This window comes from Armigeres subalbatus, chromosome 2 (assembly GCF_024139115.2).
Source record: "Armigeres subalbatus isolate Guangzhou_Male chromosome 2, GZ_Asu_2, whole genome shotgun sequence".
Classification (NCBI taxonomy): Eukaryota; Metazoa; Arthropoda; class Insecta; order Diptera; family Culicidae; genus Armigeres; species Armigeres subalbatus.
Genome location: NC_085140.1, coordinates 203,288,126 through 203,576,483, shown reverse-complemented (window position 1 = coordinate 203,576,483; position 288,358 = coordinate 203,288,126). Strand labels below are relative to the sequence as shown.

At 39.8% G+C, this 288,358-nt stretch overlaps 8 protein-coding genes and 2 long non-coding RNA genes across 27 annotated transcripts; 9 read left to right on the top strand and 1 right to left on the bottom strand.

Annotated features, from left to right (window-relative positions):
- The first annotated feature begins 8,496 nt into the window (after positions 1-8,496).
- Positions 8,497-9,995, top strand: LOC134215772 (zinc finger protein 699-like). The gene is made up of 2 exons (XM_062694891.1): positions 8,497-8,632; positions 8,693-9,995. The coding sequence occupies exons 1-2, from the start codon at positions 8,535-8,537 to the stop codon at positions 9,924-9,926; spliced, it is 1,332 nt and encodes a 443-aa protein (XP_062550875.1). The 5' UTR covers positions 8,497-8,534; the 3' UTR covers positions 9,927-9,995.
- A 2,253-nt stretch (positions 9,996-12,248) lies between these two features.
- On the top strand, positions 12,249-13,739 carry LOC134215771 (zinc finger and SCAN domain-containing protein 26-like). The gene is made up of 2 exons (XM_062694890.1): positions 12,249-12,382; positions 12,451-13,739. Exons 1-2 carry the CDS (start codon positions 12,360-12,362, stop codon positions 13,640-13,642), a joined length of 1,215 nt encoding a protein of 404 aa, XP_062550874.1. The 5' UTR covers positions 12,249-12,359; the 3' UTR covers positions 13,643-13,739.
- Positions 13,740-15,019: 1,280 nt separating this feature from the next.
- LOC134215769 (oocyte zinc finger protein XlCOF19-like) lies at positions 15,020-16,012 on the top strand. Its single transcript, XM_062694889.1, has one exon. It carries the CDS (start codon positions 15,096-15,098, stop codon positions 15,963-15,965), a length of 870 nt encoding a protein of 289 aa, XP_062550873.1. The 5' UTR covers positions 15,020-15,095; the 3' UTR covers positions 15,966-16,012.
- A 2,284-nt stretch (positions 16,013-18,296) lies between these two features.
- On the top strand, positions 18,297-19,798 carry LOC134215768 (zinc finger and SCAN domain-containing protein 26-like). Its single transcript, XM_062694888.1, is given in 4 exon segments — positions 18,297-18,434; positions 18,503-18,903; positions 18,906-19,097; positions 19,100-19,798. Coding segments are annotated over 4 exon segments (1,209 nt in total). The 5' UTR covers positions 18,297-18,411; the 3' UTR covers positions 19,693-19,798.
- Positions 19,799-26,040: 6,242 nt separating this feature from the next.
- On the top strand, positions 26,041-86,416 carry LOC134211513 (protein wech). Of its 7 annotated transcripts, none has more exons than XM_062688424.1 (7): positions 26,041-26,121; positions 26,453-26,749; positions 39,678-39,707; positions 75,240-75,443; positions 75,501-77,382; positions 82,853-83,005; positions 83,069-86,416. In XM_062688424.1, exons 3-7 carry the CDS (start codon positions 39,685-39,687, stop codon positions 83,237-83,239), a joined length of 2,433 nt encoding a protein of 810 aa, XP_062544408.1. In that variant the 5' UTR covers positions 26,041-26,121; positions 26,453-26,749; positions 39,678-39,684; the 3' UTR covers positions 83,240-86,416. The 7 variants fall into 7 exon arrangements, with proteins under 7 accessions (XP_062544408.1, XP_062544406.1, XP_062544407.1 ...); XM_062688422.1 differs by having other exon boundaries at positions 26,065-26,358; XM_062688423.1 differs by having other exon boundaries at positions 26,065-26,386; positions 26,493-26,749.
- Positions 86,417-108,323: 21,907 nt separating this feature from the next.
- LOC134211509 (aldehyde dehydrogenase, dimeric NADP-preferring-like) lies at positions 108,324-245,893 on the top strand. 10 transcript variants are annotated; one of them, XM_062688412.1, is made up of 11 exons: positions 108,324-108,398; positions 145,543-145,945; positions 203,381-203,415; positions 203,482-203,540; positions 203,743-204,145; positions 205,562-205,956; positions 206,063-206,260; positions 206,511-206,626; positions 213,323-213,458; positions 213,534-213,684; positions 245,381-245,893. In XM_062688412.1, exons 1-11 carry the CDS (start codon positions 108,339-108,341, stop codon positions 245,390-245,392), a joined length of 1,968 nt encoding a protein of 655 aa, XP_062544396.1. In that variant the 5' UTR covers positions 108,324-108,338; the 3' UTR covers positions 245,393-245,893. The 10 variants fall into 10 exon arrangements, with proteins under 10 accessions (XP_062544396.1, XP_062544394.1, XP_062544395.1 ...); XM_062688410.1 differs by lacking the exons at positions 206,511-206,626; positions 245,381-245,893 and adding exons at positions 213,060-213,175; positions 225,232-225,422; XM_062688411.1 differs by lacking the exons at positions 206,511-206,626; positions 245,381-245,893 and adding exons at positions 212,684-212,799; positions 225,232-225,422.
- LOC134215767 (uncharacterized) lies at positions 117,352-117,826 on the top strand. The gene is made up of 3 exons (XR_009980301.1): positions 117,352-117,407; positions 117,471-117,544; positions 117,623-117,826. It is a non-coding gene; the product is annotated as an uncharacterized LOC134215767 (long non-coding RNA).
- On the top strand, positions 236,605-257,265 carry LOC134211511 (aldehyde dehydrogenase, dimeric NADP-preferring-like). Of its 3 annotated transcripts, none has more exons than XM_062688419.1 (10): positions 236,605-236,846; positions 253,468-253,501; positions 254,173-254,231; positions 254,299-254,701; positions 254,765-255,159; positions 256,339-256,536; positions 256,594-256,709; positions 256,769-256,904; positions 256,969-257,119; positions 257,184-257,265. In XM_062688419.1, exons 2-10 carry the CDS (start codon positions 253,487-253,489, stop codon positions 257,193-257,195), a joined length of 1,485 nt encoding a protein of 494 aa, XP_062544403.1. In that variant the 5' UTR covers positions 236,605-236,846; positions 253,468-253,486; the 3' UTR covers positions 257,196-257,265. The 3 variants fall into 3 exon arrangements, with proteins under 3 accessions (XP_062544403.1, XP_062544402.1, XP_062544404.1); XM_062688418.1 differs by lacking the exon at positions 236,605-236,846 and adding an exon at positions 246,136-246,300; XM_062688420.1 differs by lacking the exon at positions 236,605-236,846 and adding an exon at positions 253,110-253,128.
- A 7,166-nt stretch (positions 257,266-264,431) lies between these two features.
- On the bottom strand, positions 264,432-270,520 carry LOC134211508 (membrane-associated protein Hem). The gene is made up of 3 exons (XM_062688407.1): positions 270,392-270,520; positions 267,884-269,261; positions 264,432-266,823 (listed from the first exon to the last, which is right to left on the bottom strand). Exons 2-3 carry the CDS (start codon positions 269,228-269,230, stop codon positions 264,808-264,810), a joined length of 3,363 nt encoding a protein of 1,120 aa, XP_062544391.1. The 5' UTR covers positions 269,231-269,261; positions 270,392-270,520; the 3' UTR covers positions 264,432-264,807.
- Positions 270,521-273,911: 3,391 nt separating this feature from the next.
- LOC134215766 (uncharacterized) lies at positions 273,912-274,663 on the top strand. Its single transcript, XR_009980300.1, has 3 exons — positions 273,912-274,047; positions 274,173-274,285; positions 274,528-274,663. It is a non-coding gene; the product is annotated as an uncharacterized LOC134215766 (long non-coding RNA).
- Positions 274,664-288,358: the final 13,695 nt, after the last annotated feature.

Genomic DNA, 288,358 nt, shown 5'->3' with positions numbered 1-288,358 from the left:
AAAAGAATTCGTGGAGGATTTCTTGGAGTAAATAATGGTGGAATTTTCGGTCAATTCCCGGCGAAATTGATGGTGGAATTCCTGAAGACATTGCCGAAGAAATTGCTGGAGGCATTCCTGAAGAATCCGGGCGTGAATGCGTCACGTTTATTGGCATTACGTTTTAGTACAAAACGCTGACTTCAACGCTGACGCGCAACGCGCTGTTGAGATTCAGCCTTTACTGTTGGTTGTGGATTTGGTTTCAAAGTGTTTGGAGCTTAGAAGGAAAAGTATCAAGCACTAATATTCAGGTGTTTTTATAAAACTACTATAAAACAACGATTCAGAAGATCTAAAAATTGTGCCCCCCCCCCCTAATCGAAATCCTGGCTCCGCCCATGAATCCTACGCTTTTGTTCGCAAGGCTACTGGAGACCCTACTGGGCACTGACACTGATTCCAAAATTCGACCAACTACGACTTCAACACCTTCCTTAGACCACGCTGCAAGAGTCTAAGAAGTTAGCACGATTGATGTCAACCGAAGATGGGCTTACCTCCAGCGTTATATACCAGTGTTAAATACTCATTAATCGAGATTAAGGGTTTTGTTCGAGCTGCTTCTCGAAGTTGTCAATGACCAATGGCTCTTCTAGACTGATCGTATGAGTCGAATTCATACAACGCGATACGCAGACAGCGGTACTGAGTCCTTGCTTCAGCATGTGTGTTTTAACCGCGGACTGGAAGCAGAAACTACAGTATTCGAGGGCGGACAGAATGGTAGTTCGGTACAACGTGATAAGATCTTCCGGATGCGCTCCACACCAAGATCCCGTTACTGTTCGCATGAAGTTGATTCTTTTCTGGCATTTTTGTGTCAGATACACAATGTGCTTCCCAAAGGTGCATTTCGAGTCGAAGCAGACCTCGAGGTATTTAGAAGACATGCTATGAGTGATTGCCTTACCCACCAGTTAGGCTTAAACATGAGCCCTGGGACCCTCTCAAGGATCAACTGGGATAGAAACTTGTTTTCTTCCCGCGGGGGTAGTGCTTCTATCGGCTGTATACCATCGATGATGGCCTCCGCATATGTGCCCCAATCGATGTGCTTCGTGAGGTCATATGAGAGGTCGATAGAAACAGATTGATTACGTCCATTGGAAATCGAGACCTCGATCGGCAAATGATCACGGCCATGGGGATCATGGACCACCTTCCAAGTACAGTCCAACGATAATGAGCTCGAACAAATGGAAAGATCTAGACGGCTATTTTAGACCGACTATTGGGAAGTTCAGCGCTCACCGGCTGACGAACGAAAACGGCCTACGACTAATTGATTTCGCCGCCTCCAAGAATATGGCCATTCGTAGCACCTATTTCCAACACAGCCTCTCGTATCGGTACACCTGGAGATCACCACTGCAGACAGAATCACAAATCGACCACGTTCTGATTGATGGACGGCACTTCTCCGACATTATCGACGTCAGGACATATCGTGGCGCTAACATCGACTCTGACCACTATCTGGTGATGGTTAAACTGCACTCAAAACTATCCGTCATCAACAATGTTCGGTACCGACGACCGCCGCGGTACGACCTAGAGCGACTGAAGCATCCTGATGTCGCCACTGCATACGCGCAGCATCTCGAGGCAGCGTTGCCGGAAGAGGGTGAGCTCGATGGGGCCCCTCTTGAGGACTGCTGGAATACAGTCAAAGCAGCCTTGCACCAAAGCCAAAGCACCTTGAGGGAAGTTAAGGATGCCATTCAACAGCTAAAGACCAATAAAGCTGGTAAGAATGGTATCGGAGCTGACATCATCAAGATGGCCCCGGAAAAGCTAGCCACTTGGCTGCACAAACTGATAGTCAGGATCTGGGAAACTGAACAGCTACCGGAGGAGTGGAAGAAAGGGGTTATATTCCCCATCTACAAGAAAGGCGACAAGCTGGAGTGTGAGAACTTTCGAGCGATCACCATCCTTAATGCCGCCTACAAAGTGATATCCCAGATCATCTTCCGTCGTCTGTCACTATTAGTGAATGAGTTCGTGGGAAGTTATCAAGCCGGCTTCGTTGACGGCCGCTCGACAACGGACAAGATCTTTACTATACGGCAAATCCTTCAAAAATGCCGTGAATACCAGGTCCCAACGCACCATTTGTTCGTTGATTTCAAGGCGGCATACGACAGTATAGACCGCGTAGAGCTATGGAAAATTATGGACGAGAACAGCTTCCCTGGGAAGCTCACCAGACTGATCAAAGCAACGGTGGATGGTATGCAAAACTGTGTGAAGATTTCGGGCGAACACTCCAGTTCGTTTGAATCGCGCCGGGTACTAAGACAAGGTGATGGACTTTCATGCCTGTTGTTCAACATTGCGCTAGAAGGTGTCATGCGGAGAGCTGGGTGTAACAGATCCAGTCAATTTATTTGCTTCGCGGATGACATGGACATTGTCGGCAAAAGATAAAGTACTTGCTTGTGGGCGGAACCGAGCGCGACAGGGCCCGCCTGGGAAGCAGTGTTACGATGGACGGGGATACCTTCGAGGTGGTCGAGGAATTCGTCTTCTTCGGATCCTTGCTAACGGCTGACAACAACGTTAGTCGTGAAATACGAAGGCGCATTATCTGTGGAAGTCGGGCCTACTACGGGCTCCAGAACAGAGCTTTAAATATTCGAATATTTTTTTATGAAGCCCATCGGCCTTCTTTGTCATTTCACTTTTAAACATATTCATATTCGGCTCTGCACAGTAAATTTTCGGAATGAATATGGGTCAGTGAGTATTTATTTGAATTTCACAAATTATCATATTCTCGTAAAACTGAACACATGTTTGATGATTTAAATAAATACACGCATAGATCTAAGCCTGACGTTCAATTGAGGGGCATTTTTAGCGGAAAATCTAAGTACTATCAAGGCTAATTATGTTTTTTTCGAGCGCAGTGTCCATATTCAGTGGTAATCAATTGAATGAATCTATAAAAAAGTAAATTGAGTAAAGTCATTCTATGTTTTGAATATCAAAACACGATTGTCAAAAGTCGGAACGAAAATGCTTCATGAAAGTGAATATTTCATGCTCTGCTCCAGAAGAAACTGCGGTCGAAAAAGATTCGCCGCCGCACCAAATGTGTCATGTACAAGACGCTAATAAGACCGGTTGTCCTCTACGGCCATGAAACATGGACAATGCTCGAAGAGGACTTGCAAGCACTCGGAGTATTCGAGAGACGGGTGCTTAGGACCATCTTTGGCGGTGTGCAAGAAGACGGTGTGTGGCGGCGAAGAATGAACCATGAGCTTGCCCAACTATACGGCGAACCCAGTATCCAGAAGGCAGCTAAAGCGGGAAGGGTACGATGGGCAGCACATGTTGCAAGAATGCCGGACAGCAAGCCTGCAAAGATGGTGTTCGCTTCCGATCCGGCAGGTACAAGACGGCGTGGAGCGCAGCGAGCGAGATGGGCAGACCGGGTGCAAAACGACTTGGCGAACGTGGGGCGTATCCGAGGATTGAGAGAAGCGGCCTCGAACCGTGTATTGTGGCGTCAAATTGTTGATTCAGTGTTATCTGTTTAGATGTAAACTAAATAAATGAATGAGACGACTATCTCTTGCTGGAAATGCCACTCGTGTAACTTCTCCTGTATTCAAAATTGACATATTGAAGTCTGTAACGTTCCTTCCCTGGTGGATTACTCCGTTGTTCAAAGTTTTACTTAGGCGCCAATCAAGCAAATACTTGATGCAAAACTTCACATTACAAAAAGTTTGCCCGGTTCAAGCTCTGTGCCAAGTCGTGGGAACGCACAGAAAAATCATGGGAGCCAATCATAACACAGCGACGCGACTAGAATTCATTACGATTTTATTGAATAAAAAAAATCAAATCCGTTAACATAATCTATTGCTCACTAGCAAGTCCATTACAATTTAATTTCTAAACGGCCGTAAATTGTGAGCTAATTCTGCTTAACACTAACTAACACACGCGCAGTTACAAAAATGTCAGTAGTGTGCACACATTTTCTTCACTTATCTTCTTTCTCAGCCAAGCCAAGTCCCACGTCGCTGGTTAGGAACTGCTGACGAATTGCACGTGGACTCCGACTAAAACCGACCACCGTTGTTGGTGCTGTGGCGGATGGATGAGCACATAAATCATCCTCATGACTCAATATGGCAAGAAAATTCATGCTTTCATCGGTTTATCACTGGATCTAGACAGCTATCACTTACTGGAGGAGCTACTAGTGTAACTGTATTTAAAATTGACATATTGCCTGATTTTCTCAAAATTGCACGCGGCGAACCCTTCATGAAAGGTACCGCCGCGCTTCCAGCACCCCGTTTACTTGATTCTTATGGGTGAATAGCATTGCGGTGTATCGTTTGCCGCGGCCGTACCTTTCGACAGTCATTCGCCGCGTGAAGTTTTGTGCAAGTACCCATTTGGGAACATTACAAACGCCGCGCAGTGTATCATATCCAGAAAATCTGACAATAATAAAGTCGTCGCAGAGGTCGTATATCATTGTTGAACGGTTTTCGTCGTACAGCTCCCCCCAGCCTGTTCCGTGGGAGTTAAAATCTCCCAAGAGCAACCGTTGTTCGAGCATAACCGAGCAGATGTGCAAAAGATCTCTATGAGATATCGCGGTGTTAGGAGGAAGATATATCGAGGCGATACTGAGGGCTTTTCCTCGAATTAGTCACCTGACATGCGACAGCTTCGGTGCCTTCGGCGCAAGATCGACTCTGTAGAAGGAGTGCGGTTTTACTTGCATTCACACTGCTGGCAGCATTCAACGGTTCTGGCAGCACACACTGGACTAATGCTACGTTTTGACAGGGCAAATGAATTGAACAACTCAGTTGAATTCAATTGACTTGCCAAAAGTTGAACATGTTCAACTTTCTTTTCGTTCATGTGAATTGAATTAAGGTGTTCACACGTTCAGTTCGCGTTCGATTCAAGCGACTTGCTCAATTCACTTGCTTTGTCTAAACGTAGCATAAAGGTTCCCCCAAACACACGCGACGCGACAGTCGCGACGCGATTCTATCGCTTGGCGACAGCGATTCTGTCGCCGTTAATATGGAAGCGTAAATAGAACATTGCCTGCAGCGACCCAACGATATAATCACGGCGACTAGTTGTCGCCGTCGCGGCGATGAAATCGCTTAGGTCTGGGGGAGCCTTAATGGTTACTCGCCGGTGGCGCGATCGAAGCCAAGCACGTTGTTGTTCGTGTCGCACTCAACCCTGCAACTGGGCGGAGGATGGCGGCACGGCAGTGTCTGCGTTGGTGGAGGCGCACGATGGATGATGATTGTGATGGGACTGTCAGCGTGGACGATGATGCCTGCGCCTGATGGGTATACCCCGTTAGGCATAAGTACGTTAGGCATAAGTACGTTAGGCATAACGGATGATAGGCATAATGTACGTTAGGCATAATGGACGTTAGGCATAAAATGATCCAAAGAACAGCCTTTTATATAAAGAAGGCAGAATTATGCCAAACGTCCATTTTGCCTAACGTACATTATGCCTAACGTACTTATGCCTAACGTCGCGGACCCCGCCTGATGACGATGGACGCCGATGAAGTTGCAAAATTATGCGTTTTTTTTTGCAAAAATCGACGGTAACTCGAATGGCTACTTAATATTAAGCACCACTTCCAATCAACCACTTGGATTCACAAAATGTTCGGTAGAAAACTTGAACTTGAAAAAAAACGAAGAAGAAACCGACCGTACGCGGATTTACAACTGTCTCGCACGGATGCTCGACGTGGAATGTGTAAAGTTTTTTGTTATTTCCTGTGGGGTTTATGCGCCTTCTTGAATTAGGCAACATTTGGCTGGCTCAAACGGGAATTTCCCCATCACACATTACTTTATTAAGTTGTGCCGCGTTGTAGTGAAATATTTCGTAGATTGTGTACTGATAAATATTCTTCAACATTCTCACTCCAATTGCTTATGGATTTCCATCTCAATTTTAGTTTTCCACGATTATTTGAATTCCACTCGTCATATGAGGAAACACAATGTAAACAGTTCTACAAGCGGAAAATGCGCACACCAATCATGGTCTTCAAGCCCATGATGGGTATTTGGTCTTTAAACTTTGTGGGTGACTATAAATAACCTAGTTAAAGCAATGAATAACGGAACATCCTGATCGATTTTTTGTTTGCATTTTCTTGATAAGTACACTCAGCGAACTGGACTAGCGAAATTCATAACTGGCGCCTTATGAAGCTTCGACTGAATATTCTACCAACAGTGCTTTTTATACGCAGTTACCTTCCCAAGGAAAGGAAAGTGCTGCGTACCATCTATGGTGGGGTGCAGATGGCGGACGGTACGTGGAGGAGGCGAATGAACCACGAATTGTATCAGCTGTTGGGAGAACCATCCATCGTTCACACCGCGAAAATCGGACGACTGCGATGGGCCGGGCACGTAGCCAGAATGTCGGACAGTAACCCGGTGAAAATGGTTCTCGACAACGATCCGACGGGCACAAGAAGGCGAGGTGCGCAGCGGGCAAGGTGGATCGATCAGGTGGAAGATGACTTGCGGACCCTCCGTAGACTGCGTGGTTGGCGACGTGTAGCCATGGACCGAGCCGAATGGAGAAGACTCTTATATACCGCACAGGCCACTTCGGCCTTAGTCTGAATAAATAAATAATACCTTCCCAAGCCTTCAAGCGTCGATGGGCGTGTGGTCTACATACCGGCCTCCCGATCCCGACGTCCGTGGTTCGAACCCAGTCTGCTGCACTTTACTTTTTTTTAAATGAAAATCATCGTTCATAAGGCAACATATTGAAATTCATACCGATTCCTTGTGGCAAATTTTCATAAGGCGTTTGATTGGAAATCATGCGTCCAGTTTCCTCAGTGTAAGCCATCCATAATGCACAGCCTACTTCTTATTTCTACAATCCTTCTTATCACACATTACTATAGGTTTAAATAGATACATTAGGCTCCATAAGTCAGATAAAAAAGATAATAAATAGGGTTACTGCTCCTGGACTTCATCTCATAGCTCCGATATTGGTCCTACGAAAAACAAAGCAATGAAAAGGTATTTGATTTGTTTATTATTTTTGTGATTTTTTTCAGCAGTGAGCATGCATGTTAGCAAAAAGAAGCGACGAAATTGGTGCCGTATTTCTTTGTTTCGCGATGAGATGAATATATGTACAGTGAGATTGAAAACGGAACAGTTCCCCTACATATTTAAATTACTTCACTGGTCTGGCTGGTCCCAAATTCAACCAACGAATAACAATTAACTTCCAAAAATCCTCTACAATTAAATTTTCCTTCAATACCTATGATGAAGTTGAAGACTGATAGACCCCCTCTCGGGACAGCTTTCCAGCATTACTTCGGGGGGTTAGGCAGTGTACTCATTCATCCTGGCACTCACACCATTTGAGACTTACTTGGATGCTCACTCTAACATTCCACTGTCATGCCTCGATGAGTCAATAGCGTAACTGCCTACGCTAAGACACTCCCCGTGCACCACGTGTGCTTAACTGTGGGTGTGTGGAATCAACCCACTACCACCCTGCCGCCGAAGCAGCTTCTCCAAATTTCACTCGCCCCATATGAGTCTTGGATGCACTCGCTCTACTGACGAAGTAGCCCACTCGCTACCCTACCGAAGAGACGGGGACATAGGGAGGGACTGTCCCCATGCACCTTGGGGGTTTTGGTACGTCATATTGTCAGCTTTAGAGTTGAAGCGAGCCTGACGATTAGACCGGATTTACACCGTTACGAACTACTTCAGAGTATCCATATCTCAGCGTAACGGACTAAATTGGAGTGTGAGAATTTCCGCCTACAAAGTGATGTTCCAAATCATCCCACATCGCCTGTCACTAATTGTGAATGAGTTCCCCGGCAGACGTTGTCCTGCATAGTAGGCGAAAATGCGCGTTATGAACTGCCCATGTAAAATGCCCATACGATTCTTAATTTTAGTTTTTCACGATTTACTCAACTTTATTCATGATTTTCGCATAGGGAAAAATCATATAAACCCGTCGGAAACGATAACGAACATATTTGCTGAAGAAATGAAAAAAAATCCATCCATCCGTTTTTTAGTTATGCGGATACGAACACAGACCATTTCATTTTTATTATATAGAAGATTAAGCCTCTCACGCAAGGGCCTCGTGTCATCGACTATCATTTGTAGGGACATACACAGAAATCTTCTCATGAATAAGTGGAATGTATCCACCTGTTGATAAATCAGTATAGTGGCATTGAATGGAATACTTATACTAGGTTTTAACTTCCTGAAGAGCTTTATAGATAAAAATTAGCTACTTCAACTGAAAAACTAACATGTTTCACAGACATGTGCATTATGCACAAAACATTTTTGATAACGTTTAATAACGCCTAATTCAACATAGTATAACGTTGCGCTGTCATTAAAATTGCATGAAAGTGCGATAAATGTACACATGGATAGATGGTGTTTTGTAGTTTGTCAGTGGTATTAAAATTTATTTACAAATTTCGTAAACACAGTTTTGGTTCTACAAAAATGGGTACAGAAATCAAATCAGTGTATGTATAATTTTCTGAATTATTTTAAAACCTGTTTATAATCAATTCAAATACTTCTAGTCCAAGCGATGATCCGAATAACTACTGTCGGCTATGCTTCGCCGATCGCAATTTGGTGACACTGCATAGATCCAACGAATCACCTCGGCAATATCTGTTGAATGAAATATTTATCTGTACCGGCATTGAGATCGAAGCGTCCGAGACTCGACCGTGCTCCATTTGTTGGAGATGCGCCGTGGCGGTTGAAGATTTTCAATTGTTTCGCAAAAGGTGTTTGGCGAACGATGCCATAGTTCGTAGCAAGTACTCAAGGACGACCGTTCGTCAGAATAAGGATGAGTGGTTCGTATCAATACCAGCATCGGAACGTCCGCTTGATTCGAATGATGGTGAAAGCGAAATCAAGTCTGAGTCAGAATCGATGATTCCGCAAGTGGAATCAGGTAGTAGTTGTGATAAATACTCCAGTAGAGAAGAGGGGGATGAATTATCCACAGAAGATACACAATCCACGAAGTTTGCTCCACCCACGTGTCATTTATGTAGCCAACTATTCACTTCACGACAGACATTATACGTTCATGTCAGAGAGCAGCATTCCGGCGATCGTCGACTACATAAGTGCGGAGTATGTCAGGCAACATTCAAGCGGAAGGGTCATTTGGAGGATCATATGTCTTCCCATACTGGGGAGTGTAGATATTCTTGTAAGCACTGCGAAGCAAAATTTACTAGACCAAAAACACTCATGCGTCATCGCAAATCCTGCAGCAAGGAACATCCTCTGAATACGCAACCATTGAAACGCCAATCACCGCTTACGGAAGGTCAGTTCCAGTGCGAATTTTGCCCAAAATCATTCAAACACAGACCGTCGTTGAACTTCCACATCAAGAGCCACTACGAATTGTTGCCGTACGGGTGTGAATTGTGTGATGCGCGGTTTGTCAATGACAAGGGGCTGCTTATACACAGGGGAAAGTACCATGCGAATGTGCCAAATGAAGGAACACCCGCCAGAAAAACGTCACCTGCTCCAATGCAGCCAAAAACAGGTGTTCAATGCGCATATTGCCCTCGGCGCTTCAAGGAACAACGTTATTTAACACAGCATATTAAATTCATACACACCGCGAGAGGCGATGATGTAGATGATCAGGAAAAAGGCGATTCTGCAATGGCAGAGGGGTATGCTTCGGAGCAAGACCAAGATGATGACAATATGGAAGCTGTAACGATTAAGTTTGAAGTTGAGGAAAATGATTCGAATTTTGAAGAAATCATGTATTAATTTTATTGTTATTATATGTTGAACTTTTAGCATGTAAATTTTCTTTGGAATAAAAATGTACAAAACAAATAGTATTACTTTCGTAATCGACTCATCGTAACACGATATTGATTTTATCCCCAGGATAGTCGACAAAATTTCCAGCCCCAAATTTTTTAAACCGGACCGGGAAATGAACCCAGGATTGCCTAAGAACGATCACAATTGCACAGGGAACCAATGGATGGAAGCATGGGATTTGCTCTCCAACCTAAATGTGCACAGTCTGAGATCTAGTATTTTAAATGGTCAATATCGACGCAAAGTTACTCTGTACTCTAAGGTTTTATATTTAGAACAAGGTATTTCCGGACAAAAATGTAGGAATACATAAGCGTTATGAAAACCTTCGAAGTGAAATAGGCTTCTCAAAATTGTCGGACACATTAGTCGAGTGACATGCAGATGACAATTTACAATTTATTGGTACAGCACAGGCCACCCCGGCCTTAGTTTTTATGAACAAAATTTTTATTTGTTTGAACAAAAATAATATTTTTTAGAAGTGGATGAAAACTTAATACTTGAAATATTCCGTACTGCAGCTTGAGGTACCTACCCCCGATTTTTTCGCTGTAAATGAAAATAAAAGCAACCCATAAGATATATGAAAACAAACCCTAATACTAACGACATATAAGACTCTCCAAAAAGTTGTCTGAAATTTTCGTTATTCCATGAAATTTTCCAATTTAAATTAATTATTATAATAATTTAATTTATACAATGAATCCCGTGGTGAATTTAAAATTCATCATACTTTTTTCTATTTCCATTTTCAAAAGTCCAAATCTTGCGGAATAACTTTCGAACAGTGCTAAAATTTAGGTCGATTGTTCAGCATAAATAAGCAAATAGTTCTACCATTATACCACCACTATGTGCGTAAAATTTTTTCAACTCGTGCTCTTGAAAAATTACTATAAAAAACCCAGAATAATCCACCTAGTGGTGATGGTGCCTTTCTCGTGTATCATAAAATATTACGAGAAAAGCACATAAGAGAGGTAAAAAATGCACTTTTGGGAGATATATTCAGTAAATTCCATCAATTTACATTTATTTGCATTCATTTGAATGCATTGCAGCAATTTTTGGAGAAATTGGGAGAAATGGAGAAAAAACATTTTTTTTAATAACTTCGGAATGGGCCAATTTTTTATAGCGAAAAATTAGGCAGGATTCTGCGTCGATGTTGCAAGCAAATCGGATAAGGCTAAGTACAAAAAAGTGTGTCTCATAGTTTTTTATACACACACATACATACATACATACACACATACAGACATCACCTCTATTCGTCGAGCTGAGTCGATTGGTATATAACACTATGGATCTGAGAGCCTTCTATCAAAAGTTTGGTTTTAGAGTGATCCTATAGCCTTTACGTATACTTAGTATACGAGAAAGGCAAAATACGTGGTTTCCAAGATGGCCGATTTGTCGATTCGTTGTATAATCACTTAAATTTTATACATCAAGAAGCTTCATACAAAACTTTGAGGCCTTCCGAGCCTTTTAAGAGGAGGATTCCGAGCCTCTTGAAAGGAGGTTTCCGGAACTTTTAAATTCTAGATTTAGCTTGGAATCATATTCTTAACATCTTATTCAACGTTTTGTTTCGATCGGGTAGATTTTATTGGACATTTTTTCATTTGTTAATAAAAGGACATTTTGTCCTGTTGATCTTAATCCCACAGCCTCTCACACACTTTGCTGGCTGGGGTGGTCAGAATTCAAAAGTCTTTGATTTACGTATCGTCAAACATACTGTGTATAAAAATAGACAATTACCTAAACTTCATCAATAAGTTTTCATTGGAATTGTAATACATCCGTCACTACGCATTTTTGTCCGAGGTGCCTCAGGTACCCCAGGTTGAGAACTGCTGCTTTACTGGAACAACATGAGCTATGAATTAGAAAAAAGTTTACCAATTTCGGTAGAATCGAAATAATGTGCCAAAACATTTGTAATTTTTTGGAATACCTAATATTTGTAATATATTTTATCAAGCTTAGAATATCTGTTCAAATGCGTATATTTCTGGTGACAAAATCAAAAGTTTATTCGTTTTCGAAAAAGTTCGTTTGAGCAGACACATTTAAACATATATTTGGATTGATCTTGGGAATGATATATGTAGTTCAATCATCGTTCAACCATAAAATTATAATCACCAAATTTACTCTATCTTGTATGCTTCCATGCGTTAGAATAAGTCACGCAGTAAAACAAACTTTTATGCAAGTTCCTCATAATACATCAGCTTGTTTATGTATTTTCAGATGGTGTGGCAGTTCTGTATAGCTTTTTAACTTTGATTGCCTTCAATATGAGCGTTCTGTTTTGTCAATTTTAGGACAAAGTGACGAAGGGTTTTACTAACAATAATGAGTGTTGCTACAAAATCTGTGTATGGTTTCAGTATTTGATTTGTCCATATTTATATTTCAAATATTAAAAACTTTTTCTCACTTTCAGTCCAAGTGATAACCCTAATGACTACTGCCGGTTATGTTTCTCAAGTCGAAACTTGGTTGCTCTTTTTCAATATGATGAAGAACTTCGTCAAGCTTTGTTAGATGAAGTTTTAAAACTCACCGGTATTAAAATCGAGGTCAGCGAAAATCAACCATGTTCTATTTGCTGGAGATGTGCCGTGGCAGTGGAAGATTTCCAGACGTTCCGGAAAAAGTGTTTGGAAAACGATGCCATTATCCAACGCAACGACTTGACCACATCTGTCCGGCATGGTCAGGATGAGTGGGTCATATCTATACCAGTCTCAGAGGTACCACCAGAAGTGAACGAAGAAGATAATGAAGATAAAGAGCTGGTGGAACCGTTGGAGCCAAAAGGCAAAAGACGTGCCAGTAAACGTAACTACGGAAAATTTTCCAGCAAAAAGATGGACGAACTAAATACGGGTGAATCACAAACCGCGAATTCTACCACATGTCATTTGTGCAAGCACGAATTTGTCTCACGTCCATCGTTGTATGCGCACTTCAAGGAGCAACATTCGGAACGAGGCAGACCTCATAAATGTAATGTGTGCCAAGCGACCTTCAAGCGAAAAAGTCATTTAGTGGATCATGTCGCATCGCACAGTGGTGAAGCCAAATATGATTGCCATGATTGTGGAACGACGTATTCAAAAGCAAAATCACTCATACGTCATCGCAGATCATGCCACCATGAACCTTTAGCGAGCACTAAGAAGGTAAACCGCCAGACAGCTTCCACAGAGGGTCAGTTCCAGTGCATGTATTGTCCGAAATCGTTCAAACACCGATCGTCGATGAATTTCCACATCAAGACCCACAATGAATTGCTTCCCTTCGTGTGCGTATTGTGCGAGGCTCGTTTCGCCAACAAGAAAGGAATGTTAGTACATAGAGGCAAGTACCACCCGAGTCCACTTGATGCCTTCAAGGAAGTTTCACCGTCCTCCTTGGAACCGAAGAAAAATGTGCAGTGTAAGATATGTAGTCGGAGCTTTGAAAAAAATAATTACTTGACACAGCACATGAAGTTTATGCATCCAAACGAGTGTGGCGATCTGATCGAACAGGAAAATGACGATTTGCCGGAAGGGGAGGAAAATGCTAGTGATGAGGTGGAAGCCGCTGCAGTGAAGGTCGAAGTAGAGGATGACCATTCGGCGTCATAAAATGAAAACGAATGATTAATTTGAGTAACACATTATTGTCGTGTATTCACAGACCTGAACAATAGATTTATGTACTGCATAAAAAATAAATATTAAAATGTAACAAAAATCAAAAAAAACTTCTCGGATATGGTAAAGAATGTTTGGAAAATCTTCAAAATTTGCTGGATTTTTTGTTGCCTCTTCAAATTATAACTTTTGGGCAAAAAAATCCGATGAGAGGGAGAAACAATAAAAAACCGGCCTTAATATGTTATGAAGAAAAGAAGGAAGCCCATACAATGTATTGGAGTTACTGTTATTTAGGGTAACTGTTCCATTTTCCATCTCACTGAGCATATATTCATCTCATCGCAAAACAGAGAAAGATAGCACCAATCTTGTCGTTTCTTTTTGCTAACATGCGTGTTCACTGCTGAAAAAAACGCAAAAATAAAAAAAATCATATTCCTTTTCATTGCTTTGTTTTTGATGGGATGGAAATGGAAGCTATAAGATGAAGTGCCGAACCATTCCCCTATATCTCTACAACCAGGCCACGAATGTTTTCACCAGTAGTGTTGACCTGTACTGCTGCCAAAATAATTTCAATTCAGTAAGTGTAACTAAGAGAGGATTTTCTGAACGTCGTGTAAATCCGTAAAAAAATTGCACGCCAGAGCCACACGAGCGCGCGCACTGAAAATTCATTGGAGTACATTTTCAGTGCGCGCGCTCCTATGACGTAGACGTGCATTTTTTTACGTTTAGTAAATTTAAATTTCCTTCTATAAGTTGCACGTACTGAATCAAGATTTTAAAATCATTTAGATCAGGCCTGTCCAACCTTTTCAAGCCACGGGTAAATTCTTAGAATTCACACTTGCTGGCGGGCCAGGAAATTTTTTGTATATAATTTTTTAAATATTTTCAAAAAACATATATTTTTTTTCATTTTCTAGAAAAACTGAACGAGCTTCGTTTCGCCTACAATTGTTTTTTTCTCTGATTAGTTCTCGAGTTATTCAGAAATTTTATATATCATTCGTAAGGGATCCCTCGGGAGGAAGGGGTCTAGAATTTTTTTTAAGAACCTTCCCCGGCCCGAAAACCCCTGCATACAAATTTTTACGCCGATCGGTTCAGTAGTTTCCGAGTCTATAAGGGTCAGACAGACAGAAATTCATTTTTATGTGTGTAGATTTTGTTTTCGTCGTTGCATTAGAGATCCATTTGAAATATTAAACTAATTTATTCACACCGTTTACCGGATGTTAAAAATTGGAAATTTCGATACTTTATCAGTATATTGAACAGATGATGAACTGTTTTCAACAGGATGAGAGAAATGTTCCGTATTTCAAGTCATTGAGATGTTTGGCTTCGTATGTGGTGGTTCGTATCAATACCAGCATCGGAACGTCCGCTTGATTCGAATGATGGTGAAAGCGAAATCAAGTCTGAGTCAGAATCGATGATTCCGCAAGTGGAATCAGGTAGTAGTTGTGATAAATACTCCAGTAGAGAAGAGGGGGATGAATTATCCACAGAAGATACACAATCCACGAAGTTTGCTCCACCCACGTGTCATTTATGTAGCCAACTATTCACTTCACGACAGACATTATACGTTCATGTCAGAGAGCAGCATTCCGGCGATCGTCGACTACATAAGTGCGGAGTATGTCAGGCAACATTCAAGCGGAAGGGTCATTTGGAGGATCATATGTCTTCCCATACTGGGGAGTGTAGATATTCTTGTAAGCACTGCGAAGCAAAATTTACTAGACCAAAAACACTCATGCGTCATCGCAAATCCTGCAGCAAGGAACATCCTCTGAATACGCAACCATTGAAACGCCAATCACCGCTTACGGAGGGTCAGTTCCAGTGCGAATTTTGCCCAAAATCCTTCAAACACAGACCGTCGTTGAACTTCCACATCAAGAGCCACTACGAATTGTTGCCGTACGGGTGTGAATTGTGTGATGCGCGGTTTGTCAATGACAAGGGGCTGCTTATACACAGGGGAAAGTACCATGCGAATGTGCCAAATGAAGGAACACCCGCCAGAAAAACGTCACCTGCTCCAATGCAGCCAAAAACAGGTGTTCAATGCGCATATTGCCCTCGGCGCTTCAAGGAACAACGTTATTTAACACAGCATATTAAATTCATACACACCGCGAAAAGCGATGATGTAGATGATCAGGAAAAAGGCGATTCTTCAATGGCAGAGGGGTGTGCTTCGGAGCAAGACCAAGATGATGACAATATGGAAGCTGTAACGATTAAGTTTGAAGTTGAGGAAAATGATTCGAATTTTGAAGAAATCATGTATTAATTTTATTGTTATTATATGTTGAACTTTTAGCATGTAAATTTTTTTTTGGAATAAAAAATGTACAAAACAAATAGTATTACTTTCGTAATCGACTCATCGTAACACGATGTTGATTTTATTCCCAGGAAAGTCGACAAAATTTCCAGAATTCCCCAAATTTTTTAAACCGGACCGGGAAATGAACCCAGGATGGCCTAAGAACGATCACAATTGCACAGGGAACCAATGAATGGAAGCATGGGATTTCCTCTCCAACCTAAATGTGCACAGTCCGAGATCTAGTATTTTAAATGGTCAATATTGACGCGATGTTACTCTGTACTCTAAGGTTTTATATTTAGAACAAGATATTTCCGGACAAAAATGTAGGAATACATAAGCGTTATGAAATCCTTCGAAGTGAAATAGGCTTCTCAAAAGTGTCGGACACATAAGTCGAGTGACATGCAGCTGACAATTTACAATTTATTGGTACAGCACAGGCCACCCCGGCCTTAGTTTTTATGAACAAAATTTTTATTTGTTTGAACAAAAATAATATTTTTTAGAAGTGGATGAAAACTTAATACTTGAAATATTCCGTACTGCAGCTTGAGGTACCTACCTCCGATTTTTCGTTGTAAATGAAAATAAAAGCAACCCATAAGATATATGAAATCAAACCTGAATACTAACGGCATATAAGACTCTCCAAAAGTTGTCTGAAATTTTCGTTATTCCATGAAATTTTCCAATTTAAATTAATTATTATAATAATTTAATTTATACAATGAATCCCGTGGTGAATTTAAAATTCATCAAATGTTTTTCTATTCCTATTTCCAAAAGTCCAAATCTTGCGGAATAATTTTCGTACAGTGCTAAAATTTAAGTCGATTGTTCAGCATAAATAAGCAAATGATTCTACCATTGTACCACCACTATGTGCGTAATGATTTTTTCAACTCGTGCTCTTGAAAAATTACTATAAAAAACCCAGAATAATCCACCTAGTGGTGATGGTGCCTTTCTCGTGTATCATAAAATATTACGAGAAAAGCACATAAGAGAGGTAAAAATGCACTTTTGGGAGATATATTCAGTAAATTCCATCAATTTACATTTATTTGCATTCATTTGAATGCATTGCAGCAATTTTGAGTCATTTTTCGATTTTGATTTGTTTTTCTTGGTAGAAATGGAGAAAAACAATTTTTTGATAACTCCGGAATGGGCCAATTTTTTATAGCGAAAAATTAGGCAGGATTCTGCGTCGATGTTGCAAGCAAATCGGATAAGGCTAAGTACAAAAGGTGCGTCTCAAAGTTTTTATACACACACATACATACATACATACACATACAGACATCACCTTTATTCGTCGAGCTGAGTCGATTGGTATATAACACTATGGATCTGAGAGCCTTCTATCAAAAGTTTGGTTTTAGAGTGATCCTATAGCCTTTACGTATACTTAGTATACGAGAAAGGCAAAATACGTGGTTTCCAAGATGGCCGATTTGTCGATTCGTTGTATAATCACTTAAATTGTATACATCAAGAAGCTTCATACAAAACTTTTAGGCCTTCCGAGCCTTTTAAGAGGAGGATTCCGAGCCTCTTGAAAGGAGGTTTCCGGAACTTTTAAATTCTAGATTTAGCTTGGAATCATATTCTTAACATCTTATTCAACGTTTTGTTTCGATCGGGTAGATTTTATTGGAAATTTTTTTTTTTCATTTGTTAATAAAAGGACATTTTGTCCTGTTGATCTTGTGTCCCACAGCCTTTCACACACTTTGCTGGCTGGGGTGGTCAGGATTCAAAAGTCTTTGATTTACGTATCGTCATACATACTGTGTATAAAAATAGACAATTACCTAAACTTCATCAATAAGTTTTCATTGGAATTGTAATACATCCGTCACTACGCATTTTTGTCCGAGGTGCCTCAGGTACCCCAGGTTGAGAACTGCTGCTTTACTGGAACAACATGAGCTATGAATTAGAAAAAAGTTTACCAATTTCGGTAGAATCGAAATAATGTGCCAAAACATTTGTAATTTTTTGGTATACCTAATATTTGTAATATATTTTATCAAGCTTAGAATATCTGTTCAAATGCGTATATTTCTGGTGACAAAATCAAAAGTTTATTCGTTTTCGAAAAAGTTCGTTTGAGCAGACACATTTAAACATATATTTGAATTGATCTTTGGAATGGTATAGTTCAATCATCGTTCAACCATAAAAAATAATCACCAAATTTACTCTATCTTCCATGCGTTAGAATAAGTCACGCAGTAAAACAAACTTTTATGCAAGTTCCTCATAATACATCAGCTTGTTTATGTATTTTCAGATGGTGTGGCAGTTCTGTATAGCTTTTTAACTTTGATTGCCTTCAATATGAGCGTTCTGTTTTGTCAATTTTAGGACAAAGTGACGAAGGGTTTTACTAACAATAATGAGTGTTGCTACAAAATCTGTGTATGGTTTCAGTATTTGATTTGTCCATATTTATATTTCAAATATTAAAAACTTTTTCTCACTTTCAGTCCAAGTGATAACCCTAATGACTACTGCCGGTTATGTTTCTCAAGTCGAAACTTGGTTGCTCTTTTTCAATATGATGAAGAACTTCGTCAAGCTTTGTTAGATGAAGTTTTAAAACTCACCGGTATTAAAATCGAGGTCAGCGAAAATCAACCATGTTCTATTTGCTGGAGATGTGCCGTGGCAGTGGAAGATTTCCAGACGTTCCGGAAAAAGTGTTTGGAAAACGATGCCATTATCCAACGCAACGACTTGACCACATCTGTCCGGCATGGTCAGGATGAGTGGGTCATATCTATACCAGTCTCAGAGGTACCACCAGAAGTGAACGAAGAAGATAATGAAGATAAAGAGCTGGTGGAACCGTTGGAGCCAAAAGGCAAAAGACGTGCCAGTAAACGTAACTACGGAAAATTTTCCAGCAAAAGATGGACGAATTAAATACGGGTGAATCACAAACCGCTAATTCTACCACATGTCATTTGTGCAAGCACGAATTTGTCTCACGTCCATCGTTGTATGCGCACTTCAAGGAGCAACATTCGGAACGAGGCAGACCTCATAAATGTAATGTGTGCCAAGCGACCTTCAAGCGAAAAGTCATTTAGTGGATCATGTCGCATCGCACAGTGGTGAAGCCAAATATGATTGCCATGATTGTGGAACGACGTATTCAAAAGCAAAATCACTCATACGTCATCGCAGATCATGCCACCATGAACCTTTAGCAAGCACTAAGAAGGTAAACCGCCAGACAGCTTCCACAGAGGGTCAGTTCCAGTGCATGTATTGTCCGAAATCGTTCAAACACCGATCGTCGATGAATTTCCACATCAAGACCCACAATGAATTGCTTCCCTTCGTGTGCGTATTGTGCGAGGCTCGTTTCGCCAACAAGAAAGGAATGTTAGTACATAGAGGCAAGTACCACCCGAGTCCACTTGATGCCTTCAAGGAAGTTTCACCGTCCTCCTTGGAACCGAAGAAAAATGTGCAGTGTAAGATATGTAGTCGGAGCTTTGAAAAAAATAATTACTTGACACAGCACATGAAGTTTATGCATCCAAACGAGTGTGGCGATCTGATCGAACAGGAAAATGACGATTTGCCGGAAGGGGAGGAAAATGCTAGTGATGAGGTGGAAGCCGCTGCAGTGAAGGTCGAAGTAGAGGATGACCATTCGGCGTCATAAAATGAAAAGGAATGAATAATTTGAATAACACATTATTGTCCTGTATTCACAGACCGGAACAATAGTTTTATGCACTGCATAAAAATAAATATTAAAATGTAAAAAAATCGAAAAACTTCTCGGATATGGTAAAGAATGTTTGGAAAATCTTCAAAATTTGCTGGATTTTTTGTTGCCTCTTCAAATTATAACTTTTGGGCAAAAAAATCCGATGAGAGGGAGAAACAATAAGAAACCGGCCTTAATATGTTATGAAGAAAAGAAGCCCATACGATGTATTGGAGTTATTGTTATTTAGGGCAACTGTTCCATTTTCCATCTCACTGAACAATTCATTTCATCGCAAAACAGAGAAATATAGCACCAATCTTGTCGTTTCTTTTTGCTAACATGCGTGCTCACTGCTGAAAAAATCGCAAAAAAAATCTTTTCATTGCTTTGTTTTTGATGGGATGGAAATGGAAGCTATAAGATGAAGTGCCGAACCATTCCCCTATATCTCTACAACCAGGCCACGAATGTTTTCACCAGTAGTGTTGACCTATACTGCTGCAAAAATAATTTTAATTCAGTAAGTGTAACTAAGAGAGGATTTTCTAAACGTCGTGAAAATCCGTAAAAAAAATGCAAGCCAGAGCCAAACGAGCGCGCGCACTGAAAATTCATTGGAGCGCATTTTCAGTGCGCGCGCTCCTATGACGTAGACGTGCATTTTTTACGTTTAGAAAATTTAAATTTCCTTCTATAAGTTGCACGTACTGAATCAAGATTTTAAAATCATTTAGATCAGGCCTGTCCAACCTTTTCAAGCCACGGGTAAATTCTTAGAATTCACACTTGCTGGCGGGCCAGGAAATTTTTTGTATATAATTTTTTAAATATTTTCAAAAAACATATATTTTTTTTCATTTTCTAGAAAAACTGAACGAGCTTCGTTTCGCCTACAATTGATTTTTTCTCTGATTAGTTCTCGAGTTATTCAGAAATTTTGTATATCATTCGTAAGGGATCCCTCGGGAGGAGGGGTCTAGAATTTTTTTTAAGAACCTTCCCCGGCCCCGAAAACCCCTGCATACATTTTTTTACGCCGGTCGGTTCAGTAGTTTCCGAGTCTATAAGGGTCAGACAGACAGAAATTCATTTTTATGTGTGTAGATTTTGTTTTCGTCGTTGCATTAGAGATCCATTTGCAATATTAAACTAATTTATTCACACCGTTTAACGGATGTTAAAAATTGGAAATTTCGATACTTCATCAGTATATTGAACAGATGATGAACTGTTTTCAACAGGATGACAGAAATGTACCATATTTCAAGTCATTGAGATGTTTGGCGATATTTGCTAGAAAAGCCAAGTCACTCATCTATTCAGGATCATTCAGCCCGGGCATTGGTTTTCCTTTATCTTGTAGAAATAGTGCCATTTTCTTTTCGAAAAGAATAAAATCTCTCCATGATGGTACCAAGTTAGTTGTTCCCTGCATTGGGAATAAAGTTGCCAATTTTTCTTTCATTCAAAAATGACCATGAAGATAGCCACCTTTGCCACGTTTTTCACGACGGTATTTTCATCGCTTGCGAGAGAGTAGCATATAAGGCTTTTTCACGTTACGTTGCTTTCAAATCTTCTGCGAGAACTAAGTCTTTTACTCTTCATCGTGTTCCGCGCAAACTATGTTACAGAAGGAGGCTGTTTCTTTAGGAGACGATGTCAACAAAAACAGAAATACATTCCTTAACAAGTTCTCCGTCCTGGAAAAAAAATCATCCGTGTTGCCAAAATCTTGCTAACAGCAAAACTGACCCGCACTGCATTTTCTGACTTCGTATTAGCTCGAGTGAAAGAAGTTTGTTGCTTCTATAATCATAATTGTACCAATACTTTGAATCAATAATTGGAAATTTAAATTGAAACCTTTGAAATTCTATCAACTTTTGTTTCCTACCTGGACCCTTTCAAATATCATATTTCATAGAATGATTCAGATTTTATTCCTTCAATGCAGCAAAACTTTCCCAACAAATTAAGCAAACGGCTTTTCTTTTTTCAACGTGAACATAAACTACTTCGACCAATCTTTATTGAAAACGCGATGTTCCACATCAACCTTTTGTGTCTTGGGGTCGCTTATGCAATCATTTCAAATTGTGTAAAATACTCTTTTTCGTTTCAAATTAAAATTAATAGTTTTGCAGCGCGAGCTATAATTTAAAACTTACATATTGAATAATGAATAATAAAAAAACTTCTGGAGACAGATAGAAAAGCTGGCGGGCCAATTATGAGGTTATTTTTCTAACATGCCGCGGGCCACAAAAAATGGAATCGAGGGCCGCATCCAGCCCGCGGACCGTACGTTGGGCAGCCCTGGTTTAGATGATGAGAAATTAAAGAGCAGATTTTTTTTTGTTGGCGATTCGGTTGGAAAAAATCAAAGCGGTTTGATTTTGGTTTGACCTGTCGGGGGCGGAGTCAAAGCTTGCCGAACATGTTTGAGTGTTTGTAGTAAAATCGCACAAATCGTTATTTATTTTTTGTTAGTTGGTGTTCAAGTCGGCGCGTCGGTCATTTGTGTATGATATTGTTGGTCGAATAAATAAGGTATTCTTGTCGCGGTTTGTAGAACATGGTCGATGTTTGATCAAACGAGGGGTGGAGTCAATGTTCTTTAAACTGCTTGACCATGTGTACGCTGCATTATGTAGCGCGTTGACTCCGCGGACTCCGCCTCCAAGAAAATGCTTCGGTTGCTGCTTCAAACAACTGTTTGACTGTTTGCAGCTCGGCTGGAACAAATTAAAGTTGTTTGTTTTCGGTTTAAGTTGTCGAGGGAGGAATCAAGGTGGGCCAAACATGCTTGAGCGATAGTCGTTGTGCGGCCCTGAATGGCCGGAACGAAGTTATGGCAGCGACTCTCCGTGGATGCGTTTGCACGCCGCGGAGGTCTGACTAGAAGAGACAAAGTCATGACTTGCTGCTCGCCGATTGAGACGCTGATGTGTGATTCTATTAACACACACTGAAGGCATTTAACTCAAACCCCACAGTAGTGAAATTGTAAATTATTGCAACTCCGTTAGTTAACTTTCCATTCATTTATCGGATGGAAACAGCAGTTTTTAACATATTTATTTATTTATTTATTATCAGGGTAAGGCCGGAGTGGCCACTGCTGTGCATAAAAGTCTTCTCCATTCAGCTCGGTCTACATATGGCTGCACGTCGCCAACCACGCAGTCTGCGGAGGGTCCGCAAATCGTCCTCCACTTGATCGATCCACCTTGCTCGCTTTCTTGTTCCTGTCGGATCGTTGTCGAGAATCATTTTCACCGGATTACTGTCTGACATTCTGGCTACGTGCCCGGCCCACCGCAGTCTTTCGATTTTCGTGGTGTGAACGATGGTTCACCCAACCGCTGATGCAACTCGTGGTTCATCCGCCTCCTCCACGTACCGTCTATCATCCGCTACGTAGCCGTAGCACTAAATGCTTAGTACAACGTAAAGAAACTCATCAGAGTACACAGAGTATAGTCATAAGTGCATATCGTACCATATCATATGAGGCGGTGTGCGTTATAGCTGGGATGATGCCGATTGACATAGGAAGATGTGGAGTGCTTCAACGAGAGGGACACGGTGCAAGTGCGACGTGTCAAGGAAGCAGACTCGCTGCTCAAATGGCAAAGAGCATAGAACACCGCAGTCAAAGGTCGTTGGACACACAGGCTAATTCTGGATGTGTCGAATTCAATTAGTAGTAAGCATGATCAGGTCAATTTCCACCTATCAGAGGAGTTGTCTGAACATGGCTGCTTTAAAAAGTTCCTGCATATGTTCGGGTTCGCAGATTCTGCGGAGAATGTGTAGGTGAAATAGAATCGGTAGAGCATGTGATGTTTGCATGCCCGCGATTGGATGTTGAACGCAATGCCATACTGCTTGTCAGCGGCATGGATACAATGCCGGACAACCTCGTTGAGAGGATGTGTCGGGAAGTGGTTATATGGAATGCGGTGAACAGACTCAACAGATTATATCGAAACTATAGCGCTGGTGGCGTCTTGAATAAAACCAGCTATAGAAGTTATTGCGATTCACGCGTGGTGTTTGTTGTCGGGGCGCTCGTCTCCTACGCGAGTTTATGATACAGATCGATAGGTTACTGTCATAGCTTGCGATCGAGGGTGGTGAGGTTATCACCTTTGAAGTCGATGTTATGTTATAACGTCGAGTGCGTTAGCATAGACTTGAGCGTTCTCAATTGTCCTCCCCTGGTGTATTGCTTAATTGCGGGCCGGTGGATACGGACTGGCGAAAGGGTTTTCGTTCCCGTAGAGAACTACCGGTCTAATAAGCGTTTTGTAGATAGTCACTTTGGTTCGATGGCGAGCTCTATTCGATCGGATTATTTTGCGGAGTTTTATATATGCATGAAACTTCAATTTACATACATTGAATCAATTATTGAAGGTTGTTGGATAAGATTCTCGACCCTTTTGCTTCACAACGTCCATAAGAGTTTGTACAGCCGTATCCTTGACTAGCTCATTGGTTTTCCTGAGTTCCTACTTCATCATGGTCCAATAAGTTTCGATCGGACGTAGTTCAGGACAGTTCGGTGGATTCATGTACTTGGGGATGAAATGCACAAAATTAGTCTCATACCATTCCAGCACGCTTTTAGAATAATGACATGAAGCAAAATCCTGATAAAATAAAGGTTTTTCATTGTGATACTCCAAAAAATGGCAAAAGACGTTTTGTTGGTCTCATTCTCATAAATTTCACTTGTTGTGACGAAAATTTCGCCTCTCTTTTCACAGGTACAAATGACCTGCCAAATAAGGAATTTTGATGCAAATTTTGACATTTTTTTCTCTTTTCGAATCATCTACTTAGAATTTATCTTTTTCGGCGTAAAATTCCTGCCCTGGCGGTCAGTTTTGACGTATGTTTTGCATTTGGTCAACAGCTCCGTGTAGAGCTTCCTAGCACGGGTCTTGGCAACAGTTTGCCGCCGTTCATCGCAGTTTGCGAAGTTTTGAACCTTTATGGCTTTTCGCCTGCACCTTCGGGACGTAACTTTGGAAAACGCAGACCTTTTTGCAACATACGTGTTGATGTGTTGGGATTTCTGGTGAAATTACTGTTAACCTTTCCCCCGGCTTCCTACATGCAGCTCCCGGCTTTCTTCGTGCTCCACGCTTGTAATCCAAAGTCAATGGGTCATTGAACCCTTTTAGCACTCTTGCCACTTATGAGTTACAGATTTTCAGCATTTTTCCTAAAGCAAAATGGGATAGCTTCGGATTTACCATGTCAAATTTTTTTTTCACACTTCTCCACTTGACTCACTTCCGTCTTGAACGCAACAAACCATACAACTAAGCCATTCACAGGATGTAAACAATACACTTCAAAGAGAAACTATGTAAAATTTGGTTAATTTCCATCCAGTGGGTAAAAGTTACAGCCAGTTGTACGTGTTGCAATAATGTCGTGTTCGCCCTTTATTTGATGGTTGGTGTTCATGTTGGTGCTTCGGTCGTTCGTGTGTGATATTGTTGATCGAATAAACTGAATGTTCGTGCCGCTGTTGATTGAACATGGTGGACGCTTGGCTCAACGAGAGGTAGAGGTCAAACTGCTTGACTGTGTGTACGCTACATTAGATAAATGACATTCATTTGCCTAGATTTCAATCCATGATGAATGACAAATTTTCAACGCTTAAATGATTTCATAGCTTTGTCTAATAGGATATTGTTTTGCACATGTAACTTGAACATTACATGATCAACATTTTTTTTCAATAATCCAATCCAATTTGTGTATTGGTTGGATGTTGATATCCAGTGGGGAGGCAGCAGTTAGTAACGTTACGGCTAGTAAGCGTTACGCAGTGAACAGCTATACGCTTTTTCGTTCCACTTTTTCTCAGAGTTACTCCGTTATACCATGACAGCATATATGAAAATCCAAATTATGTTTATGCTACGCAGCATAAAAGCAAAATAGGACCTGTATCTTATCCACCCTCTGCACTACCAACACATATACCGTTGTTGGTTGGCTGTTCACAGGTAGTGGGCAGAAGCTGCCAAGGATAGGGTTTTTGTGCTTCTACGGAGTAGTTAGTCCGGGCAGATATCGGTCCCAGTAACAGAAGTTTAGCAGCGAAATGGACCAAAACAAATTCGGGTCGTGTGAGTGAATGTGGTATCGTTGATATCTGGCGGGACCCACACCGATGTGCCTGGGAGAAAGTAAACCGAATGGAAAGGCAGAATGTGAAAAACGGTTCTCGCTTCGCTTGATTCGGCCGAGGTACGGATTCGGGACAGAGGCCATAGCCGAGTTAGTATTTATTTTCGTTTCGACCTGAACACTTTGATTTTTTTCGCGCACCGGATATTAGAGACTGTATGTTGTTTTGCTGGGACTTTTGTGGTTCTTGGTTGTTATATGGCTGGATGTAGTGGTAGAAAAAAAGGACCATTATGAACCAGAATTAAATGAAAAGGAGTGCTGATAGAAAAAAGGGACATATTAGGACGAAGGGGAATCCAAGGGTGGGCCACTATTTAGATCCCTGGATGCATATTTAGGCAATCTCGAATGGTGCATAGTTTGCAGTGTTTTAGAAAGCAGATAGATGAAGTGAAATCTCGTTCCACTCTGTGTGCAGGTACATTGGATGTGTTGTTTTGTGTATTTTTTGTCCCGTAATGTGTACTGAAAGTATTTATTTTAGCTGAAACTAAATGTTAAGTGTGTATTTTTATCGACTGAAGACGAGTACGTCGTGCCGTCGTGTGGGACAAACAGACTACATTAGTGGCATCGACCGGGGGACAGTGAACTCTTTAACTATGATAAAGTAAAGCGTGAGTAGCTGGGAACGCAAGTAAAATTGCTAGCGAAGATTGTCTCCCTTGACCGTCCAACAAAGAAATAAGCTTAAGGTGAAAGTGTGGGCAGACAGTGCCTGGATAAACAATCTTCCGCAGATAAGGTGTAAGGCCTATCGACGCTCGAAACGGGTGATAAGGTGAGTCGTGTTTGGGGTGACATGTGTCTTCAATGTTTGAATATCACTATACCGACCGTTGCTGATGGGTGTTGTATATCTAATCTAGATGAAATAATGCAAGCAAAACAACGCACTGTTCATATTGTGGCACACTGCACCCTTCGGTGAATTCAACATTTCTCTTTTATGCATTAGACATTTTTAGCCTCTTCAGTGTTGCCAGAGATATGTAAACTAAAATTGATGGTGTATACCTCAAAAATAAATTGCTGGACATAGCATATTCAGGACATTGAAGATACGAACGTTTCGAAGTAGTTAATATTTATATTGTAAATTGATGGTAATATCGAATAACTGGACAGGAATGACGGCTTTAGATCATACATATCAAAGTATATTGTGTATGGCAAGCACAATGAATACACTATGCGCAAGTTACTGAGAATGTATCGTACCCGAAAACATGCTGAGGCGGTCCGAGAACCAAACTCGCCATCTCCGGATTGGCAATTCTACGCAATTCTACGTTTGGTCACAAGGCTAAGTGGAGCTCATACATTATATGAACACTTTCACAATTCATAACAACGTAAACAGGTTACCTTTGTTGTGAAATGCTCTGCTGCTTTTATGGAAAATAGTTGAAAAAATACTGAAATGCTGCAAACTCAACTCAACGCGTAACATCAATATTTTAAATAAGGAGTTTCAATTTTCTTATGACTTTCTTTATGTTGGGCAGGCTTTGCAAACAGAACAGACAGGACAGACAGGATAGACAGGAACGACAAGACAGACAGGACATACGGGACAAACGGGGCAGACGGGACAGATGGTACAGACGGGAAAGATGGGACAGTCGGGATAGACAGAGCAGACAGGATATACAGGAAAGACAGGATAAACGGGACAGATGGAATCGACGGGACAGTCGGGACAGACGAGACATTACATTACATTATTTATTTAATACAACATAATTACATCAGACAGACGGGACAGACGGAACCGACGGGACAGTCAGGACAGGTGGGACAAACAGGTCAGACATGACAGATTGGACAGATAGGACAGACATGACAGACATAGCAGTTAGGACAGACAAAGCAGAGAGGACATACATGATAGGACAGATGGGACAGACATGAAAGACAGACAGGTCAGACAGGACAGACAGAACTGACATGACATGCAGGACAGATAGGACAGACAGGTTAAACAGGACAAATAGGACAGCAGGATCGACAGGACAGACTGGACATACAAAACAGACAAGCAGTTAGGACAGATATAGCAGACAGGACAGATAGGACAGATGGGAAAGACGGGATTGACAGGTAGACGGGACAGACAGAATAGATAGCACAGATAATATAGACAGCATCATGCTCAATATGCGGTTTGGATTCCGTAAATGAGTTTGCTACGATTGCTACACCTAAAACAAAAAGTTGTGACATTCTTTACATTTTCGAATAAAGCCCCAGAGGTCGACCGCATATCAGCCGAGATGCTCAAAGCTGACCCCATGACATGCGCTCAACTACTGCATCGTTTATTTCGTAATATCTGGGACACCGCAACTTTCCCGGTCGACTGGATGCAAGGTATCTTAGTGAAGGTGCCAAAAAGGGTGACCTGACTGTATGCGATAACTGGCGAGGCATTATGTTGCTGTGTACCGTTCTCAAAGTTCTGTGCAAAATTATCCTAGCCCGGATTCAGGAGAAGATCGATGCGACTCTCCGGCGGCAGCAGGCCGGATTCCGTGCCGGAAGATCCTGAGTGGACCATATTGTCACGCTCCGCATAATTCTGGAGCAGGTCAACGAATTCCAGGAGTCCCTTTACTTGGTATTCATTGACTACGAAAAAGCTTTCGACCGTCTCAATCACGAGAATATGTGGGGCGCCCTAAGACGCAAGGGGGTTCCTGAAAAAATCATCGGCCTCATCGAAGCACAGTACGAGGCCTTTTCGTGCTGCACAATGGGGTCCTGTCCGACCCTTTCCGGGTCGTAGCTGGTGTGAGGCAAGGATGTATTCTATCACCGTTACTGTTCCTCATCGTAATTGATGAAATTCTGGTAGATGCGATTGACCGTGAACCAAACCGCGGGCTGTTATGGCAGCCTATAACCATGGAGCACCTAAACGACTTCGAATTGGCGGATGACGTTGCACTCCTCGCACAACGGCGTTCTGATATGCAGAGTAAGTTCAACGACCTTGCCGAGCGCTCCTCCTCGGCAGGTTTAGTCATCAACGTCAACAAAACCAAATCGTTGGATGTAAACACGGTGACTCCTTCCAGTTTCACAGTAGCCGGGCAACCAGTGGAGAATGTTGAAAGCTTCCAATATCTTGGTAGCCAAATGACGTCAGACGGCGGTACCAAGATCGACATAGGCGCACGGATCAAGAAAGCAAGGGCTGCCTTTGCGAGTTTAAGAAATATCTGGAAAAACAGGCAGATAAGTGAACGCACCAAAATACGAATTTTCAACTCTAACGTGAAATCTGTGCTGTTATACGCTAGCGAAGCATGGTGTGTATCAGTGGAGAACACTCAACGGCTGCAGGTGTTCGTTAACAGATGCCTGCGGTATATAATTTGGGCCTGGTGGCCTCACAACTGGATCTCAAACAACGAGCTCCATCGTCGTTGTCACCAGAGGCCGATAGCAACAGAAATTCGGGATCGGAAGTGGGGCTGGGTCGGCCACACTCTACGTAGGGGCGGAAACGAAATCTGTAAACAAGCATTAGACTGGAACCCAGCGGGACATCGCAGCAGAGGCAGACCCAGAGGCTCATGGCGGCGAAGCCTCAATAAAGAAATAAAAGAAGTCGACCGAAATGTAACCTGGCAACAGGTTAAAGCGATAGCCGGGCAACGCTCAGGATGGAGATCTTTCAAGTTGGCCCCTTGCACCACCGGAGGTGTACAGGATCCATAAGTAAAGTAAGTAATTCTTTACATTGAGCGTTACCCTCTGTTACCCTTCTATTTGAGATTGTATGATATTTCTCACACCCACATACCATTCATCGTGGATTATGATAGTCTGTAGTTACTTTTTCCCTCATATGGTATATAGTCCAGAAGATTAACGTATCAGTCGAAACGTGACAATCCTGGTGGAGGGCCTAGGTACAATTCTCGTCTTCGGCCATTTTTTTTGTAAGCGAGTTAAAGTTGGCGAAGTATATAAAGAATCATTTCGCGATGCGATGAAAGCTCAAAAATAGATTCTATGCAGACACATGCCACCTATTTCCTTCTTTTCTTTCGCGACGGGAGACATAATGCAATGATTTGCGATATGAACTTAATGCAATCTGTGTATGGGCATCAGCCTATGACAATCTGTGCATGGAATTAATGCAAGATTGTAATAAAAGCATGCATTCTCTGGTTGGGTGAGTTGAATTTCAAACATAGTGCATTATTACCTTTATTGAATAATTCCAATAAATTATTAGATTTATTAGATAGATATAAGTTGCATAAAATATAGCAAACTGGCAGCAATGCATCTTCTAAGTGTTTTCCTTCTATGCGTTAGACTCTTGTGCTCATTCAGATTTTGTTTTATGAAACAATACTAAAACTTTCCACCATTCATTGCACATTATTTTCATCTTCTCTGGCTTCGTACTCATTGCGGTGTAAATATACCGACAGGAAAGCACATTGCATACTAAATGAATGAAAAGTGAATTAGAGACAGACGAGAAGAAAAACTGTCTAACACATCGCAACAATCTGCTGGAGAAAAGTAAAACAGAGAAAATATGTATACCTACTCGACTTTTTTGTCCCGCGGAACAGCATAGAAAATGGTGGGATGTATTAAAAGAGCAGTTGACTGGAGTTGGATGATCGCTGGTGGTTCGGCCGAATAATAATTGATCGTTATCTCCTCCAATGTGGCAATGACGACGAGAAATTGTGTGAAAATGATTCAATTATTCTAAACTTTGGCCAAAACAGCTTTGAGGCAAACTTTCTAACTGAAAATCATGTTCTGAAAATTTGATTATAAAAGCGTTCTAGGAGGGGCTTTTTTCGAAGGATATTAATCAATTAATCAGAACAGCGCGCAGCGGCGCATATATGAGTCCACCTCCGACTGCAACTAAAATTGTGTCTATAATCAATAATCAATCAATGCAATCTGATGAAGAAAAACGGCACTCATAATCCATAAATATCAGATTATTTTAATCTTTGTTTTATTTTTATATACCAAAAAAACTAAACTGCGGAAAGCTCTGGTATCACTTATTAAAATCTACTTTTTGACTACGTTTCGGTGGTTAGTGTGGTGATTTTCTCCTAGTTGCTCCAAAGCTGGAAATTGACTGTTTCATTGTTACAATGAGGACGCTGGTAATGCTTCAGAACATAAGGCTTGCGCCTCCAGAAGTACTCGAGTAGCATAGTATATGTTTGATAATAATTCTAACCTCAAAATGAGTTTAGCGAACCAAAATTACTCTTTGGTGACTTTGGTACTCTTTGTCCGGAATTTGTATAGGGGCCCGCCACTGTGCGCTCCCGTCAACGACAACTTCTTAGGCCACAAGATACACAACTGTTTTTGGTCAGAACCATCCTTTAGAAAGATGTTTTAATTTACCTAACAATGTAACCGTTTTTGATTTTAATGTTAGTAGGACTTGTTTCAAAAACAGAAGGTGTTTTGCTCGTTTGTACTAAAGGAATTTTCGAAGAAATTCCTGAGGGGATTTCTTTAGACTTTCGAGATACTTTCAAGCTTTTGCTGGAGCAACTTCTAAAGGAATTTCTGGAAAAATTGCAAAGGCATTTCTAGAGGATTTTTCGATGAAATCCCTGGAGGAATGAAAAATGTAATTCCTGAAAGAATATCCCAAAAGTCTTTCTAGAAGTTTTTCTGAGAGATTTTTCGAATGAATTCTTGAAAGAAAGAATTTCTGTGAGCATTACTAAAGAAATTTCCGAAATAATCCTAAAAGGCATTTATGATGGATTTATCGAAATTGGCAGAAAATATTTCTTTAGGACAATTTTGGTGTACATATTCAAGGGAAAATATTTAATTTGTTGGAATTTCTCACCTACGAGGAATGGATGAATGAGATTTCAATATGAATAAATAGGCAGAACCAGAATAACGAAATGAGTTGTTAAATGAACTATTTCTGTTAAATTTGTTACGTTTTGTTTTTCTCTTAATATATATTTTTGTACCGGAAAATCCGGGAATTTGAAATCCAATATTTACTTGTTACCCTGCCTGTAATTATGCAGGTGTGTTTGTTGTCAACACTGGCCTTTCTTAATTTTTCGGTCCTTCGAAATATATGTGTACTACATTATCACATTCCCAGCTTCAGGCAAACCCTAGTCCATACTTATACGTCACTATACTGCCGTTCTACGTATTATTATTTATTTATTTAATCAGACTAAGGCCGAAGTGGCCTGTGCGGTATATAAGAGTCTTCTCCATTCGGCTCGGTCCATGGCTACACGTCGCCAACCACGCAGTCTACGGAGGGTCCGCAATTCATCTTCCACCTGATCGATCCACCTTGCCCGCTGCGCACCTCGCCTTCTTGTGCCCGTCGGATCATTGTCGAGAACCATTTTCACCGGGTTACTGTCCGACATTCTGGCTACGTGCCCGGCCCACCGCAGTCGTCCGATTTTCGCGGTGTGAACGATGGATGGTTCTCCCAACAGCTGATGCAACTCGTGGTTCATTCGCCTCCTCCACGTACCGTCCGCCATCTGCACCCCACCATAGATGGTACGCAGCACTTTCCTTTCGAAAACTCCGAGTGCGCGTTGGTCCTCCACGAGCATCGTCCAGATCTCGTGTCCGTAGAGGGCTACCGGTCTAATGAGCGTTTTGTAGATTGCCAGTTTGGTACGGTGGCGAACTCTATTCGATCGGAGCGTCTTGCGGAGTCCAAAGTATGTACGATTTCCAGCCACTATGCGTCTCCGAATTTCTCTGCTGGTGTCATTTTCGGCAGTCACCAGTGAGCCCAAGTACACAAATTCTTCTACCACCTCGATTTCGTCACCACCGATGCAAACTCGCGGTGGGTGGCTCACATTGTCTTCTCTTGAACCTCTTCCTATCATGTACTTCGTCTTCGACGTGTTGATGACTAGTCCGATCCGCTTAGCTTCCCTCTTCAGTCTGATGTAGGCTTCCTCCATCTTCTCAAAGTTACGTGCCATAATATCTATGTCGTCGGCGAAACCAAATAGCTGGACGGACTTATTGAAAATTGTACCACTCGTGTTAATCCCTGCTCTTCGTAAGCTATGTTGAATAGCAGACACGAAAGACCATCACCTTGCCGTAACCCTCTGCGGGTTTCGAAGGGACTCGAGAATGCCCTGAAACTCGAACTACGCACATCACCCGATCCATCGTCGCTTTGATCAACCGTGTCAGTTTATCCGGAAAACCGTGTTCGTGCATTAGCTGCCATAGCTGGTCCCGATCGATTGTATCATATGCGGCTTTGAAGTCGATGAATAGATGATGTGTGGGCACGTTATATTCGCGGCATTTCTGCAGTACTTGGCGAATGGCGAACACCTGGTCCGTGGTGGAGCGTTCGCCCATAAAACCCGCCTGGAACTCCCTTGCAGTTGGTGCTAGTCGGCGGCATAAAATTTGGGAGAGTACCTTGTGGGCGGCGTTCACCAATGTGATTGCGCGGTAGTTGCTACAATCCAGCTTATCGCCCTTTTTGTAGATGGGACACACGACACCTTCCATCCACTCCTGCGGCAAAACTTCCTCCTCCCAAATCTTGGTAATGACCCAGTGCAGCGCTCTAGCCAGTGCCTCACCACCGTGTTTAAATAGCTCTCCTGGTAGTTGGTCAACCCCAGGGACTTTGTTGTTTTTCAGCCGGCCGATCTCCTCCTGGATTTCCTGGAGATTCGGAGCCGGTAAGATTATGTCCTGCGCGCGTTCTCCCAGGTCCATTCCCATACCGCCATCTTCGTCTGCTACATCGCCATTCAGGTGTTCTTCGTAGTGCTGCCGCCACCTCTGGATCACCTCACGCTCGTTCGTAAGAAGGTTCCCGTTTATGTCCTTACACATATCAGGCTGTGGCACGTGGCCCTTACGTGAACGGTTTATCTTCTCATAGAACTTTCGTGTGTTATTAGCGCGGTACAGTTGCTCCGTCTCTTCACGGTCTCGATCTTCCTGCTGACGCTTTTTCCTCCGGAAAATCGAGTTTTGTCTGTTCCGCGCCTGTTTATATCGTGCCTCGTTCGCCCTCGTGCGGTGTTGCAGCAATCTCGCCCATGCTGCATTCTTCTCTTCCACTAACTGCTCACATTCGCCGTCATACCAGTCGTTTCTCTGATCCGGGGTACCGTGCCTAGTGCAGCGGCTGCATTGCTTCTAATGGCGGATCGAATATCTCTCCAGACATCTTCAAGAGACGCTGCGCCTAGCTGCTCTTCCGTTGGGAGTGCCACTTCCAGCTGCTGCGCGTATTCTTGGGCTAGTCTAGCGTCTTGTAGCCGCCCAATGTTAAGCCGCGGCGTCCGACTTCGACGCGTGTTGTACACCGTCGAGAGTTTTGAGCGCAGGCATACTACAACGAGGTAGTGGTCGGATTCAATATTCGCACTGCGGTAAGTGCGGACGTTCGTGGTCGATTTGGTTTTCCGTTTCTTGGTTAGGTGATCTCCACGTGGCCGTGTGGATATTTTTGCGGGGAAAGAAGGTGCTTCGGACTACCATTCCGCGGGAGGCTGCGAAGTTTATGCATCGTTGGCCGTTGTCATTCGATACGGTGTGCAGACTATCCGGTCCGATGACCGGTCTATACATTTCCTCCCTTCCTACCTGTGCGTTCATGTCACCGATGACGATTTTGACGTCCCGCAGTGGGCATCCATCGTATGTCTGCTCCAGCTGTGCGTAGAACGCTTCTTTCTCGTCGTCGGGTCTCCCTTCGTGTGGGCAGTGTACGTTGATGATGCTATAGTTGAAGAAACGGCCTTTAATCCTCAGCTTGCACATCCTTGCGTTGATTGGCTGCCACTCAATCACGCGTTGGCGCATCTTACCCAGCACTATGAAGCCGGTTCCCAGCTCGTTGGTGGTGCCACAGCTTTGGTAGAAGGTAGCCGCTCGATGCCCGCTTTTCCACACTTTCTGTCCTGTCCAACAAATCTCCTGCAGCGCCACGACGTCGAAGTTGCGGGGATGTAATTCATCGTAGATCATCCTGTAGCAGCCTGCGAAACCTAGCGACTTGCAATTCCATGTTCCAAGCTTCCAATCGTGATCCTGTATTCGTCGCCTAGGTCCTTGCCGATTATATCGAGTCGCAATATCTCTTATATTGTTCGTAATGATTGGTTTTCCAGGCGGCTTATTGGGCCTGCGCAAACCTCCTGTCTCGTCGGAGGGCCGTCGTGTCAGGGCTGTTTAGCGTCCCACCTAACACCAGGACTTGGGCTTGTGCGCTTTGAGCGGCACACGGTCGCTTTGGTGAGGCCTACTTGCGGATACATGCAGCTTTTTATAGAGGTTTAACAGGGCCCATTGTCAAACCCCACCACATCCTAGGCAAGCCCCACAACTCGCAGATGGCCTGGGGAGGGATCGTCAAGCCCTTGGACATAGTCCCTGCTGCCCTGTGTATTTAATACCACAGACAAACAGACGTAGAACGCCATTTCAATTTATCGTACATGAATTATTTTGCGCCATTCGTCCTACAGAGGCGCTAGCAGTCAACCACTTTGACATTTGACGCTTGAAATGCCGATTATCGAGGCGGCGTTTCATTTTGCAACATAGTATGCACCTCTCAGTGAGGAACAAACAATAAACAGCCTAACGTCAATATTGGATTTTCACGGGGAAGCCCGAATTGTGCGTTGGGACAGCTCTGACGATGTTGAATAAAAGGCTAGAACATTAGACGAGAATAAATCAATATTCACCTCATAATCTGTCCAACTTCTACGTGGTTTAGTTAGCTAAAAGTCGTTGCCGACCAGTTCACAATCCCCAATAACATTCAGGTTTTATGCCGGTTTTATAGAAGTAATGTTGAGCAAATAATGGTTTTCGTGACCGTTCTAAAACCAAAAATGTTACTTCGGAATGTTTCTCAATTGGCTTGGCAATATCGGTTTGTTAAGTGTTGAGAGCAATAGTTTTTTGGCCTAAATATAGGTTCGGGTAAGAGCATTTTATATTATAGACTTGCATGCTAATACTTCAGACGTTTATAAAGTTGTACTGTCTTAGTCTTACTGTCTTAGTATAAAAATTATATTTAACGAGCTTGTGACTTAGATTGACCTCAAAGTCCCCTATATATTTTTTTAAATAAAATACTCGAATATTTGTTATTTTTATAGAATCATTGCAAACTATCAATTCAAAATATTACTCTATCATTTCCTTACCCAATAAATACTAAAACAAAACATTTAGGAAACGATATAACTCATCAGTTATTGTTACGCAAACATTTATCAACTCGACATTTTGAGACAATAATATAATTAATTATCTGTGAATAGAACAAAATTTTAAATCAAATATGAAAAAATTACGTTAGATGCACTTTGATGCTTATTAGACCGTGAAATTCCATAAATTTGCAACTTTTATCAAGAAAATATAAATGGTGCCCTTCTGTGGATCCCTTATGAAGAGGAAAAGACATTTCTAGTATAGTATCATGCAAATAAAATAAGGAAAAATATACAAAATTGTGTTATATGGGACATTGGGGCAAAACGATATCGATAACTGGTGGTGGCTGCCTATCCGATTTTGTTATTTCGAACTTGTATACTGCCGTTATACACATAATTGTCCCATGTATATAGGGAATCCCAGCAAACATGGGACAAATATGCGTATGACGGCAGTATACAAGTTCGATAAATTTGTTCTCATGGCTTGTAATGATTCGAAACATAGGGTGGAGGGGGGTTGAAACTGTCCAATGTCCACCCTGAGAACGACATGAAGATGTCTCCCGCGTTCATGAAACAGCGCTCACTGAATTCTTTGGGAAATTAGTTCTTGAATGAGCCCTTGATCTCCTCTTTGAGTTGTTCATGAAGAAAGTTATCAATTCTGTTCACCTTTTTTAAAATCGGATTTCCCCAATGTGCTGCACAGCCTTATGTGCCGACACCTTCCTAAAACAATTTTAAATACTGATGGCAGTGAGATATTGTAAAAATAAGGCGGAATATATTCAATTTCTCAACGCAAAATAATTTAGGCAATCAACATAAATTTAAAATGTTGCATGTAGGAATTTTTGGGTTAATTTACTTTTCATCAATTTAAAAGTTATGTGAAATATCGCATACCCTTATCACGGTTTGGCGAAACCGTCGAAAACAGCTTAGTCAGATTTACTTAACTGGAGCGCGGTGGATTGACATGTTCAAACGTGCTCACATATTGGACAGTGTACGATATAGCGGTACATAGCCGCGATCGTCATTGATGATGATGCATTGGCGCAATGTATAGGACACTAAGGAAAGAATTTGTTTGGGTGAGGAGCGCGGAATAATAACTTAGCCAAAATGATAGAGACAATAAGAGTCTTCATTGAATCTACATACACGTATACAGGTGTATTGATATAAAGGGTTTGTTGCCCGTATGAAAAACAGAGAGAACATGATTTTGATCTTACCAATATAAACTTGAAAGGAAATATTGATATTAGGGTCTGAGTGCTTCGGAAAAGGAAGAGCCGACCCGAAGGGGTAATGATTCTTTTGGGAAAGGGGAATTTAATTTAAAGCCCAGTTGAAAGAAAGAGAAAAATATTGATTGATTGATTTTTAAGAGTATACTTAAAATCAAAGAGTAATACAAGCGGTAGCTGTTAATAGCTCGGCGGTATGGTGCGCTGTTTTACAAAGAACCCATGCTGGGTTCGAATACAGATTTTTAAGTGAATGTTTTCACAACTCCGTTGGTTTAGTAGTATCATGCATTATTAAACATTTGGGACTTGTTGAACATTACTCTGTGAGACAGCAATGTTCAAGTTTAAGTGTAAAGAAAGGGGCAGGACTTAGAGATACTCATTTTATACAAAAAATTATATGAATTAATACATTAGTAAATTGAAGTAGCCACTTGAATGTGTGCTCGAAATAAGAGAGTTTTAGAGAGTGAAAAGAGAACAGAATTTTTCCAAGAGAATTTCAAAGGGAACATCCAAAAAAGGGGGCAAAGTTTTGTAAAGTATGGAAGTCCAATATTAAGGCTGAATTGGGTAATCTATGACAAGAAATTAAATAACTGTTGAAAAAATTTGAAATAAAAAAGAAGTTGTTTCGGAATTTATGGATTTTTCAAATAAGCTGATTAAGCATTTCGTGCAAGAGAACTTTAGGGAGCATCCATAAAGAATGCAAAGTTGAGTAATGAATGGAAGCTAAAAATTGAGGATATTTACGAAGTTAAAATTAAAACCACATAGTCTGAACAGATAAATGTGGGATGAAGAAAATGATTACGTTATTTAAGGATTCTCGGACTTTTCGTGGGGTCCAAAGTCCAGTCTGATGCAATTCATGAAATCATTATGAAATTCAGAACTCGGATTGACTATATATACCGTGCGCTTTTCCAATTGAGTCAGGGTCAGTCCCAAATATTCAGCAGCACCTTTATTGGAATTCGGCGCTTTCTAGGTTTCCCTAGCCGGCCTACCGAACACTCCAATTGAATCAGGGTTGTCCCTTAGACACCTCGACACTCGTGACTAGTGCACGACTCGAGATCTAAGTTTTAATTAATTAACTTCTTGAAAAAGATAAAAGTGAACAGTTAAATAGTCCGTCGCGGTAAAATCGAAAATCGGTGTTAGAGTCTCAGAATAAGTATCGATAAATAACAAGTGTTAGTATCTCTGGGAAAGACATTGTCATACGGAAAATAGTGCAAAAGTTTGTAAAAACGAAAATATTCGAATTTATAATTATACGAAAGTGTTAATTGTAATGAGTGTAATGAATAAGTGCTAAAAGGTAAAAGAAGTTTATAATTGTACAAACAAGTGCTACATAAATAATAAAGTTTTATTTTAACCGTAATTGAGTGTTTGAACTAAAACCCCGAAAAACCAGTGCCGCGCCGTCGGCCCCGAACACTTCATATATCGTGGTAGAAGCGTCTTAATATTCCGCTCGGGACATTTGCACTCCATTTCCACTCCATTTCCACTTCGTTACAGTGCACTGCCAGTCCTTCCACAATCATAGGGGTAAAAAAACAGCATAAAAAACTCTGGCGGTGCACCGGTGCAGAAGGTGGCGTAGGGCATCGGCGCATAGGTCCACTGTGTAGTTTTTCAGATTTCTCGCTTAACTTTTCAAAAGTTGGGTCCTTGGGTCCTAACATTTTTTAATGAATTAATTAGAGTACTGCAATCAAAAGCTTTCATGTTTTTCTGTTGATTACGCTATTCAAATTAATTCATGAGAAAAATGTTACTTAGGTCCTTTTGAAAAGTTCAGCGAGATTTCTTTATTTCATTTAAGATTATGTAATATCTTCGTTTTAGGTAGAAAAATTATTTGGCCACTGTTCCCGTTTCCAACGTTTATTTCTCGGCTAACCAAACCTACATATATCATCCATGTGCAAAAAATTAAGCAATTCGGTTGTTATACGTCCGAGTAATAAATCGTTAGCGATGGTAACAAGGAATACTACCCAAATGGCAATTCTTCCCATTCTATTAATAATGTTATGCTGTAGTTCTCAAGCCAAAACAAAGTCTAGTGCCAATTGTAGAAGCGTACCGATCAAAGTCGTTTATTTTTTAGTTAGTTTGTTAATGAGTGACATTGACCACATACATATATTCAATCATACAATACAACATTGTTTCTTTTCAGAGCTCCAATGACCTTGATGGATGCTAGAAGGTATAATATGAAATATATGCTGCCCAGTGCCAAAGATCGTTCATAAACTTGAAATAAGCTCCATATAAATTGAACGTATGTAACTATATACAGTCCAGTCATAGACCGAAACGTATACAAGAAAGTAGAAATTGTTTTTCGAGAGTTACAGGTGAGTTGTAATGCAGGACCATTACACACTGGTTCAAAAGCCTCCAAAACGTGCGTTTTTTAGTTTTCGACCTGAAAGCTACATTTTAGAGTCATGGTGTCTTCAGAAGAGTTGAAGGATATTTTTTGGGCTTTCTTTTGATAAGAACATCATTAAAAAATTACGCAGATGTACAAAACCAGTGGTTTTCCTCTGCAAGGTTATGAAGAATGTGAATTGGAACATCTTTTCTGAAGACACAATATTGGAATAACGGTTTTGTAACGAGTTAGAGCACGTTTTGTATGAATGACCCCTAAAAATCATATATTAAGCATAACTTTTTTGAAAATGATTTTAGCAGTATGGTTTATTCTAGAAAGTTGTGCATAATGACAAAAAACACGTTTGTCTAGAAGACTACTTTGATCTATCTTGACACCTGTTAAAGTTATTGAGGAATCTTTAGAAAAAATGGTCAATTTTCACATCAACACATCATGACAAACGGCAAGCCAAACATCCACAAAGATTCGGTTTTAAGCTACCAAATGCACAATGTTTTGTTTTGTTCCGCCGTGTTCCATCATTATTTTGAATCAACTTAAAATAGTCATTAATTTACGTTTTTCAGTACAACTGTTACGTAAACAATTAAAAAGTGGCTAACATGATTAGTTATTTATTGCATGGTTACAATCTCGACAAATGACAGCCATTCGTCTTAGATGGGGCTGTTTCGTCTTGATGGAGATTGTTACTATGCAATAAATAACCAATCATATTAGCCACTTTTTAATTATTTACGTAACAGTTGTACTGAAAAACGTACATAAAGGGCTATTTTCATACAAAACGTGCTCTAACTCGTTACAAAACCGTTATTCCAATATTGTGTCTTCAGAAAAGATGTTCCAATTCACATTCTTTATAACCTTGCAGAAAACCACTGGTTTTGTACATCTGCGTAATTTTTTTAATTTCATACCACCCTTTAAGGTGGATAGATCATTGACGTTTTCTTACCAAAACAAAGCCCAAAAAATATCCTTCAACTCTTCTGAAGACACCATGACTCTAAAATGTAGCTTTCAGGTCGAAAACTAAAAAACGCACGTTTTAGGGACTGTTGAACCAGTGTGAATTAGCGTGACGTCTTGAAACAACACATTGTGAGTTTTACAAAATTATAAATTACGGATTATTTAAAAACCAAAAATTCCCGAGAAAGTATCAAGAAAACAAAATTCTTCAATTTACAAATTGCGAAAGTTATCACAAAGCATTTATTTCTTTTTATAATCCTCGGAAATATAAATCTGAAAATTAAAAATAATAGGCTAAAACAAATCAACTGACTTCTGACAATCTATGAGCGTATCTTTTCGAGTAATGCCTCGATATGTGCTAAGAAGCGCACGTTTTTTTTATATTGGGTCTTGGGGCGAGTATCGGGAAATGGTAGAGTTTCCATTTCCCGGCTATTTTCGTTGTCCCGGGATTCGGGATGAATCTGTTTGTATATCCCGGGAAATCCCGGGATCCCGGGATTTTTCGATGTTTCCTTAGAAAACTTATTTTTTGATTTAAAAACGATTTTATTTAATGTTCAGAGGTAAAGTTCATATTTTAGAAAGGTCAGATAATACAGATGTCAAATTGGAACTCAATCCAATTCTAATTTTAATAGATTATTTCGAAAAATAAAACGACTTCAAGAAGCAAATAATGTTCACGTTTTCACGGTAGAGTACCCTTTTGGAATATATGAGTCCGAGAAGAAGGATTCGCTGGCGGCTGAAGTCGGCTTGATTGTTTGCATTTTTTTTGAATATGGATTGAGTTTAGACAGTTGCTGGGATTGCATTTAATAGCCTAGTGACGAAAGATAGAAGATTGGAGATATGAGACCCCTCTCACAAAGAAAACACAATACTAGAGTATCCTTCAACCCATGACAGGCTACTAATTGATACTTTTGCCAAGATCTGCAGCTCTTCCTAATCTTGAACAGATCGCTACCTAATCTTGATGTTAATCGTGAATTTATCGTTATCGCTGATAAAGTTAATTGTGTTCAACGTTATCGCTTGTTGCGATAAAGATGAATCAACTCAATTATTATTCGATGATTTAACGTAACTTTAACTCGATACTTTAACGATAATGGGGTTAATAGATTACGCGATTAAAGTTGGTATACAATTTTGACAGAAGCCGAGAATTGAACAAATTGGACCACTTGTACTTGCGCATGTGCTGGAAAGTTTGTTATACGAACGTCGATTGGAAGGACATGAATTGGATCAAGAATTGTTTTGGAGGCAAGAAGCTCAGGAAGACTGACTAAATGTTGGGCGGTGCGTGGGGATTAGCAAGGCAAATATCAGCTAGTGTACGCAACCTCGCTGTAGACGGGAAATGGGTAGAAAGCAGGCGCCAAATATATGTAGCTGATCTTGTACTGTAGATACTTGTCATTTAATTAATAGAGAGCTGTAGCTGCTCGAAAAAGAATCAGACGTAGCCCTCCATTGAGTGGTATAGGGGAATCTAATATTTTGTGTGAGGGTGTCTCCGATATGTTCATGTCTGTACCTCTTTTACTAATTTAATAATAAGGTGATATCGATTGTGCATCACAAAAAACTTTGGCTCCGTATACATGCCTGAGCCTACCAAATAAACGAACCTGGATAAAAAATCATGTCTGATGGGAGGTATAAAAATATGATATTAGTTCACCTAAGTTGTGTTAAGCGTTCAAAACAAATAACTTTTGTAAGAAGAAAAATTACACTGTTTGCGAAAAAGAAATGAAACAGAATTTTTGTCCCGGTATCCCGGGATTTTCGGGATTTCAAAAATAATATCCCGGGAATCGGGAAATCCCGAATTTTCCTAAATCCCGGGATTTTTTGTCCCGGGATGTCCCGGGATGGAAACTCTAGGAAATGGACAGTACATGCATGTTGATGGGACTGAGTTCGAGTCCTGGTCCAGTCGAAAACATTTTCTCGGCTTCTTTAGGTCGATTACAAATGCAATCATATGCTGTCAAACCTAGCAGACATTATGCAGTGGCATTTATTGGACAAGGACAAGATATTGCAAAGCAAAATGCAAGCGTGACACTTGTTTACGATGCACCACGCGCCTCCACATGCCTCCTCGCAAGCTTTTCCATATATAAAAGACAACAGCGAACACTCTATAGTACATTATTACCTAGGACGTCAGCCATTTTGATTAAAAGAGTTCTTCGACCAGAGAACATCGCCATTTTGTTGAAAACTATTAGAATTATTGTGATTTTCTTGAGAGATGGCTTATTAATTATCGCCCTCCTATTTCTGTTACTGTTGCTTAAATAATACGTTTTCCTTTACGTTATATATATATATATCAAATGGCGTTCTTAAACAGAAAGTACGACGTAAACTCGACGTAAAGTCAGTTGGATACTGTTATATATTGCAGAATTTGGAAATGAGGTAATGTTCATTTAAACGCATTATCTCATGGGATTTTTTCAAATTCACATAAGGAACTAATATTCAGCGACCAACCTTGTTTTATATATGAATACGAGAGGTTATCGACATCAAAACTTACGCTACTACTTTTGCACTTTTTTTTTGTTTCACGATATAAGATATTTAACACAGCATAAAATCTAATGTTTGATTCTTTCTCTGATATCTTGCCTTGGTGCACATCTTGCCACTTAGTAGAGGTATCTCGTATGCGTTTCATATGTATGTGGCAATTGCGATCTCTGATATACATCGCATCAATTATGCTGCGAAGTTTGTGCTACTGATGCCAAAGGGAAGTTGATGCTGCTGCTGTTGCAAACGGGCTAGCACACACCAGGCCAACCTCTATGGCGGGCCAAAAGGCCGATGAATTTCTGAGGAAAAATGTTATAATGAAACGGAATGGGAATGAGAGAACGCAAAAGTGTGGAAGAAAGAAAACGGCCCGCTTGCTGGATGAATGTTACACACCATCTGTTATTTACGCTATTTTCCTTTCTTTGGCCGTGTTTTCTCCCGTTTTCATCCAACGATATTGAAACAATAACAAAAATTCGCCTTCATATCGCCTTCATTGGAGCAGCCCGAGTGGAGGCCCCGGACAGCTCCCTGCGGGTACCGGAGGGCGTTGATTCGCATGATGGTACACGATTGGCAGTAACCGACAGTATGCAGTCTTACCATCGATGGCATTTAGACACTATTATTGGAGGGCAGAAATGTTGTTGCAGTTCTGTGAACCCGCTGAAGTAACTGATCGTGGAGAAGCGTGGAAATTTTCATTCCGTGACTTTATTTTCTATGATACTATTAGATGGTATCGTATGATATTACTATACACAATTTTATACAATGTTTGTCAACTCAATCTTTGTGTGGAAGATGTGATTTGAAAAGTTGATTGAAAGTTTCCTCTGTTTTTCGATAGGAGTACGCTAGACGAGCGTATTGTGGCTAACTTTGTCCTGAACTTAATTCTAAAATATTAAAAATAATAATAAAATTACTAATCTGCAAGTTTAGCAAATTGATTTGGAAAGGAAGCTTTTTTTCAGCTAGGAATATGCATTTGAGGGACATCAATAAAACTACATGAAAATGTAATGAATTAACAAAGCAGATGACATTTATAGTTTTTATTCAACATAAGGCCGGAGTAGCCTTTGTAGCACATAATCGATTGATCCAACTTGCTCGTTGCGCACCTCGCCTTCTTGTACCCGTTAGATAGTTTTCGAGAAACATTTTCACTGGGCTATTGTCCAACATTCTGGCTATGTGTCCGGCCCACCGTAGTCTTCCGATTTTAGCGGTGAGAACGATGGTGGATTCTGGCATTGAATGATAGTATGTGCTATTTGTACCGCGGATAAATTTTGCGCATCTATGAGAACCTTGGAGAATGATCTGTGATGACGTAATGATCCCTAGTGAAATCGATTCAAGACTTGTCCACGACAAAATCTGGATACATAACATTGAGAATAAATAAAAGTATGAAGTCGACACAGTTTTCACTTCAAACGACTCCATTCCTTGTAGATGCTTTGATGTATGCACGAAAGTTAGTGGCATTTCAGTTTCCCGAGAAACTACGTGCCGAAAGATCTGGCCTTTCATTTAGTACATGTATCACCTTCGCGTTCTTCTGGTGGCTCACACAATTCGTTTTTGTTCCACTCTCTGGCGTCCTAGAGGTTGTCAAATAAACATTAAACTATTTCAAGACGCCATGAGCAGTGCTTACATGAAAACAAAAGCGTTTCAGCAAGTTTTCGGATCAAAATTTATTTATTATAATTGCGACTGCACACAATTGGTTTTTGAGCCTGCTCTCAGGCGCCCTTATCCATTAAGTACTTGTAATACAAATGAAAAAAATATTTTGAGATAGACATACGTTCATCACACTATGAAATATTTCACTCATTGATGAGGTATTTCAAAGGTTTTACGTGTTTGGTGGTGTCCAGATTTTGTCGCGAACAAGCCTTATTATGGTTTTATAGCACACTTGAAGAGTTATTAGATGTTTCAAGAAGGCTATAGAATCACAAATGTTACTTGTAATGAACTATACTGAGGATTTGTAGACTGATAATCATACGCCTTATTGAGCATGAGCATGAGATGACCGTACAATTCGTAGTTGCTACTCCGTGATTGACCAGAACTAGCGGAATTGCACAGGGAACCAACAGATGGGACTTGGGATTAGCACTCCATCCTCAATGTGCACGTTTCTAGACTGATAATCATACGCCTTATTGAAACAAAAGTTCGTTCAGTTAAATTTGAATCAACTCACAATTGTTCGTATTAGGAATTAGAATTTCGTCGTCAAATGGAAAGCCATCATCAGGTCCGAGAAGTCCGCTTCAGGTCCGAGAAAACCATCGGCCTTATGAGCGTGTTGTACATGCTTCATTTAGTGCAGGTGTACAGTGTTGGTAATTACTCAAATTCTCAAATCTCATCCCCGATTCGAATCAAGCGCGAGGCAAAGTTCACCCGACGCATGGCCCAGAGAATCATTTATAATTCGACTCGCGATTTGCATCATTCCGTGATTTTTGCGTGTTCTTCTTCGTTAAATTCATCGGAATAACGTTCTTTGCTTAAAATAATGGATAACAAATCCATACGTAAACATAAAATACGCTTTGATTGGGTATTGACACTTTTTGGAGCGAAATCATATTTCGGCGAATGAGCGAAACGATGCAATTCTGCGTGGAAAGCTCATGCGCGATGCTCACCATGCAGAATCGCAAGCGAGTCAGCTCGTGCATGAGACTTCGGTGAGTGAGATTTGAGCATGATTCTACCAACACTGGGTGTGAATCTATTTCGACCGCAATTTCTTCTGAAGCTCATAGTATGCACGACTTCTACAGATGATGTGCTTTCGTATTATATGGCCAAAGTTATTGTCAGCCATCAGAAAGGATTCAAAGTATCTCCGTCAGTAGTACCACTGCCAATGCCATGTGGGAGCCGCCCACTAGTTTAAACTTTATTTTTGAGGCATCTAGCCCAACTAGTGTTGCCTAACGTTTCAGGGTATGCCCGTCTGTCACCTTTTCAAATGCTTGAATAACAATGTCCAATTGTTCATATTATCCGCGAAACAAATTGACTTAAACAGCTCCTTATATGAAAGGTATCAATATTAATATTAAATTAAAGTATTAAATATTAAATATTAAACAAAAGACAGGAAAGTTCATCATCTTGTCCTCGGCGGGATTCGACCGAACTGGAGTCTTCACACAGTTTTGAACACCATCAATCGTTGCTTCTGTAAGTCTTGTTAGCTTCCCGGGAAAGCAATTCTCGTGCATGATTTTCTATAACTCTACGCGGTAGTCGCCTTGAAATCGATGAACGGATGATGCGCGAATGGTGAGATGCGCGGCTACAAAGCAAGACTGTGCTGGAGGTGGTTGGGTTCGATTACCGGTGCGGTCTAGGAAGTTTTCGGATTGAAAATTTTCTCAACATCCCTGGGCATAAAAATATCATCGTGTGCGCCTCATGATAAACGAATGTAAAAATGGTAACATGGTTTACATATTTAGATACTACTACTTTAGATACTCCGTGAAATCTCGATTCAAAATGAAACCCGCGCAAAATACGGGTCTTTTTATGAGCTATAAACGTTCAAAATCTTAAATAATTTTGTGATGAATTTTGAATTTTCCATTGTATCCAAGCCTTCCCCATAGCTGTAGTTTACTTAAAAAAAGTCTGGTCCGTAATTTAGCGGCCATAAACATATTCATTACTGATAAGAGGCGACGCAAAGATCTGAGATATCACTTTTAGGCAGCTTTTATTCCGGTAGCTAATCTGATTCTGACTACTCGCCTGTGCATACAAGTCGCCAGCTATTCCAGGCTTGATGAGTTCAGCTCTAATGTCATCCTCATCAGCTGCTTTTTTGTTCTTGAGCTGTTGGATGGCATCCTTGATTTTGCTCAAAGTGGGGCTTGTTGGTTCCCATTGTCTGCTGAACTGACGTAGTCATCTCTTCCACTGTTTTGACCGTTTCCGACGATTGGTTCGGTACGTACTCTCCCGTTGATTAATTTTATTTTCACTTCAAACTTTTCACCATCCAGCACCATTTCGCTACCACCACCACTAATGAACCCACGTTGATTGCCAGCGACCATATACTTCGTTTTGCTAGTATTGATCGTGAGTCCAATCCTCGCTGTCTCCCTTTTAAAAGGCACAAAAGCCTCTTCCACGGCACGGCGATCAATCCCGATAATATCGATATCGTCCGCAAATCCCAGGAGCATATGCGATTTTGTGATAATGGTACCGCTTCTTTGCACACCAGCTCTCCTAATCGCTCCCTGGAGCGCTATATTGAACAGTAGATTCGAGAGTGCTCACCCTGTTTGAATCCATCTAAGGTAACAAATGACGTTGATATTTCATCCGCAACCCTTACACTTGATTTCAATCCGTCCAACGTTATACGAATCAGCCGTATCAGTTTCGCCGGATGTTCAAGCATAATTTGCCATAATTCATTCCGTTTTACTGAATCTTACGCCGCCTTGAAATCAATAAACAGATGATGTGTCTGCAAGTTGTACTCCCGGAATTTATCAAGGATTTGTCTCAGGGTAAACATTTGATCCGTCGTTGATCGGCCCTCACGAAAACCTGCTTGGTATTCGCCGACGAAGGACTCTTCAAGCGGTCTCAATCTATTGAACAGAATACGGGACATAATTTTGAACGCCGAATTAAGGAGGGCTATTCCTCGGTAATTGGCGCACTCCAGTCTGTGCCCTTTCTTAAACACGCAAAAAAAGCTTTCCCGAATTCATGAACCAGCAAAAATACACCGTGATTTAATTCATGGATTCGGGAACACTAGTCACGTTTTCCAGAACGTTCCAGAAAACGTGACTGTATTCCCGAATCCGTGACTGTTGTTCCCGAAAAATACACCGTGAACTCGTTAGTTCACAAATTCATGAACGCTTTTTTTTGCGTGAAGAGTGGGCAAATGATGCCGTCCAACCAACTAGCAGGCATTTCCTCGTCTTCCCACTTTTTCGACATAATATGGTGCAGAACTTCATAAAGCTGCTCACTGCCATGATTGAGAAGTTCAGTCGGGAGCTGGTCCTTCCCCGCAGCCTTATTGTTTTTCAGCTCTTTAACAGCTTTTTTAAACCTCATCTAGTGTAGGCGACTCCACAGCTTGTCCATCGTCGCTAATATTTATTCTGCTCACCGATGCACCGTCACTTCCACTATTCAACAGTCTCGAAGTGTTGCTTCCACCTGGCAGCCACTTCGGTTTTATATGTCAGCAAATTCCCTTGTTGGTCGTTGCACATGACGGGAGATGGCGCTGTCTTTCTCCGCACGCCATTGACAGACTCATAGAACCTCCGCATATCGTTCTGCTCCATTTTTTCCTGCGCCTCGCTAATCACTTGTTCTTCATATTCTTTCTTCTTCCTGCGGTGGGTTTGTTTTTCGGCTGCTCTTGCTTCCTTGTACCGATCTCTATTCGATCGGGTACCCGACACCAACATCCGGCTTCTGGCAACGTTCTTCTCGTCTGTCACTCACTGACACTCCAGATCGAACCAACCCGTCCTGGGTTGTCTCTGTGCAGTGCCTACCACTTCTCGTGCTATTGTGCTCACCGCTTCATGGATCGACTCCCATAGATCGTTGATGTTGTCGCTAACGTTGATTGCACTTATCCGTTCGTCGAGCTTCTGGCGGTACTCAGCCGATACTCCTTCCGCCGACAATCGCTGGATATTGTAACGCATCGTTAGCTGTGATCTTTCGTTCGATACAGTTGATAACCGTGATCGAATTTTACTGACAACGAGGTAGTGATCAGAGTCAATGTTCGGACCTCTGAATGTCCGCACATCGATAACATCCGAGAAATGGCGCCCATCCACCAGAACATGGTCTATCTGGTTGCAAGTTTCACCATTTGGGTGTCTTCAGGTGTGCTTTCGGATATTCTTTCGTGCAAAGTAGGTGCTACTGATGGCCATTCCTCTGGCAGCAGCGAAATTTACTAGCCGTAGGCCGTTGTCGTTGGTAGCGGAGTGAAGGCTCTCCCTACCAATTATGGGACGGAAGAAGTCCTCTCTACCGACCTGAGCGTTAGCGTCTCCGATAACAATTTTCACGTCATGCTTTGGGCACTCTCCATTGGCTTTATCAAGACATTCGTAATACGTGTCCTTCACGTCTTATTTATCGTTTGTCGGTGCGTAAACGTTGAATAGGCTGTAATTGAAGAATTTGCCCCATATCCTCAACATACAGATCCGTTCGCTAATGGGTTTCCACATTACTTGCTTCATCTGCTTGCCCATCACTACGAAACCAACTCCATGCTCTGCTTTTTCGCCGCCGCTGTGATAGATGTTATACTCGAATGCAGTGTTGGTTGTGGGGTCCACGGCTCGGAATTCACGTTCTCCGGATCTAGGCCATCGGACTTCTTGAATAACAGCCACGTTCACTCCAACCTTCTGCAGTTCACGACCCAGAAGGCTCTCTCGTCCAGGTTCATTTAAGGTCTTGACATTCCAGGTACCGAGTTTCCAATCATAGTCCTTATTTTGTTGCCAGGTCGGTTGCCAAAAATAGCGTTCTGTTTTCTTCTATCTCCATTTTTCGTGGTATTTGAGAGGCTACTACTCATATGTGATCAGATTTAGTCACTATAAAGTTGCTGCAACCATTTTTCTTCAACGCTCTAGCCAGCGCCTCATCACCGCATTGTGTTCAAATAGCTGTCTTGCTAGTTGGTCAACCTAAGGGGCTTTGTTATTTTTCAGCCGGCCAATCGTCTCTTGGAGTCCTTGGAAATCCGGAGCAGGAAAACGTATGTGCTGTGCTCCCTGGATCACCTCACGCTCATTCGTAATTTTAGTGCGCTATTACCGCGGTACAGTTGCACAGTCTCTTCAAGGTCCTGCTGGCGCTTTTTCCTCTGAAACTCGAGTTTTACCTGTTCCGTGCCCGTTTGTATCGGGCGATGTTGCAGCATCCCCCCCATGCTACATTTTTCTGTTCCTCAAACTGCTCACATTCGCCGTCATACCAGTCGTTTCATCGTTATACCAGTCGGGGATACCGCTCCGTTGGGAGTGCCCCTTCCAGCTGCTGCGCGTAGTCTTGGCCTAGTCTTTCGGCCGGGTTGCCACAGCTTCAAAAACCTATGACGACACTGATTTGAGCGTTGTATTCATTTACGTCAGTGATCCCCAAAGTGCGGCCCTCGAAGCCTTTTCCTGCAGCCCGCGAAGGGTTTCAGAATATACACTACATGTGGCCTATTGAAAAACATCTCATCCAGGAAAAGCTTTTATCGAGTCCAGTTTTTCGTTGTACTCGGGGCATGTGTCAAGTCAAGTTTTATTGCTTGAACCAAGCAGAATATATAACGTCAGGTAAAAATAATGTTGTCATAGACTGCACCTTAATATGAATTCTTTCATTCTTCAAAATCAATTAAGTTGTGACAAAATTCGATTGGAAATTGCTTGATTTATAATTCCAGAAAATGCGTCATGTTAACGCACTTCACGCTAAGAAAATCAGGATTTTGTCATGCTGCGATTTGTTGGGATGTTTGTTTTTATTTTCTGAATTTTATAGCTAGATATATTTAAACTAGATATATTTTAGCAGATCAAGGACGTTTCGGCCTGTTATTGAGTCTTTTTCCTGATAATCATTTCCCTTGAAAAACACCAGATAAACGAACTGCTGGTAAGTTCACCTGGCTTCAAAAACACGTTTCAGACATGCTGTCGTTATTTGCAACAATTTTTATCGAGCAATAATCGTCTAGGATAAAAACAGTTCAAACTCTTAGAATCGGTCGACAGATGTTCATTTGGTAAAAGAATTTTGCCAATTAAGCCGAAGAGATTTGTTGTGAAAAAAAAATTACGCTAAGTCCGCTATCACAGAAGTGTGTAATAACATGAACTAAGCGGCAATAAAATCTGCCCCTACAAGTATGTTTTTTAAACAGGTACTTTGATGACTTTGTATTATACTCCAAAATTCAATTCGAAATGATACACAAATATCGCAAATATATTGCGGCCCACTTCAACAGTTCAAAATTGCTGTGTGGCCCTTGATAGTAAGCAGGCTGGAGAAAACTGATTTACGTGGTTTACACTGCAAAAAAACCTTTGTTTGACAATCTTGTTAAAACGTAATGGGAAATTGGAGTCCGTATTTCAAGTATACTACCCAGTAATATCTTCCATATTCTTCATGTACCTATTTAAGAGTAAACATTTCCGGTGAAAAATCGCGCTCAGAGCAGCGTATCGTGCGTTGTAACGTCACACAGCTAATCGCCTATCAAAAATGCAATTTGCAGCAAAGTCGGATATAATTTATCAGTTACTCATCAGTTACATCAGTTCATCAGTCGCCACTTCATCTCATAGCTCCTATTTCCATCCCATCAAAAACAAAGCAATGGAAAAGAATTTGGTTTATTATTTTTGTGATTTTTTTCAGCAGTGAGCACGCATGTTGGCAAAAATAAGCGATGAGATGGATATATGTACAGTGAGATGGAGATCGGAACATTTCCCCTAAATAGTAACCGTAGTAAGTTTACTTAATTATTACACCCGTTACACCCTACGAGGTTATTTGGCACATTTTTATCAAAAATTTTAAAACATTAAATGCTTTTCAAATCATGCTGAAATTTTTGGTACATGGCTTAACATTTGCAAAAAAGTATCTGATCCATATAAACTTCTGATTGAATAAATTGGGACTGACACCATATACATTACAAATATTTGCTATTGAATCGTACAGAACCCACAGACACAGGATGTAGGAAGCACGCATTCTAAGCGTGCATGCAGCGAAGGATCGTCCAAAAAGGAAACCATTCCACGAAAAGAGTGTTCGTCTTTGTTGTTTGTAATTTACAACAAAGCTGCAGGACAACCATCTGCTGCATTTTGAAGATAAACTGGATGCACAACTTTTTACAAATTCTTATACATATTTTTCTTTGTGGTATCCTTTGGGACAGTTGATACCGCTATCCACCTCTTGGGGTTACTAACACCACATATTGTTGAGCTAACACTATCATGAAATAAAATACATCTAAAACTTAGGATTAATACTGATGGAAAGTTGGATCATAAATCTGCATGCGTCAAGGCAATAATAAATTAATCGAATAGGATTACTTTCCTGGAGTTAAAAGGAAAGCTTACGCTTCTTATAGGTTTATACTTTTACGAAGAAATTTACCCTTCAATATTTCTATCTGCCGGTTTGCACCCATGTCAATAAACTCCAGCTCACGCCAAAACCCTTCCTGTTTCTTACACTTCAAGAAAACGATTTCTATCAAGTTGGTTTTCAGTCGTAAAAAATCTAATTATAATCAAAGCGTTGAGCATATATTTCTCTAAATCGTTGTGCACAGCAGCGGCAGGTATGGGACATGAACAGTCAACCGAAAACTGACGATATCCTACTGGAAGAAGGGGGAAGAAGGACATTTCTTCGCCTTGCAAAGTTGCTGAGGGGGACAAACAGCAGTAGCAGCAAGTTTCGGCGCGTACTGCTGAAAGTTACACAAAAATACAACAAACCAGCACACGGGAATCGGGGTCAATGAATCCTGAATCTGCCGCTATTTCGGAGAGTTCAAGAACCCCGGCCTGATAATAAGCGCATGCGTCGCACCTTCTCCCATCCTGGTGTTCCACTCCTCGTCTCCTTCCTGGGACGGGAAAGCCTACGGAACCGCACGCCACAGTCCACCCATTTCGAGCCTTGGAAGTAAAGCACGCGCCTTCAGGATACGACGATATTCCCCAACTGACGTTATGTTATTGGCCGAAAAAATTCAGCTACTTGATGTTTATAGAAGGGTGACTCCCGGCTACGAAAGCGAAAAATTTATGCTACAAAGTTTACATTGCCAATGCGTACTAGAAAACCTTGGTTATTGATTGAAGTATGGGTAAGGATTTCAACTATATAATTTCTTGAATAATCTCAAATAGATCAATGAAGTAATTTGAAAATTGGAAGAACAATGATGATGGAAATATTCAAATAATAAAAAACTCCTCAATACAAAATTTTATGTTAATTTATTTCGATTATTTATCATCTTTCACGATATGTTTTATTGATTAGGAAGCAACCTCGCATCAAAATCGCATATCAACGTAGAAAACTGCAATTTCAAAGGACACGATGCATGTACATAGATAAAGATTAAACATGGGGTAAACTATGGAAAAATATCAAATACTTCGAACTTATATTCGATGGATATTATACTGCCCATGATTTCATAGTTGACGTAACAACCATTGCACTTTCGCACGTATTTCGAATAATTTAGGGACAAACATCACAAATTTAAAACATTTCAACCTGTAAGAACTTAAATGAGGTTTGGAGCAAGCAACGAATCGATGTTGCAGCAGTAGAATTACTTTAGTTATTACGCACTAAATTAAACTCGCTGAAATTTCGAATGGTTGATACGTCAATTATGAAATCATGGGCAAGCGCTTTCCCTTTAATTACATCTCACCGCTATGATTGCAAATCTTCATGTAAACATTGAAAGTATCGTAAACGGGATCATTTAAAATATTCTCGTCAATAATATAATCTTTAATGCATGTTTAGAAGTGATTTAAAATAAATGTTAAAATTATACTAACTTAAAAATAAATCGTTGGAAAATTTTGGATCATCTGTCTTTTTGTCTGTATTTTTATTGGGGCGTAGAACTAAATCCATTGAGTCCGTTCTACTTAAAAGAGTGGAAAAATGTAAAAAATCACTCGACTTACCTAATATCAATATAATAACAATGACAAAACATCTGAAATTCCAATATTTTTTATATTGAAGGGGATCTTTCTAAATTTAAGAAATTTTCAGAATGTTCAAATCACGCATTTAAAGTTTTAATTGCCCAACACTTGCTTATAATGATTAAAGAAAGCTAAACCGTGGTTTTGAGAGAAAACAAAAAAATGGTTCTTGGATGGTAAACTTATAAACAAATTACAGCTAGGTATTTTTTACTTGTTTGGAATCAATTACTTTATCAACCTGAAATTTCGTGGTTTGTTGATTACCACTAGTTTTTTTTTGTGCGGCCGCCTCGATATTTTATTGAAGTTGAAATTTATAATCGACCTAAATCAAACCGCGTATAAGAACTTGTGACCTTAGTGACTTCCAATTAAAATAGTCACTTTTTGCATAGCTTTTATGACATGTTTGAGAGGGTTTTGAGTAAGGTGTGAAAACTACTTTTCTAATTTAAAGCGCCATGAGCTGAAAATCTCTCTCAACCCAATTAGGGATTAAAAGTCAAAAGTAAACAAAGCCTTGTCTCAACGATTTTGAGCACATGTTGGCAGCGCAGAAGCCTTCCGCTACCTGATGGCCGTGGTGGTTTTTCGAAACGATGAATACGGGCTCCAAATTAGTCAGAGAAGGCTTTGTTTACTCTTGGCTTGGTTCGAATCCCGTCCTGGACATGCATTTTAAAAAATAATTTTTCGACGAAATCTTGCGAAAACTTTAAAACTGGCGAAAATGATTGAGACGAAAATTGATGAATAAAAATAGTAGTTTGTGCAACTGTATATTCAAACTTTATTCTCGAAGTGCGAAGCCGAAATACTGCTTTGCAAAGTAGAGAAATCAAATTTCTATGAAAATGCGTACTTTTGTGAATTAAATTCCGATTTTCACAACAAATGTACGTGCCACATAAAATCTAACAAACCATATGCAACAAAATACGTACTTTTGTTAATTGAATTCTGTTTTTCACAACAAATTTACGTGCCAAATAAAATCCTACAAACCATATGCATTCTGCAAGGCCTATTCTACGATATTCAAAATTTATTCTCAAAGTGCGAAGCCGAAATACTGCTTTGCAGAGCAGATAAACCAAATTTCTATACTTTTGTGTATTAAATTCCGTTTTCCGCAACAAATGTACGTGCCATATTTGCCATATTAAAAATATCAAACTATGCATTCTGCAAGGGCAATTCTACGATATTGAAATTTTATTCTCGACGTGCGAAGTCTAAATACTGCTTTGCAGAGAAGATAAACCAAATTTCTATGAAAATACGTACTTTTATGAAATAAATTCCGTTTTTCACAACAAATAAAATTCAAAAACGTATTTCGATCATATACGATTTCTTCTATACAATTCAAACCTCATCATCAAAGTTAGAAGCCGAAAACCAGCTTTACAGAACAGAGAAACGTAATTTCCATGAGAATACTTTTTTTTTATAAATTGAAACCCGTTTTTCTTAAAAACGGGACGTGGTACATGACTGAATTCAGCGAAGAAAAATCTTTCAAGAACACTGAAAATGGTTGGAGGGAGTGAAACACTGTTGACTAGTGTAATATTTGTAGCGGCCCAACAAAAAGGGAGCGTCCACAAATTACGTAACGCTTAGAGGGGGGAGGGGGGATTGACCGAAGTGTGACAATCCATACAAAATTTTCAGATGTTTCATACAAAAAGTGTGTCACAGGGGGAGGGGGGGTTAAAAATGCCCATTTTTTGCGTTACGTAATTAATGGATCTTCCCAAAAGTTTAAAACAATTTTATTCAAATTTCAATTGACGTTATTGTTTAATTGAACTAAATTAAAAAAAGACAATATTTACTTAAAAAAATTCTCGCTAGCCTGTCACCTACGATCGAGCCTTCGATAGCATGCTTCTGCAATTTAACTTTTCTTTTCGTTGTTTTTGCTTCTGTCCAGATTTCAAACGGAATGTGTCATGTTGAAAGAAGAGCAATGGAAAATGTTTGGAAGATTTGCCAATTAATTTACTAGCTTCTGCGCTAGATTATTCAGCGGGCCCCTTCCTCAAGTGCTCTCTGGAGTTGCGGTAAAGAAGTTCCATAGCTTTAAAAAAATTGAAAGTATTGATGGCCGAAAAATTCATGTTCCTTCTATTTACGCTACCTCTATGGAACGTGAAACATTGGTAGCCAGAATATAAATCCTTTCTAACGTTTGCCATATTCAAGCACTGTTTGCACATGGTACTTAGATTCACCAAACTTTTCAAAATATAGCCCGACATATAAAATAACGTGTTTATTTCTCCTCTATTCAGCATCTTGAAGAATTTGGTAATCCATATCAATAGCTACTGCTTTAGTTTTCTGTATGTTTGCTTCTTTTCGCCGTTGAATCAAGAAGTCCGCCATACCAACCAGATGCTCCTGATCGTCAAAAGTGTACGACTAGTTGGGAATAGCAGCCATATATTGCGAAAGCGTAATTCCTGAGGAGTTGGTCGACGTTGTTTGGAACGAATCAATGAAAAAATGGCTTTCCAAGCAATCCTGTACAAATCGAGAAGTTATGATTTGCTTGTGGCCACATGAAAATAAACGCTGGATCAATCGAGTTATGGCATTTGTGCATAAGACCAATCCAGTCTTTCACTCTCCAACACGAATATCGAATACCATACGAACAGTATCTTTCAGTCTTTTAATTGTGTCCTGCAAACCGATTTGATCAGACTGATGCGCAGTGCATGATATTCAGAACGATTATCAATGATTTCGAACTATTCTGATATGTTCTCTATGTAGCATGCGGTTGTTATAAGCTAATAATAGCCTATTCAGATTACGCCATTAATGACATAATAATTGGCGTTTCAGGGTAAATACGCTTTATGATGTCATTATTTACGTAATATTCCATACATTTTGCGCTGTCAAAAGATACCCGCTAAAGAATTTATTACGAACAATTATTACGAGAGAGCTTTCGTTCTAACTGGGATGCAGGGAGAAATTCAACAAAACAAAACTGACAAGCGTCACGCTCTCTTTGCCAGAGAGAAAATTCTCTCTGTTTTCATTTCGTTTCGTAGTTGACCTAGTTGACAGTCATGCTCTTTCTGTCGCAGCAGGGTCGAATGCATGTTAGATGGAAATCTTCTGAGCGCTGAAGAATATCTCGGATTGTGATGGTTTTGTGGAAAGCATTTTATATGATGAAAAATAATGATGATAATTATTTATTCTCCACTTATTCAACATGAATTGTTTAAAAACAGATGCTCTCTAGAATTAATATGAAGTATTTAACTTAAACCTAGATTTAATAGAACAAATCGAATAAATTTTCAAAGTTCAAGGGCCAATGCGGAAGACAATTTAAAACTTAGGAATGGTTGTAAAACGAATATATTTGATGAATAAACATGATTTCATAAATTGTTTCAATTCTGCTCCTTGAATGGCTTAATATACTTTGGATTTCAACATTTTTCACGTGGGACAACTGTACGCTTTGAATGGGATGTATATATAAAGTAGAATAACCTTGAATAAAACATGGATTGGTAATGCATTAAGTCATCCAAAATCCAGTTTAAATTATATCACATTCACACGATTCGATTTTGTTAGAAGCTGTATCATTGATTGTCGAGTAGAACGCAATGGTTCAGTTTCCATTTTTGAAAAAAAAAAAAAAATTGCTGAGTTGCCCTTCATACATGGAGATACTGGTGGAAATACATTCTAGTTCGATAATATTTCTTGAAAATTAGTCCAATCGTCCTTTTTTTATTTATTTGTGAGAATTCCCAAAAGTATCTAATTTTTTCTATCAAATCTCCGTTCGATCATAGTACTTTTTAAACTTAAAAATAAATTGAGGAGTAGTCTAATTCCCCGAAGAACGGCGCACCCAACTAATGAATATAGCTTCGCTTATTATCCTTAATGAGAGCTTCAAATATTCTTCGAAAATCCCTTTTCATATTTTTTTTTATATTTTTTTTTCGTAGAAACTTTGTTCAGAAAAAAATGTTCGTTTGTCGCCACATAAATGCTTGATTTCGCAAATTAAATTTTAAAACTCTCCTTGAATTCAACCCTGTATTAGCGTGCAAATGAGGAAACATGGAAACGTCAAGATATATTATCTTGCTGCAGTCTGAACACCTCGTAATAATTGGATACCCTCTCACTTAACAAAGTAATAAATAGCCCAATCTGAATAGGCTATAATAAGGTTTATTCTTCTCGGAAGCCATAACTCGTAGAGCAGCAGCCACTGCTCTGTTGCAATACTTTTTAGCATTTGAAACTTTCATTTTATCGACAGAAGAAACCGGCATATCAAAAGCTACGTCCGCCGAAAATAAACCGTGGGCCATTCTTAATTGATTCCCATCCTCGTACTCAAACAGTTTCTTAAGATGATCACGATCAACTACGTCCGAAGTCAGGCCTCGCTTATCAACGTACCATTTCGGAACCGTGAGATACTTGTTGTTGATGCATCCATTGACATCATTCTTGAACACATCTGGACACAGGATCTGGCAAAATTTCAAGCTTTCTGGTTTTGTCGACTGGATGATCGAGTGAAATATCTGTTAAAATGTGCTGGTTTCTAATGTTGAGCCCCATATCCTTCCACATTCTCTGGTTCTCGGAACCGGAATCAGAACTAATTAAATTTACCCGAAGACCAATTTCTTCTGATCTGTGAATTAGAGTCAGTACAAGACGCGTAACATGCTATGGAGGAATGGACGCTTTGGTGAATTCATATGCTTTCACTTGTTTCCATCGCTCTGCAATTCCAACAACCATTACAACCAAAGCTTTCGATGGCAAGTCATTTGTTGAAGGTAGAGTTGTCTTTCCAACAAGCTGGTTGGAGCAAGCACACCATTCCTTTGCTTCATCTATGCCAATTTCATCTAGAATTATTTTACAGTCCCGCTCAGTATCCGTTATTCCTTCTACTTTGAGTTCTAGTAGTTTTAGAATGTCCTCAAGAGGGCCCAATATAACACAGTATAAAAATGTTACAGCATATATGATGTAACAAAAAGGCTCCGTTCGATTCGACTCATTTTTCCATCACTTTTTAAAATTACAGGCCATCGCTACTATGAAGCTTGTATTCAATATTGCGTACAAGAAAAGTTGGATGTAAAATTAGAGGCTATTGAACACAAAAATATGAGTTCAAATATTTCCATAGTGTGTAATTTTCAGAATTTTTAACTGTGAATACAAATACTGATATTTTCAACAATACAAGAAAAAATGTCAATAATACCAGTCGGAAAGTGCTCGTCTGCTATTCGACGCAATAGTGTCCTAGTGGATGGGAATGGATAATCTCTTTTTATAAGTTTATCGTAACCTTCTCGACATGCGAATTGAATCTGAAGTGAGTTCATAATCAGCTTTCAGAGTTCAGACCATTGCTTTACTTTGCGCACTTTATCAGATAAAAGTTGCAACTGGTCGTCGTTGAAAATTTTCTTACTGGCATCTTCACATAAACTGGAACCACATTTCTTCCCCCGCTTTACCAAGAGAAATAATAGTCTTAAGATATTCAATAAGACCAATGTAGGTCAGTTGAGTGTATACAAACAAATAAACAAATAAACAAGAGATATCCGTAGGGTAATTGTGGGTAAAACCGACACTGCGGGTAAAAGCGACACCACTTCAAATTTCTGATTTCAAGTGATTTTCGGACAGAATTTCGACACACTTTTAATAAACGTTTGATTTCTTGCATTTCTAATCATTTTTAAACTGGGGGAGACGTGTAAGAGTCATAATAAACAGACAATTAGCATTCTTCACCATTAAGGAGATGAGTTATTTAAAATTTTGGGATCGGTGTATAAGCTTTTTCGACAATAATTTGTTAATTTTCAGTATTTAATTCATCTCTGATCCATAATTGAACATCATTTTGTGTATGTTGTGGAAAAATATTAAACTTTTCTAATTATAAACATCCACATGTATCGTATCATTATTATGTTATCAGTTGGGGTAAATTCGACACCTACCATCAAATCACGAAATACCCCTGTTTTATTAGACTCATCATTCGCAAAATATAATTTAAGTATTGGAAAACGAGGCGCCGCGCCGGGGAATATAACTTAATCATAGACTGATTACATACAATTTCATCATTGGGCGTGATAATAGGTCTAGGGGGTACTATTGAGTAATCAAGGAAAACCTGCTGGTCGGATAACAATAGCGCTCAAAGAAGAACCGTATTTTTTAAACTTATTTTGCTCTAAGATATATTCAATCCGTTCTCACCCCTGTAAACATGTGGCTTGTCACCTACGGAACTAGTCATTTTCATTTCTTGTCATAACTGTACCATACGCATTTATTTTAAATCGCCGTTATAAACAACTTTTTTAAATAAGTGAAATTTAAATGTAGGTCAATATTTACAGGAGTTTGTAAATTTGTAACATTCTTATATATTTTTCACCCGAGCCACTAGAGAAGAAACTAAATAAAATATGATATGTGATGATGATTTCAAATATATAAAATTTTGTTCATCCATCGTTTAAGAGTGACCCCTTAACATGAATTTCATACACAAATATCAAAATGAATGTTGTTAAACATTTACAATTAGGTTGTAACATTATTTAGAATTGTTCAGATGTTCGATTCCATAACGACTTGATGTGTCGGTTTTACCCTTATGTGGTGTCGATCTTACGCGCACCCCAGCTGGTTGGGCTGGAAGATGGACTGTTCGCATTTTCATCATAAATCTAATTCTATCAAGAAACATTGTCCTGAGTCCTCATGGACTGATGTATGAAGAGCCAAAGTATGCTTGTATGAAATTTCTAGACCAGAAAATTGCCTCTTAGATTGGGGAACTGTGAAGTTGCTTAAGGTGTCGGTTTTACCCACTTTTCCCCTAACGATCCACGATTCAAATTTAGGAATGCGGTAAAACAATATGTTTAAAACTTGTTTATTGGTAATTGATGAAACAGAATAGCATTGAACACTAGCTCTTTGGACCCAATATGGCCCGGAATAGTCAGTTTGATAACGCAGTTGCTAAAATGATAAAATCTGTAGGTATACCTGGTTATTGTGTTTTATTTTCAATTATTTATCATTTGATAATAGGTTAAAAAACATCTTATGCGACCAGTCTGTTTAAGGTCAACTTTCCCAAAGAACCCATTTTTTAAGCCTTCAATTTTTAAAATTCAAAACGAAAACTAAAAAATGCTGTTTTTTGGATTGTTTTGTTATGTTTTGTTAGTGCGTTTGGAATCACATTTACAGCACTTAATTGTGTACTGTCAAAAAGACCTAAAATGTCAAAGAAGCATTTTCTATTTATTTTTTAATTTCAGATTGAATAACGTTTCTTTTGATTTATAAGTCAATGACAAATCTTACGTATTCAGAATGACCAACTTCATCGTTCCCTAAAATCAATTCAAAAATCGATTCTTTATTTTAGAAGCCAATTACTGGAGTCGGAGTCGGTTTTTATGCGGGAAATACGCTGCCGCTAACCGCAAGTTAGAGTTATCTGTATATGGACGCCATATCCAGATAAGTCTGATTTGCGGTTAGCAGCAGTACGTGCCGTATACGTAAATTCCAAAATCCGCGTAAAAAGCCGTCTGTAAAGCCAAGGCATTTATATTATATTCCAACAGTACCTTCTAAGCTTGGTAACTTTGTTCTCTCAAATAGAATATTTCTCGCACAACTTTTCAAAAGGACCTAAGTAACATTTTTTTCATGAATTAATTTGAGTACTGCAATCAACAGAAAAACATGAAAGCTATTGATTGCAGTATTCTCTGTCTGCGAGGAACCCACGCACTATGGGAAAAAATTGTACATAAGGCGAATAAATTCAATAGCTTGGTTCGGTATGGGCGGATTGCGCTGAAATTTTGACATAATTGAAGAACTTTCTGGGAAACCGACCAAATGTGGTTGAGTTCACTGTACGAATCTGCAAGACCTCGTTTTACCCCACGTTGCATTTTTTTTTAGAAGCAAAAGTTTGCTTTTGCTAGCTTTCATTTTGCAAACAAAACTGATGGTAATCACCGATACTTAGCAACACGGCCAAACCAAAAACATAGTGCCCTCTTGTAACTGAACGTAGTGGTTACCGAAGTATGTCAAACCGACTAATCATAACTGGCAGTCAAATTGTTTCAAAAAAGTACAGCTAGATGTCTTATCTCATCTCAGGTTCAGGGTTTGAATCCAAAGGAGAATGAGAGAGCCGTTACGATAATGAACGGATTCGGGGGGCTACAATCCATGATAAATTTCTTTTAATAAGCCCCAATTGCGGGGGGCACCGGTCCTGATGATGCATTTCAACTTGTTTTATACAGCTGTGCGAAAAAAATATGGTCCCCAACATAACATGAGCGAGAACAAAGCGTTTTATCAAACCCCCTCGGTGGGGGCCGCCGCGATAGTTTTGTTTTCATGGCTTGTTATGATTCGAAAAGGTTTTTGGTTTTCTCTTTTATCGTTGTTCGTTATCTATTGAGAGCGATTTCTCAGGTTATAAACGGTTACTCAGTCTTTAATTTAGTAAAACGAGTATGATATTTGCCCAACTTTTCGTTTCGGGGATTTTGTCTTCCTTATCTAATCTAATCTAATCTAATCTCATACTTGCGCAGCCAATACTTGAAAGCATCCTGGAAAATGACGGTTTTTAAATTCCGTCATTTTTCTTTTTATGCGGCCAGGCCAACTACGCAGTATGTACCGCAGAGATGATTTCTAGATACTAAGCGACCTCAGAATGTGTAAACCCTTAAAGTCGATCCATACCATGAAACCGAGCGGATAGGAAGAAAGCATGGACCTCCCGTACCGTACGCTTCCAGTTAGTATAAATAGTAATCAAATATTATATTAATGAATTTTTCGTTGGGAGCGAAGCTATTTAAAAGTTATGAAATGCTCCATTCGGCAAGTGATGGTTGACGTCGTGTTCAGAATAACTACGTTCACTATAAATAAGAAAAGAAGAAAATCATCATTAGTAGACGGTAACGTCAGCTTCTTTCCTCGGTAACAGATGTGATGACAATTCTGAAAATAAAAGAAGCGCTAGCACAACATTAGAAGTTTGGACACTTTAATTATACTCATGTTAGGAGACGGTATAATATGCTCCCCCTAAGGCAACTCCTTGATAACTTTTTACTTTTCAACGCAATTTATGCAAACTTTGTGTTATTTGGTAGTGTAGGAAGTCACAAATGCATTGCCCGTGAGTAGTCACATAAAAATATTACAGATAACACGTAATAAAGCTTTTTTGAAAAGTCGTGAAAAAATCAAATTTAAAAAGTGCCTGGGCAATACGCCCCACCTCAACCAAAATCATTTAATAGCCCTTCATTAGTATTTTATCAATCCCATAATAAAAAGGCTACAAATCCTTATGCGCTTGACATTGAAAAACCAACGTAGGTCCATCCTAGCAGGTATGGATTACATTTCAATATTTTCCATACAATTTGGAAGCAACTGCTGCAGGCTCGCTGCGCTTGTGTACAGTTGGTAAGGGCATATCGTCCTGCCTACACTGGGGCGTTTTGGCCAGTGAAACATGTTTTCGAAAATCGTTACATTTTTGAAGATGGAAGCAATTTTATATCATATTAACCACTGAGAAAAGTAATTTTGTTGCCCAACTGAGTGTTTCAGTGCAAGTTTTGCGGACAGTATGCCAGAGTCGCTCCAGAATGTTCAGCAAACAAACATTAAAAGTTACATCAAAACTGTGGCTTTTTGTATTTTGCAAATATTTTCATTAAGTAATACAAAAATATTCCCATATTCACATAGGATGATGGTTTTACAAATATTCATAGGTACCAACTGAATTTGACCCTTAGTTAGTTTTAGTTTTCTAGAAATCAAAGGGGGGCGTTTTGGCCAGGTGGGGCGCATTATACCGTCTTACCCTATTTTGAAATGCTTTTCCAGACTGCTATCAGAAATCAGGGGGGGGGGGGTTAAATCCTTGATTCCAATCTACAAAAAACATAACAGGGACATGAATATTACTATTTGCGGTCGGGAAGCAGCTAGGAAGTTGGAAGGAAGGATTAGTGTAGTATTTACTGTGACTTACCGACAATTTCATAAGCACTACAGCATTGGAAATTAGGGAAGTTTTTCGTTGGGTCAGGATTTGCCTGTAGCTGGCAATGTGACCGTGGTAGATCTTACCCTGTAACACACCACGCAAAGGTGTCTACCCAGCATTACGGGAAGTTTCGGGGATTTTGTCTTCCTTAGGGGGAAATCTATTGTTTGTTGTTACATTTCTTCGAAACCAATGTCACTTAAAAATCTATGTACTCGTCGGCGAATACATAGCAACTTTGTTGTTTGTACACCAGGCCATTACGGCAGACGTGATAGAATTTCTTTTCGACATCTATTTAGGCCATGGCAGAGGTTTTGAAGTCAAGGTTCTTCTTCTTCTTCTTCTTCTTCTTATTGGCATTATATACCCACACTGGGACAGAGCCGCCTCGCAGCTTAGTGTTCATTAAGCACTTCCACAGTTATCAACTGCGAGGTTTCTAAGCCAGGTTACCATTTTTGCATTCGTATATCATGAGGCTAACACGGTGATACTTTTATGCCCAGGGAAGTCGAGACGATTTCCAATCCGAAAATTGCCTAGACCGGCACCGGGAATCGAACCCAGCCACCCTCAGCATGGTCTTGCTTTGTAGCCGCGCGTCTTACCGCACGGCTAAGGAGGGCCAAGTCAGGTTGGAAGTCAAGGTTGTTCTGTCTGAAGATGGTGGATTCCAGTAACCGACAGTGATTCGCTTTTTTAAGCAACTAGGATAACCGCGAGAGAAGGAAGATAGCTTTAGCTGATTTCCAGGAGGATGAGAAGTTGCTAGTAGGAAAACTGACCCTTATTTTTTTTTTGATTTGATATAGGTCAATCGCTCTTAAGCTGAGATCTCTAACTCTAACAGGAGCCGTTGGGAGGCGGGTGAAGGCTGTTAGTGTGCTAGTTTACGGCTGCTTCATGTGGACCTATGATGTTCTGCCATACCCAGATAGAAAAAGTTGTTGAAATTTACACGAAAGTAATGCATATAAAGGAAATGCCAAAAAGAGTGTAAATTTAAATGATATTATCGCCTGAATGTATGCAATTTCTATTGCATTATGTCACTTTTCATATGACTTATTCTATAGAAATTGGGGCGAAAAGAAAAAAAAAACAGAATAATCCACCTAGCGGTGATGGAGCATTTTTCGTGTATTATAGAACAAGAAAAGCACATAAGATAGGTCAAAATTGCACTTCAGGGAGATAGATTCAGTCATTTCCATCAATTAACATTTATTTGCGTTAATTTATCCATTGCAGCAGTCTTTAAAAAAAAATCCGTTTTGATTTTTTTCCCTTGGTAAAAATGGGGAAAAACAATGTTTTTCTAATAACTCCGGAACGCAATGGCCAATTTTCAATAGCAAAAAACTAGGGAAGATTCCGCGTCGAATGCAACTTGGATAAGGCTAGGTGCAAAAGTTTTTTGTACATATACACGCATACATACACACATACAGACATCACATCAATTCGTCGAGCTGAGTCGATTGGTATATGACACTACGGGTCTCCGAGCCTTCTATCAAAAGTTCAGTTTTGGAGCGTGATTGGAGCGACTTTACCTGATCTTTCACAGCTTTATTCGTTAATTTTTTGTGAATATGTTCATGTGGTCAACTCACAGTTTCATTAACGCTAAAGGTCTTAATCCACTAAAATCCAACACAGATAGAAAAATCCAATGAAATTTACGCAGAAAATCATGCACATAAATGGAACGTCATTATTAGCGTACTTCCACACGAGAAGTAGCCTAAATGTATACAATATTTGTCGTGAATCGTCGATATTGCATACAAGTTGTAAGCAATATTGTTAGGAAGAGGGCCATTTCAGCGTAGAATAGCGTAAATTTCCGCATGTCAAGTTTTACGCGCTGTTTATTTTTCATTATTTTTTCTGTGAACCGTGTAAAAAAATAACTGGGTGTAGTTCGACGAGAAGATAATCTATAGGTAGTCACCAAATAATTATGTTGTACAAAGTTGTGCCAAAGTAATTTACTCATCCGCATAAGCAGGACCTGAGAGAGAGAAGACAGCTCGCTTTATTTACGTTCATCCTAATGTCACCGCGATCCAGTCACTGCGAACCGAAAAAGTAAACACTGCGATGGAACTTCAAATGGTCGTAACCAAAATTATGTATTTGGCAATTTATGTTCGCAACTTTTCTTATATCTGCTACAGTGAATTGAACCCGTAATTATCTATGTGAATGATCCCGTATTATGAGAAATAGGTTTTGTTCCACGTTAGGAAGTTCATAACCATTAAAATCAGCTAATTCGAACAAGTTTTTATTGGAGTGAAAAAATGTTGCTTCCGACGTTATGAAATGTTACTCTGATGTTACGGTTTACACACAAATAAAGAAGAAGAAGACATTGTAAATAAACGATCTGTCAGTGAGCTGGCTTCTCTCTCAGAGCAGGACTAATGCTACGTTTAGATAAGGCAAGTGAATTGAGCAAGTCGCTTGAATCGAACGCGAATTGAGTTTGTAAACACCTTAATTCGATTCACTTGAACGAAAAGAATGACTTTTGGTAAGTCAATTGAATTCTACTGAGTTGTTCAATTCACTTGCCCTGTCAAAACGTAGCATAAGCGTTTCGATGAATGCACGATCGTTCTGCGTCCGAAAGAGAACACGAGCAAACACGCACTGAAGTTTTCACTTTCTAATCAATTTACTCACCAGCACAAATCAGAACTCGAAACACATTCAATCGTGCACTAATTGATTTACTTTTCGACCGCATAATACAGAGCTAAACAACAAAACCTAAAAAAAAATCGTTCGATTCGCGAAGCTCGTATTTTTTTAAATTTCACACATACATGTATTAAATGAACTAATACCAAAATTGATGATTGTAGCTTGTAAATTTAGTTTTTGGTGGTTTGTTGAAGTTAATGCTGTTAAGTTTTTTCTTAACAAATTTGTATGGCAACAGAAAATTTGACTTACTTTTTGTCGGGAAAGATTCGGAGTGATTTGGTATCATGTATTAAAATCTATATTTTGTCTATTTTCCGGTGGTCAGTGTTGTGATTTGCTCCTAGCTGTTCCAAAGCTGGAAATTTCCAGTGGCGCCGGGAGTGGGTAAAACATGTCCCACGCACGAATTTCCTGAGTGGGACAGTCAAGGCAATGTCCTACCCATGATTCTATGGTGACAACATATAATTTAGGTCATTATTTTAGTTGCAATACTGTCTGGTAGGTCTGATTACTACTTCTGCAGAAATATAATAAAACTTTAGGGAGCTCAACATTTTATTCGTTTAAATGGATCTCAAACATCTTCAAGCCCGCATGAAATCTGGTCCGCAAGGGGCTCTGGTTCTGTTCCTCAAAGGATAAACTGATGATCATTCGATTTTCTGAGAGTAGATCCAAAGAATTTTCTGAAAGTTTCTGAAGTAGAAAAGACAATAGTTTAAATGAACAAAATATTTTTTATTTGATTTTATATACATGACGACTGAAACGATGTTTACAACCATAATTTTTTAAACCATAAAATACGTATTGATGAAAATGCGCCAAATATTGCGTTTAACAAACATTTGTTAAAAGTCGATAACAAACACTGAAGAAGTTTCCAAGTAGGAAACGAAATATGTATCTGGTTATTGATACATAAAAAGTGAATAGTGGAAGTAAATGGAAGAATAAAAGTCTTTTAACCTTGTAGCATTTCCCCTAAGACGCTCTAAAATAATTAATCAAACATTTGTTATTTTCGGCAATTTTTCATTCGGGCCTTGTTATAGAGTCTGTATGTCTGTATGTAATTATTGTAATAAAACATTAATTCATTGATTTAACTTCAATATCAAAAACAATTCGAATGCTTCGAAAACGTGATCGAAAGTTGACCCGCAGCCAATCTGACGATAAAAATATTGCAGAAAAGAAGACAACTGAGGATTTCCACTTTTGTGTCGTGCCGATTTCATACCATCACAAGGCAAGCCACGAAATTCCTTCTTTTTACCGAGCGCTTTGGCGGCTATGATGGCACTGAACAACTCAAGCAAAAATTGTTGGACGGTGAAAGTTGCAGCGAAATGATAAAATTAAGCGCAAACATTCACCGTTTCACGTATTCTTGCGAGTAGAGTACAATGACCAGTAGTGGATCACTTGTGTGGCTGGATTTTGCTCTTACTGTTAACTTTACGTAGTCCATAATTCTAATTACTATCAAGTCGGTGTTGCTGACTTGATAGATCTCCAACATGGCCGAATGTTTGCTATCGCCTCAACTTTTTTTTCCAGGTTACATAATCTGGTCAACCTTTTTATTTATTTTTTTAGGCTCTGGGCCTGTCTCAGCAGCTATGTCTTACTGGGTTCCGATCTAGTTTTTGTTTGCAGATTTCATTTCTGCTCCTACGTATGGCGTGGCTGACCCAGCCTTACTTCCATTCCCAAATATTAGTTGCTATCGGCTCGACACCGGTGAATGAGTTCAATGTTTGAGATCCAATTGAAGCTCGGAATATGTAGTACAGGCATATGTTGATGAATACCTGTAGCAGCCATTGAATGTTATCCAATGATACACATCATGTTTCATTAGCGTACAGCGTGGAATTGGATATTCGGACTTTGGTGGGTTGACTAATACGTTTTTTATATGTTTTGCATAGAACCCACTTTGCATAGAATTTTGTGAATTGTACACACCTACGTAATGCCTCACTAATTATTGCAAACAGTCAGGTCACCGATTGGATCTTTCGTTATAATGCAGCTTTGGTATTGACCTGTATGATATGTCGAGCCCTAAGCGGATCAAGTGTAAATGCTGGTGGTCTGGCTGACACTTGAAGAAGTTGTTCAAAGTGCTCGAACCCAGCGTACCAACTGAGCGTTTAAAACGACTAGTAGCTTTTCGTATGCATCTTGGTCCAAGATTCTTGGCATTTGTTTTTGTCCAACTTAGACATCACGATATATCGCTTTCGGTACCTTTGATAATTTTCCTGTGGCGAATTTTGAACACTATTGTAGTTTCGGGAGCTGTAGCTTGTAGGTCAAGTAAATAAGGTTGTTACGGCGGAAGTGGCTGCCATCTTAGGAGTAATATCCGGGAGAAGCATTCATTATTCAGTATGCCAGGATAGACGCCGTTTGTGACACACCTACTTGGTAAACAGATACTCGTAGCGCACCCCCTCAATCTTGCTAATGCTTGCTAGACATCCATCATAGATTCATGAAGGTTTGATAACGTATGATTAACCGTACAACAATTTTTTTATAGGATGCTTTCTCAATCATTTCAACATTTTTACCGTACTTGAAGTTTTCTTATCCTCATATTATATACGACAATGGCAAAAGTAGTAATGTTCATATGTGCCGTTACCATGTGAATCATCATGATAAGTGTGAACACGGCATGTCTGGGAACTTGACTTGGTATGAGTCGGAGAAGTTAAAGTAAAAGATAACGAACCCACGGTACTGATCATGGTTTCTAAATTCGACAATTTTATCTTCATCTCGATGATCGACTGAAAATGGATGCACATGTTTTGCATTGTTTGGTTGCATGCATTGCATATAGACCGTGCCTGGCAGTGTGGTTTGCGGAAGTCGTTTCATAGTTGGATGGGCTCGGCAGCCAACACTCGTCATGGGTATCGGAGGAGATCACGATTCGATGGGGTGTTTTCCTGCTATGCTTCGGGTGCAAGTAGGTATGCGGTACCTTCCCGGCCAGCAGCTTGTGTAGATGAATGGCACAAATACAGAGCCATGATCGTGGAAAGAACGTGAAAAATGAGGGTGGAAGGAAGAAGCGAGCTGAAGAAGAAAAGTTGAAAACGTAAATAAAAATGTTGAGGCAGTCCCTGCATTATTTTGGTTCCTCTTCTATCTCTTGGCGTTGTCGTGCTCGATGCCCCATTGCTGTAAACGTAGTATAGCCAGCCAGTTCGTATCTCGGTTTTGGATTACACATGTCTCTGTATGGTACCGAATGCTATGCTCACTCACAACTTAATGCTGTGGACTATGATACTCTCCACCACTATTATAAAGCCTTGTTTTTTTATGCTGCTGTTCTTGTTGTTGAATTTGTTTGGTGGAAAGCATAGCCGAATAAAGGGCTACAAAGTATGCGGAGTGAACGAGGCCTGCAGAAGATTAATGCTGGTGTGTGCTGTGCAATCGTTGCAATGAATGATCGTTTCCTCTGTTTCGTATTCGAGACATGTTTACTTGCTCTTTTTTGTTGTAGATCCTTTTTGAGAGTTATGTAATGTAATTTGATTTGAAAACAAGAAACTGCAATCTCTAGATTGAATCTGAAAGACCTGATGTTTATGACTAAATTTGAAATATTCGATACATTTTAGATGATTAGCTAATTTTATTTGGCAAGTAGGGGAACTGTTCGGCACTTCATCTTGTAGCACCCATATTCATTCTTCATTTGATTTGTTTCTTATTTTTGTTTTTTTACGCTGTTTCTGAATTCTTAAGAAAAATTGTTTCGATTTTCCAAATGGAAATGTTTGGAAAATCTTCCGGAATTTCCAACTGATACTCTTCCAAATTTTAATAGTTTTTTTTTCGGAGTATCCGCGGGAAACAGACAGATCCACGGGAAATTTTTCGTAATTTGCGCGGGACTTTTTTGAAACTTCGAAGAACAATTCTTTGGAAGTTCAAATGGATTTTTTTAGAATTCTCACTAAAATTCTTAAGTATTTCCACGTAAAATTTTAAGTTTCACGGAAAACTGTTCGGGAAGTTTTTCAGAATTTTAAAGGAATTTCTTTGGATTTCCATGGAAAAATCTCTATATTATCCATAATAAATTCTTCGGAAATTTCAAAATTCACCGCAAAGCTGTTTGGCTGAATATCCAATTAAGCTGAAAGTCATCTAACCGAGTTCCGTCTGGCCTAAACGGCTATTAACCAACAAACATTGGAAGAAATTGACATACGACCGAACTGATAATTTAGCCGATAAAGCCTTTTGCTCGAATAGGTCATGTGGCCGTTTGGCAGTAAGGGCAATTTGGCCTGAAGTCTTATTTGGTCGAAATGGTCATTTGCTGACGAGTAATATGGCTAAATATGTTGAACTATTCGACCATTTGACATTCGACCGGATAGGACATTCGGCCGAATACGATATTTGGCCGAATATAACATTTGACCGAATAGTACATTTGGCTGAATAGGTCATTTGACCGAACATTTGGCCGAATATGTCATTTGAAAAATGAGAACTGAGGTGTGAAAACTGAGACGTCTCACTACTTATTTCCCACTTCTCACTGTGAAATGTGAGACGTCTCACTACTCACTTCTCATTTCTCACATCTCACAGTGAGAAGTGAGAAATGAAGAGTGAGAAGTGAGGAGTTCCAGCATCTCACTCCTCATTTCTCACTTCCCGCTGTAAAAAAAATGAAGTGCGAAGTGAGAAGTGAGCCGTCTCACTACTCACTTCTCACTTTTTACAGCGAGTAATGAGAACTGAGCAGTGAATATTGAGACGTCTTCCTTCTTACTCCTCATATTTCTTTTCTCACTGTAAAAAGTTAGTAATGAGACTTTTCACTTCTCACCTCGCCCTACTCACTTTTTACAGTGAGCAGTGTGAAAAGAGAAGTGAGTAGTGAGACGTCTCACTTCTCACTTGTCACAGTGAGAAGTGGGAAATAAGTAATGAGAAGTGAGACGTCTCACTTTTCATACCTCATTCCTCACTTTTCAAATGACCTATTCGGCCAAACGTTCTGCTCGACCAAATAACCTATTTGGCCAAACGTCCTATTCGGCCAAATGACCTATTCGGCCAAATGACCTATTCGGCCAAACGTCCTGTTCGGCCAAATGACCTATTCGATCAAATGTCCTATTTGGCCAAATGGCTTATTCGGCCAAATGACCATTTTGCCTTATGACCCTTTCGGTCAAATAACTTTCGACCTAATGTCTGTTCGGCCAAATGGTATATTCGCCCAAAAAACTTTCGGCCAAACGGCCCTTCATCATGGTTTTTGAGACATGTTCGACAAAGACCTCGATTCTGAACTTGTTTCCACCGCTCATCCAAGTCAAGTTGCTTGAACTTGGAGCAGTCAGCCACTCTGTGGCCCTTGCTTTCAAAAACTGCACACATCTTTGCTGGTTTGCGTGCATCACCGGTAACTGGTCTCTGGAATGAAGTTGCCTCAGTAGAGTGGGCTTGAATTCTAGCTTTTTCCCTCGGTCGCTGCTGCTTCTCCGCGTATTCCTCTTGAGAGTCTTGGGAGCTCAAAGCTAGTTAGCGGCGCTAGCGAGTTTATCCGTGAATATCCCTGGAAGCTTCTTGACCAATTCCTGCATGAGCATTGGGTTAGATAAATTCTCTTTCTGGTGCGCCGCCTGAAGGTGGTCCAAGAAATTCTGCATCGCTAGCCCAAACTCCAAAATTGATTCCGGACGATCATGCCTAGGACAAGGGGTTCGACGTATCTTCTCGTGTAGCGATCGAATCAGTAGTTCTGGACGACCATACAACGTGCGGAGCATTTAAATATCATACGGCACGTTGGTAGCAAGTATCAGTCTGCTACGTACCGCTTCACGCGCATGTCCAGTAAGACATCTTTGGAGGCGTACAAGGTTTTCTGCATCCGTGTACCCACACGCTGCTGTTGACAGCTCTAGGCTGCTGATGAGCAGCCGCTGAAGGTCGGCAGATCTTTGCCAACGCCCTGCCTTGCGGCATTTTTTTTGCGAGTTGAGGACTTCTGGTGGCTCATTCTGCGTCCAATGATGCGAATTCTGCGATCCATCTGGATGATTCGATTATTGTTCTCGATGTACCCATGCAGAACGACCTCCATTTCCAGAAGCGAAGGACTGGTGACTCACCGGCGGGGGATTTGGTATTGCGCTGTACCGGATGGCAGTACTTGAAGTTGGTTCTAGCTCTGTTGTATATTAACGCCTACGTCATGACCCGGAACATTCTTCTTCTTCTTCTTCTTCTTATTGGCATTACATCCCCACACTGGGACAGAGCCGCCACGCAGCTTAGTGTTCATTAAGCACTTCCACAGTTATTAGCTGCGAGGTTTCTAAGCCAGGTTACCATTTTTGCATTCGTTTATCATGAGGCTAGCACGATGATACTTTTATGCCCAGGGAAGTCGAGACAATTTCCAATCCGAAAATTGCCTAGACCGGCACCGGGAATAGAACCCAGCCACCCTCAGCATGGTCTTGCTTTGTAGCCGCGCATCTTACCGCACGGCTAAGGAGGGCCCCCTACATTATACCGCTGAATTGTCCTCCGAGTAAACCGTCACGGGAAATGCTTGCAGTTTCCTTGACGACGACGTGAATTGTTGGAAGGGCTCACGGATGGTAGCCGATCGCACGGCCTGATACTGGACATAATTCGTTGAACATGGATTTGGCTCCGGAATGTCATTTGCGGCTCAATAGTTGTATGGAGTGAAAATGTTTTGCAGCTGATGGAACTCGAGGTATGGTATGGTACGCATCGAGCTGACTGCATAGCTTGCACGCGAATCCCGTTTGACTGTGATGTCCATCCATCCTTGTAACCCACGTACAAAAAATCTTTTAGGATGTTGTGGTGAGTTGGAGACTCCAAGTTCTTCTGAGCGAACACAATTTGTAGCGGTTAGCAACTTATATATAGTGCATAGATTGTTTTGTTTTTATACTGCTATCTATCTATCTACATCGTAGCCATCTACCTTCGCACTGCTGGTCGGTAGATCGCTGTATTGGTCAACGATTATGATGGCCACGGCCCAAATTCGCCACAGTGGATGATTGGCAGGGGGTGGCGTGACACTTGGATTGGGAAAGTTGTATCTCTATGCAAGGTTTTTGCCTTTCTCGTACAATAAAGTTGTACCAGAAGACTATCCATTTCACTGATAAAAGGCTTGGAGACCCATAGTGTTATATACCAATCGACTCAGCTAAAAAAAACTGAGCGCATGTCTGTCTGTGCGTGTGTGTGTAGCCCATGCATATTTTTTTGTTGAACGCGTTTCGTATAGAAAGACTTGCCCGATTCGAATGCAACTTGTTTTATTCGACGGAACAAAGTTCCTAGTTGGACACTATTGTTTTTGTGTACCAATAAATCAAGCGGTTTCGGTAATATTTTTAATTTTCGTTTAACAGATACACTGTTTACATTCACACATTTACATAACAAATTGTTGAAAATAATAGCAGTTTTTGTTTTTGAAATATCTGAAAAACAATTGGTTAAAACGTTATTAACTTGTATGTAGTTACTGAGAGACATTACGTAGATTATAGGAATAATATGAAATGTGGAATATGACATTTGAATTTCTATCTAATATCTAAAAAAATGCTATTATTTTGAATAATTTGACCTAGTGTGTAATTTTTAACGAGTGGTTAGATAAATTTGATTCTAAACATATGAAAACTTCAGCATATTTGTAGTTTACTGCCAAAATTTCAGTCTAATCGGTCATCGGGTAACAAAGTTACAGCTTGTCAAAGTAGGGCATTTTGTATGAAAAAAGGTCTCCGCTGCTATTTGTCTGAACACAGGTGTAGTTCACGGCCCAGATTCACACATTTTTCAGCATTTGCAACAACTAGAGTTTTTAGAGAGTTTAGAGCGAGTTTGATCATATAAATAAAATCTAGCACGAAAAAAACACATTAAAAACATTGACCATAGACACTAACAGTCATATTTTCTTCTCTATTCCCATTGCAGAACCGCTATGGCACTTCTATCTAATGGTGCTTCATCAATGCAGATAACTCAACAGTCCGGAAACCCCAAGCAACCCAACAACAAAGATGGCAATGGTGCTTTCAACTCCAACGATCACATTTTCTTCTCGAACCTGTTCAATGCCCTGCCGCGGTGGGATGCTCCGGGGAAGATTTGCTCCGGCCCAGTAACGGTGCCGCAGAGGTAGTATGATTCGGTCCGATAAGTATTACCGGGTGTAACGCATGCCTTTTATTTTAGTGCCAGTAGCAATGCTACGAACTTCAGCAATCCAGCATCCCTGGAAAGGGATAGTCTCACCGATGACGTATTATTTTCTAACGTGCTAGGCGCGATAGGAACTTCCAGCGGAAGCGTTCCGTCCCATGATATTCTAGGTGCAATAGGTACTCACATGACTCCGAGTACTTCGCCACAGACAAACTCATCAAACGGGAGTTCACATTGTGCTTCCTCACTGGGCGCCGTTTGTGGACGCTGCGACACGCATGCAATCAGTCGCTGTCTGGACTGCAACGATGTCCTTTGTGAGGACTGCACTCATGGACATAATAAGAATACGTTCGCAAAAGATCACTGTGTGATCTCAATACACACAATTTCGCCAATTGGATCGGCCGCAGGAGTACACAGTATTCCTGTGGCTAATCAACCACACTGCGATGTACATGGCGAGGTGCTACGCTACTTGTGCGAATCGTGCAAGAAAATTGTTTGCCAGGAATGCACCCTATGGGATCACAAAGACCATTCCTGCATTCCGGTAGCTAATGTATCGCACGGTGCTTCTGAGAAAATTTTGTCAATCATCGAAAGCGGTAAGCTGGGAACCAAATATATTAAAGCTAGCATTGACCGTGCAGTGACGTTTTCACAAGCGGTCGAAAGAGATGCAATGGATGTTTCAGCAAGGATCCGTAAGGCTATGAGACATTTTATTTTAGCCGCTGAAGATCGTGAACGCACTTTGTTGGAACGCGTCGATAAGTTTCGACAGCAAAAACTAACATCTCTTTCAGACCAGATGGCAGGACTGCGTGCAGCTTTGGCAGGTCTTTCCCAAACATCAGATATGCTTACTAAAACCTTAGATGCGGTAGATTCTATGAACAACATGGACATAGCGAAGGCCTTAACGGCCGGAGAAAATCAAATGGAGCAATTTGCAGCCATGTATAAGAATTTGCAACCAAAAGAGGAATTCATATCGTTTGTGGCTCCTAACTTTGAGCTATTGCAAGATATCCGTATGCAAGGTGACGTACTTTTAGTTGGCCAACGTAGCAACTCGTTTTCGAATGGTTCCAATGTATGCATTCAACCACCAAGTGGGAATATACTGACTCGCCGTCCTATCATCCGTAGTTCAACCCCAGCACAACGTTTAGGTTCCGCATCATCGTGGGAACAGACACCGTCGTCCAAAACTTCACTTGGCACATCTCCAACATCGATCGGCATTGGGCCAATTCCTGGAATGCCTGTTCTAGGACAGAGCATTCCTGGCTGTACTGTGCATGTTTCGACAAAGCCAGCTGTTGGGCCGAGCACAACTTTTGGTTTTGATGGTCACGAAGATGGACAAGTTTCTCGTCCATGGGGAATCTCTGTTGATAAAGATGGACACGTTTTGGTGGCAGATCGTCGCAATAATAGAGTGCAAGTGTTTTATCCGGATGGTACCTTCAAGTTGAAATTCGGATCCAAAGGAACAGCGAACGGCCAATTCGATCTACCGGCGGGCATCTGTACCGACGCTCAAAACCGAATCATCGTGGTGGACAAAGATAACCACCGTGTGCAGGTGTTTTCCCCCAATGGGCTATTCCTGCTGAAGTTCGGAAGCTACGGCAAAGACTGCGGTCAATTCCAGTACCCCTGGGATGTGGCTGTCAATGTTAAAGGCGAGATATTGGTGACGGATTCGCGCAACCACCGAATTCAATTGTTCAACTCCGATGGCCAATTCATTTCGCGCTTCAGCTTCGACGGAGTGAACCATAGTCGCTACCTGAAAGGATTGACGACACCTCGTGGGGCCTGCTTTACGCCGCAAGGGGATGTGATTGTATCGGATTTTGAAAATCATCGATTGCTGCTAATTGATTCTACACTAACTAAGGTATGTACATATATTACTAAAGTATATCTATTTGATGAAAAATTTTGTAACTGTATATAATTTTTAAATTAAAAGGACAGTATTTTTATTTAGATATGTAAGAAAGGACTTATGCGTATTTTGGTCAAATTATGTGGTTGGTAACGGATAGATATTTAACACCACGTAAATAGAATAATGGTGTATATATGGTTTGCTGGGATTCCCTTTGTACATGGGACAGTTACGCGTGTAACAGCAGTATATTTGCGGATCGAAAATTCGCTATTTCGTCTACATATCGAGCAACGGATGTAAAACTATAGACACAATAGATTCCAAGACGAGCTGAGGCGAAGGTGAGTGTAATAACGCAAGTTATCAGCAATGGCGAGGACGCGTGTGTGTTACTCGAGCGAACATCGCCTTGTCTTGGATTGGGCCCGTCACAGTTACGTATCCACGGACATCCTAAAGGCCATTGGACAAGAAAAAAAATCGATATTTCAAGCTCTATCTGGAATAAGGGCGAATGTCGCAAGAGAGGAAGTATATCTATTTGATGAAAAAATTTGTAACTGTATATAGTTTTTAAATTAAGTGACAAGCAGCTAATTTCTTTGTGGTTTATCACCTCAGCACGATAGAAAACAGTGCGAACTTGCATTCTGAGGTGATAAACTGCAAAGAAAATCACTGCTTGTCGTTTGTATTTAAAAGAGGAGAAGTCGACGAAGAGAATTCTCTCTTGCGACATTGGGGTGATTCAACTATGACGTCCACTATTTTTTTGGATTTCCAGACCCCCCTTCCCCCCTCTGTCACGCTTTTTTGTATACCTAGTATATGTACTGTCACAAAATCTTAGACCCCTCCCCTCTAAAACATGTGACATCATTATTCAACGACCCCATTCGCCCTTCTACCAGATACAGGTTGATTTTTCCATCAGTTTCCAATAAATTTCCTGTCATCATATGTATGATTTTTTTATTATGATAATTAAAACAGATTTGAGTCTCCTTAATAAAAAAAACAGATTTTACGGCCGTGATTGTGATGAATGATTTGTTTAACGGCTTTATCGGTCAGTTCTACTCAAAGTATGAGGGGATAGATAATCAAAAGATGGCATTTTTCGAAAGTAAACACGGGATAAGGCTTTTCGGGAAGGGATATTTTCTCTCTCCGAGGTCGGGCCGATAACGGTTCAGAAAAAATCCCGTTATCGGCCCGAAGCTGGAGAAGGCTTATCCCAGACAGAAAAAAAAACGAGTAGCTTGGCCGTTTTTTAGGGTGGACCTACACATATTTTGAAAATAACGCGTCATAGGCCCAATTAAAAATTAGTTTTTTCTTAGTAATTTAATTGAAGATGCGGAACATTTTTATACTATTAGTAGCTATTAGAGGATGCTGTCGAAGTGTGTTAAAATCGAATTTGTTTACTTTTCATTGTAAGCCTTAATCAATTGTTAAGCGAGAATTGAAAATCATCAGATTTGGACATACCTCCATGAGTGGTAGTGCGAATTCCGCATAAACCTTCCGATCGATAGAATCAAATGTAAAACAGAGCACATGGGGAGATCGTTGCCTGGATCTTTTTGCCTGTCTTGGTACGGTGGTTTCCATCCCACTAACCAAGCCGTCCACAACCAGGACGTTAGGCAAGAAGATTCATGCTTCGATTCTGTTCAATAGATGGTATTCCTTTCTCCCTTTCACCCTCTATAGTTTCATACTTGTTCAAGCTCTAGCGAACGGCTTTCAATCTGATGATTATCTTTCGATTATCTACTCCCTCATATTTTTAATAGAACTGACCGATAAAGCCGATAAACACATCATTCTTTTTTTATTATGTTAAAAAACGTGAAAATTTGAAAAAAAAAGTTTCAAAAAAATGAGCAATTAATGGGTAATGTCTGAGGTATTACCACGAAGTCGACGTAGGACTTAAAAATGTCCATGTCCACAAAGTTCTATTGCATCTACAGGAACAGTTCGCTAACTGGGCCCTTTTAACAACTGGATTGATTTTTAACTGGGCCAAAAAGCAAAAATCCCCAAAAAACAAAAATAAAGATTTGAGGCGAGGGTATTCTAAATGTTTTTTTTACATGTAAAGCATTTTTTTAAACTAATTTTATTTGCTAATTATCTTATACATGCATTCATCTCATAGACTAGGTGTCCCGTGTTTTCTTAACACTATCATCTTTATTTGCTATGTTACATTTTTAGTTTTTATTAATACATTTAAATTGCCTCTGGCATGTAGGATTTTTCCTCTGGTTGAATTGAACCATGTAGGAATTACAATGTTGACAACTTATACTAAACTTAAGGTTTAGGGTCATATGGCCGAATGCCGTTTGGCCAAATGTCGATTGGCCGAATGCCATTTGGCCGAACGCCATTTGGCCGAATTCCGTTTGGCCGAATAGTTTAAATACATTTCCTAATGAAGCGAGAAGGAAGAAGGATGAAGGAGGAAGGGACAAAGGTGAAGGAAGTAGAAAGAATGGTGAAGGAAGAGGGAAGAGGGAAGAAGGAAGAAGGAAGAAGGTAGAGGGAAGAAGGAAGAAAGAAGAAGGAAGAAGGAAGAAGGAAGAAGGAAGAAGAAAGAAGGAAGAAGGAAGAGGGAAGAAGGAGGAAGGAAGGTTGGTGAAGCAAGAAGGTAAAAAGAAGAAGGAAGAAGGAAGAAAGAGAAGGGATAAGGAAGAAGGAAGTAGGAAGAAAGAAGAAGGCAGAAGGGAGAAGGAAGAAGGAGAAAGGAAAGAGAAGAAAAAAGGAAGAAGGAAGAAGGAAGAAGGAAGAAGAAAGAAGGAAGAAGGATGAAGGAAGAAAGAAGAAGGAAGAAAGATGAAGGAAGAAGGAAGGGGGAAGAAGGAAGAAGGAAGGTGGATGAAGGAAGAAGGTAAAAAGAAGAAGGAAGAAAGAGAAGGGATAAGGAAGAAGGAAGTAGGAAGAAAGAAAAAGGCAGAAGGAAGAAGGTAGAAGGTTAAAGTAAGAAGGAAGAAGGAAAAAGGAAGAAGGAAGAAGGAAAAGGAAGAAGGAAGAAGGAAGAAGGAAGAAGGAAGAAGGAAGAAGGAAGAAGGAAGAAGGAAGAAGGAAGAAGGAAGAAGGAAGAAGGAAGAAGGAAGAAGGAAGAAGGAAGAAGGAAGAAGGAAGAATGAAAAAGGAAAAAGTAAGAAAGAAGAGGGAAGAAGGAAGAAGGAACAAGAAAAAAGGAAGAAGGAAGGAGGAACAAGGGACAAGGAAGAAAAAAGGAAGAAGGAACAAGGAAGAAGGAAGAAGGAAGAAGGAAGAAGGAAAAAGGAAGAAGGAAGAAAGAAGGAAGAAGGAAGAAGGAAGAAGGAAGAAGGAAGAAGGAAGAAGGAAGAAGGAAGAAGGAAGAAGGAAGAAGGAAGAAGGAAGAAGGAAGAAGGAAGAAGGAAGAAGGAAGAAGGAAGAAGGAAGAAGGAAGAAGAAAGAAGGAAGAAGGAATAAGGAAGAAGGAAGAAATAAGAAGGAAGAAGGAAGGAGGAAGAATGAAGAATGAGGAAGGGATAAGGAAGAAGAAAAAATAAAGAATGAAGAAGGAAGAAGCAAGAAGGAATAAGCAAGAAGGAAGATGGAAGAAGGAAGAAGGAAGAAGGAAGAAGGAAGAAGGGAAAAGGAAGAAGGAAGAAGGAAGAAGGAAGAAAGAAGAAAGAAGAAGGAAGGAGGAAGAATGAAGGTTGAAGAAAGAAGAAAGAAGATAGAGGATACAAAAAAGAAGAAAGAAAAAAGAAGGAGGAACATTGAAGAAGGAAGATAGAAGTTAGAAGAAGATAGAAAAAGGAAGTGAAGAAGGACCCCTCGTAAACTGAGGGAAATTTTTTTGAACTATTCGGCAAAACGATCCGTTTGGCCAAACGGCATTCGGCCAAATGGCCTGACACCAAACTTAACCTAATTAATACTAAGGGTACAAGGAGCTAATCGTTACAATAGAAGAAGGTTCTCTGTGGTCTGTGTCGCGCGGTGAGGCCTCAACTCCAGATACTTTCACTTCATTGCACAGTAAAATTACTTGCGGACCTACTCTAGGATTTAAGAATCCTAATAAACACTGTTTTGTACCGGACGGCTGCGCCAATAATATGTACGGGGAACGGTTCGGGCTTTTAAAAAAATACCATCGCGACATTTATTCATTAAACGGATTGATATATTGAATACTAGACCTTAACACCTAGACGTCTGAATTACAAAAGAGGACGCGTGTTCGATCGATTGCACCTTTTATAATATTGAACTGTTGGTGATGCAGATTTCTTGGTGACCGGATGTTTATAGCTGATGTGGCAATGGATCGATGGTTGACCTGGATGTAACTATATATTAATATTTTTTTTAAGTTTTATGTTCGTGTTATAGGGACAGTGTTGAGGATCACCCTCAGACATTTGATTTGCACTCCTTGGAGTTTCAGATGACGAATTTTTGCGCAGCTCTCCTAAACCGACGTCCCGTATTCGATCACAAACCTTTTTTTGAGGGATAATGTCGACGAGTTGATCAAAGAGTACAGCAGTTTCAACGAAACCTTACACTTCGTCACCGTTTTATCGACCTGTTTCCGGAAAATAAGCTTGCTGTCGAAGATCAAGCCAAGGTAGACGGCCTCATTGATCCATTCCACTGTCGAGCCATTGAGAATAATTTTACAGTCCTCAGGCGAAACATGATTAGGGGATTTTTAATGGGGGAAGATTCCCATGTAACCAAAAGTTACTTTTGAAGTACGTTTTTTGCTTAATCAGCTTAATTGAGCTGATTAAGCAAAAACGTACTGTTAAAGGAACTTTTGGTTACTTGGGTGGTGATCTGGGCCTTCGCTGGGTTGATAAAAATCTTCCAGTTGGTGAGGTACTCTGTCAAGATAAATAAGTAGATGATCAGTGTGCCTACACACATATTTTTTTACCGAGATCTCAACAATTTGATGAACTTTTACGAAGATTCGCACAGTCGTGCCCCAGACAGCACATTTTTGCTGAGATTTCTGTCAAAGTTGCTGAAAATCAGTAAATAATTTGCCGAAACCCAGCTAACAAACGCCATTTTTGCCGGGATATTAGTTTTAATTTTGCTGGATACATGGCTGTGCGGATTTTCCCGAGCTGCAGAAATAAAAACTGAGTGGTAGATGAGTCAGACAGAACAGGAACATGCATTAGACTCATGTAACACTCCAGAGAGGAATCAATATTTAATTACTAGTTATTAATGTTTATTTATGCTAATATGACAGAGAAACCTGGAAATGTTGGATTAGGTTGTAATACGTACCAAATTCGGAATGAATTTACAGATCCACAAGCTCCATTACTTAGAGTGGCCATCTTGCCCCATATTCCCTTATATAATTATTTATGGGTTTCCGTTTCCATCCACCGTATGAAGCATTCGTCTTTTGTTTAAAAATCACAAATTGTTGATCGTATCTTATTACCTACAGGTTCTTGCTGCCAAGGGCCACGAAGGAACAGCCGTACACGAGTTCAGCCGCCCATCCGGAATATGTTGCGACGATGATGGTCGCGTCATTGTGGCTGACTCGAAAAATCAAAGAGTACTCATCTTCTCACCGCAACTAGAGTTTCTTTGGGTGGTAAGTTCGTACCTGTTGTCCCATAAATTCAGGTGACTTAGAGACAATTCTATTCTTTTTTAGGTGGAAATACGCCCGTCGTCCAATAACCTGCTCACAATGGGCATGGATGAGAAGGATCGTCCCAGTGATGTTGCTTTACTGCCTGACGGACGCCTGGTGGTAATGGTGGAAACCTCGCCGGATGCCCGGGACCAGTGCAGTCCTCAAAAGACTTTCATACAAATCTATTAGGAAAAAGTTATATTCGTTTATTTCACATTTTTACTCTTTGTTTAATTTTCTGATGTTCATTTTTGGACGACGTTGTTTTTGATAGTGATCTATTTTTCATCTACTAGACAAATTTTACACAGAAGATTAACGTTGCTACCTCTTGCAGAAAAGCGTAATTTATTTGCGTTGGATGTTTTACATGTGTAGGAGAGATACGATCGAGCATGCATTCACTTTTTATATACATTTTATCACTAGACAAAGAAGCAATTTACGTAGGAAATCTCAATAGTACAAGGACACGAACATGGTTGAGTAAATCGTAGTACAAGTTAGTGTGTAACGCGTTAATGAAAGGAACACGAGGAGGACGAGACTTGTTGGACAAGCAGCCATCTGGTGTAGAATCGTACTGGCAGTCTGAAAAAGCAATAAAAATGCAAAGATGAAGAATATACACCGAGTGCTAGAAAGTCTTGAGCGCGAAGACTTTGCACAAAAGACTGAAAAGGATAACTAGCCAATTCATGTCAGACACTATTTTATTCGAATGCAATTGTATTATGTAGGATGCCTTATTTTCTTGTTTTACTCGATTCATTTTGTTCAATTGTTTATGTTCTAAATGTTTTTCTTTTAGAAGAAGTAACCCAACGAGTGTGCAAGTTTTGGCGACATGATCGGTAAATAGTAGATAGTGTTATTTTAACCGTAGTAAACTTTTTCCCAGAAAATGATGAGTTTGCATAATGCAGGCATTTAATACTAATTTTAAAAAATTTGATAGATTTTATTGTAGATTATGAACAGCATACTGTTCACTAAATATAGTTTTTTTTGTGGCAGCTAGTGAGCTGAATGTCATTATTTTGAGTATTATGCCAAGCGGTTTAGTGATTTAGTTTAGTATTAAGAGTAAAAGTGTTTTACTTAGTAAAAGCAAGCATGTACGAACATGTCCCAGTCAAAGTTAAAAAGAAAACCAGAGGAATTATCTTTCCAGAGCATTCAAAATGACTAAGCTTAATCTGTGACTTTCAGAGACTATTAGTCTGAATCATCTACTTAAAGATGAACTTCAACTTTAACTAAAAAGTAAAAAATATTGTAACAGTCTTCTTATCTTCGTAAAGCATCACCAGTACTACTTGAAAAGAACAAAGAACATTACGTTAACTACATATACCAGTAAAAACTGAGAAGATAATAAAACCAAACAAAAGCTCCTTCCAAGGAGTGAGTAGCGGCGTTTTTGAAAAGGCCACAGGACTTGTGATTTTGTAAGCGAAACAAAGTGAGCAAGCAGATTAAACCCAAATCACTCGTGTAACGAAAAGCGAAGTTGGCAATAGAGCTAGTGCCAGTAGAATGGATTAAAAGGCAAACCGCATTTCTTTTAAAGGAAGAAGAGTGATTCGATTATCAATCGATTTCAGGGCTAAGTGAAAAAAAATAGAGGAATCCAATTCGCTATAAAAACGGAAATAAATCAAACATGCAAATGTTGCCATAAATAATCTCAAAGACAAAGAAAACAATTAAAAACCTGAGTTGATAATGTATCAAATAAAACCATGATCAGATTTACTATGCAGCATAGACGCTAAACAGTAATCGTAAAGCAGATAAAAATCAGATGAGAGAATAACTTATCTAAAATTAACGTTGCGTTTAAGAAATGTATGATCCTATTTAATCAAATTAAATCAAATGACATAATCTCTGGGAAGCCCAGATGAACTGCGATTTGCACTTTCCTGATTATTATTTTTGAAATAATATAAAATCTTTATGCTAATTTATAACTGATATGTCTATCGCCGAATAACTACTCTTTGAAAAGCTTAATCGTATGTGTTCCCGTGCTTTGATGTACTTTATTCAAATTCCAAATGAGTATGTATAAGTTAATGAAAAACTCCAAGCCAGTTCGGTTACTAAGCTAAAAGAATAAAACTCTTAATAATAGTGTGTGCTAAGAATGGTTTTTGTATCGTTTAGGTAAGAAATTGCTTTTAAAATAATTAATGGATTTGGACATAAAAAATAACTCGAAATGCAACTGAAATGCAATTAAATATGTAGTAACGCTATAGAAGCAAATATTCTGGCCCTGTTCGGATGACAGCATTTGAGGCGAAAATACAAAAGTTAACCAAAACGAAATGAAAAAAAAAAACAACACGAAACATTAGTTTTAAGCTGACTGATCGAAACCAGTAAGACTGAGAAGTTCGACTGAGGATGAAAACGGATAATACAAAGATAATGGCAAATTATCCTTCTAGCACGAAATTTACTACGTTTGTCCGAATATTAAATAGAAATTTGATTTTGCTGAGTGAGACTTGATTGATAAAAATAAAGCCTCAACAAGAGCCAAACTTGAGGAGCAATACTAAAATTAATTACTGCGAAGCATAGGATCACGATATACACGAAAACCAAAAGTTAATACTCGATACACACATATTCCTATCAACAGAGAAAAAAATAGTTCTTCAAAAGTAGTAAATTCCGAATCCTCACCGTAACAAACACACCACCCAAAGAAAGCATAGCAAAAAGACATCATATTCCAACCCCAATATCTGTTACTATACTCAGAATAAAAGCAAAAAATTTGGTTTGACCTAAATGCAAGTTCCTGCTGGGATAAAAGTAATTGAAATATATTTCTCATGAGTATAATTGTGCTACTGCTAGTATACATATAGTAGAGGATTTTATTTTTTTATTTTTTCAAATTTCATTTATAATTTTTTTCTAGATTGTAAGATCGGCTTCAATTTAGAATCGCCAAAATGTGTTCGAAATGAGAGACGATGGTGAACGTAAACACTGAGTAGATTTTAGATCAAATATACACACATACACACACTATAAATTGTATGATGCTAATAATGATAAGTAATAAATATGACACGAAAGTACAACATTCTCTTTAATATCGCTGACTTTACAAAAAGAAAAAGCTAACGCAAAATATACATAGAACAAATATTGAACGCAAAATTATTCTGAATAATTGCAAATAGTTACCATAGGAGAAGGAATGAATTCTATGAAATTCTATTTAAAAAATATACAACAACCAATTAAATAGCAATTTTTTGGCGAAACACTCAGAAACGCACTTATATACAACACCCGCAAATATTATTCTTTATTATAATAAATAGTCTATAACCGGCAGCGTTGTTATTTTTGTTTTGAAAGAAACTCGGATTATTTTCATTTCCATAAATATACAAAAAAAAGCTGTTTTCTATTACAAGGTATTTCGTTTGCAATACGTTAATCCACAGTGATCTTCAACCACGATTAAAACTGTCATCGGGAGTTCTTAGTTAATATCCCAAAATCAGCAAAAGCGAGAGCGACTGAAGCACATGAACATAGCTTACACCAAACAACCTAATTATAATATATTGAATAAAAAATGACGTTCGTTCCCTAAATGTATTGCAAGAGGGAATAAAAATATTTCTTTTTTATTAATATCTGTATGGGAAATTAACTAACGAATTGAAGTTCCGCTATTCTTTTCCGATGGGGTCCTTGAAAAAAAAGCAATGTTTTCTCAATGTCCGGTCGGGTTAATTTTTAATTGCAAAAAAACAGACCACATTCTCCGTCAAATGTAACTTGTTGCTATGTTTAAAACAGTGTGTTAATTTTTGGACACACATACACAGATCAATTCGTCATTTGAGCCGATTGGTACAAACACTATGGATTATTGAGTGATCCTACACCCAAACCAAAACGATTTGGCGCACGGTTTATCTGGTAGAACAACATTATTTTCAAAAAAATCAGTGTCGGTAAAACACCAAACAAATGAAGGGTTACACTTTCCCCTTTTATCTCATGATAAAATTAAAATGTTAAAATCGGGGGGTCTAGAACATTTTTTGGTGTGTCTGTAATATGTACAATGAAGGACTATGTGTTCATTGTTCACATGTTTTCCTCTCATAAGTTTGGTATGAATATTTATAAAATTAACACCATTAATACAAAATAAAATACTAGAATACTATATATTGTACTAGAATAAGTTAGGTTCAAGTGGTAGCCAAAAAGTAAAAATATCCAGGAAAAATAAATAATTAACGATGTTCGCTATTGTACATTACCATAGCACGAAGAAGCTGGCGTTCGTATCTGGAAATCAAAATGCACGATTTCACTTGCTTGTTCGTTGTACTTACTGAGTCCTCTTCCGGCGAAAGTGCAAAATTTGGCGATATTGTATCGCAAAATGTGAAACTTTTTTGAGTTAATTTTATATAATGATTATATAGAGTATGACACAAATGATAACTTACACTTTCTTATAAATCCAACGTTTCATTCCCTAGCAAAATGTTCCGGTTCTTTACCAGCTTCTAACAGCTTTGACTGGTGGAACCGTATTTGCTAATGCGTTGTCAGCTTCTAATCTTGACCCATTCTTCTTCAGGTGTGGGTGTTGAGTGTCTCAACTTTATTGTATATTGCATATTTTATTCCCAACTCGATTTCGTCACCACCGATAGAAACTCGTGGTGGGTGGCTTACATTGACCTCTCTTGAGCCTCTTCCTATCATGTACTTCGTCTTCGACGTGTTGATGACTAGTCCAATCCGTTTAGCTTCGCGTTTCAGTCTGATGTAGGCTTCCTCCATCCTCTCAAAGTTACGTGCTATGATATCAATGTCGTCGGCGAAACCAAATAACTGGACGGACTTCGTGAAAATCGTACCACTCGTGTCAATCCCTGCCCTTCGTATTACTCCTTCCAAAGCAATGTTGAATAGCAGACACGAAAGACCATCACCTTGCCTTAACCCTCTGCGCGTTTCGCAGGGACTCGAGAATGCCCCTGAAACTCGAACTACGCACATCACCCGATCAATCGTAGCCTTGATCAACCGTATCAGTTTATCCGGAAATCCGTTTTCGTGCATTAGCTGCCATAGCTGGTCCCGATCGATTGTATCATATGCGGCTTTGAAGTCGATGAATAGATGATGTGTGGGCACGTTGTATTCGCGGCATTTCTGCAATACCTGACGTATGGCGAACAGCTGGTCTGTGCTAGAGCGTTCACCTATAAATCCCGCCTGGTACTGCCTCACGAACTCCCTTGCAATTGGTGTTAGTCGGCGGCATAAAATTTGGGAGAGTACCTTGTAGGCTGCGTTCAGCAATGTGATTGCGCGGTAGTTGCTTCAATCCAGCTTATCGCCCTTTTTGTAGATGGGACACACGACACCTTTCATCCACTCATGCGGCAGAACCTCATCCTCTCAATCACCCAGTGCAGCGCTCTAGACAGTGCCTCACCACCGTGTTTAAATTGCTCTCCTGGTAGTTGGTCAACTCCAGGGGCTTTGTTGTTTTTCAGCCGGCCGATCTACTCCTGGATTTCCTGGATATTCGGAGCCGGAAGTCGCATGTCCTGCGCACATGCTCCTAGGTTCATTACCATACCGCCACCGTTGTCTGCCATATCGCCATTCAGGTGCACTTCGTAGTGCTGCCGCCATCTTTGGATCACCTCACGCTCGTTTGTAAGAAAGCTCCCGGTTATGTCCTTACACATATCGGACTTTGGCACGTCGCCCTTACGTGAACTGTGCAACTCCTCATAGAACGTTCGTGCATTATTAGCCCTGTACAGGTCCTCCGTCTCTTCACGGTCTCGATCTTCCTGCTTCCTCCTGAAAATCAAGTTTTGTCTCTTCCGCGTCTGTTTGTATCGTGACTCGTTCGCCCTCATGTGGTGTTGCAGCAGTCTCGCCCATGCTGCATACTTCTCCTCAACTAATTGCTCACATTCGCCGTCATACCAGTCGTTTCTCTGATCCGGAGCCACCATGCCTAGTGCAGCGGTTGCGGTCCTTTCAATGGCGGATCGAATATTTCTCCAGCCATTTTCAAGAGACGCGTCGCCTAGCTGCTCTTCCTTTGGGAGTGCCACTTCCAGCTGCTGCGCGTAGTCTTGAGCTAGTCTACCGTCTTATAGCTGCCGAATGTTGAGCCGCGGCGGACGACTCCGTCGCGTGTTGTACACCGTCGAGAGTTTTGAGCGCAGACATACGAGGTAGTGGTCGGATTCAATATTCGCACTGCCACTGCGGTAAGTGCGTACGTTCGTGATGTCGGAGAAGAATTTACCATCGATTAGAACGTGGTCGATTTGGTTTTCCGTTTCCGGTTTCCGCGCCGTACACATATTACGTAAGCATTTTAGAGTTAGAGCGCGGGTTGTCGTTTTCTTACGCACCATATAAATAAACAATCATTTGTATGAATGAAATCTTACATATGGGTAGAGGAAGACGAAAACCCCGGAAAAAATGCTTACGTACGACCCCTAGACGATTTCCGGCTGATGTCGCACCATTGCATTGGGGCAAATGAAAAGTAGAAGGAAAAGTGAAAACATTTTGTGCGTTGCTGTACTTATCAAAACTGATTGGCAAGACCGAAAGGACCACCGTCAGTTAAACCAAAATATCTAATTGGGCGGAGGGTGGCGGAACCTAAATTCTGCAGGATTGGATTCCTGACAAAAAAAATGAAGCTACAGTGTGCATTTCATTGATGGGTACCGATGGGTACCTTTTTGAATTTTACAATTAATACAGCAAGACTAATACAAGAATAATTCTATACATAATAAAGACCGAGTACTTTCTGCGCGATCAAAAATAATTTACGAACGTATAAGCGTGGCTTTATTAGTTTTAGGACTACACTTTGTAATAGTGCCAAATAATAATTGGGCGATGTATACGTTGTGGCCAACATATTGAAGCAGTAAGATAAATGTACAAGATTTACCAGAATTTAAAATCGACATTATGCTCTACTTGTATTGACTGTAAAGGTAAGATCCATCCAATTAAAATTACTCAAAACTGTGTTTACATCATCGTCAAGTATTCTACTAACAACCCGGGACTCAAGTTATTAATTTGGATCAATTTGAAAAAGTGGTTTTTGACCGTTTTTTTGAAGATTGGTCCTTCTGAGCAGCGATTAGCTCATTAGTTTTGGGTTAATTTAACGGTTTTATTGGCAGAAATAAATAGCCAGAATGGTATAATTGGTCACAACTTAGCAACGGCAAATGAACTTAAAATAAATGAGTTTTTCGCAGGTTTCGTTTATAGAGATTCCAAAAAACGGAGGTTGTGGTTGAACATTTGAATTCATGACTATTTGTCGTTTGTAGAAGAATTTGAACAAATTTTAATTTTTTTCCACATAAATTTCAATACAAACACGAATTGCCTTTGCGCCACCTCTAAACCACCTCCAAGTTGCCCAAAATTTTGCCAGGACTCCTAAATCATTGACAAGAAGCTGATACACATGTGGGAGTTGGGATTTTCGAACCATATTGAAATGTGAACTGCCCTACTGTAAATACTATTGGTACACAGATAATTATATCACAGGCAAAATTATATGTAAACCATAAATACCTAAATATTAAATATTTGAATAAAAATAAATTAAAATACACTCAAGATATCAGAAATATTACCCAGTTTCAAAATTTGTGTTTATTTTAATGATGACACAACTTTGTCCAAATAGCATGTATGTCCAGCCTAAAGCAATGCATAATCATTGAGTGATGGATTAACCTTGAATTTGAATTTACATTTATGCCCGCAGTTAGTGCCGAATCAAAAATGCTCTATCTCAGTGAATTGGTTCAAAATCTGAGTAGCAAAACAGCTAAAGGTAAACCAGAAATTAGTTTATTGGATGCTCAATGTAGCTCTAGTCAAACAGTAGAAGTTCATACAAAACATGAACACTGTTATGACGCTATCGCCTAGAAGATTAATATTAAATAATAATATTTTAAATTCCATAATTTTATCTTACCATCAATAAATCTGTAGAGGATATCCAAATCCATTTAACTAGCAATCCCTGATCAACAATCTGCAATCGTTTGCGTGATAGCACTATGTAGGAACAAGCATGTGAATAAACGCAGCTGAGACGGTTGAGTTTTTGCTGAGAATCAAGAACTTTGAAGTTTAAATAACATACCAAGGATACTGCGAATATCTTGTTGCGTTGAATATTTAATTGCAGTGCAATGTCAGGTGTTTGCATTATGAAAAAATCATTCCAGACCTTGCCACTAGCTACGATGCAATGTGTTCCGTGAATAATGCAGGCTTCAATATCGATTGGGATTACACTTGATAGGTAAACTCTAATTAAAAATGATACACGGGCAGTGATAATTGGATTCTCACTCTCCTTGATTTGCATCCAAGGAGTGTTAGTATGTTGTGTTCATTGATTCCATGAATATGACAGGAAAGATTACAATGAAGCAATGAATTTTAGAATTGATTGCGTTCACTTAACCCTCCTAAGCCATATTACTATTGTGTCAATTGGGTCACACCACATCTTTTGTCTTTATTGTACAGTGTTCTCTTATTTTTTGAGTTTCACGAAATACTGAATAGTTTATTAAACTCACTGACCTTCGCATTTAAATGAAATTGTCCAGAAACAAATTTTCGCGCTTTTCAGGATTAAAGTTTTTGAAAATTTGATTCTTCAGTTTGATTTTGTTAGATATAGCGATTTAATACATGGGCTTTGGGGCCCTCCTTAGTCGTGAGGTAAGACGCGCTGCTACAAAGCAAGACCATGCTGAGGGTGGCTGGGTTCGATTCCCGGTGCCGGTCTAGACAATTTTCGGATTGGAAATTATCTCGACTTCCCTGGGCATAAAAGTATCATCGTGTTAGCCTCATGATATACGAATGCAAAAATGGTAACCTGGCTTAAAAATCTCGCAGTTAGCAACTGTGGAAGTGCTTAATGAAGACTAAGCTGCAAGGCGGCTCTGTCCCAGTGTGGGGATGTAATGCCAATAAGAAGAAGACATGGGCTTTGAGATTTTTCTGCATTTCTTCATGTAGTGGCGTGTGATGTAAGTAACAATACGATGGAAACTATGGTATGTAGCAATTATCATTTTGTCACATCTTCACGCAAGTATGCCATTGCAACCAGTTCACAGGGTTAATTACTGCAATGTTCCCTTCCTATACTTTGCAATCCCACTGTTCGGCACCGAGATCTGTTACGTCTGATTCAGAGATGATTACCTGTTTGATGAAAGGTGTGTATAAATATGCAGTGAGACAGCGATTGTGCTATACCCGGCTTCGATAAACTCAACAGTGTGATTTTGAACTTTCATCGTTTTTGAGGAACACAAATCCGAAATCCTTCATTTCATGTTTTACTGTTAAAATATGAACGTTATGACCCAGACTGAGAACCGTTTTTGATTTCCCGGTTCCCAAATCCAGGTGCATCATCAATTTTGGGTAACAAGAGATATGCTCAAAAAATATCAAGGAGACGGAAATAATTGTGACACAAACCAAAATAAAAAAAAATTAACAAACTTGTTTTGATTTACTACAAATCAAAAATGGAGAACATTAGTCAGCTCAGCTTACTTGTAAGATCTTTCATCTGTTTATCTATAGATGCCAACTTCTTTTGCGGTTCAGCCACCACCACCACCTTTTTCAATTCAAAATTTTTCATCATCCGAGTTGCCTCCAGTTTACGCTGTTTTTCCTTTGCTGAAACGTCTTCTTCCTTCTTTTTGTTATCCAATGCTTCTTGATACCTTTGGTGCGCGGCCTTTGCGTATTGAACTAATTTCTTCGTGATGACAAAATCCTTCACGCTTCCAACATTCGCCACGACGTCGTATACAATACGCTGAGCCACCAAACTTTCCTCTTCTTGGTTTAGAATGAAGCAGTCGTTCGCACGCGTTGACGATAAAAAAGCCGACCCAACGTAGCTACTTTGAACTTCCTGTCTCATATGATATGTGAATATGTACGTTATGTGGAAGATATTGATTTGGAAAATGTATTGGAGGTAACCACTTTCCCTTCGATGGGACTCGAACCCATAACCCTACAGTACGCTAGACTGGTGCTTTAACCAACTAAGCTACGAAGGACCTCCGTCGGCCTTCGCAACCTAGCGGCTACTGAACGAGCTAAAGATTCCCAAATTGGACGCATAGTCAAATCACTCACAATCCATTTTCTCAAGCCAATACTTCCACATGTGTATAGTACACGTCCACAGTGTGTCCACAGTGACAATCTGAAAGCTCATCCCGATATTCTTCCGAAAATTTTTATTATAATTGCTCCAAAAATTCTTCTAGGAAATCTTTCAGAAGTTCCGTCAGGAATTCCACTAGGAGCTACACCAGAAATTTGCTTGAAAATTTGACTAGATATTTTTTACAGGTACAAGAGCTTTTCATTAGTTACGAGAACTCTCCTGAAATTCTGAATATTCACATGGAATTCCTCTCTTCGCACATCCCTCCCAGCTCCCGAAAGTTCTACCCAAAATTCTTCCAGGTATTTTCGCCAAAATTCCTCCAAGAATTCTTGTCGAAATAGTTTCGGAATTATCTAGAAGTTCCTTCAGGATTTCTTCTGGAAATTCACCCGGAAATTTATCAAGAAATTATTTAAGGAAATATTCCCGATAATTCTTACGGGAACTTCTCCAGAAACGATTGAATTCATTTGCCGATAGCAGTCTTAATATATAGCGTTTTTGCTCCTGCATCCAACTAACCGAAATGTCAAAGCAAAAATAACGTATTTGATTCTTATTAAAACTGCAATCGCCAAAAGATTTCAATCTCAAATGAACAAATTCAGTCAACCCCTATATATTGCGAGAAGATAGAAAAATTCGAACGAGGGTCCGACGGTCAACCGTCGGAAAGTTGTTCCGCAAAGTCAAATCACTTGATGCACGGAAAATAATGTTGGTTTATTTTTTCTGTATGAATGTTGATTATTGAAATCAAAGAACATATGTAGCTTTAAACGAGTGTGATTTACTTGATGGGCTACAGCTCTTCGATGAACCTACGCCGAATAGAGTACACTGGATTTTGTTTTTACGCGATTTACATTTTCTCAATTTTCCACTCATCCTAAATGTTTAACGTGTTTTAATTACCATGTGATTTTTCTTTGATTTATTCTGGATTTTTTGAAACATGTTGCGAAGAGTTTGGTGGCAAATTGAAGTCACACGATCAAAAATACGAGCGAAAAAATATCGTGTAAAAACAAAATCCTGTGTATTCTTCTCCACTGGACACGATCCTGGGCCAATCGCTTCCGGTCACCCTGAACATAGAGCACCCTCAGGTCCTCTTCAACTGCAAAACGCCATCGTGTAAGTGGCCTTCCACGGATCCTGCGGCCTTTTCCGGGTTCTCTACTAAATATTATCTTCGACATAAGAAGAACGTTACCAGCCCACCGTAGTCTGCCGTGTTGTATAAGCTTAATAATATTCAGCCCTTTATACTTACTTAATACTTGATGGGCTACAGCTCTTCGATGAACCTACGCCGAATGGAGAATCCTTCTCCACTGGACTCGATCCTGGGCCAATCGCTTCCAGTCGCCCTGAACATTGAGCGCCCTCAGGTCCTCTTCAACTGCAAAAAGCCATCGTGTACGCGGCCTTCCACGAAGCCTGCGGCCTCTTCCGGGTTCTCTACTAAATATTATCTTCGCTTGTCGTTCTTCCGTGTTGTATAAGCTTAATAATATCCATCCCTTTATGCACCTGGTACAATTCGTGATTCATGCGACGCCGCCAGATACCGTTCTCCTGTTTACCGCCGAGTATTGTCCGCAGCACCTTACGCTCAAACACTCCGAGAGCTCTCCGATCAGCCTCCTTTAACGTCCATGTCTCATGGCCGTATAAAGCCACCGGAAGAATCAGAGTAGTATACAGCGCGAGTTTTGTTTTCGTTTGCAGACTACGGGACTTAAGCTGGTTACGAAGTCCGTAATAAGCCCTATTTGCAGCTGCAATACGCCTTTTCACCTCGCGTGTAACATCATTATCGCACGTCACTAATGTTCCAAGATACACAAATTCTTCTACCACTTCAAATTTGTCACCATCCAGCACCATTTCGCTACCACCACCACTAATGAACCCACGTTGATTGCCAGCGACCATGTACCAATCCTCGCTGTCTCCCACTTAAAAGGCACAAAAGCCTCTTCCACGGCACGGCGATCAATCCCGATAATATCTATATCGTCCGTAAATCCCAGGAGCATATGCGATATTGTGATAATGGTACGCTTCTTTGCACACCAGCTCTCCTAATTGTTCCCTCGAGCACTATATTGAACAGTAGATTCGAGAGTGCTCACCCTGATTTAATCCATCTAAGGTAACAAATGATATTTCATCCGCAACCCTTACACTTGATTTCGATCCGTCCAACGTTATACGAATCAGCCGTATCAGTTTCGCCGGAAAACAATGTTCAAGCATAATTTGCCATAATTCATTCCGTTTCACTGAATCGTACGCCGCTTTGAAATCAATAAACAGATGATGTGTCTGCAAGTTGTACTCCCGGAATTTATCAAGCATTTGACTCAGGGTAAACATTTGATCCGTCGTTGATCGGCCCTCACGAAAACCTGCTTGGTATTCGCCGACGAAGGACTCTTAAAGCGGTCTCAATCTGTTGAACAGTATATGGTACATAATTTTGTTCGCCGAATTAAGGAGGGTTATTCCTCGGTAATTAGCGCACTCCAGCCTGTGCCATTTCTTAAAGAAAGGGCAAATGAGGCCGTCCAACCAGCTAGCAGGCATTTCCTCGTCTTCCCATATTCTCGACATAATATGATGCAGAACTTCATAAAGATGCTCACTGCCATGTTTGAGAAGTTCAGCTGGGAGCTGGTCGTTCCCGCAGCCTTATTGTTTTTCAGCTCTCTAACAGCTTTTTTAAACTCATCAAGTGTAGGTGACTCCACAGCTTGTCCATCGTCACTAATATTTATTCTGCTCACCGATGCACTGCCACTTCCACTATTCAACAAGAGATGGCGCTGTCTTTCTCCGCACGCCATTGACAGACTTATAGAACCTCCGCATATCGTTCTGCTCCATTTTTCCTGCGCCGGTGGGTTCGTTTTTCGGCTGCTCTTGCTTCCTTGTACCGATCTCTATTCGATCGGGTACCCGACACCAACATCCGGCTTCTGGCAACGTTCTTCTCATCTGTCACTCTCTGACACTCCACATCGAACCAACCCGTCCTGTGCAGTGCCTACCACTTCGCGTGCTGTTGTGCTCACCGCTCCATGGATCGACTCCCATAAATCGTTGATGTTGTCGCTAACGTTGATTGCACTTATCCGTTCATCGAGCTTCTGGCGGTACTCAGCCGATACTCCTTCCGCCGACAATCGCTGGATATTGTAACGCATCGTTCGCTGTGATCTTTCGTTCGATACAGTTCTGGCAACTCGAATTTGATCGTTATCTAATTTTACTGGCAACGAGGTAGTGTTCAGAGTCAATGTCGGACCTTTGAATGTCCACACATCGATAACATCCGAGAAATGGCGCCCATCTACCAGAACATAATCTTTTTTTTTTTTTTTACAAGGGAGAATGCATTTACACACTAACCCAGTACACGTGCATTGTAGTTGCCAAACTACCACACGGAAGTGTACTGGAGTGTCGGACTCGACCATACCGGTAATACCGACTAAACTCCCTTGGGCTCCACCATCGTTTCCCCCAGGAACTACCTCTCAGTACTACTTCTGGGGGATGGCAGTACTAAACGTACTCGCTCGTTCTCGCTCACACAGGCACCCGTCCCGTGCGAGACCAGAACATGGTCTATCTGGTTGCAAGTGTCACCATTTGGATGTCTTCTGGTGTGCTTTCGGATGTTTTTTCGTGCAAAGTAGGTGCTACTGATGGTCATCCCTCTGGCAGCAGCGAAATTTGCTAGCCGTAGGCCGTTGTCATTGGTAGTGGAGTGAAGGCTCTCCCTACCAATTATGGGACGGAAAAAGTCCTCTCTACCGACCTGAGCGTTAGCGTCTCTGATAACAATTTTCACGTCATGCTTTGGGCACTCTCCATATGCTTTATCAAGACATTCATAAAACGTGTCTTTCGCGTCGTCGGATTTATCGTTTGTCGGTGCATAAACGTTGATTAGGCGGTTATTGAAGAATTGGCGTATCCTCAACACACAGATTCGTTCGCTAATGGGTTTCCACCGCATCACTCGCTTCATCTGCTTGCCCATCACTACGAAACCAACTCCATGCTCTGCTTTTCCGCCGCCGCTGTGATAGATGTTATACTTGAATGTAGTGTTGGTCGTGGGGTCCACGGCTCGGAATTCACGTTCTCCGGATCTGGGCCATCGGACTTCTTGAATAGCGGCCACGTTCACTCCAACCTTCTGCAGTTCGTGAGCCAGAAGGCTCACTCGTCCAGGTACATTTAGGGTCCTGACATTCCATGTACCGAGTTTCCAATCATTGTCCTTATTTCGTTGCCGGGTCGGTTGCCAAAAATAACTTTCTCTTTTTCTTCTATCTCCATTTTTCGTGGTATTATAGAGGTTTCAGTAAGCTACCTTACCGGGGTCGCGTTACCTACATTGCGATGATGGGGCTGCCACCTTAGGTATAGCTGACGCGATACAGCATTTCGTTAATCAGCCGCTGCACAGTGGGGAAAAAGCGACCCAAAAAGGTACCTATTTATTGCGGCTACTTGCTGCGGTAGAGAAATACCCTTCCTTAAGGGAAAATTCACGACAAATCGATTGGTGCTATTTTCGTTCACCGGAAATTATGGGAACTGGCCGTTTTGCCCCATTTACCCCTAAAAAACATATTTTTTCTATGGGAGCCATACTTAAAAGCCGATTGCGGCTAACTACTCCTATGTTTACTAATGCTAATTTTGTAGAGAATACATATGGTAAACATTCCGGCCCTGGGTCGTGACTGGAAGGGGCTGTTTTGCCCCATTTTCCTCTGAAAAATGCATTTTTTCTATGACAGCTGCTCTTTAAAACCGATTGCGGCTAACTACCCCTAAGTTTACTGATGCTATTTTAGTAGAGAATAAATATGGTATGTATTTCGACCACAAAACATGACTGCAAGTGGCTGTTTTGCCCCATTTACCCTTAAAAACATATTTTTTATATGGGAGCTATACTTAAAAACCGATTGCGGCTAACTAATCCTATGTTTTCTAATGTTAATTTTGTAGAGAATACGTATAATAAATATTCCGGCCCCGGGTCGTGACTGGAAGGAGCTGTTTTGCCCCATTTTCCTTTGAAAAATGCTTGTTTTCTATGACAGCTACTCTTTAAAAACGATTGCAGCTAACTACCTCTATGTTTGCAAATCTATTTTAGTAGAGAATAAGTATGGTATGCATTCCGACCCCAAATCATGACTGCAAGTGGCTGTTTTGCCCCATTTACCCCTAAAAAACTTATTTTTCTTATGGCAGCTATACTTAAAACCCGATCGCGGCTAACTGCTCCTATGTTTTCTGATGCTAATTTTGTTGAGAATGCATATGCCATACATACCGAATCTAAATCGCAACTGAAAGGGCCCGTTTTGCGCCATGTACCCCTGGAAAACGTATTTTTTCTATGGCAGCTATACTTAAAAACCGATTGCGGCTCACTACTTCTATGTTTTCTGATGCTTATTCGGTAAACAATACGTATGGTGTATATTCCGGCCCTAGATCGTGACTGGAAGTGGCTATTTTGCCCCACTTCCTCTAAAAGTAGCATTTATTCTATGGAAGTTACGATTTAAAACCGATTGCGTATAACTGATTCTATTTTTTCTTATACTAATTTTGTGGAGAATACGATTGGTATGTATTCCAGCCCAGGATCGTGACTGGAAGTGCACTTTCCTATAAAAATGCATTTTTCTGCAACAGCTGCATTTTAAAAACAATTATCATTATTATCTTTTATGTTTCGAAATGCAAATGCAAATTCAGTGTTTATTACGAATGGTACATATCTTGTTATGTCTTGACTGAACTATTCAACAACGGGTTGTCATGATCTAAGGCAGGCATACACACCATACGTTTCTCTACTAAATTACCATCAGGAAACATAGAAATAAATAGTCGCATTCGGTTTTAAATCGTTGCTGTCATAGAAAAATGCATTTTGTAGAGGAAAATGGAGCAAACAGCCACGTTCAGTTTCGATCTAGATCCGGAACGTATAACATATGTATTCTCTACAAATTCCGAAATTAGAAAACAAAAAAGTTAGTGGCTAATGGTTTTAAAGAAAAGCGGTCATAGAATAAGTGCCTTTTTTAGAGGAAAATGGGGCAAAACAGTTACTTCTAGTGGTAATCTTGGACCGGAATATATACCAGCCTTATTTACTACACAATTAGCTAAAGAAAATAAAAATGGTTTTTCGCAATCGATTTTAAATCACAGCTGTCATAGAGAATATGCATTTTAGAGGAAAATGGGGAAAACAGCCCTTCAAGTCACGATTCAGGGCCGGAAGATATACAATACGTATTCTCTACAATATTAACCTTAGAAAACATAGGAGTAGTCAGCCACAATCAGTTTTAAGTATAGCTGCCATAGAAAAATGGGGTTTATTAGGGGTAAATGGGGCAAAACAGCCACTTGCAGTCATGTTTTGTGATCGGAATACATACCCTTACTTATTCTCTACTAAAATAGCATCAGAAAACATAGGGGTAGTTAGCCGCAATCGGTTTTAAAGAGTAGCTGTCATAGAAAAATGCATTTTCAGAGGAAAATGGGGCAAAACAGCCCTTCCAGTCACGACACAGGGCAGGAATGTTTACCATACGTATTCTCTACAAAATTAACATTAGTAAACATAGGAGTAGTTAGCCGCAATCGGTTTTTAAGTATAGCTCCCATATAAAAAATATGTTTTTTAGGGGTAAATGGGGCAAAACAGCCACTTGCAGTCATAATTTAGGGTCGGAATACATACCATACTTATTCTCCACTAAAATAGCATCAGTAAACATAGGAGTAGTTAGCCGCAATCGGCTTTTAAGTATGGCTCCCATAGAAAAAATATGTTTTTTAGGGGTAAATGGGGCAAAACGGCCAGTTCCCATAATTTCCGGTGAACGAAAATAGCACCAATCGATTTGTCGTGAATTTTCCCTTAAGGAAGGGTATTTCTCTGCCGCAGCAAGTTGCCGCAATAAATAGGTACCTTTTTGGGTCACTTTTTCCCCACTGTGCGCTGGATACCAGGAAGACGTTGTTTGAGCCGGACCTCCTGGTGAACAGACGCTCGAGGCGTACCTTCTTACTCTAGCTGATGTCAGAAGGACAACAGTACCCAAGCTGCACTACCAGCTAAGTACACAACCCTTAGCTGGCGGTCTTTTGTCATCGGACGACCCGTGGAAGCGTGAGATAGGAACTTGTGGGGGCCAGAGCTCTGTTGGGCGCTCCTTCCTTGATGTCAACCCACCATTTCGGAACGTACTTATGCGATTTTGATTCATTTTAGACTGGCTGAAGGCTATCTATAAACGTTCCTGTAACCAACAAATACGCTGTTCTCTACCCTAGAGAATCATGTTCAACTTGTATTATGACTGTCTGCGTTCCAGAGGAGAGTAACGATGTATAAAGTAGTGAACAATATAAATCTTCATCATAACTGGACATTTAACGCTGCCCTTCATGGACATCGCATCAAATACGCCCACCTATTTCAGTAGCAGGAACAATCAACAAAACATTGCTTGGAAGCACAAAAGACCCCGTTGACCCCTTGGGAAAATCTGGAGTTTATAAAATATCATGCCCTCACTGTGACAAAATCTAAAAGAAATCTAAATCTAAAGAACATTTGGCAGAAGTATCTAAAGCAAACAAAGACACGGAAAAAGGTATACACTATCATTTCAAATCTAAAGTAGCCGAACATATATTTAATGAAGATCACCAATTAAACAAGGACAACATATCACTTCTTAGACAAATACAAAATCCTTGGAAACTTGACGTAGCAGAAAGCTTAGAAATTTACAAACAAAAACAATTAAATTAACTTAACAAAGATCAAGAATACGGATACCGTGCGGCATCGAAATCCGTACACGTAAGCACCTTAGCATATGAAAAAGTCATTAGAAAATAAGAATCGAATGTAAATAAAACGTTTGTCATTGACACAGGAGCATAAAGGCTTCTACTTTTGAAGTGTTTCACATTTACTCATTAAAAACTCCGAAAAACATTATAAAATATTGAATTAAATCGACTACTCCTGACTCGAAATCCGTCCACCGTGGACGGATTTCGAATCAAAGGATCAAAATCCGTACAGCTATTTTTTAACTAAATATTTAAATAGGAACAGTCTGATTGACTAAACTACGACTGTAAATAGTTCGATGCACACCTCGTTAAGCGATCCCTTCGATTTGTATTCCGCTTATCTTATGTAATGATTCGCAATTAGCAATTAAAGCACAGTTACTTTTGGTGCAATTATGCTCTACCCGAAAACAAAATGGCGGCACAAACTGCGCGTTTGGCGGGTGGAAATTTGTTTTCGATTTTTGTTGTTTTAATTTCAAAGCCTTCTTTCCAATTCTATGCCCTAAAAGCTTACTGCCAAGTATCTGAACAGGATAAGATTAATTATTTCTATATTAATTACCTTTAACCCCCTTTAATTTATTGATATCTCATCAGGTGGACGGATTTCGGTGCTGTACGGATTTCGGTCCCGCACGGTATACCTGGCTGTTTATATTACTACCCAGGAGACGTCGACGAATCGGTCCAAGCGACATGCCTTAATTACCTACTGTTCTACCCACACACCATATTTAATATTAGCTAGCAATGTTTTACTTCAGTCGATAAACAACACACTGAAGATGTCCACAAGTAGTGGACGAAATACGTATTTATGAAGACATGTAAAAACAAATAGTGGAAGTAAAAGGAAGATTATTTTTTTCAAACCCTGTAACATTTTCCCCTAAGACGCTCAACATTAATTATTATTTTCTGAAGGATTTACTGAGTAAATTGGATAAACAAATTTTACATGCAATCCTAAAGTAATTTCAAACTGAAATACAGAAGAAATTCTTGTAGAAATTTCGGGAGGTGTTCTAGAAGCAGTTCCTTAAATTCTTGAAGAACAATTTCCACATTTTCTGAAACATTGAATGTCAGGTGGATTTCTGAGAAAACATATTTTTATGTTTGGCCGTTGTATAGCAAGGAATCTTCTCCACATTTTCATTGGGGTGGCGTTCCATTTAAAACAAATCGTCGGCGGCGTACAGGTCTAATCTAGATGAACTTCGCCAGATATTGATATATCTACAAATTGGACGATTCGGAGCATTACACCCAGGTTTTTTCTACATGACTAGAAATTCTCGGTGGACCTGAACTTGCACAGCTTTTTAAATTTTAACTGAGTTTTCTTAGAATTTTTGATATTTTTTTCGTTGTCTTATTGTTTCATTATTGTCGTATTGTTTCATTCACGCTAAAGGTCTTAATCGACTAAAACCAAACCGCGTAAAAAAACCTGGGTGTATTTACTAGCAAAGGTTCTGTCTAACTGCTTCACCTTCATTCTTTAAATCTTGTAACTGCCTGTTACATAGCTGAAAACAACACATCAAGATTACAACACACAAGCCCATCACATACCGGCAAATCACAAATGTGTTTATCTCAATTAGTCGACACGCTAATAATAAAACGTGTACGATGCGCTGCTATTAGGGAATTTATAGCCAATTATTCATACATGAAGAATATTGCGACTCGACGTTCAGAATGTAGCTGTATTATTTCCATTATAGAGATCTGCGGATCGTAGCGTCGAATAATTGATCAAATTTAGGTAATTAAACGAAAAATAAATTTTAAACTAACACTTTTATATGAGCTTACTTTTCCGGCTCTTCATCTTATATCTCAATTTTATTTTTTCACAAAAAACGGTTTAGAAAATGATTACTTGTTTCTCATTCTTTATTTTTTTTTCTGCAGTGAGCTAGGCAGTGGTGTTTCATGCGGTGTAAAAATGTGATAAGAAATAGATTAGAAACAAAGTGTAATAAAGCTTTTGATATAATATCTTCCTTCCTAGAGACAATCCCTTTGTCTTTTTAACGGAAGCTGTTGGAGTAGTTGATTCTATTCTGGCTAGAAAAAATAAGTTGAATCGATGGTTCGGTTTTCACAAAGCCGAGGGAATAAACGACTATCTTGAGTTGCAATTTTTAGGATTTCATCTTACTTTCGCTAAAAAGAGCTGATGGGCTCAGCAACTTTTCACATGAAGTTTGCCTCGATCTCGATATCTTGTCCGATGAACTCCGCGCGTGTAAACTTTCACCGATTTTTTTCATATTGTTAGCAAAGAAGCGTATGCGTTTATCTCATGGTGACTCGGCCACTTCACCAATCAGTCACATGGGTCTCTTCCCAGGGCTCAGGTTTGAGTCCTCATTTTAGCTAGCGGAAAATGTTTTTTTTTGCAATATTGCTTGTTTGCTATTCACAAATTACGTAAAGCTAAGGGGAGCGAGGGGGTTATGCCTATCGTAACGTTTCATGCATAGAGTTAACATTTTCCATGCAAAAAGTGTGTAGGTGTAGAATCTTCTAAAGAATAGACACTAATATACAAAAAATGCATTTTATTCCTAAATACTGAAGTAGCAACAAGATGGAATTACATCAATTGTAAGCCATCAGCAGTAAATTCAACAATTACAACACCAGATATTCGGCTACTAGTAAACTAGGAAGTAAGTACAGAAGATCTTGGATCGGATCACAAATTAATTAAGTGTAATATCTCATCTTTTAATAAATTTAACAATACAACTCCAAGAACAATAATAAGCAAAACACTAGCTATAGAAAACTTGAACCAGATAGACCCAACATCAATTAACAACATAGAAGATCTGAACCAAAAATCAATCAAGCCTTGAATAAAGCAGCTTACACAATTTACCTAAACAGTAAGAAACAAATTAAACCATACCGGAACGATGATATTGAAAAACTCTACGAAATAAAAAACAAAAAACACTTGCAATTCAGGAACAATCTAACATTAGAAAACAAACATGAATTCAAAAGGCTGAGAGAGACGTTAACAAATTTTGAAGCATGAAGTAGTAGAATATAGGAACAAAAAACTAGATGACATCAATGAACAAACAAAAGTAAAAGAAATGTGGAAAATCGCACGTCAGTAGAAACTTTAAGCAGAAATAAAAAAAAAACAATAAAGACTTAGCAACTTAATTCATACAATTGAGGGGGTCAAATGCAAAGGGGTGTAAGTGACAAAAAGTAAGTTTTGAGAAAAATGGATGCAAAGTTTTTCAATATTTTTTTCGTTCTATACAAATCGTGTAGAAGTTCAAAAAATTAATAATTTTCTGTGAATTTTTACATTTTTTAAAAATAACGTACAAACTATGCCGCAAAGCTCTAAAACCAAAGCATTTTTTCGCTATAGTCAACTCAAAATTGACCAAAACCTCACTTACACCTCTCTGCAGTTAACTATTTCAATTAAACTTTAAAGAAGATTTATCATCAAACAATTTACGAGTACACCCGATTCTTTTTTTTACACGGGGGATGCGTTCCGTGTAAAAAAGTTTTCAGTTCAAAATTTGAAAATCCGTGTAAAAAAAGTTTCATGATTTCTCGACGAATCATGCAAAATGGAGCAACTTTGCAGAAACTGTGCATGGGATTTTTTTTACACGGCAGTGTAAAAAAAATCCGTGTACACAAACTACGATGTCGAAGAAGAAAACTACATAGCAGCTCTAAACATTGAAAACATGATTAAAACTATAAAACAGCGGTTCTCAACCTTTTTCTTGCGAGGCACCCCTTCGAACTTTTGCATATATTGAGGTACCCCCTATTAAATAAGGCCTATTTTGTTTGCTGTAAAAAATAAGCGTTTTTCTCAAGATATATGCAAAACAGACCTGAGAATTAACTGCTCTCCAAAAAAAATGTCTGAAATATTCGTAATTCCGTGAAAGTTTCCAATTAAATTTATGTTTAGACATCATTTCAACTTTGATGGCATTTGGAGTCTTCCAAGCCTCTTAAATAAAGGCTTCCGAGCCTCTAAAAAGGAGGCTCAAGATCATCTTGAAAAGAGGTCTTCAAGCCTTTTGAAAGAATAATTTCTAACCTGTTGAAAGAATATTTCCATACCTTTTGAAAGGACGCTTCCAAACATCTTGAAAGGAGAGCTTTCGAAATCCTTGAAAGGAGGCTTCTGAGAGAAGGCTTCTGAGCCTCTTGGACGGAGGCTTCCGAGCCTCTTGAATAGAGGCTTCCGAGCCACTTGAAAGGAGTCTTCCGTGCCTCTTGAAAGGAGTCTTCCGAGCCTCTTGAAAGCAGGCTTCCGAGCTTCTTGATAGGAGGTTTCCGAGCCTCTTGAAAGGAGGCTTCCGAGCTTCTTGACAGGAGGCTTCCAAGCCTCTTGAAAGGAGGCTTCCGAGCCTCTTGACAGGAGGCTTCCAAGCATCTCAAAAGGTGGCTTCCGAGCCTCTTGATAGGAGGCTTCCGAGCCACTTGAAAGGAAGCTTCCGAGCCTCTTTAAAGGAGGCTTCCAAGCCTCTTGAAAGCAGGCTTCCAAGCCTCTTGAAAGGAGGCTTCCAAGCCTCTTGAAAGGAGGCTTCCATGCCTCTTGAAAGGAGGCTTCTAAGCCTCTTGAATCGAGGCTTCCAAGCCTCTTGAAACGAGGCTTCCGAGCCCCTTGAAAGGAGGCTTCCAAATCCCTTGATAGAAGGCTTCCAAGCCTCTTGAAAGGAGACTTCCGATCCTCTTTAAAAAAGGCTTCCGAGCCTCTTGAAAGGAGGCTTTCGAGCCTTTCGAAAGGAGGCTTACGAGCTGCTTGGAAGGAAGCTTCCAAGCCTCTTGCAACGAAACTATTGAGCTTTTCAGGAAAATGCCTTCTTGTGTCTCGGATGCAGTCTTTCGAACCTTTAGATTCTATATTACAGATCTGAAACATATTTTCAACATATTATTCAACATTTTGTCTCGATCAGGTTTATTACATTGAAGATTGGCTGTTCTACGTTTTGTCCCTTTGTTTATTTTGTCTCACAGCCCTTCATTTAGTTTGCTGGTTGGGGTAAGCAGAATTCAAAAGTTTTAGATTTACTGATCGCCATTCATGTTATGTACAATGCAAAGTTTTAGAATCATAAATTATTGAAACTTTATCAACAAGTTTGTATTGAAATTGTCCGCCATTACGCATCTTTTTCCGAGGTACCCCCTAGGTCCAGCGGAGGTACCCCCAGGGATACATGTACCCCAGGTTGAGAACCGCTGCTATAAAAGATAGAAAACACACATCAGCAGCAGGACAGAATAAACTTTCATATAGGGGGGAAGACGGCTTTGGCAGGTTTTGTTCTATTATTGGCAGGGGGGTTTTTTACGACCAAATTTTATGAAATTTGGCCACAATATTCTTTGATATGCAAAGAATGTTTAGGCCAAATTTGAGCCTAGTCAGTCATAAAAAAACCCCCTGCCAATAATAGAACAAAACCTGCCAAAGCCGTCATTCCCCCTAATTTCCTCCATAAAAAACAACTAAAATCTTTTAACTAAAATACTTGAACTTACAAACCAAGTTTGGCTGGACGAAAAGATTCCAGAAGAATGGTTGATGATTAAAATAATGCCTATATTAAAACCAGGTAAAGACAAACTGAAAAAACATCCTTTAGGCCAGGTCTGCCCAACCTTGTCAAGCCACGTGCCATTTTTCAAAATCAAATCTACAACTGTTGGCCGGCCAAAAAATAGTAAAACAAATTTTTTGATATAGGTACATATTTTAAAATTTTTCAAACTTTGAGTTTTTTTTCTTATATTCTATAAAGGCAAAAAATCTTCAGAAAAAAAAACACAACTCGATTGAATTGCGTTCAAAAATTCATTTTAACGTAAAAGATCTATTGGTTGAAATTTCATTGGGAAACATGAAAGTTTTGCCTACTCTCGTTGTAACGAGCATGTCCGTTCTTTAAATGTTATCGTATTTCCTTCAGCATTAAATATTCGTAATATTGTAATTAGTTTGAACCAGCCTAACACTGGAAAGTACACCCGTTGCATGAATATATCTTCGAATTCACGAGTAGCGTCCCACGGACATTCATTTAAATGAGTTCCTACCCTAGCCAACTCGCACATGCTGTAACCGCCCAAAAAGGGAAAAGTGATAGCAGCAGATATGAAATTTGCGCGCTTGCTGCTGTGCATTGACCCCCGGAGGAATGCATTCAGGGATATTTGAACTTATCCTGAATCGGTTCGCTCTCTCAGATTTAGCGAGCTGGGTGATGTAAGCCTTTCGGCGTAGACTAATCCCCTCCTTTAACCTTGATCGTTTCGCGAGCGTGGAATTATCCAACCTTCGGATTTCCTCTCAGGATTTCCCGAAGGTTATGATTGCGAAGGCAATTAATAATGCGCACCTTGATCTGAGGAAAAATTGACTTGATCGATCACTTCGTTCTGGCTAGTGGAAGAGGCAGGAGTGATCGGATTTTTAAGTGTCGCGCCGTGATGTGTGTTTAAAGGTGATTAACATATTAGCATGCTTTAATTTAATTGATTCTTAATAAAGTCTTTCCCAAAATTAGTTGAGTTAGCTAAATACGAGTGCTAAGTTGTTCCGTGTAGCTACTAGTTTTGTGCGTGTGTATAAATTGTGCAGGTAATTTGTCGGTTAATATTGTGTGCATTATGTGTGTGCTAATTATGTCGTCGAACGACACCACGTGTTCAATTAGGTTTGTGGCATTCTGCGAAACCCCACACATCGCACCCCAAAGCCAACGATCGCTTCTGACCCCACCGTCAGCTACGAGGGTTTTCCCGGAAGTACGTCGACCGGAAGAGGGCTTGCGTACGTTTCATCGCGCCCTAGGCAGAGGTTGCAGTCATCCGAGTTCATCGTCAAATTGCGCCAACTGTCGGTAGTTCATCAACGCCGCCGCGTGAAGCCCACAGACCGGAGGAGGAAAGTTCATCAGCGTCACGCTCATCGACGCGAGTTTCGATCCACGGTGCGTCTCTACATGAATGAACGACCGTGGTGATTTCCGTAAATTCCCTCCACCCCAAGCGTACGCAAAGAAAACCGTAAGTAATCATGCATGATTAAGTAAGTCCATGCGCATGGCTCAGTTCCCGCCGCTACCGAAGAACTAAAAGTAAGTAGCGTGCCAATACAGATTTCACGTGGCTGTCCTTAGTCCCCGCGCTTGCGCTGACAGCCATGCTTCTGAGCACACACACCTAAACCGACCCGGAATGAACACACTGCACGCATAGAACTCAACACACGCTCCGAATGAAGACAGAGGTTAGATAGAGAAAGAGAGAGTAAGGGAAAGCAAACAGTAGGCCTAGGCAGAGAGGAGAATGGAAACATGAAGAGAAATATATGTATGTGAAAATGAATCTGTTCTGAACATTTGTAGTGATATGTTGTTTTGTTAATGCTGGTAGCATAAATGTAGGCGAACCGTCGTTCGTAAAAGTCTATCCCGAGTGCAATGCGAGAATAAAGTGGGTTAAGGGTTAGCATGTTAATCGGGCGTTAATGTATTTTAGTATTTATTATATTTTGCTGGGGCGGTTCCCCAGAAACAACCACGATAACTCCCTATTCTTTTATAGCAGGATTCGCAGGTTCTTTGAGGTCATCCAGTGATGATAAAAGGGCGTAAGTATTGTTTCGCAATCGCCTAATTCCTACGCTAGTAAATCGATTTCCCTTCCCCTTTTCCCCTTCATTGTCTTCACCCCCAGTCTTACGTCACCCGATTCGTTCCCTCTCTGAAAACGGGAGTAATTAGACCCATTCCCTGGGGGTCTCAGCGGCCGGGCAGCCCTATATCTGGAAGGTGGTCTCCGAAAGGAGTGGCGCTTAAACCACCTATCTTATTTCCCCGGGAAACGTGCGGGTTGGCGGGTTATAACTGGCGCCCAACAAAACAAGGCTTTTGAAGTCCTTTTTCATATAATTTCTTCTAAAAAAAACACTCTTGTGTAGGAACTTTTAGTTAAAATTTGTTTTTGTATATTTTCTGAACATAAATTGAACGTTTTTTCATTTTCGTATTTATTTTGTTTAATTGGTCATATTGCTACTCGTTTCTCCTATTTATTAAATACATTATTTATTTATTAAATTATTTATTTATTTATTAAATTATTTATTTATATATTAAATTATTTATTTATTTATTAGATTATTTATTTATTTTCCTTTTTACAAAATAATTTATTTATTTATTTATTTATTCAAATATTTATTTACTAATCTAGTCATAGAGCTAGAATTTTCGAGTACTATTTTTTGGGTAATACATGCAATTTGAATACTAATTTATAAATTACACATAATTACGATTTACATTTGATTGAGAACTTACTGCTCAAAATGTTTCGCTTGTTCCCACGTGCGGAGGATCTTAATCTAGAAGAGTTAGATTATGAACTTCTTATACGCAATCAACCACAAGACGTTTTCTCACTCGATTTGACTGGAAAGCAGAGACATTTAAGAAGCTTATTTAAAGAAGATTTAAAAGAGGGTAGATCTTACCGATCGCCTCTATCAATTTCGGCGGAGGTTCAGCACATTCAAGGGCGAATTGATACTCTCGAAAAAGCTCTTGAGAAGAAAGTGGAGTCAAAGTATGAATCGAGGGTTCTACATTACTGGTATCGAACGAAATGGAGTAGGGCTACAGGTGAAGAAGAAAAGAAGATGCGTAGAGAGCTAGGCCAAAGGATTGAGACGATCATGAAACACTACCAGTTTGGACCACCACAGACCCCAGTTATCAATCAGATAAATAATATAATTACGGGTACAGAAGGGGCTGTAGGCGGTCATAAGTCGAATTCAGCAACACCCGAACGAGGAAGCGATAAAGAAAAAAATCTTTTGGAGGAAAAAGTTACCGGAACCACTCCAAAAAAGCCATCTGCGAGTGTTGAGGACCCATCAGTAATCACCGTCAGTCGAGCAGAATGGAATGAGATGCAGACAATGTTGAGAGAACTGACTACTAAACTGTCGGTAGCTAATTCTATCCAACCGAGGGACAGAGTGACAAATGATGATCCACCCAGGACTTCAAGTCAATGGCATGGTGAGGACTTGAACCAACGACCATTTGATATGAGGATAAATCAACCAGTCAATAATCGTTTGCCACTGACATTACGACCAAACCCTTCAGAACGACAGAGACAGGTACAATATCCCATGGCGAACACGTACCGCGACAACAAAGATGACACCAGTAGCGATGAAGACAGACACGTTCCTACCAGGCAGTATCATGAGCTACCTAGACCATTTCAGGGAACACCGGAAACCTACCGAACACGCGAAGGAGACCAGAGGAACAGGTATTCTGCGAGCAGTGACTTCTCGGAGTACGAGAACTCAGGTAATCGTCCAACCACAGGGCATCCGCAAGAGACACGAACGAGAGTCCACTATAGACATTCATTTCAGAACCGCATTGAAAAATGGAAGATCCGTTTCTCTGGAGACCACAGATCGGTCTCCGTCGAAAATTTCCTCTATAAGGTCAAAAAGTTAGCAGAACGTGAAGGAATTCCTATGGAAATCCTTCTACGGGACATACACATGCTGCTTGAAGGGCCAGCGTCAGACTGGTTCTTCACCTTTGTCGACGAGCTACAGACTTGGCAAAATTTTGAAACGTCTATCACCTACCGATTCGGTAACCCGAATATGGATCAGGGCATTAGATCTAAAATTCACGAACGGAAACAGTTGCGAGGGGAAACCTTCATAGCATTTGTCTCCGAAATCGAAAAGCTTGATCGGCTGTTGTCTCGGCCATTATCTAAGCGCAGAAAATTTGAGGTAGTATGGGATAATATGCGCCAACACTACCGGACTAAAATTTCTTTGTTCGAAGTGACAGATCTTCAGCATTTAATCCGGCTGAACCATCGAATCGATGCAGCTGACCCACAAATTCAGCAACAGACACCTGAAGTACCAATGCGTAGACCGGTTCACCAAATCGAGGCACAGTACAGCGACTATGAAAGCGATCAGTCAGCGTCTATCAACGCGATAGGAAGCAGAGGTAATAGGAATTTTAGACAGGGTAATGAGCATGCTTTGACTAGGGACCAACAGACCAATTCAAACACTCTAAATTGCTGGAATTGCCAGGAGCAAGGCCATGGCTGGAGGCAGTGCCAGAAACCCAAAATCATTTTTTGCTATGGTTGCGGAAACATAGGCAGAACCATACGCAGTTGTGAGCGATGCTCGCCGCCAGCGGAAGGTGTCCTCCAACGCCGACAGGGAAACGAATAAAGGGGTGTGACGCCGGGAATTCGTTCATCCCTCCGGAAGCCGACATTCCCATATCTTCAAAACCAAATAAGACGTACAACCCCTTCTCTCATATTTATCATATTAGGATTAATCATACAAAATGTCCACATATCAGAGTCAGAATCTTCGATTCGGAACTAGATGCTCTACTCGACTCAGGGGCGGGAATCAGCATCTTAAACTCTCTTGACATTGTCCATAAATACAATCTTGCAATTCAGCCAGCAGCAATCCGAGTCACTACTGCTGACGGTTCTGCATACGGCTGTTTGGGTTATGTAAACATACCCTTTTCATACAAAGGTCTTACAAAAGTCGTCCCGACATTGGTGGTCCCTGAAATATCTCGCCATCTAATCCTGGGTGCGGACTTTTGGGAGTCCTTTGGTATTAAACCCATGATTGACGTAGGAAAAGGACTCGAGGAGATTGAAACGGTTGAATACCGCGATAACTCTCCGCTCTGTTTCACAATAGAGCCTTCAGGTGATCTTCCATCGCTGGATACGGCAGAGGAAGACGATACATTAGAAATACCAGTATATGAGGGGCCAACAGAATCAACACCTAATACGGACGCCATAGAAACCGAACACGACCTTTCCGAACTACAAAGACAGCAACTGTCGAACGTAGTAAAAGGTTCGAACTAACATGTGTAGGTAAGCTAGGAAGGACTAACCTGATAGAGCATGAGATAATTCTCAAGGAAGGGGCGAAGCCTAAAAATGCTCCTATGTATAAATGCTCCCCCTACATTCAGCAGGCCATCGATGAAGAAGTGGAACGATTCAAAAAGTTAGACGCGATAGAAGCATGCTACAGCGAATATACCAACCCTCTTGTACCAGTTCTGAAGAAGAACGGCAAAGTAAGGGTATGTTTAGATTTGAGGAAAATCAATAAAATGACCGTGAAAGACACGTACCCAATGCGCAATATGCAAGACATATTTCGTCGATTGGGGAAAGCAAAGTACTTCACGGTCATTGATTTAAAAGACGCCTACTTCCAGATTCCCTTGAAGCAGGAGAGTCGAAACTTCACAGCGTTTCGGACGGCAAAGGGCGTTTACCGCTTCAAAGTGCTGCCGTTCGGTCTTATGAACGCTCCATTCACCATGTCCAGATTGATGGATAAGGCGATAGGCTTCGACCTTGAGCCATACGTATTTGTATATCTGGACGATATAGTGATAGCATCAAACACCTTCGAGGAACATTTACGACTGTTGAAAATTGTAGCGGAACGATTGCGGAAGGCAGGGCTGTCAATCTCACTCGAGAAGTCCAGATTTTGCCGGAAGCAAGTCGTATATCTAGGCTATCTTTTAAACCAAAGCGGCGTGGCCATTGACACTTCACGCATACAGCCAATACTCGATTACGCCCAACCTAAAACGCAAGAGGACATCAGGCGACTGCTGGGCCTCGCGGGGTTTTACCAACGTTTTATTAAAAATTATAGCCAGATTACTGCCCCGATCACTGATCTGCTAACAAAAGAAAATAAAAAGTTCAAGTGGACAAAAGAGTCGGAGAGTGCCTTCAGAAGCCTCAAATCTGTCCTCACGTCAGCTCCGATTCTAGGCAACCCAGATTTTTCTCGGATGTTTACAATCGAGTCAGACGCTTCCGACAGAGCCGTAGGAGCAGCACTTGTTCAGGAACAAGAAGGGGTGACTAGGGTCATAAGTTATTTTAGTAAAAAACTTAACCGAACGCAGCGTCGCTACTCTGCCGTGGAAAAAGAATGTTTAGGTGTTCTCTCGGCCATACAACATTTCCGGCATTATGTAGAGGGAACGAAGTTCCGTGTGGTCACTGATGCCCGGAGCTTATTGTGGCTCTTTAATGTGGGAACTGAGACCGGAAATGCGAAATTGCTTCGATGGGCACTTCGTATTCAAGCTTACGATTTTGACCTAGAATACCGAAAAGGAAAGGCCAATATAACGGCAGACTGTTTGTCTCGTTCGATAGAAGTCGATACGGTTACGATAACGGGACCAGACTTTGAATACGAGGATCTAATCGATAAAATTCAAGCAGACCCTGGAAAACATGTTGATTTCCGAGTTATAGACGGCCAGGTATACCGTTATGTAAAATCGTTGAGCAAACAGACCGATCCACGGTTTGCATGGAAGCTGATTCCAAGTTCAGTACAGCGGAGAGAAATAATTAGGAAGGAGCATGAAAAAGCTCACCTGGGCTTTGAAAAAACGTTAGCAGCAATAAAACAGCGTTTCTTTTGGCCTCGAATGAATGAGGAAGTACGCCGGTTCTGTAGAAGCTGCTTGAAATGTCAGACAAGTAAAGCCGGAAACTCTAACGTTACTCCGCCAATGGGATCACAAAAACCTGTCGAATATCCCTGGCAGTTCGTGACCCTAGACTATGTCGGGCCACTGCCACCATCGGGAAGAGGTAGACATACCAGCCTTCTAGTTGCGACCGATGTCTTCAGTAAATTCATACTGGTTCAGCCGTTCAGGGAGGCAAAAGCGCATTCGCTGGTTGAATTTGTAGAAAACATGATCTTCAGACTATTCGGAGTCCCGGAAATCATGTTGACCGACAATGGTTCGCAATTCATATCAAAGCAGTTCAGAGAGTTGCTGAAGAACTACAACGTATCGCATTGGTTGACCCCGGCGTATCATCCCCAGGTTAACAATACCGAGAGAGTTAACCGGGTGATAACTACAGCCATTAGGGCAACGCTGAAAGGCACTCATAACCATTGGGCAGACAATCTGCAAGAAATCGCTGACGCCATCAGGAATGCGGTTCACGACTCGACCAAACATAGTCCGTATTTCATAGTGTTTGGCAGAGATAAAATTTCTGACGGGTCCGAATACGCACGAATAAGGGACAACACCATAACGACAAACGACGGTAACAATTCGACGACCGAAAGTAGACGTAAGCTGTTTGACCAAGTGAAGCAGAACTTATCGACCGCCTACGCCAAGCACTCCAAGACATACAATCTCAGGTCAAATCCTAATTGCCCGTCTTACACTGTTGGGGAAACTGTTCTTAAACAAACTTTCGATTTATCGAACAAGGATAAAGGGTTTTGCAAAAAACTAGCTCCGAAATTCGAGCCTGCAATTGTTAGGAAGGTATTAGGGACTTATACGTATGAATTGGAGGACCAAAACGGCAAACGCTTAGGGGTCTACTTTGCCAACAGGCTGAAAAAGATGCAGGCTCATCTAAACCATTAAGTGGTAGCAGCTTTTTAAGCTATGAACCTCCTAGTGAGTGACCACAGACTACGATGAGGAAAAAAACACCTACGGGGTTAATTGCATCTTGAAGGGCATTTCGACGGACTCGTGGGAGGCAAGTTTTCGAACGAACCGAACACTGAGGGTACCGAAATTGTTCCTACACCAGCTATGAATAACTTTCTTGAAGTGACTACAAAACGACGCGTTGATATAAACACCGAAAGGGCAGACTCAAAGACGAAGTTACGACCCACTGTGGCGTACACGTTGTAAATATGTAAATAATTAGTGATTAGTAGTCCTAGTTCCCTAAATCTTAGCGTAATGTTAGTATAAAGCCTTTTCGTTAATAGTAAATTAATTGTCACTCACGATTACATTCGTTTTTGTTGGGTTTGTCATCATTGTACAAAATAATTCGTTCAATTTCCATTCCATATCATCTTATTTATTTACACTTCCATGAATATTTATTTGTACATAGCAAATCGTTGTTTTCGTACCTAAAAAGGGTAAAGAAAAGTATAAATTTTTGTCCAGTCACTCGTAAATTTGTAAATTAGTACAATAATTACCTTTTTGTAGTCATTTCAGTAGTTATAGTGTAGTAGACGTCTAATCATTCGCCGTTCTTTCTTCCCCGTTGTCCATATCTTCATTCATAGTTCATACGTTAGGTGGCTCGGTTGTATTTTCGTCCCCGTCGTTGTCATCTATGTTGCTCGTACGTATTAATGTCCCCGTCCTCCCGAGGATGTGGTCGGTCCAACTGGGAAAGATAACAAACAAAACAACTTACATCTAATGTTTGGAACGATCGCAATCGGCAAACTATCCTGAAAAATTGGTCCAACCGGGGTGGGACACCTGCGGAACACTCCAACGGTACCATTTTCCTCCGTAACGAACCCGAAACACGAAAATTTTCCACTTTTCTACGATTTCCACACGCGAACCGAGTTTTCCGCGACGACGTTGTTTTGACGTTTCTTTTTGTTGTTGACCTGTATGCTTGATAGACTGGTATGAGTGGCGATGAATGAATGAAGTAATTCATCAGAGTTCATTTATTTTGAATGCAAGGGGTGCATGGATGGTATTTATTTTGTGTTAATGTTTTAGAAAAATTTCTTTGAGAATTTTGTTGTCGGGTAAAGCCTGGCGTGAAAAATTCTTTCAAGAATATAATTTGCGTTCCGATTTCCGAATGAGCATTAATCGCGGATGTGAATCCGTGGCTGCAAATTCTGAATAGGTACAGTATTTATGGTGGGAAGAAATCGAATCTCGCGCGCTCGCTTCGTGTTGGGCTTGAGGTTGCAATTTCGACCCATCGGTTCCGCGTCCACTTTTGTGGGATTTTCGTGTGCACTGTCTTCGTTAATCGGCATATGTCCTGGTGTAGAAGATAGTGTACCAGTTCGTTTCGTTTACCGCGTTAGCTCACTCATGTTTGTCGACAACATTGAGGTGATGCCTTTTAAATGTAGTTTTTGGTTATGTATCGTTATTTTTCTAATTTTGCGTGTATGTGGTCATCAACAATAAAACAAATAAACTTCTTCAAATTATGGTCTCAATAGCTTTTTCCGTTCAAATCAAAATCAATTGTTAGTACATGTTTGTAATTAGTACATTGAGTCTTTCAAGTTCATTTTCGCTGGAGACTGGAGACTTAATGTCGTTGATAGTCAGTAGCAGGCAGGTTCCGTGATAGAAACTGTGCTGTAAGCAGAGATGGAGTTAGCCCAGGCTAACAATGAATCTATATGACCCCGAAAATTGAACAGATTGCTTCATGCACTATTGTAAATATGTAAATGAAAATGTCTTGTAGATCAGTTTGGCCTACCAAAATTTGATTGGTAATTGTTATCTCCATTCCAATGCCAATCAAATTTTCGTACTTTTAGTGGGGAATGATGTAACGAGCATGTCCGTTCTTTAAATGTTATCGTATTTCCTTCAGCATTAAATATCCGTAATATTGTAATTAGTTTGAACCAGCCTAACACTGGAAAGTACACCCGTTGCATGAATATATCTTCGAATTCACGAGTAGCGTCCCACAGACATTCATTTAAATGAGTTCCTACCCTAGCCAACTCGCACATGCTGTAACCGCCCAAAAAGGGAAAAGTGATAGCAGCAGATATGAAATTTGCGCGCTTGCTGCTGTGCATTGACCCCCGGAGGAATGCATTCAGGGGATATTGAACTTATCCCGAATGGGTCCGCTCTCTCAGATTTAGCGAGCTGGGTGATGTAAGCCTTTCGGCGTAGACTAATCCCCCTCCCTTTAACCTTGATCGTTTCGCGAGCGTGGGAATTATCCAACCTTCGGATTTCCTCTCAGGATTTCCCGAAGGTTATGATTGCGAAGGCAATTAATAATGCGCACCTTGATCTGAGGAAAAATTGACTTGATCGATCACTTCGTTCTGGCTAGTGGAAGAGGCAGGAGTGATCGGATTTTTAAGTGTCGCGCCGTGATGTGTGTTTAAAGGTGATTAACATATTAGCATGCTTTAATTTAATTGATTCTTAATAAAGTCTTTCCCAAAATTAGTTGAGTTAGCTAAATACGAGTGCTAAGTTGTTCCGTGTAGCTACTAGTTTTGTGCGTGTGTATAAATTGTGCAGGTAATTTGTCGGTTAATATTGTGTGCATTATGTGTGTGTGCTAATTATGTCGTCGAACGACACCACGTGTTCAATTAGGTTTGTGGCATTCTGCGAAACCCCACACATCGCACCCCAAAGCCAACGATCGCTTCTGACCCCACCGTCAGCTACGAGGGTTTTCCCGGAAGTACGTCGACCGGAAGAGGGCTTGCGTACGTTTCATCGCGCCCTAGGCAGAGGTTGCAGTCATCCGAGTTCATCGTCAAATTGCGCCAACTGTCGGTAGTTCATCAACGCCGCCGCGTGAAGCCCACAGACCGGAGGGAAGTTCATCAGCGTCACGCTCATCGACGCGAGTTTCGATCCACGGTGCGTCTCTACATGAATGAACGACCGTGGTGATTTCCGTAAATTCCACCCAAAAGCATACGCCAAGAAAACCGTGAGTAAATCATGCATGATTATTAAGTAAGTCCATGCGCATGGCTCAGTTCCCGCCGCTACCGAAGCAATCAAAGTAAGTAGCGTGCCAATACAGATTTCACGTGGCTGTCCTTAGTCCCCGCGCTTGCGCTGACAGCCATGCTTCTGAGCACACACATCTAAACCGACCCGGAATGAACACACTGCACGCATAGAACTCAACACACGCTCCGAATGAAGACAGAGGTTAGATAGAGAAAGAGAGAGTAAGGGAAAGCAAACAGTAGGCCTAGGCAGAGAGGGGAATGGAAACATGAAGAGAAATATATGTATGTGAAAATGAATCTGTTCTGAACATTTGTAGTGATATGTTGTTTTGTTAATGCTGGTAGCATAAATGTAGGCGAACCGTCGTTCGTAAAAGTCTATCCCGAATGCAATGCGAGAATAAAGTTGGTTAAAGTTTAGCATGTTAATCGGTCGTTAATTTATTTTTATTATTTATTATATCTTGCTGGGGCGGTTCCCCGAAACAACCACGATAACTCCCTATTCTTTTATAGCAGGATTCGCAGGTTCTTTCAGGTCATCCAGTGATGATAAAAGGGCGTAAGTATTGTTTCGCAATCGCCTAATTCCTACGCTAGTAAATCGATTTCCCTTCCCCTTTTCCCCTTCATTGTCTTCACCCCCAGTCTTACGTCACCCGATTCGTTCCCTCTCTGAAAACGGGAGTAATTAGACCCATTCCCTGGGGGTCTCAGCGGCCGGGCAGCCCTATATCTGGAAGGTGGTCTCCGAAAGGAGTGGCGCTTAAACCACCTGTCTTATTTCCCCGGGAAACGTGCGGGTTGGCGGGTTATATCGTATAATCAGCGCAAATGGTTTTCATAATTGATGACCAAAATTCGCAAACCAGGATTCGAAGTTTTTTTACTGCTTTTATTCTTGAAATGTGCTGAGATGAGATTTGTCTATAAAACCAACAAGATGATGGAAATGTTCCAGTTTTCAGCAACAAACTGTGCCAAAATGTTTTGTGGCAATTTCTTTTCAAACGCTTTAATGTTGGATGATAAAAGTTCGACGTGTTGATCCGTCCCTTGCAGCTTTATTCAAGTCATTAAAATGTTTGGCAATACTTAAGCTAAGTCACTCGTTCATTCAAGATCATTCAGTTCAAGCATTAGCACGTCTTTATCTTAAAAAAAAAGTGCGATTTAGTTTCCAAGAGAATAAACTCTCTCAAGCCTGGTTCTACGCTTCAGGCAACGAACTTCGCAATACAGGCATACCTCGATAGTACGTTCCCTCGATTGTACGTACATTTTACCTCGATAGTACGTACACAAAAAAATATTTTTTTCGTTTTATTTTCTGCACGATTTTAGTTAAAATTTCAAATGTTTTGATCTTGGCACTTGCGTAGGATCCTTCATATGCTACATAATAATTTTACATCTGATTTAAACACCATTGTGAGCTTATAACGAATTTAGTTGCAGAACTTATTAAAAGCAGCGTTTCATAAATGTTTGTCAGGAAGCGTCGATGGAGTTAAAACAGTCAAAAAAACAGTGATAGTTCAGGGCAACCTCAAAGCTTTTCATTCCTATAAAACTATAGGGGAAATCCATAAAATACGTCACGTAAAAATGTGGCGATCTATTAACCACCCCCAATCGTCGCTTTTTGTAGTGACACACATAATCATTCGCGAAGTGTAATGGAACGTACACACGGTCAAGCAGTTTGACTCCACCTCTCGTTTATTCAAACATCCATCAAGTTTTACCAACAGCGGCACGAACAATCAATTTATTCGACCAACATTATCACACACGAACGACCGAAGCGCCAACTTGAGCACCAACCATCAAAAAATATGTGGGGGTTTGTGCAACTTCACTACAAATGCTCAAACACGTTCGGCGAACCTTGACTCCACCCCCGGCAACTCAAACCAAAATCAAACCGTTTTAATTTTTTCCAACCGAGCCGCCAACTGTCAAATGGTTGTTAGAACAACTTCACACACGTTCAAACAAAGCAGCAACCGAAGCGTTTTCTTGGGGGCGGAGTCAATGTTCGTCAAACTGCTTGACTGGTGTGTACGTTGCATAACATAGCTTTGAAACATTACTCCTGAAAATGTCACGTAATTTATGGATGTTCTGAAGTATTGAAATACAGTATTTTGTAGAAAAAAAAACTCACATGTACAAAGGCGATGATTTTGCTCAATGCTACATGTAGGTACCATTTCAAGAAAAATCTGGATCCTGGTCCCTTGTGTAATATATCAAATCAAAAGTATGGTTAGAATACAGAGCCTTCTATCGAAATTTTGACTTCCGGGTGGTTTTATGAATATTCTGCTATTCGCAAATAAACAAAAAGGCGAAAAAAATTTTTTTTTTCGTATTTTTTTTTGCTTCGATAATACGTACGCTTCTATAGTACGTACACTAAAATTACGAAGGTGTACGTACTATCGAGGTATGCCTGTAATACAATAAATCTCCGTATTCCGCTTCCTTTTCCGTCAACGTCATTCAAAATTGGTGGTTGAGAATCCCTCTCGTTGATAAAGTTTATTAACCTTATGACGAGCGTCAGTAGTTCAGGAATATTAATCGTTTTCGCCCATAGATTCTCATGGTGAATATTAAAGTACGATTAGAAGCACTTAGAATAAATATAAACCCAGATAAATAGGCAATATTGCTGTTTAATCTATCTTCTATCTATATACATAAAAATGAATTTCTGTCTGTCTGAACCTTATAGACTCCGAAACTACTGAACCGCTCGGCGTGAAAATTTGTATGCAGAGGTTTTTGGGGCCGGGAAATATTCTTAGAATGATTCGAGACTCCTCCCCCCTTTGGAAAGGGGGGCTTCCATACAAATCAAACAAAAATTTCTTAATAACTTGAGAATTAATCAGAGAATAAATCAATTTTTGGCGAAACGAAGTTTGTCGGGTCTGCAAGTTCTAAATAAAATAAAAAATAAAATAAACTCTCGCATAAAGTACACAATATCCAACAAGCATTGGAGGCTGATAAAGAGCTTATTTCGTCACAATTTGGCTTGATCAGCTAAAAAACTAGCTAATTCAACTTAAATTGTTTGTTGGGTAGTTACACAAAAAATAAACTAAAATACGCGGATAACAAAGTTAGAACATTTATACAATGTGAAATCAATACAAAAATATATATAACGAAACGATTAAAACATTTACCATTGATTATACAGCTACCAAATATAGGCAATGCGAAAAAATATATACGGACGGATCAAAAACATCGAATGCATGTGGCGTTGTAATATGGTGCGAACAAAATGATGAAAAAATCAAAAGAAAAATAAACAGAGCAATGTCTATAATGAACGTAGAACTCATGGCAATTAATACAGCAATGAATATAATTGAGACCAAGGAAGGAGAACATTTTGTAATATGTTCATATTCCAAATCAGCCCTAATCAGCTTCAAAAACAAAAACACGAAATATAACTTCATAATATCTAACATTATACATAAACTCACAAAACAGTATACTTAAGATGGGTACCGGGACACAAAGGTCTACACGAATTTCGCGCCAACCCTTCTATGGGGCTGGCAGCACCATCTCAGATTCGAATGAAACTTGGTGGGCATAAAGATATGGTATTTCTAAGTCACTCTGCATACTTAGTTTCTCAAAAATTGTCAAGAGTAACATTTGATGAGGGCCTAATTTTTTTTCATTGATTTTTTTAAAATCGATGTAACTATAAAATGACAAGACCTACAAAAAAGTGTTGTATGGCGGACTGTCGTGAAATTCCCTGAAATTTTTTGGAAAAATATCCAAAAAATAAAAAACCGATTTGTACACTGAAAAAAAAAATAGTTTAGAAAATTTTAAATCGAGATTACAAAAAACCTTATCTTAGAAATCGATAAAAAAATTTCTGCGGATAGGTATTTCAATTATCTAACTTTTCTAGGAATGATGTTCCTGTGACATATTTAAGGAGTTTTTCTAAGTTTGAGTGAAAATTTATCAGCGTGTTTTATGCCTACAGCGCCAAATATAGGTTCAGTAGCCTATCATCAACCAACGACACATTTTGAACGTATAAAAAATTAGCGAAGAACGAAGCAATTTAGCATAATCTAACATTATTGTGGACCAACATTTGAAAAGGTTTTATATTTTCTTTGACTTTTTGTATCGAAGTAACTTAAAAACAATTGAGTTTACAAAAAAAAACAAATAAATGCTTTGAAAACGGGCAATGTTGCCGAAACGAAACTAAAGTGATATTTAATTGTAATAGTGGAAAAGAATATGTTGTTTTTCAGCAAAGGCTAACCAATGATCGGTGTAATTTAGAAACCGTTATAAAGCCTGTAGATGAATTTTTATCGCATTTCATTGAAAAAATTGATAAACTTATAACTCATGACATTATGCGCAAACAGCAAATTGAAAAACAAAAAGAGTACTTTAGGTCAAAGTGAAATACTTGTACTGTTGGATTTCTCTGATAATTATTCATTCATTATCCAAAATGCTTCTCAGGGTTGGAATAATTCCCAGGCAACAAAGAAAACGTTAGCTTTATTAATCAGAAGTAATGACCCATAACATAAAAGCTGTTCACTTATTCATTGGCTTCGTGGTCGTGCGGTTAGCGACGCCAATCGTCTAGACGGTTGTGCTGTGGAGTGTGGGTTCGATTTCCGCCCCGGTAAGGAGAAAACTTTCCGTAAAGCGAAAAGCTCCCCACTGGTCCACTGGGTGTTGTGTTAATGTCCTGTGTCCGTTGTCTCATGCTAGATGTTACATGTCCAGTATGTGCGACCTCTGGTCAAAGACGGTGATACTGTCTTTATAATTATAATATTTATTTCAAAATTAATTGACTTTTTGAAACAGTCGATCGATTTCACAAAAATTACTTTTGTGCCTGGTGGAGCTGCAGCTCATTAGAAAAATAAAAAGAACTTTGCAAGTCTGTGTAATTTCAATTCAAAACATGGCTTAGAAGCAGACACTTTGGCACTTTGTTGCAACATCGCACGGAAAAGGCCCTTGCGAAGCTATTGGTGGCACTCTCAAACGAATGGCAAAACGAGCAAGTCTTGCCAAAGATTATGGAAATACTATTAAGACTCCTCGGAAGTTGTACGAATGGGCAGTTACACAATCAGACAAAAATATCACTAAATTACATTTCTGTTATATCTCGAATGAGCAATACTCAACAATGGCAGAAGAGTTTGATGAACTTTTCAAAAAAGCAAATACTATAACTGCCACACAAAAGTTTCATTCTTGGTAAATCGCTCATAATAAAATCCTGGCTAAAAAATATTCCAACTCAGATGAAGACCTAAAAGTCTTAAAATTGTTCGAGTAAATTTACAAATTAATGAGTATTCAAGTAGAAATAAGAATTAAATGTAGTATCAAATAAAATTTAGAAAAAATAAAAAAATGCGAAAAAGTTATTATTCTTTGAATGTGCGTTCACCCGAAATCCCCCTAATGAAATTATCTACCGAACTTCATCGTTTGGAATCAAAATGTTTATCTGATAAAAAAATCGACCTCCATTTTTTTTGCTAAACCAATTTTAATCTTTACATCCATTGATTTATTATCTCGGTGAACGAAACGCTCTTTTATGTTTCAGATTTTACAGTTCAGACAAATTTACATTAGTCCATCAAACATCACAATTTTGTAAATCTGGTCGTTTGTGTGTAACATTGATATAAGAAATACGCCCATTTCAAATGTTGGTCCACATTAATGTTAGATTATGCTAAATTGCGTCCTAAACAAATTTTTATACGTCCAAAACGTGTCGTTGGTTTATGATAGGCTGCTGAACCTATATTTGGCGCTGTAGGCATGAAACACGCTGATAAATTTTCACTCAATATGGACATGATAAAAGTTTTTGTTACAAAAACTTGTTTTCCTTAAATATGTCACAGGAACATTATTCCCAGAAAAGTTAGATCATTAAAATACCTATTTACAGAAAAAATTTCATCGATTTCTGAAATGAGTTTTTTTGTAATATCGATTTAAAATTTTTAAACTATTTTTTTCAGTGTAGAAATCCGTTTTTTGTTTTTTGGATATTTTTCCAAGAAACTTCAGGGAATTTCACGACAGTCCGCCATACAACACTTTTTTGTAGGTCTTGTCATTTTAGAGTTACATCGATTTTTAAAAAATCAATGAAAAAAAAATTGGGCCCTCATCAAATGTTACTCTTGACAAATTTTGAAAAACTAAGTATGCAGAGTGGCTTAAAAATACCATATCTTTATGCCCACCAAGTTTAATTCGATTCTGAGATGGTGCTGCCAATCGCTGGTCGAGTTGGCGCGAAATTCGTCATAACAGGTAACGAATACTCAGACAACCTTTCCAAAGAAGGCTGTATTTGTGAACAGACAATATACAACAGGCTTTGACATCCTATTGTTTAGCCCATCGCAAGATCGTAGCCAGGATGTCCCGGGCTTTAATTTTTGGCATACTGCGTTTCAATGATGACAGCGGGCTATGTCTATTGATAATGATGACACCACGCTTGTCACCGGCTCTATATACACACAAATATCTAAAAATGACACTATAAATCTTGCCAAACAAGAAACATTAGAAGACTGGTCACAAGAATACACCAAAATATAAACGAAAAAGAAATCACACACTACAATCTACTTAAAAAAACAGCTTTCAAACCGTGATTTGAAGAACACGATCTAAACACTTCAGAAATAGTAACAATAGGAAGTCTCAGATCATTCCATACACTGACTAAAGAAAAACTTTACATGTGGAAATTATCTAATGATAACAAATGCGATAGTTGCGGGGTAAAAGAAGATTCCACTCATATTTCACTTCAATGTTCAAAATATGTACAATCAAGAACAAAACTCAAAACAGAACACGTAAACATAGAAAACAAAGCCATGCAAATACTAAGGAATACCGAGAAATCTCGAACTTTTTCAAATCCAATAATATTGTATTTTAGAACTAACACCGTGAAAACGATATTTTGGTTTAACTAGTAATTAAAGCACAATCACTGACGATTAATGGCCAGTGTTATTGATTAATTATTCGAATAATAAAAACAATAAAGACTTGACAGCTGTTGGCGGTATAGACTGGAAACGTCGTCAGTCTGGCCGTAATAATGGTTGCCCAGTGAAAATCATTGATAAAATGTCTTTCCTTCGGGATGGTGGATGTAATTCCTTATTCAGAGGTGGATATTTACCCGGAATAATGCAACGATTGATGTGATTCCTTTTCGAGAATTAGGCGTTTGCCCAGAATAAGGCAATAGTAGAATTGACCTCTTCTTTAAAAGTATGTGTTTGCCCTGAACAAGGCTAGTGGTAAGTGGTTCTTTCTTTAGAAGCAGGCGTTTTCCAGGAATAAGACAATGGGGGGTATGATCCCTTCTTCATAAATAGGCTTTTGCCCGAAATTAGGTGATGATGGGCTTAATCATTTCTTTAAAAACAGGCGTGTGGCCGGAATGATATAATGGTGGATGTAATTCTTTTTTTTAAGTAGGCATTTGTCCGGAATAAGGCCATGGTGAGCTCGTTCTTTTGTTCAACGTTTGTTTGTGATTCCTTCTTTGGAAATGGACGTTTGCCGGGACGAATTTTATCGCTTCTGTAATAGTATTTGTGTTTGTCCGGCATCAGGTAATAGTAGTGTTGCTTTTTTTTTCAAGTAGGCGTTTGCCTGGAATAAGTTTATGATAAATATGATCGGTTCCTCGGAAGTTGTTCTGCCGTTTCGTTCGTCCGTATTTCCGAAAAATGCCTAACATCAGTCTATATTTATCAGAATATATCATCGATCTACTATGTGAAAAAATATCAAATAATCCTTTCTCTCCCACGGCTCTGAATTATGCCATGTGCCCAATTATGTCTAAATTTTGTCAAGCGACTTTATGCTAAATTACCTACATCTCCCTGAAAATTACATATTCCCAAAAATAGTATTTCTTGGAAATAACATTCGATAGGAAACAACGTTTCCCCGGAAATATCATTAAGATCTTACCAAGAATTTATTTAGCAAAGTCAATCTTTACAAAAATTCTATTCTATTCAAATGATGAAGTATCAATAAAAAAAATACATTTACTCTGTTGATTAATTGATTTTATCATTTGTCGATTGTAGAAAATCTGCGAATCAAACTGGGAATTCAGGACAAGGCCGGGTACATGCAGTAAATACTTTAAAAATAGTCCTCTTCTCTCTTTCCTTCAAATTGCCTCATCAACTAATCATCGCAAGCTACAACCCGTAACAAAGAAATTGGAACACTATTACCCCGAATCCCCAACACCCTACTTGTATGAAGTATACAAAAACTGTAGAAAAATATCCAACAAGGAGACAACAAAGCTAGGTAAAATGCAACAATCTTCAGTATACGCTAATCAAAATTCTCCCCACAGCGTCAATAAAACTATACACTCATACCGCCTTCCTATCTCATTCCCTAGGCAAGATGCACCTGCCGTGTTACCACGCAAAACTTAAAATGCAGCAGGAATAAGGATGATGCGATGCCTATTACCCCATACGATGCCCGCTCCCATACCCCACTTTCACGATGTATTATGGAAAGTGTCCTCGAACTTTCATTGCATCTTGGCAATAAAAACGAATTTAATTGATAATTTATGAAAATCTAAATTTGCTATATGGCAGGTTGATTCGTATTTGTTCAATATAATCAATAACGTTTTCCGGCAATAAAATAAGCCCAAATCTTCCAATTCTATTTTTTAGACTTTTTCTGCTACTTTTCGACTTCGTATTCTATTAAAATTTACATAGTTATTAATTGAAAGGTTTTCTCTACCAGCCATTGCGCTTGAATATGTATCGTGTGTGGCCAGCACACTGAATACACATTTGGGGTTTCAACAAGGAAAGGTTTTTTTTCATTGCAATTTTTCTATTTAAAGTTGATAATATCTTTTTGGTTTATTGAAATTTTTCAGTTCATCGAAATTTCGATTATTAATAATTTTGGATTTTTTTTTATCTTTCTATGGAAAATTTCTTACTTCCTATGAGACGTTTTTGGTCGCCTGATTCCAATGATTGCGATAGCAAACGAACAACCCGAAACAAAAAAGTTCTGTTCGCCACGACAGCAATAGTTTCATCTGTGTAAGGTTTTCTATTCTAATATTGCGTTGATTTGCAGGGGTCAATGCACGGCTTCATGAGTGTTTGTTTCGTAAAAATCTATTTTCTAAACAGAAACAAACATATGTATCCACTTGGTAGAACGCCGTTTATTGGGTTTTGATATCGCAAGAACCACACGCAAAAAGCAAACGGTGGTCATTAAATGACTATGCTGTGGACGATGACTCTGTACTACACCTTGTTTGAAAAACGGTTCAAATCTTGCCGATTGAAGAATTCAATTTGAATGAAATTACCCCTCACCTCATACGACTTCAAACAGATCATGGAAAAATATATTATACATATATAAAAAGTTGTATATGCTAAAAAAAAAACTGATGATTGTCTAACAAACAAAAATGTCTGGGTAAAGATATAAATGAACATAACTCATAATTGAACTCTTTTCAAGAAAGAAGGAAGCAACCTCTAAACAATAATTTAAAATCATCTTCCGTTCGACCACTGACTGACTGCCAGTGATACCTGCGGTGTTCCCCAGTCTACGACCGACTCTCGTTGCGCGTCAACAGGCGCTATCCAACGAGCTATAGGTTTGTTGATAGGACGAGTCTATATGGAGTCGATAGAACAAACGTGAAGGTGCGAACTAATAGCATTGGACTTGAATTTCTTTCCTCATGTATCAATCGGCAATAGCGGCTCACTGTGGGAAGGTTTCCCATGTTCTGCAAGTCACAATTCTGTGTGATTATGAACCATTGAAATAAGATTCTACACGTACTGCACATTGTACTTTTGTTATAGGTACATGGATTTGCACATGTATCTATCTTTGCTTATCCTGATATATTACAGCATTAAACAATTGAAATAATAATTTTATTGAATTCGAAACTTCTTGCAAAATCACTTGGACATTCCTTTATAGTTTTGGATCTTTAAAGAACATACAGTAGAACAACGTATGATTCTATTTTAAACAGATGTTTCCGTCTATATTTTATTTTGTAGGTACTATTATAGTGATGATTATGTAGCAATTTTTTTTTAATAAAAGTGAATGGAGTATAAACAGAACTTATGCGCCAGTGCCAGTGCCCTCCCCATAGTGCGTCCAGCAGCGACGAGGAGGACTGGTGGACAGACTGGTTTAGCGAAGCATCAGTATCAGCTATGGTTTTGAATAAGGCGGTAGGCTGCCCCGGTGTTATGTACTCAGCACCAATTTTTGACGGTCTTTGTTGTTGTCAACGAATGTAGGGAAGAAAGCCGAAACCAGTCAGCTGGATTTTCATTAACGTTCAGTTTGGTTTGAGCTTTTTCGTGAAGGGGTTTTGGGTGTTTTTGGAGATATTTGTTTTAACTAGCATCTTGGGCAGCTTTGGCAGCGTGATTTGGGACTGGATGAAATATTCGACTGGCGGTCTCCAAACTTGACGGTAGGGGAGATTTAAACAGAGCGATTAGTTATTTATTTTCGGCTATGAGCCGTGGCGTTAGTGGCGATGGTCGTCGTGTTTGAGTACAACGTGGAATTCATATTTGCATACTAAAGTTAGTACCAATATTTGATATTGCGCGTTATAACACAGGTGATAACTAGCAGTGTGATGAAACGTTCTCGGATAAAGCTGCGGAATAGAATCATTATATATCAAAAGTGTACAGAGTTTTAAAAGTGTGTCAGTCATAATTAGTGTGTCAAAACATCATCAAAATTGAATACATCGATCTTTACGCAAATCTACCGATACAAATTGTACAATTTCAACGGTCAAAATTTGCTGTGTGAAAGTGGAGCACTGGTTTCAACCACGTGAATGCGTAGAGCTAAAACCAAATAGTTTTGGACGTTCGAAAGCCGCTCGCTAAGGAAGAAAAAGTTCAGTGTAAGTCGTTTCAGTGCTTTCTTATGCAATAATTGTTTTGGGCCCTTTCTTTGGTGCGTCTTTTGTTGAACGTATGCGTGGTTTAACAACGGAAAACAATCGTTTGGGTATGCATTGGTTCTGCATCACTTATAAAATAGGTTAGTGTCGATGTTATTTAGGTTCATTCTTTCCTACTTTGCATCTCTACAATTTAATCAATGTTACATCGGTAGTTTACGTTTCACCAGGCGTTTCAATAACTTGCAGTTGTGAATCTAATTGGTATGTCAAAAGTCGCTACTACAGGAATACTATCGCAAATATTTGTTCAAAGAAAATTTAATCATGTTCACCGGTTCAATCATGCTCATCGAATTAATTCGAATAATGTGACCAGTCACCAGAGCTCCCGCGTTTTTCGGGACGATGCGTTTTCATCTTCACCTATCCACCGTTATGGCGATCCATGCAGTGTTACAATTATTTTAACATATTTTTAAGTGGTGCATGTACTATTGGCATGTGCTTGAGGTCCTTCGAACGCATTTCGCGGGACGTTTGTTGATAACATTATCTTCTATTGTTTGTTTTGTGCAATGAAATCGTATCATGTTTCTTTGAACAACTTTTATTTTATTCTACACTAACTAAAGGCACTAAGTACAGCTAAGCGTTTGAATATTGGAGATGCATATAGACCGTTCCGATAATTATAAATGAGGGGGTTAGAAACAGATGAGTGACATTTTGGTGAAATTTGTGATAGTTATAGCGAAAAATGCTTTGGTTTTATAGATTTGCAGCAAATGTATGCTATATGCAATATGTATGCTGATATAGTTTGGTGTCAGGCCATTAGGCCGAACGGTCATTACGCCGAATGGCCATTAGGAAGAATTAGAAAAAAGTAAAAAATGAGAAGTTCTTCCTTCACCCTTTCTTCCTTCTCCCTTCTTGCATCTTCCTTTTTCTATCTGTCTTTTTTTCCTTCTTCTTCCTTTTTTTTTTCTTTCTCACTCTTCTTTTTTACTTCTTCCTTCTTCCTTCTTTTCCTTCCTGCATCCTTCTTCCTTCTTTTCCTTCCTGCATCCTTCTTCCTTCTTCCCTCTTCATTCTTCCTTTTCCCGGCTTCCTTATTCCTTACTCATTCTTCCTTCTTCCGTTTTCTTTCTTCATTCTTCTTTCTTCCTTCTTTTTTCTTTCTTCTTTCTTCTGCTTTCTCCCATCTTTTTCCTTCCCTCATCTTTCTTACTTCTTAATTCTTCCTTCTTTCTTCTGCCTATTCCTTGTGCCTTCTTCCTTTTTTTACCCTCCCTCATCCTTCTTACTTCTTCCTTCTTTCTTCTGCCTTCTTCCTTGTGCCTTCTTCCTTCTTTTTCTTTCCCTCATCCTTCTTACTTCTTCCTTCATCCTTTTCAATTTTTCCTTTTTCCTTCTTCCATTTTTCTTCTTCCTTCTTTCTTCTTCCTCATTCCTTTTTCCTTCTTCCTTATTCCTTCCCCCTTCTTCCTTCTTTCGTCTTCCTTTTTCCTTTATACTCTTTTTTCTTTCTACCTTCTTCCGTTCTTCTTTTTCCTCACTTCGATCTACTCACTTCTCACTCCTATTTCTCATTCGGCCTAACGGCCATTCGGCCTAATGACCATTCGGCCTAATGACCGTTCGGCCTAATGATTATTCGGCCTAATGACCATTCGACCTAATAACCTTCGGCATAATGACCCAGCATCATATAGTTTGTATGTTATTTGTAGAAAATGGGAAAATTCACAGAAAATTAATCATTTTTTGAACTTCCATACGATTTGTATGGAACGAAAAAATATTGAAAAACTTCACCCCCATTATTCAAAACCAAGTTTTTGTCACTTACACCCCTTTGCGTGTGCCCCCCCTCCCCCAAATACATTTTATTGAATCAAATCATCTTTTAAAGTCATTTACCGTTATATGCTCACATATAGCTCAACATTCTCATCACATTCATGTAGCATCAAGTTTCACAAATTGTTTTAAAAATTAGTCATTAGGGTGGTTCAAAAAATTGATTTTGCTCCACAGTGCTCATCTGATTCTTTACCATGTTCTGAGTCTCCTCTGAAAATTTGAGCTCATTTGTATTACTGATTTAGCACAAGGTGTTTCATGTTTGCATGCAAATTAGTATGGGGAAATTTATTTTTTCATTATACTTTTGATGACGCTTCTCCATCAAGCACAGGTTAAAAGAAAACCTACATAGCTAAAAGGAATACTCAACAGCTTTCACTCAGTGAAAACTGCATCTCAATTTATCGTTCCAATTATTTGTAATCGAATTTAATCTATACCGTGGTTTTCTGGAGCTAATTGCATATCTCAGCAACAGGCAACATTGCTGCTCGTTGCGCGAAAGATAGCACTCACAAATTCAGGCTACTATGTTGCACTTCACATTTCAGTGATGCCATCAAAGAAGTTTAACGATCATGACTAAAGATTCGCAACCTGTCTTAAAATCGATTACTAATTATTGGGGCGATTAATCAACATGCGGTTTTCGTTGGGCTGTTGAGAAAGCTGTTGAGTATTCTTTCTAGTTATGTAGGTTTTCTTTTAACCTGCGTCTAATGGGGAAGCGTCATTACCAGTACAATGAAAAAATAAATTTCCCCATACTAATTTGCATGAAAACTTGATACGGCTTGTGCTGAATCAGTTTTAATCCAAATGAGCTCAAATTTTCAGAGGACACTCAGAACTTGGTAAAGAATCAGATGAGCACTGTGGAGCAAAATCGATTTTTTGAACCACCCTATTAGTCATGTTCCTTGCCTTTTTCCTTCAAAACAAACTCGATTTTCTACCGGGATATCAACCATTTATAGAACTTGTTTCAGCTTTCAGCAAGCATAGTTTTTGCCGAGATTTCTGTCAAAGTTACGCTTTGTTGCTGAATCTAACAAATCTTTTAATTATTGTATAAAATCGGGGCATGTACAATTCTGCAAAGATTTGATATAATAAATTTATACTTTTTTACAACCACTGTATTGAATTAATATAAAATTGTAAGATATCAATATAATGGTTGTATTCAAGTGTTCTGGAAGTTTTTTTTAAATTTATTTATTCAGACTAAGGCCGAATTGGCCTGAGCAGTACATAAGAGTCTTCTCCATTCGGCTCGGTCCAACAACAACCAAGAAGTCTATGGAGGGTCCGCAAGTCATCTTCCATCTGCTGGTCGATTCACCTAGCCGCAGCGCACTTCGCCTTCTGAAAGTGTTCATGTCAAAATTTTATACATTTTTTGTATGCTTCTTTATGCAGAACTGCATCAAAATCTGTCATCCGCCGTAAGGCGTAATGAACGTTAGACATGATTCTGTTTTCTTTTTGTCATAGGATGATCTTTAGAACATTATTTCATGCCCAACATCCATTATGCCTAACGTCCGTAATGCCCAACATTATGCATTACGTACTTATGCCTAACGTGGTATACCTTCAGTGGCGCCGGGAGTGGGTAGGACAAGTAGGACATGTCCTACGCATGATTGCTCCTGGGTCGGACAGCCAAGGCATTGTCCTACCCATGAATATGGTAAAAACATATCATCAGGATATGATTTTAGTTGCAATACTGTTTGGTAGGTCTGATTTCTAGGTTTGAAACAATATCATCAAATATTGGGCAGTTCAAATATAATCAGGTTTCTGGGATCCTGATGAAATGGTCTACCGATTGTTCCAAAAGACAAGAGAGGCAAGAGAGAATTCTCTTCGTCGACTTCCCATCTTTTTAATAAAAGTGACAAGCAGCGGATTTCTTTGTGGTTTATCACCTCAGAACGAAAGAAAACAATGCGAACTTGCATTCCGAGGTGATGAACTGCAAAGGAATCCTCTGCTAGTCACTTTTATTTAAAAGAGGAGAAGTCGATGAAGAGAATTCTCTCTTGCGTCATTCGCCCTTTTACCAGATAGAGCTTGAATTTCATTCATCGGACAATGGACTCAAAATAAATAATGGCAAACATACTATTTTTTGTACAAAAAACTTAAATAGTCTAGCAATTTTATTGGCACCTATTCTCAATCATCAAGTTGTAATGCATCAAGACTGAATCGGACTATAGACTCAAAAGTTTTGGCAAAAATACTATTTTTCCATGATACACCAGAAAGTCACCGATACCGCTAGGTGGATTAATCAATGTTTTTCTCAAATAAATTCTGACTACACCACTGCAAATAAAATAAAACATAAGTTTTTTGTTATTTAATTGCAAATTTAATTTTTTTAAGGTGATTCGATTATCCGGAGTGAAAATAAAATCGATACTCCGGATAATCGAGTCCGACCTGTATTACAATTGAATATCACTTCAATTTCGTTTCGGCAACATTTGCCCGTTTTCAAAGCAATTATTTGTTTTTTGTAAACTCATTTGTTTTTAAGTTACTTCGATACAAAAAGTCAAAGTAAATATCAACCCTTTTCAAATGTTGGTCTACAAATATGTTAGATTATGCTAAATTGCTTCCTAAACAAATTTTTATACGCCCAAAATGTGTCGTTGGTTTATGATAGGCTGCTGAACTTACATTTGGTGCTGTAGTCATAAAACACGCTGATACATTTTCACTCAATATGGACATGGAAAAAGTTTTTGTTAGAAAAACTTTTTTCCCTTAAATATGTCACAGGAAAATTATTCCCAGAAAAGTTAAATAATTGAAATACCTATCTGCAGAAAAAAATTCACCGATTTCTGAGATGAGGTTTTTTGTAATATCGATTTCAATTTTTAAAAACTAATTTCTTTCAGTGTACAAATCGGTTTTTTATTTTTTGGATATTTTTCCAAAAAAACTTCAGGGAATTTCACGACAGTCCGCTTTACAACACTTTTTTGTAGGTCTTGTCATTTTAGAGTTACATCGATTTTTTTAAAATCAATGAAAAAAATAGGCCCTTATAAAATGATACTCTTGACAATTTTTGAAAAACTGAGTAATACCATATCTTTATGCCCACCAAGTTTCATTCAATTCTGAGATGGTGCTGCCAGCCCCATAGAAGGGTTGCGCGAAATTCGTCCTACGATCCATTGATATTTATGGAAGTTAGCCAAAAGTCGAAGAAGTAAATAATAATTTCTTGGGACCATTATGGATTTGAAGAAGTTTGTGGGACCTGTGATGTCTGCTGGAAGCTAGTGAAGATTTTTGAAAATTAGAAGCAGTCTAGGATGGGCTGTGGAACAAAAAGACGAAAAGACAAGAGGTGATGCTGACTGAGACAACATTTTGAACAATCATTTTAGAGACATAGGAAATTCTAAAGCAAAATCTAGCTTATAGTTCCACAGAATTTCTTCTTTATTTCATGGGCAGTTTTCTAACCAATTTACAGTGAGTCTGCAGCAGCCACCGGGTGATCAGTGTATGTGTTATTTTTTCTTTAGTCGCGAGACAGCGAAGTTGAATAATTAGTGCTTGAAGTATCGTACACTTGTAGTTTCGATCGAAATAAGCGCGATTTTTTTACAATTGGAAAAGAAATATTTGTCCTAAAATCGAAGAAAATAAAAATTATGTGAGGATTCTGTCCTGAAGGACCCGGAAGGATTTAGGATTGATTATATGTAAAAAGTGCAAAGATTTGTTAACATGTTTCCCAAATCGGCATATTCCCTATTTGTCCTACCCACGACTTGGAACGTGGATGTGCCTCTGTATACCTTGTATCATTAGTGTTCTGATCAAACACCAAGATATACCAGACTGGAAAACCGTCTGATTATAGAGCCCCGGCAGTGCTAAAGATGATTATAGATTCTCGAAATAATGTTTGAGCTTTTTTTTGTTGTTTGAGTGACTTTGCAGTACAAAAAAGTCATCTCCATTCAGCACAATAAGAGCAATGAAATTCAAGGAAACAGTCAACTAAAAGAGTCATTCATATCAAAGGCGACAATAACATAATAGTCTCAAATTCGATGAGATGTACATTGCCTGCTTACCCTTGATTTCAATCTAAGATAAAAATGGCATAAGCATGAGGATTACTACTCCCGGCCACACCCATCTTTACCGTAACTAGGGATAGGAAAGGAAATATAGATGTAGAACTTACTTAACGAGAGGCCCCCGACTTGGCGACGCCCTCATAAGTTCTACGGAGTTGGTGGTTGGGTAGAGTATGGTTGGTCATGGAGGTTTGCCTCAAGCTGGCAATTCAACCCACAGACTATGTTGTTTACCTGTTTTTATTTAAAATCTTGCCAGCTGGCTGTCGAAAGAGTATGCTAATATTGATTTTATTTAAAGTTTATTCTTTAAATAATTGACAGGCGATTTCTTAAACTCAATCTATCAATAACTATCTGTTGAACAAATCTAATATCATCGAATACAAAAATCAAACCATGCATTTTAAAGATTGAAGTATTTTCGCGATTTCTGATAAAAAATTCAATAGCTCTTTGACGTAAATGGCCTGAATGCACCACCACCAGAAAATATTCATCACGCGCTGATCTACCAAAATCGATTCTCGAATATTTTGCGAAAAAGAATGTGCTTACACTCTGAACTGAAATTACCATCATCTGTTCATAATTTTAGAAAATATTTGTAAAACAAAACATGGTGGTGTTATTTTAATTTCGCTGGATGTAATAAATCTCTCAAAAAAACTCATATGTGGGTTGAAAAATATCAAATGCAATCACACATGACGCAATCGTGTTAGCATAATTCTTCTAGGGAATTTAAGCCTGGGTTAGACGGTTGGTGTGAATGAACAAGCTCAACATGTGTCATCATCTGTTTTGAGAGGTTTCGAGCATGTTTGTAAGTGGCACATCAGAAGTAAATTCATTTTTCATCACGTTATTTAACAATATGACGCAGTGCATCTAATGTAAATTTTTACGCAATTAACACTTTTTTTCGAGAATGTAAGACATTTTTTTCCGTGGAAGCCGTCGTTATTAAGCATCCGCGATACATTTTATTTCAGGGAAAAATCTTATTCTCAGTATATACGTCTTTAAAAGTATTTTGCATTGCAAAATATTTGCGGTTTACTTTTAGCTGCTTTTTTCATATTAGCCAGTGTCACGAAATCAGCTTCAGCGTTGGATTCATGGATCAATGAGTAGAATGAATTCGATGAATGAATCATTGCACTTGTCCAAGCTAAACCAAGCATTACCTACCGTCCCCCAAATCTTAAATCGTAATCAAACTGAAACTTGTTTCAATTCAAATTCAAGTCTTCATCAAATTTGAAGGAACTGGTTTTCTATACAAGCTATTATATGGGCTGTACACAAAATATCTTCCTTCGGAAATCCGGTTCTATCAATTCAGAAAAAAAAACTGTTTCATTTGCTTATTTACCTGGCACGGGAAATGCAAATGATGAGCGATTCATAAATAACGTAACCATCAACTTTTATGTACAGCTTTAATATTTTTTGTATTATTTAGAATTAGTGGTGATGGACCTCTCGCGTTGATAAAGTTTATTGGCTTAATGAGGAGCGTCAGTACTTCAGGAAAATTGATCGTTTATGCACATAGATTATCTTGGTGAATAATGCAATGTGTGAGGAAATATAAACATACCACTGTGATTGCTTTTCTTGCTTTTCCTTCCTTTGTGTGTTTGTGCTTTTCTTTTCCTTTTTTTTCCTTTGTGTCACAATGTCAATATTCTTTCCCACTAAGGAGGAATGTCCAAGCTCTCTCCGGTAATCGTTACACTCATTGGGATCAAAGCTGCCTATTTCTCTGTGATTTAAAGATGATTATCAACTCTTCTTATGCAACGTACACACCAGTCAAGCAGTTTGACGAACATTGACTCCGCCCCCAAGAAAACGCTTCGGTTGCTGCTTTGTTTGAACGTGTGTGAAGTTGTTCGAACAACCATTTGACAGTTGGCGTCTGTCGCGGTTGGAAAAAATTAAAACGGTTTGATTTTGGTTTGAGTTGTCGGGGGTGGAGTCAAGGTTCGCCGAACATGTTTGAGCATTTGTAGTGAAGTTGCACAAACCCCCATATATTTTTTGATGGTTGGTGCTCGAGTTGGTGCTTCGGTCGTTCATGTGTGATATTGTTGGTCGAATAAATTGATTGTTCGTGTCGCTGTTGGTAAAACTTGATGGATGTTTGAATAAACGTCGAAGCCAGAGGCATTGCAGTTCCTAAACGTGAAATTAAATTCAACTCCATTATTATTGACGACGATCTTCAGCTACTGCTAATTAATAAAAACGTTTCGCTATTGTGAGCAATACCAACTTTGTGAATAATGTTCTGAAGTTGGATCCCAGTTCGAAAACCTTTTGAAAATTAACAAAAAATCTTAAAAAACCTCAAAAGCCAATTCCAGCGCTTAAAGAGGGAAATAAAATTTTATTAACAAATGGCGGAAAGGCTCAAAGACTTGCTCAGCAGTTCGAGAGTGCCCATAATTTTAGTCTAGGTCTCACTAGTCCAATTGAGGATCAGGTTACACGGAGCTTCGAAGCATTCTCAATCAAGAGAATGTTTTTGACCCTTCGTTGGGAATTAATTTGAATGAAGTGAGATCTGTTACTAAAAAAATTAAAAATATGAAAGCCCCGGGTGATGATGGTATTTTCTACATACTTATCAAAAAACTTCTTGAGAGCTCTTTATGCTTTTTGGTTAATTTATTTAACAAATGTTTTCAATTGGCATACTTTCCAGATAAATGGAAAAAGGCCAAAGTTGATCCAATTTTGAAGCCGGACAAAAATTCAGCTGAGGCATTCTAGTTATCGCCCAATCAGTTTGCTTTCTTTAATAGGCAAACTGTTTGAAAAGAGTATTTTAAATAGAATGATGGTTTATATTAATGACAATTCTATTTTTGCTGATGAGCAATTTGGTTCTCGCCATGGGCATTCAACCACTCATCAGTTATTAAGAGTTACGAATTTAATTCGGCTCAACAAGTCTGAAGGATATTCGACTGGATTTGCGCTTCTTGATATAGAGAAAGCATTTGACAGTGTTTGGCATGAAGGTTTGATTGTAAAATTGATGAGTTTTAATTTTCCTCTGTTCGTTATTAAACTGATCCAAAATTATTTATCAGATCGCTCACTGTAGGTAAACTATCAGAATTCTAAATCTGATAGATTACCTGTAAGAGCTGGTGTTCCCCAAGGCAGTATACTGGGGCCCATATTGTATAACATTTTTACTTCTGACTTACCTGATTTACCACCAGGGTGCCATAAATCTTTGTTTACAGATGACAGATGACAGATGAAAAGGCGAAGCCTTCGTGTCATTTGTAGTAGATTGCAAAAAAGTTTAGATATTTTCTCCACTTACTTGCGAAAATGGAAAATTTCCCCGAATGCTTCCAAAACTCAGCTTATAATTTTCCCACATAAGCCGAGAGCTTCTTATTGGAATCCTTTTAGCAGACATATTGTCACTATGAATGGGGTTCCAAATAATTGGTATGGCGAAGCAAAATATTTAGGACTTCTGCTAGATTAAAAATTAACTTTTAAAAGTCACATTGAAGGCATTCAAGCCAAATGTAACAAATATATTAAGTGTCTATATCCACTTATAAACAGAAAATCAAAACTTTGTCTTAAGGACAAACTTTTGATTTACAAACAAATGTTTTGACCAGCCATGTTGTATGCTGTGCCAATATGGACTAGTTGCTGCAATACCAGAAAGAAGGCACTTCAGAGGAATCAAAATAAAATTTATAAAATGATTCTGAGGTTGCCTCCGTGGTATAGTACCAATGAACTTCATAGAATTTCTAATATTGAGACATTGCAACAAAGTCCAACAAAATAATTTCCAATTCAAGACAAAAATCGTTGCAATCTTCTATTGCAACGATTAGCTCCTTGTACCATTAGTATTAACTACGTTAAGTTGAGTCGAGGTTTAATGGAATATTTAGGTTTATGATATAATGTACCTAATGTTATATTTATAAAATGAATTATGGCACAAGATCTACTATCATAACTATGTATATCTATTACCATTTAGTTTAGAACAACATAATGTAATTAATGTTTAACAACACAGTGTAAAATAGTATGCCTGGTAACAGATTCCGAGTTGTCATCAAATTTTTTTCAAGGAAAATGGAGGTTTATAAAAGAGTCCGACTGCCTGGCGTTGGTTTGGTTAATAACAACTTCGGGCTACAGGATCGGGCTATCTATAACAAGCAGTGTACTCAGAGTGTTTTTCGTTATCTGCGGAAAGAGAAGAAAAGCATCGCACAAAGCTGCAAAAGTGTTGTTAAATTTTACTGAAAAATATAATGCCGAAAATATTCAAACTCAGCGACTAGAGAAAATACCTCATGAATTATAAAAGAAAAGGAAAATGTTTCAACAAATTTCGGCAAAGATGGGAAGAAAAAATAAAAATTGTTTTCGATACTAGTAATCGAATTTGTCAAACGTTGGTACAGCCGCAGGCGGAGTCTGTGAAAAGGATAGCTGAACGCAACGATTTTCGTAAGATTAATAAATATAGTGAAATCTTGTATATAAACCTTTAATTGTAGTAGGTGTAGCGTGTAAAATTAATTCGGTGAAATATGAATCAGATAATGACGCGAAAGTTGGAGATGTATCGGGCGATGAATTCGTGGAACCACGTCCCAAGAAGATGAAATCATTTTTCCTTGGAGCAATGGAACAATGTCAGTTCTAGACATCTATGGTGTCCGAAAGCGCAGGTGCAGCTCTCCTGACAGCTAGTGTAAATTACCTAGGTCTTGATACCGAACATTTATCCACCAGTCACTCTTCAGTTAGCAGATTGAGGTTATTATTATGTTTGTTAAACATATTGAGTGCAAGTTGTTAATAAAACCTCTATAGAGCCGCAAGATCATAACATAACATACAAAAGAAAAACTTTGTTTCGGGCTATGCCTTAGTAGTACACATTGATACTAAGCAATTATTAGGACCCTAGCGAGAAACCAGAAGAGCGACTGGCCGTTACAGTCTCAGGTAACGGATACGAACAGCACCTTGAGATTCCAATGAAGGGAAGAGTATTGCGGATAGTGTTTTGACGTAGAATACGTCCTTCGGAAAAAACATAGGGGGGTCATTCTGCAGAATCAAATTTGAGACCGTCACGAATAGTGGTCAGGTAGTATGAGTTGATAACACAGCCATCATCCAACCGATTTTTATGATTTTTGTATCAATCGATCGACAAACTCTTTAATATTTTGCACAAATATTAAAAATAATTGAATAAAGGCGCTAAGCTATTAAAAAATTGAATTTCGTCAGCACTGTTGAAAATTTGTTATACACAGTTAATTGCCTACATTTTGGCTATTAGTGATTTGGCGCGTGAATTGAGAACCGGAGCACAAGCAATGGGACTGCAAAGGCCCTGACAGAAGCAATCTCTGCCGACGCTGCGGATTGGAGGGACATGAGGCACCATGCTGCACGAAGCCTACCAATTGTTTGATTTGTTCCAGCAAAGCTGTGAATAGCAAGCACCCCATGGAGGGTTCGAAGTGCCCAGCGTTTAAGCGTGCTGCAAAATCACAGTGCAGGTAACGCAGCTGGCTTGCTCGGCCTCGCCCGAGTGTTTGGTGTGCGCAGGTTTAGAGGAAACGGCGCAACACGTGTTGTTCGTGTGCCCACGTTTTCGCGCAATGCGTGACCACATGCTTGCCACATGTGGTCTGGACACTACCCCGGACAACCTAGTTCGGAGGATGTGTAAAGATGAAGTTGGCTGGAACGTCGTTTTATCGGCTATCGTCCAAATCGTCTCGGAGCTACACAGAAGGTGGCGCGTGGACTCAAGGATGGCTAGTTCAGGCGCAAATAAGAGGTGGTCCAAGGGTTCGGAGTCGGCTTCATGGGTCATACCGGTGGTCATGCCCTGTGGTCGAACTCGATCCTTTTATCGAACAAGTGGCCGCGCGAAGAACAACATGGTATCGTCGCTTTCGCGGCGTCGGTCAACCGGGCAGGTTCCAAGCCCGAGGACGGAAAGGGGTCCTCGTCAAGGCTGGGGCAGGCGTAGGCATCGCGTCGGCAAGTCCCTCTGTGTGTTGGCGAATAGACCCTATCGCAGAGAGGTCAATTTGTGGTGCACGCGGCATCATCATTCTTGATACCAGTCGTGCAGAGGGAAGCAGGCGCGAAGTCGACCCTTCCGAGGACATAGGGCGTGGTAAGGCTACCTGGAAAGCCGGCAATGCGCTGGCACGATACCATGGTGTTCTTCTAAAAAAGCGAGTCACGATGTTCGATGCTGCAAGGACACGCAGCTAACCTCGAGGGTGCGTTGTGCACTGGCCCCCCTTTGGTGGTCCCTAACCGCGCACTTCCTGGACAACCCATGATGTCTGTTGAGCAGATTCCCCCTCCATTGCACAGTGGTGCGTTTGGCTTAAATCGTGAACTTTTTGTTTTACCACTTCAGGGTGTTATTTTTTGGCATCGGTGTCTTCGGGAATAAATTTTAGAAAAATATGGCGCATCGAATGACGAAAAGTTGTAGTTCCAATTTTTGCCACAGGTGGCGCTGCAAAATGTAACTTCTTTAATAAACGATTTTTAAATATGGTGTCTTTGGCAAAGTTGTAGTGTAATTTATTATGAATTTTATTGCTGAAAACATTTTATCGCTGTCCATCTATAATCGTTTTTGAAATACAGGCGTTTTTTTATGGACAGACCCTAAAAAACAATATTTAAAGATATTTTCGAAGCTAATAGTTTCAGGTCAATACAATGTTCTACAAAAATGTATATATAATCAAAATAGACCACTTTCTGGAAGATACCAGGGATGTTTTTTGCAAACATGACTTGTTATCGGCGATTTAAGGTCGAAAATAGTAAAATTTGAGGGCTTCATATGCAACAGAGGGGCAAATTGGGGCAAGGAAATCCCCACAGGATTTAAAATATCTAGTCTGTAGTTTCATATGCATATAATTATGTCTGTCTACACGTGTATCCAAACAAGTATTTCTGAATTTCATAAATCGACATTTTCAACTGATATTTATATAATAATTGAGATTTCACCACACTGCATACCACGCTGTTGAATGTTAATGTCAAAAGAAGTGCAGCGTGAAGCTATTTTTTGTTCTCTTCATCCAATCATTTCACACAATGCAAATCTGACGTCATACGCTAGTAGGGATGTCTTAAAATACCGAATAATCGATTAGTAACTAATCGATTACTATTTATTCTTATTGAATCGATCCATCGCTGGCTAATAATCGATTTAAAATTAATCGATTACCACAACGATGAATCGATTAAGCGAAGTAATCGATTAATTTACGACATCACTGTAACGCTAAGCGAGAGAATGAATGAGTTGACACCTTAACATTATACAATTACCAATGAATCCCAAGAGTTCGGGTCCGAGGAAGGCAGCCAAAGCCTATTAGGGAAGTGTTGGCTGGTCTTGATCTCGAATACATGTCCCTTGTCCACCAATGTTTGAAAGTTGCTGATGTTAGACTTTAGCTGTCGTAATCCCTTAAGAATGTCTTCTTCTTGTTGTGTACCGGTAAACCTCATTCGTATGTCTTCCTCTCGTTGCTGTCTCCCAAAAAACATTTGTCTCGTTACAGAAGTGAAACATCGCCAAGGATTTCAACTGTGAGAACATCAGCATTGTAATTAATTAGGCACCTAAATTCCCTTCCTTTCCTATTGTATAATTGTATTCCCTAATATTTTCGAAACTAACAGTTTCGACCAGTTTCGACCAAACCGCGAGTCTTTCGGTTCCCCAAAACTAACATTAGTGTATAATAATCATGAAAAACTGTATTCCGGCTCCGTAACGCTTCACGGCAAATGAGTCTTCCAAATAAATGATAGTTTAAAAATGAATCCCAAGCAGTAGCTGGTTTTCTACCCAGCACTGCCAGCATTCAGGCGCTATCATATATACTTCGATTAATCGATGAATTGTTGAGATAATTGAATTATTTTGAATCGATTGCTTATTAACGGTTAATCGATTCAAGAATCGAGAATAATTGATAAGTTACTAATCGATTAATCGGGAATAAACGACATCTCTATTAAGTCGCAAATTAATCGATTACTTCGATTAATCGATTTATCGTTGTGATAATCGATTAATTTTAAATCGATTACTACCCAACGATGAATCGATTCAATAATCGTCAAGAATAAAGAGTAATCGATTAGTTACTAATCGATTATTCGGGATTTTACGACATCTCTAGGAGCGTATGACGTAAGATTTGCATTGTGTGAAATGATTTGATGAAGAGAACAAAAAATAGCTTCACGCTGCACTTCTTTTGACATTTACATTCAACAGCGTGGTATGCAGTGTGGTGAAATCTCAATTATTATATAAATATCAGTTGAAAATGTCGATTTATGAAATTCAGAAATACTTGTTTGGATACACGTGGAGACAAACATAATTATATGCATATGAAACTACAGACTAGATATTTTAAATCCTGTGGGGATTTCCTTGCCCCAATTTGCCCCTTTGTTGCATATGAAGCCCTCAAATTTCACTATTTTCGACCTTAAATCGCCGATAACAAGACATGTTTGCAAAAAACATCCCTGGTATCTTCCAGAAAGTGGTCTAATTTGATTATATATACATTTTTGTAGAACATTGTATTGATCTGAAACTGTTAGTTTCGAAAATATCTTTAAATACTGTTATTTTAGGGTCTGTCCATAAAAAACGCCCGTATTTTAAAAACGATGATAGATGGACACTCGGTGTCTTCAGCAATAAAATTCATAATAATTTACACTACAACTTTGCCAAAGACACCATATTTAAAAATCGTTTATTAAAGAAGTTACATTTTGCAACGCCACCTGTGGCAAAAATTGGAACTACAACTTTTCGTCATTCGATGCGCCATATTTTTCTAAAATTTATTCCCGAAGACACCGATGCCAAAAAATAACACCCTAAAGTGGTAAAACAAAAAGTTCACGATTTTAGCCAAACGCACCACTGCGTATTGCTTAGGAAAAAAATACATTGATGGACTTGAGTATTCGTCATCTTTTCATAGTACACAGGATTTTGTTTTTACACGATTTTTTTTCGCTCGTATTTTTGATCGTGTGACTTCAATTTGCCATCAAACTCTTCGCAACATGTTTCAAAAAATCCAGAATAAATCAAAGAAAAATCACATGGTAATTAATATACGTTAAACATTTAGGATGAGTGGAAAATTGAGAAAGTGTAAATCGTGTAAAAACAAAATCCAGTGTAATCTCTATTAAAATAAGACGAATATTTTAGTCTATTAGTGTACACATATAAACACACATACCCAACACTATCATATACATAAACACACACGCACAGTATTTTTTTTATTATATGTATTTTAGGTATCTATATTATTGGAAGCGTTTGGTACGGAAGGTCCACGCTTCCTTGTTTTCCCCTCGATTCCAAGCTATTAAGTAACTTTAGGTATTCCTGAAGTCGCTCAATATCTAGGAGTCACCTCCGCGGTACATACTGCGTAGTTGGCCTGGCCATATGAAAAGAAAAATGACGGAATTCAGAAACCGTCATTTTCCAGGATACGAAAGTATAAGATTAGATTAGATTAGACAGTAATTATTTTTATTTTCAATGGTATTAACATGACTGAGGCCAATTTCTGAGTTATGGTCGGAAAGGAATTTCAGTGTCTCCAAAAATTGGTATCAGAAAAGAGTTATTTTCGTTGAAAGTAATGAATTGGAATGCCCGCCCTTTAAAGGGTTAGGAAGATAAATTATTCGATTTTTAACAGTTCATAATGTGCATATTGCCACTATAATTGAAACCTATCCAAGGCTTGGACTTTCCACGAAAAGAGATCAAATTAGTTTATCTATAGAAAAGATCGTCTTCACAGCACCAGCGCCTGCCTGTCTTCTTTTCGATGCAATGCGCAGCTGAAAGCTGATCTTCAAATACTTACTCGCAACATTCCGTTCAATAAATTGAAGAAGCTAGAAATTTAAATCATAGCATCTATATTCCAGAGGTTTATTTTCTCCTCTTTCCTTTGCCTGCTCTAGTATTATCATACATGCATGCTCTACGTTACTCTGATCTACCTGGTCTAGCTTATTTTTGTCGTTCTGTTTCGCTTTATTAGTCCTCTGGTTTTTCAAAGGTAAATTTATGGTTTTTTCTTTTCTCCGATTAATTTGTCGTAAACCAGAAAGCAGTCTTGTCGCATTTCATTGTGTCTCTTCGATTGAATACAAATACAGTATATACTTTTGTTCTTAAACAAGTATGTAAATAATAAGCAAATATTTAAAAATAATGAGTGCTCATATATAATTACTTCATATTAAAATGTGAAAATAAAAGTTTAGCGTACATGCCAATATTTTGCAAATAATCCCGCACTTCTTCTTTTACAGATACGCTCACATTCCACTTTATTGACAATCAGACATCAAATTACTGATATGGATACGCTCCAAAAGCAAAATACCACTGGGCTGGACGAAACGCATCTATTTGGCACGGTGCCGGACGCGCTGCCCGATGAGAATGATCCATCGCTTGAGTATGCCCTACAGTCAAAACTCAGTCTACGTTCGTCCTCGCCCGAAGCCAACGACAAAAGCTCCGGCATTGGCAGCACCGTGAGTAGCATTGCAACGGCCGACAACGTGCAACAGAAGACATCGCCGGACCGCACAAGCGGTGATTTGTTTTTGCCGGCTCGATTCTCGGGGAGCATATCTCCGACCATGGACGAGACAGCCGGGCAGAGTGAGAGTCTACAAACCGTTGTGATTGACATTGAAAATGGAGATGGTAAGTTAATGACATTTTATTTATTATTATTCATATCACCGTATCAAAAAACTTGCAAAGTTCCTAGCGTCATAATTGAATGTTTTATTTTAATCGTCGAAGGTATAGCAGCATGAGCTGGATATGAACACGTGCTTCATGCACACATTCGTTGTATTTGTCTATATGCCATTCGAACTACCCGCACGGAAAGCTCGTTTAGAGCTTTTCATGCTGCGCAACATAGCGATGCGATATAGTGGATACAGCGCTACATGTTTGTACATAATGCTTTTAATTATACAGTCGTGATTTGTTAGTTGGGCCACAGCATCGACCAAACTAAATCGTTAGTTGGGTCAGCTGAGAGCCTTTTGAACATGTGCGCTGAAACACGTTTTCTATGTTTGCAATGAATTTTACACGTGAGAGCTTTTTAACGGGCGGATTCCTAACTAAACAATAACCCAGGTAATAAAATCACCACTAGCGATTCTCGATCACGATTGTTGTAATCTATTTTGCATTGATTGTAGTGTTTATGACACGCTATACATTTGAAATTTCTGTGCTGACATGCTATATCTAGTTGATTCCAATTTTCCTAGATTCCTAAATCTAGTTGATTCCAATCATAGAAAACCAACTTATGAGACGAGCCAGCCAGATTAATCCACCTAGCGGTGATGATGCCTTTCTCGTTCGTTATAACATATATTCAGAAAGGTTTATTAGAGAGGTCAAAATACCACCTAATGAAGATAGAACCTATTTTCCATCACATTTAGACCGATACAAATACTTAAAAACAATTATGTCCCCCTTTCGGATTTTTTGCCCTAAAAAATATTATTTTGAGATGACTACAAAAAAATCGGAAAATTTTGAGTATTTTCAAACCATTCTTTAGCAAATCCTGGGAGTTTTTATTTTCATTTTTTTATTTTAATATTTATTTTTTGTTATTTTTTAATTGTTTTCATTAAATCTGGGAGTTTTTATTTTCATTTTTAATTTTAATATTTATTTTTTGTTATTTTTTTATTAATTTTCATTAAATATTATTTGCATGCATTTATTTCACAAAAATAAATCAATTAATAGTTTGGCGCTGAAGAATGTATACACGGTACAAGTTTTGCCTTTTTCGTAATACTATTATAGCTTCCAGTTGTCTAAGTAGGAGAACGTCCGTTTTGTTCCTAGTTGTGAAATCACTTTTTTTTAAATTTATTTTGAGAAGATGTTTAATTTTGATACAAATAGTTAAGTTTGCCATTTTAGGGTGTTTATATGGGATATTGTGAAAAAAGACTCGGCTGCCGGTGGGACTTGAACCCACACTATTCCTTTAAGTACACGGACGTATTACCAATGATACAACAGCTGCCCTTGCGAGATGGAGCAATCATTCATCAAAAATATGAAAATCGAAATACAGTATCGTGGAATGCAACTTGTTGCAAGAGGTCGGTTAATGAAAAGAGCCAGAATACTGAGATAGTTTTCGAAACGCATTTTTTTAACAACAAATTTATTTTGGTAATAACTTCTTAGCCCATCCGATCTGACTCACTTTCAATTGAAACCAATGGACAAGATTTTTCAACAAATGCAGCTTGTTGAGAGTAAATCGGTGACGGTTAAGTTGATTAGATTCCCCAGTCAAATGCAATCAGTTGCGGGCAAATCGGTTCAGGAAAAGTGACAAAAATGTGGTACTATACCTCGGAGGCAGCTTCAGAATCATTTTCAAAATTTCCTCTTCTTTCTGGTATTGCAGCATCTAGTCCATATTGGCACAGCATACAACATGGCAGGTTTAAAAATTTGTCTGTAAGTCAAACATTTGTTCTTAAGTTTTGATTTTTTTTTATAAGTGGATAGGATATAGACACTTCATACATTTGTTATGTTTGACTTGCATGCCTTCAATGTGATTTTTAAAAGTTAATTTTTGATCTAGCAGAAGTCCTAAATATTTAGCTTCACTTGACCATTTTATTGGATCCCCATTTATAGTGACATTGTGTCTGCTAGAAGGTTTCAAATAAAAAGCTCTCGGCTTATGTGTTAAAATTGTTAGCTAAGTTTTTTATTCTGGGAATTTTTCCATTTTTGCTAGTAAGTGGAGAAAATATCCAAACTTTTTTGCAATTTACTACAAATGACACGAAGGCTTCGCCCTTTGGCTGAAAGGCCCGTGTTTCGTTGCGTTATAAAGGAGTATTTCGTAGATTGCATACTGATAGCTGTTATGTATATTCTTTAACTTCCTTACCCCAATTGCTTATGGATTACTATTTGGGATTAATAGAAACCCAATTGGAGGTTCAGAATGATAAAGCATTGCAGACCACGCCCATCTTGTCCGTTACAAATGACGTTGACATCGACTTAATGAGAGGCCAGCGACTCACCGACTCTCATAGATGTCAAGGAGTTGGATGGTTGGTAAGCAATATAATTTAGGAATATCATCATAAGCGAATGATATTAAATTTGTAAATACACGTTGGGAGTGAGTTTGCTTAGAAAATTTATGTCACTCCATTGATGATTTCCATGGGATGGGTCGAAGCTATTAAACTTGCCCTTGCTAATGAGCCTAGGTTTAAGCGCCATTGTTCGCTCTCTGAAACGAGAAAGAAAGAAAAGTATACCAATTGTCTTTCTCCCATATTTGATGCTATTTGACACACTGACATAATATAAAACATGCGAAATAAGTTTCCCCTGATAGTTGAATTGATTTGCCATATACTCTAGTTCAAACTAATTGGAACATTTGCAGCACGACCACGACGAAAGTTTCTAAGCCAACAAAACATAGATAAATAGTCAATAGAAGCTTACGAATGTTGAATGAGTTAATATTCGTAGTATAATGAGATTTATCAAAACCTTTTAAAAAGTAAAATTATTTTTTATACAAGTGACAAGATGATAGGTATAGCATGAATGTATAAATAAATATTCGAAAATACAAACCCTTTCGTTGTAACAGGAATACAGGGAAACTTCAGCCAGTTCCGGTAAGCCATTGGAAGATGTATTTACTGCTTGATAACGCATATGTGTCCCATATGAATAGGATATCCTTCAAGGATATGACTGATATGCGATCATAGGTAGTTCACTAGATTTATTATCAGACTAAGGCCGGAGTGGCCTGTGCAATACATAAAAGTCTTCTCCATTCAGCTCGGTCCATGGCTGCACTTCGCCATCCACGCAGTCTGTTCCCGTCGGATCGATGTCAAGACCAATTTTCACCGCATTACTGTCCGACATTTTGGCCACCGCAGTCTTCCGATTTTCGCGGTGTGAATGATGGATGGTTCTCCTAACAGCTGATGCAACTCGTGGTTCATTCGCCTCCTCCACGTACCGTCCGCCATCTGCACCCCACCATAGATGGTATGCAGCATTTTCCTTTCGAAAACTCCCAGTGTGCGTTGGTCCTCCACGAGCATCGTCCAGGTCTGTCTGTAGAGAACTACCGGTTTAATAAGCGTTTTTTAGATAGTCAGTTTGGTACGGCGGTGAACTCTATTCGAAGGAGCGTCTTGCGAAGTCCAAAGTACGTGCGATTTCCAGCCACTATGCGTCTCCGAATTTCTCTGCTGGTATCGTTATCGGCGGTCACCAGTGAGCCCAAGTACACGAATTCTTCTACCACCTCGATTTCCTCACCACCGATAGAAACTCGTGGTAAATGGCTTACATTGACCTCTCTTGAGCCTCTTCCTATCATGTACTTCGTCTTCGACGTGTTGATGACTAGTCCAATCCGTTTAGCTTCGTTTTTCAGTCTGATGTAGGCTTCCTCCATCCTCTCAAAGTTACGTGCCATGATATCAATGTCGTCGGCGAAACTAAATAACTGGACGGACTTTGTGAAAATCGTACTCCTCGTGTCGATTCTTGCCCTTCGTATTGCCCCTTCCAAATCGATGTTGAATAGCAGACACGATAGACTATCATCTTGCCGTAACCCTTTGCGCGTTTCGAAGGGACTCGAGAATGCCCCTGAAACTCGAACTACGCACATCACCCGATCCATCGTCGCTTTTATCAAACGTATCAGTTTATCCGGAAATCCGTTTTCGTGCATTAGCTGCCATTGCTGGTCCCGATCGATAGTATCATATGCGGCTTTGAAGTCGATAAATAGATGATGTGTGGGCACGTTGTATTAGCGGTATTTCTGCAATACCTGATGTACGGCGAACACCAGGTCCGTGGTAGAGCGTTCACCCATAAATCCCGCCTGGTACTGCCTCACGAACTCTCTTGCAATTGGTGTTAGTCGGCGGCATAAAATTTGGAAGAGTACCTTGTAGGTAGCGTTCAGCGGTAGTTGCTACAATCCAGCTTATCGCCCTTTTTGTAGATGGGACACACGGCACCTTCCATCTACTCCTACGGCAGAACCTCATCCTCCCAAATCTTAGTAATTACCCAGTGCAGCGCTCTAGCTAGTGTCTCACCACCGTGATAAAACAGCCCTCCTGGTAGTTGGTCAACTTCAGCGACTTTGTTGTTTTTCAACCGGCCAATCTCCTCCTGGATTTCCTGGAGATTCGGAGCCGGAAGTCGCATGTCCTGCGCGCGTGTTCCTAGGTTCATTACCATACCGCCACCGTTGTCTGCCATATCGCCATTCAGGTGCTCTTCGTAGTGCTTCGTAGTACCTTTGGATCACTTCACGCTCGTTTGTAAGAAGGTTCCCGTTTATGTCCTTACACATATCGGGCTGTGGCACGTGGCCCTTACGTGAACGGTTCAACTTCTCATAGAACTTTCCGTTTGTATCGTACCTCGTTCGCTCTCGTGTGGTCTTGCAGCAATCTCGCTCATGCTGCATTCTAACTGCTCACATTCGCCGTCATACCAGTCGTTTCTCTTATCCGGAGCCACCGAGCCTAGTGCAGCAGTTATGGTGCTACCAATGGTGGATCGAATATCTCTCCAGCCATCTTCAAGAGACGCTGCGCCTAGCTGCTCTTCCGTTGGGAGTGCCACTTCCAACTGCTGTGCGTATTCTTGGGCTAGTCTACCGTTTTGTAGCCGCCCAATGTTAAGCCGCGGCGTCCGACTTCGACGCGTGTTGTACACCGTCGAGAGTTTTGAGCGCAGGCATACTGCAACGAGGTAGTGATCTGATTCAATATTCGCACTGCAGTAAGTGCGGACGTTCATGATGTCGGAGAAGAATTTACCGTCGATTAGAACGTGGTCGATTTGGTTTTCCTTTTCTTGGTTAGGTGATCTCCATGTGGCCTTGTGGATATTTTTGCGGGGAAAGAAGGTGCTTCGGACTATCAATCCGCGGGAGGCTGCGAAATTTATGCATCGTTGGCCGTTGTCGTTCGATACGGTGTGCAGACTATCCGGTCCGATGACCGGTCTATACATTTCCTCCCTTCCTACATGTGCGTTCATGTCGCCGATGACGATTTTGGCGTCCCGCAGTTGGCATCCATCATATGCCTGCTCCAGCTGTGCGTAAAAAGCTTCTTTCTCGTCGTCGAGTCTCCCTTCGTGTGGGCAGTGCACGTTGATGATGCTATAGTTGAAGAAACGGCCTTTAATCCTCAGCTTTCACATCCTTGCGTTGATTGGCTGCCACCCAATCACACGTTGGTGCAACTTACCCTGCAGTATGAAGCCGGTTCTCAGCTCGTTGGTGGTGCCACAGCTTTGGTAGAAGATAGCCGCTCTTCTTCTTCTTATTGGCATTACATTCCCACACTGGGACAGAGCCGCCTCGCAGCTTAGTGTTCATTAAGAACTTCCACAGTTATTAACTGCGAGGTTTCTAAGCCAGGTTACCATTTTTGCATTCGTATATCATGAGGCTAACACGATGATACTTTTATGTCCAGGGAAGTCGAGACAATTTCCAATCCGAAAATTGCCTAGACCGGCACCGAGAATCGAACCCAGCCACCCTCAGCATGATCTTGCTTTGTAGCCGCGCGTCTTACCGCACGACTAAGAAGGGCCCCATGAAGATAGCCGCTCGATGCACGCTTTTCCACACTTTCTGTCCTGTCCAGCAAATCTCCTGCAGCGCCACGACGTCGAAGTTGCGGGGATGTAATTCATCGTAGATCATCCTGTCGCAACCTGCGAAACCTAGCGACTTGCAGTTCCATGTTCCAAGCCTCCAATCGTGATCCCTTATTTGTCGCCTAGGTCTTTGCCGATTATATCGAGTCGTATTATCTCTTATATTGTTCGTTATTATCTTGAATTGGGTTGTAGTGTAAGATAATGTATGAAAACTAGATATTTTAGTGGAGCAGAACTTTTCCAAAAATAGTAGCATAGTAATACTTACCCACAACGAAAAGATGGTGGAAACGGCAGTATTAGAACGACGTGCAAAGGCACAGTTACGGCTTTGTTGTGGCTACTCGATTATATAAGTGATGAACTTATTATATTAGACAAAAATCAATAAAATAAATATATCTTCTTCTTCTTCTATCTTCTATCTATATCTATATATATTATATATATATATATATATATATATATATATATATATATATATATATATATATATATATATATATATATATATATATATATATATATATATATATATATATATATATATATATATATATATATATATATATATAAAACTCAATGTTTGTATGTTTGTATGTATGTTTGTATGTATGTTCCAGCATAACTTCGGAACCCATTTACCGATTTTAACCAAATTTGGAACACACATTCTTTATCTTGAAGAAACGACGATACGGGGGTTAGGCATGCTCTTTGGAAAAGGGGGAGGGTGTGGGGGGAGGGGTATTGCTAAGTTATCGGTCAACTGAGTGTAAATTCTGAACCCCTTGGCCGATTTCAACCAAATTTTGAGCACAAATTCTTTATCTTAAGGAGGGGACGGGTCGAGCATGCATTTTGGAAAAGGGGAGGTATGGGGGAAAGGGTATTGCTTAATTATCGATCTACGCAGTTTAAATTCTGAACCCCTTGGCCGAATTCGACCAAATTTGGAACACAAATTCCTTATCTTAAAAAGGGGACGATAGGGGGTTAAGCATGCTCTTTGGAAAAGGGGAGGGTGTGGGGAAGGGTATTGCTTAGTTATCGATCAACTCAGTGTAAATTCTGAACCCCTTGGCCGATTTCAACCAAATTTTGAACACAAATTCTATATCTTAAGGATGGGACGATAGGGGGGTTGAGCATGCTCTTTGGAAAAGGGGAGGGCATGGGGGGAGGGGTATTGCTAAGTTATCGATCAACTCCGTGTAAATTCTGATCCCCTTGGCCGATTTCAACCAAATTTTGAACACAAATTCTTTATCTTAAGGATGGGACGATAGGAGGGTTGAGCATGCTCTTTGGAAAAGGGGGAGAGTATGGGGGGAGGGGTATTGCTAAGTTATCGATCAACGCAGTTTAAATTCTGAACCCCTTGGCCGATTTCGACCAAATTCGGAACACAATTACTCTTTGGAAAAGGGGAAGGGGGTGTGGGGGGAGGTGTATTGCTTAGTTATCGATCAACTCAGTGTAAATTCTTAACCCCTTGGCCGATTTCAAACGAATTTGAAACACAAATTCTAACAGAGGGAACGATAGGGGGGTTAAGCGTGCTCTTTGTAAAAGGAGGAGGGTATGGGGTGAGGGGTATTGCTTAACTATTGATTAACGCAGGTTAAATTCTTAACCCCTTGGCCGATTTCGACCAAATTTGGAACACAATTTCCTTCTCTTAAGAAGGGGACGATCGGGGGTTAAGCATGCTCTTTGGAAAAGGGAAGGGGTGTGGGGGAGGGGTATTTCTTAGTTATCGGTCAGCTCAGTTTAAATTCTGAACCCCTTGGCCGATTTCAACCGAATTTGAAACACAAATCCTTTATCTTACAGAGGGAACGATATGGAGGTTAAGTATGCTCTTTGAAAAAGGGGAGGGTATGGGGGGAGGGGTATTTCTTAATTATCGATCAACGCAGTGTAAACTCTGAACCCCTTGACCGATTTCGACCAAATTTGGAACACAAATTCTTTATCTTAAGAAGGGGACGATAGGGGGTTAGGCATGCTCTTTGGGAAAGAGGGAGGGTGTGGGAGGAGGTGTTCTTTACAAAGAGGAGGGTATGGGGAGGGGTATTGTTTAGCAATCGATCAACTCAATGTAAATCCTGAGCCTCATGACCGATTTGAACCAAATTTGTATCAAATATTGTCTGTCCTAAGGAAGCGATTTTAGTGGATGTGGTTAACTAATTTTAAAAAAAGGGGAGGGTGTGGGACAAGGGGTATTGTTTAGTTATCGATCAATTCAGCATGACTTCTGAACCCATTTATCGATGTCCACCAAATTTGGAACCCATATTATCTGTCTAAGGAAGACTATATCAGACTGGGTATGAGTGCCATAGCTAAATGAGAGAGAGGGTATATTCATTAAACGAACAGTTTAGTATACCTTTTTATCGCATAGGTCAATTCAAACCAAACACGTAAGCACGTAATCCCTACCCGAAGGAAACTATTATAGAGAGGCTGGAAGGGACTTTTGGAATGGGATGTGGGGGGTATTGGGATTGGGTATTGTTGTTCATCGGAATAATTGTATGCCCAGTGAAAAGCAATGATTAATGTGTTTCCTTCTGAATGGTGGATGTGATTGCTTCTTCAAAAGTAGGCATTTGCCCGGAATAAGGCAATGGTGTGTGTGATGCCTTCTTTGAAAATATGCGTTGCCCGAATATGGCATCGATGAATGTTTTTCCTTCTTTAGAAATAGACGTTTTCCCGGAATAAGACCTTTCAAACCCAAGATCCCTTCTTCAAAATCAGTCAATGTTTCCAAAAGCCTTCTTTTAATCAAATGATAAAGTATGATTAAGTAAACACAATTACCCTGTTGATCAATTGGTTTTATCATTTTCCGATTGTAAAAGAAAACTGCAAACCAAACTGGCAATTCCGAGCAAAGCCGGGTACATAAAGCTAGTATGATATAAAAATACGAAAAAGTTGGAAATATACGATGGACTGGACACATTTCTAGTGTACCGCTTAAAAAGACAGTTCGCTCCAAATCGAATTGGTTGAAAAATTATTGAAATCGTCTAGACAGATGATGCACAGAGTTATAACGAGTGTGACATCATTGCAAGTTAAAACTATTCGCTAAACAGCTTGAATTATATTTACATCCAGGGTTATCCAGAAAGGGGCAATGCCCTTTGCAACATGTACATTTCTCCATTCTGTAGTCTAACCTTTTCCATGGAATCCCAGTTAAAATCAAGGACTACACCCACTTCGATTTCTGATAGCAATCTGGATAGGGATTTCTCGCTTAACTTTTCAAAAGGACCTAAGTAACATTTTTTTCATGAATTATTTTGAATAGCGTAATCAATAGCTTTCATGTTGTTGTGTTGATTGCGCTATTCAAATTAATTCATGAAAAAAATGTTACTTAGGTCCTTTTGAAAAGTTAAGCGAGATTTCTAAACAAACATGAGAATCACTAGTACCCAATCTACGAAGTACACCGTAACCACAAACAGACGTATTTTTCTTAAAACTTCATCGCTTCCTGAGTAGATCAACATATATCAACATTTGTTATTATGCTATACCAAATTTCTATAACAAAATTTGTTAGAAACTTGGTGCAGAATGTTGTTAAAATGTATAAACTTATAATAAATATTACACTACTTGAAATACAAAAACTATAAAATTTGGTTGCAATTTTATTACAAAAATAACATATTTGGCTAGAAATTTACAACAGAATCAGATACAAAATATATTTTTGGGGATTCCTTTTGAGATTTTACAAGTCGTGATTGGTGTCCAGATTATGACCAACAATAAAAAAAAATGTTTTTGCTGAACAAGATTATTTTCAAAAACATGAAACTAAGAACATTTCAAATTAGGCAATCTTTTCCAATTATATCAGCGTTGTGGTATCTAAGGCTGGGGGGATTTGATGACTCTTTTTTTTATTGCTTACTGCAATGCAATTCGGTGTTGAGCATTTTTTAAATCATATGATAAAATCCAATTACAAAATGTGAAAGATAATGGATACTAAGTACAAAGTTTTAACAAAATAAGTTATAACAATCACAGTATGTCAAAATTGTGTTCTGTTTTTGTTATGCTCTTCTAGTCAGGTCATTTACTCTGCAACACCCCGTGTACATGTTGCACGAAGTCAAGTATAGTACAACAATGTAAACAGAAAACGCTAGTGTGAAATGTCAAAAATGCGTGCATCTGGATGTGGATTTCGCAATCAATTGAATTTAAAATATCTTCAGTGTAACGTCTGCTTGTCTGTGCCGTAACTATACTATGATATGCTATGATAGCAATCAAACGTGTCTCACATGGCAACATTCTTATCATTTTATTTTGTTTTCCATTAATGCAATAAGGCTATAAATAATAGAACCTGTGCATCTAAGATCTATTATCATTACATGAAACCAGTTTACTGCAACTAGACAATACTTCCTTGACGACGATGCTTGAAGCAAGACTCTACTCACTGCTAGTTGGGACTGCGCAATCAACAAGAACTTTTCTCGTTAACGTACCCCATTCTAAATCATTTCACACGTACATCTTCAGGCGTCGTAATAAAAGTTCAAAACCAGGGTTGACACCACTGGTACGGATCCAGTCTCTATCATCGGTCGTTCAAACTTCAAACCATTTCCATACATAACGCTCGGCATGCCACTTACCTACACTAGGCAGCACCACTAGGTCAATTATCGCTCCCACACTGTGTCGGGGTACCGAGTAATACTCATGTACGAAGTAAAATTGAAAATAATTGCTGCCAGCCAGAGGGGTTCAACCTATACAAGAAGCATAGCCTTATTCAAATGCACATTACAGTAGTGGTGCCCAAACTGTTCGTTCCTTCATTGAATTAATATTTGCTTTCAAATTCCACATGCTATCTGCATTATTTTGACCATTTACACTGCTGAGATCAAGAACACTTAGCCGAAACGTGTCCCATGTTTCAGCGAACTCAATAGGTGGTTCGAATTTTGTTCAACAAACAACTCGGTTTGTAAAACACTGGTTCGTATCGTAACAACGAACATTGGAAACGGCGATTATTCAGTAGTTCAGTTTCGGTAGGCAAAGTTGTCGCACGCGTGGTCGTAACCGACAGCTGTATTTTTTGAATATCGGGTTCGCGCGTGTCCTTATCGTATTGCTGCAATTTGTGATACGTTATCAATCTTTATTGTGGGAGCTATAGTGCAGCAGTTGATTATAAAGAATTGTTTTGAGTGAAGTTGAAGGTATATTAAATTATTATTGTTATCTATTAAAACATACACAATCTTGTAACTGCACTGATGATCCGAGGTGGTCTGACATATGTACGACGGCTATTACTCAATATGCTTTTTAAGCATGTAAGTTGTTGATCGTTATAATAAACAAATGATAGGTTGTATGCGCGAGCTACAAGACGAGATGATCAAGTGATTGGAAAAATCAATGGAGGTCAATTGTTGAAATAATTCTGTGCGTGCTTGTGTACCCTGCTTGTAATTCAATGCATCTCGTGGCTTGACAGCGTCATTCAAGATCGAAGTCCAGTTCGTGTGTGTTGCTTCAATGATGAGTATTTTCTATGCGGGATCACTTGGTATTGGTCGACTTTATTTGTTAACACGATTGAACAAGTAGTAAGTAAAATACTGTTTTATACTATTAGTGTTATCAGCTCTACGAGATACACTAAAGCATACACTTAATTTCGGTTGCTGAATCACGGCTAGAATGTTTAGAAATTTGCACATTCAACTGCTCGGAAGCAAACTTATGACTCATAAGTTATGGTATCACAGCAAACGAAAGCCGATGATCACCCAAACATGTTTTGTTGATTACCGATGTAACATTCTGATATCTGAAGCTTAGTTAAATGGCTCAAAGATCAATTAAAAAAGATCGAGAAAATTTTCGCCCTAATTTTGCACCTTGAGGAAAATTTATAAAGAAAATTCAATCGACTAGTCGAGTAAGAGACATTGAAGACCGCCTTACTGTTAAGGCGAAATACGTATCTATATAGCTACAATCAAGTGGTGTAATTATATAAACTGGATAGTACTAACTCGTTTTACGATAAGCGGAGATGTTTTACTTGAAAGCTCAGCTGTTGTGATTTACTCAACATACTGGCCAAAATACTTTTTTCATAATGCGCAAGAAAGGCACCATAAAATAGCTAGGTGGATTAATCTGCCAACAAATGCCAATTAGCAATTAGGCAATTAGGAATACAGAAAGTGAATTATTTTTATTAAACCCGATTACCCATTAAACCCAATTCCAAAAAAACACCCGCACTAGGGGGTCCCGTAGCGTAGTTGGCTACACGTTCGCCTTACAAACGAATGGTCATGGGTTCGATTCCCAGCCCTACACCAAACCCTCGTCAGTCGCCGGATGCGCAGCCTGTGCGGTGGTGTATTGGGAAGCGCCATTACCGTTACGACTGCCTAATGACGACTGACAAATTGTTCTTCTCGGAGGCATTCCTCCAACGTACCCGGATAAATGGGTGCCCAACAATGCAACGAACATTGGATTCACGACACGGACAAATGGACACAATGGACTCACGGTGAGATGGACAAGCAACGACAACAACAATGAATAATGGAAAAATCTAAAAATAGATTCTGTGTGGATTCTGGCTGCAGAATACCACGGTAGATCTCGGTATAGTAGCGGTTAAGTAACGCATAGTGCCTACCAAATAAAAGAAAGGAATCTTAAGGTGTCAGGCGACCCGTGCTGAGGGGATGAATGGCCTGGGGATGAAACAATTAGACAGGCAGTTAACGGAGCCTGTAATGCTGGGTAGACACATTTCGTGGTGCATTACGGAGTAAGATCTACTACACTGTGCTCTAGTTCTTACAATTCTTGTTAATACTTATGAGTGATGGTCGGAAGAGTATGGATGGAACGACTATAATTTGCGTTTAGATGACCCATTTCTTGCGCCGTTTGGGTAGAGTCAATGGAGTAAATTAGAAAAACGTAACTCAATCTTAGGCTGGTTTCGAAGCCGACGACATAAATCTTTAAGCTCCAGAGCGCTGATTAATTAGAAAACAAGCGGATACGAATTTGGTGGATCTGCTGAACCCTCTGACTGATTAGAGCTCTGTGTGAGATTCAGAAATGCCAAACGCAATGAAATTAGATCTCTATACAAAAACGAATTCGGAACTCATAAGAAGAAACAAAAATATGTTTGAACTTCAGTACCGATGCATGGTCAAAATCAATGTTATCCCGATTATTGTTGAGCCGAAACTGATTGAGGGGCTCGCCTTTGAGAGTTGGTGTAAGCCATTTTTCGAAGGGTATAAGGCGGTACCTTAATCTAAAGAGGCCTTACATTAAGCTTGAGAAATATATGAATAAAAAACGACTACTTCATTTCTTCTCAATAGAAATGGAGCAGACAGACATGCACTAAACACATGACACGGGTATACTACAAAACTTCAATTAAATGGACGCAGTGGTTCATCCCGAACAAAAAAAAGCCCTCGTTTCCCAGATTGACTCAATAGATAGGGAGAAGAGCCCACCCTTTGTTATCGATAGGAAGTTGGCCAAGGTCTAAACATTGACTCGAATCACTTCCTTGTAGCGACTTTCCAGCGCAACGAATTCACTAAACAACAGAACGATGCGTTTTAATATCCAACGCTTGTCAGTTGAGGGGGTTGCTGAACAGTACCACCAGAAGCTGGACGAGTGGATAGGAGATGCCACCGGATCTAACGACGTCAACAGATTGGGGGAAATACCCACGAAGCTGCGACCACAACAGCGCAGGAAGTGATAGGCACTACACAGCGTCGCCAACGAAATTGTTGTTCTGATGAGGAGTGCCAAGGAGTGACGGACGAGAAAAATGTTGCTAGGAGTCGAATGCTAGTGGTTCGTACCCGTTCCAACAGAGAGCGGTACAGTGTAACAAGGGCAGAAGAGAAACGAATCCACCGCAGAAAAAAGGCAACACGAAGAGAGTGTGACAGCTGAAGCGCTGGAGAACATGGATAGAAACGATGTGCGGAGGTTTCACGCAACTGTCAATGGCGCGCGGCATAAGACTGCGCCAGTGCTCGCCATGTGCAATGACCGAGAGGGGATTTTGCTGACCTACAAGACTATGGTGCCAGCCAGATCCAGAAAATATGGGAGGATGAAGAACTGCTTGCCGGCTAGAGTATGCCAATTACAGAGGGATTACCCTTCTGAACTCGGCGTACGAAATTCTATCGCGTATCCTGTTTGACAGACTGAGACCGCTTGTGGAGTCATTCGTCGGTGAGTACCAGGCAGGTTTTCATGAGGGCCGATCAACGACGGATGTTTAGATGTTTAGTCTGCGGATGATCCTTGATAAATTCCGGGAGTACAACTTGCAGACTCACCATCTGTTCATTGATTTCAAAGCAGCGTACGATTCAGTGAAAAGAAATGAGCTGTGACAGAACATGATTTTTCGGTGAAACTGATCAGACTGATGCGTGTAACGCTGGATGGCTCGAAATCAAGTATTCCGATTTCAGACGAAGTGTCAACCTCGTTTGTGACCTTAGACGGATTGAAGCAGAGTGATGCAAAAATTAAAATTTATATTAATGAAATTTTCTCACCAAATTTCCGTGCTTGAAAATACATTATTCATCGTTTCTTACCTTGATACCAAAAATAATATGCAAAATACTTCAGGTATAACATGCTTGAGCATTTTAATACCAAACGAATAATAATTTGTTATGCGTTTGGTATTGTAATAACAGAGTATGATTGTAATATTTTGCATATCAATTTTTAGTATTACTCCTTTGGTATTTTACCTCCTATGAAAAACAAGTTCATTGCAAATTAAGGTATCAATAATAGAATTAGGTATTGATGAGTTATTTTCTCCTGCTCGGGTTCTAATGACCTCGCGCTTCAGATACGAGCCAGCTCTTGGTTTAAAGTATCTCAAAAAAAAAAAAACAACTCGAGCTGAAAATTTATTTTGAGATAGTCCATTTATTTCCATTATTCAGGAATGTTCGAATAAAAAAAAAAGATATGCAACATTTGAATCGCATATTTCAGATAAATCTTCAGTGTTTGGAATATGTGTCTGATTAATTATGATTAATTATTTTAGAGCGTCTTAGGGGAAATGCTACAAGGTTAAAAGACTATTATTCTTCCATTTAATAGTGGAAGTTAATAGTGGAAGTAAATGGAAGAATAATAGTCTTTTAACCTCATATGTGTCTGTTTTGGTGGTCTAGAAATATTCTAACGATCCTACAAGTTCTACAATAGATTTCGTGACGGTTCTGGCTCTTAACGAAATATCTTCGCAACTTCTGGAGCAGTGACAGGAAATGTCATTTCGATGTCATGGGACTAATTTGCTAATAACGTTTTCCACAAGTTATGTTTTTCATATAAACATGCAGCCCGTAAAGGACCCGAAAACTTTTTCTATACGGTCATTCAGGGTACTAAATACGGCGGTTAGGAATTGCGGTTTCAGCTCAGCTCGAAATTGTGTTTTCTGACGGACAACCAGAGTTTCACCTGCGCACCCACTTATTATTATTATTTATTATTATTATAACATTAATTAGCATCTATTGATACAATATCAATTGTTAAACAGTTATTTCTTTATATTTGAATACCCTTCAGTATAGGACAATTTATCAACATCTAAAAGTAATTCGAGAGATTATAGCTTAAATAGATCTGTGGATTTGATAGTATTTAGTCGGAAAGAACGCTTCCTGATTTTGATGAAAATTTTACATTATGTTTAACGCATACATACCTGTCTGTGGAACGCTATTTGACTTAGTGCACGAGAACGGCCAAACTCATCACACATTATCCACGATTGACCGATTTGACATGGACGACTAATCATTGCAATTTTCGTCATTTCAAACGTAGTTGGTGGTTGGTAGATTCAATTGTCTCTGCAATCATATATACAATAAACAGATCTATAAACCTCCGATTTATTCACGTAGTGTATTTCTAGTGATTGACTCATTCATAAATAATGAAAAGTTGTTTGTAGCATGACGATCGTATCATTACCAAATATAATTCCTAATAATGGAATAAACTACTCTAACAAACGGAGTTGGTTAAATATTGCATGTGACATAGGGAGAAGGTCTTTTTGGGCAATACCCCTATTCTCGTCCCCAACTATTACTCGATCGTATTCCAATCAAATGGCTTGACTCTCTATAAAACACTAGAAACTTACAGATAGGTTCTTATCTTATTGGTTGTAAAGCATCCGAGTAATAAGCGTTGAGGGCGGGAATAGGAGTGTTGTCCATTTTTATTTCACATCTCGTACAGTAAAGTACTTTCCAGTTTTCTTTGTCAAAGTAAGCACAAGTTACAATTATTGAGAATATTTGGACGTACCACTTGACTCTTGGATTTCCTTAGAAAAAAATCTTGCTTGACTTGTTCTCTTAGTACAACTCTGTTGTATTAAAAAAAGGTAAACATATGTTCGTCTGAATTAAATTGTTCCTCTAGACACCAGCAGCGTTTGCGTCCTTTGACCATCAGTGCGAGTCATAATTGAACTTTGGCTTGGTACATACCAAGAAGAGGCCTTCAAAGTTATGCGCTCTTTTGTGAACTGTGTGGATGGATTGCTGCGCGTCATCATCGCGACGCGACAGGCGCAAACCACGACTTTGGATATGAGGCTACCAACCAGCATCGAGGTGTGCAAAGTTTATACCACTTTTTTATGGTGATGATTTTTTTTTTACATAACCCACACGCGAGTAGATACATACCTCATTCATACCAGTGAGTACAGAGAAAAGGCGAAAAACAAGTGAAGTGTATTTACAGAAATTGTGCGATGGATTGCCCAACTCATTTTTCAGTGGTATGCATGACTCTTCTAGATTGAAGCACGGGCTGTCCTCTATGAAGCATAAGCGTGCGCAAAATTTCTAAAAGGGGATACTGTTTTAGTAGAAAGGAAAATTGAAGATTCACTTTGAAAAGTTGATGTAGCCTTTAAATCGCCTTTCTTAATTCAAATCTATCATCAAAATTAGTGATTTGGCTGATCTGACCATTGGAAACAATGGGAAAAAAGATCATTGTTTGATTGCAACTTGTTGTTATCAAACCGGTTTAAAATAATATGATTTTTAATTCAAATAGGTAATTCAAATTTTGACTTTTCTCTCCCCTTTGCTTAAACGATTATATTTGCGGTTTTATTAATCCTCCTAAATTTTTACCTAATTTGGTTGTTATGTGACTGAGCACGCGCAGTTTAAAGTTTGTATGTAAATCACTAAAGAAATCTTCACTTATGTGAAAACCCGTTTCGTGAGGTGGGTCATTTACTTTATTTTTTTAATTCATCACAAGTTGACTTCATAGAACACTTCTTCAGCTAGAAGACAGTTGGTGCGATCTGATGTTTGTAAACCGAGTTATAAAGAAAACAAAAATGTCCGTTATTGATATTGGGTTAAATTGAATTCCTCACGATTAGGGATGAATCGATACTAGTATATACGAGTAAATACTCGATACTTTTGATTCGATACCAAGTACTTTTGGAATCGATATTTTGATGTCCGATACCAAGTAAGTATCGAATTGAAGTACTTGAATTAAACGAGTACCCGATTTAAACTTTATTAAATCTAATAAACCTTAATGGAAACATTCGGACGAGCTCGGTGGTCTAGTGGCTGCCGCTTTTGCCTTATAAGCAGGAGGACATGGGTTCAATTCCAGGCTCGTCCCTTTCCTACTTTGTATTTCTATCTAAGTTCTTTCTGTGTTTCATGTTCTACCAAAACGATTCCTACTGTTATAACCTTCCACAATCCCACCAACCCCCCGTGGCACCTATGAAAAGTGTAGAATTCTCTGCATCTTTCTTAAGTAGGTGTCCAACAAACCATCCTTCCCCTTCCTCAGCATTCGGAAGGACGTGGCCAGGACAGATCTCGACTATTGGAGAGTACATTACTTCCATCTAAGAGTTAGTGATTAGTCCCAAATCAATATCTGTGGTAACGGATGAAAGTGATGCAACTCTCATACAATAGTCTTGGCTTGTACCACCTACGAATATGTGCGAACTGCTAAATGCTAATGCTAATGCTAATGCTAAACCTTAATGGAAACATTCGTATTTTCATCGAAATAATCTTCTAAGTTTTAGTATTTAATTCGAATAAAAAATACCAAGTATTAATTTTCTGCTGCTCAACACTTATTTGTGCTAATTGCGGTATATTATTAGTGAAATTCATAAAAGTGAACTAATCTTTATTTTAAAGAATTCTGGATAAAAAAGCATTAAAAAAAACAACTTCCCCATCTTCATCCAATTGTTTTCCAGACTGGACACTTACTTAAGATAAAGTACAGATAAAGATATGCGATGGTATACAGTACACATACGCTCAAATAGCCGGCGCAGCAAACCGCACAGTCACAAGATCAAGATTGCAAAAGATTTCTTAAGAAAATCCAAACTAATCGTTGCTAAGAAATTGAATAGTTGGCATTATACTGAGTGTTAGAGGTTGATAGGACACAATATTATTTTGAAACGATTTGATTTTTTTTTATAAATTATTATTAAGACTAAAATAATTACTCACAACATATAAGCTTTCAAAATAAATAATGCGAATGTCACTTTATTCAATCCTATATCGGTTTAAATTTCCTCAAACTGGATAACAATATTTGCAACTGTGTTGCAAAAGTCCCATCCCATTAAATTAGCATCAGGGAGATTCGCATCTTTAGGAACATAAATTAAAAATACCGAAAAATATATTTGATGATCAAAAGATGCAATTGGTTTACATATTAAATGATTGACGTGAAATAAAGTTTAACAGCTTTTAAAACACTCTCGAGATAAATGAATTAAAGTATCGAAGAACAAATAGTAAACAAATGCGCTTAATTCTTTAGTTAACATAAATAACGGATATCTACTTGACAATAACGGGGCCCTCCTTAGCCGTGCGGTAAAACGCGTGGCTACAAAGCAAGACCATGCTGAGGGTGGCTGGGTTCGATTCCCGGTGCCGGTCTAGACAATTTTCGGATTGGAAATTGTCTCGACTTCCCTGGGCATAAAAGTATCATCGTGTTAGCCTCCTGATATACGAATGCAAAAATGGTAACTTGGCTTAGAAACCTCGCAGTTAATAACTGTGGAAGTGCTTAATGAACACTAAGCTGCGAGGCGGCTCTGTCCCAGTGTGGGGATGTAATGCCAATAAGAAAAAGAAGACTTGACAATGACAAAACAATCGTTTTTGAGTTTTACTTCAAATATATGAGTACTCATATGATACGAGTAGGTATCGATACTTTTAATTCGATTTTTAGTGTTATCGATACTTTTATACGATACTACTTTAAAGTAAAAGTATCGATACCTCGGTGGTATCGTTTCATCCCTACTCACGATTCAGTATTTCTTTAATAGCTTTTCTTGAAAGCATCAAATCGCAACAAAGTTGATCTGTTCCCTTGTAAAATTTCCTATATTTCCTACATACTCATATATTGTTGGAGCTTAATGAGCAGCTATGCGGCGCGGTTTTCTACAAATTTGCTCTTTTTATTGTAATCTTTATACGAACTTCAATCTGCACGTAATCAGTCAAGTTATTTCAAAATTAGCTTATAATTTGGGTGGATTATTAAAATCTCAAATATCATCATTTAAGCATATCAAAGCAAAAAAGTTAAAATTTGAATCACTCTAAATTTTATAACATTGACCCAATATTTTTTTATCAATTATTTATTGGGTGACTTTTTATTTACTACACTAAATTGCTACATGTCGAATCGAGCGAATTGGAAATTCAGTAAACTGGATATTAATCGGGCGATTTTGTCCTAAATTTGTCAAAATTATTACTTAACTGAAGTTACATATTAGACAAGTCAAACAATTTAGATTAATTAAACACCCTTGAATTTTTTTCGACTCTCCTGGGGATAAGATTATCATTGTGGATAATAAGTCACGAATTCAGAAATAGTAACATGGTTAAAAACTCGCAGTTAATATATGTGGAATTGTTTAATGCACACTACGCTACGAGGCGGCAATGTCTCAATCGGGCATGTAATGTTTACCAAGAAGAAGAGAACAAATTGGACAAATTAAACAAATTAAGCAAATTATACAATTCAGACTGATTAGGAAAATTAAACAAATTAGACCGTTTCCGTATGAGGAAATTAGCTTGCTTTGCATTTGTTTGAAAGAAAAAAGATTTAGCTAACATTTCTATGATATGAGTTCGTTTAAACATAGAAGTATTGCAATTGTCTACTTGTATCACTAAGTTTATCAGGACGTCACAAAAAGTTTACATTAAAATTGTGAGATTTACACGCTCATTCAATTCATGCATGCCAAATTTGAGTTGTTAAAAATGTATAAGGGAAGCTGTCCGGTTGTGAACATAGGAAACTTTTGCCATAACTTTATTGAATTCAATATTTATCCTTGACATATGCATATCAATGAAAAGCTCAAGACCTTACTATTTAACTAACAATTTATTGAAAAAAATAATTGATATCGTCAAAAGAAAAGCTCTACGGGGACAGCCCTATGATCAGATGTTTGAATTGTTGACTGTCAATACTCAACAACAAATTTTACAAGACTGGCTTCTGATTTTAAAACATATTTAAATCGTATTAGGAAGGTCGAAATAATACTTAGGGGTTAGCTATCGTTGTATTTATTTATATGCATTTACAGGGTAGTATTTTTTTTTGATTTTATCAACTCTCCAAAACACATTTCGCGGAATGCACCTTTTTCCGAAAAACATTTCGCGGAATGTACATTTTCACCGAAAATCATGCCATTTGGCGGAATTCAGTTAGAATAATTATCATTGATATATTAACTGATTAATTACATGCGATCCGGGCTCAATTCTTTTGGATTTTCATTTGAAGCAATTAAAGTAGGTAAGGCTTTCTTTGCATAACCGCATCCAGTCGTTACACCGCAAAGTGAGGAAACAATGCCTTCTTGAAATGGACACGTTTGCTCTGTGTAAAGAAAAGAGAAGAGGTAGTCCTTTCTATGATTTAACCCATCTGCCAGGTATAAGCCAAAGGGAAAAGATAATGCCTACTTTGAATGGATATGTCAGCCCGGTATAAGGTGAAAGGAGTTGATAATGTTTTCTTTAAAAGAACGCGTCTCCCCGGTATAAGGCGAAAGAAGGGGTAACGCCTTCTTTAAATGGATGCATCTGCCCGGTATAAGGCGAAAGGATTTGATAATGCCTTCTTTAAAAGAACGCACATTCTCAGAATAAGGTGAATGGAAGGATAATGCCTTCTTTAAATAGATGTGTCTGCCCCATATAAGGCGAAAATAATCGATAATGCCTTATTTAAAAGAACGCGTCTGCCTGGTTAATGCGAAGGGAGGGGTAACGCCTTCTTTAAATGGATGCATATGTTCGGTATAAGGCGAAAGAATTTGAGATGGCTTCTTTAAAAGAACGCGTCTGCCCGGTATAAGGCGAAAGGAATTGATAATGCCTTCTTTAATAGGACGCGTCTTCTCGGTATAAGGCGAAGGAATAGGTAACGTCTTCTTTAAATGGATGCTACCGCCCGGTATAAGGCGAATAGAGTTGATAATGTCTTTTTTAAATGATTGCCTCTGCACGGTACATAGCGCAGGGAGGATATAATGCCGTATTTAAACAAATACGTTTTCTCGGTATAAGGCGGTATAAGGAAGAAAAAAGGATTATTCATAAAGCGTCTATCCGTAACAAAGTAAGGAGAGAAGATAATCCCTTCATTATATCTGGCTCGTCTATCAGATATAATAAAGGATTTGTAAGGCGCATTTGAAATTTCGAAAACTATTTCTATATATTCTGGAAGGCCTTTCTTAGCCGTGCGGTAAGATGCGTGGCTGCCAAGCAAGACTATGCTGAAGGAGGCTGGGTTCAACTTCTGACAATAAAAAAAATTCGACTTTTTTAGGCATAAAAATTTCAACACCTCATGTTATTCGAATGCAAAAAAAAAAGCTTGGCTTAGAAATCTCGCATGTATTAATTGTGGAAGTGCTGAATGAACACTAAGCTATTATTGTTAATTTTCCATGAAATGATGCATTCTGCGAAATGGTACATTCCGCCAAAAGTCATTCGGCGAAATGGTACAATCCGCCAACTGTCGTACTGCGGAGAGTAACAAATCGTCAAATGTTATTCCGCGAAATGTTTAACCGAGAAAATGAATTCCGCGAAATAGTTTTCGGTGAAAAGTTATACAATCATTTATATTTCTAACTTGAAAAACGACTGTATCATTTGATAACTTTGGGATTAGCGGCTTTTCAGTCTCACAAAAATCGAAACGGTGGTTTAGTTTCCTTCCCTAAACCAACGTGTCGTTTCGATTTTTGTGAGACTGAAAAGCCGCTAATCACAAAGTTATCATTTACATTGTTTCCGAAAATAAAAATACTTTGGTTTTTTTTCTAGAAACCTTTGGATTTTTCAAAAATTCCTCGACACAATGCCGATCGGTACAATTTTCAATAGCAAATAATGGGACCAGATTCCCCGTCGAATACAATTTGTTGCGAGTTATGCTGACAATGCTAATACGCTTTATAATATTGTTAACTACATACTGTTCCATACATTTTGGCCTGCCAAAAGATACCGTCTAAAAAAAATAAAACAAACTAAGGTGCTATACTAATGGGGAGGTTTATGTCGCTCGAAGTTTCTCTCCGCCTGCTTGTTCTTTTTTGTCCACAATTGGAAACGAGCAGGATCGGTATAACTTCGAGAGACTTCAACCTGCTCATTAGACAGGACTAATTCTTAGAAACTAGGTACCGTGAGGGATCGAAATCCGAACAGTACCGAAATTTGTCCACCTTATAAGATATCAATAAATTAAAAAGGAATGACAATAAAGAAATCAGGGTATGAGCAATAAATAAATATAAAATTTCACAGAATAAAACAAAATTTCCATGAACAATTAAGAATTTTCCACAAAACAAAAATAAATAAGCACTTTTAAAAGCAAAAAATTGCAATTATAAAAGAAGAACATTACATAAAAAAATCAAAAAGTTCCACGAAAAAATACAAAATATTAGCAATAAAAAATTACAAAATTTTCCACAAAATAAATAGGGGGAATGACGGCTTTGGCAGGTTTTGTTCTATTATTGTCAGGGGGGTTTTATGACTGATTATGCTCAAATTTGGCCTAAACATTCTTTGCATATCAAAGAATATTGTGGCCAAATTTCATAAAACAATAATAGAAAAAAAAACCTGCCAAAGCCGTCTTTTCTTCTATATTTTTCCATAAAAAATTTCCACAAAATGATCAATAAAGAGCAATAAAAAAAATAAGAAAATTTCCATAAAGAAATACAGTGTTGACCCGATTTTGTCACTCCCCGATTTTGTCTACTCCCGATTTTATCACGTTTTCGACCCGATTTTATCACGTCCCGATTTTATCACGTTTTCGACCCGATTTTGTCACCCCAAAAAAATTTCATTCTTTTTATTTTCGTAAATAATACCACAAACAACATTGATTTTCATGAAATAACTTTCACCGCCTGTAGTTTATTACGAACGACTTCTAAGTACCTGGGAAATATTCTGTAAGCAATTTCGACAAGAAATAACGGGTACCGTTCACGCATTTGGCCTTTCCAAGGCATAAAATGATTCATAGTTGTGGAATGAATTAAAAAATGGGGAATAATTTGTTTTTTCCAATTTTGTCGCATACCCTGTTTTATCACCCGAAAATTCACCAGGAGGAGATAAAATCGGGATATTACTGTATAAAAAAGCAATGAAACTGTGCTTTTTTCTCCATAGAAGACCCCTTCTTTAAAAGCGTTTAAAGTTCATGTAAAATTTCATTGCTTTCTTTTTTTATGGAAATTTTCTTATTTTTATTGCTTTTTATTGATTATTTTGTGGAAAATTTTTAATTTTTTATGGAGAAAAAACATTTATTTTGTGGAAAATTTTGTAATTGTTTATTGCTAATATTGACCCCACCATAGATGGTACGCAGCATTCTCCTTTTGAAAACTCCATATCGTGTCCGTAGAGAACTACCGGTCTAAAAAGCGTTTTATAGTTTGGTACGGCGTCGAACTCTATTTAATCGGAGCATCTTGCGGAATTCAAAGTACGTACGATTTCCTGCTGAATTTCTGGTATCGTTGCCCGAGGTAATCAGTGAGCCAAAGTACACGAATTCTTCAACCATCTCGATTTCGTCACCACCGATATAAACTTTTATTGTCATGTACTTCATCTTCGATGTATTGATGTCTAGTCCGATCCGCTTTCCGCTTTCTCTTCAGTCTGACGTAGGTTTCTTCCATCTTCCCAAAGTTACGTACCGTAATATCAATGTCGTCTGCGAAACCAAATAGCTGAACGACCTTCGTGAAAATCGTACACTCGTATCAATCCCTGCCTCTCGGATTACTCCCTTCAAAACGATGCATCGATATTAAATAGCAAGCACGAAAGACCATAACCTTGCCGGAAACATCCCCCGATCTATCGTTGCCTTGATCAACCGTATCAGTTTATCCGGAAATCCGTGTTTGTGCATTAGCTACCATAGCTGGTTCTATTTGGTCTATTTGGAAGGGTAAATAGTCCATTTTACTGTCGCAGATCATTTCTTCAATTGGACAAAGCCTTCACGACTGCTCTGTGATCAATTTCATTGTCGATGTCGATGTCATCGACGCATCAACCTAATCAGTTTCGCAGCAAATTGGATTCAGATATTACCTGTCATAGTTCATTTTTTCTCCACTGCTTTGAATTTAGTTACAACAAAGTAAGTTGCATTTGAGAAATTTGTCAAAGACTTGCTATGTCAAGTTCAGAGGACAATGTCTTTGTAGCATGTACTATTTTTATAGGCGGGCAATATGAGGCCATCCTATCGCTAGGTAGGTAATTAAATATCCTCCCTTATTATTCTAGTATTACAGGGTAAATCGATACAGCTGTTCATATCCGTGATTCAGCAGCTCGACACAAATATCGTCCTTTCCAGCACCAATGTTAAGCAAAGTCGTAGAATCAATCATCCGCCAAAATCATTAGTGTAGAAGTGTCGTTTAATTACCCTCAGCAGACAGATATATTTAAAAGCTTTCGATCAAGTGCTATTTTGTATGGTCAAATATCATTTTTATTGTGTGAGAAGAAAATTAAGGAAAAAAGCGCCCAAAGTGCTGAGCACCACTGGTGTAGAATGACAAATTAGTCGATTGACAAGAAATTATATTTTGCAACACTGTATGCAGCGTTCAGCAGGACAATCGCTCGCAAACGAAGGGAATTAATTTATCACCCGGTTAGTATTCAAAGAAAACTGTTGTCTCTTTCCTATCGTCTACTATCAATATTTCAGTATGTCTGAGTATGCACAGTACATCAACCTCACTAGTGTTTCATCATTTTGTAAGCCTAGAAGTTTTCTATATTCTTTTCTACTACCTTGACACCTATGAGTATTCGTGTGTCCAATGTGCAGTACTTAACTCGGTTACATGCTGGACATCATCGCACCAATAAAAGTCTCACGTATCGAAACAAATTTCCGTCTACATTTTTACACCTAGCTATCATTGTCATCGCTGCATGTACCTAGGTAATTAGAAGACATTCACGATGCGACTTTCTCGTTGCTGAAGTTCGTACTCATTCATCACCATTCCAACATTTACCCTAGTACCTATACGCACACGTTATGATTTCTGCGTGATAACATTTTGACCTACGGTCCAACGTGTGAGTGAAAAACCGAATAAAATTAAGCACTTGACTGAGCAAATCAGCCGTACTGTGAATGATATGTTTGTTGTCTTTTGCCAAAACTGGACTTACTGGAATCATATGGTTTTGTTTGTACAAATACGATTCCAACGAGGCCAGTTAGCGCAAATATTCTTGATCACGTTGTGTGCAGAGTTGATGATGTTCAATTTACGAGAAATGATACAATTCTAAATGATGAAAGCGATCATTGTATAATAGTAACATCATTTAAACTTTTGAACCAAGAGCAAAAATTACTTTAAGTAAAACTATAGTGGATCATCGTAAACTCGCTACTGACTTTGAACAATTTTTAGGAAATTTAGGTGAAGTTGTAAACGTCAATGCATACCTTGAAAACATTGCATCCGCCTACAATCAACTATCAGAAAAACACTCCAAAACCATATAAAAAAAACATAATCACTAAACAAAACTGCTGTCCATGGATGAGCTTTAGTCTGTGGTCCTTGATGAAACTAAAAAACAATTATATCAAAAGAGTCAAAAGAAATCCCAACAATCAGCATCTGAAAGATCTTTTGAAGCATATCTCCAACAAAGTAATCACGTTAAAGCGAAAGTCTAAAAAAGCGTATTATGACAATCTTTTGAGTAACACTCCTCATTCGAAGCTTTGGAAAAAAATAAATCATATCTTTGGAAGAACTTCATCAAATGACAATATAGTTCTTTTCGAAAATGGGGTAAAAATTGAAGATAATCACCAAATTTGTGAAAAATTTAACAGCTATTTCACGAGTGTAGGGCAACAACTTGCTAGTAGTATTAATATTACTACAGATAACCCATTGTCAAATTTACGCCATGTTTCGAGCTCTATTTTCTTAAATCCAGCTTCAGCTAATGAGGTGACATTGATAATTCATGACCTTGAACGGAATAAAAGTCCTGGCCATGATGGTATTACTGTTGATGTGATAAAAATAACTGTCTTGTTTTCTCCAGAATCCTCGCTCAATCTTTTAATAAAATCATAGAAACCGGAACCTACCCTTCATGCTTAAAAGTAGCTCGTGTTGTTCCCATATTCAAATCAGGTGATGCATGTAATGTAAACAATTATCGTCCTATTTCAACATTATCCATATTCAATAAAATATTGGAAAAATTATTATTAAATAGAATAACAACATTTCTCAACCAGCACAATGTATTATACGATTATCAATATGGGTTTCGTCAAGGCAGTAGTACAGCCACGGCAACTGTTGAATTGCTTGATGATATAATTAAAGCGATCGATTCCAAGGAATTAGTAGGTGCACTATTTCTGGATTTACGTAAGGCGTTTGATACACTAGATCACTCAGTACTTCTGAGAAAGTTGAACGGCTATGGTATCAGAGGGATTGCAAACCAAATTATCGGTAGCTATTTGCAAGACAGAATGCAATTTGTGGCTATTGGAGATGTCAAAAGCTCGTTACAACCTATTAGAGTTGGTGTTCCCCAGGGGAGTAATATTGGCCCCTTATTATTTATTCTATATGTGAATGACCTCAGCAGGTTACAGTTGAAGGGAATCCCCCGTTTATTCGCCGATGACACCGCATTATTTTATCCACATGTTGATGCAAACACAATTGTGAATTTTATGGCCCAAGATTTGGTAACTTTGTCGAAATATTTTTCATCTAATTTACTGTCGCTAAATGTTTCTAAAACTAAGTATATGATTTTCCACTCAGTTAGGAAAAAAGTGGATCAACATAGGCAAGTCTTACTCAATTCTAGTCCCATTGAAGAAGTAAAATCATTTAAATATTTGGGATTAATATTAGACTCCACACTGAGCTGGGTTGATCACATAAAACACATCGAAAGAAAGGTCACATCCCTTTGTGGAATATTACGTAGAGTCAGCTATTTTGTTTCACGCAATATACTTCTAAAATTCTATTTTGCCCATATTCACTCTAGTTTTAGTTATCTTACATTAACATGGGGTCGTGCATCCAAATCATCACTAAGAAGCCTCCAAATCTTGCAAAACAGATGCTTGAAAACCATATTCAATAAACCTTTTTTATATCCTTCTTTGCAACTATATTCTGAAAACTTCCACAATATCCTGCCAATACAAAGTCTTTGTAACTTACAGACAGTTATATTTGTCCATGATACGTTGCACAACAATTGTTTTCATCATACCATCAATATGCCGTCAGCTCCTCACAACTATCCTACCAGGCAAGCTACCAATTTACGTCAAATTAGAGCACTTACAACATTTGGTCAAAAAAGAGTATCAATCATTGGTCCCAAGCTTTACAATCAATTACCAGAGCGCTTGAAAGCATTGAATAATCGCCATGCCTTTAAATTCCATGTGAAACAACACTTAAAACTGAATCTACACGACATTCTAGGTTAATTTACTTATCTAATGTACATATTATCCCAACTACCAGAAACATGTAAATTGAAATTTGTAAATTTTTAGTAATATTATATTTGTTTTAATTATTAGTTCTTAAAATTAAATTGCTAATTCCCTTAAAAGGAACACCGTTCCACTGGGAATATATTACATCACCTTATTTTTGTATTATACCCTTTTTGATCTCAGCTCATAGCCTTATTGTTATTATTTGTTTTGTTTTGCTGAGATAGTTGCGTCCACTACCAGGCGGCTCCATGGGAGCTTTTTGGTGTGGGGATAGTGGCAGGTCAAAAAAAAAAAAAAAAAAAAAACTAACCCCCGTGAACTGCACCCATAGGCACGCCAACGTTCTCCGGTAGCTGCTGTTGGAGCTTCTCCGCCACCATAGAGTGGAAGCTTGCGTGCATGTGGTTGGGCGAATCAAGATTCAATGGAACAACTGCGGAGTACTTGTGGGACAAAATTACGTTCAGTTGCGGTTGAGAATTTGTTCAGTGCGCATGTCGCGGATTTCGCCGTATCGTGTAATACTTGCTGGCAGTAGTGTTGTCGACGGGCTACAGTGCAGTTGTGAGCGTTTCTAAGTGCTATATTCTCGGTGCGTTGATCTTTCGGTGATTCTACGACGGATCAAATACGTGGTTCCGATTTGTTTTGTTTATTGATAGGCGATGGTCCTTTAATTGAAATATAAATGTGTACGTCACGCATTGTCGCGTTTCCAGTAAATCTTTCGTGAAAAAGTGTCGAACATAACCGAGAAGCTAAAGTAAAGTTCTTACGCTTCAGCAGTAGTGTTTGAATCCCACAAGTGCTTTGAAAAGAAGGAGCTGTTTCATACGTCAGAATCAGAGTAAATACAGTGTAAGTGATGAAATTAATTGATCGTGTCTGAAATTAATGTCACTGGAGCGGCAGTGAGTTATGTAAGAGCAATTGGTTAACGATCTATATGCATTGCGTTCACGTTATTAGCACGCAGTTGTATACACGAAAAGAAGTGGCGATGTGAATGCAAGTACATTTATAACACTGGTCTGTGAAGTTTATGAACTCACTGGGATTTCGCTCAAATTGATATTGCTGATTATAAAGAATAAAATGAGATTAACTGCCCATAACGGGAGCGATGCGTAGTACTCCTACAAAATCGTTAGACGCAATTTTAAATCTGCTACCGTTGCATCAATTCATGCAGCTAGAAGCGGAAAAGAATATGCAAAAATACAAACGATTGAAGTTATTCAAGTCAGGAGACTTAGTTACTTAGACATACACACTTAAAATAAATCGCCGACTTCGGTAAAATTTTACCGAAATCTCAACCGCTGAACTGTTCGGTAAATTATTTTACTGATTTTCGGTGATTTTGACAGATGAGCAATGGAAAAAAATACAAAAAATCTGTAAATTAATTTACCGAACAGTTCAGCGGTTGAGATTTCGGTAAAATTTACCGAATACTGTAAAATGAGCTAAGTGTGTACTCAAGTGATGTCATAAAATTTTCAATATGTGCCAGTGATTAATATAAATGGAGACTGGATGAAATAGATGGAGAACTATGACATCCCTTATAGCATACGTGAGCCATCACGTATGGACTGAGAAGTCGGAGATCCCCCTGTTCGTGACGGTTCCATAAAATTCTATACAGATGGCTCAAAATTGGAACAAAACCGGGAGCAGGAATCTTCGGTCCTGGGATAGCGATGTCAATGGGAAACTATCCAACAGTGTCCCTAGCGGAGATTTTTGTTATAATGAAATGTCAAATATAATAGATTAACAATATAGTCCACTTCGGGAATCCCCATATATTAGGCAACGGACAGCACAATAACACTATCTTGCGTCACAAAAGGCAACTATCGTCTAAAACGATAGGCAAGGGGTGTGATAATTGGATAAATTACGATAATTTAAAACAAAATAAAAATTTGAATTACATTTTTCAAAATATTATTTTCAAACTCAGATTTAAAAATGGAATCATATAATGATTTTTAGCACATTATTCAGATATGACATACTGCATATTGCATTATACGTTTGAACACCCCTTGACATGTCTTTTCCCTACAATGCTTGCCTTTTGTAACACCGCGGCGCTACTGAGTTGTCTTTCGAAAACAGCCAGAGTGGACTATATTGGTAATAGAGTATATTTGGAAATGTGCTAATATCTGTCTAGAGAGGAAATATAGATATGCAAATCAATATCTGTATTTTCACAGATAGTCAAGCAGCACTCATTGAGAAGCTTTAAATGTACATCAAAACTTGTCTGGGAATGCATTCTTTCATTGTGAAAGATGTGCCAAGAGAACTCCGCAAATCTGTAATGGGTTCCGGGACACTGTGGCATTGAAGGTAATGAAAAGGCAGAAGAGCTTGCTAAACAAGGTTCAAACATACAGTTTATTGACTCAGAACCTTTCTGCGGTATATCATACTGTACCATAAAAATGGAATTGAAATCCTGGAAAGCACAAAGGTTGACGACCAATTGGTTTGTTGCCAAAAAGTGTGTTCAATCAAAGAGATTTATAGTTCCAATTTTCAGTAACCGAAAAGCTCTTGAAACTCAATAAGAGAGTTCTTTGTACCCTTTTTTTTCTGTCGGGTACAATATCTACTGCGACCAGATATTTGATCTATTGTGGCGGGCCCCTTTTTAATATATAGTAGAAGTCTAAAACACTATTGAAGAGTGATTTGAACTTACTGACTATGATTATTATCCCAGTAAGGTATAATTAAACGAATGAAGTTTATTGCCTTGTTGGGAGAAGTTATCCAAACATCCGAGGGTTCAATAAAACCCTTCTCAAAAATGTTTCTTCTTCTATGAAAAAGTGCTGTACAATCACAAAGTAAATGTTCCGAAGTTTCGAAGTTTTTTCTTTGTACCTTTACTGGTCTATTAACACGTACGTCCCCAACCCCCATTTTACGACAAAACTCAAAATTCAAATCCACGCAGCTCAGCCAATTTCTAACGGATTTTCCAGCAATCTTCGGGAATCGATCACAAAATTCCTATAGTTTTAGGAACCGAGGTCAATTTTTGTACTATGGCCATGGTTCCGGAAATATTCTGGGAAGTACTGGGGTTACCTCCCTCCCGGAAAAAATGGTCACTGGCAGATCGGCTTCGAAATCCATCGTGCGACATGTCAAACTTCATGATTTTGCAAAACAAGTACACTGGAGTAAATTTCGGCGATTTTAGATCGAATTGACCACTCTCCGGGTACTTCCAGGGCCTGGTTCCCTTGGGGAAGTGGCCAATTTTCGTTCAATCTTGGAACCCATCTTGCGACATGTCAAACTTCATGATTTTGCAAAACAAGTACACTGGAGTACATTTCGGCGATTTTCGATCGAAATGGCCACCCTCCGGGTACTTCCAGGGCCTGGTTCCCTTGAGGAAGTGGCCAATTTTCGTTCAATCTTGACCCATCTTGCGACATGTCAAACTTCATGATTTTGCAAAACAAGTACACTGGAGAACATTTCGGCGATTTTCGATCGAATTGGCCACCCTCCGGGTACTTCCAGGGCCTGGTTCCCTTGGGGAAGTGGCCAATTTTCTTTCAATTTTGGAACCCATCTTGCGACATGTCAAACTTCATGATTTTGTAAAACAAGTACACAGGAGTACATTTCGGTGACTGTCGATCGAATTGGCCACCCTCCGAGTACTTCCAGGGCCTGGTTCCCTTGCGGAAGTGGCCAATTTTCGTTCAATCTTGAAACCCATCTTGCGACATATCAAGCTTCATGATTTTGCAAAACAAGTACACTGGAGTACATTTCGGCGACTTTCGATCGAATTGGCCACGCTCCGGGTATTTCCAGGCCCTGGTTCCCTTGAAGAAGTGGCCAATTTTCGTTCAATCTTGACCCATCTTGCGACATGTCAAACTTCATGATTTTGCGAAACAAGTACACTGGAGTACATTTCGGCGATTTTCGATCGAAATGGTCACCCTCCGGGTACTTCCAGGGCCTGGTTCCCTTGGGGAAGTGGCCACTTTTCTTTCAATTTTGGAACCCATCTTGCGACATGTCAAACTTCATGATTTTGTACAACAAGTACACAGGAGTACATTTCGGTGACTGTCGATCGAATTGGCCACCCTCCGAGTACTTCCAGGGCCTGGTTCCCTTGCGGAAGTGGCCAATTTTCGTTCAATCTTGAAACCCATCTTGCGACATATCAAACTTCATGATTTTGCAAAACAAGTACACTGGAGTACATTTCGGCGACTTTCGATCGAATTGGCCACCCTCCGGGTACTTCCAGGGCCTGGTTCCCTTGGGGAAGTGGCCAATTTTCGTTCAATCTTGGAACCCATCTTGCGACATGTCAAACTTCATGATTTTGCAAAACAAGTACACTGGAGTACATTTCGGCGACTTTCGATCGAATTGGCCACGCTCCGCGTACTTCCAGGTAGACCTGTGCACTGATTGAAATTTTACCGGCGGTGGCGTGATAGATCATTTTCAGTCAGCGGCGGCGTCGTGACGGCGGCACGCCGTTGGTGATTGACGGCGGCGAGGATCGGCGTAAACTTGTTTCAAGCGCCAGAATTTCTTCAGAAGTTCCTCCAGGAGTTTTTTCAAAAGATCGTCAAGAAATTCCTCTGGAAGTTCCTCCGAAATTTCCTCCTGGAATTCCTCCGGAAGTTCCTCCTGGAATTCCTCCGGAAGTTCCTCCTGGAATTTCTCCGGAAGTTCCCCCTGGAATTCCTCCGGAAGTTCCTCCAGGAATTCTTCCGGAAGTTCCCCCTGGAATTCCTCCGGAAGTTCCTCCAGGAATTCTTCCGGAAGTTCCTCCTGGAATTCCTGCGGAAGTTCCTCCAGGAATTCCTCCGGAAGTTCCTCCAGGAATTCCTCCGGAAGTTCCTCCAGGAATTCCTCCGGAAGTTCCTCCAGGAATTCCTCCGGAAGTTCCTCCAGGAATTCCTCCGGAAGTTCCTCCAGGAATTCCTCCGGAAGTTCCTCCAGGAATTCCTCCGGAAGTTCCTCCAGGAATTCCTCCGGAAGTTCCTCCTGGAATTCCTCCGGAAGTTCCTCCAGGAATTCCTCCGGAAGTTCCTCCAGGAATTCCTCCGGAAGTTCCTCCAGGAATTCCTCCGGAAGTTCCTCCAGGAATTCCTCCGGAAGCTTCTTCAGGAATTCCTCTAAAAGTTTTTTTAGGAATTCCTCTGAAAGTTTCTTCAGGAATTCCTCCGGAAGCTTCTTCAGGAATTTCTCCGGAAGCTCCTTCAGGAATTCCTCCGGAAGTTCCTCCAGAAATTCCTCCGGAAGTTCCTCCAGGAATTCCTCCGGAAGTTCCTCTAGGAATTATTCCGGAAGTTCCTCTACGAAATCCTCCAGAGATTCCTGGAGGAACTTCCGGAAGAGTAGAGCATGAGCAGCATGAGCAGGATAACCGTACAATTCGTAGTTGCTACTCCGTGATTGACTAGAACTTGCGAAATTGCACAGGGAACCAATTGAATTGAGCGTGGGTTTTAGCTATCATTCTCAATGTGCAAATTTCGGAAATTCAATGCATTTTACTAAGTCAATTACGGCGCCGGCCACGTCCTTACGGTCATCAAGGGAAGGAAGGATTATTAGTTCAACTCTCGTTGCTACTAGAGACCGAGTATACCTCTGCATCTCCACGATAGTCTTAGGATAGGATATTGTGTTAGTATGAAGGGATATATTATCTGGATTCACTTTGGTAAGTGATGCGATCTATGGGATAGGAATATATGAATGAGAATTAGAAGTACTAGAGTAATGAGAAAGTATTAAAGTGAATTCTAATGGGATTCATTTTTTACAATTAGAATTTGAATGCTATTGGATTCTAATACCACGCACACGTCTACCACACCATCGCTACCCGCACATTAACCTCGCACCTTCTTACTTGTATGAGGCCTGCACGAGCATAGCGACCGTATATAGCACTCGTATGCGGGTACAAATGAATACCAAGCTATTTTACAGTTTATTTACTGCTAATAAGTAACAGGCAGCTTTTTTATAACAATTCTATATTTAGAATCATACTTGCTAGCAATGAGAATTTGATTTGCAAAGAGATTGAGTTATATGATTAACGAAATTATCTAATAGGAAATTGGAAAGGGCCAGGGATCAAACCCTTAATCTCCTGCTTATGAGGCAGAAGCAGTGACACAAGGCCACCAAGCACCTTTCTGGAGGAACTTCCGGAAGAGTTCATGGAGAAACTTCCGGAGGAATTCCTAGAAAAACTTCCGGAGGAATTCCCGGAGGAACCTCCGGAGGAATTCCTGAAGGAACTTCCAGGTGAAATCCAGGAGGAGTTTCTGGAGGAACTTCCCAGAGGCACTTACGAAGGAATGTCCAAAGGAATTTCTTGACGATCTTTTAAAAAATCTAGTGGAGGAACTTCTGGAAGAATTCCTTGACGAACCAGGGATGTTATCGATCATTTAGTAATCTGCCTTCGATCATTTAGTAGTTTGTCAATAACTCATTCCAGAGGCTAAATTTCATAATGTGTTGTATGGTGGACTTCTAATGCAAAGGTTCATCTACAACTCTGCCTAACAGTTTATTGTTTGAATTTCACTAATAATGGAGCTATATCGCTAGTAGCAGTAACTTAGACTAAATGATTGCATATTTTGTTATCATTTAGTATGAGTATAGCAACTAGCACCGTAACTCCTTTAATAGTGAAATTCGAACATCGACCTACTGATAAGAGTTGTAGAAAAACCTTCGCACTAAAAGTCCACCATACAATACGTTTTGAAATTAGGCCTCTGTAATGAGTTATTGACAAACTACTCAATGATCGAACGCAGATTACTAAATGATCGATAACATCATTGTGACAAACTTTTGAAGAAATTTTGGCGCTTGAAACTGGTTCACGCCGATCCGCGCCACCGCTGATCACCAACGGCGTGACGCCGCCGCCACTGCCTGAAAATGATCTATCACGCCACGGCCGGTAAAATTTAAATCGGCGCACAAGCCTACCTGGAAGTACCCGGAGGGTGGCCAATTCGACCAAAAATCACCGAAATGTATTCCAGTGTACTTGTTTTGCAAAATCGTGAAGTTTGATATGTCGCAAGATGGGTTCCAAGAGCGAACGAAAATTGGCCACTTCCCCAAGGGAACCAGGCCCTGGAAGTACCCGGAGGGTGGCCAATTCGATCGAAAATCACTGAAATGGACTCCAGTGTACTTGTTTTGCAAAATCATGAAGTTTGACATGTCGCAAGATGGGTTCCAAGATTGAACGAAAATTGGCCACTTCCCCAAGGGAACCAGGCCCTGGAAGTACCCGGAGGGTGGCCATTTCGATCGAAAATCGCCGAAATGTACTCCAGTGTACTTGTTTTGCAAAATCATGAAGTTTGACATGTCGCAAGATGGGTCAAGATTGAACGAAAATTGGCCACTTCTTCAAGGGAACCAGGGCCTGGAAATACCCGGAGCGTGGCCAATTCGATCGAAAGTCGCCGAAATGTACTCCAGTGTACTTGTTTTGCAAAATCATGAAGCTTGATATGTCGCAAGATGGGTTTCAAGATTGAACGAAAATTGGCCACTTCCGCAAGGGAACCAGGCCCTGGAAGTACTCGGAGGGTGGCCAATTCGATCGACAGTCACCGAAATGTACTCCTGTGTACTTGTTTTACAAAATCATGAAGTTTGACATGTCGCAAGATGGGTTCCAAAATTGAAAGAAAATTGGCCACTTCCCCAAGGGAACCAGGCCCTGGAAGTACCCGGAGGGTGGCCAATTCGTTCGAAAATCGCCGAAATGGACTCCAGTGTACTAGTTTTGCAAAGTCATGAAGTTTGACATGTCGCAAGATGGGCTTCAAGATTGAACGAAAATTGGCCACTTCCTTGAGGGAACCAGGCCCTGGAAGTACCCGGAGGGTGGCCAATTCGATCGAAAATCGCCGAAATGTACTCCAGTGTACTTGTTTTGCAAAATCATGAAGTTTGACATGTCGCAAGATGGGTTCCAAGATTGAACGAAAATTGGCCACTTCCCCAAGGGAACCAGGCCCTGGAAGTACCCGGAGAGTGGTCAATTCGATCTAAAATCGCCGAAATTTACTCCAGTGTACTTGTTTTGCAAAATCATGAAGTTTGACATGTCGCACGATGGATTTCGAAGCCGATCTGCCAGTGACCATTTTTTCCGGGAGGGAGGTAACCCCAGTACTCCCCGGAATATACCCGGAACCATGGCCATAGTACAAAAATTGCCATCGGTTCCTAAAACTATAGGAATTTTGTGATCGGTTCCAAAAGATTGCTTGAAAATCCGTTAGAAATTGGCTGAGCTGCGTGGATTTGAATTTTGAATTTTGTCGTAGAATGGGGGTTGAGGACGTACGTGTTAAACGGACACTGCTCGAGGAGATATAATTTGAAAACTATTGACCAGGCTCAGAATGATATCTGTCATTTCCGTAATAAGGAACTCTAAACCTCGGAATATCTGCTTTGCAGTTGCGATGCATTGTACAAGTGTAGATCTTAATTTCTGAATAGTGGCTTCAATCAACTAGGAGAAATTAGGTTTCAAATCCTGGAAAGGTAGTGGGTTTTATTAATTCAATTATACCGGACTGGGAAAAGACACGTTTTAGGTTTGTTTACATGACAAATGGTGATCAGCTTACAAGATGCGAATAGTATTAATAGTAAACAGAGATTTACCACAAAAGTTCAACTTAATGGACGCAGTTCTATGCCCCAAAAAAACTTCCCAAGATCGCATATTTGTAACATTTGCATTTTTTTTATTTGAGTCTAACATATGAATCGTCTCTAAATTGTTGGTTCCTTCATTGGCCAGATGTAATCAAAAGGTATGTTTAAAAAAACTTGAAAAAACAACCCAGTTGTTTTTGTAACAAAATGTTGTTGTCGGTACGCCAAATGTCGCCTTATGTTAGTATGTGAAGTCAAATATTTTTTACGGAGTTTAGAACAGTGAATAATTTTATATCGAATGGAATGAACTCGTCTTCTATATTTGTGGAGGCTTCCTGTTGTAGGAGGTGCTAAACGGTCTGGGGTACGATTGGGCCAAAGTGTTGAAAATTAAATAAGGTACACTGGGGGAAGTGGAAAAAGGGGGTAAGTGTAAAAATCGACTCGAAAAATTGGGATTGTACATACTTTACAGTTTTTACCACATCGTTGCATCATGCAATGTTATACTTTGATGCTCACACTGATACTATGTTGAAATTTGTATAACACATACACTAACACGGTTAACGCTTGAACTGGTTTAGGTTTCGCGAAAAATTTATTTTTGCATTCATAAAATCTATTCTTATTTGCACCAATTGTTCTTTTTTCGTGTGAATTTATATCACAGGTGACCATTATAATACAATTAAACTAATCCCACTCAATTGGTAGTGGTTTGTACCAAGAAAGCAAATAATTCAAAGTTTTTACACTTACCCCAGGTATCAAACACAGCGGGGAAAGTGGATAATGTTCTAATTACGCATTTTTTCTTCCCTCCAGGGTTTATTTCGATAGCTGTGAATCTTAATATGTTCCTTCTTTGTTATCATTGTGATTCCAGTGGTGATTGGACTCATATGAATGAGAAAATGCCTGATTAATCCACCTATCGGTACTGATGCCTTTCACATGTTTTCCATATGAAAAAAATATATAAAAAAGTTAAAAATAGCACTGATAGGTAAATATATTGTATAATTCACATTAATTTTTATTCCTAACAAGTTCCGCCGTTGAATGCAATGTTTTTTGCGAACAAATCGGTTAAGGACAAGTGCTTAAGAATAGCTGATAATTTTGTATGTGCTTTGCGAACACACATACATACAAATACGCACATACAGACATCATCTCAATTCGTTAAACTAAGTTGATTAGTTTATAACCCTGTAAGTCCCATTTTTCCTTTAAAATGTTCATCTTTGGGGCGAACATATAGACTTTACGTACACTTAGTGTCCGAGAAGGCAAAACCAGCCCTCTTCTAGCTATTACGAGAATTCCTTGAGGATCTATTCCGTTAAGGTAAAGAAAATGTTCCACAAAAGATACTCAGGGCAATTATCGTATTGATTTTAGTTATATGTAACTACTCATCACTATTGAAGGTCAAGGCAACATGGGTTTTCCACTTACCCCATCCCACTAGGGTAAGTGGAAAAATAACTCTAATTTTAAAATCTATTTCCATAAGTTTCAAGCGACCAAAATGGTATGAATTAACGCACAGTTGGTGCAAAATTGTCTCTTTTTGATAGCCCATTTTGATTGAACGCATTTAAATCATTTAAACTGGTTTTACACTAATTCAAACATGCACTATCGATTTTTCCTTTTCCACTTCCCCCAGTGTACCTTACCAAAATTACCAAAATTCCGAGTAGTTCTAAGAACTCGTTATTTTTTGCTCAGAAATTTTCGATGGTTGTGGCAAAAATTGCGGAACATTTTTTTAAACTTTTAAGGTTAAAGTGATTTTTCATTTATGTTTAAAATTTGTCACGAACGATATCTTTTCTACCTTGTATAGAGGATCAATTATAAAGACGGATCAAATGCAATGATATTTGCACCTGCAATTGCCGGGACGGAACTGATAGTTGATCGCACATAAGTACGCTGACTGTTATCCAATTTGCCTTTGGGGAAGTAATGGTAATAAGAAAAAGAAGAACATCGTTTATTTCCATTACCTGCGCTTCAAAATTCCTCGCTGATCTCATGAATATAAGATTCGTTGGTGTCTGCTTATTTACAACGGACTAGAACGATTTCTTATTACCTAGCTCCGATTCAATGGCCGCTTTCTGGTCCATTTCTAAATATTATCTTCACTAGACGCTCAATAGCTCAACACTGCACGATTACTTTATTTGTAGCACATGATATTTTTGAAACGTTAACTATGAAGTTATGGAAATTACGTGAGTTGTGAGCATAAACATGATGACCATGCATTTCGTAGTTGCTACTTCGTGATTGACCAGAACAATCGTAATTGCACAGGGAACCAATGGATGGAAGCATGGAATTTGCTCTCCAACCTCAATGTGCACAGTCCGAGAGCGCTGGTATTTTAAATGGTCGATAACCGCGCTGGCCACGTCCTCACGGTCTACCGGGGATGGGAAGAAATTGATTATACAATCACTCGCCCACTGCAAGCCGAGAATTCCTCTGTACTCGCCGCGAGTTCATGCGGATTTTTTTTTGTAAACTGGGGGTTAGGTTTCTATGGCAGAGGCTCGTTAAGTTAAGTTAAGTTAAGTTAAGTTAAGTTAAGGTTAACGGTTTGCCAATGTGATATTAATGAAGGGGTGATATATTCTAATTGGGTGCCGAAGCGAGTTTTTTGCCCATTTCAAATTCTAACAGTTACCTGCTAGAATCAGTCAAGTTGTAGGTATTATAAAGGATAGAAGATGAAAATGGTATGAAAGCCGATTTCCAGTTCTAGCGATTGCTAGAACATGAGAAATATATGGAAAGATACAAAGTAGAAGATGGAACGGGCCTGGAATTGACCCCACGATCTCCTGAGTATGGGGCAGAAGTGGTAGCCATGTAACCACCAAGCCCGTAACTATGAAGTTATGGGAATTACATAAATAAGCAAATATTCTTAAATTGTCTCTTCTATTAATGAATAGAACACAAACACATTTTTCATATGCACATCGAGTTTGTTGTAAAAAATTCTTTCAGTAAATGTGAGAATCCGATGTTTGAATTTTCTAAATGTCATTTCGATGTGTTAAAATACCACATGCTGGGTTCAGTTTTTCCCAAAAAAAAGTGTGAAGCAACTTTGATTAAACTAGAAATACCCAAATCTCTACACGGAAACCTGAATGTATTCAATGGAGGTGCCATTTCTATTCATTTTTGTCTGCTATTCACGGTTGACAAAATCTGAGTAAGCGTCAAAATGAATCTGAGTAAATCGAACTCAAGAATGAATAAATCGAACTCAAAAATGGGTAAATTGGTCATTTTTTTAATATAATAACATGGTGATATATGTGTGATGGAAATGCTTTATATTTATTAAATTCAGTAAAAGTGAGGTAAAGGTAGTAGTAAGAATTTTGCACCGGATTTTGGTCGCCGTGTATTCTTTCCTCGGTCCTAATTTTTTTCCATGTATTTTTCGATATTCAATGTTTTCCCGGTCCCATTCAAAATACACGGGGACCAAAATCCGGCGGAAAATTTTCCGGAGGCGAGAGAAGTAGGTACTGTGAAAACATTTTTACTGCACTCGGCGGATGAAATGCGATCTGAAAATTTGCAAAGATTTCCAAAATTTTGTTGGATTCAGAACAACTGTTGCTTTGTAAACCATCCTAATTGAAATATTCCAAACAAATTACTCCAAATCCAATTATCGTCTATTTCCTGGTAATGTAAATTATACTATTTTTCGATTTTGAGTATTTTTTTAACAACTTTTAACATTAAATTAATGATTTCGTGTGTGTTGCTTCTACGTGAAGTTAAACGATTTACAATGATATGGAAATGCTAATATCATCTTCCAAACTTGGACGTACATGTTCATGATAGAATTAGAGGCGAAAGTATAGAATTGATAGTTCCGTTAGGATACGGCAGGCATGAAGAATGTTTTTATAGAAGTCGATTTGAAAGCGAGTGGAGGGCAATATTTGTGATGGCACATATCACACAACCTTCCTTCCGACGGAATACTCAAGAGCTTTCACCCAACGAAAACCGCATCTTAATTAATCGGTCCAATAATTAGTAATCGAATTTAATCTAAGCCGTAGTTTTCTGGAGCTAAATGCGAGCTATTATTATTATTTATTCAGACTAAGGCCGAAGTGGCCTGTGCGGTATATAAGAGTTTTCTCCATTCGGCTCGGTCCATGGCTACACGTCGCCAACCACGCAGTCTACGGAGGGTCCGCAAGTCATCTTCCACCTGATCGATCCACCTTGCCCGCTGCGCACCTCGCCTTCTTGTGCCCGTCGGATCGTTGTCGAGAACCATTTTCACCGGGTTACTGTCCGACATTCTGGCTACGTGCCCGGCCCATCGCAGTCGTCCGATTTTCGCGGTGTGAACGATGGATGGTTCTCCCAACAGCTGATGCAACTCGTGGTTCATTCGCCTCCTCCACGTACCGTCCCCCATCTGCACCCCACCATAGATGGTACGCAACACTTTCCTTTCGAAAACTCCAAGTGCGCGTTGGTCCTCCACGAGCATCGTCCAGGTCTCGTGTCCGTAGAGGACTACCGGTCTAATTAGCGTTTTGTAGATTGTCAGTTTGGTACGGCGGCGAACTCTATTCGATCGGAGCGTCTTGCGGAGTCCAAAGTACGTACGATTTCCAGCCACTATGCGTCTTCGAATTTCTCTACTGGTGTCATTTTCGGCAGTCACCAGTGAGCCCAAGTACACAAATTCTTCTACCACCTCGATTTCGTCACCACCGATGCAAACTCGCGGTGGGTGGCTCACATTGTCTTCTCTTGAACCTCTTCCTATCATGTACTTCGTCTTCGACGTGTTGATGACTAGTCCGATCCGCTTAGCTTCCCTCTTCAGTCTGATGTAGGCTTCCTCTTTCTTCTCAAAGTTACGTGCCATAATATCTATGTCGTCGGCGAAACCAAATAGCTGGACGGACTTATTGAAAATTGTACCACTCGTGTTAATCCCTGCTCTTCGTATTACACCTTCCAAAGCGATGTTGAATAGCAAACACGAAAGACCATCACCTTGCCGTAACCCTCTGCGGGTTTCGAAGGGACTCGAGAATGCCCCTGAAACTCGAACTACGCACATCACCCGATCCATCGTCGCTTTGATCAACCGTGTCAGTTTATCCGGAAAACCGTGTTCGTGCATTAGCTGCCATAGCTGGTCCCGATCGATTGTATCATATGCTGCTTTGAAGTCGATGAATAGATGATGTGTGGGCACGTTGTATTCGCGGCATTTCTGCAGTACTTGGCGAATGGCAAACACCTGGTCCGTGGTGGAGCGTTCGCCCATAAAACCCGCCTGGTACTGCCCCACGAACTCCCTTGCAGTTGGTGCTAGTCGACGGCTTATTGGCGGCTTATTGGGCCTGCGCAAACCTCCTGTCTCGTCGGAGGGCCGTCGTGTCAGGGCTGTTTAGCGTCCCGCCTAACACCATGACTTGGGCTTGTGCGCTTTGAGCGGCACACGGTCGCTTTGGTGGAGCCTACTTGCGGATACATGCAGCTTTTTATAGAGGTTTAACAGGGCCCACTATCAAACCCCACCACATCCTAGGCAAGCCCCACAACTCGCAGATGGCCTGGGGAGGGATCGTCAAGCCCTTGGACATAGTCCCTGCTGCCCGCGAGTGAGCTAAAAGGAGCTAAAACTCTTCAACAGGCAACATTGCTGCTCGTGGCGCGAAAGATAGCACGCACAAATTCAGGCTTGCACTGCACGTTTCAGTGATGCCCTCAAAGAAATTTAACGATCATGGCTAAAGATTCGCAACCTGAATTAAAATCGAATACTAATTATTGGGGCGATTAATCAACATGCGGTTTTCGTTGGGTGAAAGCTGTAACAGGATATTTACCATCGAACTCAAACTCTACGGAACGAAACAAAACAATACTAACCAAAGCTTTCGATACGTCTGGTCCGTGGATACCCTGTACGACGGATCCGGGACTAGCAAAGGAGTGGATCTTTACCGCAACATAAACGTAACTTGAGCTCACCAATGCTAGTGCTAGTGCGGACAAAGGTGACCAAAACCCTACAATAAGTCGGTAATCACGTAATCCGCTTAAGCGCAAACACGCCTTTCAGCGTGATGCGGACACGCACGTTCAAAGTTTACCCGAACTAACTCACCCAGGGTGGGTCTAACGATCGCGGAACCAATCCCAAAAACTCCCAAACCAAATCAATTGACGTCACCGGTTGTTTACAATTGGTGTACAACTAATTAGATTATTTAACAGCAGAATACGGTGGTATATTGTGCAAATGGATTAGTTGTGTGTGGGTACAATTTTGAGATTTCTTATCTAATAATTGATCTGACCTTATTTAGCAACCTAGATTGCTTACTGCTGCTGCTGCCGGATTGCGCTACGCTGGCCGGTGGACGAAGGTGGCGTGCGATGGCCCGTTGGATGCGACGGGGTCGCTGTAGTGCGCCGTGGTGGTGGGTTTGGGAACCACCGTCGAGGTTTATTGCGACGAGATCGCCTTAGCGGGAAATGGTCGAATGGCCCGTCGGTTTGGGAACCACTGCCGTGGTCACATGTGGTGGACTCGCTGTTCTGTGGCTCAGCGATTGGCCGGTCGGTCTGAGAACCGCTGGCAGATTCGACGGAATCGATGGAGTGATGAACGGAGACCTACGGCCCACGAGAACGCACGACGGCACAGAGGTTGACTCGTGGCACTTCACTCTTCGCACTACACAATGGGTTTGTAGCGGGGCTAGCGTGACAACGCCGGTGAAGGAACGCGCCGGGGTGGGCACGTGGGAACTGATGTGCTACTCGCTGGATTCACTGGTTCTGGGCAATTACTGGGGCCCTTACGAAGCAACACGACGCTACTCGCTGCTGCGGTTTGCACAGCACACGTGCGATCGCCAACAGACTTGGCAATGGCCGGCCGTAAGCTTGACGAAGCGACTATGTCGGAAATCGGCCACGGAACACCTGTCCGAAATAAAAACCTTCTTGCGAAGGCTTTGGTCTTTTAACCAAAACACCTTGAATTAGCACTTGTCACTATGACCATTACCAATATAAATTACCTTCAGCAATAAAAAAAACTGGCTAACTAACGAAATAATCTTCAACTCTAACTGATCTCTAACTGTCTCACTTGCTGGTCGCTTTTGAAATGGCAGAGATTTAACTATCATCTGCCCAGTATCATTTATCACAAAAGGATGTAATCGCGCTTTTGTGATTTATTTATACAATTGATCAATTTGGGAGAAATCTGGAGAGGCTTGAGCATAGAAATAAAATTATTGCTAACGCTTCGCGTGGTGTTGGTTTTTGTCCGGGCTAGATCGCAGTCGGACTAAAAATATTACAAAAATGTAACGCCTTCTATGCCTGCCCAAATTATGAAGCGTTTGAAGCTGCAGCTTCGAAACACTCTTAAGTTTCGTCACGCGAGCGGTTACAAAGCTCTTGAGTATTCCTTCTAGCTGTATAGGTTTTCTTTTAACCTGCGCTTAATGGGGAAGCGTCATTATCGGTATAATGAAAAAAATAATTTCCCAAACTAATTTGCATGCAAACTTGAAACGGCTTGTGCTAAATCAGTTTTGATCCAAATGAGCTCAGATTTTCAGAGGACACTCAGAACATGATGAAGAATCAGATGAGCGCTGTGGAGCAAAATCGATTTTTTGAACCACCGTAGTTCACAGCATACGTCAAAACATCAGATTTTTAGAGCAACAAAATACTTAAAACAATTTAACATTAGTCTCTGAATTGCCAGCTTATATATTCTTTTTTCACAGCTTCAAGGTTCCGGCAATCAAGTATGATATTCCAAATAGAGTTCCTATTTTATAGTTAACTAGTCGACCCGGCAGACGTTGTCCTGCATAATAGACGTAAATGTACGTTATGAACTGCCTATGCGAAGTTTACATACGATTCTTAATTTTAGTTTTTCACGATTTACTCAACCTTACTCGTGATTTTTGGATAAGAAGATATCATATAAACCCGTCGGAAACAATAAAGAAAATATTTGTCAAAGGAATGAATAAAATCCATCCAGCCGTTTCCTTGTTATGCGGATACGAGCACAGACCATTTCATTTTTATTATATAGAGATAAATGACTTTTTACTGATTCATTATGACCAGGAAGTTAAGATTTTTTGTTGATCTTGGAGCGGATGGAATATCGTACTCGTAATATGTACATAGCCTAATAAATACACCTTGGAAAAAAATGTAGAGGGGGAACACGTTAAAAGTGTGACAAAAAATAAACATGTGGATTCTGGATGGCTCCATAGGAATGTTGAATTGAAATTATCGCATGAGAAAAGCACAACTAACTACTAAGGGGTTACACTTTGTTTCGTTTCGGAAATTCCGTGGTGTTTAAAAAGTGAAAGTTAAGATGGAGTCAAAAGTATTTAGCAATAATGCGAACTACTCTGCATTACATACAAGGTTTGACACATTTTCAAATTTCTTATTTTCAAGTGAAATTTTAAAAGATTGAATTCAGCAAACTTTTAACCGGAAATCAAACAGCTGAGGTTTAAGTGATTTATTTGATCGGGATTTAGTTTTTGTTTATACTAAAGTAATATTAAAATCCAACTGACAATAAAATGTCTAAATGAATAAAAACTTAAGTTAGTTGGTTACGGCCAATGGTACGGCATGAGTCGAGTATCCGATGACGAAACACGTCGACTGGTACGTTGAAGTCAAACAGGTCGAAAAACTCCTTGAAGTGCCGGTTGATTGACCGAGTTGGCTCGTGTAGCGCATATAATTGCAAGTATGTGGTTTTAGATACAAAAAAGAACGTTGACGAAGAGGTCTTTCAGGTGCATAAAGATTGAGTTGCGAAAGTAATTTTGGACAATCGATATTTCCGGTGAGCAGCTTCCCAGCAAACGTGGCTTGAGCGGCTATTCGTCTTACCTCCAGTGGTTCGATGTCAATCAAACGACAACGTTCCTCGTACGGTGGCAAGTTCGTCGGGTCGCGCCATCTAAGAAAGCGGAGAGCGTATCTCACAAACTTTCGTTGAACGACTTCAATTCTTGCGATCCATGTGACTTGGAAAGGACACCAAACAACAGCAGAAGATTCAAGTATTGATCGCACGAGGGAGCAGTGAAGTGCCCTAAAGCAAAGCGGATCACGGAACTCGTCGGTGATTTTGAAGATGAAGCCCAATTGACGATCCGCTCGGGCGACAATATCATCGTAGTGAAGTCTGAATGTCAGTCCACTATCCAGGATAACGCCAAGATGTGCTTCACTCGAGCGAGCGACGCGTCAAAGATGATTGGCGCGTATTTTCGATGGTATGAAATGATGTTGCATTTTTCGATACTTAAGCCCATCAGATTTCTCGAGCACCAGTCTTTAAAAGTACACAGCATGTTCTGTAGGTCGGTGCAATCTGCCATACTTTTTATAATGTAATACATTTTCGAATCGTCTGCGTAGAAGAAACGGTAGTCTGGTGATAATAGCAGAAAAACATCATTTATAAAGATCGAGAACAACAGAGAGCCCAGGTTACTGCCTTGAGGTACTCCCGAATTGTTTGCAAAGGCTTCAGATTCCGATGTGTCAATCTTAACCCGTACCAGACCGTCCACCTGGTATGACCTGAAACAATCCACTGCCGTTGATGAGACGCCGAGTATCGTCAATTTAGCAAGCAAAATTTCGTGGTCTACAGTATCGCATGCGGCTTTCAGTTACTGATAGAATTCATCGAAACTATTTTCAATACCCGTACATAGGCCATAAACAGAATAACAAAACATGATATGGATTTAATAGATAAAAGAGATAAAAAAGACAACAATATAAAAAATTTGCACCGAAATATCATTTAAGTATCAAGATGCTATGGATAAAAACAAACTAATGGCACATGATATTGATCACTTCCTATAAATTTGATCTCCTCATGATATTTTAGTGCAAAATAGTGCAGTCTATCAGGAACGCTTTTTATACCGAAATTGTATTTTTCTTCAGATACAGGCAACTTTCCCAACTTCGGAAGTAGTGCTGGGTTCACCTAAAGATGCGCTAAACAAAGCATCAATTAGTTTTACAGATAAAACTTCGGAAGAAAGTTCGGTTCGGAAGTCCCGACTTCCGAATTCTTCCGGTGCTACGCCGACAATATCTAATCAACATTTGAAATTATTGAGCTATTTTCGTCTACTCGGGTATCTCAGCTGTAAAGAGGCTGCACTCATAATCCAGGCTCGTTACTCAGCTGTTGGATTTTCGGCATTCGCAAAAGTGTGAACTTTTCAATTGTCTAATATATTGCTTAATCTTCCTTGATAATAAGATGAATAGAGAGGTGTTAAAAATAAAGATTTGAACCAGCAGTGGAGAAATCATGTGAGATATTAAATAAAATTTCAGTTGATCGACCAATAATTATTGTTGAGTTGCTTTATTATGCAAGCCAGTGTAGACGACTTCGATCGGCATTAAAATTGCTCGCCGTTCAGTGTTTACGTACCAGGGGAGGAAGCAAAACCGTCGAAATCAAGACCGGTCTCGAATGTATTCATATGCGAGCATGCTGCACAGACGATGACGACAACGCTGCTACGGCAAAGTAATGTCTGCGATGATATTGTGCTGCGGCGGATCATGTTCCGCATTTTATGCTGAAGAAACAGGCAGGCGGCGGCACTCGTAATAATTGGTGTTCTGTGGCAAACGTGACTGGTACTCTCCCGGCATGTGATAACGATGGCTGTATTTACCGAATGAAGGTTAAGGTCACTGATGTTCGTTTATTTCTTGGAGATGGTACAACGCTGGTGGTGTCTGGGCTGGATGATGCGTTTAAATATAGTAGAAGTGAGTTTTTTTTCCATGTCGCGAAGTGAAAGTCATCAGACATCAGAATACAGATAATATCTAACGGATGTTTTCCTATAACCTCGCTCACGTTTGAAAATGTTCTATAGCGGAAATATATGAGTTTTTAAATAGCTAGACTAATTACAGATGCATCGCAACGCAATGACTGAGCATTGCAAACGGGGGGTAAATGTTATACAGTGGGCGCTCTTCAATTGGGTTTTCTTCAGTTGGGGTTTTGCTAATGAATCGGACGCAGTGGCTGCTTTCCTAGCCACAGCTAAAAAATTCCGATTAATGTGCCACCTAAACAAACTCAATGCACCTATGTTATAGATGAATGACCCAAATCATGATTTGAAGTCAAAATTACGTTGTTTCGTTTTTGGCGGGAAAGATTAGTTGTGGCAAGTAATCGTCGTAATTGTTTAACCTAGGATAAATCGGTAATTTGGCAAATAAATCTCAATAACTCAAAAAGTACGGCGAATGGTAATCGCTAGTTGGGATGAGGTCATGCGTCAATTAGCGAACGATCACTGTTCTGAAATTGATAGAGTGTGAAGTTAGTTAGCTTTGTAGGCTTGTGTGTAGTGTAAGTTAGCAGAATCGTGCTTTTAAACATTTGTAGTTGGTAATATTTTATCATTTTTCAATAGATTTATTAGACATCGCAACATCAGCTGAAGGCAGTAGTTACCTTTATTTTATGACTTGGCAGATTTTCATTGAACTATAAATTTGTTTTGCTGTGCGCCTTCCAGCCGGATTGAAATGACCGCGATGACAATTGGCCGGGTATCTGCTGAACCACACTATTAAACATTTTGGGTTAAAAACCTCGCAGTTAAAAGCTGCGAGGCGGCAATATCCCAGTGGGGGGTGTAATACCAATGACGAAAAAGAAGATTTTCTCGATTTTCCTTTGAGGCAATAATAGCTCACGAACGATTTGGACCGATTTGCAAGATTTCCTTACTAATAGATTCGTCTTGGGATCAGCTGTGTATGTTTATTTTATGTTTGGGGTGTAGAAGCACTGCGTCCATTGAGTTGAACTGAAAGGATAGAACATTTGGCTTGGTAAGTTGAACAAATATAAAAAAATCTAAGTTTTCATGAGTTCCAAAGCAAACCTTCAAGTTTGAACTGAAATCGAGCTCCAGTGCCACGCTGCAATCAGCTGAACAATTGACAGATAGGATAATAAAACTCCCGAGCGAGATCGGGCAGGTTCGTCTAGTTTCAATATAATTTTTGGTTATCCTACCGGTTCAAGAAATGATGCAAACAGCAAACCATAAAAAAGTAGACCTATATAAATTCTGTCATCTAGCTCCAAATTACAGTTTTTTTTCTATGTTTCTATATATATTTTATTCAAATAAACTTCCAATGAGTTCAGCACTGCCCAAACGTTTAAGGATTTGGCTGAAATTTTGCCCAGAGCATCAGGGAATCAAATAGAATGATGTAGGGAGCGGGACCATTTGGGCAGCACCCCCTATTCCCGTCCCCAACGTTAATAACTCGACCGCGTTCCTACCAAATGGCTTGATATTGTGTACATCACTAGATATCGACAGAAACTAACTATGTACAGAGAAACAAGTAATTCGGTTGTAAAGCGCTCGAGTAATCAACGTTGTGGACGGGAATAGGAGGTGCTGCCCAAATGGTTCTCTACCCTATTGTGATTTTGAAAACAGTAAAGTGCGTCGTAAATGGCTGCTGTAGAATGGATTGTGGTTCTGAAAACTACAAAATGAGTCTAAAATGGTCACTGCAAAAAGGATTGTGGCTTTAAAGCTGCAAAGTGAATCTAAAACAGCCACCGGAAAATGGATTCTGGTTTGGAAAAACGCAAATGAGTTTGAAATGGCCACTGCAAATAGATTGTGGGTAGCAAATTCTTTTTGTAATCAAATTCCTTTAATGTTGATTTATTTTTGTATTTTTTTATTTCCCTGAAATTTTGCATAAACATTCTTTATCATAAAACATAATTTGCATCATTAGTTTCCCATTTTGACTCTTGGCTAACTTGTATTTATAAATATTTCGGCTATTTTTGAAGAACCGACTTATTTTAAACAAAATATAACTTTTTTTCATCATTTTTTTATTATGACCTATAATAGTACAAAATAATACATTTATTTGATTTATTCGCAAGAATGAACATGTGGAAAAAATTGGACTATGAAATTTATTACAGGTTTAACATTTTAAAGCCGTCATTGCGAAAAATAGCGTGTGCAACGCTTTGCAAAACTTGATTTTTTCAGCACTCGTAGTACAACGTACAGCTCGTGCTGAAAAAATCATCTTTTTGCAACTAGTTGCACAAGCTACTATTTTGAACATTCCGATTTTTATTTCAGTTTTATTTTCAATTTGGCAGCATGGACTATGTCCAAGGGCTTGACGATCCCTTCCCAGGCCATCTGCGAGTTGTGGGGCTTACCTAGGATGTGGTGGAGTTTGACAGTGGGCCCTGTTAAATTCCCATAAAAAGCTGCATGTATCCGTAAGTAGGCCCCACCAAAGCGACCGTGTGCACAAGCCCAAGTCCTGATGTCAGGTGGGACACAAAACAGACCTGACACGACGGCCCTCCGACGAGACAGGAGGTCTGCGAATAAAGAATCACGATTGGAAGCTTGGAACATGGAACTGCAAGTCGCTAGGTTTCGCAGGTTGCGACAGGATGATCTACGATGAATTACATCCCCGCAACTTCGACGTCGTAGCGCTGCAGGAGATTTGCTGGACAGGACAGAAAGTGTGGAAAAGCGGGCATCGAGCGGCTACCTTCTACCAAAGCTGTGGCACCACCAACGAGCTGGGAACCGCACAGATAGAAAAATCCACTGAAATTTACACTAAAAATCATGCACATAAATGGAACGTCAATACTAGCGTAATTACACACTTGATATGGCCTGAATGTATACAATATTCGACGTGAATCGCATATATTGCATGCAAGTTGTAAGCAATCTTGTTAGAAAAAAGACCATTTCAGCGAAAAATAGCGTAAATGTCCGTATGAAAAATTTACACGATGTTTACTTTTCATTATTTTTTTCTGTGCGGCTTTATAGTGCTGGGTAAGATGCTCCAAAGTGTGATTGGGTGGCTGCCAATCAACGCAAGGATTAGCAAGCTGAGGATAAAAGGCCGATTCTTCAACTATAGCATCATCAACGTGCACTGCCCACACGAAGGAAGACCGGACGACGAGAAAGAAGCGTTCTTCGCACAGCTGGAGCAGACATACGATGGATGCCCACTGCTGGACGACAAAATCGGCATCGGCGACATGAACGTACAGGAAGGAAGGGAGGAAATGTATAGACCGGTCATCGGACCGGATAGTCTGCACACCGTATCGAATGATAACGGCCAACGATGGATACACTTTACAGCCTCCCGCGGAATGGTAATCCGAAGCACCTTCTTTCCCCACAAAAATATCCACACAGTTAAAAATTCTGAAAATTACACGCTATGGAAATATTTGAACGCATATTTTTGTGTTCAATAACCTCTAATTTTACAACCAACTTGTTCTTGTATGCAATATTGAATACAAGCTCCATAGTAACGACAACCTGTAATTTTAAAAAGTGATGGAAAACTGAGTCTAATCGAACGGAGCCTTTTTGTTACGTCATATATGCTGTAACATTTTTATACTGTGCACAAGGCCACATGGAGATCACCTAACCAAGAAACGAGAAACCAAATCGACCACGTTCTAATCGATGGTAAATTCTTCTCCGATATCACAAACGTCCGCACTTACCGCAGTGCGAATATTGAATCCGACCACTACCTCGTTGCAGTATGCATGCGCTCAAAACTCTCGACGGTGTACAACACGCGTCGAAGTCGGACGCCGCGGCTTAATATTGGGGTGCTACAAGACGGTAGACTAGCCCAAGGATACGCGCAGCAGCTGGAAGTGGCACTCCCAATGGAAGTGCAGTTAGGCGCAGCGTCTCTTAAAGATGGCTGGAGAGATATTCGATCCGCCATTGGTAGCACCGCCACCGCTGCACCTGGCACAGTGCCGCCGGATCAGAGAAACGACTGGTATGACGGCGAATGTGAGCAGTTAGTGGAAGAGAAGAATGCAGCATGGGCGAGATTGTTCTATGAGAAGTTGAACCGTTTACGTAAGGGCCACGTTCCACAGCCTGATATGTGTAAGGACATAAACGGGAACCTTCTCACGAACGAGCGTGAGTTGATCCAAAGGTGGCGGCAGCACTACGAAGAACACCTGAATGGCGATGTGGCCTACGAAGATGGCGGTATGGTGATGAATCTGGAAGAACACGCGCAGGACATAATTTTACCGGCTCCGGATCTCCAGGAAATCCAGGAGGAGATTGGCCGGCTGAAGAACAACAGAGCCCCTGGGATTGACCAACTACCAGGAGAGCTATTTAAACACGGTGGTGAGGCACTGGCTAGAGCGCTGCACTGGGTCATTACCAAGATTTGGGAGGAGGAAGTTTTGCCGCAGGAGTGAATGGAAGGTGTCGTGTGTCCCATTTACAAAAAGGGCGATAAGCTGGATTGTAGCAACTACCGCACAATCACATAGCTGAACACCGCCTACAAGCTACTCTCCCAAATTTTATGCCTCCGACAAGCACCAATTGCAAAGGAGTTCGTGTGGCAGTACCAAGCGGGTTTCATGGGCGAACGCTCCACCACGGACGGTCCAGGTGTTCGCCATTCGCCAAGTACTGCAGAAAGGCCGCGAATACAACGTGCCCACACATCAATTGTTCATCGACTTCAAAGCCGCATATGATACAATCGATCGGGACCAGCTATGGCAGCTAATGCACGAACACGGATTTCCGGATAAACTGACACGGTTGAGCACCACACTAGCGGATGCAGCATACCTCATGCTGCCAGCCGTACATCAAAACAACACCCAAAATTCATTAAATACTTACCCCTTTTCATGCATACCTTGCTCCACATCTGAAGCACCATAAAACATACCTGAAACAACAACAAAACATATTATGAAACAACAATTAAACACAATGATTGTGATACACTTGCCAGTCGATCATTCCAGATTATGCGCATTTGTCCATTTGTTTATTTACATTCATTGTTATTAACACTTCTAGAACATTCAGCCAGGAATTGAATAGAATTCTAGAAGGTTCTTGAATGTATAATAGGGTAGAGCCGACTATAAATAGGAAACGCAGAAACACATGAATTTAAAAACGTGAATTGGAAAGTAGGGTAAGACGGTATAATGCGCCCCACCTGGCCAAAACGCCCCCTTTGATTTCTAGAAAAGTATAACTAATTAAGGGTCAAAATCAGTTGGCACCTATAAGTATTTGTAAACCAACCATACTATGTGAATGTGGAAGTATTTTTGTATTACGAAATGAAAATAATAGCAAAATACAAAAAGTTACAGTTTTGATGTAACTTTTCATGTTTGTTTGCTCAACATTCTGGAGCGACTCTGGCATACTGTTCGCAAAACTTGCACTGGAACACTCAGTTGGGCAACAAAATAACTTTTCTCAGTGGTTAATAAGATATAAAATTGATTCCATCTTCAAAAATGTAACGATTTTCGAAAACATGTTTCACTGGCCAAAACGCCCCAGTGTAGGCAGGACGATATACCCTTACCAACTGTACACAAGCGCAGCGAGCCTGCAGCAGTTGCTTCCAAATTGTATGGAAAATATTGAAATGTAATTCACACCTACTTAAATGGACTTTTGTTGGTTTTTTAATGTCAAGCGCATAAGGATGTGTAGCCTTTTTATTATGGGATTGATGAAATACTAATGAAGGGCTATGAAACGTCTTTGGTTGAGGTGGAGCGTGTTGCCCAGGCACCATTTAAAATTCATTTTTTCACGACTTTTCAAAAAAGCTTTATTACGTGTATTCTGTAATATTTTTATATGACTACTCACGGGCAATGCATTTGCGACTTCCTGGACTACCAAATAACATAAAGTTTGCATAAATTGCGTTGAAAAGTAAAAAGTTCACTTGTCATAAGACGAGTTAATACAATCCCATTGAATTCCACCACTTAATTGTATCTTGACAGATACGTATTTCGACCTCAAATGTAAGGCCGTCTTCAGTGTCTCGTACTTGACTCGACTTTACTTGTACGAGACACTGAAGACGGCCTTACATTTGAGGTCGAAATACGTATCTGTCAAGATACAATTAAGTGGTGGAATTCAATGGGATTGTACTAACTCGTCTTATGACAAGTGAAGACATTCCACTAAAAAGCTCAAAATAATTTTCTTATATTAAGAAGTTGCCTTAGGGGGGGGCATATTATACCGTCTTACCCTATCTCTCCCGCCTTAAAATTCTTACTCCGGCACTTCTTCATCATTCGAACACTACCATAGAAGTTTTACATTTTTTTCTTAATTTCTACGGGAAATTGCTCGGAATATCCACGATGAGTTTTTTGGAAATTCCACTATTTTTTATCAGAATTTCTACGTGATTTTTCAATGTTTCGCTAAAACTGGTTCCAACGGAATTTCAAATGGATTTTTGATTCAGAATTTTAAGGATTTTTTTGCATTTCTACGGAATGTTCTTTTCAGTCCACAAGTCATTCATCGGAAATTACACTATTTTTTTGTCAAGGACGAAGGATCGTTTGGCCGAAAGTCATTTGGCCCCCGTTAAGCCGAAATTCATCTAGCCGAACTACATTTGGCCGAAACGTTTTATTTTTGTAGGAAATGGTTTAGCGGAACGACAGAAATGGTAATTTGGCTAGAAAAGTCATATGTTTGTCCAAAATAATCGTTTGACCGATATGGTAGTTTGGCAGGAAGGGCTATTTGGCCGAAAATGGCATTTGCTGAACGGGTAATACGGCCAATCGTCTAGACGAAAATTATTCGGTGGAAATCCTTTTTTTTAAATGCCACTTGGTCGAATAACATATTAAGGCGAGAGTTACATATCTGCCATATGGGCGAAACGGTTATAAGGTCTGATAATTTGGCCAAAAAAGCTGTTTTCCCCATCATTTGTCTGAAAATGGCGTTTGGCCGAAAATGTCGTTAGGTCGAACGGGTCATAAGGATGAATGTGTCATTTTCCATATTCGGCTAAAAGGCCCTTTCTGCCGAATGAGTATTTCGACCAAACGGCCTTTTTGGGCCAGATAAATTAAATATTTCGGCCAACACGTTCGGCCGTATAACCATTTTTGTGAAATAAAGTTTGCGTCCAAATGGCCCTTTCTGCCAAACGACCATTTCGACCGGACGAGTTTAGGTCTAATGCTTTGTTCGGCCGAACAGCTTTGGGCTTTGTGGCCTTCGAAAACACGGCCCTTCCCCGCCAAAAAAATTGATAACAAAGTAAAATTGTTTGGATTTCAACGGGAAATCCTTGAGAATTCCATTTTGTTTTGGGAATATGAATCGGGAAATTATACGACAATTTTATTGGTTCTTCTGAATTTCCATGGTAAATTCATTCGGACATTTTTTCATATAAATATTCCGGAGGAACATTTGGTGGCATTAGTTACAATACCAATTGCATACTCAGAATGTACTTACAAATGTTTCTAAAAGATCTCGGTGCTTTGATATGAAGTTCATGAATTTGCCATTTTTATGAATGATTGATTTTGGTTCCCTTGGTAAGGCGAAAAAGGCTCTATCAGTAGAGTAGAGTGGGGCAAGAGTGCGCGTGGGGTAAGAGTACGTTTTCGATTTTTTGAAGTAATAAAAAAAGATAAACTAGCAACACTGCATCAGTTTGACAGGTATTCTGGCCAACTATTATCATGTGTAATTGTAAACGATTTGAATAAACAACAAGGGAGATATGGAGTTACATAACTTTTTGGTCATTTTGCTAAAAATAATTTGATTTCCGCAACTAGTATTTCATTACCCTATATACGTTCAATCAGGTGAACATTATACCATTTCAATAACCTATTGTATAGAGTACTTTATGGTACAGAACACCAATCCGGTTAGTTTTCCAAGAAGTCAAAACCATTACTTGAATAATTTTTGGGACTGTGGGGTAAAAGTACGCAGGAACCGGTGGGGCAAGAGTACGCATATGAATCTTCAAGTTATGATGTCAAACCCGTATCTCCGGCCGAAATAAGACTTCTTCCAAAGCGTAAAGATCCACAACTAAGAAAAAAGGGACAGAATTCGAATTTATCACAAGTTTTTAGGTTAAGTTGAAGTAATTCGGTGTTAGAAAGGAATTAGCGAACAAAGCACTGAAGCGAAATAATGAAATTGTATTAGGACTTGTTGTACACCTAAACATAGTACGAAAACCCAATTTCATATAAATGATAATTTCATTTAATCAAAAGAAACATTCATAAATTACGCAACGTTTAGCTGGGAGGGGTTGCGAGATATGTGACGATCCATATAATTTTTAGAGGATTCATACAAATAGTGTAAGATAGGTGGGGGGGGGATGGGTGATGAAATAGCCAAATTTTACGTTACGTGATTGGTGGACTTTCTTTAAGAAAAATGCTTTTGTATACGCCACGCGAAACCTGATAAATATTTTTACCTCTATAGTTTTCTGTATATATAAAAAAAACAATGGTTGTTCTAATAAAAGTGCACATTTTTAGGACCCCCTCCCCCTTTAAGAGTTACGTAATCTTTAAACATTACGTAATATATGCTCATTAAACATCAATTAAATGTTATTAACTCTTATTTGTGTTAATATATACTTAAAGCACATGATTGGATAAATGCGTACTCTTACCCCACCCGATGCGCACTTTTACCCCACCGGTGGGGTAAGAGTGCGTTTTTCACTTGTCTTGCAATAAGGGTTCTACTGAAACGAATCTCAATAATTTCAATATTTTTTCCACTGGGTTACATAAAGGAAGAGTATATGAATCATCGACACTGATTTGATATGCAGAAGCTTGCTTCATAAGGGCCACATGATCGATTGAAAACTAAGTGCGTACTCTTGCCCCACTCTACTCTACTAGGATGATTATTCCGGCTTTTTATTATAAGTCTAATTGGTTACGTTACGGCTGCGTTTACCTTGATTTTGCGTTATGTTAGGCTAATATTTTTATTACAACTAACGGCTATTGCAACTCGTCTGGGTCACCCCGAATGAATCAGGAATATCTACGTCTTTACTACTTTTTTTCAAGAACTAACAAATAGTAATGGCCATGACGTTTAGTAGAACTAAAAAACGAACAAATGAAATGGATGATGATTTATCGAGCCACATATTTCTTCTTTTTTTACTTCACAGTGAACAAGAATAACGACGAAATGAGCTATGCAGACGTAAGTACAATTAACATAAAGCCATAAAGAATTTCCAGTAAACACTCATCTCCTCCCGGAATAAAGGTGGTACAACAGCTTCACACGACCTTCGCCAGCGGAAAGACACGTAATGTCGAATTCAGGTAAGCCTGGTTGTGAATTTAGTTTAATCACTGTCGGTGTGGCTTTATAATATAAAATGCAAAGCGGTGTAAAAATGGTTAATCATGCACTATGTGCGCGGTTTTAATTAACCCTGACTCTGGTCACCTCGCAGAGTCACCGAATGCAGTAAAATGTAATTTCAAGCATTGAAGTGACTATTTCTACGTGCTCATTCCACAGGGAGCAGCAACTTAAAAACTTGCTGCGCATGTACGAGGAGAACTCCGCAGAAATGGTGAACGTGCTGGCGGCCGACTTGCGGAAGCACAAACAGGAGGCACACGTTCTGGAGATCGACTTTCTGATCAATGACATTCGAAACACTATCTTCAACTTTCGAGAATGGGTCAAACCGGAAAAACCGGAGAAAACCATGGTCAACATCATGGACGGTGTGTACATCTACAAAGATCCGTACGGGGTGGTTCTGGTGATTGGAGCCTGGAACTATCCGCTGCAGTTGACCTTGGTCCCGGTTGCGGCTGCCATTGCCGCAGGCAATTGCGTACTCATAAAGCCGAGCGAAGTAGCGGCGGCGACATCCAAGTTCATAGCCGAGACTATACCGAAATATCTTGACTCGGTTGGTGATTGTTGTTTTACATTTTCTTGATTGGTTGCGTGCATTTGAGAAAAGGAGTTGGTATAATAATTCAAAATTATATTTGAGCAGGGTATTTTAGAGAGTCGAGATCACAAAATTTTATGTTTATTTTTGTCACGTGAGTGCAGATGGAAAAATCTTTAGCTGAGAATCAGCTAATAGAGTTTTTTTTTGTCAAGAGTAAGCTGCATCCATTGGCAATATCAAAATATGTTTTTCATGTAACTTGGCCAATTTTGGAGATCAAGATCCAGGCTGTTAGTAAAGGGTGTACGGAATCAAATTGCATCACTTGCAATGATCGATATCATTTCGCCTCTTGGGTTGATTGTAATAAAATTTTGTGTGCGATGGCTTCAGCATTTGCCATTTATACTACATGAGTTTCATTGCGAAATTTACAGTGGTTTCAAAATTACAGTCGAAGGAACAGGACGTGCGCGATATAATCTTGTGCACTCACCTCAACACACCTTAAGAAAAGATGCTAGTAATCCAATTTTGTGCCAATGGCCTCTGCGGCCGATCCAAAGATACTGGGCTTGAATAAAATTAGAGCTTTGAAGGCATTCACAATTTTGCATAATGGAACATTAAATGCTATATTGCACAAATCCATAACCCATATTGGGTCTCTAAAGGAACTTTCTAATTTTTATCAAAGGAAGTTATTTGATACTCTATTCCACAAGAGTATAAACTACCCTAATTTGTGAAACATGTTTTTATAACATGACTAGTCGGGTCGGCAGACGTTGTCCTGCATAGTAGGCGAAAATGCGCATTCTGAACTGCCCATGCAAAGTTCGCATAGAAATCACAATTACTCGTAATTTTCGCATAAGGAAATATCATATAAACCCGTCGGAAACTATAACGAATGTTTCTGCTGAAGAAATGAAAAAAATCCATCCAGCCGTTTTCGAGTTATGCGGATACGAACACAGACCATTTCATTTTTATATATAAGAAGATAAGAAGATTGAATTGATCACTTGACGACTAGAAAACATTTCAAACCTCAAAAAGCAGAATCAGGAAACTTGTTTCAACATCTGTATGGACAAATACTTGCTCTGCAATCGCCCCATAATTATGTCCAGAACTTGCTCGTCAGTAGAGCAATTTCCTCACTCGCGACGACGCAACCGCTCAACCCGATTATGGCGATTTCTGAGTAGTATCGCATAAAGTGCTCAACCAGTTTCGCAGACTAACTAACCTACCTAAACTCGTCCGCCGATTGCATAATAACTTCATGCCCGCAATTACGTTTACATCGTTGCAAACAATCTCTTTCGCCGGTTCTCAGCTCAATGCACGCAAACCAACCGTTGCACCGTGATAAACACGTTGTAATGCATTGGATTATTTGCCGATATGTCTTCGATATAGGAATGCTATCGCGTGGTTGAAGGAGGTGCAAAAGAAACGTCAGAAATCTTGAGACAGAAGTTTGACTACGTATTCTACACCGGGTCCGGTCGAGTCGGACGAATTGTGCATCAGGCATGCAACGAGAACCTGACACCGTGCACGCTGGAGCTGGGCGGCAAGAGCCCTTGCTACATCGACAGCAGCGCGGACATTCCCATCGCAACGAAAAGAATCTTGTGGGGCAAATTCATCAATGCCGGCCAAACTTGCATCGCGCCGGACTACTTGCTCTGCTCGAAACAGGTCCAGAAACAGTTCGTGGAGGAGGCGAAAAAAATACTGAAGGAATGGTATGGCACCAATCCGAAGGACAGTCCCGATCTGTGTCGCATCATTAATCAGCAACATTTTCAGTAAGTAATATTTATGTGATCGAATCGCTGAATTTCACATAGAATTTTCTCCTTTCTGATTAATTTATTTTAATCATTTAATTTATTCGATTCTCGCTCCTCACAGACGTTTAAGTGCCATGATCAAGGGAGCAAGTGTCGCGATCGGTGGAGAAACGGACTCTCAGGAAAAATATATTGCCCCCACAATCCTCGTCGACGTCAACTCGAATGACCCCGTAATGCAGGACGAAATTTTTGGCCCCATCCTGCCCATCATCAACGTCGACAATGCGTACGACGCTATCCGTTTCATAAATTCAAGGTAAATATTTGATAATCCATTTGTCATGCTTGTTTTGTCCCACTGCACTCAGATTCATCCAAATAGTCTAAAGTCCAATTCGGAAGCAATCTATGTGCCCCTTCCAATAGCTAGTGCAATCGCCATTATTGATTATTATTCTGTTTTCGCTGAATCACTTTCAACTCCACCAACATCCCTACCGCATCATTGTGCCTTGTCTCGCCATCAACAACAAACAATTGGTCTCGATATGCTCAAAATTTGTCAGATCACCCGCGCTTGTTATGTACATCTTCACGCAAGACAAAAAACTGCAAGATCTCTTCATTCATGGTACGAGGTCCGGCAGCATGTGCCTCAATGATACCATCATGCAGTACGCTGGTAAGAATCTCAAGTGCCTAGGCCCATTCCGGTTCGATTTGGTGATCGGGCGCGTTTTCGGTGGTGGCTTCTTTATGATGTTCTCTGTAGGAAAATTATTAGCAATTGAACGATGTTTACGGGTGGTGGTGGAATCAACCCTTGCTATTCTAGATTAATTATATTTTGATGATTTGTTATCTTTCTAACATGCTCATATTTCTGTCAAGGTGTTCTTCATCATATAGTCCAATTTTAACTCATTTTCCATTCTCAGCGCAAAGTCGGAGTGTAATGTTATATATGACTTAATAAGTAGGCGCTTGTAGTATGGTGGGTTTCTTACAATTTTGCTTCATAATATATTGAAGGAAGTGTAATATAGACAGTGTAAAAGCGCTATTAACGTTAACATACTTTTGATTCATTTAGTATAAGCTCCTCAACTGCTAAGTTGGACATACGAGCCTAATAGAATTCACACAATGTAATTTTAGTCATATTTATAGAAAAACACCGTTCACCAGTTTTCTTTTATAAGTTTCACCTAGAAAAAATTAAAAAGTGAATCGGATGTTCACACATTCAGAAATTTAGTTTCTAAAATGCAAAAGAGTTAAACTCGGACTATATCTTTGTCGTCTGCTCCTTCATTCTAGCTATGGGCCAAATGTTTATCCCATATTATTATTATATTCGTTTCATGTAGAGTAACGACAGGTATTCTCGCCGGCATTCCTTTTCAACACGAAAAGAAAATCAACAATTGCAACATTTATGCTATCAAAACTTCTCCGTAATACTAGATAAATATGAATACTGGTTAAGCAAGCAAGCTGAAAAAAAATCGAACAAATCGGCGTTTTATTTATTTTTTTATTTCGCGATTAAATTATTAATTTGTATTATACGCTTGCCGTCCAGAAGCGACATGCGAACTGTCGAAAATACCTATCGTTTTACTTATGCTATATTGGTCATTGGTGTCATTTTATTAATCTTTAAATAATTTGCTTTATTCCTCAAAAATATGGTAGAGCGAAACCTTTAGCATTGTACATCTTCAGTAAGAATAAAAAGGATCAAAGGGCACTGGTGAATAACACTACTAGCGGTGGAGTATGCATTAATGACACCATGATGCACTGTGCAGGTTAGATCTTTTTTGGTGTGGTGATCTACAAAGTCATAAACAATGTAAATGTAACTGGATATATACCACTTTTCAATTGACCTTTCGAACATACGTTTTTAACTGAGTTTAGTATTCTTTGAATATCTACTTACAGCATCAAAAAATTTTATTCTATTATTATATGTACTCATTTCGTTATTTGGTTCGAAAAAGCTGATTTGATAACAATATGATTGTACGGCCCGGTTGGATTTCAAATCATTACCTATAAAGAAAACTAATTGTTATAAGTGGGATTGAATTTGTCGAAATCTGGTATCTGATCTAAGCGAACCGAGTATGCTTTGCAAGTGCAGGCTTTTTTTAGTTTTCTTAGCTATGAAAATGAAGATACAAGTTTTGAAAATGTCGAATTACCGGCTCTACTAATTATGCATGATTGCCATTGGCGCATCAAATCTTGTGATCAATATCTGTTGTCCAAGACGGTACTTTATGTGTCAGATGTCCATGTTTTCTTGAGAAAGCTTGAGAACAAGCAAACCAAAAAAAATGACATTCAAATTACAGACCACCTCCTCTATGCAGAATCCGGCTTGAATCATGTTGATCACAAATGCTGCATGAGATAACAACGCCTCTAGCGTTTTAATACTTAAGCTTCTACTACCAACATACAGTGCATAAATAACTTGCGATCTAGCTAATCCACTAGTGCAGCGGTTCTCAACCTTTATCTTGAGAGCTTTTGCATCAATTGAGGTATCCCCTATTTTTATTTTTTTTCTATGCATGAAAATAAGCGTAACTGAAAAGAGATATGAAAATTAAACCTTAAAACTAACGGGATATATGGCTCTCCGTGAAGTTGGCTCAAATTTCAATTATATAATATCAATTATATTCAAATACTCTGTGAAACTTCCCAATACAAATTTAGTTTAAACATCTTCCCACAGGACTTCTATGACAATTGAGGGCTACCAAGCCTCTTGAAAGTAGGCTTTCGCGCTTTTTATAAAGAGGCTTCCGAGCCTATGGAAAAAAGCCTCAGGGTTTCTTTAAAGATTTCTTCGAAACCTCTTGAAAGCTGGCTTCTGAACCTCTCCAGAGAAGGCTTCAGAGCTTTTTGTAAGGAGGCTTCCGAACACCATGAAAAGAGGCTTTCGAGAGGAGGGTTTCGAGCCACTTGAAAGGGGGCTTGCAAGCTTCTTAAAGATCCAAAGGATCCAAACCACTTGAAAGGAGGCATCTTAAAAAGAGGTTTTCGAGCTGCTTGGAAAGAGGCTTTCGAGAAGGGTACAGGTCTTTTATGACTATTGAGGGGTTCCGAGTCTCTTAAAACTAGGCTTCCGGGCCTCTTGAAAGGAGACTTCCGGGCCTCTTGAAAGGAGACTTCCGGGTCTCTTGAAAGCAGACTTTCGAGCCTCTTGAAAGGGGGTTCCCAGGACTCTTGTAAATAAGCTGTCGGGCCTTTTAAAAAGAGGCGGCCGGACCTCTTGGTAGGAGGCTTTCGGGCCCCTTGAAAATAAGCTGCCGAAAGAAGGTTTCCGGGCCTCTTGAAAGGAGACTTTTGAGCCTCTTTAAAGGGGGTTTCCAGGCCTCTTGAAAGGAGACTTCCGGGCTTATTGAAAGGAGACTTTCGGGCCCCTTGATAGGAGACTTATGGGCCCCTTTAAAAGAAGCTCCCTGGCCTATTGAAAAAAAAAACTGCCGGGCTTTTTGAAAAGAGGCTGCCGAGCCTCTTGTAAGGAGTCTTCCGGGCTTCTTGAAAGGAAGTTTCCGGGCCTCTTAAAAATAAGCTGCCAGGCCTATTGAAAAGGGGCTGCCGGGCCTCTTGGAAGGAGGCTTCCAGGCCTCTTGAAAGGAGGCTCCCGGGCCTCTTGAAAAGAAGCTTCCGGTCCTCTTGAAAGGAGACTTTCGGGCCTCTTGAAAGGAGGCTTCTGGGCGTCTTGAAAAGAAGCTACCAGGCCTCTTGGAAGGAGACTTCCGGGTCCCTTGAAAAGAATCTTTCGAAAGAAGGTTTCCGGGCCTCTTGAAAGGAGACTTTTGGGCCTCTTTAAAGGAGGTTTCCAGGCCTCTTGAAAGGAGACTTTCGGGCTTCTTGAAAGGAGATTTACGGGCCCCTTGAAAAGAAGCTGCCGAGCCACTTGAAAAGAAGCTACCGGGCATTTTGAAAAGAGGCTGCCGAGCCTATTGTAAGGAGGCTTCCGGGCCTCTTGAAAGGAGCTTTACGGGCCTCTTACAAATAAGCTGCGGGGCCAATTAAAAAGAGGTTGTAGGGCCTCTTGGAAGGAGGCTTCCAGGCCTCTTGGAAAGAAGCTGCCGAGCCTTTTGGAAGGAGGCTGTCTGGTCTCCTGGAAGGTGGCTTCCAGGCGTCTTTGAAAGAAGCTGCCGAGCCTTTTGGAAGGAGGCTGTTTGGTCTCCTGGAAGGTGGCTTCCGGGTCTCTTGCCAGGAGGCTCCCGGGCCTCTTGAAAAGAGGCTGTCGGGCCTCTTGAAAAGAGGCTGTCGGGCCACTTGGAAGGAGGCTTCCAGGACTCTTGAAAGGAGGCTTCCGGGTCTCTTGAAAGGAGGTCTCCGGGCCTCTTAAAAGGAGCCTTCCGGGCCTCTTAAAAGGAGGCTTCCGGGGCTCTTCAAAAGAGGCTGACGGGCCTCTTTAAAGAAGGTCTCTTAAAAAGAGGCTTCAAGGCTGCTTGCAAAGAGGCTTCTGCGAAGCGTAAAATGAAGTTTACAATCCTTTTGCAATAAAGTTACTGACGTTTTCGAAGAAAGAAAAGCCTTCATGCCTCTCAAATGGTGGCTTCAGAACCTTCAGACTCTAGATAGATCATTCATAATTTTGTGTCGATTAAGTAGGAGATTTTCAAAATTTGCTTATTCGACGTTTCATCCTGTTGATCTTTTGCCTCGCAGCCTTTCATACACTGTGAAGGTTGTGAAGGGCAGGATTCAATTGGTTTTAAGGACGAACTTTTCGGAATCCAATTTTATTCCACTTCGCGTTTTCAAAGGCACCACTTTTATTGATGAAGCAACGAGGAGTTCGCTTTTTAAAGACAGAATCACTGTCTTCGATTAGAGGTCGCAAAGACTGAACACTTAACATCTAGCATGAGACAACGGACAAGGACTTTTGGGTTTAAAGCAACGTATTTTCTGTTGGAATTTCAAGTAGTGTGAATCACCACGTTTATGATGGAATAAGGAATAATTTAACTAAATTCCGTTGTAAAGAGGGGTTATAGTAACGTTGGTGCAACATATGTGCTGCTCAGGCAGTGCCCTTGAGCCATTCAGCTCCCAATAAAGCCGTTGAGCCATTCAACTATTTTATTTCGATTGCGATCACGAACGACTCGGATATTCCCCGCTAGTGGATCTATCCTTCTTCAACAAGAAGTTCTCCAACAGCAGCTCCGAGTAGCTCTTCTGTAACCGTCCGTTATGCCACGCTCTGCAGCTACAGTTGAGCCGTTGATAGCTAGTGCTTGCGCTCCTGTTTATTGTCGACATCTATCTTCCGCGAAGATGCAAGTCGACGCTCATGATCCATCTTCCTCACTGGCGATTTGGTCCAACCTCGTTGTAAAATGTCAGCTATCCTGGTCATCACTTTTGCGAGAGCAGTCCGCTGCTCTGCGATCTGGCACATTCTTCCGATAATCTTGTTGTTGGTAGTGTCCATTCTGCATGCACGAAACGGTGACATGTGAACAGAATGATCTCAGCCGTTTCTGTCACGTCTGGACATATCGGACAGGTGGGGAAAGCCGCATATCCGAACCTTAGGATAAGAACTGGGCCAAGCCAAAGATTAGCTTTTTAAAGTTCTACTAATCCAGGCTGACACACAGACAAACAGACATAGCATTCGTGAAATTCCCATCGCTCACTGATTTACTCGTCAATTTAAATAATCATTAGTTGGCCCTTCGCTCACTCGTGGCGGGCGCATCGGGTTTGCTCCAGTTTGACGTTTTCCCACTACTGCCATCTGATTCGTGATTTGCCGAACATAGTGAAAACAATACTGCCGCTAACCGCAAGTCGAGCACATCTGTAGGGACACGGCAGGTATTTCCGTCCATCGTCGTAGGGGCTAAAACCTAGAACTAGAACTCCACTATAGCAGAACGTTTCTCTTGAGCTTACGATTTGGTAAGTATGAGTTTTACAAAAAAGCGTCTATTTTATTGGTTTTCGATACTATGACGAACAGACGAAAATACCTGCCGTGTCCCTATATGGAGGCCCAACGATAGCAGCGATAGCGGCAGAATAGATGTCGTTAGTGTTTATACGACGATGAATCTGGTGAGTGAATATTCAATGCGTTATGTCTTTTTGTCAGGGCTTAAAACTTAGTCAACGCCATTTTGCTACCGTTGAGCTGCATCAATATAATTTATTCGGGCATTACCGGTGATCTTCCTGGACCGCCAATTCAATGAGCATCATATCCACGAGATAACCAAGTAATCCCCAGGACCCGGTGGATGAGGTGGATATTTCCCAAACTGGGAATACAGTGGTCGTGTGACAGCTTAAACCTTGTGATTTTGCGAATTAAGCTAGTCAGAAAAATTTTAATGTTTTTACATTAGATCTTTGGTAGCAGTTTTATTTTATATATTAAGGTGAGTTTGCGTATCATAGATTATTTCTTTAAAAAAGTAAAACGTAACATGCTTGCGTTACGCATTAACGGTAATGGCAAATTAAATAGTTGTCATTTAAAACACAAACATAAATTGATGTTTATTTTTCGAATTATATATCCAGTTACGTTCACATACACACATTTTCATTTAATTATCGCCAATAATGAACAACATGTTGGAATCCGCACATATAAACTGCTTATACAGCCTCTGTCTCAATTAAAACTGTACGCTGATATATACATTAATAAGAATTCAAATCGTTATTTACTTTCAACCAGACAAAAACCCTTGGTTTTGTACATCTTCAGTAAAATGAACGTTGATAAAGATACAATCATAGAAAATACGGTCAGCGGTGGAGTTTGCATCAACGATACGATGATGCATTTCATAGGTTTGACTCGTTTATAAAAAGATCAGTACTGATTGAAGGAAATTAGTAGGAATAGTACTCATATCATGTAGGATGTTGTCGTAGACGTAGTCCCGTAGAAATGATTACTTTTCATTCTCATTCATAATGTATAGTTTGAACCCTCTATCGAGTAGTTCCTATGAAACACAAGCTTCCTAAACTACAGTGCTCCTAAACTTCTTCAAATTCAATTGATATCTACTAATGAATTTCTCACCTACTTCAAATGAATCCGCCAGAGAGAAGGCACTGTCACTGTACATCTTTAGTACCAACAAAACTGACACCAAGACAATAGTTTCTAACACCTCATGCGGAGGAATTTGTATCAACGATACCGTAACGCATTATGCAGGTTGGAACTAATATTAGTTAGCTGTAGCGATGTAATCTCAATTTGTTTGTTTCTAATTGGCGTTTGGTTATTTCATAAGATGTTGTTAAACGGCTAATGCTTGTGTTTTACCCAATTTTACTAATCATGTCCTTTCCGTTACAACAGTTGAAACACTGCCATTTGGAGGCGTTGGACCGAGTGGAATGGGCGCCTATCACGGAAAGTACTCGTTCGACACGTTCGTGCACAGAAAATCCTGCCTGGCAAAGGACTTCAACCCAATCGGCGAGAAGCTGGCCTCGTAAGTTCTTCGGGCTTAGTTCAGTTTGCATTTTGCACTCTTGTATGTTTAACAATTCTATTCATATTTTGGTAGCTCTCGATACCCGCCATACTCGGATAGCAAGCTATCCTTCCTGACCACGCTGCTGAAGAAGCGCCAGGGATTGTCGATGAAATTCCTGCCCTATATAATGATGTTCGGCATCGGAGTGGCCACTACGCTTATCGTGAGTTCTATAGTGAAGGTAAATTTCTTGTTTTTATGATTAGGTGGATGGTGTATTCATGGTTTTCCATTTCGATAAGGAACATTATTTTTATTGTTGCTTTGTAAAACTGCCTCACTGACCTTCTTCGGATTTCTGCCATTTTTACGGCATGTAGGTACAGTGTCCATTCATATTTCAACATGTGTCAGAATCCAACAGTTGATATTGCTGTATTGTCCTTCTATCAATACCGTAGCAGATGAGATGTGATTCTTATGTATGTACAGTAAGAGTTAGATATTGAAGTTGAACAAACTCATTTTTTTTCAATGGTTTTTGGGCCCCACTCATTTTGTTATTTCTTTTGTTGTCTATCTACAATATAGCCAAACCCGAGTTTACCAAATTATTTTTTTCAGTAGAAGTTGCATTGAACACTCATGACATGGGACATCTGAGTCCCATAAGGGCGAATGCAGTTACAATTTGATTGAGGCGATCTTAGTTTATCAATTTGAGTGTAATGTTGTTGATGCAGTGACGTCCCTTGGCTATGCGGAATGAAGCTCCGATACAAACCAAGACCATTCTGAAGCTGGCTGGCTTGATTCCCGCGGTTCGGTCTAGGAAATTTTCGGGTTGAAAATTGCAACTCAATCTACGAGGCGGCAATGTTCCAATGTAATGCCAAAAAGGAGAAAAATAAGTAAATTGAACGCTCATCTCATCAACCCATCAACGCTACGGCGTTTATGGTTAACTGAGTACACGTCTGACTCCCATAAAGGCGGACGCGTTATATTTTATATCTTTAGTTAAAGGAATTTTCCAGAGAAGTATTTTTGGCAAGAATATTGAGCTCTCAAAATAAAACATTGCGAAAAAGCTCGTTAGTTGTCGTCTAACCGCGAAATTATAGAGCAGAAGTGTGTGACGAGCCAAAAACGTGTTTCAGAATCCATCATAACGTTTCATAAGCAGAAACGCTTATATGAAATTCACGGAATTAAAAAATCACGAAGTCGCCTTCCAGAAATACGGAGGTTAGATGCTAGACAAAAAGGTTTAAAGAGGTAAAATCTTGTCGAAATTTTAACTAGCATAACTGCTTAAAAACAAATGGGGCCCTCCTTAGCCGTGCGGTAAGACGCGCGGCTACAAAGCAAGACCATGCTGAGGGTGGCAATTTTCGGATTGGAAATTGTCTCGTCTTCCCTGGGCATAAAAGTATCATCATGTTAGCCTCATGATATACGAATGCACAAATGGTAACCTGGCTTAGAAACCTCGCAGTTAATAACTGTGGAAGTGCTTAATGAACACTAAGCTGCGAGGCGGCTCTGTCCCAGTGTGGGGATGTAATGCCAATAAGAAGAAGAAACTGCTTAAAATAATCCGATTTTGATAAAATTTGGACCATTGGACGCAGAAACTTTTCCAGTTTCCTGTCCTAAATTTCAGATCTGTCTACGGCTTCGCAGATATTCACAGTTTTGCAGAGAAATGTTTAAAACGCATTTTTACGCATCAAACGCAACGTCACTTTATGTGACGTTACCTTTACCATGTTTTAAAATTTCCCCAGAAATAAGAACCAATTTGCCGACCAATGCTGGCTTAGTGGCTACAGAATGAGAATCCAGCGGGAATATGCAGAGATATGGTTATTTCAGTAAAAACAGGTTGAGGAAACAAGAACAAACTGGAAAAATGTGGATATGGGTATCAGACTGCAGGGCTTTGGGATACAATGATTATAGGAACGTTTTCATAATGATAGTAAATTTAGTATTTGGATGTATTAACAATATAATCCACTTCGTGAATCCCCCTATATTAGGCAACATGGTTGTATTGAGTGGCATGCATTACACTCTTAAGCTTTCTTTAAACATTACGCACACATGTTACAAGAATTGAAGGAGAAATAACGGAGTAATTTTTGCTGAAGCTCACGCAAATTATTCTGCCGAATTCCCAAAAAAATTCTGAAAATATTTCTCTGGAATTTCCGAAGGGATTTACGTTTGAAACTCAGGAGTCTAACTGGCAAATCAATGCATACAAATATATATAAATTTGTAATTTAAATCATATTTTAAAAACGAACATTAAAGAGCAGACGTTTTGTAAACTGTGATATTTTTTTTTTATATTTCACGCCTAGAATTTAGTTCTCAGTCACGCGGAATTGGCTTGGATTGGATTTCATGTCGCGAGGGAATGGCGCGGATTAGCTTTTGGCCGGCGCGGAAAATATTTCAGGATCTCCGTATCAACCCTGTCACACCATCTTGCGTCACAAAAGTAGACTAACGCCTGAAAACGATAGCCAATGGGTGCGATAAATACAAAAACTACACTAATTTTAAAATTATTGAAAATATGAATAACAATTTTCAAAGATTAATTTTAAAACTCAGATTTCAAAATGGGTCCATGGGATGATTTCTAGCATATTATTTCGACATATTATATATTATAGGGGAGGAGGTTCGGTTTTGAGCACCGTTCGGTTATGGGCACCCCTACGCATCTTTTGACAGATAACAGATGCTGTCATTCTAACAACCATTATTGATGTTTTGCTATTACAGCATGATGTTTTTTACTCAATATCAAACCGGATGGGGATCTCTACTTCGATTCGAACTAGGAACAAATCAATTTTTATTACGAAAAAAACAACACGAAAGCTTTTTTTTGCCTTTTCAAATAAAGTGATTTAATTCAAATTTCAAATTCAAATTTTCTTCATTTTCTAAAAAGGCTGCGAGATTCGGTTGTGGTTATTTTATTGACAAATCATTCAATATCGTCTTAGCTGTCCTCTAACTTATTTCAAATGACGTTTTATTGCAGTTTTCATAATTATTTAGAAAGGCACTATTACCGCCAAGGTGGTTAATCAGGATTTTTTTTTCTTTTCGGCATTTCAATAAAACGTAAATCAATGAGTAATTTAAGCCCATTTACCTAAAGTGCTATTTCGTTCAGGACATGGAATTGAACCTTGGTGAGAGAATTCCATTATATATATTATATATTTACCAAATTATATTGTAACTATATGATTATATACCAAAAAAAATACCATCAGGGCACCCGATTGAAGCAATTTGGATAGGAAGAGTGGAATCGCCAACTTCCTATTGTTAACATCTCGTGGATAAAGGGCGGGCTCTTCTCCCCATCTATTGGGTCAATCTGGGAAACGAGGGCTAGATTATAATACTGTATGTACGAACGTTCTTCTGGAAGGAGATTCTCTATTCATCCCGTGGATTCGCATAAGTGTCTCAGCTTTTGGAACCACACCACCCATTTTGGCCCTTCATACAGGAGTATGATGAAATACAAACAGTAGTATGATCATGATCAAATCGTTTGTCAGATATGGCCAGTGCTATCGGCAGGTGCCTATCGGCAGGTGTGTGGTAGTATCATCATCATCATCATTTACCTAAAGTGCTATTTTAGACTTTTCTGTGATTTTTTGCACTAATGCACCGATGAAGGCATTATCACTGTTAGATGGATTTATCTGATTTTTTAGTGCTTCATGGCTATTAGAATGAATAAATTATTCCTTTTCTTTAAATCTGGGTGGTTTCTATTCATGCTTTCTTATTTTTAGCTGAGTTTTCAGTACCCACAACCGAACCACAAAATTGAAATGTCCAAAAAGGTCAAATTTTCAAAATTGACCGAATTCGGTCCGAATTGTTATGTATCTTTACAATAGAAAAATCTTTTTTTTTCCAACAAAATTTTGCCTTTACAATAAAATTTATTGTAATTCTATTGCCAACATTTTGCTGGCAATATAATTTACTGTACGTCTATTGGAACAACAATATGAAATGAAATTTTACCCGGGTGACTCAATAGATGAAGAGTAAAGCATATCGGCAGGCCACCTTCTAAATCTAGGCCACCCTAAAAATCCAAATCCCTTCAATGGTCATAATTCCAGAGTTTAAAATAATAAACCATGGATGGATTGATAAACTGGTATTTGCCCATCAAATTTCCGTACGTTAAATATCGTTGATTTGAAACAGTTGTTGGGTTCAAAATTGAACTGCAGAACGAAACACGATTGAGGTTCCCCCCGCACTCTGTTTTTAATCAGCCATTTCAGGGATTTCTTCATCTGCCTTCCAAACTGGCGCTTGCAAAACCGGAGTCATTTTAGCACACTTTTGGCGATTACCATCACTAATTAAAAAGCAGCGAAGCTATCAAACCATCACAAAATAAATATGCTTTATCCACTTCTTTTCGGCGTATTGGATTATGCATTTCTCTTGTCAGTCAGGGATGCAACAGGCATTTTCCTTCGATTCAAGCAGATATAAACCATTCGCGGATATAAACCATTCCAAGTCAAGATTTTAGCAGGTCAACAGGTCTGGTAGGATTAGGTTATACTAATGTACACATTTTGAAGACTCATGCTGATGCCATAATTTCGATTAGGAGTGGTTTTGTCCGAACAAAGTACGATGTCGATTTGTGTAAAAGAGGGAACTTTGGCGGGAACGACGTGCTGAAACATATAAATTTGTCTGACGCAAAAGTCCGAACGTGGGCAATATATCCGGTTGTTTATTATATTGGTAGGTATATTGAAGGTGATCATCTGCTCAAGGAATACTCGACGGCTGGTGTAAAGTCCAAAGATATTCGACTGCCATCGGTTTTCGTAGAGGGTGTAAGCGCTGAATCACGTCTATTCAGCATGTTCGTTGAAACAAATATACGGAATGGCGCGGATTAGCTTTTGGCCGGCGCGGAAAGCATTTCAGGATCTCCGTATCAACCCTGTCACACCATGTTGCAGACTAACGCTCGAAAACGATAGCCAATGGGTGCGATAAATACAAAAACAACGCTAATTTCAAAATTATTGAAAATATGAATACCATTTTTCAAAGATGGGATGATTTCTAGCATATTATTTCGAAATATTTTATATTATAGGGAAGGAGGTTTGGTTGTGCGCACCGTTCGGTTATGGGACCCCCACGTATCTTTTGACAGATAACAGATGCTGTCATTCTGACAACCATTATTGATGTTTTGCTATTGCAGCATGATGTTTTTTACTCAATATCAAACCGGATGGGGATCCCTACTTCGATTCGAACTAGGAACAAATCAATTTTTATTACGAAAAAAACAACACGAAAGCTTTTTTTGCCTTTTCAAATAAAGTGATTTAATTCAAATTTCAAATTCAAATTTTCTTCATTTTCTAAAAAGGCTGCGAGATTCGGTTGTGGGCACCCTTATTTTATTGACAAATCATTCAATATCGTCTTAGCTGTCCCCTAACTTATTACAAATGACGTTTTAATGCAGTTTTCATAATTATTTAGAAAGGCACTATTACCGCTAAGGTGATTAATCAGGATTTTTTTTACTTTGCGGCATATCAATAAAACGTAAATCAATGAGTAATTTAAGCCCATTTACCTAAAGTGCTATTTCGTTCAGGACATGGAATTGAAACTTGGTGAGAGAATTCCATTATATATATTTACCAAATTATATTGTAACTATATGATTATATACCAAAAAAAATACCATCGGGGCACCCGATTGAAGCGATTTGGATAGGAAGAGTGGAATCGCCAACTTCCTATTGTTAACATCTCGTGGATAAAGGGCGGGCTCTTCTCCCCATCTATTGGGTCAATCTGGGAAACTAGGGCTAGATTATAATACTGTATGTACGAACTTTCTTCTGGAAGGAGATTCTCTATTCATCCCGTGGATTCGCATAAGTGTCTCGCTTTTGGAACCACCCCACCCATTTTTGGCCCTTCATACAGGAGTCTGATGAAATACAAACAATAACATAATCATGATCAAATCGTTTGTCAGATATGGCCAGTGCTATCGGCAGGTGCCTAGATGGTAGTATCATCATCATCATCATTTACCTAAAGTGCTATTTTAGACTTTTCTGTGATTTTTTTGCACTAATGCACCGATGAAGGCATTATCACTGCTAGATGGATTTATCTGATTTTTTAGTGCTTCATGGCTATTAGAATGAATAAATTATTCCTTTTCTTTAAATCTGGGTGGTTTCTATTCATGCTTTCTTATTTTTAGCTGAGTTTTCAGTGCCCACAACCGAACCACAAAATTGAAATGTCCAAAAAGGTCAAATTTTCAAAATTGACCGAATTTGGTCCGAATTGTTATGTATCTTTACAATAGAAAAATCTTTTTTTTTCTCGAACAAAATTTTGCCTTTACAGTAAAATAGTAATTCTATTGCCAACATTTTGCTGGCAATAGAATTTATTGTACGTCTATTGGAACAACAATATGAAATGAAATTTTACCCGGGTGACTCAATAGATGAAGAGTAAAGCATATCGGCAGGCCACCTTCTAAATCTAGGCCACCCTAAAAATCTAAATCCCTTCAATGGTCATAATTCCAGAAGTTACAATAATAAACCATAGATGGATGGATAAACTGGTATTTGCTCATCAAATTTCCGTACGTTAAATATCGTTGATTTGAAACAGTTGTTGGGTTCAAAATTGAACTGCAGGACGAAACACGACTGAGGTTCCCCCCGCACTCTGTTTTCAATCAGCCATGTCAGGGATTTCTCCGTCCGCCTTCCAAACTAGCGCTTGCAAAACCGGAGTCATTTTAGCACACTTTTGGCGATTACCATCACCAATTAAAAAGCAGCGAAGCTATCAAACCATCACAAAATAAATATGCTTTATCCACTTCTTTTCAGTGTATTGGATTATACATTTTTCTTGTCAGTCAGGGATGCAACAGGCATTTTCCTTCGATTCAAGCAGAACTATCCAACATCGCTCGTTTAGAGGATATAAACCATTCCAAGTCAAGATTTTAGCAGGTCAACGGGTCTGGCAGGATTAGTTTATACTATTGTACACATTTTGAAGACTCATGCTGATGCCATAATTTCGATTAGGAGTGGTTGTGTCCGAACAAAGTACGATGTCGATTTGTGTAAAAGAGGGAACTTTGGCGGGAACGACGTGCTGAAACATATAAATTTGTCTGACGCAAAAGTCCGAACGTGGGCAATACATCCGGTTGGTAATGGTGATTATATAGGTATATTAAAGGCGAGCATCTGTTCAAGTAAAACTTGACGACTGGTGTAAAGTCCAAAGATTTTCGACTGACATCGGTTTTCGTAGGGGGTGTAAGCGCTGAATCACGTCTACTCAGCATGTTCGTTGAAACAAATATACCTAGATAAACAATCCCACAAATTTATCGATAGAAAGCAGTAGTACAGATTAATAGATTAGAACTTGCCAAGCGGAATGGAACGCATTCTCTAAAGCGTGACCCGTATATTAGATAAGCTTGGTTTGTTCGTGGGTGACAAGCTTACTCCACTCCTGTCCCATGATAATCTTCGCAACTCTGTTGTAATCCTGGTAGTCCATTTTCAACCCTAGTATAAGCATAAGTACTTGAACACTGATGGCGGTGCAGTCATTCAAATTATGCTTCAACAAGCTTCAATTGGCCATAATTTATGCATCATGCTGTAGTGCATGTTTGGTTTCATCACCAACATCGGTTTGACACTTGTAGTACCGGTACTATGGCTGCCAGGTCGAAGTAAGCTAGATGTTAGTCACGCAAACAGGAACGACATTGGCAATCTTATTCTTTTAAATCAATTGGAAAGTTTATCCGCATCCGGCTTTTGCTGAAACTGATTGCTCTTCACTTTCTTCTTCTATTTACGAGGAAAAATGTTATGATGAAATTGAAATACTTCGAAGATCGATGCTCAATCTTTTCGTTAAAATAGTTTTTCGTACAATTTTCATGATTCTTTTTCAATTTTGATCATCTATATATAAAACAAAGTTGGCATTTGTACGATTGCGCATCACTCAAGAATGGACAGCTCAACTTTTGCTAATTCACATTCGTTTTCTTCTTCTATTTACGATGAAAGCTATGAAAAATTACAACAAAACAAAATGTTTGTCGCTTCCTGTTGTTGATGTGTTTGTTATTGTCCAAAGATGATCTAGTAGTCTAAAAATTTGAACACATCGACATACGCAGAGTGAATCCTGAACGAAATATGATCAGAACACATCGAGATAGGGAGGTTATCGAGATGTAGAAAGCCCAAATGTATGTAAATTGAAAGGACTGAGGAACCCATCGACATAAGGAGATATATCGAGTTATACAACATTGAAATGTAGAGAGTCGACTGTAATTCCATTGACAGTGCCATTACTGAGCGTGGAAAGCTGGATACCATATCCTCTCATTAAGCGTGTTTGGGACTCGCACAGCTTATGGCTACAGTTACTGAAGTAGAATCATACAATGCCTGCTAGGATGAATACAAATACTTCATTGGGTTGCGTAGCCGTTGCCTACTACAGTTATTCTCCGTTTTGAATGCATAAGAAGTGAGCTATTTTTTTTCTTCTGATTTCTAATTTAAATATCTTTCTGCGAATTACTCAGCACTCGCTTACTAAGTCATCATGACATGCTAAATTGGAGGCGCGATATACCTACGTACAAGTTGTATGATGAATCATTTGAATCGCGCACACTTTGGCATCTGGTATGAAACCATTCAGTTTTTTTTAATTACTTGACAATGACACGATTTGGAGGAATACTCTGCTCTGCATTATAAACATCTTAAAAGATCCTCCAAATGCTAAGAGCTCCGGCACTGGCGGTGTAGTTTTAACTTGTATTACACAGCTGTGCGTAGCAACGGTTTTTCCCCAGCGGGAAATAAACTAGAACGAGTTGGTTTGTTTAAAGTTTATCAGTGCTTTTCTGTTATGATCCTTCTTGTTTATGATTACGCATGTTTTCTTGACATGTGATTGTTGTGTGAGAATTATGCATAATTTGTTTCTTTGTCAATTGAGAGTGAATTCTGCTACCATCGATCTCAGGGCCGCACGGTGGCAGAAATAGTTTTTTAGCGCGTTTATTTAATAATACTTTTACTATGCGTTTTAGCGTAATGATGTCTTCCAGATATTTTATCAGACAATTAATACGATTCTTTAGAGGTATTCAGCAACAATAATCGATCCTCCTCAAAGGGAGATAAAAAAATTTCTGCTTTACAACATACAAGGTTTGTGGCTCCCCAAAAGTTATAGCAAAACTTTTCCTGAAAAACTTTGTTGAAGACGGAAACAAGTTTTGAACATGTTTATCACATAAGCAAAGCATACAGGCAAATGGAGACGCATAGTGCATTGTGTCATTAACTCCTTGTGACTAAACTTTTGAATATTCTGCATAGCAGTGAAGGCATACTAGCATCAAGTTATGATCATAAATAAGCTGGCCTCAGGATGAGACATACCTGAAGTTTCACAGGAGGGGTAATGGCAAAATACGGAAGATTGATTTCTGTTTTGAACAGTAGAAAATGGTTTTGATTAAACATAGCTTATAACTCGACGGTCCAGGTATTGAATGAAAGTCAATTACTTGTACTTTGTTATGCGTATGAGATTGTCTGCCACAATTCGCCCCATGTCAAGATGTAGTTACACTAAATATAACTAATAAATGCAAAAATCTTTTTTATTTTTCAAGTTTTTTAGCTTAAACAGAACTAAATGGCGAATTATAATATTATCCAAATTCATCAAAATTGAATGCTCTGAAATCAGTGGAATTTGTAGACATGTAGTCATACGTGGTTTAATCATATTTTATCGTATTCACTACAAAGAATACTCAGAGATATTTCCATTTTCGTGAAAACTGTTCCGCAAATTTGATGAAATGATAATAGACAGAAATAATGCATGCGATTATGGTTATCAGACTTCATGGCTTTACGAGACCATCATTATATAATAACTTTGAGGATAAAGGCTCCCCCAGACCTAAGCGATTTTATCGCCGCGACGGCGACAACTAGTCGCCGCGATTCTATCGTTGGGTCGCTGCAGGCAATGTTCTATTTACGCTTCCATACCAACTACGACAGAATCGCTGTCGCCAAGCGCTAGAATCGCGTCGCGACTGTCGCATCGCGTGTGTTTGGGGGAACCTTAAGACTACTGCTTTCATTATAGCAGGTTCCAGTGACTTCTGAGGAAGGGGTCGGTTGTGAAACCGTGGAACCATGCATATTTTCTTCTTCATTAGCATTATATTCCCTACTGGGACATTGCCGCCTCGCAGCTTAGTGTTCAATAAGCACTTCAACGGCTGTTATCTGCGAGATTTCTAAGCCAAGTTACCATTTCTACATTCGTATATCATGAGGCTAACAGGAGCAGCAGGGACTATGTCCAAGGGCTTCACGACCCCTCCCATGGCCTCTGTGAGTTAGGGGCCTGCCTAGGACGTGGTGGGGCTAGGCAGCGGGCTCTGTTAAACCTCTACAAAAAGCTGCATGTGTCCGCAAGCAGGCCCTATCAAAGCGACCGTGTGCCGCTCAAAGCGCACAGGAGCCCAAGGAGTGCCAGCAACATCCTGATTATAGCATTCTGGCCGCGTGTTAACGGACCTTGTCTTGGATATAGTAATAATATGAAAGCGAGGGCTGGCAGTCTGAGGTTAAGGAGGGCCCGGAACCATAAATGGGTGTCAAATTTCATGTTTTTCCAACACCATAAAAATTGAATCTATTTTAAAGATATATTTCAATGGCTATACTAGCTGTTTTTGAAAGATTCCGGATGCTTTGCGAAAGTGATATATGTTCTGGACTTATGACCAAATTCCTGCCCGTTTTCACGGAAATAACCATATCTCTGCATATTCTTGACGGATTCTTGATCTGCAGCCTGCATTGGTGAGTTCTAGTTTATGGGGCAAGCATTACATGTAATGAAAGTAACCGTCACATAAAATGACAAGCAGAAAAAATGTATATTTAACATACCCTCAGAAAACCCGGAACATCTCCAGTGTCCGTGAACCAATGTAAGATTAAGCACTAGAACAGAAAACTAGAAAAGTTTTTGCGTGATGTGGTCCCGATTTGATCAAAATCGGTTTATTTTAAGCATTATAACATTATTTTAATTTTAATATTAATTTTAAGCATTATAGCCCAATTGAATTTTGAAATAATATTGTCTATCTTACCTTTTTTGTCTAACCGCTATACTGCCCACAATCGCATATTTGTCCCATATGAATAGAATATCCAGCAAAGATGGGTCTGATATGCTATCATAAGCAATGTACGTTTCTGTAGTTTATACCGACGAATACATCACCATTTCTGCTATCCCCAGGAACTAGGAATAATACCAACATTTACAAAGATAATCTACTGGTTAATGTTTAGACTATTGTTTTCTAAAGCATATCTCATAAATATACTTTTTTATCTGTGCTTCAAACATGTAGTACAAATACAGATATACAAGCTATGGTACTTTCTTACTACACCTGCTGTACAGCCTGTTGTGCAAATTGTTTGCTGCTTTTGTATTGTTTGTTCTGATTTGCATTCTAAAGCTTAATCCTACGCACTACTTTCTGGAGCTCAATGAAACATTCTAACTATCAATATTTTTTCCTTTTCAGAGGCGTGCGCACTGAAAGTTTATTTCTAACAGGAAATATAACAAACGATCAAAGCACTACAGCATCAGTTAGTTGTATGTAATTTTTTATGATTTAAAGTATTATGCTTTTAGAGTTTTACACGTAGACGCATATTTTAGAATTTAAATTTTATTGAATAAGCAATAAAGTTGATGAGATTCACTTGTAAAGCTTTGTTTTATTACACGCGATTTGCGCTAGAAATTTGTGATTTACTATGCAATTTACAATTACATTTCTTTCTAACATACCGTAAGCATCATTTTTAAACTACCTCATATTTTTGAGTACTTTGATTTGTTTTAAATTTAACACTTTTTTTGAAAAATTGAGAAATAACCTTCCATATTTCAACTTCAATTGAATATGATATATATTTCCGAATAGAAACATTAGTGACACTATTATGTAAACTAGAGACCCCATTCGATTTTGGCAACACGTTCGAATGTTGTTTTTGTTTTCTCATGATTCTTTCACATTTTTCATTTATTGTGACATTAGACACACGTGACCATTTTTTGACGGATTCTGAAATCTAAGCGTTTTTTTATGTTTTTACACGTTTTTACGATTTTTTTTTATCGGTTTCGGGGTCTAACCAGTTTCTTTACGCAAATTTTGAAATCTAAGCGTTTTTCCTTGAAATTATCTTTTGCGATATTTTTTTACGTCGCTAAATAGTATTTTTACGCGGATTATGAGATTTACTCGGTTTATGAGCAATTTGCTCTGTTGCCGAAATGGAATGTTGCCAAAATCGAATGGGGTCTGTACTTTCAACAATTTCACATTCATCTGGTAGAACGGTGCATTGAAAACTACTACATTGAAGCACTTAAAAATACTACATTGAACCCTGTAGTAACACCAAACATTGTTAAAATACAATACAGTTAGCTAAAATATTATTTAATAAAAACCTGTTACAAAATTTTGTATATAAGTAAAAATAAATCGCTGAATCTTACAGTTTGAAAACTGAGATATCCTGGTTCACGATTAAACGATTAAATCATGTCGTTGGCGGATTCAACTTCGGACGGATAAGTCATATATACAACGCGTAACCAAAATTGATCGTAATTGACCAACATGAGGACGCTTAACATTATTTGAATTGATTGATGTTCTTAACCTTCCGCAACTCGCTTCAACTTTCATAATACGAGAGCTCGCGTGTTGTAAAAAGTTCAACAGTCCAAAAATCCGTTATAATGAAGCCAATTCAAATGATATCAACGTGTTTTTGCGGGAAAATAATAAAGGGGACATATTCTCTCATTGAGGACATTTTTTAAGTCCAATGGATCTTCTGCTGGTGCTCCGGAAGATCCGGAACAAACGGAACACCGGTGAAAATAGTCCATCTTCACAATAAATGGCGCAACGTTTCTTATAGGAATTCTAAAAACTCTAAAAACTCTGAAAAAAAATGTAAATCCATCTATAATCCCATGTGGCCTTATGAGTCAAGAAAAAAAAATGATTTAGAATTCTTCCACTGAGCGGCGCTAGTGTACATGAAAATACCAGTTTGGTTCGATATCTCGAGATCTATAGGATTTAGGAAATGTCTGTCTTCTACAAAGTTGTTCAAGGATTGGAAACCAATATGTTGAGAAGCTAATTAGTTTGAAATTCATCCGCATCCGCGCTACTGTATATGAGAGATCAGTTTGGTTAGATATCTCAAGATCTATTGGTTTTGGAAAGTTGACATTTTTTATAAAGTTGTTCGAGCATTGGAAACCCATATGTTGAGAAACTGTTTAGTTCAGAATTGAGCCGTAAGGCGGCGCTAGTGTATATGAGAGATCAGTTTAGCTCGATATCTCGGGATCTATGGGATTTAGTAAATTGCCGTTTTCTACAACGTTGTTCGAGTACAGAGAACCAATATGTTGAGAAACTGAATAATTTATAATTCATCCACAAGGAGGCGTTACTGTATATGAGAGATCAGTTCTTCGATATCTCGGGATCTGTGGGATTTAGAAAGTTGCCGTCTTCTACAAAGCTGTTCGAGGATTGGAAATCAATATGTTGAGAAGCTAATTGGTTTAGAATTCATCCGCAAGGTGGCGCTACTGTATATGAGAGATCAGTTTGGTTCTATATTTCGGAATCTATTGGTTTTGGAAAGTTGCTATCTTCTATAAAGTTGTTCGAGCAGTGGAATCGAATATGTTGAGAAACTGTTTCATAATTAAATCATAAGGCGACGCTAGTGTATATGAGAGATCATTTTAGTTCGATATTTCGGGATCTGTGAAATTTAGAAAATTGTCGTCTTCAACAAAATTGTTCGAGGACTGGAAACCAATATGTTGAAAAACAGAATAATTTAAAATTCATCCGCAAGAAGGTGCTACTGCATATGAGATATCAGTTCTTCGATATTGCCGTTTTCCACAAAGTTGTTCGGGGATTGGAAACCAATATGTTCAAATATTGTGAAGTTTAAAATTAGTAGTGATAGTACAGGTGAGACCACCAGTTTGATTATATACCCCATATCTGTGATATCAGAGAGTGGCCGTCTTCTTCACAGCTGCTCGAGGATGAAAACCATTATTCTGAAAAACTGTTTAGTTTGGATTACATCCGCTGGGTTGTGATATATGGATCAACCAGTTTTGTTAGATGTCGCATGATATTTAAAAGTGTAACAGTTATTTGGGATTTGAAAAACCAATGTGTTCAGAAAAGTGTGTCATATAACTACCGTTTCTGACTCATACACAGGATGCCTTGGGTTCGATATCATTCGCCTACTTTGTATCTTTTTGTATAGTTCTCATGATACAGCAATCGCTAGAACAGGAAATGGATTTCCATAGATTTCCACAAATTCCATTTCTAGATTTCCAGATTTCCACAAATAAGACCAATATCTCTCGAATGTCTTATGTGGTTATTATCATCAATGACTACTATTTAGGTATTATTATGATAGAATTCATTATTCATTTGTTTGCGTAGTACATATATTTTTGGGCTATTATTATACCTTTGGGGAAGGTAGAAAACTCTATACAATATTTGATGGTAAAGAGCATTGACTAACTTCCTGGTCATTATCAGAAATTGTTTAGAAGAAAATCGTTGGTTTAGGACGAACTGTACAAAACGACAATTCACGGATGTTCCAGATTTGCGGAAAGGCCATCTGGTAGCCACCTGCGGCCGTTGCAGAGTAAGAACTGTGATTTAACACTAAGGCCACCATCAAAAATGTCTTAGAAAAAATTGCGCTACTCTAGGACAAATCACTCAAAAGGCCATTTTACGGGTTTTTCAAATTATTCGGAAGGTCACCTGGTGGCCATGTGCAGCCATAGCTGATTAAGACTTTGAAATATCTTCAAGATATCTTCCGTCAGAAAAGGTTTAGAAAAAAATGCGCTGCTCTAGGAAAAACTTTCCAAAATCATCATTTCTACGGTCGTTCAGGATTATTCCGAAGGCTGGTGGTCACATGCGGTCATAGCAGAGTAATGACTGAGAATTTCATCCAAAATCACCGTCAGAAATGGTTTAAAAAAATTGCGCTGCTCTAGGATGAACTTCACAAAATTACCATTTTTACGGATGTTCCGGATTTTCCGGAAAGCTGGCACCTGGTGGCCACTGCGGTCGTAGTAGGGTAGGAGCTGTGTATTAACTCGATTATCGCCGTCAGAAATGGTTTACAAAAAAATGCGCTGCTCTAGGATAAACTTTTCAAAATTACCATTTTTACGGACGTTCCGGGTTTTCGGGAAGGCCGTCTGGTGGCCACCTACGGTTATAGCAGAGTAAGAACTGTGGAATATCTCCAAAATCACCATCAGAAATGATTTAGAAAAAATTGCGCTGCTCTAGGACGTACTTCACAAAATGACTATTTTCACGGATGTTCCGGATTTTCCGGAAGGCCGCCTGCCCAAGCAGCACAAATTGTTTCACTACTGAACATTTCACTGTGCTGCAACTATTCGGAAAGAAACAATCTTTGCGTATGTTCCATCAAATATAACTCTCTTGCAATCTAAAAAGCGCAAGAGGTGGAGCCTACACGGTTAGATGACTTTACCCATTAATGGGTACTATGTTATTGTTGATATTATTCCCACCGTGAAAAATTCACCCATTCTCTTGAAAAAGCGCCACTACCCATTTTAATGTGTAGTGGCGCTTTTTCAAGAAAATGGGTGAATTTTTCACGGTGGGAAAAATATCAACAATAACATAGTACCCATTAATGGGTAAAGTCATCTAACCGTGTACGGAAACATTCTTCGATTGCAGTAAAATTTCAATAATGTTGTAAAATACCATAGCGGAAAAAATTAATTAAAAATATAAATCTGGATTCGATTTATGGACCTTGTGATTGATAGTCCTTCAACCTACCACAGCACCATTCAACACTTCGAAGGGACTGCAAGTTGACTCACCATAAAAACCATACGATTATGAAGTTTTGTAGGGTAAGGGAGGTATTTTGGACCACCAGTTCGACGGCTCATATTTTGGACCACTGAGTGCAAATTCCTCTTGGTGGTCCAAAATAAGAGCTCCCGTAAACCCTACTTGGGTTTCCTGTTACTTGTCAAAACGTTGAACGATGCTAAATTAAACATGAAGACACACTCAACTTATCTGCAACTTAATTTAAACAAACAATTAAATTTTGAAAGGCGCATTGAAGTTACATGGTAAAAAATATGCAACTTAATGATTTTGTTTCGTGTTTGCAACATGAATAATTTGCAATTATTGCAGTATGCAATTATTGCAGTATTCTTTGGTTGTTTGTTTCCGAATGTCAAACACGTAGGTACTACATTGCAATTTTAATGAAACATTGATCACAATTCGAACGTTTTTGACATCTCGATGCAACTTTTTCGTGCTTTGATGTTTTTCCAATGTCTTTAATGAAACTGAATAGAAACAAGGTGCTTTTAGGAAGATGTTGCGTGTGCTACTTGGGTGGTTTCCACCTGCGGTCATAGCAGTGTGAGAAATGTGTTTTAGCTCAAACGTCCCCATCCCCATTACGGACGTTCCGGATTATAAGGAAGGCCGTCTGGTGGCCACCTATGGTTATAGTAGAGTAAGAACTGTCGATTTTCTCCAAAATCACCATCAGAAATGGTTTAGAAAAAATTGCGCTGCTCTAGGACGAACTTCACAAAATGACCATTTTTACGGACGTTCCGGATTTTCCGGAAGGCCGCCTAGTGGCCATCTGCGATCATAGCAGTGTAAGAAATGTGTTTTAGCTCAAACATCCCCATCAGAAATGGTTTAGAAAAAAAATGCATTGCTCTCGGAGGAACTTTCCAAAATGAGCATTTTTACGAACGTTCCGGGTTTTCCGTAGGTGGGCACCAGGGATTGAACTTATCGTTTCATTATCATTTAGTATTCAGCCAATAACTCATTCCAGAGGCGAAACTACGAAAAGTGTTGTATGGCGGACTTCTAGCGCTGATTCCCCTCTACAACTTTGTCTAAGGGTACATTGCTCTATGTCTAATATTCAGCGCGGGAAACGCTAGTATCATTTGATATACTAAATGATAATTACACTTATTATCATTTAGTATATTGAACGATCCTAGCGTTTCACGCTGTTAATGTAGCCTTAGAGCAATGTACCCTTAGGCAAAGTTGTACGAGGGAATCAGTGCTAGAAGTCCGCCATACAACACTTTTCAGAATTTCGCCTCTGGAATGAGATATTGGCTGAATACTAAATGATAATGAAATGATAAGTTCAATCCCTGGTGGGCACCTACGATCATAGGTGAGTAAGAACTGCGAATTACCTCCAAAGTTATTATCAGAAATGATATAGAAAAAATCGCGTTACTTTAGGATGAATTGTTAATGAAATGAATATGTATTCCAGCCGAAAACGGCTGAATGGAATCCGCCGTTGAAGAGCGATGCGACTGTTCGTTTTAAAATTCGACAACAAACTGACGGTGCAATCTTCGTCGTTGCTACTCAACCCGATGGCGCTACCAACACCATCTCACACTGCGGTGGCAGCAATGCGCTAGCATTGCCATACCCCGCCGCGCAACCTCTCTTAGCCCCTCATAAGCTACCGGTTCATTGGCGCACGCTTAAATGAAGCAAAGTTCGTCAGTATATTTGATTACTTATGTTTAATGTACTATCCGCAATAGCAGAATCAATTCATAGTCTAGAATCACTTATACAAACTAAAATCATTAGCCGCTTACTCTGAATACTACATCTTTCTCCTTCCCTACTCTTTCAACTTTGTAAGAATATGATTTCAATTTTATAAATATTGCATTATACAGAAAAATCATATCCAAATTGCTTCAAAATAAATTCAAACAATTCTTGATATTGTAGTTTCAACAACATCTAATGCAAAGAAGAACAAACTTGATATGTTTAGTACCGTCATATTTTTGCTAAAAACTAATAATGATTGTGGGTCACATTTTAATTTCGCACATTTTGCACAATTCGGAATACACTAAAAATGACTCGAAGTCCTGCTCGGTACTCGCAAAGAGCAATCCTCTATAGAACTTGCAAACGTAGTCCTACGTCAATATTCTTTGGAGTTTTACTCACTCTGGAACAAAAAAAAACGCTTCGTAGTCCATTTGCAAAATGTATTCCTTCATAGAAGCCACAGACGTAATCCTACATCAACATGTCTCGGAGTTCTACTCACTCCGGAACGAACAAAATTGTCTCGGAGTTCTGCTCTGCATCCGTGTGGTCTTCTACGGAATACCCAGACGAACATGTCTTGGAGTTGCATCGGAGTCCTGCTCTGCATTCGCAAAGTATACTCTTCTATAGAATACACAAACGATGTCCTACCTCAAAATGCCTTGGAGTTCTATCCGCTCCAGAATAACCAAAAATGCTTTGCAGTCCTTGACATTCGCAAAGTTTACTCTTCCATAGAATACACAGACGTATTCCTACGTCAAAATGCCTCGGATTTTTTACTCGCTTCGGAATGAACACAAAATGGAATAAACACAAATTTTCTCGGAGTCGTGCTTTGCATTTTCAAAGTGTGTTCGCATTCACAAAATAAAATGCCTCGGAGACCTGCTCGCTCCGGAATAAACAAAAAAGAAATGCCTCGGAAACCTGCTCGTTCCGGAATAAACAAAAAAAATGCTTCGGAGACCTGCTCGCTCAGGAATAAACAAAAAAAATGCCTCGGAATCTGCATTCGCAAAGTGTACCCACATGCAGTCCTACGTCAAAATGTCTCTGATATTTACTCGCTCCGGAATAAACACAAAATGCCTTGGAGTCCTGCTTTGCATTTTCAAAGTGTGTTCGCATTCACAAAATAAAATGCCTCGGAGACCTGCTCGCTCCGGAATAAACAAAAAGAAATGCCTCGGAAACCTGCTCGTTCCGGAATAAACAAAAAAAAATGCTTCGGAGTCTGCATTCGCAAAGTGTACCCACATGCAGTCCTACGTCAAAATGTCTCTGATATTTACTCGCTCCGGAATAAACACAAAATGCTTAGGAGTCCTGCTTTGCATTTTCAAAGTGTGTTCGCATTCACGAAATAAAATGTCTCGGAGACCTGCTCGCTCCGGAATAAACAAAAAAGCAACGCCCCGGAAACCTGCTCGTTCCGGAATAAACGAAAAAATGCCTCGGAGTCTGCATTCGCAAAGTGTACCCACATGCAGTCCTACGTCAAAATGTCTCTGATATTTACTCGCTCCGGAATAAACACAAAATGCCTTGGAGTCCTGCTTTGCATTTTCAAAGTGTGTTCGCATTCACAAAATAAAATGCCTCGGAGACCTGCTTGCTCCGGAATAAACAAAAAAGAAATGCCTCGGAAACCTGCTCGTTCCGGAATAAACAAAAAAAATGCCTCGGAGTCTGCATTCGCAAAGTGTACCCACATGCAGTCCTACGTCAAAATGTCTCTGATATTTACTCGCTTCGGAATAAACACAAAATGCCTTGGAGTCCTGCTTTGCATTTTCAAAGTGTGTTCGCATTCACAAAATAAAATGCCTCGGAGACCTGCTCGCTCCGGAATAAACAAAAAAGAAATGCCTCGGAAACCTGCTCGTTCCGGAATAAACAAAAAAATGCTTCGGAGACCTGCTCGCTCCGGAATAAACAAAAAAATGCCTCGGAGACCTGCTCGCTCCGGAATAAACAAAAAAAAAATGCCTCGGAAACCTGCTCGTTCCGGAATAAACAAAAAAATGCCTCGGAGACCTGCTCGCTCCGGTATATTTTATTCTATCCTCAGGAGACCTGCTCGCTCCGGGATCATGTTTTATTCAACACTCGAAGACCTGCTCGCTTCGGTATTTTTTTTTCTATGATTTCGGAGACCTGCTCGCTCCGAAATCCACAACATGAGAGCATACTTACCATTTAGTAACTAGCACATTAATGGATGTGGCAAGCACCATTTTCATGCGCTAGTTACAAATATAAAACCAAACACTACCGACTGCGACATGTCGTATTCCAGCCGAAAACGGCTGAATGGAATCCGCCGTTGAAGAGCGGTGCGACTGTTCGTTTTAAAATTCGACAACAAACTGACGGTGCAATCTTCGTCGTTGCTACTCAACCCGATGGCGCTACCAACACCATCTCACACTGCGGTGGCAGCAATGCGCTAGCATTGCCATACCCCGCCGCGCAACCTCTCTCAGCCCCTCATAAGCTACCGATTCATTGGCGCACGCCTAAATGAAGCAAAGTTCGTCAGAATATTTGATTACTTATGTTTAATGTACTATCCGCAATAGCAGAATCAATTCATAGTCTAGAATCACTTATACAAACTAAAATCATTAGCCGCTTACTCTGAATACTACAATTACCGGTCACTTTTCCCAGTGCACCTGAGCCTTTTATTTAGCTATATTTACCCGAGCCTTCTATCGAATCACTTTTATTATCTTTTTAATTGACGAAGAACTAATATTTTTTGAGGAATACATGGTGGTTTGGTGCAAATTGGTCAACTGACCAAAAAGTTATCTCATTTTTACTCAATGTGTTGTACTTTTTACAACGGTGCGAGTCCCGGAACGTTAACATAACTGACTATACACATTCTCAAACATTCTCAACGTTGTAGGTGCTTTTGTGTTGTTTGACTCTGTCAGTTAGTTAACAGGCATAATTTGATCTGAATTGACTTCTTCCTCTTCTTTTTATTGGCATTACATCCCCCTCTAGGACATTGCCACCTCGCTGCTTAGTGTTCATTCAGCACTTCTACAGTTATTAACCGGGAGGTTTCTAAGCCAAGTTACCATTTTTGCATTCGTATATCATGAGGCTAACACGATGATACTTTAATGCCCAGGGAAGTCGAGACAATTTCCAAACCGAAAATTGCCTAGAGTTTCCCGGCGTTCCGCTTCCGTGAAGGCTTGTTGAATATCCTTCACCACTGTTAACATTTCTATGGTGTTTTCCAGATCGCACAGTGGTTAAAATCCCGAAAACCGTGATCGTCAGCTTCTTCGGTATGAAATCGTTTTTTAAATGGCATAGTATGTTCAGCAAGTATGTTGCATACATCAAGGGGTATCATTTGAGAAAAAAATATTTTTGATTAATTCACCTAAAAGTGAGATAGAAATTTTATTTTTTTCAAAATTTGTTGAAACAAAATGGCGTCTTTGGGAAAGTTGTCAGAAATAATGTACAGAAAAACTTTGTCAAAGACACTACGGGTCTGTCTATTGAAACCAAGGTTGTAAATAATCGGCAGCACTGGATGAAGGTGATGTTTTTTTATATCATTTTTTTATTTTCTTCCTGCTTTGAAATCAACCTCACATTCTCGGAGAGGCAGAAAAGTAAACAACAGAACTCACATCACCCACAGCGCCGCGAAGATGAAATTTACCACAGCAAAATGTACACATTCACCCAGCAAATTGAAAAAATTCACCACGCGTTTAAATGGGCCACTCACAGTCATACGGTAAGGCGCGAACTGAGCAGCATGTCAGAGCGACTTGTGAGTGGCTGAATGCGAAATTAAATGGTCGGTGTTGGAAATGATTTTTCGGCTGCACCCAGTCGCACTCACCACGGCGGCGATGAAGGCGACAGCAGATTATACTGAGATCCATGTTTTTCACTGCATTGACTGTGAAATATTTCTACCCTGATTGAAGGTGATTATAGAACGAAGCCCGTGGTGAATTACAAATTCACCACACGTTTATCTACATACATTTCCAAAAGCCCAAAACTGGTATAATAGTTTTCATACAGTGCCGAAACTCAAATTATGATTGTTCAGCATAACTAAGCAAACGATCTTCCATTATTTCAGCCCCATACGCGTTATGGTTCTTTCATCTCGTGCTCTTGAAAAAAATATTTGAAAAGCACGTGGTTTACAAAATGGCCGATTTCTGGCTTCATTCTATAATCACCTGAAACTAACAAAATATGACTCAATTTTAGATAATAGGTCATTTAACCCTATCCAGTTTTCCGCGAGCGGTAATGGCCGCCAGCTTGCCTGCGGGTTAGTCTCTGATTTGACATTTCTGGAGGTCAACTGCATCCACCGCTCGGAGCATTTTGGCCAATGTGGCACAAAAGAAGGTGCTGATTAAGTGAATCCAAGCCTTTTTATATACTACATTGATCAAAATGCTCGAACGGTGGGTGCAGTTGACCTCCACATACGTCGAATCAGAGACTGACCCGCAGACAAGCTGGCGGCCATTACCGCTAGCGGAAAACTGGATAGGGTTAAATGACCTATTATCTAAAATTGAGTCATATTTTGTTAGTTTCAGGTGATTATAGAATGAAGCCAGAAATCGGCCATTTTGTAAACCACGTGCTTTTCCAATATTTTTTTCAAGAGCACGAGATGAAAGAACCATAACGCGTTCTGGTTATGGTTATGTTATGTCTGGTATGTCAGATATTTGTTATTGAAAAATAACTATTTTTTAACATGTTCGAGTCATTCTTTGGTATAAGATAAATATTTATAATTAAAAAATCAACCGGTCTTTATTACTATGTCTGAAATTAGATTCATGCATATGCAAAACATGTAATGGATTTAGTTCCATTCCACGAAACCAGTACGCTAGACTGTTGCTTTCCCTACTAAGCTACGAAGAGTTAGTTCTGAAAAATGGAAAATGCTGGAAATTTTGGTTTCATCAGTAACCGCTTAGCTGCGGAGGATGACGGAGTTCAACGTCAGCTGGGTCGACTAGTTAATTATAAATATTTATCTTATATCAAGAATGACTCTGACGAGGGAGATCCGAGTGTGCCATGGTTGTGAACGCACGTAATTTTGTTTGCGCGTCGGTTTGTCTAGTTTTTGGCATTTTGCAAAATTCGGCGGATGGTGATTCGGGCTACGCCACCCAGCCGATTCAGTGTTCTATTGATGGTGTTTTTCTATTTGTTAAGTGGGTATCGTGGATATTAATTACGATCGAACGTGAAGCGCGTGTGTAGTTTTTATATATACGAATGGTGCATTAGCAAATTTAAAGTGCTGTTCCTGCAGGCTTCGAACTGCAAAGCGGAAGATGAATTTGGTGAGCGTGTTTCATGTTGTTTTTCCTTTGTAGGCTCTATTTTAAAGAGGGTGGTGGGATCGAAAGGGGTCATAGGACGAGCTTGTGCTGTTCCGTTCGGTTCCACTACTTTATTGTGCCTTTGGCGGATGCGTGTTTCGGCCTCGGCGGTGGGGCCGTCTTCGGTGTCTCGTGCTTGACTCGACTTCAAGTAGATACGAAGTCGAGTCGAGTGCGAGGCGCTGGGGGTGGCCTTGCTGTTGGGGTCGGGGTGCGTGTCTGTCGAGGGTGCAGTGGGGGTGGTGGAGTTAGCTGAGTTGGATGGAGTAGTGCAGGCTCCTCTTGTGACAAGTAAATACATTCCACTAAAATCTTAAAATCAGTTTTCGTATCGAAAGAGGCGTTCTTTCTGTTTACTTTTTTTTACTTCTACCACAACTAAAGTCTTTTCTGCTGTATTTATCACACAACACGCCAATAGATCCCATAGCCTTTCAATTCTTCGATTCGTAGGTACAGTTGAGGTAAAGTGCCGAATAGTGGACCCTCCAGCCATTTTTGCATTATTACAGCACAATGTAAATATTTTGCTATGAAATTCCATTGGGGGAACCTACATTACAGTCCTATGATTTGATTACATAGATTAGAAATGCTATGAAAAGTAAAATTACTCGACTATAGGGAAGCAATTTCTTATTATGGACCCCCAGGGGTCTACAATAGGGCGAATTCAGTCAGACTTTAAAATGTTAATTTCAACGAATAACGTCGAGTATTTGAGTGTTTTATGTATGTATCGTGAAGAGCAGATGCAGAGCTTGATATTAGATATCGATATCACACAAAATTAATATTTTGAAAATTTCCACTTCTTATGCCAGGAAGAGCAAAATTTCGCTACTAGGGGGTCCACTATTGGGCATTTTACCCTAGATCAAAAGAAATCTTCTCTGTGGCTTTGAACAATGAAGTGCTTATGGAACAATTAGCAAGATCTGTAACACACAAGTCATTGGGAATTGAGATAGTTGTAGTTATTGATACATTTTGATATCATTCGATGTTTCAAGGTATCAATTTTTGTATTATACTTCAACAAATACACACAATAGAAATACTAAATCGCTATATGTCGCTGAATGAATTTTGTCAATTTTTTACTCAACAATGTCAAACAATTACACATTTATCTTAACCGCTAATAATTATAGACCAAATAGAATACTGGGAGATATTTATAACTTTCGCGATCTCTCTCCGGTTTCATTTTTCTCACCGTCCATAGGTTGACTGCTCCCTGCATTAATATCATGTGCCAATATCAATCACCATCAAAAACAATTAATTGGAGCTCAAACTGTTTTCAACAAAATCTTGGCCTGTTTTTCAACTTATTAGTGTATGCATTGTGGTTCCCACATAAGATACATTTATGCCCAGGGTGTCGAAAATGTTTTCCACCCGAAAACATGCTTGACCGGGATCGACAATCAAACTTGCAATCTACGGAAAGGTTATCCCACGCATTTGTTCGCAAAGCTAAATGGAAACTATTATCTTTCTTATTTTCTTTTCAATAAAAAAATGACACATATTGCGACGAAGTCGCTCATTTTACAAATATGTATGATTGATATGGGAACATGTTATTGGTAATACTCTACTCTACATGTTTCATATATTATTTGATTTGATGTTTCTTCCTCTCCGCCTAATATTTCTTACGTAGTGTAAGCTGTAATCAAAGTATAATATCTATCATATGATCTAGCAGTGCTAGAACAAGAAATGAGCTAATACTCGTTTCTATACTAAGTAAAACTGTATCTTAATAATTCTGTCCGTGTTGTAGTAGTGTCTGCATGTTTATTGTTCCTAGTTTCATAGATCACATCACATACCAATGTGAATCCAGACCTATGTTACTTTAATCCTTACCCATCCTTACCAACAACGTCCAACTCCTGTGACATTCGTGGAGATGCAGAGGTGTTCTCGGTCTCTAGTAACAACGAATGTCACACAAATATTCCTTCCCTTCCCCGATGACCAGAGGCGCGGTCACGTTCCGAGACGTGGGTAGGACAAAAACTGAATTTCAAGGACTTTCCGGAGATCCTCTCAGATTTCAAAAGATTTTTTCGGACATCCTCGGATAAGTTATAAAACTCGCTATGACTATTAAGACAATCATTACACTTCCAGAGTTCGTAGTTCATTTCTTAGAAGCATGTCTTCTTCTTTATGAATTTTTAGAAGTGGTTATGGATTTCATTATTTATTCGCTCAATCGATTGTATATTTTATTTAAGGTCAACTTCTCCAAAGAACCCTTAAGTATTTAAAAAATTTAAAATAAAAAAAACACTTGTTCGGCTTTTGTTTTCGATTTTTGAAATTGTTAGAGGCTTAAAAATATGGGTTCCTTAGAAAAGTTAACCTTAAATAAGCCAAAGAAACGATTGAGACAATGAAACGAGATGCAACTTTTGACGGGAAAGGTCAATTATCTGTAGCTTCTAGGAATTCGAACCTTTAGCAATCTCCAGAAACATCGCTATGGTCTACCAGTAAAGCTTATGATCGTCCAAGAATTTTTCAGAGTGTTCAGTACTATTTACGGGTTTTTAGAAATCTTAAAAATAACTATACTCCAAATTTCCTCAAAGACTTGCTGTCACACATCCGAATGTGCTACAATCATTATAAACTAGTTCATATTTGCATATCTTTTGTTTAGTTTAACTTCCGGAGATAAGCTCGGCAGTCTAGTGACTACCGCTTCTGCCTTATAGACATCGGCTGAAGAATACATTTCATAATGTGGCATAGACTACATCACTTTTCTAAGTGAATCATTGATCTATACTTCTGTGGCAGAGGTATTCTCAGTCTCTAGTAGCTTAAAAAACTACACACTAACATTTCTCGCCTTTCCCAACTGACTGGCGCCATTATTGATTTATATTTGAGCGCTCTGAAACGTGTAGGCTAGATGTACCAGTTGTGGCTTTAGCACCAGTTGTCGCACTAGTGCTTTATATGCCAAATGGCCAATCAAATCATCGCAAACCAAGTTCATATCGATAAAGCATATTCATATGATACGATAACACCTTTGATCTCCTCCAAAACAAGCAAAACATAATTGTAAAAATTGATTTTCCTTCATTTTTGACGTCCTTTGCACCAGTTATCGCACTAGTGGTCCCTATTTGGCCAGTCCCATAAGAAAACAATGGGATTTGCCAAATAAGGAACCAAAATTAAGAATAGTGCCACAACTGGTGCATGCGTTCCTATTATGGATTAATTAATTATGAGGATAATAACAAATTTTATTGTGGTTTTCACAGCTGCTCTAAGGAGCAGGAAGTAAAACCTTTCCCTTGATATATAAAGTTCACCCACATGCCTTTTACTTATTTTTTTAATATAGTTGTTCTTATGTATGGCGACAATTGGTACACCCATCCTATATCCAGAATAGGTGGTAAATCTCAACCTTTATTCACTTGGATCGTAGCGTTCTGATAAGTCACGGAGAAGATACCATTGACAAGTATATAGTCACTGACTATTAGTCAGTCTAGGCTAAGCTATTTAGCTATATCCTCGTTTAGATATTCAACTTTTGTTAAATTCACCTGTTGCTCTGTCAACTATTATAAAATTTTAGAAATAATCTGAGCCTCCCTGAGCTAGCAGAAATAATAACGTACTTCCAAAAATATTCAACAATTTTATGGAAGAGCAGCACTATTAGAAACTTCTTCGAAAATCTCAAAACATAATTGAAACTTTTTGGAATAGAAAGAATTCCTCACAGATTCTGAGGTGCTTTTCGCAAAAGAGTTCTCCTTTACAATCCCCGAAACCTCCTCGATTGTCAGTTTAGCCTCTGATAAACTATCAAACATCTGATTAAATTTGGTATTTTCTTATGCCATTATCATGGGTAGGACAATGCTTCGACTGTCCTACCCAGGTATTTTCATGCGTAGGACATGTCCTACTTGTCCCACCCACTCCCGGCGCCACTGCCGATGACCATAAGGACGTGGCCGGCGCCGTTATTGACTCTTTGAATAACAGAACTCTCGCACTGTGCACATTGATGATGTGAAACCATTCCCAGTCTCCATCTATTGGTTCCTTGTGCAACTTCGACCGTTCTGGTCAATCACGGAGTAGCAACTACGAATTGTATGGTCATCCTGCTCATGCTCATGCTCATATATCAAGAATGACTCTGACGAGGATACAATGAGATACAAATAAAACCACTTGTAATTGAATGCTTTGAAGCTTATCTTTCGAATGTGCACTGATTTGGCTGCCACTTTTTGCCACCTTGCGAGATATTTTGGTGTGAAAAATGTGTAGTTTTGTTCGTAAATCTCGAATTTCCTTCTAACAATTGAAAATATTGTTATGATTTGGTAGTTGAATGCTGTATTTTTATGTGCTGAATAAGTTTCTAGAACATTGTCAACCTCAAAAATTCGACAATGCAAAGTTATTTATTGTATACCAATTTTTATGAAAAATGACACCAGCAGAGAAATTCGGTGGCTGGAAATCGTACGTACTTTGGACTCCGCAAGACGCTCCGACCTGGCTGAGTTTCGCTGAGAGTTCGCCGCCGTACCAAACTGACTATCTACAAAACGCTTATAAGACCGGTAGTTCTCTACGGACACGAGACCTGGACGATGCTCGTGGAGGACCAACGCGCACTTGGAGTTTTCGAAAGGAAAGTGCTGCGTACCATCTATGGTGGGGTGCAGATGGCGGACGGTACGTGGAGGAGGCGAATGAACCACGAATTGCATCAGCTGTTGGGAGAACCATCCATCGTTCACACCGCGAAAATCGGACGACTGCGGTGGGCCGGGCACGTAGCCAGAATGTCGGACAGTAACCCGGTGAAAATGGTTTTCGACAACGATGCAACGGGCACAGGAAGGCGAGGTGCGCAGCGGGCAAGGTGGATCGATCAGGTGGAAGATGACTTGCGGACCCTCCGTAGACTGCGTGGTTGGCGACGTGTAGCCGAGCCGAATGGAGAAGACTCTTATATACCACACAGGCCACTTCGGCCTTAGTCTGAATAAATAATAATAATAATAATACCAATTTTTATAGGGTTAAATGACCTATTATCTAAAATTGAGTCATTTTTTGTTAGTTTCAATAGATAGACCCGTAGTGTCTTTGACAAAGTTTTTCTGTACATTATTTCTGACAACTTTCCCAAAGACGCCATTTTGTTTCAACAAATTTTGAAAAAATAAAATTTCTATCTCACTTTTAGGTGAATTAATCAAAAATAAATTTTTCTCAAATGATACCCCTTGATGTATGCAACATACTTGCTGAACATACTATGCAATTTAAAACACGATTTCATACCGAAAAAGCTGACGATCACGTTTTTCGGGATTTTAACCACTGTGGATCGGGGCAATTCTTGAGCCCTTTTTTACTTCAGCGAATGACCGGTGCCGAAGTCGGTCCAGTGATTCCGGGTGGAGCATAGCGTCCGGTTCAATGGTGCTCCGACGACACAAAACCAGTACTATAACGCGTCACGATCTACTAGGTCTAGTCCCCGACGGTGGATCTTGTCTATTCCGATGAGTTAGAAGCTCCCCGGTGGCGGAAACTCATCGAAACCAATCTTCTATCATCTTGAGCCATTAAGCTCCCGGCTCGATCGCAGCTTACTCAGATAATCCCCGGCGGCGGATCTATCCTACTCCGACAGGAAGTCCCCCGACGGCGGAAGCTTCCCCGTAACTGACCGTTCTACTGTGATCGCTTCCAGATGCCCTCTGGTCTTCATGCCATTTTAGTTGCAACGACAACATGGTCTGCGTTACCGCTCTGCCTACTTCGTTCCTCGTATTCTCGTTCTTTCACATTTATTGCACGATGTTCTCGGAGCTTATATTACGAGCGCTGCCCGCTGAGATCACACTTCGTTCTGTCCTAAATCGGGGACAGTCGAAAAACACGTGTTTAGGTGTCAAAGAAGGTACTCTGCGTGTCCCAATCTGTGCAGATACTTTCTGAAACATCCATGGCCCGACAGGAATTGTGTCAGGAAGAAGTTGACTTCCCCGTGTTTTCTGCCCACCCACAACGACAGGTTCTACTACATACCTATAACACGTATGTGTTTATGTACGCAAATAGTCTTGACAATTTTATTGGTACTTATCATTAACCGATTTAATGGGTCCGCGACGTTAAGCATATGGCCGTTAGGCATAAGTACGTTAGGCATAATGGACGTTTGGCATAATTCTGCCTTCTTTATGTCATGGGTTGTTCGTTGGGTCATTTTATGCCTAAAGTCCATTACGTACATTACGTACAGTCCGAACGTACATTATGCCTGACGTACTTATGTCAAACGTCTTTATACCTAACGTGCTTATGCCTAACGGGGTATACCCAATTTAATCGCAACAAGTTGCGTTCGACGAGAAATCCTGTCCCATTGTTTCCTATAGAAAATTGGGCTGAACGGAAGACTTCGAGATGTCGAGTCAAGTACGAGACACTGAAGACGACGTGATTCTTCATATTATTACATCGCTCACTGGGACATTGTTACCTCGCTGCTTAGTGTTAATAAAGCACTTCCACAATTAATAGCAGCGAGGTTACTAAGCCAAGTTACCATTTTTGCATGCGTATATCATCAAGCTAACACGGTGATACTTTTATGCCCAGGAAAATCGAGAAAATTTTCAATCCGAAAACCGACAAGGAATTGAACCCAGCTACCTTCAGCATGTTCCAGCTTTGTAGCCGCACATCTTACCTAAGGAAGGGCCCATTAGCGGACATTATGTTGTGCTTTCATTTGAGGACATACCTATTTATTTACTCATCTGACGAGCTCGGTGGTCTAGTGACTACCGCTTCTGCCTTATAAGCAGGAGGTCGTGGGTTCAATTCCTGGCTCGTCAGATCTCGACTATTGGAGGGTACATTGCTTCCATCTAAGAGATAGTGATTAGTCCCAAATCAATATCTGTGGTAACGGATGAAAGTGATGCTACTCTCATACAATAGTCTTGGCTTGTACCACCTACGAATTTGCGCGAATTGCTCAATGCTAATGCTAATGCTAATACCTATTTATTTACTCATCTACACATTGTAATTTACTTGTGCTACAGAACAGTATTTCCGCAAATTCTTATCGTATAAACAACAACTAAGCATACAATTTGTGCTAACTTTTCTAGACGAAGGAAATGGCGGCTTGAGGTGGCTTGAGACTTATTACGCTCATATTAGGCCCGAAGAATCTTTTTATATCTAAACCTGTAGTGGTCAAATTTAAGAATGTTCAAACTTGAAAAACAACACTTGTTTAAACATTTTTTTATTGGCAAAAGTGATTATATAAATTTTTGATATGATCACACGCCTCCTAATCTTGACGTTCATGTTACTTTTATTCATTTGGAGAACTCAATATGAGAAACTAACTCGCTACGACACTCCTACCTCAGCACAAGCAGATCACTCAATCTTCTACCGAAGCAGCTCACGCGCTACCCTACCAATCCCCCATGCACCTTAAGGGGTTTGGGACGTCATATTGTCAGCTTCAGTGTTGAGCCGATCCTCTGAAACCTCAAAGTTGATAACTGTGGACACAAATTTTCTCATCTAAACATAATTATTAATTACGACCTGATGATTTGGTAAGAATGCAGGTAAATTTATTTTTGTTGCGGGTCACTTTAGATTTCTTTCATTTTTATTTTTTGAAAGAGTTTATGAAAAGAATCATAGGCACCTTTATCTTTCAACTGTAAAAATCAATGTTTTGTTATTTCCTTTGCGTATTCAAATTATCTTTGTTGAATTAGGCCAATACAAATTATTGCACTTTTGCGCAATCAGTCGAGCTAAGTTTACAGCTATGAAGAGTTAGTTTTTCTGAAATGAGATGAGAAGAGATGACAGCTTTCCGGTGCTACTTTGCCATACGGAATTTCGTTCGATCCTTGCTTATTACAAGGAAAGCTACGTTACTAAATCAATTTTACACTTCGCTTATTCTATTACGATAATTTTCTTTAAAACTGGTAGAATTGAAACAAATGAATGTCCCTGTACTTGATTCTAACGGAGTATTCATTTGGTATCATTTGAGCAAGTACAATGGATACACTATGTCCAGGTAGTCGAGAATGTCTCCACCCCGAAAACATCCTATACCAGACTGAGAATCGAACTAGCCATCTCCGGATTGGCAATCCTACGCCTTTGCTCGCTAGGCTACTGGAGAGCCCGATAATAACAGAATATTAGTTTCGAATAAACGCATAGCATTTTAAAAAATATTTTTAGTCTCATACGAATTTGGCGAAAAAGAGCATTGTTACGGTATAGTTCTTATATATTTAGGACAATAGTGATAACTTGGGTTAGGATTTGCATTTGTCCCCATTATTTGGTTTGCTTCTCCAACGCCTTCAAATAGACTACTTTTATGAAAAATATGTTTCGATTCATTTCAGGACGATGAATAGATGGAACGAGTCATCAATTAGCAAATGGATTGAGCTGCTGGGCCCACAAAGAGACTGCAAAATCATAAGCTATGCTTTAGAACGTGTGCAGGGCGTGTTGTACGGAGGATGAATACATTTTGTTCCATTTCCATGAGATATTTGTGATAGACCTCCCTCTTGATATTGCAATTTTTACAACTGGGTATAGGTTTCAATCGTACATATTAATGTATTCGCATTTTCAATGACTTAAGCACATACTCAAAGATTTTAATTTTCACATACGGGATGTACGCAGGCTAAGTTTTAAACATTTTCGTTAGACAATTTATGAAGTTATGCTGTCCTACAGTTTGGCAATAGCAATGGTTATTTAATAGAAAATGCCAAAAACTAGCGAAGGTCATCAATTGAGTTTATAAAAAGGGAAATTTGAATGTTATTTGTTATCTAATTTGTTGAACTACTTTCCAACGAGTCAGTTTGGTGAATAATAAAATCATATTTTGAACTGAAGAATTATGTACAATTTATTTCGAAAGAAACTCCTTCGGTATGATACGCGGGCTGGGACGGTGCACCTGCAACTTGAGGCGTAAGCTATTCCCGTTGTCGACATACTATTTGCTAGAGCTCGAAAGAAATGTGAACAATCGGCACAGTCATCGAATGTAATTTGCGCATGCGCTGTTCCTGTTAGCGTGCTTCACTTCCAGCCATCACAAAAGTGTTCTGTCTTTTTTTCCCTATCAGTTGCCTTATCACACGCTGACGAACACTTGTAATAACCGAATATTTACCGCTGCTGTTCTGCTGCGATTAAGTGCGATCGATTTAACCCCTGCAACGCTTAGTATTGTTTTGACCAGCACGGCGAACGTTAGTGAATTTACACATTGAAAGTCCTTCTACTTTTATAAATTAAGGTAAGTTTTTTTAAAACTAAGTTCTAGGAGTAAATATTTGTAGTGTTTATCAAAAGCATTGCAATGCTATGTGATAATAATTGTTTGAATGATGTGGTTCAATAAGTAATAGCATCATGAATTCTAAGGGTAATTTACAATCATAATCTCCGGCATAACAGTGTTATCGGCGCTTAAAATAGACGTTAGTAATTAGATAAGATTTTTTAAAGATTAGCCGGCATGGATGTAAACATACTTAGATAATGAATTGCAAATTGATATCAGTAATGGACTCTGAACTGAATAAAAAAAAATCTTGGGTTTGTTACCATGTTTCGTTTTTAATAGTTTTGTAGCTTTTCAGTCCATTATAGACGGCATTATATTCGAACGGCCTTACAGTTCAACTCGTATGCATAACAAAACCGTGAGATTTTTATGTATTCTGAATCCTCGTCCAAAAATACGTAATCTGGCAAAAAAAAAACCATAACAAAAATTTTGTTCCTGAATGTATGATTTTTTTTCGTTTTTTGAGAAACTACATATGTGCACGCACTTTGAAGACTAATTATGGAGTACTGCTTGCAGTTGTTGAACTGGAAGTGCAAGCTTAAAATTAACTACTCAAAATTGAGTCGAATCCGACTGATTTTCATTAAAAACGGGACAACTAAAAATTTGAATAAAAGATAGGGTAAAATGCCCAATAGTGGACCCACCTAGTAGCGAAATTTTGCTTTTCCTGGCATAAGGAGTGGAAATTTTCAAAATATTAATTTTGCGTGATATCTAATATCAAGCTCTGCATCTCATTTTCACGATACATACATAAAACACTCAAATACTCGACGTTATTCGTTGAAATTAACATTTTAAAGTCTGACTGAATTCGCCCTATTGTAGACCCCCTGGGGGTCCATAATAGGAAATTGCTTCCCTATACTAGCTGAAATGTAGCTCCTACGCTCAGCGGGGGTGGTGATATTAGCTAATGCACTACTTCACAAAGTTGCCACTATACGCCACTAGGAGAGCTCTTCTTCACGAATCAAACTAGTATCGCCGCTTTACACATAGTTCATTTTTATTACTTATACTAGAGTAGAAGTAAAACTTTTGGAACACTTTCTTTTAGGAAAGTTCAATTCGGAATAATTTATTTGCTGAATTTCAGGTCTAAGAAAATTTCCATCGCTACTAAGTACTACCGTTCCATTTAAATTGAATTTCATTAGAGTTTAAAAAAACAGTTTTTTGTTGTTTTCTCAAAACTGTGTAAAATGGATAAAATGGTGTCCTGATGCTGAATTTTGAAATATAATGCATGATGGACATTAGCGTGATGTTTTTCTACAACTTTGTCTAATAGTACATGGCTCTAAGTACAATGCTTAGTAACCTTGTTAACGTTAATCAACTATTAACGTTGCATAGTTGACGTTACCTTTAATGTAGCGTACACACGCTCAAACACGTTAGACCAACATTGACGCTCGCCGCCCCCAAGAAAATGCTTCGGTTGCTGCTTTGGTTGTGTGTGAAGTTTTTCGAACAACCATTTGACAGCTGGCGGCTCGGTTAGAAAAAATCAAAGGGGTTTGATTTTGGTTTGACCTATCGGGGCGGTGTCAAAGTTCGCGGAGAATTTTTGGGCGTTTGTAGTGAAGTCGTACAATGCGGTGTGGATGCAACAGTGCAGGTCGCTGAAGCAGTCGGGGAGGAACAACACCCTGAAGTTGGCTCCATGCCCAGCCGGTCGAAAACCGAGAACGCAAATAGAATGTGCGTAAAAGACAGTTGATATCGGTTCGTTGGCAACGTCGGTTGAGTAAGCCCAATATTCATGTGCGGTGAGCATTATCGATCCGTATCCTGGTATCCGTATATTAGGCCCACTCAGGCGTTAGGAAGAAGCCTATGCTGTAGAAGTGCCGGAGATAGACTCGACAATCCAACAATGTGATACGCCACCCCCCGCCCTTCATAGTTCGACGACGAAGACCAATCCTGCAGTCGATCGCCATTGTTGGGCCAACAACAAACCATGTGGGGTTAACCGAACATCGATAGCACACTGGAGCGTGTGCTTCTCAGCAAGAAAGCCGCATAGAGTGCACTTACCATCATGGATACGGCAAACTCAACAAATCGCCGGTTAACCCACCGGTCAGCCCCTTGCTTTGCCCGTTTTCTGAATAAATGTAATTAAAATTATGTATTCTCTCTCACTAAAAGAACCTCTCGCCGGAAACTTACTCTCCGTTCAACGCCCTGGACCCCGGGAGCAAAAGAGGCCTTTGGTGTCCACCCAATGAGCTGTCGTTGGCTCTGGACTAGCAGTTCGGGGTCTAGGCTAGCCCCCTTCTGAGGCGGCAGTTTCTCCCGGGGTCAAAAGTTAGTTTCAAAGTCTAATACAGAACTGGGATGATAGTGAAACGTCTTCATGATTGTCCTTCTGCGATCGGCTGGAGTGAGAAGGTACGCCTTGAGCGTCTGTCCACCAGGAGGTGCGGCTCAAACAGCATCTCCATGGAATCCAGCGGCTGATTGATGGAACGCCGTATCGCGTCAGCAATACCTAAAAGGTGGCAGCCCCCGCACCGACAAACGATACATCTGACGATTTAAAGGACACATTTTATGAATGTCTTGATAGAGCCTATGGAGAGCAGTACTGAGATTTTCATCTTTGTTGAGACAAGTCACGCGATATTTACATTTTATTCTCTCCCGTTTTCATAGAACACATAAAAAATGAAAGGAATCCGCACAAATTTTCACGGATTTTTATTTCATGAAAGCCCATCAAACTATTGTAAACAAGCTGTTTTTTTCTTCAAAAATGTTACTTGTAATTCAAAAATCATCTTATCGATTAGTCATCGTTATTTGCCAGATCTATTAAAACTATTTAGAAATTTAGATTTCAAAACAAAGCAACATTACCTGCTTGTAATGTGACAGGTGACTGGCATCCAGTCTCGTTGGTCTCTTGAAAATGAAAATGCCACTGTTTTCGCTTTTACATGACGATCACGAAAACTACCAGTACTGATGGAGAGTGCCCAAAGCACCGGCGGAATGGCAACCACAAAATATGCCAAATCCAACGATGTGATGACGGAGATAGCTTGTCACCACCATCGACTACTGCATGCCCTCCCAACCTGCACTCAGTTCGCCTCGAAACCTCTGGTTCTGAAAAGAACCTTACTATTTTAATTAACTCTTCCTTATATTGGGTGGCGAGTGGCAAGGTTGATCGAAGCAACGCATCACCAGTCTGATCGGCAGCAGCAGAAGGTCTCGATTCCAGCAGCTATTCCTCAGGGAAGTTTCCTTCGGGAAGAAAAAAACTCCGATCTTTCCACTTCGAACAATTTATTTGAACTGACAATGAGTACACATGAGTGATTTTCTTTTATAGAAAAATATCGGAACAATAAAAAACAAAGAAGAAAAAGTTTGATGTTTGTATAGAAAGCGATTTTGTGTACAGCGCCGATAAAAGCCATTCGCTGATTGGTCGGTGATTTTTTGGCTCATGTACAGTTGCGCTGATCAGGATGGTTGACGATGATGGAGTTCAGCAAACGGGAAGCACGTTCGTTACACCGAACAATGCTCACCGATATTTCTTTGAGACACATCAAGCGGTACGAGCTCTTCAGCTTCCGCAGGTAACTGATTACCTCCAGAGCTCTTGCCCAGGACGGGCTCCTGTATCTCAGAATAGATACGACAACGTCTGCTAGTAGCCTACGTCTACTGGCACACATCTTGGAACTGTTGGACATCATCCTCGACAATGCCGCAACAGCAGTCGAAGCCCTTTAGCACGTACAGCCGACATGGCTGTCGGAGGTCAGCTTGTCATCAATAACGACCCCAAAGAGCTTTAAACTCCGCTTAAAAGTGATCGCGACTTCACCCACACAAATCACTGCATGTTGAACCGACTTGCGGTTGTTGACGATAACCACCTCCGTCTTACGTTGAGCGAGCTCCAGGCGATTAGCGCTCATCTAATCCGCCACCGTGCTGATCGCGTGTGCTGAGATCAGTTCTACCTCGGGAATTGACTCACCGTAGACCTCCAAGGTGGCCCTCCTTAGTCCAAGGGGCCCTCCTTAGCCGTGCGGTAAGATGCGCGGCTACAAAGCAAGACCATGCTGAGGGTGGCTGGGTTCGATTCCCGGTGCCGGTCTAGATAATTTTCGGCTTGGAAATTATCTCGACTTCCCTGGGCATAAAAGTATCATCGTGCTAGCCTCATGATATACGAATGCAGAAATTGGCTTAGAAACCTCGCGGTTAATAACTGTGGAAGTGCTTAATGAACACTAAGCTGCGAGGCGGCAATGTCCCAGTGGGGGATGTAGTGCCAACGAAGAAGAAGAAGAAGAAGACCTCCAAGGTTACGCCATCGGCGAAGCAGACGATCTTAACACCAGGAGGGAACTTTAGCTTCAGCATCTCGTGGTACATAAGGTTCCATAATACCGGGCCCAGTATTGAACCTTGCGGAACTCTTGCGGTAATATGAACGCTTCTCTGACTGGCATCGGTATCGTATAACAGTACAGTCGCGATTCGCTGGTTGGGCTACAACCTCGGCCCAACTAACGAATTCGGTTTTTTGTTGTATTTCGACTTGAACATCACAAATGATGTCCAGTGACGCGCAAGCCCGCTTTCCGTGTTTACATTGAATTCTGACGTAAGGTTGCTTTTTAGTTGGACCATCATGATCCAGCCAGCGGAGGCCCAACTAAAAAGTGACTCAAGTATTAAAATCCCAACCAGCGAATCGCGACTGTACACGGTTCTAGAAATAGCTTTCCAAAATCCGTTACAGGCCCACCGGCAGGATAAGCCGGTGTATCGAGAGCGTGATGGTATCCTACCTTGCGCTGTTGAATGCGTTCTTCATATCAAGTGTCACTAACGCACAATATCGATTACCTCGCCTTTTCTATTGGATCACTATCTCGGCGGTTTCTACTACCGAGTTAATAGCGTCCAACGTGAACTTACCCTTGCGAAAACCGAACTGATTGCTTGACAGCGCGTCCGTACCCTCTGAGTGCGGGGTCAGCCTGTTGAGGATGATCCTTTCTAGCAACTTGTCCGTCGTGTCTATAAGACAGATTGGTCTATACGCCCTTGGATCACCCGGCGGCAAGGATGTTAACGATCATTCAGTAATTTGCGTTCGATCATTTAGTAGTTTGTCAATAACACATTCCAGAAGCTGAATTTCAAAATATGTTGTATGGTGGACTTCTAGTGCGAAGGTTTTTCTACAACTTTGCCTAATGGCTCGTTATTAGAATTCAACTAATAACGGAGTTAGAGCGCTAGTTGCAGTAACTTAAACTAAATGATTGGAATTTTGTTATCATTTAGTCTAAGTTACTGAAACTATAGCTATAACTCCGTTAATAATGGAATTCAAACAACGAACCATTAGGCAGAGTTGTAGAAAAACCTTCGCACTAGAAGTCCACCATACAACATAATTTGAAATTCAGCTTCTGGAATGTGTTATTGACAAAGTACTAAATGATCGAACGCAAATTACTGAATGATCGTTAACATCCTTGCCCAGCGGTTTCCGGCCTTCGGCAACAACACCAGTGTCTGCCTTTTCCATTATTCGGGGAATCTACACTCATCAGCAGGTCTAGCCTGAACATGTTTCATCAGGCCCTGCATCTTTGTTCGTTACCAAGGATTTGGTCACAGCGAGTAGCTCTTCGTTCGTCACCGGAGCCATCACTTCGGCCGCACCCATATTGCCTTGCGGTGCAGGAGGCCAGGGACTTGTGGCTCTGGACAAGAAGAGTACCTCGATAATTCTCGCCATCCTATCCGGGGACTGTACGGGGGTGAAGAGCTCCCTTACTGCTCTCGATGGTATTGTTAAAGGCCAGTTTCGCAGCTTCACACTTCACGGCGCACCTTGTCCAAACATGGAAAAAACCTATCAGTCATTCAAATAATGAAATAGACCAGAGGTGTCTTCGGCGAAGTTTCAATATACATTAATGCCGACATTTTGAATAATATTCACAATTTTTAGCGATATTCGCATAAAAGTCCCATACGTCAAATCGGTCAAACAACGTTTTTAAAGTGTGATTTCTTCAGAAATGTTGTTTGTCACCTAATTTCGATGAACCTTGTTAAAAAATTCAAAATTCCAAAGCCTGCTGCGATCATTTATTTGCTTATTTAGAAAAGAAAGACCCAACAATGTTTGATCAGTAATTGTACTTAATCAACACTTTCACTGTTTATTATTATTCAAAACAAGGATGTTGACAGAATACACGATTCGTGACGGTGATCCAGTTACAAAAATGATTTCTGACGATTAATTGCGGAAAAGGGCAATTTTATAGTATGTTCCACATATGTCGTTTATGCGATGGGACAGAGTCGGGCAGGCGTTTTAATCGGAAATGGACAGAAAAACTCATGCCCTTTCATACATACTACTATTGATTGATTTTCGATGATTTTTTTCAAATTGAGTTTTACTGAAGACCATCTCAAATGCTAATGAAAATTTCCTCCTAATGATTTTCGATTAGTCAGGGTGGTCTAGCGTGCGGCGGTTCGCTCTTTCATCCTCGGTGCGGTCACGTTGCATCCTTCGTCTAGCCTTGAGGCAGGTTGATCGAATGGCCGCAATCTCGGCACTCTACCAATATACCGAGCGTCTGCCATTTCTCGGCAGGGCTTTCCTCGGCATGGTGGCGTCCCACGCGCGTAATAGGACAGCTACCAACGCATCCCTGCTTAGACCTTCATATGCTGCCTGCTAAGCTGAACCAGGTACAACATTGTTCTACTTTTTATACAAATTTACTGGAAGCTACTTCAATTTGCTTAGCAAAATGTGTATCAAATGTTAGTAAAATTAGACTTTGCGGATAGTAAAATCCATTACAAATGTCAACAATATTTCCTAGTGCTTTTCGAGTGGGTTCGTGGCTAGAAATAAAAAATAATAATTGAAAACTTAATTAATGAAATTTGTATGAGATTTAATTATTGTTACCTCATGTTGAACTGAAACAAATAAAAAAGGGTAAAAGGATATTTTTCGTATTTAACAAAATACGTTATTTTTGTTACATGTTTTTTATAGTCCAGTATTTTATTTAATTTCAGGTGTTGCTAAGCTGTCATCATGAACATAGCTGATGTAAGTATTGTTCGTAAGTGAATTACAGAAAATCCGAATGAATCTTAACTATCAGATAAGTACTTTAGTACCTACATATGAACAACATTAAATTGTGCCTGTCCCTTAGATATCTTTTAAATATCTCAGCTTCATTTGGTAAAATATCAGAAAGTTTGATCAACAAAGATAATAAACAATGATATTACTACAATCCCTACTTAAGCCGTCATTTACTTCATTAAATTTGCATGTGCCTTTTATCACTTAACCTATTTTACTCCTCTAAAAGGCAATGTATCTGTGTTTTCTTTATTAGCAAATTTGTATTTATGGGAAGTTCATTCCACTGTAAATAATTTTAGAACCTTCTGTGAAATCCCATTGAAATTACGTTGAAATTTTCGGCTAATGCCAATTGAAATATGTATTTGCCGTTCTCGTACAACTAAGTTGTACCAGAAGGCTATATATTTTTGAATAATACTGCATATTTGTTAAGAAAATTATTTTGAGCTTTTAGTGGAATGTCTTCACTTGTCATAAGACGAGTTTGTACAATCTCATTTAATTCTACCACTTAATTATACCTTGACAGATACGTATTTCGGCCTCAACAGTAAGGTCGTCTTCAGTGTCTCGTACTTGACTCGACTTCCTACTGCATATTTTCTTATTCCATCTTGTTTCAGACTGTCCAACAACTACACACAGCTTATTCTAATGGAAAAACTAGGAATGTTGATTTTAGGTAAAGCTATTTTTCAAAATAAATATATAAAATCTCCAATTCCTGATTGTTTCACGCCAATTTCTAGAGAACAACAACTCAACAACTTACTTCGCATGTATGAAGAGAACCATGACAAAATGGCAAAAGTGCTGGCACAGGATCTCCGAAAGCACAAACAGGAGGCCTATTTGATGGAAATCGACTACATGATAAACGATTTGCGCAGCATCATTTTCAGCCTCCGCGAATGGGCCAAACCGGAGAAACCAAAGAAGACTTTTGTGAACATGATGGACGAGGTTACTATCTACAACGATCCGTACGGCGTTGTGTTGGTCATCAGTGCGTGGAACTATCCATTACAACTAACCTTGGTGCCGGTGGCTGCTGCGATTGCCGCTGGAAATTGTGTCCTGATCAAGCCCAGTGAAGTAGCTCCAGCTACTTCAAAGTTTATTGCGGAGACTATTCCAAAGTATTTGGATAAGGTCCATAAAATTTGAAATTGCAATTTTGTAATTTTTGGTCTAAATGACTGCTATTTTTCCTAGGCATGCTACCGTGTGATTGAAGGAGGAATAAAGGAAACTACCGAGGTATTGAAACAAAAGTTTGACTATGTTTTCTACACCGGATCTGGACGTGTGGGAAAAGTTATCCATAAAGCATGCGCGGAGAATTTGACACCATGCACACTTGAACTTGGCGGCAAAAGCCCTTGCTATGTTGACAGCTCTGCGGACATCCCGATTGCTACGAGACGTATTCTGTGGGGCAAATTTGTAAACGCTGGTCAAACCTGCATTGCACCGGATTATGTTCTTTGTTCGAAAGAGGTGCAAGGCAAATTCTTGCAAGAAGCGCGTTTAGTTCTTAAGGAGTGGTATGGAGAAAATCCGAAACAAAGCCCGGATTTGTGTCGAATTATAAACGAACAACATTTCAAGTAAGTTTAGTATTTCTAAGCATAAGCAATACATTTTTATATTTATCAGTTTTGTACTCTGCAAAGTTTTGATACAATAAGCTTTATGATAAAATACCGCAGTGGTACACAATTAAGCGAGGAACATGAGAATCACATTATATACAATTAACAATAATGACACAGAAAAATTGGAAAATTGGAAAATTAGTGAAACTTACAGAACATCTACTTTAAGACTCGACGATTTATGATTCGACAACTAAGTATATGTAGGTACCTTGAAGTAAGGCTTGTCGTCAATCATTTGATTTACGGGGAATGCGTTCCGTGTAAAAAGTTTTCAGTTCCAAATTCAAAAATCCGTGTAAAAACAGTTTTATGATTTGATGCGAAATGGAGTAACTCTATCATTGCGGCGGACAAAACGCCCTAGGGGAATCAACATACAATGTACTACGCGTCTCATTGCACTGTCCATACCAGAATGATTCGACGACGCGTGGTGCGTTGTTCCCAAAGAGCTGTCAGCTTGGAGGCGTTTTGCCTCATGAGTTTTCTGGCAACGAAATACATATCACCACTTTTTGAAATGTGATTATTATCTATATGATTGAGATTTCGTTACAGCTAAGAAATTAAAGCAGTCTTTGTTTAGCTAGGGCATATTGCCCATCTTTCCCCTACATTAAAAAAAGTGGTGATATTTCGTTGCCGGAAAACTTATGAGGCAAAACGCCTTTTAGCTGGCAGCTCTTAGGGAACAATGCACCACGCGTCGGCGAAGCAGCATTCTGGTATGGACAGTGCGTGGAGACGCATAGTACATTGTAGATAATAGTCCCACTAGAGCGTTTTGCCTCGCCGAAATGTTAGATGTTTCCTAAAAATGTTGAAAATTTCGAATTTTCCTACCTTTCTTTTTTACTTTTTTCGCCTAACCTACATATGTTTAGGATTGGTTTTGTTAGGGGCAAGCCAGAGTAAACGCGACGAGCGATGCGACGCGACGCGATTCACATAAAATAATAACAATCATTATCAACAGGCTGTCAAATTGCACTGTCGCGTCGCGTCGCATCGCACGTCGCACGTCTGGCTTACCGCTTACGGTCATCTAAAATACGGTAAATATCTATAAGGGAATATCCAAAAAGTCTAACCCGGTGAAAGTCTAACGAATGCAAACATATTCTACAGGCGCCTGAGTGGGATGCTTCAAGGAGCAAATATAGCAGTTGGAGGAGAAACAGATGCCAACGACAAATATATTGCGCCGACTATCCTTATCGATGTAAAAGACAAAGATTCAGTAATGCAAGATGAGATATTTGGGCCCATTTTGCCTATTGTAAATGTAAAAAATGCACATGAAGCCATCCAATTTATCAACTCTAGGTAAGTATTGCAGTTATTATCCACCTATAAATAAATATTCATATATTGTACTCTTAGGGACAAAGCCTTGGCAATGTATATATTTAGTAAGAACCAAGCCGACAGAGAGATAATAGTTTCAAACACTTCGTGTGGTGGAATATGTGTCAACGATACTATGGGACACTTTGCAGGTTAGTTACGATAAGTTTTTGAATTGCGTTATTATTTACAATATGTTTCTTCCAAACAGTCGACACTCTGCCATTCGGAGGTGTTGGTCCCAGCGGAATGGGATCCTATCATGGAAAGTACGGATTTGATACCTTTACGCACAAGAAGTCGTGTCTAGTTAAAAATTTCAGTCCCATCGGAGAGAAGTTGGCTTCGTAAGAGCTGTTCAACTGTTTACTCCATAGAGAATATAATTTAATTATTTTTTTGGTATTTCAGGTCGCGGTACCCGCCATACTCTGATAGTAAATTGTCGCTCTTGACGAAACTACTGAAGAAAAGACAAGGATTATCGTTGAAGTTTTTTCCATATGCGTTGATGTTTGGACTGGGTATTGCTTCGGCCATATTTGTTAAGTCCATTACAGAGGTAAATATGATGACATTTTAAATGCCATTGTTTTACATCAAGTTGTTTTTTAATACTTTTCCAGGAAGATTCTTAATTATTTAACCTTTTAACATATAATGTATGCTTTTTTGTAAATATAAGCATTGAATGGTTGCATAAGTACTATGCAGTTTTGTTGTGTGTTGTTTTGATGACGTTGTTCCTAATTAAATTTCTGCAATAAAACCGTAGATTTGTAAGGGAACGTCCACAAATTACGTAACGCTCAGAGAGGGGGGATTGAGCGAAGTGTGACGGTCCATACAAAATTTTCAGATGTTTCATACAAAAAGTGTGACATGGGGGGGAGGGGCAGTTCAAAAATGCCCGATTTTTGCGTTACGTAATTAATGGATCTTCCCTAATACACTGCTAAAAATAACTATATATAGTATACACACTTAGTTTTTATTTCTGCAGCTCGGCAAAAATCCGCACAGCCGAGCGCCAGCAAAACTTGAAAACTGATATTTCAGCAAAATGGTGTTTGTTAGCTGATTTTCGGCTAAATAATTGCCGATTTTCAGCAATTTTGACAAAAATCTCGGCAAAAAACATGTTTGCTGGGGCACGGCTGTGCGAATCTCGGTAATAGTTCAACATTTTGCTGAGAACCCGGTGAAAAAAATTAAATGTGTATGTGTCGCGATTATAATTGTTTGCAATAGCGCCACCCTAATATAATCGATTTGGATCCACACATAAATTATATTACCGCCATCAAGGGTGACAATGGGTCTGGGGGTGAGAATGTGTCATCGCTCTTACCGAAAATCTGGAGATCGTAGAACATAATGGTTCAAAAAGGTCTCTTATATTTTAGTCTTCTTGCCCTCAGATATATTCAATCTATTCTACAAGCATTCTAAGTACTTGAAACAGTGACCCATTCTCACCCCCATTTGACTTATTGTCACCCCCGACGACGGTATTGCTTATTCATGACCACACATAAATTTTATTTCTATATAAATTTTATAAGTGGTTTGCGTGGAGAACGGTTATGTGTGCGCTTATGGGTTTTTGTCAATAAAAATGTGTGAATTTTTGGTAGTGTAGGTAGGATAAGACGGTATTATATACACCCCTAAGGCAATACTTAAACAACTTATTACTTTTCAACGCAATTTCTGCAAACTTTGTGTTATATTTGGTAGTCCAAAAAGTCGTAAATGCATTGCCTGTAGTTAGTAGCCATATGAACATATTAAAGAGAACACGTAATAAGGCATGAAAAATGGAATTCAACAAGTGCCAGTGTAAAACTTCCCACCTTAACCAAAAGAGTACAGTGGAGGAAATAAGTATAACATTTTCTTTTTCACTGTTTTTCATACACAATGGTAATGTTTGACGATCAATATCTCGATTACTAGCTATGATAATGTTTTCATTTTTTGTCGTCCTGCAAATGACTAGAGTTATCCCAATGAATGTTTTTTATGCAATTTTGTTGCTTATTACCTTTTCAGAGCTCCATATAAAAGTGGTGTACGTTATAAGCAGCAGGTAGCAAGGTACCCGGCAGAACGTGGAACATTATAGACGGAAGCGGAGACAGCAGACCCGCCTTTTTCAGGAGAAGAAACGCCGCCTGGAAGAAGCGGAGTGCGAGGAGATGGAACAGCTGTGCCGTTCTCAAGAAACACGCAAGTTCTATCAGAAGCTCAACGCATCCCGCAAAGGCTTCATGCCGCGAGCCGAAATGTGCCGGGATAAGGATGGGAGCATCTTGACGGACGAACGTGTGGTGATCGAAAGGTGGAAGCAGCACTACGAGGAACATCTGAATGGCGCTGAGAGTACAGGCAGTGAAAGTCAAGGCAGCGGAGGAGATGACTACGTCAGTTCAGCGGACGATGGAAGCCAACCAGCCCCCACCTTGAGGGAAGTTAAGGATGCCATTCAACAGCTAAAGACCAATAAAGCAGCTGGTAAGGATGGTATCGGAGCTGAGCTCATCAAGATGGGCCTGGAAAAGCTGGCCACTTGCCTGCACAAACTGATAGTCAGAATCTGGGAAACCGAACAGCTACCGGAGGAGTGGAAGGAAGGGGTTATATGCCCCATCTACAATAAAGGCGACAAACTGGAGTGTGAGAACTTTCGAGCGATCACCATCCTTAATGCCGCCTACAAAGTGATATCCCAGATCATCTTCCGTCGTCTGTCACCATTAGTGAACGAGTTCGTGGGAAGTTATCAAGCCGGCTTCGTTGACGGCCGCTCGACAACGGACCAGATCTTTACTGTACGGCAAATCCTTCAAAATGCCGTGAATACCAGGTCCCAACGCACCATCTGTTCGTTGATTTCAAGGCGGCATACGACAGTATAGACCGCGTAGAGCTATGGAAAATTATGGACGAGAACAGCTTCCTGAGAAGCTTACCAGACTGATCAAAGCAACGGTGGATGGTGTGCAAAACTGTGTGAAGATTTCGGGCGAACACTCCAGTTCGTTCGAATCGCGCCGGGGACTAAGACAAGGTGATGGACTTTCGTGCCTGTTGTTCAACATTGCGCTAGAAGGTGTCATGCGGAGAGCCGGGTGTAACAGCCGGGGTACGATTTTCAACAGATCCAGTCAATTTATTTGCTTCGCGGATGACATGGACATTGTCGGCCGAACATTTGCAAAGGTGACAGAACTGTACACCCGCCTGAAACGTGAAGCAACAAAAGTTGGACTGGTGGTGAATGCGTCAAAGACAAAGTACATGCTTGTGGGTGGAACCGAGCGCGACAGGGCCCGCCTGGGAAGCAGTGTTACGATAGACAGAGATACATTCGAGGTGGTTGAGGAATTCTTCTACCTCGGATCCTTGCTAACGGCTGACAACAACGTTAGTCGTGAAATACGAAGGCGCATCATCTGTGGAAGTCGGGCCTACTACGGGCTCCAGAAGAAACTGCGGTCGAAAAGATTCGCCACCGCACCAAATGTGTCATGTACAAGACGCTTATAAGACCGGTTGTCCTCTACGGACATGAAACATGGACAATGCTCGAGGAGGACTTGCAAGCACTCGGAGTATTCGAGAGACGGGTGCTTAGGACCATCTTTGGCGGTGGGCAAGAAGACGGTGTGTGGCGGCGAAGAATGAACCATGAGCTCGCCCAACTCTACGGCGAACCCAGTATCCAGAAGGTAGCTAAAGCCGGAAGGGTACGATGGGCAGGACATGTTGCAAGAATGCCGGACAGCAACCCTGCAAAGATGGTGTTCGCTTCCGATCCGGCAGGTACGAGACGGCGTGGAGCGCAGCGAGCGAGATGGGCAGACCAGGTGCAGAACGACTTGGCGAGCGTGGGGCGTATACGAGGATGGAGAGATGCGGCCTCGAACCGTGTATTGTGGCGTCAAATTGTTGATTCAGTGTTATCTGTTTAGATGTTAACTAAATAAATGAAATGAATGAATACAGGTCAATAAGGACAAAAATATAACAGCTGTCTGGGAGTGGACCCAAAAAGTCACCCGAAAGATGAATCCACGATGCACTCGGTAAATCTCTAATGCGCAACGGCTCCGGTTTTTCAAACGGGGCTACCAGTTGACAGTTGAAACATTCCTTGCGCGTTTTTTCAACAGCGACATCCATACTAGGCCATCAAACCGCTACTCTCATTCTTCTTTTCATTTTTTCGCGTCCGGGGTGTCCGATATGGGCTAGAGTCAAGACGACCGCTCGAAGATTTTGTGGAACGACGATTCTATTTTTACGTAATAAAATATCGTTTATGAAGCACAGTTCGCTTTTAAATGGTGCGTATTGCCTAATATCATCCCACTTTCCGCTGTGCAAAGCAGATTTTACTTTTGCAGTTCATCATCGTTCTGGGAACTTTGGATGATATCGTTCATCGTTATTGCGGCTGGTTTATTTACTTCCACAATTGCAAACAGGTCTGCCTCTGAGCTTCTGTCAAAAGATTTATCACCGAGGACTTCGGAAAGTCGTGACAGAGGATCAGTTATATTTATCTTTCCAGGTACGAAGTCGATCTTGTAGCGGTATGCTTGCATTTTTAGAACCCACCGTTCCTGTCGCTGATTTGGAATAGATGTTTGGCTGAAGATAGCGACTAATCGTTTATGATCAGTCTTTATGGTAAAATCTAGTCCAGTAAGGTACATTCGAAAACGCTCTGTTGCCCACGCAATCGCCAATGCTTCTTTGTCCAATGTTGATTACTTCTTCTCCGTCTTAGTCAAACTTTTGCTGGCGTAGCTTATAACTCTCGGTTCGCCTTGTGTGCACTGTAACAAAACTGCTCCTAGACCGTTAGCACTTGCATCCGTGATCAAAGTAGTCGGATTTTTTGGACTGAAATAACCCAAATGTTCCGGTTTAACCAAAGCAGATTTGATTACTTCAAACGCACGTTTCCCTTCCTTCGTCCAGTTAAATGGTACACCTTTTATTGTCATCTGTCGCAATGGAGCGGATAGGCTGGATAAGCTCGGAATGAACTTACCAACGTAGTTCACCAATCCGAGAAAACTCCGCATTTCGGTCTTCGAAAAGCCTGGATGGCGCTGACTTTATCGTTCATCGGAAAAATACCATGGGCTGATAGGGTGTGACCCATAAAGTCAACGGCGGTCTTCCCGTTCTCACTTTTGACCATGTTTACGGTTAACCCAAATTCCTCTAGTCGGCACAGAACGGCTTGAACTCGTCGATCATGCTCTTCTTGCGTTTTTGCGTATACCAGAATGTCGTCGATAAACACCTTTGTTCCTTTCAGTCCCCTCAGAATCCTTTCGATCTTCAGAGGTGAGCCAGCCGAGGGCTGAAAACCTCTTAAATAAAGACGATAATAATAATCCTTTCGATCTCCCTTTGGAAAATTTCTGCCGCACAATTCATGCCGAACATGAGCCGTTTGTATCGATAATAAGCATTCGGCGTGACAAACGTGGTGATCTCCCTTGATGATGGTGCCAGCTCGATCTGGTGGAAGGCCTTTACAAGATCTATCTTACTGAAAAAAACTTGCAGCCGTCCAGGTGCGGTATAATTTCATCAAAGGTAGGTAACGGATGTCGATCCGGAATAATGGCCTCATTTGCACGCCTCATGTCGACACACAGACGTACACTTCTGCCACTATCCTTTGGTGTCACCACCAAAGGGGAGGCCCAGGTAACTTTTAGTGGTGCTGGCTCAATGATGTCCTGTTTGAGTAAATCTTGCAACTTTGATTCCACGAGCTCTTGTAACGGTATCGGAAGGCGTCGAGCAGGCTGCTGAACTGGAACTACTTTTTGGTCGATGTTCACCCCTACCTGTAAATTTTTCACTTTTCCCACTTTTTCTTCTTTTGAAGTTACGTTGAAAACCTCTCCTTCAATCTTCAAAATATCGAGCTCCATCGATGTTTGTTTACAAAGGAGGTTGGCCCCTTTCTCACTATCGACGACATACACTTCGTGGTGAACTGTTTTCGAGCGGGTGCTGATGTCCGTCTTGATGATTTTATGCACCTTTAGTTTACCATTTCCGTAGACGCGCAGAAATTTTGGACCTTCGTGATTGCAGCTAATCTTACATCCTTCGCGCTTCAATTTACGCCAGGTTTCGCGACTGACGACGTTCACATGGGCTCCTGAATCAACGATCCAATTCTGTTTGACTCCGCCGACGTAACAAGTTACCATTTCGTGCTTCGTATCTGTCTCGACTTCCCTGGGCATAAAAGTATCATCGTGTTAGCCTCATGATATACGAATGCAGAAATGGTAACTTGGCTTAGAAACCTCGTGGTTAATAACTGTTAAAGTGCTTAATGAACAATAAGCTGCGAGGCGGCAATGTCCCAGTGGGGGATGTAATGTCAATGAAGAAGAAGAAGAAGAAGATCTGTCGCGTAAATTTGTTGCACATCACTATCGCTGTCACTTCTTCTTGCTTCGTCACCGCTGGCATCCGTTTGATCGTCATCACTTCCTGGTTCTCGAACATGCAGCACACGATGTTTTTTCTTCATTGCACTTTGCTTGCTATCTAGCTTCGACTTACACATTTTCCTAAAGTGGCCAGTAATATTGCACTTATCGCAAACCTTATTTCTAGCTGGACACGCTCTGTCATTGGCAAAATGACCAGTATTGCCACACCAAAACACACATCTATCTTTTTAGTATATTTTGCCTGATATACTCGCGGCTCCTCTACGGAAGTTGATAGTTTCTTCATCTCTTCTTTATTTCGTCGTACGGTTTCCAGGATTCAGGCTTCTTCTATAATAGCAGCTACCGTTAGCAGCTTCTTCTTTAGAATTATTCCTCGAAGTTCATCAGAACGGCAATTGTCAAACACTTGCTCTGTAATTCGCATATCAAGAGCTTCTCCATAATCACAGAGCCGACCTTGTTCTCGCAGTCGCACAACAATTTTTCCACTGATTCTTCTTCACCTTGTTTCAAGCTTCTGAATACGTATCTGTCGTATGGAATGCTCGCCAAAGGGGCGAAATGGGCGTCCAACAATCGGATAGCTTCTTTATATACATCAGAGCCAACAGGTGGTGAGAAGACAATGTGAGCTACCCACCGCGAATTTGCATCGGTGGTTGAAATCGAGGTGGTAGAAGAATTTGTGTACTTGGGCTCACTGGTGACTGCCGAAAATGATACCAGCAGAGAAATTCGGAGACGCATAGTGGCTGGAAATCGTACATACTTTGGACTCCGTAAGACGCTCCGATCGAATAGAGTTCGCCGCCGTACCAAACTGACAATCTACAAAACGCTCATTAGACCGGTAGTCCTCTACGGACACGAGACCTGGACGATGCTCGTGGAGGACCAACGCGCACTCGGAGTTTTCGAAAGGAAAGTGCTGCGTACCATCTATGGTGGGGTGCAGATGGCGGACGGTATGTGGAGGCGAATGAACCACGAGTTGCATCAGCTGTTGTGAGAACCATCCTTCGTTCACACCGCAAAAATCGGGCGACTGCGGTGGGCCGGGCACGTAGCCAGAACGTCGGACAGTAATCCGGTGAAAATGGTTCTCGACAAAGATCCGACGGGCACAAGAAGGCGAGGTGCGCAGCGGTCAAGGTGGATCGATCAGGTGGAAGATGACTTGCGGACCCCTCCGTAGACTGCGTGATTGGCGACGTGTAGCCATGGACCGAGCCGAATGGAGAAGACTCTTATATACCGCCACTTCGGCCTTAGTCTGAATAAATAATAATATTCTAAGGTTGGTCTCTCCACCCTCGTTTTCTAATCTAATGACTTTCTTTCATATATTTCCAGAAAATGAAACGTAAATTGAAATGCATTCTAGAAATAGATACTTTATTTCTATGATTTTACGAAATATTGCCGTTTACAAATGACGCTACAATTTACATGCCGCATGACTGTGAATATCATATATTTTATATAATTTATTATTCGATAGTAGCATTCTAATCTTAGTGCTACTAAAACGTTACAATGTTCATAGTTTCTATGAAATAATCATGTCATTCCGTAGGTGATGACAAGTGACGAAAGCTTTTATGGAATTATTTATATTTAAATGGTTGATACATAATATAGATTTAAATTATACGTAGATTTTGCTTATTCTTTTGGTAAGAATAGTTTGAATCGGGTAAAAGCATATGCATCGTTACCACATCCAAATAACGACGTTTCGAGTTTAGTGCATCAACTGTTCCTGCTTATAAACAGCGTGGTATGCATTTCTGATTAGCGCATACGGGAAGCACGACTCGAGTAAATCCATCGTGAGGAATGGTGACTCTTGAACTATTTGGTCCAGCAGAAGGTATATCGATTCCCGATTCTTGATCGCTTCCTTGTCTGATTCTTGGCCCAGCCTCAGCAGCGATGAGCTGGCGAGGGCTAGGAATTCCTTCATCCTATCTTCTATATCGTTCTGCCCGCAGATTGTGAACATTGCACCAAAGATATTGTTAATAGCAACTGCCATGCAATGAGTGTTGTTGGTGTGTGCTTCGAGGGAAGCCCGATAGAAGGAATTCTCGTTTTTGGCCAACTTTGGAATGGAAACAGCTACGAATACCATCAAGAGACAAACTATCAAGTGTTCGCCATCGTCAATTTCCGGTTTCTGTGCTTTTAGTGCATTCGATAATGCCGGGTCAACTTTGCACTTGAGTCCTGATGCAGAGGCCATTTCGGATACGGTTTTGAGCGGGTCGCCACCCGGAACATGCTCTTGGAAATCTTTTACAGATGATAAGAGGAATGGGATACGTTGATCTAAAACATCTACCAGCGCTTCTTGGGCAAGCTGGCGGAAGCTCAGAATTACTCCAATAATCGTCATTCGTTGCAACACATTGTCCACCTGTTGGAGGCGCTTAAATTGTTCCTTCATGATTTCCGGTTTATCGAAGTTGCTGCGCAGAATTATGAGAACTTCTTTGTTGAGTGCAACCATTCGTTTGAGTTCCTGAACTTGGTTGGCAATATGCCACATCAGCGATTCGTTCAACAGTTTTATTCCGTAGGGACCTATCAATTCGGCTAAGGCGCGTAATTCGTTGAAGTCAGAAAATTCTTCAGGATTAAATGGAATGCACCCCTCTGGAGTTATGCTAACGAAAGCTTTTTGATTCAATGAAAACACGATGTTTCCTCCACTGACTTTTCTCAAGAGAACATCTGAATACCAAGTGTTGTAATGGGCTGCAATTGTTTTTTCGCCATGAGTATCTTGGGCTTGTGTTTGTTGCAGTAAGCAGTTGTTGAACACTCTCGTGATGTCGATGTGGACATAGTTTTCAACTGTCTGTAGCACATTCATATAGGCTCGTACGGAAGCTAAGAGTTCAGAGGGTTTAGCAATTTCCATAGTGTCTGGGCTGTACATCACCATTCCAACGAGAGCTCTGGAGAAGCGTGTTTCAAGGTGCTGGCAAAGATATTCTCTAGGAGCGAAGGCGTATTCCCACACGTTAACTGTAGGGCAATAGTTGATAGCGAAACAGAGTTCGGTTAGAGCCATGTGAAGTTTGTCCATCGTTGTTAATTCTTCCCGTGTTTTTCGGTAACTTTCATCACCTGGACGTCGGATGTCGTCCATATGTTTTTTATTCTTATCTTTCTTTTTTCGACTTGCAGCGGCAGAGAGGATTTTGGCGCAATGTTTCGGAAGCAATGCGTCGGCCATCATACACTGCTCGTCGCATATAGTGGTTATGATATTTTTGGCTTCCTTTGCCATTTCGTCCAAGAACATGTTCACCACCGACAATGAGCGTTCCCTGATGTGATGACGCTCTTCCGGACACATTTCATGGGTGCAATTCTGAAAGTGACTGCAGATCAACGGGAATGCAATTATGTAGCGATTTTGCGCAGGAAATTCCAAGCACATGTGAAATTGATCCTCAAACATTTTGTTGTAGAAACAGAAAATTGACAAATCAGAGGTTTCCACAAGAATCTCGTCAAGATTGTCCACCATCTTAGTGTGGAATACCATCGAGTCTAGCAGACGGGCCAAATCTGGGAAGTCAACAATGCGGATGGCTGATTTGGCGCTCATGAATGTTTGCAGCCGGAACCAGTCCAGTCGGAACGCACGGAAGTCGAAAGTTTCATTTTCTTCGACTTGTTTCACGTTGAGCGATGCAGCTGTGTTATATAGCGAGGAAAGGATAATGCTTTCATCCTCGGGACATACCTAGTAGGGACAGAAAAAATAGTATCATTTATAACGCAGAAGTGGGTTTCGTAACTGAAGAGGAGGATTTCAATAACACTATGGGTCTCCGACACGTATATCAAAAGTTCGGTTTTGGAGTGATCATATTGCCACAGACAAACAGACATAACACATAGAACATATATTCATCAAATTCATCGTCATGCAAACACTAACGACATCTGTTGATTTCAGTTAGTTAGGCAAATCACGAACCAGATGGCGGTAGTGAGCAAACGTCAAACTGGAGCAAAACCGATGTGCGCGCCACGAGTGATAGATTGGCCTACTAATGATTATTTGAATTGACCAGTAAATCAGTGAACGATGAAAATTTGACGAGTGTTATGTCTGTTTGTCTGTGATATTGCCTTTACGTATACTTGGTATACGAAAAAGGCAAAAGATAGTTTACAACTGAGGGGGTCAAACGCAAAGGGGTGTAAGTGACAAAAAATTGGTTTTGAGAAAAATGGGTGCAAAGTTTTTCAATATTTTTTTTCATACAAATTGTATGGAAGCTCAAAAAAATACATATTTTCTGTGAATTTTCACATTTTTTATAAACATTGTACAAACTACATCAACATATTGCCGCAAAGCTCGAGAATCCAAGATTTTTTTTCTGTAGTCAACTCAATTTTGACCAAAATGTCACTTACACCCCTCTGCTTCTAAACCCCTCAACTTTGATAATGCATATGGTGGTTATGATTGATTTGATCGATAGTTCAATTTCCAGATTGGTTTCATGATTTCCCTTATTTTTTCCCGGTCAGGATCAATTCACGTTTTTTCCCGCTTTTCCCGACTGGATGGACTCCCTGCATTAAGTTTTTGGTGTAATCTGAATCACAGATCCTTTTCAGTTTATTCATTTTTTATTCTGGTTCATCCGAAACCTTATTATCCTCCCCTACGACGAGATTTTTAGCCAAAATGGTTCCAGATGGCTATCCTGTGCGTTGTGATGCCGTGTCTCTGAGATATCCCTAGTCTATAATTTGAATATTTACAACATGACAAGCTATAACCTTACCTGCAATTGCTGCATCTTGAAGTTCAAATCGATAGCATCGTAGCCGGACAAGTACTGAACGTAGTATCGTTGCATAACCTGGCTGTATTTTCGAACCAACGCACGAAGTTCTTCCATATGGAACAACAGTTCCGGCAGTTGCCGATCTACCAAATCTTCCGTTGATTTCCCTTTGCTTTTTACGACTGGAGGATTATCGTTGTGCCGGAGCAGCCATAAAATCTCGTCTCTAGCGTAGCATAAACCAATGAAAATCAGGAGAGCCTTCGGCCCTAAAAGTCCTGGCTGGTCAGTCATAATGAGAGCCAGTTCCTTTAAAGCTGTTCTCAGGAATTTTCTTCTCTCACGATGCAAGAGTCCCGCTTTCTGGACAGCTTGATTATAGCATTCTTTTACTTCAGATATGCGCTTGCCGTAGCCCTTCATACCCTCGAATGTATTTTGAATGTACTGATGAATGTAGATGACCTCGTCTCGGAACAATGCGACCACCCAGCTCGAATCTAACGCAGAAATCCACATAGAAGTGATCAACTCTTGATGCCCCAAGACCTGATGGTTTAACATCAAACCAAAAATTACCCAGCGATCTAAAGTTTCCAGCGACACGTACTCGCAGGACATTGTGTCGGTTTTGGCAGCTTTTAGCAGCGTGGCCGGGGTGCCAACCAAACTTAGCAACTGTAATTCGCGCCATTTTTCCGCACTTAAATTTCTCATCGGATAGATTTTGGTTAGTGATGTAATCGCACTGGACAGCAGTCGCTGATGGGGTATGAACTCATCGGCAAGCTTTTTCACTGGTGCATCGTAGTCGATGATCATCTGTCCGAGTCGTGGGAAGCTTTGGTCACTCTGCTGGTGCTGCATTTCATATGCAGCGTTGAAAAGACCGAGCACGGCTTTGCGATCTTCTACTCGCGACAGGAGTATCATCAGCGACACGTACGTCGTGACAAGATCCAGATAATTTTTCGAAAGCTCGAAATTCAAAGTGATATCGAGGTGGATCTGTAAGGTATCCATTGTTGTCAGTATTTCACATACATTGTCCTTGAAGTCCAGCAGATCGACAAACGTGTAATAGTACAAAGAAAGAGATTTTATTATCTCCAATTTGATGTTGGTGATAGCAGCCAGGCCTTTGATGTCTATATTAGGAAACCGTTTTACTATGAACTTGATTGATGATTCGAGTGACTTCTCAGAAAGAAAGCCGGGCTTCGATTTGGTGTCGCCACATGCTTTCTTTATATTGTAGATCCGTGTTAGGATACCGATTCCACGATCATTGAGAATAATGAGTTTTTCGGAAATTTTCAGTTGATTTGGGAGCTGACGAGCCATCTTTTTGGTTGCTCAGTTATTTGCGATGTTGCTGAAATAAAGAATACCAATCATTAAATATAAGGGGCTATGTATTAAAATTAATGCATAATCTGATTAGATAAGAATCCATAAATCAATAGAACGAGTATCGTTTATGAAAAATAAATCTATAGCCCGCTGCTTACAAAGTATTAGATAAGGTCAAGAAATAGGTCAAAAGGTCAAAAAGTTCAATTTTCATACATGGAGAAACTTTAATATAAAATGTTTATTCACAAAATCTTGATATGCGTAATATTAAATTTATTCGCTCATCAAATAAAAAAAAAAACATGGATCACATTTCACACCGCAGCACAACTTGACATAACTATTATGACTATTATGTGCTATTATTATGATTTTCATTCCTACCGCGGTTTTGCTTTATGAGTTTTTATTTATTCACTTCATATGTGTTAATTAGTTTGATTTGATTTCTTTAAATTATAAATTATTATTAAATCCGAGGCTTTCCGAGGCCTGTTCCCATGGTAGGGTTGTTGCAAAGGCCAGTTAGAAATGCCACGACTTTCATAAATTAGCCGAATTAATAGAGCATATAGCTTTATGAGCGAGTTGATGCATACTCCTAAGCATCAGCAGAGGGGACGGATGATTCACAAGCTCGACAAACTCAGATGAGCAATCACTACTACGTATTTACCAGACCAAAACATCTCTGTCCACAGAAAATCGTAAACACACTTCTTAATGGCAAAACATATTTTTTGTTATTTCTAAAAACCCAACGATTGCCTATCACTTTTCTCTTTACTTTATTCTGGAGACAACTTCAGCCTTGTTCAGCATTCAATGGCAATTTCATATTAGGTGGTTCACAATATTCGAACTTTTTATCGAAATGTATAATGTAATCCGGACATCCGTTCAATTTATGACCACATCAGCACAATTCAAATCCCATTCATTGTATGGGAAACATAATCCGAGATCTCCTGCCGTCATTTCTGTATCGATGCTTTTTGGTCGGCAAAAGGGGCAGAAGGGCAGAAAGAATGCAATCGAAAAATGGGCGAGCCGTGTTTGTCTGCTGACACGGCCCCCAATAAAATTCACTTTCACGACTTTGAAACAAATTGATTCCAGAAAATTTCACTGTGCACGATTCGTGTTTACCTTAATGCATAAATTTGGATTATAATTCACACAAAATTTCACTGTTTTTTGCGAAAAATTTATAAATTTTCACTGAATTTCACGGGTTTCATTACGATGGAGGTGAAAACACTATGCATTTGCAAGAACTGTCAAAAATGAATGAACATGTATGTGTTAATTCTTGCAGTTCCGATGCATGCGCTCAATATTCGAGCAGCATCTTAAGTGCCATCTATATTTCAGAACAATAAATAAATTATAGCAAAGATAAGAATCAACACTGAAAACAGCATTGTGGTAAAAAATACCATATTGAGATGTGTCTCATTTGGAGAATTAAACTTAAAAGTGACAGTTTGAAAATTAAAAAATCACCCCGTTATAAGAATAGATGGTGCTACCCAGCAATTCCAATAGGACATCGATGAAAAATGATTCGATATCTGTCAAAAGTAATCTTGCTCTGCGAGCAGGGTTATTTGATAATTATTGAAATGTCACTTTTAAGTTTAATTTCAGTTTAATTCTCCAATTGAGACAGACCCTGATAGTTTAATTTAAATGCACAACACCAATTGATTTGTGCAGACTACACTCAAAAAAATACACACGCGACTATAAAGTGTTTCGTCCTTGAATTTGCCCTACTGGTCATACATGTGAGACTCGAGTGTGAAACACTTTCAGCAACTCACCACGCAACATATTAGTTTCAACAGCAAAACACTTCCGAAGCAAGTGTTGTTATACTTGATAATCTGGGTGGTGCGGATAGAATCGATTTGGTTGTCAAACTGAAGCCAAAATTTTCTATTGTGCCGGAGCCAAACATTGAAGATTGTGGTTATGTTCGTTTCTGATGTAATATTGAGAAGTATTGTTATTATTTTGGGAAAAAATAAAAATTAACTTTGTTTGAGTTTTGTATTCTTTGTAACAAATATTCTCACATTATATTTCGAGTGGAAACATAGTGGGAATGCAACTAAAAGCACTCGTTACGAAATTTCACGAGATTCAGTAGCTGATTGGAGCATGAATGTATGTAAATAATAGTGAAGTCATGTAGAGTCTAGCGCATTTGTGCGCTCTCATGCAGCGTGGAAAGAGAAATTCGAAGAGCGGGAAATGTTTGACAGCCAAGTAACTGCAAAATAATTTTGTTTATGGGAGTGATTTCAAAATATCCCTCTGCTCGCTTGAGCGTAGAAAAGCGGCTCTATCCGCAGTACCCAGTTGATAATAACAATTTTCTACATTGTATTTAAAATTCTATGGCATTGAAATCAAAAAGTATTGTTCTTAATTTGAAAGTTAAACAGCTTTGAAATCGAAGGTTTTGGTTGTTTAAATCCAAAGTTTTTTTTTCATTCTTATTATTTCGCATATAATATAAAAACCAGGTTTTTGGCAAACTAATTATATTTTTCATTATTTATTTAATTTATCATTGATTTTTTTTCTGTATATATGAATATGATACTAAGGTCCGGGTTATTCACTTGCTGCTCTCGACGAGGCTCTCGAGTATTCCTCTGAATTGGGAAAATATTTGCAGCATACTGTAAAGAGATTTTAAGAGTATGATTTATATGGTAATAGGTGGTAATAGCACCGACGAACCGACGTGTCACCCCATACAAAATAATTCAAATTTGCTGCCCACGACGCCATGATGAAAAATCATCGAACACTACCGCCACCCCCATAATGGCTCGCGAAGTTTTCATAGCTCAGCCACCAACCTACGTGTATTAACATTGCAGCGGAGTTGTGTCTTAGCTCATTTGACAGGAGCGATCGCCCGCAAAAGCGAATGACCGTTAAAAAGTGTGAGACAATTAGAGAGCGTCAGTGACACGTCGGTTCGTCGGTGCTTTTATACCACCAGCGCTAAGCACGGTCGTCGGTCACTCCGGGCTTGACTATTGCATAGCGAATGGCAATACTAGATACATCCTGGTTTTTGCAATGTATTACTGGAACACTTTAAAAAGTAAATAAAATATTTTGTACATTAAATAATCATGCTTTAGCATTATTTATTGCCAAATACTGTACCCCAAAAATTTCTATCAAGAAAAATGCTACATGATGCAGTTGAATTTACTACACAATTGTTGTTATTTTGAATGTAACAAATGGTTAATTTTTTAACTATATAATTCGGTTTAGAAATTCCGTGTATGGTAGAAAATCGAAAATTTGTGAAATTCCAGTGAACTATACACGATACGACTTTTCTGCTCAGAATTGCGTTAATTTCGACTCACACGCTAAAAAGTCTACTACTCAGCGGCAGAGAAGTTGTTGTTTACAAAGAGCAAAATAAAAACACACAGATAACAAACATCATTAACATTATTATTATTATAGAGTTTTGATACTTCCTCAGCAAGCGTGCTGGGAATTTTCACCTACCCCGCACGGAGATTTTCGTTTACCCATTAACAGGTACTTTTTTGTGCTATCTCTTTCTCTCTGCAGAAAAATTTATCCATTTTTTGAAGTTCGGCGGCATTACACATTAATGAGTTTTGCCGCCGAACTTTAAAAAATGGGTAAATTTTCTGCAAGCAGAACGAGATAGCATATAAAAATACCCATTAATGGGTAAGTTGAATTTCTCCGTGCGGGCAATCTGGATGCCAAAGGAAATTATAGCACCGACGAACCGACGTGTCACTGGCGCTCTCTGATTGTCTCACACTTTTTAACGGTCATTCGCTTTTGCGGGCAATCGCTCCTGTCAAATGAGCTAAGACACAACTCCGCTGCAATGTTAATACACGTAGGTTGGTGGCTGAGCTATGAAAACTTCGCGAGCCATTATGGGGGTGGCGGTAGTGTTCGATGATTTTTCATCATGGCGTCGTGGGCAGCAAATTTGAATTATTTTCTATGGGGTGACACGTCGGTTCGTCGGTGATTATAGTACGTTCAGATTATGAGTGATCAAGTGATATAGCTCGTAGTCTGGATGGCACATAGCACGTTCAGATTACGAGCTACATCACTTGATATAGAGTATTTTGATATCAGTGTTCGTACATCTAGTTTTCACTGGAAATAATGCATATGGCATCTAATGTCAAGATTCGCTATATATAGCCACGTAACACGGACATGCGCCATTTTGCGAACTTCTCATGTAGTTGTGATAAGTAAATCCTATTTTCGCTAGATTGAATTGCAGTTTCCAGTTCTGTCCAAAATAAATGTATGCTTCTAATTATATTTACATTTGGCTTACATGTTGGTAGTTTACTTAATAATGTATGTTATGGAACATGTCAACTTTGTTCTAATTTAATCGGCTCTCGTAGTTTGGTTGGAATGACCAGCTGGGTTCATACACAGAAAAAAATAATATTGTGCTACAGAAAATATCATACTTTGTATATTAAAGTTGCCCAATTTACGTTAGAATAAAAGTTAAATTGTTTTCAGTGAAAGTTAAATTTCTAGGTTAAAAGTTTTATCCGTTTTCATTGAGTGTAGATTTAAAAGTACAACTTTTTGATAAGAAAACTGTTGAATTGTCAATCCACCCAGTATCGTTTGAAGTCGATGACAAACAACAACAATAGAAGTTGTCAACTTGTTTTCCTTTTTGCACGAGTTTGCTTACAGTAAGAATTCTGGCTTCGGCTCCTAAATATTGTTAGCTGCTGGTAAGTACAAATACTAAAGGCCGGAGTGCTGGCTGACTATCAGCTCACCTTAGATTTTACACACCTCGACCGTAGATTTTCCACAGACATAAATTTATTACATATCTTTATTAATTTAATTACAGATACAAAATAATCTGTTCCCCAGAATTATTCGTGCGACGTTGCGATAAGGAAAGGCACCACTCATTCGACGGCCATGGCGCATACAACGAGAAAAACAACAAGGAGAGATCAGGTAAGAACAAATATTGATGTGCATGTTAAATGTTACGCTTATGTTTATAGGCTGTTTTTGGTGCTAACTCTAACTTACAATAGCGTGAATGGATTTGGGTTCTTATCCTTGATTCTTATCTAAATTTAGGAAAACAAAAATCTAAATAAGCACCCAACTCCATTCATGCTATTGAAGCGCTGGATTTGATTACTGTTTATTTGTTGATGATCCTTATGTGAGACTTGTAATTTTTCTTACAGATTCGGCTCGGGATTTTTAACTGGAAAAACGACTATGGCGCGATTGACAGCATTTTGAGGACATCCGCTTGTGTCCGTCAACTCAAATTGAATAACAAAGATGAAGTTCAAAATAAATATATAATAACATAAAATCTAAAATCGTTTCCATAAAGTTTTAAAAGAAAGCATGAATAGACAAATGGGAAAAACTTTTTTGGGGAAACTAAACCTTCGTTTCAGATTGAAAATACTAAACTTTTTTTTCAATAGTTTGACAGACAGTTCCACAATATTATTTTGAAAGTTTTGTACTTTTATTTTCAGATCCTCATGTCACTTTCAAAGCCTAGGTGTAACAAAAGTTTTCGTACTTTTGTTCTAAGCATACTGAACTCTCTACGAAAAAGAACCAACGCAACTTTTCATTTTAACCAACGTTTCTTTTAATTTGATTAATGATTTTTCTTTCTGTGTAGTTTGTTGAAGATACGATTAGCTTTTACTAATCGAACAAAGTACAATATCCGGAAATTCTAAGAATATCAGAGTTTTGAAAACGCATAACTTTCTTTAAAACCAACCAGTTTTTTTGCAGTTTTTGTTTTAAAAATGTCAACTAATAATAAGCAAGTAATGGGCAAATCCACTACCGATTTTTTAAAAATATTTTGCTGGTAACAAAGAACCAACCTTTTGAAAAAGAGTATGCTCCACCTTAAATTAAAAAAAAACGGGCGATGGGTAATGTATTAAACATAACCGCGAGTAGACGTAGGACTTATATAAACGTAACGTATTCACATTGAACTTTTGCACGTCAGTACGCGCTGCTCTCAGAAACTGGAATGACTCACACACGGAAGGCACAGCTTCTTTTGTACACAAAGAAAATATTGCGGTGGACCCGAAGGCCCGTGGCATACTGCATTTTGATGTCCGTGTTAGGAATGCACGGGAGTCCTACGTCAAAACTATGTCAATAATACAGCACACACTAGTAACTATGGAAACCATTATTGTTCTTTAGTATGCTAAGATCGCTTTGACTGGTTGAATATATGTAAGAATGTTTTCATGATATATTATCACAAAAATGGCATAATTTAAACTGACTGCTTTTCAAAACCACGTGTTAGAAGTAGAATATATTAAATGATTTAGCCTTGGGTTGAACGGACGGATTTATGTGATGTCAAAAACGTCGAATAGCCAATTTTGTGGTTTTTGAGGTTTACTAAAACTTCAATATCTCAGCCCGTTAGATTATTTTTCCAATCTGTTTTCTCTAAAACTTCCATTATAAAAAATACTTTTTAAATAATACTAAGTATTAAATATCATAAAAATACAATTTTTCCGATGATTTTCTCAGAAAATCGCTTCGTATACGTAAAATTTTATTCACAAGCTTTATCAAGTCTTGATGAAGCTTGTGAATAAAATTTTACGTATACGAAGCGATTTTCTGAGAAAATCATCGGAAAAATTGTATTTTTATGATATTTAAATGGTTGTAGGTGTCATATAATTGCATAATACCACATAATACCAAACGAATTAGCATGTAGGATACTCATTATGGTCCACAGAAAATTCTAAAAATATTGCGATTTTTTCACCATTTAGACTTTTATGAATTAAATTTCTTCTTACTCAGATCTTGCTTTCGATTTCGCTGTTGGCTACCGTGGGCATTTCACTTGAAGACCGTGACATTTTTATTCTTTATTTAAGTAAGATCGCCAGCCCCTTCATGTATACATATTTTCTTATTGTTCTCAGAGCCAGTGACGGGAAATGTCATATCGATGTCATGGGACTAACTTGCTAATAACTTTTCTCACAAGTAATTTACAATTTTGTTTTCCATATAAACATGTAGCTCTTAAAGGACCCGAAAACTTTTTCTAACAGGTAATTTCTCTAAATACGATATTGGCGGCGTGAGAGCCGAATTAGTGTCAAATGACATTAATGTCGTCATGACATTTCGTGACATTTTCTAAATCTCGCTCTCATGGCTCACACTTTGTATTTAGAATAATGATCTGTTGGACAAAGATCAAGAACCCTTTAAGTACTACATGTTAATCGAAAAATCCGAACTGTAAATTAATTTTGAAAAAAGTTATTAAGAAATTAGTAATAGCCATGCTATGACATTTTTTTGACATTTCCCATCACTGTTCTCAGCTCTCCAGCTGATCATGTTTACACAACAAAATCAGCTGGTGCTTCGATGTTTACATTCAGTCCCTTTGTTCATAACGACCACGTGCTTATGAATCAAGGTAATCTATGAAAAGGTTGTTGAAAATGGCTTTGAAGACAAAATTGACAACTCTTGAATTTCGTCGAGCGAATCTAATCATTCGTGAAAAATACAATAACCATTGGAAAATTTATTAAAATTTATGAAAATGTGACAACGAGTAAAAATTGCTCTGACGACACCTCTAAACTATTTTTTTTAGAATTTTGGGTTGTTCTACAGAAATGCTCCAAATGCGAAAATCTGTCATCTAAGGCTTGAGCACCATGACTTTTCGAACATAGTGTTTTTTGAGTCACCCTAATTTAAACCTGTAGCGCATTTTGAAAGCTATATAAGAAAAAAACGACCATAGTTGTCTCTCTTTTGGCAACCTGATAGCCCTGGTGATGGTTCCTGATAGTCGGAACCTCCTCTTGTTTGTCCCCCGCTTGATCTTATAAGAAGAGACGTAGATAATTCCAGAATTGAGAATGATTGGATTATTTTTTACTTTCATTTGTAGAAATTCGGTTTCGCATGTTGCGGACCGTTTTCCAAAGTGTTGTAATTGAGTTTTCTCCTCGACAAAACGTCACCAGCCTTAAAATGTTTTTAAAGTTTTCTTTCTAGCCGCAAATACTTTCTCAAAAAGTCATAAATTTTATGTATACGAAAATTTAAGCTATCAGATTTCTCAGAATACAAATTAGTTCATTAACCATCCTATGCAAAAAACAAATTCGTCATCTCTGGATTCTGCGCCTTTGCTCACATGTCTGACAAGTCCATCTAAAGACAAAATTGACAACTCTTGAATTTCGTCGAGTGAATCTAATCATTCGTGAAAAATTTAATAACCTTTGTAAAATTTATTAAAATGTGGTGATTATAGGCAATATGTGACAACGAGTACGAAAAAACAGCTTTTTCAAAAATTTCTCTGTCGGAACCTCTAAGCTATTTTTTTAGAATTTTGGGTTGTTCTACAGAAATGCTCCCAATGCGAAAATCTTTCATCTAAGGCTTGAGCACCATGACTTTTCGAACATAGTGTTTTTTGGGACATGTTGAATATGTCGCGAGGCTGAAATTTTGTCCCACCAATCAAAAATCAATATCAATTTTACACGTGTAATATCGCAAAACTTATGCTCAATCACCAAAGGAGAAGAACACTGTAAGTATCTACCTATACCTGGAGTGCTTACCTGAGCGTCGTGGCGAGAACAGTTGGCCAATTCATAACACCATCAATTCATGCCAGCGACGTCTAGTTTTGCTTCTGCAAAATCGTTCCCGAGGGTCATAAGTCATTGTAATTAAACAGCCAATCAGAGCATTATCTAGATAATCATCTGAAACAAGGCACGAATCTCTAGTTTGAATGTGTTGCATTTCCAAGTAAACCATGCGACCGAATGAAGCTTTCCATGGCAAGTATGACTGTGGGGTTGCTCAAAATTTGTACGAATATCAAGAGTATCATGTTTCAACACTTTTGAACCCAGTTAGAAAGGTACAGAGAAAAAAAAAAGGAAAAAATAGTTCAACTATTCTAAGGAAATTATGTCTCCGTTCGACTCTGCAGTTATTATTTCAGGCGGTCACACAAATAGTTTAAAAATATTCACTCAGGGTATGTTTCATATGGACCACAACTGAAAATTTCTTGTATGGTCTTTATTGTGGACTGTAAATCTTAGTGATTGTACAACAATTTACAGAAAACTAATACCGTGAATTTAACGTATCCCAGCCTGGAACATTTCCTCAAAATTACCTAACAAAAGTAATTAAACTTATCCCTACATATTTTTTTTTTAAATAAAATCATCCGAAGATAACTAGGGGGAAAGACGGCTTTGGCAGGTTTTGTTCTATTATTGGCAGGGGGTTTTTGTCGACTAAATTTTATGAAATTTGGCCACAATATTCTTTGATATGCAAAGAATGTTTAGGCCAAATTTGAGCCTAGTCAGTCATAAAAAAAAACCCTGCCAATAATAGAGCAAAACCTGCCAAAGCCGTCATTCCCCCTATATATTTTTCTAAAAATTGAATGGGTAGGTTTATTTTCAAACTCCAGTTTTTTTAGAATTTCCATGGGATTTGCAGCCGTTGAGTGACTGGTGCTAGTTTATTGGGAAAATTCAGAGATTATTTAATCTCAAAAATGGGTTCGTCACTTGTGAATTTTCGTCGTCATTTGCATGTTTTATGTTTATCGAAGTTGAAGTATTACAGTAAAACCTTCAAGGATCGATATTGAAGGGACCATCGAGTTATGGGAGTATTGATCAATATAACGGGTGGCCACCAAAGAAAAAGAGAAATATTACCTGATGTAAATTGTCGCAAACACACGAAGCAACTCATCAACAGGATCAGAAGCAGCATCCGGAAATGGCAGCCGTCCAGCGGTCATGTGATACTAGTAAGACTAAGCTACGCCGCCCGGCGGACCACGGACCATATGGTAATATTCATTAATCTAAGTTTGAAGACTAAGGTCAACTCTTTATATAACATGTGGTATATAAGGTTCAGTGAAACCGCACCAAACGCCTTTTTGACTGACTTGTGATACTTTGTTCGTAGAAGGAAAACGGAAATGAATTCATATCAAATCATTCGTACATTTATTGTTGGATTTCCTCAGGATATCTGATACGATTTGGGATCAATTGGATATAATACACGAAAACTTGTGCAAGTAAATTGATATTTTTTCAATTGCGCTTAGTGCGATTTAGCAGAAGCCCCACTATCCAGTTTTCCTTTGATTCACGTTTGTGGAGGTCAACCGTTCCAAGAATTTTGACCAATGTGGTAAATAAGAAGGTAGTGATGCAGTGAATTCACGCCTTTTTTTTAATACATTGACCAACATCCTCAGAACGGTGGGTGCAGTTGACCTCCACAAACGTCAAATCAGAGATCAACCCACAGGTAAGCTGGCGGCCATTACAGCTTGTGGAAAGCTGGATATTCCTATCAGATTGTACTTCTTTGTAGTTTTCTACCCAAGCCATTCTTTCCATTCCCGCAATTTAGTGCCACCCGGTCAAAATCCTTGAGAAGCTGTTCGAAAGTAGGGTCAATGTAGTCTGGTAGTTGTGGGTGTACCTATAGATGCGGTAGTGTAGTATACGTACAATCTACGAATTTAACGCAGCAACCCGAGCTGTATATCTATTTCGGGATACGTCATAACATTGTTCAACGATAAATAGTGGTGGAATTAGGTGAAAAGCGATAAAGTATCTGCAATTTTTAATTATTTTAAGCCCTTATCATCTATAGTTGTGGTAGTGTTCCTTTGTGAGCTCCGTATAAAAACGATGGGATTCGCAACTATACTAACACAAGTTAAAAAATATCGTACCAGTAATTTGAGGTTCAATTTTAGAGTACGGTGGCGAACTTTGAGGCGGTGCAAGCAGTTTATATGCAAAGAAGTATAAATAGTGTTAACGGACCTTGACTTGGATATCATTATATTGTTAAAGCGAGGGCTGGCAGTCTGACATTCTACTCTCTTAGTAGAGCCGGGTGACACTGACTCGAAACGGCGAGTGGGCTAATGACTAAGCTGTTTTACGTCCCCTAAAACCGTGGCAGCCCAAGTAACATTTCAAGTTTTATAATGCTCTTGAAGTCCATAATTTACTCTACAAGAGTGTGATAAAACCAATATAAAACCAAAATGCTACTAGGGAGGCCTTGTAGCACGCTGTCCAATCCTGCCACCAAGCTTTGCCTGCTGTTTGGTAGTAGGCTCAGCAGCCTTTTCCTGACTTGCGCTAATCTGGCTCTGAACACGGAAGTGTCAACCCTTGCATGGCCTCCCTGCATTCAACGGCAGCCACAAGGGGGGCCCATTTAAAATGAGTGAAGCAAAATAAAATAATTCCTTTTACGTTGCGTTAAGCATGGATGTGTTAGACCCCTTTCCCAAGGGGGTTTGGTGAGGTCTCCTCCTAAGGAGGCGGAGAGCGGAGTAACGGAGGCTGCAACTAGCAGCATCGGAGTCTCCCCAGCAGTGACAGGGTATAGCCCTATCAGCATGCTCGGCAGGCCACTACCCGGGATGTGGGTGGTCGCTGAGCAAATCGATGAAATCATCGAGTTCTCGAACGCAAGGCAGAACATCAGTAAGGAACTGAAACAGAGCCTTCGGATGCTCAGCCAGACTGTTCGAGTCGCAAGACAAGAACAGGATGCGTTTATCAGGCGACAAAGGTGCTCAAACCGATGCCTTCTCCTTCCTTGGAGGAGCGACCATGGCCCAAGAGGCGATTGATTTCGCCTTGACGGCCAATGAAGAAAATACTGCGCCTAACCCGATATAGCTCAGGCAGCAATCCGGCGAAAGCGCTCAGAGCAAAGCCAAACGACGTGCGACCATAAAAGCCAAACGTCGTCTGGACGGAGCAGATCGGGGTGCAGAGAACCCCGAAGGGCGTCGACCCGAGATGGTGACTTCTCGGCCCAAAAAGGCGAAAAGCACCAACCAGGCGCAAGTCGCCGGGCTGCAAGAGGGTACCAGCCAGCCTGTGCCATCGGCACAAGGGACCGAAAATCTCTGGCAACTGGTCAGTAGGGCAAAGCGGAAATCGAACGCATCTCGACCCGCAAAGAAAGCTAAGGACAGAGGCGAGGCCTTGTTTGTGAAAACTGATAAGGCAAAGTACGCTGAAGTCCCTAAATCGATCCATGCGGTCGAAAAGCTTTCGGCGCTGTGTCAGGACGTGCGAAGCGTCAGACTCACCAAGACCGGGGAAATGATCTTGGTTCTGAACTACAGGAAGCTGGCCCAAGAGGTCACGCAGAGGTGAGGTCGTTGGGGGCGGAAGAGACCCTCCAGTGCAAGCAACTGGACGAGCTCACGAACGCGGACGACGTCGTTTCTGCCGTCAGAGACCAGTGCGGCACAAAGGTCGACAAGACCTCTGTACGCATAAGAAGCGGTCCCTTTGGCACGCAGGTATCCTATCTTGGGTTACCAGTTGCGAAAACCAAAAAGGTAATGGAGGAAGGGAAGTTGGAGATCGGCTGGTCAGTATTCCCAGTGAGCAAACTCCAGTCGCCTTCAGTGGACAGGTGCTGTCAGTGCTTAGAGCTGGGACCTAGGACACCAGTCCTACAACTGTAAGGGCCTAAGCCGTAGCAACCTGTGTCGTCGTTGTGGTAAGGAAGGGCACAAGGCGCATGAATGTGATAAGGCACCAAAGTGACTCATATGCGCCAGCAAAAAGCAAACTTGTAACCACGTTATGGGTGGATCATCGTGACCCGTCGGAGAGAAAAATAAGAATAAGCCGTGAAAGTAACACAGCTGAATCTTAACCACTGTGCAACTCCTCAGCAGCTGCTGTCTCGGAGTTGAGGACCGATGTCGCCCATCTGTCCGACTCGTACGTACCCGATCCGTACCCGTACCAAAAACTTATATGCAGGATACAAGAGGCATAACATGCTTAGGTATTTCAATACCAAACGAATAATAATTGGTTATGGTATGTTATGGCTCAAGTATTGTGCATATGAATTTTTGGTATTATTCCTTTGGTATTTTTCCTCTTATGCAGGGCTAGTTCATAACAGAGTAAGGTGTCAATAACATAATTAGGTATAATTGAGACAATTTCTCCTGTTCGGGTACAACGTCCCTGTTGATAACGGCAATTGGGTGGCGGACGGGTCTAGGATGGCGGCTATTTGCACGACGGGACGGTACCCGATCCAAGAGGTGGTATACTCCTCTGCTGAGGGTGTCGCGATAGCTAAGATCAATGGTGTGTTCTATTGTAGCTGCTATGCCCCACCAAGAAGGTCATTAGAACAGTTCAATCAGATGATAGATAGGCTATCGTCTGACCTAATGAGTCGTAAGCCGGTCGTCATAGCAGGAGATTTTAACGCTTAGGCACTGGAGTAGGGCAGCCGCTGCAACAGTCGAAGGGGTCAAGCTTTATTAGAGAGGCTAGCGAAGCTCGACGCAGTGCTAATTAGACGCTAGCACATTCAGAAGGAACGGGGTCGAGGCATGGATTGACGTTACGTTTGTCAGTCCTGGTCTGGCACCAGACTTGGACTGAAGGGTGGACGAGGGTTACACCCATAGTGATCATCTAGCAATTCGCTATGGCGTGCAACATCCGAAGTCCGGGGGTAGAGAACCAATCACTTCGACAGCGAAGTTTACACTGCGGCTTTGGGACTGGAAGCCAACACTAAAAGTCTAAGCGGGGATGCGTTGGTAGCTGCCCTGTCATGCGCGTGCGACGCCACCATGCCGAGGAAAGCCCTGCCGTGAAATGGCAGACGCCCGGTATACTGGTGGAGTCTCGAGATTGCGGCCCTTCGATCAACCGGCCTCATGGCTAGACGAAGGATGCAACGTGCCCGCACCGAGGATGAAAGAGCGGACCGCCGATTTCATGAAGTGTGGCCTGGTCTTTAATAAGACTATCAAGAGCAGTTAGAGAGCGTGTTTCGACAACCTATTCGAAGGAGCCAACGCAAATTCGTGGGGTGACGCCTACAGGATAGTGATGGCCAAGACCAAAGGGAGCTCTTCACCCCCCGAACAGCCCCCAGATAGGGTGGTGAGGACTATCGAGGTACTCTTCCGTCCCGAGCCACAAGCCCCTGCCCTTCTGCACCGCAAGACAATATAGGTGCGGCCGAAATGGTGGATCCGATGACGACTGAAGAGTTACTCGCGGTGGCCAAATCGCTGGTAACGAACAATGCTCCAGCAATCAAGCTCAAGGCAGCAATCATAGCGAACCCGAATATGTTCAGGCTATGCAAAGATGCCTTGATGTCAGACAGAAACTGGTGTTGTTGCCGAAGGCCGGGAAGCCGCCGGGCTAGACCAATCTGCCTTATAGACACGACGGGCAAGTTGCTAGAGAGGATCATCCTCAATAGGCTGACACCGTACTTAGAGGGTACGAACGGCCTGTCAAGCAATAAGTTCGGTTTTCGCAAGGGTAAGTCCACGTTGGCGCTATTAACTCGGTGGTAAAAACTGCCGAGATAGCGATCCAACAGAAAAGGCGAGGTCTTCGATACTGTACGTTAGTGACACTTGATGTGAAGAACGCATTCAGCAGCGTATGCTGGGATGCCATCGCGCTCTCGTTACAGCGGCTTAGCCTGCCGGTGGGCCTGTACCGGATTTTGGGAAGCTATTTCCAGAACCGTGTACTATTATACGAGACCGATGCTGGTCAGACAAGCGTACCTATTACCGCAGGAGTTCCGCTAGGTTCAATACTGGGCCCGGTTCTATAGAACCTTATGTATGACAAGGTTCTGAAGCTAAAGCAAAATCACCACAGGTTTGGGCACGCGAAGAGCCCCGTCTGCCCTGACTGTTCACGTGTTGACGAAACTGCAGAGCACATACTGTTCGTATGTCCTCGTTTCGACGTCGAAAGAAGAGCTATGCTAGACGTTTGCGGTCGGGACACAACCGCGGATACCCTTATCCAGAAGATGTGCCAAGCGGTGGAGAAGTGGAACGCAGTTTCGACTGCAATCACTTAGATTGCCTGCAGCTTGCAGAGACAGTCAGTCAGACAGCAGTCGACAAGCATGACTAACTTGTGATTGGTTAGTTAGAGCGAAAACAGGCTGAGCGCGGGGAAGTGAATGAGAGGCAACCGCAGTCGCCACCACGAGGCATGGCAGAAGAGTGAGCGCATAGGTGTTAGTATGGACTGCACATGCCGAGGTAGGAGGGTCGTAGCTTAGAACTGTTGGTACCTAGAGGAGAGTAGAATGAGCATCCAAGTCAGCCTCACGTGGCATGTTAGAGGTGAGCATCCAAGTTAGACTCACATGGTATTTTAGTGGTAAACATCCAAGTAAGACTCATATGATGCGTCAGAAAGGGTGTGTCAGAGAATATATTAGAGAGAGCACCCAAATAAGCCTTATACGGGATGAGTACCTGTGTGAGCGTGAATGAGCGAGTACATTAAGTACTGCCTATCCCCCAGAAGTAATGCTGAGAGGCAGTTCCTGGGGAACCATGGTATTAGTAGAGTAACCTCCGTTGCATGGGTGGGTTTAGTGGGTCCGGCGTTCCGTCCACCCCACTCCCTGAGTGATAATTTCAAGTGTCTGTTTGCAGATGTGCCTTCCTCTCTCTATAAAAAGGCCCTGGGCCTCCCAGGGGCAGAGTAGGTATCAAGGGTCAATCAACTCCCGCAATAAAGCATCATTGTATTCCTAGTATCGACGATTTTCTTAAACCAATGTAGTGGTTGTTAGATAGGGTGCTATGGGCTGTACAATTCAATCGTTTGTTTGAGATACGGTAAGTGCCATTTTTGTAACAATGAAATTCGAAAAAAATCTTGTATATTTGAGAAAATAAGCATGTCCATACACTTTTAACTGTAATTATAGAGCATTTGTTCTCGATAAAGATTTTTTGTTCTGTTTTTCTCATAAGTTTCTTGAAAGGAAAAAAGTATTATGGCAAGGTCCCGCTATTTAGACCCTTCGCTGAGAGTTATCTAGGCATAACTTTTTCCTTTTATGACAAAATCAAATCAATGATACTGTTATTTGGGATCCCGGGGTTTAGTTCTACCCACAAGAATATTTCAATCTAGAGCAAATTTCTTCCTGTAACTCTGTTACTAACTAATTTACTGTAAAAACAAATTCAGTCTTCTGCAAACCTGTTGGAAAAAAAATTATTTAAAAAAACAAAATGGAATTAACTAATATGCTTCAAGCAATAAATGTCAGTCTGTACTCCACGTCATCCCATTGACATCCCTGAGCACCAGAAATGCAGGCAGCATGGCTATGAGTAGATCAATCAATTACGTCACTCAAAAAATGGTTATTTTTCGCATCCACGATCTTTTTGCATGTGACCTTCAAGAGCTTTATATGAATCGTCCCTTCTTTCCTCCCCATTAGAAGCATGAGACAATTTACGAACGCTCCCTATGCTGCATCTACTCTCCCACGCGGCTCTCATTTCGCGAACACACCGGGACAGAAATAATTAATTTCCAGACCCAAAACAAAAGGAAAACGATTATGGCTCAATCTCGGACATTGTTGGAGTCCCGCCATGTGCTGCTGTTGTTTGTCATCGTTGTCGCTGCAATGTGCAACCCACAGGCGCGACCGAGAACACGTATTCCGTCCATTCAGCCGAGGCGGCGATGCTTCAGCCGTAAATGCATGCAATTATGTAGTGAAGAATTTTCACATTCTCGCGCTTCGTATATTGCGGTCGCCATCCATAAATCCACATTCTACGGAGCCGCATAGGGGAGGATGGCTTGATATGTTCTCTTATGGCTTCCGGTATTTATTTTCCAATTTATTCATACCTCTTTTAACGTGTCTCATAGTGTTCCACTTAATAAATTTTTAACGGATACATTTCATTCTGTATCTATCGAAAAGTGTCTAAACAGAATCGTGCAAACCTATTGAGGTACTACGAGATATCATTTGATGGTTATGGGCAATTAAAATATAGTATTTCTTAGAAACTTTTATGAACTTCGGAAACAATGCTTTGGACCTGAACAATTATATTTAATTATATGAACCACGGAGCATTTTAGACAACCTTCCTCCAAAGCGGAATGTGTGATTTTAGTCGGACAACGACGTTTCCCGTCGGCTTTGGTGGAATTAACCAAGCACCAAGTCGGACACAGGCGGCCCACCACCTTGCCTGGTAATTTGGGAAGCACTTATATGCATTCAAACCCGATTCAGCTCGACGCAACACTGACTAAATGGCGATAATAAATCTTTGTCAATGATGTGGGAGTGCAATTAATAATGCATTATAATATTAAAGCTTTAAAAACAATTATGAAATTATTGCCGACGATAGCATCCATTCAGAGAACCGATTGCAGTTTTCCGTAATATGAAGGGCCTTCAGAATGCGGCTGCATCGTTTGTTGTTTCAGGTAGGATTTGCTCTACCCACAAAATGCATCTTCAGACTCTCCGCCGTTAGCAAGTGTGCTGAAATTTTGTGCAATGCAGTCCTCTCGATATTTACGGGAAATATTATGCGTGTCTATTAGTAGACAGCATGCGTGACATTCCTAGGTAGGATAGGGTAGGATATAGGAAGTCCGGATTATGGTTATTATGTTGCCATTTAATTATGAGTCGATAATAAAATCATTATGTCAGTTAGATATATGGGGGGAAGGTGCATCCAGTTATCTACAAACTAAAAACCCTTCAGGAAACCATGTGGTCATAGGTGGCCAAGGAGGGTGTTGGCAGAAGACCACGGTGAACCGCATAAGGAAAGCATGATTGTTGTCTGAGCCACGTTGTTTTTGTTAATTTATATATGCACAGGGCTATCATAAATAAGTTTCGGTAACAGTAGAAAAACCGCACTTCATTAAACTTCTAAACGTAAGAAGGTTTCTAGGATTCGGTGCAGAATCCTTTTGTCTTAGGTGTATCGAGGAATTTATAATAAATAAGTATATGAACCCAAACAGCGGTTAATGCAATTCATCAGTGGGCCTCGTCGGTCGGCTCCACCATGTCGGTAGTCTTTCCGACCTTAGATTAATGGGCAGCCGATCCCAAACTGGAAACTAGTCAAGGTCCTCGTAGCTTCTATCGACCGAGTGCTGTATTTCGTCCCTCATTTCCAAACGGTCAAACAGGCTGCAAATCGAGAATTAATCTTTCTAAAAACTTATCTAGACCGCATAGGACAAACAACAGGGCCACTCGATGTCGTATCGGGCAAGCGTTGATTGACAGCAGACTGCTTTACGGACTGGAGCTGACTTGTGTAGAACGTCGGGAGCTTGTCTGCGAACTTCCCCGTATTCAACCAGTATCTCTGCATAGTTTCTAATCTTCTTCCATAATGACCTGACCTAACCATAATGACTGCAAAACTTTGCTTCTGAGCTGTGGACGGCAATTTTAATCTTTCCTTGTTCTTGTTTTTCTTACAGGGGCTAAGGTTTCTGTGTCCAAAGGTCTGGTAACGTACGAATAACGCTCGTGAGAGATTTGTGCTGTGCGAGAGAGTATTCGACGCCGCCGCAATGAAGAGAAGCACTCAACGCCGCGCAGAGGCTGATCTCGTGTTTTTTTAGATCGTTTAATTAATAGCACTTATGCACTTCTTTTGAGGTATTCAGCCCAATGTTCAATCCTCTTAAAAGCTTAGCTTAAACTGACTTTACATATCAGTGATCTCTACTCCGTTACTGATCAGAACTGATTTAGACAGTTACAAGTGAATATAGATTGGGATTTATACCACCTATTCTCGAAGTAAACGTTCTAGCAGTTTACAAATCTAGATCAATAACGGTCAGTTGGAAAAGGAAGGGAATAATAGTGTGTAGTTATTGTTGCTACTAGAGATCGAGAATTCCTCTGCATCCCACAATACATACAGCGGACAGATGTTTTGTTAATTGGGTAGGGTAGATAAACTGAAGCATACATCGAGGATTCACCAAGGAAAGGGATGAAGCCTATGCCACATTTTTTTAAAAATAGGAACTAGCCTGGGATTGAACCCACCATCTCCTGCTTGCGGGT

What these genes read in the sequence shown, in the direction of transcription:
- LOC134215772 (XM_062694891.1), top strand. Translation starts at nt 8,535, where the DNA reads ATGGTGTTTTGTAGTTTGTCAGTGGTATTAAAATTTATTTACAAATTT. An exon ending in GGTACAGAAATCAAATCAGT is followed by an intron (nt 8,633 to 8,692) that starts GTATGTATAATT and finishes AAATACTTCTAG; the next exon opens with TCCAAGCGATGATCCGAATA.
- LOC134215771 (XM_062694890.1), top strand. Translation starts at nt 12,360, where the DNA reads ATGAGTGTTGCTACAAAATCTGT. An exon ending in AGTGTTGCTACAAAATCTGT is followed by an intron (nt 12,383 to 12,450) that starts GTATGGTTTCAG and finishes TCTCACTTTCAG; the next exon opens with TCCAAGTGATAACCCTAATG.
- LOC134215769 (XM_062694889.1), top strand. Translation starts at nt 15,096, where the DNA reads ATGATTCCGCAAGTGGAATCAGGTAGTAGTTGTGATAAATACTCCAGT.
- LOC134211513 (XM_062688424.1), top strand. Translation starts at nt 39,685, where the DNA reads ATGACCTTGATGGATGCTAGAAG. An exon ending in ACCTTGATGGATGCTAGAAG is followed by an intron (nt 39,708 to 75,239) that starts GTATAATATGAA and finishes TTCCCATTGCAG; the next exon opens with AACCGCTATGGCACTTCTAT. An exon ending in AACTAGAGTTTCTTTGGGTG is followed by an intron (nt 83,006 to 83,068) that starts GTAAGTTCGTAC and finishes ATTCTTTTTTAG; the next exon opens with GTGGAAATACGCCCGTCGTC.
- LOC134211509 (XM_062688410.1), top strand. Translation starts at nt 108,339, where the DNA reads ATGAACGACCGTGGTGATTTCCGTAAATTCCCTCCACCCCAAGCGTAC. An exon ending in TGACATTGAAAATGGAGATG is followed by an intron (nt 145,946 to 203,380) that starts GTAAGTTAATGA and finishes TTTACTTCACAG; the next exon opens with TGAACAAGAATAACGACGAA. An exon ending in ATCGGCGAGAAGCTGGCCTC is followed by an intron (nt 213,459 to 213,533) that starts GTAAGTTCTTCG and finishes ATATTTTGGTAG; the next exon opens with CTCTCGATACCCGCCATACT.
- LOC134211511 (XM_062688419.1), top strand. An exon ending in TTCCAAAGTATTTGGATAAG is followed by an intron (nt 254,702 to 254,764) that starts GTCCATAAAATT and finishes TATTTTTCCTAG; the next exon opens with GCATGCTACCGTGTGATTGA. An exon ending in ATCCAATTTATCAACTCTAG is followed by an intron (nt 256,537 to 256,593) that starts GTAAGTATTGCA and finishes TTGTACTCTTAG; the next exon opens with GGACAAAGCCTTGGCAATGT.
- LOC134211508 (XM_062688407.1), bottom strand. Translation starts at nt 269,230, where the DNA reads ATGGCTCGTCAGCTCCCAAATCAACTGAAAATTTCCGAAAAACTCATT. An exon ending in TCAAGATGCAGCAATTGCAG is followed by an intron (nt 266,824 to 267,883) that starts GTAAGGTTATAG and finishes TGTCCCTACTAG; the next exon opens with GTATGTCCCGAGGATGAAAG.